We start from the raw sequence: 288,358 nt of genomic DNA on the forward strand, positions 1-288,358 counted from the left end.
TTACACCATGACTTCTGGCCAAAATCTATTAAACCGTACCATGAAAAAGTCCATCCCCTGTTGTCCTAACTAATTGAGACTGTTTTTTGCTTTTCGATATTGCTTGATCTGTGCATATTTCTTTCCTGATTCGGACCAGACAACATTTTCACTGGAGAAAGCAATATTATATATAGAGGAAGATGTTAAAAACATCTTAGAGATGGGTTTTTTTTATTATTATAAACACTCAGCTCTTCACACAACATTAACTGATGAACTGGAGTCGTTTGGATTAGTTGTGGATTATTGTGATGTTTTTATCAGCTGTTTGGACTCTCATTCTGACGGCACCCATTCACTGCAGAGCATCCATTGTTGAGCAAGTAATGTAATGCTAAATTTCCACAAAACTCAAAATCTCAAAAACAAACTCATCTACATCTGGGATGACCTGAGGATGAGTACATTTCCAGCTAATTTAAATTTTTTAAGTCATGAAGGAGATGTAAAAATATCATAAATGTGGTATGTCACCTCTTAATAATTTTATAATTATAATAATTATAATTTTATATTAGAAGCAAGCCAAAAAATTCACCTTTTGTGTTAAAGAAAGAAAGAAAGAAAGAAAGAAAGAAAGACATTTGGAACAACATGAGGGTGAGTTAATGATGACAGAAGGCTCATATTTTGTGTGAATGATCCCTTTAAGCTGTTTGTTATACTTGTGATTGTTCTGTAATCACATCAGTTAACATTTAGCCTTTGCTTATTAGTTCAGTTATTTGTTCAAGAGTTGTCTCTGTGCCTTATCTATGTTTTAGCACACACAAGGCTTGTGTATGTTTGCTCCAGGCATCATGTTGCAGCTACAAGCCTCTAGTATTCATGATTGTCAAAGTGCTACAGTACATTCACAGGTTTGTGACAACAATATCTACACTCTTTGACACTAGGAGAGGTTATGAGTAAATCTGTGTACACTCACAACGGTAAAGTAATGATATCATATAATAGTGTCATGAGGGACTTTATTAGACTTTTATAAATATGCTGGAAATGTTCTTAGTTTAGAATTTGAGTAAGCATTTAGACACTTAATGCAGTCATAATGATTTGGTTTAATAAAGAATAATTTAATAATTTTTGATGATCAAAATGCACTGTTATAGTAATAGGTGGGTGAAAATGTAATTTTGAGATGAGCAACCAATTATTACAGTATTACAATATGAGAGATGTTAGATTTTATTTCCTCACTATCAGAAATTCTGGAGTGCTAAAGCCACATTATAATGACCTTTTTTTATTAGTTTCATTTAATTATCCCTTGTGAAAAAGAAAGGTTCTTAATTGTATTCAATTTGCACTTGTAGTGTACTTTCAATCTTTAAAAAGTACTTGCAGATAATATTAAATAAAAAAGGCCACTTTAGTGTATTCACTTTTAATGACTTTAACTATAAAGTACATTTTTAGTAATTGTTTAAATAATCTTTTGTCATACTTCAAAGAAGTACACTTATTTTAATGTGTTGACACATTAAAGCACATGCAAACAACGTGTTTAAAATTTTAGTTTTAAGTGTGTTAAGATTACACAGTTAATAGATTTATACTAAATTGCTTCATTGCAAATGTGTAATTACAAATATATTTCGATAAATGACAAAAAATTCTTTTAAATGCTTAGCGGTACATTCTATTCAGAAGTACACTTTAACCATATTTCCAAGACAATACAAGTGATTATGAAATTATTTTAAAGTATATTATTTCCATGATAAGGATACTTACTTCTTTTTTACAAGGGATGACCCAAGTATTATACTTTTTTGTCGTTTTTTAGAAAACTGAAAATGAGTCTCCTGTACATGATATCAGTGTTTTTAATAATGTTACAATTTTCAGATACAGTAAAATGAGCCTGAGAGGGCAGGTTTATTGTATTAATAATCTGTTAAGCACTACAGCATATACTACATTCTTGACCTGATTTAACTTGTTTTATTATATATAACAACAAATTAGATGCCCGCTAGTGTTATTTTCTTTGCCCTTGGTTTATCTGCACACTGTTAGATCTGAGCAAGCATACACAGTCTGCTGCCGGTGTTTCTTCACACAGCAGAGGATGCAAACAGTGTTGTATTGGCTGTTGCTTTTAGTACAGATAGTACAGATATCAGCACATCCCTAGTTGTTATTCGTTTTAAAAGGGTGGGCAGCGCTGGATACTGCACATGTCTGCTGTATCTTAAACCAGAAATGCTGAATGGTTGCTAAAAGCCACTTGTGTTTTTTGTTTTTTTGGACGTCTACATTGTGACTTGTTCTTCTGTGACTGTTAAAAGTTCTGGTACTTTATGTATTCGAAGCTTGTTTAGCAAACCTCAGATAAATAGTTTGTGTTTTATTTGTCACTTTCTCACTGTGCTGGACTGCGGCGCAGATTCTAGGCCACTCACCAGATGCTCCTCAGGGCCTTAATCAGCTGAATCAGATGTGTTTAGGAAAGTTCGGGGGAAAAAAACTGCTTACACAGTAGCGCTCAAATTGCTTTACACTCTTTCAGTCCTGGTTATTAAAGGAATAGTTCACCCAAAACTGAAAAATTACTGAACATTTACTCACCCCCTCGCACCATCCAAAACGTGTATGAGTTTATTTTTTGAGGTAACAGATTTGGAGAAATTTATCACTTTGTCACCAATGGATGCTCTGCAGTGAATGGGTGCCGTAAGAATGAGAGTCCAAACAGCTGATAAAAACATCACAATGATCCACAAGCAATCCACACAACTCCAGTCTATCAATTAACGTCTTGTATTACTTGTGAATTATTGTGATTTTTTTCATCAGTTGTTTGGACTCTAATTCTGACGGCACCCATTCACTACAGAGCATCCACTGGTGAGCAACTGACAAACTCGTCTACTTCTTGGATGGCCTGAGGGTGAGTACATTTTCAGTATTTTTAGGTGAACTATTCCTTTAATTATTATGCTTGGGTATTGCAATCCTAAAATAAAATATGGCCTAAAACATTGCTGTCGAAAGATGTAAACACAAGAAAGCATGACCTGAAATCACATGATTTGACTGATCCTTACCGTGATGTAGAAGCCATTAAACCGTGCTAATAAATTACAGTGAGCCCTGCAGTGGCTTTTGACCAAATCTGCAAGGGAATAATGGTTATTAGCAAAGGCGAAGACAAGATGGATGTAAGATGAACAGCATGGCGAGCTGTATCAGGACTGACCAGACAGCTGACGAGCTTTGCTTTTCGTTCTTTTGTTTCTCCTCATGAAAGGGACGTGGCCACCTATCTGTGTCATTTTAGGATGACCGCACTCAAAGGGCCTTTGTACGACTCTCACTTCCGCACATTTGAGGAGACTCCAGGGTGTTGTTCAAGGCCGCCCGCACACTCGGCCTTGGTTTTGAATTGTAAGGTCAAATAGGAAGCAGTCTGAAGTGAGAGTAAATGAAAATCCTCTCTGAGTGAGAAAAGTCGCATTGTCCCTACAGACTTGCCGTACAATATAGATGTCACATCAAACTCTGTTGAAGCTCTTGGATGTTTTTGTGTCCGGGATGAAGGCTGCTGCATGATTTTGATTTAACCTTTGATAATGGCTGCTGACATTTGGGTGCCTGTTGGGACTTGTGTATTTTGTTCTGGATTGTCAGCCCATTTTGTGAATATTATTCATATTTACTCTGGAGTTGCTTCAGAGTACTTCATCTGAGATCCTTAAGTGCTTATTATAAATGTGTTGAAAACAGTTGTGCTGCACAATATTTAACATTTGTTTATGTGATCGTGTCTGAAAAAGGTGAAAAAAAAAGTGTTTTGTATTTTGTAAGTATTATTTTGTTGTTTCAGTTTAATGACATCAACTTGTAATGGCTTTTTTGTTAAAGGTCAAGTGTTGTCCTTTAAAAGTAAAGTAATTTGATTATGGCTGTCACAGATTGATTTGTGGAAAGATTATGTCGTGGAATGCAAGATGATATTTTGTACCTCTTTGATCAAGATTAACTTGTGTTTTCGTGTGTTAGATTCAAATAGATCCACCTTCCATATGAATACATGTAACAACACTTGACCTAATGTTTTGATATTTCTGTATTAATACATTGTTTATTGAATACATCTCTGTGAGATGATGTACTGGAGCTGAATACCGTTTTCATATTGAAAAGAATTGGATTGTGTATAGTAAAGCTGTGCATGTTGATTGTTTAATGTGTGTACATTTTCTAAAGCAAATTTAATAAAACAACTTACTGGAGATTTACCTCCATAATGTCAAGGTAGTGGGTCCTTTTATTCTGAAATAAACGTGTGTGTGTGTGTGTGTGTGTGTGTGTGTGAGAGAGAGAGAGAGACCCTGGACCACAAAACCAGTCAAGTCACAAGGGTATACTTTTAGCAATAGCCAAAAAAACATTGTATGGGTCAAATTTATCAATATTTTATGCCAAAAAACCATTAGGATATTGAGTAAAGATCATGTTCTGTGAAGATATTTTGTAAATTTACTACCGTAAATGTATACCTAATTTTTTATTAGTAATAGTAATATGCATCGCTAAGAACTTCATTTGCAGTGTGCTTCAGAACCCTTCACCTTCCCCAGCTCCACCTCAGTGTTAATTTCGTTAACGAAGACGACGACGAAAAATATTCGTTAACGAACATTTTTTCTGTGACGAAGACAAGAGGTTGACGAGCTAAAAATAATATCTGATGACGAAATTATGACGAAATTTATGCCGCGTTTTCGTTAACTAGACGAGACTGGACTATAATGTTATTTGAGGACTACCAGACATTCAAAATGCATCCTATAGGCTATTGTCCTTCAAATGTGCGTCCCTGTCAGTGGATTGCGATCGGATAAGGGGCGTTTGCTTATCTAGTCTCAGTGTAACAGCCGCAGTGGATGGATAGGCTAATAAAACGCGAACCAGCGATCTGAAACAATGGCCTCAGTACCCGAAGGGGTAGGGATAAGGTAAACAGACGTCCAGTTTTTTCCCGGGAGACACAATTCGTTGTCGATTAACTTAAAGTGAAGGCGGGATAGGCGAAATCACGCTGATAGAAGTGCTCTCTCTCTCTCGCACGCACGCTCCACTTCCTCAGTTCTCATATACAGCGCGCGATCAGTTCTCAGCGCTCAAATATACACACAGCAGTCCAAATGTTTATCGTGTAGAGTATCTCACGTAAATACAGTCGGTTATGGATTAAGTGAACGTAAACAGGTGGGTGAAAACTGAACGTGTGTCAGTATTTCTTGCATACCTTCCGTCTTAAAAGGACAGCATTCCAAATTAAATACCTATCTGTCATTAATGTTAACCAACAAAAGATGTTAAATAAATGTATACATGTTAAGTAAAACCTACAGTATCTGAAAAATGAGTTTATTTTGTATCTCTATTGTAATTTGTCTTATTGTGCTTCTTTAATATATATATATATATATATATATATATATATATATATATATATATATATATATATATATATATATATATATATGTATATATACTATTTTTATAAGTTGCTCCTTTTTTCACTTAAAGAGAAAGTTCACCCAAAAAATGAAAATTGTCATAATTTATTCAAGATTTTCCAAATTCAGTCCTTGATTCAAATTTCTCATAAGCTTAATTGATTTGGTCTAAAGATAGAAGAAATAATGATTATTTTAATTTGAAAACTACATATAAAAATCGCCACCAAAATAAATTCTGGTAACTTACAGTTTGGCTAAAACTATTGACTAAAAGTAGTGACTAAAAGTTGACTAAAATGCAATGACTTTTCGTCGACTAAAACTAGACTAAAACTATGAAGGACTCAAATGACTAAAATGTGACTAAGACTATTAAGCATTTTCGTCTCAAGACTAAGACTAAGACTAAATCAAAAACGCCTGCCAAAATTAACACTGCTCCACCTGTATAGATCTGCTACGGGGGGATGTTATGTAGGTTATATATGGAGGTAATTTCATATATGCTAGTATTTCTCACATGCTCACAGCAGCATGTCTGTGGATGTATTGGCAGTAGTAAGTCTATACTTTTTTATACATTTACACCCTTATATACCATAAGAATGATTCCTCCACAAAAAGCTTTACCAAGTTTGCCCAGTGCCTAATGTGATCATACTGCCTTCTGTAACATCAAAATCAAATTATTACCTTAGTCCAAAAGCCACAGACAAACTATAACATTATTAGCTCATCCTAGTGTACCATTTGCAGGGTTTCACCCTAATTACGTTACAAATGTCAAAATAGTGCACATGCTTTCGATAATTAGTCCTTTTTGGAAGGGGAGTAGTTTTGCACAAGCTATTTAACTGTGCTTATTATTGAAATACCTGTCACAAAAGCTGAATCATGATAACTCGGCCCTTTCAAATTTGTCCTTTGTCCTATTTTTCCACTGTTAAACCAGTTAGAAATAATGCATGAGCTGTTTAGGCCTGTTACATGACTAATAGGTTTCAGTGAAACTTCACTATTCATCTTAGCAGTTCACTGACAGCCTCTAACCCAGGGGTGTCACACTCATTTTAGATCAATAGCCGGACCGGATTAAACCGTTCTTTTTTTTAACCTGGTGTGCCCATGCTGTACTCGGTCTCAGTGGAGGCTTGTAAACAATTAGAAAATTAGCCTAATACCATTTTTTCTTGTACATGTCTGTGTTGTCATGATTACAAATTTGGTCAAATGAGCCAGGCTGCCATGGGACACTTGTGTTACCTACTGATCCAGTTTCAGATGAATAGCACGATATAACTCTGCTGCTCTGACCTGAATTAACAGCTGATTTTGATTATAGGGCATGTGAGAGGATAACTGAACTCTGAAATACAAAGCACACACAGGTACTTTCTGGATGTTCTGGATAAGAGGAAGAAGGGATAACTGCAACACATTTTATTTTTGGCTATTTGTTGAGAAAATGTTTAGCATACAGCTTTGAAATCTTTGCTCAAACATCTTTATATTAGCAATTAACAGTGTCAGGTAAATTAATAACTTTTTTGGGACTGATGCGGTTAGACTAAGGCTATAACACCCATGTGGTATCATTTTCATGGTGGTATGCAATAAATATAACAGTAAATTGAGGAAGCTTATGTGAAGCGACGTGTGTGTATGCTACACATTAATGTCAGTATTTCCACAAACCATTTACTTCAACATGTACATGATATTAAAGGCCGGCTTTAATAGTGACATCAAAATACATGTAAACAAACAGCAAACACGATATGGAAAATACATAAATAATGAATGCTTTTAGGGGCCATTCACATTGAACGCGTTTTTTTTTTTTATTTAATTTATGTTTATTATACAGTATATTGGGGAAAAAAGAGCAGAAACCATTTTAACTCAGAAAAATCTAGTAAATTTCACAATTTTCAAATAGAAATGGCAAGTAACACATTGGATTAAACATTCAAAATATTGAAATAGTATTTTCTTGTAAAATTCTCTCGAGTAATCAACTTCTAATTTTTTTTTACAGTGTATGTATAATAAATGTTATTAGGCACAAGCAGTCAAATGGGAAAAAGCACAATGCTGCATATTATTTATTTAGTGAGTGGTCCTATAATAAGTGATAGAGGTCAATCCTGAAGAGCTTTATTTTGCAATAATGATGGGCTGGCTGTACGTGAGCCTACTTAAACCCCATACAAATAAATGACAACACCAACAGTGAAAGTTTAAAATCAACCCCTCGTCTACATTTGAATATTTAAGCTACAGTTATGTCGGATGTTTGTTTGATGGTGTATTTGTTTATTAAACATTTGCTGGACTCATTTCCACTGGCCTAGAGGCAGCCATTACATCCATACAAACAGAAACAACACTCTTTGTAATTGCATCCAAATTGGGCACAAAACAACAACCAAATATATATTTCTTCTTTACCTGTATCAGTCAATACTGAACATGTCCATTACTTTGGAGGAGGGCTGAACTGTGCTTGCATGTAGCTGGATATGGCCATTGTGAGCGGATTGTGCATTCGGTGTTATTACCGAAATTTATTGAGCATTGCAATCATCCCTGCTCCTGCCTCTGTGCTGTTCTTGAGGAGACTCTATTGGTGTCTAAAGCCGTGATGTGCAGAAGGATTTACTGCAGTCCATTCCACATGACTTTTTATGTATCTTGGGGTGAACTATATTTTTTTAAGTGTTTTTTTTTTCTTTCTTTCTTTTTTCTGTGCCTTTGCTTTGGCAGTGATTCATGCCATGCCTTGCAAACCGGTAGCCCCTAGAATTGCTCTCCTGGCTATGTCCTGGCTCCCTCTGTGATGAATGCTGTATGCTCTGTGCTCTGTCTATGATAAACTGTCCATAGTGCCCTCATAAATTGCTGTGTGGTTGAATCTGAAACAGCTGTCACGGGGAAAACAAACAAACAAACTCCACCGTCAACCACAGTGAAATGCTTTGCGTGTCAGCCAAAAACATGCCTCCCATTTCAGCCGATCTGTTTGCTTCTAATTTGCTTTACTGGAAAATGATCACATTTATGAGCACTGGCAAATATTGAACGTCACGGGCCTATTTTATGCTAAATGTTATTACAAAACATGATTTTTAAAAATGACCTCATTATATATGCATGTGCATTTCTATTTCCATCCAATTAATTCATAAGAAAGGCCTATATGAGGAAAAAGCCCTGAGGGTTTATTGAAGTCTCTCTCTAAATTTAACAATGACAGCGCCCTCTAGAACCGCCTGGCATTTAAGTAAATCTTTCGGATCGATATCTCCAGTGAGTATTTTACAACCTCTTGGCTCAGGTAGAGGTGATTTAAAGGGAGAAAGCCAGCAGTTCGCAGAACCTTATTAGATAAAATTTTTCAATTATAAGTGTCTCCTGAGTCCTGATCTAAACGACCCGTGGCTTTAATACAGCCGTTGCCATGCATATTTTCCTTACGCTGTCCGCTTCACTTGGTCACTTCAAGATGATCTCGTTTATATGTGAAACACAACAGTAACAGTGTTTAAGTGTGTGTGTTGGTGTTCATAAGTGTTAAAATGTGTAATGGACCTGAGCGGAAGGAAGGAAGGAAGATAGATAGATAGATAGATAGATAGATAGATAGATAGATAGATAGACAGATAAACAGATAGATAGACAGATAGATAGATAGACAGATAGATAGATAGATAGATAGATAGATGGCTACTATATGGTTAGGGTTTGGCTTAGGGTTACTTCATGTAATTATGCATAATATATTGTTATAGTAAGCACATTTAACATGTAACAAGGACACCTTTAAATTTTTGTACCTCATGTTGACTTTAAAGCTGAGTAAGACAGCAAAACAACCCTGGAGTATATTTGGACAAGAATCTAGCAAGACTCATGGGACACTTTGTCATTCCTGAAGAAACGGGATAAAAATACAGGCCCTCCCTCAGGAGAATGTAGTACTAGCATAAAAACATCCCTTGAGAGCAGTATTAGACACGACTTTTAAAGTTAACACGCAGGAACTGCCAGAAAATAAATTAGTGGTAAGAAAAAGGTTAGTTTATTGTTATATTATCACATTATACATGTGTTGTGTGGGTTTCCCAAATGTGTGTTAGCACCAGATCCTCAAAAGTAACCTGCCTTTGGGGAATTAAATATCATTGCCATGACAACGCATCCACATAAGCACAATCCCAGAAAGTTTGGAATGAAATCTAACAGTTCCTTAAACTATGCTCTCTTGCATTCAAAACGTGAAAGTTTGGATGTTCGCTGTGTGGGATGATGGGAAGGGGGGTCTAAAAACACTGCTTTTGACAAAAAAGTTATCAGATACAGATATTTCAGTACAATATAAGAGCCAATTTACTGTCCAATGCCTCACAGTACAGCATATTATACTGACAAGAATTAACCCTTCGCAAAATCCCTTCTTCATTACTGTTGCTATGTCCAATAAGCCACGGCTCTCTCACACCAACAGATCACTGTAGCACCTCAGTTCAAGCAGCATGTGAATAGCAGCAGCTGTTTGTAGTTGTGGTGGGCCCATTTGGGAAGAAATCCAGGACTGGTTTTTACTCTCAGTCCGTCCCTGACTGTTCTCGTTCAAAGCACCTGGGAAATGAAAAGTATCAGTGTCTATATCAGTTCATTTTCTTAGTTTTTAGTCAAAGTCTGAACTATAAGTACCAGATAAGAAGAAACATTGCTTCATTTGCTCCCAAAATAGATTCTACAGTCTTAAAGGTGCCATGTGTAAAAATTGAGGTAAAAATATCCAAAAAATGACCTACACGCATCAAAAGAATGAGAAGAAATAAGGGCGATGATGTCATTAATAAAATGTCAAGTTATAGTGCTGCAGAGATATCAACCTTAATTAGCATTAGCATTACTAGCCACGGCCCGACAGGTGTCGTAATACCAGTTTCGGCCATGGGAGGCGGTATGCGGGCAATATACCCACCAGCCAACCTGCAATACACGAATAACTCGCACGGCTTGTGGGCGTACTTGAAGCTGATGTCAAGCAACCGCGCTCGGAATCACAAATCAAATCCGATAAGAAAAGGAGCCGAAACAGAGTAAACATCGGCACTGCTTTCCATCGCTGGAGACAACTGATGGACTTGAAAGAAATGAGCTTCGACTCCGAACTTGCAACATTTCTTTTAAATTGGTAAGTAAGATGCTGTTAGTATTTCGCTAGAAGTTTGTTTTATATGTTTGCGTATTTTTTTTCGGGAAGTTATAACATAGAAATGTATCGAAGGCTGTTCGATGGCTAACCGTAGCTGCGTTTGATAGTTAGCTAGCTATAACTTACCCACAGATCCGATCCGGTTTTCACCTGTTATCTACCAAAGCCCGTCTCTACCAAGCTGATGCTAAAATGTAACATTACCTAAGAAGCTTGAAATGTCTTCGATGATAATGAACCCGAGAGAGAGAGAGAGCGAGAGAGAGAGCGAGAGAGAGAGCGAGCGAGCCCCGGCCGCGCGCGCACTCACTCACTATATTCAGAGCGGTCAAGTTTTTGAAAGCGTGTGAAAAGAGTCAATTGCGTGTGTCTCACGGTGAATGCTTGAGAGTGGGCAGCTCTGGTTACGTTGGTTGGCGCTAGCTTGGTCAACATCAGCTGTCTGATGTTGACCAATGATGTTGACAGAATGCTGTCTGTCAAATTAATTTAATTCAAATAATGTGTATATACAATTCAAAATGTAATATGAACAAAACGAATATGAACATATTCACTGGTAAAGGTAAAGGGGAGTAGCTTGAAGATGTCATGTTTCAAAATCACTTGACATCACCCAACGTTCCTCTGGAGGCAAAACGTCCTCTTAGGCTTCGGCTATGGCTCTAGGGTTGTTGTGAAGGTAGGGGCGGAGCATAGAGACTATGCCGTTTCTCGTTTGTTACTCTAGAGTAGACCAATTCACTTTATTGAGGCATATTGCCTCCATCTGGTATGGAATGTGGAGTATGACTTGATTTTTTTGCCAGACATTACACATGGCTCCTTTAAGACAGCCAGCAAGGCTCAGGTCATTAAAGGAAGATCGTTGTCCTTCCTCAAATAGCTCTTCTCCTGTTCTTCACCCACTGTTCTTCCAAATGAGTGACTTCTGTGTTTTTACTCTCCACACCACTATTTGAGAAGCATTAAACTCTAATTCCAGGGGAGCAAAAGGAAGAAAAGCATCAACTAGCTGAATCGGAGATGGGGGAGGCTCTATGATTTCATTTGCCTGAGCTGTGATTCTTTAATATTGGCGTGTTGTCTAACATCCATGTCCCCAGCCGCTCTGAAAGAGGATGCTGCTTATTGCTTTTTAGAGAAGAATTCAATAAAGTGAGATTTGGATCTGAGGGAATAGTGACACCGAAGGACCTTGCAGGTCATGGACTAATGAATGTATCTCCTCTCATCTTGAGGGCTGTAAGTGCCTTAGCACCCTGCTAAAACTTGTTATCTGTCTGCACAGTCAATGCTCACGGTTCAGACCTCCAACGCCTGACTCAACTGCTTATCTTGAACCGCTACAGTACGTCTAGATATCATGGTGAGGTTTGAGAGCTAACTCTGGTTTAAGGTGAGCTGTAGATGCTTTCTTATAGTTAAGCTACTTTCATTAGCCAACATCTGGCAACCTTGTATTGCGCCAGTTTTGCATGGGCAAGTGTCACTTGCTATAAAAATGTTTTTTTTTTTTTTTTTTTTTTTTTTTTTTTTTTTATCGTGGTATTAGTATTTAATTTATTTTATTATATTGTCCTATCAGCCGGGATGCGCTGGTCTCATCTTCATCTGTATCTTTTCAGAATGGAAAAGAAATTCAGTGCTGAACACAAAAACACAGTTTTAATATCAAATACAGGGGTCGAAGAAGGTTTCAATATTAGTATATTGTATTAGTATTAATATATAGGCCAAATCCACAAATATGATTTAAAGAAAAGATGCGCTGTTTTCTATCTTTCTTTTTCTTCTGGAGGACAGCCAAGCATTTCATAGCAGCCATTTTAGATTAATTGTCTCTAATTTTGTGAGGGTGCAAAATTTTACATATTACGCTTTATGAAACCAGCAAAACTGTGACCAAAATTTCACACAAGTGCAAATGTGATGAATGGCACCACGGCTTTCGATGATGCCTAAGGCATATATTTAAAAAATAATTATAAAAAAAATAAATCATTTTTTCAAGTCTGTAGTTTTACGAGTTAGATTTAAAGGTATTCGTGTGCATATAAAATATGACAATTGAAATATGCAGCTGTTACACTTAATTTTCTGGAAATATGATCACAGAATTTTAATGTGACTGCATTCATTATTAAATCATTTATCATCACAGTGAATGTGTTGAGATGAGGTCCAAAACTTTGACACAACTAGTGACAATGCTTTTAGCATTTTTTCTAATCTAATACACTTTTTTTTTATCATAAATTATATTATTTGCATAATAGCTTCAGTAAAAAGTTAAAATATTCTTAAGAGTTTTTGCACCACTTATTTTTTGCAAATTCATTTTACATTTAGAAAATTGCCCTGTTTTATTTATTCGGTTTTGAATCCCAGATTCTCCATTTGGACAGAATCTTGTAGGATATTTGAAGCCAAAATACACTTGATTTGGTTTAATTCCTGTAGCATGTTTAATTTGGCTTAATTACAGTAGTGTGCTTATTTATCAATTCATTTCTAGATTCTAAATTCCCCTTAGCTTATTTTGACATCTGATTTTGAGTGCTGACATCAAATGAGTTTTATGGCTCTCACACAGCACAAGATGAATGTAATATAAACTGTTGCACTCTCCAAATAATATGCTGACACTATGCCAAAAATCTCTCCAAAGTAGCGAGAAGGCTGGCACGTGTTCAGAGCAGACACAATTGGCCAGTAATGCACTAATGACTCTCACTGTAAAAACAAAAGTATGGGAAAGGGAGGGAAAGAGAGATTTCTCCATCTCTTTCATCAGCTGCCTCGCTAGACTGCAGAGTTCCAGCTAATCCGGCTCTCTGGAAAGTGGGGGGGTCAATGCAATCAATGCGTGATGCCCCGATGCAATCAGAAACAAGCAGAGCCTGAGCTCCATGCTCTTTAAACACCAGGGAGCTCTTTATGATTACACTGTCTGACAGCGACTGTGACAACTCACTGCCTATTAGCCAGCGGCATCTTAAGCATGTCTGAACTGTCCCACATGACATGAATGAGCCCCTCACACTACCACAACAAATCAATCACGGGATATTCAAGCAATCATGGAATAACACAAATTTATTTTATGAATCCGAATGTTCTTTTGTGTTTCGGTGGCAAAAATAAATATGTGTTTTAGGGTTAACAGAAAATACAAACAAAATGTTACAATACTCCAAAGAAAATTCCTATGCAGTTGCTGAAACATTGCTTGTACTCTTTGTGGAAAAGTCAACCCTGCACTGTGCTGAGCTGAAAAAAAAAGAAAATCCATAATGGTTTAGGCGAGAGAAACAGCCTAGCAATACAATAAAAATACAGTTATCTTAAAAAAATAGTTTAATGTAGTTAAGATGTATTATTTTGCCCAATATTTGAGTGTATTATTTATATGCTACTATGTTTTTTATTAATAATTTGAATTAGCTTTATTTTTATATTTTTAGTTTTCATTTTAATTTAAATTTTTAACATTTGTTTTGTGCTTTTGTCATTTTTATTATTATTATTGTCATTTTTTATACATATATATATATATATATATATTGCTTTTTAGGTTTTATTTATTTTATTTCAGTTTTAGTTTTAGTTTTAGTTGACTTTCAGTTGCCAAAACATTTTACAAAAAAAAAATATTTTATTTTATTTTATTTTATTTTATTTTATTTTATTTTATTTTAAAAATAACAAAAATAATCCTGCCATATATTTTATGCATATTAGCTAAAAGTTAATAATGCTTATTATGTAAATAGTTTAATGGTTTAATAGTTTTATTATTTAGAAAAGGTTAATATTGTGTGTTATATATTTTTATGCTTATTAAGATTATCAAGCCGTTAGTTTATTAGATACATGTTTTATTGAAATTAGTATTCAAGACCTCAAACATGAAGACGTTAAAAAAGAAAAATAGAATGTAACCTAAACCTGTGATGTTAATGTGGGTAAAAGTCACAGAAACTTCTCATTCATTCTCTCCATATTAAAAATATTTTTTAGTAATAACTAATAAGCCTATAAATGAAGATGTACTGTGAACTACTGTTATTAGTCTTTTGTAAGTTATTCTGCAGAAATCTCCACGAATCAGAGAATCAAAACAATAAGCAAATCAAACCAAAAGAGCTCTTTAGCATCCACCCAGTCCCATGAAACACTTCAAACGTGATAAAGTGTTTATGCGTACGAAAGTACTATGTCGTTAACTTAGCAACATGCTAATGCCAGTCTCAAAATCAATTGCTCTCCTCAACAAGTCGCATGATCTGAGGTAACACTCGTGTTCGTAAACATGCGGTGTGGGAAGTTTAATTCTGTTGTGCATTTGAGCATAAAGAGATGTCTGCCTTAGCAAAAAGCACTAATTATCCTACACGATAACACTGTCTCACAACACACCAATTATTTTTATTTGGCATCACAGCAAATAGTGCTGATAATTCGACAATGTATCAGTGTTGTAGTCGGACAGGGATGTTCTCACTTCATGAGGGCCAGTGATCCATCATGATGCCAGTTAATGCATTTTCATTTGAACGCAACCTGCATTCCTGCTCGGCTGCAAGATAAGGAAATGAATTAGTCTGGGTTTGGGGCACGTCATTAACGGAGGTCCTTCTACATATTAAACCTGAAACATATCTGAGCTGAGTGACCTAGGTGAGATGAGGCACGGAAATCCATATCTCTCTCCGTCTGAAGTTAACAGTGCATGGGCCCTCAGGGTCTCTGCTTGTAATGAAGAGCCACTCTTTATCTTCCAAATCAATGCGGATACTTATTAAAATGTCTGGTTCACGCACTCTGTCGTGTAACTCATGATTGGAAAAACTCTAAAATGTTCATCTCATCTGTGCTTTTGTTGTATTTAAGATTTTCTGACATTTTTTGTGCATTTATTTTGTTGTAATATTATATATTTAGTGTATTATTAAATAACTACGTGATTCTGTAGACTGTAAAATGGTTTTGTAAATAAACATTATTAGAGTTTATTATAAAAGCAAATAATTATTTTAGTCTTTCTACCTCACAATTTTATGTAAAAATATTTGCCAATTTGTAAATATATGTGAAATTTACTAGCAATTTCTGAGTGAAGATATGGTAATATCTTACAGTTAAGGTCTTTTCACACTGAGTCTGAAATTCTCATCTGAAATTTTCGTGCATTACAAAATAAATACGACCTCACATTGTGTCAATCATGTTTAAGCACTACCTCGAAACTTTTGTCCCTCATAAAAAATGCAGACATTTTTGCATCTGTAGCAAGCATTTTGTTAGGAAAGGATGACGAATATGGAAAAATGAATAAGAAAAAAATTTAAATTTCATAGTGTGAAAGGACCTTTACACTAAAAAAAAGGGTGTTTTATTTTTATTTTAAGGTGCCCTTGTTACAGTGTAATTATTCATTTAAGTACTAAGTCATATTAATTAACTACATGTACTATATGCTACAATAACTACAATAACTACAATTTATAGGCTGACACAGAAGAGCATACGCTGCCTGCGTACAGCTCATATTCTCCAAAATGTCACTACGCTGATGCGGAGAGACACCGAGGATAGGAATTGTTGAATAAAGTCGTTATTTTTGTTTTATTCGCATACAAAAAGTATTGTCGTTGCTTCATAACATTACAGTTGAATCACTGATGGCAGATGGAGTATTCTGACGATGCTTTTCATACTTTCCTGGACCTTGACAGTGTAATTTATTTGGCAGTCTATGGGACAGTCACAAGCCTCCCTGTTTTTATCCAAAATATCTTAAATTTTGTTCCAAAGACGAACAAACTTTTTCGGGTTTGGAACGACATGGGGGTAAGTGATTAATGACAAAATTTTCATTTTGGGGTGGAGTATCCCTTTAAGTCACACTTAAAAATGCCTGAGTTGTAAATAAAACAAAGATAATTGGATGTTACATTTACTACCAATTTCTAAATGAAAATCGTTTCCAAGGCATTTTTTTTTTCAGTCGTAGTCTCAGTCCCCCCTGCCCCCACAGAAAATGTATCATTTTAAATCCAAATGTTTCTGACTAAATAATTTTCTTTTTAGACTGACTATTTTTACATGAAATAAATGCCTGTAAATTCCCACAAGCGATATATCATGGCTATAAAGCATGATTGATTTTTTTGTATCATCAAACAACATATTACCCTACCACCAGGAAATGTATATCTCACAAACTGCTGAACGTTCTTCTTCAGATAAGCACTTCACTGTCAAGATTCTGAAGCAGAAGAAAACACTATTTGATATATAAATTCACCGCTTGCCCTTTACTGAAGATAATAATCATACTTAAGAAATGACCGGCATTCTAACACCACCACAGATACTAAGATAATGTCCCGCTGGAGGTTTCGCTATAGCAGGGACTAAAATTGATCTTTGAGTCATAATATACAACATTCTGTGTCAATGCAACACTGATCCTGTGATTCAGAATAATAATAGATTTCATTGTGCAATGGTAAATTCACAGACTTGCATCCTGGAATGTTTTCAGATTAAACTGAGGGGAACCTCAAGGTCCACACTAAATTACTATTGATTGCTGCTCTCTGTTCCTCTTTGTCTATTGATGCAAAACTAACAGATGTTTGAATCGGGAGAGAAATTAATAAATAAATAGGCTACATTTTAGCATTCAAGTTATTTTTAGTACATGCCACCAATCTCTCGCTCGCTCGCTCTCTCTCACTATGAGGTGTGATTTTCTGGCAGCATGATCTGCCTGGTGGATTAAATCTGAGCCGAGCATCTTGTTCCACAAGCCTGTCGCTTTATCACCTTTCCGTATACCACATTTCAAGTCTTTGTTCCAGATTTTTAGCTACAGCAGTTAATTTGTACAATCAGAGATGACAACTACTTCAGAGCAGGCAGTGGGACGCAGAGAAGGGAGAAGCTTAGAAACTCCTTTGTTGCATCACAGGAGCACTATTCAGATGTCACTGGCTGTAAGCTCTATTGTAAAGCCGTAAGTAAGAAGTAGGCCGGATCATCTCTATTCTCACATCAGGGCTATTGTTTGTTCAGTGCTGGTCGTGTAGAACCAGACTTTTGATTATTGGTGTAAAGTCTGGTCCACTTTGCAGCTTATACTGGCCAAGAACTGACAACTTTTTCAGTAAAGCAGTGTCGAAACTTCCAACAAATATACATAAATTCTCATATGTATATCACATAAACACTCACAGAATTATATATTAAAGATAAAATGCACATAGTAAATTAATAATAATAATAATAACAAATACAATTAGGCTGTATATGTTAATACTATCAAAACTTGAAATTGAACAAAAAATAAAGAAAAAAATTTTTAATAAATGCTCTACAAATATTGTTAACTGATACCTAATATGTTATCTAATGTTATATATTACCCTTGGTGTGAACAAAAATATAGTTTATATAACATTATAATGCATGAATTTCATTCCATTAAATGTACACCTGCAAAAGATAAATAAATGAATACATTTTCTGTGAACTGTGTTCAATTTCTGAGCCTTTTTTTTTTCAAATATTTTTAATTAAATGATCTCAAGGTAATTTTTGTGGATGTATGAAGTAATATCCCCTCAGGTTCACAGGTGTCTTAGGAAAATAACCCCTGGTGTAGTTCATTAAAATGCTCACATGTTAAACATATGCAAAAATGCTATTTCTTTTCAGCATTTCTTTTCAAGCTTGCTTTCTAATTTAGCTGTCTAATAAACTTTGCATAGTATATTAAGATTATTCCTGCCTCTTTAATTGCTTTTGTTCCTGATTTTAAGTCGCTTTTTTATGAAAAAGTCTGCTAAATGCATACTTGTAATAGATTGGTTCATATTTTGCAGCAAGCTTCATTTTGTGAAATGTTTTAATTCAAAGGTGTGCTTTGTTTTTTTTTAACATTAAAGAATCTTGTTTTATATTCTGATGCAAATACATGTATACATTTTAATTGTTGCTTAAGTTTCCAAATACTTTTTGGGACCATTGCATGTTATGGTATACATAAAATACACATACAAAATACACAGGTGATTCTGTATGTGTATTTTAATGCAATACATAATTTTAATGCATGGGTTGTACAAGCAGAAAGCAAATGCAACATCATTAGTGCAGTTTTGCGTTTTGCATTAAATTTCAGATTGTACAGTTTTGCATTTGCATTGGCATAGCTTGTGTTATGTGCTGCTGTAAGTAGCATAAAATATTAACTGTCTAACAAATCTTTTAATGAAGATGAAAGATCTTTAAAAATTTATTAAACACTACCCTATGGGTAAGAGAATTGTTTGCTAGCTCCAAAATTCACAAACCTATAGTTACACAGACATTCTGCCTCCCCAAAAAGAAATGATTCCCCTGTGACAACTTTAGCACCTCCAGCATCTCTTTTGTCTTAATTACTCCTTTTACCAACACAGTATACTGTGGTTAATGGCTGAACTGTGGATGGCTGCTGGTCTTTATGTCCACCTGCCTGGAAGATGAATACAAGGCCTTTAATCCACCCATGGCTCTTCCTCTGACTGAGTCAGCCTGCTTTCAGAGCGGAGAGACCACAAGGGCTGCTGAGGCAGCACATTCACTTTTTATTTGTGTACGGTGTTCATGCTTTGACACACACTGTCAGATCACATCCTCTCTAATGAGCTCTGGACTGATAGCTCCTGTAACACTGCTCCTTTAATTCAGGAGACACTCGCTCTATCATTAGCTTCATAACTAAAGCATGGTGTCACGGCCCGCTGAGAAAATTCAAGGTCTGCGAGATGGACATCAAGATTTAAACAGAAGCAAGTCAGCCAGAATAACACAACTTGGACTTCACTAAAGTTTGGAGGCATTACAGAGCAAAAAGCATGTCTGCTTGAAATAAAGTAACGTGTTCAGACCAAAAATGCCAAGGCGATAAATCAACTGCTTTTTTTTTTTACCTCAGTCAGACGTCGCAGCACAGAAGGACCCACCTTGCCTCAGGTTCACCTCTGAAAAACAGACCATTGTGTCCATTAAGGTGTTCTGCAAAGTGAAGTCTCAAATATTTAGGAGAAAATGTGACGATGTGTCCAATTTCCTGCAGCCCACGGTCCAGTCAGGCAGGTGACAGAATGATGTTCTTGCTGATGAGAAAACTGTTTAATGAGATTTCTTCCCCAGCATGCTGTAATAGCGATGATCAGCTTTAGACAATAGACGGTGATGAGAAGTAAATAATTGATTATCCTGCAGGCACAGAAGCAGAAATGATGGTTTTATGTGAAGGCCAATAGAAGGACACTGGATGGGAGAAGCGAGTTGGATCAGCCATATTAATCAGAAAAGACTAGGAGAGTCTTTATTGATTTAGAAGTTTCTAGTGTTTCCAAGAAAAGTTAATTATTTGGGGCAGGTAGTAATGAGTGCATTCAGAGTCCTTGAATTAATCAAATACTAAAATCTAAGGACATGTAACAAGATGTCATAACCAGGGGCGATGCGGCAACAATCCAGAGACAAGAAATAATTCAAGACTTTGTCTGGTGTTCTAAAATATTCAGTTGCACTGGGTGAAGCATATATGAATCTTCATCATTTTCCTGTTAAAGCATTAAAAATCAGTAAGAACTAGATCTCCCGGATCACACCGTCTTCAGACAGGCAATTAAATTGAAACTGTAATCTATGGCAGTTTATAGATTGTGTCATGCGTTATGTGTGATAAGATTACAGCAATTGATTTGCTAGAGGTATCGGTCATACGCTCCAAATGAGCCAACAGCCATTTAATGTATATATATATATATATATATATATATATATATATATATTACGTCTGTATTGTTTGATAACATTGACAAAATGTGCCTATGGAGACATAAACAACTCTTTCATTTCATGTCTTCTCCACATTTGTCAATAAATCTGTAGCACAGAATATTTGCATTTGACATTTACAATACATGTACAATACATTACATTACAATACATTACATTTATATGTTAATCTTATAGAATAGAACTAAAACAAGTAACTTGACCGACATGCATTTTATAGTTCCATATCCACTGATTCACATTGCATCAGGTGGTCAAAAAGAAACAGAATTTTTGAAATTTTTTTTTTTTTAATTTTTTAATGTTTTGTGATATATTGAATTTTTTTCTGTTGTGTGTATTGGTTTTGTTTTAATAAGCTTTCTTTTAATATTAAATTCTCTTTGAAATCATTTACCAATTGAGCAAGTGATGAAGAAATGGCACAGACTAAACACAACAGAAACTTTATATTGTCACAAAATATTTAATGGCAGTTGACTTACTTACTTGGAGCAAATTCCTGATGCTGGCAAATGATTGGCTGTGAACATTAAATCATACACAACACAAGAAAAAAATATATAAATTGATCTGCATAGTTGCAATCTAGATTAGCTTTGTTCAATGCTGATTTCAACATGTTTGGTATGAGAAACAGTGTAAATGTTTTTGACAGGCAAATAATAAATAATATGTGTTATTAACTTAGTTTACAGTAAACCACAAAATCAGCTTGACTGACGATGTTTAGGTCTCTTTTAGTATTGACTATACAGTAGATGTTACGTTTTACCCATTAATCCAGCTCACTATTATATTGTAAAATAAGAATAAGAATGAGAAATATAAGAATAGTAAATAAAACAGAATAAAATATACTGTATGTCAAACTTCAATTCCAAGTCATGTATATACATTCTTAAAAATAAAGGTGCTTCGCGATGCAATAGAAGAACCTTTTTGTCTAAATGGTTCCATAAAGAACCTTTAACATCTGAAGAACCTTTCTGTTTCACAAAAGGTTCTTTTTGGCGAAAGAAGGTACTTCAGATTATAAAAAGGTAAGAAAGAGATGGTTCTTTAAAGAACCTTATAGACTGAATGGTTCTTTGTGGAACCAAAAATGGTTCTTCTGTGGCATCGCTTGAAGAACCTTTTGAAGCACCTTTATTTTTAAGAGTGTATAGATGTTTCTTGACCTGAGAGTCATCTTACATAGTCTTTATTATAGGGTTTCTGGGCTTAAACCAATGTAAGTTTGACAGTAAGTTAATGACTGGACACAGTGGAGAGAAAATTACACCTCATTTTCACCTATCAACAGAGCTAAATAAAGAAGCATCAATCAGAAGAATTTCACATCCTTATAACCTAGCATTAATTTAGAAACATGTGCATGTGCTGACACTCAAACTATGATTACATACTGAAAATATTATTTCATTGTTATTATTTTCATTTTCTTTTTTCGTTCATTTTTGAAATTTTACCACACAAACAAATGTTTTGGGGGAAAAATAATACCACAAATGCATGCCATGTCAAAAATACCGTAAGCATTCATGTTCTTGCAGAAACTCGTAATCACAATTTGTAAACTCTACATTTTCTGAGCTCTTAATTGTACCATCTGATTGCACAACATCATGTGAAAACACACCGAAGCAGCTTCAGCAGTAAATTATAAATAAGTCATTATTTGTATTTTTTCTGTTTAATAATTACTGTAATTGATTATCATTAATGTCTTAATGCAAGAATAATCTGAAAATATACAACATTTAGACATACAATAATACTAGCACAGATTTAAATAACTATCAAATTACACAGATACATTTAGCCTTATAGTGTTGCCATAGAAACACATAATTACAAGTCCAAGGACATGAAATGCTCTGTCCAGGTTGCCATCTAGTAATCTCTGTAATTACGACATGGCGTGAATGCAGAATATTTCCAGGTCACTAATCAAATAAGTAACCTGTTGACACTGAACACGTGACTTACTGTATAGTTGCTCAGATGTTCTTCTACTGAAGCGAAAGATAATTGGATAAACTCTCAGATAAAGCTCAAGTAATATGCATATATTTTAATAATTAATATATTTCTGTAAAAAATAGAACAATTAATTAATCATTTAGAAATTCAACCATTTACAATGCATTAATTTCAGTTCTGCTGTCAATCAAAATCAATGAATCAGAAATATCTGATCTATTTTGCAATCCAACCTATAAAAAACAGCTACCTTGATGAAAACATTAATATTAACATTAATATTAAGCAATTTAGTTGTAATTAACAACACTTTTGTCAGTTCTTGCATATATGATTTCCTCTCTGGGGCTGTTAGTCACTCCTCTCTTTTGCCAACTGGTGGATTTTGAAGGTTTTTAGTCTAATCAAGTACTTATTTGGAGATTAGTTCTTATTAATGATGCTAAATTTGAACCCAGGCTGATTAATCAGCTCAATTACAGAATGTTTAAGTGTGCTATATTTTTCTACCATGAATTAGGCCGAGCATCAGGCAAATTTGGTTCAGTTAAGAAGCAGCTCTCACTTTGATCATGCTTGGGGTCTGAGTGTCCATGTGCAGTCTTGTATGTAAAAAGTGCGATGTTAACTGCGTTAACCACATTCACCGATAAATCCTATTACCACCTCAGCAAGTAATATGCTATGATGGGTTTCAGTTCAAGAGGCCTCATTTTGAAATGGCGCCTCTTTGGGGGGTGGGGGGGGGGTTCTGCTTACCTTGACACTTCAGTCCCACCTCAAATGGATGACAGTGTGACAGTACTTTGCCATCCTCCAAAAAAATCAATACACTTTTGAAATCTGCTCCAACGTGTGTTACGGATGGTGAAGCTAAAACTTCATGATTTATAGCTCATGAAGATAGGCGTCTGCAGCGAAAATGTCAGCTTTCATGGCCTGAAGGTTTGAGCGAGACAGGGATGAGACAGCAAAGAGACATAGAGGAGATGCTTTGCTTACTGGTCTCAGGGCTCTATGAAAAACAACAGGAAGATCTATTCATAAGATTATGCAACGACAGCCAATCATGTGCCTCATATTCACGAAATGTGCTTTGGACAGTCATGGAAACAAATAGATTTAGTTTTTGAGGGGAAAAAATGCGTCAACTAATGTGAAGAAGGGATACAGTAGATTTATTGTTACATTTATAGTCCGAGAAGTCAGTTTAGGTAGAATAACAGGTGACAATATATAGCCTATATGAGGATGTGCAATGCTAAAGTAAACAAAATATGGAAAAATAGGGGAATAAAATATGAAGAAAAAAAATAACATTAAGCCTTTCACATGGAACCCTGGGTATCATGTTTCTGTTTTGAGTGCTAAATCAGTTGAGAATCAACTGTAGTTCCACAAAGCAACAGAAATGTTTTTGTCAAAATTTTTTGAAAGCATTTGCATCATTTGCATTCGGTACAACAGCGTGGAGATGAAAACAAAATTTCTGAGATTAAATCTCACTGAAGCAGAACTTTTGCATGCTGACATTTTAATCATAACTGTTTGACGGACAGTTGGTTGAATAAATAATAGTGGAATTATACAAAGGCTGTCACTGCCATATGTACAAAGAGAAAGACTGTACTGATTTCATGTTTCCCATATAAGCCTGAGGATTCTTGATATGTGAGCCAATGATTTGCTGTCGGATTAAAACAAAGCAAATGTTATTTTCTGCAGCATACAGGTGACTGCTGTTCATGCTGATATTTAGCAAAACAGTGCCACCCAGAGTGTGTGATGGGAATTGCATCTACTGTTGCCACTTCAATAGATGGCGCTATTGCACGAAGTATCAGGTCAGTTACTGCAGGACAGCTTGAGCTTTGGAGGTGGACTGAAATTATCTCATCAGCAGTATCTTAGAGACCTCTACGTGTGTTTTGTGAAAGACAGGAAAATGGTTATCTCGGTTTAATTCAAGCACCCAGTGCATTTAATCGGCAGAATTTGCTGTGTAATCAAGAGCAGAAATTACCCGAGATAAGAGCCGTAAGAGAAAAAATACCATCCTCAAGCATTTGAAACTGTTAATTTAAGAAGTGCACTTGTGAGCTCTGCAGATTTTAGCATGATTTACTCATTCTAATGGGCCTTTAGGGAACTAATTGGATCTAGAAGCTCTATAAGGCCTAAATCAAGCCCACCGCTTCAAATAACCAGAGATGCAGTTACCAGTTTTTCATCTGCTCAGAAATGGAATTTAAAGAAAAAGAGAGAGTGTGTGTGTGTTTTAGAAACTCTCCTTTCACACACCGATTCATATTCTTTCTCTGTCTTTGTCGTTTCACACAAAGCATCGGTCATGAGTGAGTGACTGCCCGTGGATGTGATGGATATATTGGTTTGGCTGTAATTCAAGGCAGAGGATTTAATGTGTGGTAGCAGCGTGTGAGTCATCAGGTCACACAATAATTCAGCAGCTGTTTCCTCTTGCAGATGTAAATAGGTTGCCAAACATTAGCCTGTGGCAAGAATCTCTTCTTGACTGCTTGCGTCTCTGTATTCATGTTACATTTGTCATATTAATAATGCCATTATACAGAAAGCATTGCATGCTCTTTTGAGAGAGTAGGACACAATGGTATTGTCTTTATGTTGAAAGTATTCCTATTTTAAAATGTGTCTGTTGATTATTAAAAGGACGGTCCATCCAACCAACCAATCAACCAACAAACCAACAAATAAATAAATGAAATAAAATAATAGTATTAATTCTCAGAATGTCCAAGTTGTTTTTTTTTTCATATTTTGAACATGTGCAGCAAAAAATTACTTTCTTACTTAGTATTTTTGCCCCCCACCCCCCAATTGTTTAATTAGAAACAATTAGAATTGTCTAATTCTAATTGTTTTAGAATAACAATTTAAATTTAATTGTTTCTCACATTGTATCTATTGTAGATACTTAGAATATAGCATACAGTATAATGCTTCTTTTTTATTTTTGTAACCTGACCCACTTTCATTGTATAGAAAAGTGAACTTTAATCGAAACTTCTCTTTTTGTATTTCACAGACTAACAAAGCTCATATGGGTTTGGAACTTGTGAAAATAATGACAGATTTTTTTTTCTTTTGAGTTAACGATTCCTTTAAGGCATCAAATCACACTAATGAGGTGACAATTTAAGTTGTTACATGTTTCCATTTTTGTCTATCCTGTCATGCAGGCTTCATGCAGACAATGACTTGCGATGCCTGTTCATTTTCACTATTAGCTGTTAAATGTGGTCTGTTGTCAGTTTATTTTTCATCTTTTCTAAACTTCATTTAACACAATCGCCTACAAGAACATGAGAACATGAAGCAAAACATCTGCAGTCTGTACACGCTAGCTTTTTAACCAGTTTAGATAAAGCAAATATGAAAAAAAGGTCATTGTTTTTTCTAACAATTAATTTCTTTTAATGTCAGACCAGAAATGATCACATAATTCAACAACTCATTCAGCTTTTTGCTTGTGTCTCAAGGATACTGTCAGGTAAACACCTCAGTCACTCATGTCACCGCCGGCACCTAGCTCGACACACACCAGATCCCAATCACCTGAGTTCTAATCACCCGCACCTGCAGTCACTCATCAAGCTGGCTATATCTGCACACTCCACCCAGTCCCACACTGTCTGGTCTACAGTTCACCTGGTTAAATTAAGCCTGACTCCTTATCTGTTACTTGTCTATAGAAGCTGCCATGATCCTCCGCCAATCCCATTCTTTCCCTGGATGCCTGCAAAAGACAAACCTACCATTACCCAGAGCTAAGAACCCAAGAACTCTTGATATCATCTCATACTCACCTGCTGTCAGTTTGCTCTTACTCCTCATTGTCAATAAACCCTCCTGTTTGCATCCAAACCTTGTTGCTCTGGCTTGTAGTGTGACAAAAGACTGGTCCAGGAACATACACCTCCATGGATCCCTGGCTTCCCACTCCTGCAGAGGAACTGGTCAGCACTCTCTGGGCCTCTTTCACGCCAGTCACTACCTCACAATCTGCCTCTGTAAGTCCCATGACCATTCCTGCTTCCTATGCTGGTGGCGCAGCTGAGTGCAGTGGCTTCCTCCTTCAAGTGGCATTATTTATTGAGATACAGCTGGAGAAATTCTCTACGGAATGCTTTAAGGTAGCTTTCTTGATTCCCCTGTTAACCGGCAGAGTACTGTTGTGGGCACAAGCAATATGGAATGCCAATAGTGTCATAATCAACTCATGATGCTTTCACCAATCATTTCAAGGAAGTGTTTGGCTCTGCTACAGGAATGTTATCTGTCTCAGACCAACTTCTGCTGCTGCGTCAAGGCTTGTATTGCAAATGGTGTTATAATTGACTTATGATGGTTTCAAGAATGGTTTTAAATTCAGCCCACATTCCATGTTTCCCTCCTCAAACCCTGTTCTTCCTCCACAACAGGACCCACAGAGCCGTAAACACCTCCTCCAGAGACCAGCCCTCTGTTTACCAGGTTAGGGACCTTCTGGATTCATGGCGATGGGGTGGCTGATTGGAATATCTAGTCAACTGGGAAGGATATGGACCAGAGGAGAGGTCCTGGGTGGCCTGGGATGATATACTAGACCATCACTGCTGGAGGAGTTCCACCGCACCCATCCTAATTGTCCCACACCCTGAGGTTGAGGCTTCCCTGGTCATCACATGAGGGTGTCAGGTGCCGCCCCTGGAGGAGGGGGTAATGTCAGGAAAACACCTCAGTCACTCAAGTCAACGTCATCACCTACCTCAACTAACACCAGATCCCGATCACCTGAGTCCGCACCTGCAGTCACTCATCAAACTGGCTATATCTGCACACTCCACTCAGTCCCACACTGTCCGGTCTACAGTTCACCTGGCAGAACTAAGCCTGACTCCTTACCTGTTTACTTTACTTACTTGTCTCTGGATTGTAGTGTGACTGATACATTAATGTAGCTATTCCGTATGCCCATTAAGTGTTTGGTCTGGTTTCGGTTTGTCTCTTTTATAAATCGTTCCTAAGACATCACCACAGCAAACTAGATCCAGATGGATGTTTCAGACCTTAGTATTTATGTACAAGGTGAACTGTCAAACGGCCTGTTTGAGAATAACAAACCTAATAGGTTGAGATAAATGCTGTTTACCCATACATGCCTTTAAACAGTGCCCTTTACCTCCCCTTTAATTAGGTGCTGAAAAATGAGATGTTAATGAATTGTTCCTTGTAGCCTATGCCTAACAGATAGCCTTTAATTCCGCACTCTTCCATCTTCCTCTTCCTCCAGCAAATAAACCAGCTGTCATGTAAGATGTGAAGATTTACCTTCCAATCTTTAGGAGTTTGATAAGGCCGTAACCCATCGCTCACAACACTTTCTGCTATTTGACCCTGAGCTGGAAATATATTAACACTGCTGTATCTGCACAGGGGAGTCAAGCAAGTGCTGATGCTTGGGAAATGTAGGCCTGATAAGAGGCAGTGCATGCTTGACATGAGCAGGCCACAAACTTGCAGCTTAAACCAACATCCAGCTGGCTTAAACATGCTCTTTATTAGTCAGTGGCCATGCGATGCTGAGATAAAGTGTGTAGCTTTTATCTTTTTTTTTTTTTTTATGTAGTTGTGCTATACGTTACGATGTTAACTGCAACATTTCTGAAATGTATAAAGATTCATGTAAAAACAAATATTAAATCATTGTTTTGGCCAACAGATATGGTTAATAATCAATTGTATAAAATTATGACATTACACTGATAAAATGTGAGAACCTGACATTAATGAAATATTACAATTTTCCTAAAAATGTAAGATGCGTGTCTCCCATATTTATCATCAGCTCATTAGCAGAGAGCGGCATGAACTGGATTGGTCTGTCAGATAAGGAATATGTAATTAAATTCAATTAAGTTTTCTTAATTTAAAACCGTATTAAACATGTTTAAATACACACACACACACACAGACTTTATAAATATGGACTTTCAGGACATTCAAGTAAACACCATTCCCCATTCTAATTAGTGTAATATTCAAAAATATTGCTATATTATTAGTGATTTAATTTTTTTTTTTTTGTAATTAAAATAAAAAATTGTGAAGAGAACAGCTGTATTACAGAATTAGTAAATTAAAAAGAAAGAAAAAAAAACTTTCAAGGCAAACACTGTCTTAAAATTTTCCTCAAAAGTTAGTAAGTTTTTTTTTAATGAAATTAATACTTTTTTCAGCAAGGACATTAAATTGATCTAAAGTGTCAGTGAAGACTTAAATGTCACAAAAGATTTCTATTTTAAATAAATACTTGTACTTTTGAACTTTCCATTCATCACATAATCCTAAAAAAAGTATCACAGTTTCCACAAAATATGAAGCAGCACAATTGTTTTCAACTTTGATAATTAAAATCAAAATATTAGAAAAACATCTGAAGCATCATATGGACTAGAGTAAAAACTGTTATTTTAAATTATAATAATATTTCACAATATTAATGGATTTACTGTAGGCTGTTTTTTGATTAAATAACTGCAGACTTGGTGAGAAAGTACCAAGTATCAATAAAGAGAACAAGGTAATTTTATTCATATGAAGCCCACATATCTCTTCAAAAAAAAAATTCCTGTTACCAATTTTTATTACAAGGAAATTTTTAGGTGAGGTTAGTTTATTATTATTTCAAGTTTTAGACGCTACTCAACAGCCACTTCATCATCTACATTCTTTAACCGCGCACTCATCACACTGCTCTGCTCGTTCAGTGTTTACGGTAGCTCGCGCCTCTCGTCCTGAGTGAAACTAGTAGTTTAATCGCTCATTTCGTGAGCGTGGGTTGACAGCTCTCTCTCTTTGTTGCTGAGCCGTCGCAGAACTTCACGTCAAGATTATGGGCTTTGACCTAGACCGTTTCGAAGGTCCTGTGGATCCGGACCTAATCTGTAAACTGTGTGGGAAAGTTTTAGAGGATCCTCTCAGCACTCCGTGCGGACATGTCTTCTGCGCCGCCTGCGCGCTCCAGTGGCTCTCCAAAGTCAGCAGCTGCCCTGTCCAGTGCCAGAAGATCACCAGCAAAGAGCTGAACCACGTCCTGCCCCTAAACATAATTCTCAAGCTGGACATCAAATGCGACCACCGTGAACGAGGCTGCAACCGGGTGATGAAGCTCCAGCATCTGCCAGAGCACGCGGAGACCTGCGAATTCTCTCCGGTGAGATGCGGGAATGAAGGATGCGACGCGGTGCTCAGCTTGAAGGATGTGGCTTCGCACATGCGGGAGGGATGCGAGCGCAGGGCCGTGGATGTCTGTAAGGATGGATGTGGACTCGCGCTGACCCTCAAGGAGAAGTCCGAGGATCACAGCTGTCTCCAAGCTCTCAAGACACACAGCGGTCTCCTCCAAGCCAAAGTGTTGAGTCTGGAGAAGGAGCTGAAGCGCCGGTCGCTGAGCTTCAGTAAGAGGGAGAGATCTCTCCTCTCCAAACTCTCCGCGCTCCACTGCGAGCTGCACATCACAGCGCTCACGTTTCAGAAGAAAATCACCGAGTACAAGAGCAGGATTGACTCGCTGTCAAACAGCTGGATGCCTCTCGAGAAGGTCAGTATGAGTTGTGAACCGTGGAACAAAAATCAACCCTCAAAAACTGGAAGCTTCAGTTCAAATTTGTAAGTCAAATCAAAGTGACAACCTGTAGCGGAGTTAATTACCTGTTCACTTTCAATTTAACTACTGATCAAGTTGAAACTGTGGAAACCCGAGTAGACCTGAAATCACTTTGACAAGTTAAATCCATGGGAACAAAGATTTTGTCATAACACGTGGTAAACATTTTACTCAAAAGTGCAGACTGATGCTACCGACAAGGCCTGCTATGAATGTTTTGTGGGAAACAGATAAAAGGTGGATAAGCTAAAGTTCATTTAACACTGAGCTGTAGTGTGGCATGTTATGACAGTCAACCAGCTGACACTTTTTTTTTTGAGCAGAGTAACTCTTTTGAAATATTGCAATTTTTTCCACATAGTATTGCATATTATAGGCTGATTAATATACTTCATACCACTCTTGAAAACAAAAGTAAACACACAAAAATGTTAAACCACTGGCATGGATTGCAATTAACACTGTATAAAATTCCTATTGTGTTGCTGACAGTTACTTCAAGTGGTTTTGTATTCTCTTGTTTACCCAAGAGCAAATATTACAAAAATATGATGACTTATATGATACAATTGGAAAACAAACATTTCACTTTTTATATACTGCAAGGTATTAATATTCACCTTTTAGGAGTAGATAGGATAGGGTGAAATGATATCCCTTTACCGGTACTATCCCAATGACAAGCAAACTTTTTGCACAGTTTTTCTAACAGTGTATAATTGATACAGTATATAAGCCCCAATCTCCCATCATAAATAATAGTTGCTGGAATGTTTGTTTGAATCTGGATCTTTTATGTGAAGTATTTTTATATAATAAGATTTTTCTGTTGATTGATCCACACTGAGACTGTCTCTTAACTAAAAACACTTCACTGTCACCAAGCCAGCACTGTCAGTTCATTTTCATGTCAGTTTAACACATTCACACTTGAATGATTCAGATCTAAACAAAAGAAACATAACTTGAACGTCCTCATTCTGTTTTCAAATGCTTTCACATAATTACACCGTTTCAAGCAATCTGAATGGTCTGTGAAACCAACAAAATTAAGACTAAAGTCTAATTGAGTTGACAGGAGGCATGTCTTGTGGACTTCAAGGACATAATATGTAAACAAAAGAGTCCCTTCTTGTTCTTTGCACTCTCTGTGGTTGAGTCAGACACTAATCAAGAGCTCATGATGCTTGTCTCACTCACTGTGACAGATTTCTGTTTCAGCGGTGGATGCCACTGCTAGGACTGTTTGATCGACAGCTTACTTAATTTCAGATATTTTAAGGCTATCTTAAATCTGTCATTCTTGAAAAGTCACAGGCCCTGCCTTGATTTTAACTCGGCAACATCTGCCTCATGACAGCTGATCAAACCCATCTGCTGAGAGATTTTGATGTCTGTCATGGAGCGGTATTACAAATATGGATTTAATTTTACTCGCCTTTCCCTTGTAGATAACAAATATTATTACATAATCCAATTAAATTGCATTTAGGGTCTAAAATAAACCTTCCTCCACACCTGCTGCTGATAGCGAGTGAATTTACAGGCCGAAAATTCTCTTACCAGCAATAAATATTTATCTTTTTGCCCTGATCTGAAGGAAAGCAGTGTGGTTTAATTCCTCTGTAATTTCTTCTACACACTTCACTGTGTCGTGAGTGTGGTAAACACCTGGCCACACGTTCATAAATTATTTTCAGACATTTATAGCACCTTGACTGTGATTTTGCCAGGTATCTCTGAGGGTGTGATCTGTCTCCACTGCTTGATATATGATAATCCCCTGAATCTCGTGTGGCTTTGCCGTTTCATTAGGTAGCTAATGGAGAGAGCCCTGCTTCTTAGGGGAGAGATGGTTAGTAGGGTCAGTGAAGCTGTGTTGAAACCTGCTGTAGCAGTCTGTTGCAGCATCTGAAATATGTCATTTGTGTTTCTCTCTTTCTGTCCTATCTCTCTAACCCAGGGTGAAGAAACAAGGAGCCTCAAAGTCACCCTCCACAGAACATCATCAGGATCTCTTGGATTCAGTATCATTGGAGGAAGATTGTGTGGGGTATGTACGCTTACTGTGCAAAGATCAAAAATGTACATTTTTTTTAATCATCAAGAACCAAAAAGGACACAAAAGCACCTTAAAAGTATTATAAAAGTAGTTAATATGACTTATACACACTTTTTCTCAAGTCTTCTGAAACCATTTAATAGCTTTGTGTGAGAGAGCTTTAAATGTAGGTTGTTATTCACTGATAATCTTTGAAAAACATGCTTTTTGAGCCATGTTCACCATTTACTTTGCATGATATGAAATCAGCTTGGACACTATATAGCTAGTGTTGTAATTAACTAATTTTGAGTTATAATGGCAAAAGAAAGTTCTGAAATGTTCTGTGTTTGAATTCAGGTTGTGTGGGACACTTTTTGCCATTGAAATGACCCGAATTCACCCGGTTTATATTTAAATGACAGAAATAAAAATGTTATGCTACGGGACTCATTTGTAAAAGTGGGTTAGTTTGTCTTCTAGCCATAGAATGCATTTGCGCAGTCTTTCCTAATTCAACCAACCCCGCCATTGTAAGAAGAAAAACAAAATCAGCAACTGAGCCACATGTTAAAAGATAATTACAGATTGCACAGTTTGAGCTCCACACATTTCTCTCGAGTACATTGTGTGAAATGCGAGCGTGGGAGCCATTAAATTCTCACATAGATTGTGTCCAAGTGGAGAGAAGAGAGCAAGCTGTGGGTTTGGCTTTCACTCGCATCACATTCTCTTCTCTAATCTAGTGGAGAATCACCACAGGCTGTTTACCACCTGTTCAGTCTTAATGGACAGCCGTATTAACATTTTTTCAATGCATGTTATACATACATTTATGTATAGAGAGCATGCCCTTGAGTCAGGCTCATGCTCCATTCAGAATTAAGTTGAGAGTAGAGATTTGCATTTTATATTGCCTTTATATTTCAATTTAATTTTATGTTTTGATTTAATTTGTGTATAATGGATGGAGACATGACTTGTTAAGAATAATCTGTTTTTATTTTTTTGTTGTGTTTTTGTTTTTATTTTGTTTGATTTTTTATTAATTAAATTTTTTATTACAATTTAATATATAATGAAGAGTTTTATTTTATTCTAATATTTCATTTATTATTTCAAAGGTTTATGTTCGGAGCCCATACATATATTTTGTATTTAATATATTTCTGCTATCATTGTGTAATAATGGCAAAGCTGCTTGTTTACAAACTTTGAAATGTTTACAGTTACATTTATGCATTTATCATTATTAATTTAGTATGTTCCTCAATAAAAACAATAGTTGTGGAGTTTTTGTTATTGATAGTTTGTTTTTTATCATTTTAATTTAGATATGAGTTAGATTCTTTAATATATTAGTGATATTTTTAATTAAACTTTACATTCTTTTAAATTTTTTATTTTTGAAGACTTTAGTCATTCTTCAGCCACTTTGTGAATCTGCTGAGGCCCCCTGGTTGAGAAACACTGTCATAAATGCAAGAATATCTAACAATGTATTGATTTTTTTTTTAATGCAAATTGAATTTAAACTACTTTCAACTAAACTTTATTTAAATGAACTAGTCTAATTTTCAACATTTGCTTCTATCTAAGGAAACAGAGCAGCATGGGGATTTCAGTGATGGCATCTATGTATCCAAGATAGTTGAAAACGGAGCAGCTGACAAGGCTGGACTGCATGTTCATGACAGGATCATTGAGGTTTGTCAGTTGATTTTATGGATGCAGAATTAGCTTTTTAATTGAAGGTAGCGCAAGCTTTTTCTTAGACAGGATGAGGACCAAAATGCTGAATGCAATCAAACTCCACACTGTGGAAGAAAAAGGTCACCAAGACAACCACTAGACAGATGAAAGCCAAATGAGATAGACATCATAGCACTCGTCTGAGCTGCTCAACTGGTGCCAATGTTTTCACAGTCTGTTTGTTAGATTTGTCAGATCCAGTCAGACTAACAATGTTGGCGCCATTGTAGGTTGATTTCACACTGGGCAGACTTCTTTAAAAAGGGTGTTAGTCTGTTCATCCAGCAGTACTGTTTCAGATATCTAACAGGAACAAAGTGTTTCACATATAAAAGAGAATGCTTTCTGTAAGGGCACATGCTTTCTAACAATGACAACACAACATCAAGATATAGTAACTTGTAAATATCTACGAAATGTGACATCTGTGCCCATCCAGAATGCTGTTAAAACATCAGCTTGTCATTAAATGTCTAAGAAAAAAAAACATGTTTTCATAGAGTGGCCTCTTATATGAGCAGAGCAGAGCATGATGATTCCTTTCTTGACTCACTTTGTCTCATGTGGGCTCTTTGCTGTCTGTCTGACGTGATGAACATAACAATGGCAGCAGTGCCTTTTGAAATCTGTGCATCCCACTCGATTAGTTCCCCAAAGAGTGCATGATACAACTGCTAGTTTCAAAGAGGAAGTCAGCCGTGTTGCTTTTGTGGTGGTCTCATGGCTCGCTTTTATAAACAGAAGGTACAATTGGGTCAGAGATGACATTTTAAAAATGTATGCTGTTTTTTTTTTTTTTTTTTTTTTGGTTTTATTTTCTATGAAGCACAAAAATTTTTTTTTTTTAATTATAAGTAATTAATATGACTTCTATGGTGTATTGCAGGTTTTTTTAAGTTTTGAGTTTGGATTTTTTTAGTGAATAATGACTTGAATTTTGTTCTACTCTTACAAAGTTGTTGTGGTACATTGAATACTTGGAATATCGCTCACAAAGTCAAATTCTACTTCTTTTATTGTATTTTTTTCTTTGTTATCATTATGAATATTAGACTACCTAATTTTGTACTGTTTATGCATGACTATATTAGCCATTAGAAAGATTAGCAGGGCTCAAGAAATAATATTTCTGCATGCCCTGCCAACATTTTCATAGGCCCTAACACACACACACACACACACAAAAAAAAACAAGACAGGTGGAGCTGGGGAGGTGGAAGGTTTCAGAGGAACTCGCAGCAGGACTAGCTTAAAGTGAACACTAAAGCAGTCTATTTAAGTGTTGAAAAAGCAATCTCATTGGCTGCAGAATATGTGTCTAACTCCAATCAGCTTGTGCCATGTAGTAAACAATGTGATTGCTAGCAGATTGCATGTTAAGGACACATCAGCCTGACCAGCTAGAGTTACAATGCTAAACTAGATATTTAAATGTAATATTACATTTTATATTTAATACATATTTCTAACATTTAATATATTCATATTTGATTAAATATTTATATTATTTTTTATTATTCGTTTTTTCATACATAAATTGAATCATTTCAACAATTTTTAAACAGCTAAAGTCATAAACACTTTTGATTGAAAATGATGGCTTACATTTTTTAAACTAGCTAATTCTTCTGGACAAAACCTCATCAAAGCTCAGATAATTTTACCTAGCCAACACATTTAAAGTGTTGACAGCAGAATGCCTGGCCAAATTTCACATAAGCCCAAAATATTTAATTTCGCAAGCTATAAAAATGCATGTACATAATCCAAAAATGTGAGCTTTGATGCCAGCCTCTTTTTTTGTTGATCTCTGATGAGCAATTGTTTGTTCATTTCTTTGTTTTATGTTTCTTTATTTATTAGCTGTGTGGTATAGCAGTAAAATCTGCTTGCCCTGTCATGTTGCACTGACATTTCGATGTGTTTGTGGATGGATTACCTAAAGGCTTTCCTGCATATGCTAAAAGACATACCCAGGTGATTCATATACAGTAAGCATGTTTGTGACATCCAGTAAATCTGGAAAAACAAACTATTGGAATGTTTTTCTCCTGAGTTAATATGCATGGGCAGGACAGCTACAAGCACATTATTTTCCTCCTTCAGGTTGTGGGGTTAAGAAAGCATTCCTCCGCTGATACTTTCATTAAGTGCACCAGTGTGTGGCGAAAACAATTGCTGTGAGCCAATTCAGAGGTTAAGACCACCAGCCTGGGAGGTCAGTGTCAGCAGGACAGCAATGATATTTTAGCCTGAAAAGTTTATAAAATGTGCTTTGAACTCATATGTTGCACTAGGGGGTCTGTTGCATCCTACAGGAAAACAAGGGTAGAAGGCAGCGATCCGGGTCGAAAAGGTTTTGGAAGAAATAGGAAATATGTTTGAAAGGAAATTCTTTCTAGATCTTGAAGAAGAAGAAAACAGCCATCTGTACAGGCTCTCTGTAACTCAGGCCTTGTCTATGAACCTGACAGACCACAAAATAACTCCCCTCAAGAAAAGAGATTCAGAAGAAAATCACTCCTGTGGCAGTACGTTCTCAGAAAACTCATATTATGATCCATCAGCAAAAGCCTGTGGGACCAAAAGGACACTGTCCTCATTACAGAAACAAGGATGTGTCCTTGTTAAGTGATTGTCTAATGTTCATTTATGACCTGGGTGCTTTATGTAGAGGTCTTCCTCAGTTTCTCTCTATTCGTTGAGGAAACAGTGTTGAGACCGACTCCTTTGATCTCGGTGTGCTGTTTATGCGAGTTAAACCTTGACACCGCCTTTCTCGACTTCAAATCTCCAACTACTGCTGAGAATAATCACAACACGTGGTGAATTAGATTAAAGATACAGAGAAAAACATCAGAAAGGATCATGGAAAGATTAAAGGAATGAGGAATCAGGGCTCTGACAATGGTCACTGAGCTGAAAGCAAGCTCAGTGAATGAAGATAATGCAAACTCTGTTGGGCCTTAGGACTTAAAAAAAACTGTGGTGTTTTACAGCTTGTTTGTTACATAATGCAGTTGCTGCTGTTATTTCATATTAGTGGTCATGCCACATTGTTCATTTTTGCATTCTTTTTTGTTTTTGTTCAGACGTTTGAGGTCGGTAAGGTTTTTAATGTTTTTGAAATGAGTTTATTAAGCTTATCAAGTCTGCATTTATTTGATTAAATAAACAGTAATATTGTTAAATATTATTTGTCATGGTTCACTACTGTGCGGGAACAAGGAGCATGGACACAGAGAATATCACCACGAACAGGCTTTATTAATTCACAATGAAAGAATGCACACATAGCATGGGGAATGACGTTTGAGACTGGATGCAGGACTCAAGAAACACAGGGCTTAAAAACAGGAACTAAATAAGGGCATTAACAAGACACACCTGGAATCAATAAACACAATTAGGAACAGCGACAGAAAGGAAAACAAATAAGGGTATAAACATAAGAGAGAACTAGGTGATGCAGCAAAATTTTATTTATTTTTATTTTTTTAATTTTTCCAGATTTTTTTTTTTTAAGATTTAAAAGTATAGAAGAACAGCATTTATCAGTGTGTTTGCTCATAATATAAAATATCATGTTTTTGTTGTTGTTGTTGTTTGTTTTTTTGTCATGCAGTAGCTTTGACCTATTTCACACTCTAATGTTGACAGCAGCACATTTAACACCAGCATTTACACTGGAATCAACCTCAAGAAGTCTGAATTGCATGATTTGACTTATACCTTATGATTTTATCATGCTGATATCTGCATGGGAAGCATCTCACTTTAAAGTAGAGTTATTTTTGAGATGTCGAGTAATGGCAGCAGGCATATTTCAGTGCAAATCTCACCATGTCTGACAATGGTCATGTGCATTGTTGTTCATAATTGCTTAAGACCAGATATATATTGGCTAGTTAACAAGGTCATGAAACCGTAAAATGGAATGAAGATCAGAATTGACATTAGATGTTTAATTTGATACGGTAATCTCCAAACAACCATAAACAAAACCAGGGAGATGAGTTTCCCATCAGTCAGCATTCATCAGTCTTTCAAGCAGATCTATAAACATTCCTCAGGTAATATATCATCAAATTATGCATGTGTTGTGTTTATGGTGTCTTGTGCAAGAGATTATCTGATGTAAATATTATGTGTCATTTACCACGTGACCACACAATGTTTTAGGAGTGGCATCACGTTTAATGCCAGAGTGAATCCTGTACATCAGGGTTTTTTTCAGTCTTTCTTGGCCAATTGGTGTGAGCCACAATTACAAAATCATGAAATATGCCATAATTACTATGTAAGTTAATTTCTTTGCTCTGTATATCTAAAGCAATTGAAATTGCTTCCTCCTTTCACAGACTCAACAAAATTACTTTTGAACTAAAGTTAAACTTTTGCACATGAACACAAAGATGCTGGATATAAAGATAAAAGTCTATGTTGGAACTGATTAAACACAATCAGTAATAACCACACTGAACTTAAAATAACTTATTTCCTTCAGAAATTTACCATGGTAACCATTATTTCTGGCAGAAATACAATAATTTCTAGCTATTGTTGCAATACAACTGTTAAACTGAAACACAACAGTCACTGAAAATTAAATGAACAATTATTAAACATGAAAACAACTTTTTATATTATTAGCAATAATTTCAGTAACTATGGTAGCTGGCAGAAACTATGGTAGATATTGGTAATGAACCACAAATAAACATCTAAAAATAATCACAGTACATACTTTTGTGAAGCCTGGTTTGCACTGAAACAATGGTTGAATTCCAGTTTTTTTGTGTTTTTGAAGAGCAATGTGAAAATGGGCTCTGTATTCAAAGGATTGTTTCAAACAAAAGTGTGCAACTAATGAAATTATTGCATAACATGTCTCACCCCAACATTTATGGGTTTGTCTCCTATACATATAGAAATGTCACCCTAAATTATTGTTCTGCATGTGTACAATATACAGTATGGAAATTACTGTAGGATGATTCACACAGCTTTGACCATATAACCACACAACTGTATACCTAGGTACTAAAAATCTTGGTGGTGTGATGGTAATTTTAGACATGCATTTATAGCGCCAGAACTGTAGGCTTGGCAAGTTCACTTTGAAAAGTCTGGAACAGAGAAGCTCTTGTGCTCCACAGATTTGACTGCTTGTGCCTCTCGGGGAAGGAAAAATGTGAGAAATCCCCTCAGTGGCGTGCAGAGCAAAGTATTGCACTTAAAATTCTGTTAGAAACTTAAAAAGAGACTCAGAATACATGATATGTTCATGTAGAATGTAAATCTTTGCTTTTATTAAATATAGATTATGACAGAGTCATGTTTGAAAAATTAATAATGGTTGACTGATATGGATTTGTGTCTAGACAAAATCTATAAAAAATTAGGAAGTGATATGTATGTGATTAAGGCTAATTAAATAGCCCCAAATCCACAAATGTTGTCTAAATATCGGTGGGTTGTAATATTAATTTATGGGTTTTATAATATAGACTTATAGACATTTATCTCTATTATGCCTGGTCATTTCAAAGAGGGTTTGAATTAAAAAGCATGATGTATGGGGCAGCCAGCCAATTAATTTGCATTAATATGTGTGCATGAGTTCAAATGCCACATGCCTTCATTACTTCTGAATTATAAACAATGTTTGCTAACCATACAACCATCCAGATGTCACTGATTGCACAAACAATGTAGAATTCTGAATGTATTCATTCTGAAATGAATTGAGAAATCCCAATTGATGAATCTGGATGACCTTGCGAACACAATACAGATTTGTGCTTTGAATATGTATTTAAGGAAGTAGAATGGAATGGAACTCTAAAGTTTAGTTATAGTTGTACCTGTAATTTCTTCTTTTCAGCCGTTCTTGCTCTAAAAAATTTTTTGATTCACTTTGTTTTGCAACTCTCCTCATATGTATCCCAAAAGGTGACTCTAATGAGTCTGTTTTCTCTCATAGAAATGGATAGAGGTATGAAGAGTTGTGAATGCAGACCCCTGTAGATTCATCCATTTACTACAGCTTGAAGTGCCCAGAAGTTCCTCTGCGTTCACCTTCGTGAAATGGGACTCTGGTCTTAAGTTCAGCCTTGCTTTTCTTGGCATACTCTGTTCTCTTGTGGAAAGAAGGCTGAGCGGCTCTTTTGTAGAATTTCCATTGTTCCGTTCAGGCCATTTTAAAACTTGAAAGTGGTATTATGTTAAGTGTTGTTTTAGTTGATAGTGTTTTACTACCATTTTACAGTGGTTTTCATTTCATAGTGAATTGTATGTTTAGGTATGTTTTGGAGTTTTGCACAAATGTAGGTATGGGGTTGAGTAAACGTCCAATTGCACTCAGGTAAACCCAAAACTTCCCTAATTATTCAAATCTGTCTTAAAGATGATCCTCAGATGGGCCCTCAGTTGTGGTATTGAGGTGGGTGAAGGTGCACAGGGCGCTGTTCATTCACTCCCCGCAAGGTGCCCTTGAGCAAGGCACCGAACCCCCAACTGCTCCCCGGGCGCCGCAGCATAAATGGCTGCCCACTGCTCCGGGTGTGTGTTCACGGTGTGTGTGTGTTCACTTTGGATGGGTTAAAAGCAGAGCACGAATTCCGAGTATGGGTCACCATACTTGTCTGCATGTCACGTCACTTTCACACTTTTCACTCACTTTTTTTCACTTACTGTGTTTAAAAGCAGCTGAAGCCCTGGTCCTGGAAGCTAAATGGGTTTATTTGTGGTTGTTGTTGAATAAGTTGTCCTAAAAGTGCACAACAAAATGTCATTCTGGCAAGTGCTTTCATGTCAGGACAGGTTTGTCTTCTGTGGAAATCCTGAGTGAGTGCAGTGCGACTGTGTTATTATGATAATTGTGTTGATGTGTTGAAAGAGTATCTCATGATGAGGTAGAAAGTGATTGTGGAGAGTGCAGCTCCTTTGCAAGCAAGAATCACGATTCACTGAATCATGATTCATTAGAATAAATGCAATATACCATGAAAGCATGAGTGTTTCAATGATTTTACCACAGTTAAGAGTGAAAAGACATGGTAAAATGACATAAAATTCATTCTCTAGGAATCAAAGCCATGACCTTGTTGTTACTTGTTGTTTAAATACAGGAAAGCTACATGGATAATAATAATGAGCCTTGAGTTTTTAATTATTGTTTGCATAAAATGGCCAATAGCAGGTGTTAAATAAAGTCATTTATGAATAGTATTAACCAAAATAAGTCATTACTGGACAACTAATATAAAGTTTTACAGTTCAAAAGTTTGGAGTTAGATTTTTTTAAATAAACTAATTGTTAGCTATAGTGCATTAATTTGATTTAAAAAAGTAAAGACATAATTTTACAAAATATTTCTATTTCAAATAAATATACTGTTGTATACTGAACTTTCTATTTATCAGACCTTCCTGAACAAAATATTATGGTGTTTTCCACAAAAATATAATAAATAAATAAATAAATAAATAAAAAAAAGCTTGGTTGAGCACCAAATCAGCATATTAGAATGATTTCTGATGGATCCTGTGATGCTGAAGTCAGCTTTACCATCATAAGAATACTGGATTATTTTAAATTATTTACATTTTTAAAGTTGTAATAATCTTTCACACTATTACAATTTTGAATGGTATTATCTGGGGCCTAATAAAATAGAATAGGGTTTGTAACACTTTCATATAACTGTCCAGATGGTTTAGAACAGAATAGAACAAAAGTGTGAGTCATGGTTTTCCTGAGATGTTCAAAAAAGACAGAGCTTCTCTCTGCACAGTCACAGAAGGTGACTCAGTCCTGACACTGTTCTTCCACAAACTGAATCCTCTCTGCTTCGTTTACAGGCAGAAATAGAAGATATGACCACATTGAACTACAGCACAGCTGTCCAAAGACGTTACAAATCTCTACAAAGCACAGAACTGATAAAGCTCTCTGTTTCTGTAATGAATTGGTTCAATTATGTGCCAGCTGCAAATTACATGACAAATGCATAATATCGATTCCACACTGGAGGTTCCTGCAACTAAATTATTTTTAGAAATGGAGTGTTTAATTTCTGCACCACTTTGCAAACGTAATTGCAAAAATAATGACTAACGCCATTGGTTGAGAAAGTGAAAACCCACACTTCACCTTTAAGTTGGCTGTATGCACTGCGGCAGACACTGCAGCTCAGTGATACACAACCTCAAGCAGAGATTTTCATTAGCCTGATGGAGCACGAAGCCATATGAGAGGATTATATAGACCCTGAGGAACAGCTTAATGATATCTGGATATCAGTACACAGAAGTGTAAAGGGACTTTCAACCCTTTACCGCTGCTTTTATACCATGTGCTTTCTCACTGTTTGCATACATATTATGTATGTGCCCAATACATACTGCATGCAGTCAGTGATCTGGAAGGATTGAATGTTGCATTTTCTTCCCCCAGAGAACACCATGTGTCTGGTTGTCTAGTGAGTTTGCATGGCTGACAGCCACCAAGATTACACAGCTGCTATACTGTTAGTTTTCTTTCCTTTCACCAAGCTTAACTTGGTATTGTCATATGTAAATGTGTATTTTCACCCATTTTATTTGTAGCATAATGGAGATAGGGCAGGAGATGATGAGGAGGGTTACAGGATCTGTAAACATCACGTTTGATTCAAACTCACATCACCCATGTGAGCACCAGAGCTCATTGTGTCAGAGCATGTGGGCTAAGCACTAAGCCACAGCTCCAACTAGTGGTTAAATCGCTGAATCTTCAGTAGTTCACAAAAACACATCTTTATGTTGATTTTTTTTCTTGTAGGCTGCACTCAAAGTCAAATTCAAATGACTCTTATGAGCTGGATCTTCTAATGAATCATTCAAGAAGACTGGTTTGAATTAGTCAGATGAAGCCTTCACTGAAGTTCACACAATATAGGTTTCATCTAAAAATGGAGAACGTCTGCATTTTGGCCATTCATTTAAAACAACACTGATATCGTCTCCTTGTAAACTATGAAAAAGCGAATTTGTGGAAACGGTGACATCAGGCCCATGCATAATACGTGTTTGCTTTTTAAGTACGTGTGTAGATGCATAGTGTTTCTTCACAAAGTAACATAGCCAACTACTGGCCTGGCATGCATAATACAGCGTTTTTAGTAATTTTTGTGGATCTGTGTGAATGGAAATAGTTTTGTCGTCTGTACGTGAAGCTTTTTAAAAACAAATGTAAATGAACCCTAAATTAACTCACTGAATCAGTCAGAGAGCCAACTGAATCTGCCTCATGAAATTTTGTACACACATATATATATATATATATATATATATATATTATGAAAAATGTACATTTATATATTAAAATATAATTATTTTACACTAAATCGTTCAAAAGTTTAAAATCAATATGATTTTTAATGTCTTTAAAAGCTTCTTATGCTCACTAAGCGGCATTTATTTAGTCAATTACACTTGTTTCGTCAATTACAACGTTGTGAAATATTATAATAATTTAAAAAATGCTTTCTATTTGAATATATTTTAAAATGTCATTTATTCCTGTGATGCAAAGCTGAAATTTCAGCATCATTACTCCAGTCTTTAGTGTCACATGATCCTTCAGAAATCATAATAATATGCTGATTTGCTTCTCAAGAAACATTAATATTTTTTGGAAGCTGATACTTTTTTTTACAGAATTATTATTATTATTATTATTATTATTATTTTTTGCTAAATAGAAAGTTCAAAAGAACAGCATTTATTTTAAATGGAAATCTTGTGTAACGTTATATATTCCTGTCAGTTTTGATCAGTTTAATGCCTCCTTACTGTATAAAAGTAACGTCTTTTTTTATCTTATTGACTTATGTAATTTAATCAGTGTGTTTCGTCACTTTCTTGTTCTTGCGAATAAAACACTGACACAATTATGAACAAGTACATTAATATTCGCAATACCATCGAGTTATTGAATAATAAAGTAAATATAATTCCTTGATTTACCTTTGTAAAGAAATCTCATTGCTCTCTGCTGTCTTTACCGACGACATCTTTACCTGTGTCGGCCACCGTAGCTTCTCTAAAGGGAGGGGTGAGCGGGGGACTGAGCCGTTGGTTGCAATTCGCACGCTTACTACTAGATGCCGCTAAAATTTACACACTGCACCTTTAAGGAAATTCTGATTTCTCATACCATGAACCATTCAAGTCCTGTTCAATTCTGCAGTAATGTGGTCCAAGTCAATGAACGCATGATGTTCCTCAGTGACCTTTACCCTGTCTGTGACATGCCACATTACATCACATGCTGAGCATTGGTGTACTTTCAGAGGAATAACAAATAACAACACCCTCCAGTTGTGCTCGTACCACTGTTGAGTGCTCTGACATAACAAAAGCTGCTCATTTTACTGCAACAATTTTCCTATCCACATGCTTGTGCCAGTAATTAGAGAAGTGAGCTTTTTAATTAGCCCCCAACAAAACATTTTCACGACTTGTTTCCGCACATTACGAAACAGCCTCTTTTGCTCCACACCTGAGGAACACGGTTATTATAATCTTGGGTAATGTGGTGGATTGTTGATTACGGGTTTGAATTGTTTTCATGATCATAAAAACAACATAGTTGAGGATATAGACAACACTTTCCTTTATGAGAGGGGAGAGGGCTGCAGTGAATGGGAGGAGGGAACAAGCTCTCACATGCGTGGCTTACAGACACAAACACAGTCTCACGCTGGAGTTGTTGTGTCTGTGAGCTTCAGTCTCTTTTGTGATCACGTTTTGGAGCCGGTGTGCTGTTTGCTGATGTGTTTCCACCATGGGCTGCAGTCTCTGTACTATACAGCGGTCAGATGAGAACTACAAACTACTACAAAGCACATGTCAGGTAAAAAAAAAAAAAAGAAGCATAGTTGTGAAGTTATGTTGTGTCGTGGTTGACTTGTCAGAGTCATTTTGGTTTGTTTATTCCTCATTAACATACGCTGGGAGTAATGGCTTCATAGTCTGATGAAATTCAAATTGATTAAGAAATGCCATTAATTTTTTTTATTTAATTAATCACAATTTGATTAAGACCATTGAATGAACACATTTCGAATGGCTTACGCGGTTTGTCTCTGACGGTTGTTTTGCATGCTAAAAAGGTTGTGAAAGGTTATTTTGCCGAAGGAAGGAATGTGTTTTGGAGACTGTGTACATTTGACAGGGTCATGAGAGGGTCACACTCTACTGAAGAGAAATGTTTGGCATCTCATCAAAATACTTAATGAATGTGTGTTTGTTTGTGTGGTTTGGTTTATTATAGATCAGTGACGTTCCCACAATCCTCGAGTAATTAGCTCCCACTGTAATTTACCCTCCAGATGACCTCCTGTATGGCTGAAAGTGTGAACTCTTTAAAAGAGGCTAAAAAAGGAAAATTGAGGCTAAATGCAAATATTAAAATGCAACAAGCCATATTTTTGTGCATATTTAGAACTGCAAAATAAATAGGCTTATTAACTTCAAACTTCAATATTTTTGTGCATCACTTAGCAGAAACTAGCAAAATTGGCAAAAATTATACACTACATTTCTGTTTGATTTTAAAAACTTTTTTGTATTTTGATACTGTGTAGGCCTGTGTAAAAAACCAATTGAAGTTTTAAATAAAACAAGGACTATATTTGACAAGAAAATATTATTTCAGGCTTTCTACTTCAAAATTTGATGTTTTATTCAATGTGTTACTTGCAGTTTCTTTGTGATTATTTCTGAAATTTGCTAGCAGTTTTTAAGTGAAAAAGTACAACCTACATTTTATACACTGTATGAAGGAGAGAAGTAGGCAAAATATAGAATGCCATGCTTTTCAATGAAAAGATGGAAATAAAGTGTATTTGATTAATTTATGCAAAAAAAAAAAAAATCAACAGGTTCATCGGTTAACAAACAAGCTGAACCACTACATGCAGAATGTGTCTTGCTTTAATGCAACTTTAAAAGTGGCTGTAGTCAGGCAAAGGATGTCTTGTTGAATTAAACTCAAGTATATGCAGTGAATTTTCTGCCTTGTGAATTTAAAGTAGTTTGTCAGCTCACACATGAATGGGCACACTGACAAAGTTCCCATGTGTGTTATTGCCACTGCAAGATTCCAGAACAGACAGCAGATTGAGTCGAGGTCCCTGAGGACATTAGCTTTGAGATTTGAGTCTTACAGCGCTTTGATAAATGAAGTTCTCTCCCATTAGCTTACTGGCACATAGCCATTTCCTTGTGCAATTCAAAAGCTTTTACACACCTTGTTGGACTTCAATCAATGAATGAAATCGCACTAACTGTGTGATAATGTTAAAACCGAGCTTCCGGTCATAAATATCTCTGTGAATTTGTCCTTGCATATGAGGAACGGCTTTGCAATGTTTAGCCAAATTAACAGTTTTTAGGTCAAAAAGTCAGTGTGTCATATGACAACATTTGCCTCGAGTCTTTTGTTCTTGGTTACCAAATCATTAACTTGTATCTTGCAGGTTCTGTTCTTATGTGTCTATATATTTTTCTCACTCCAGTCAGCTAGAAATATTTATAAGCCTAGTAACTGAATTAAAAGTGTTGAATAGATGGCATTAGACCTGCTTTGTCTTTCCATACCATACACCTGTTTGAAGTGAAGTGACGTGACATACAGCCAAGTATGGTGTGAAGTGATGTGAATTAGTGCTTGGTGACCCTACCCATCCAAAGTGCACACACACAGCAGTGAACACACACGCACACACCGTGAACACACACCCAGAGCAGTGGGCAGCCATTTATGCTGCGGCACCCGGGGAGCAGTTGGGGGTTCGGTGTCTTGCTCAAGGGCACCTCAGTCATGGTATTGCAGTCCTGAGACTCGAACCCACAACCTTAGGGTTAGGACTCAAACTCTCTAACCATTAGGCCACAACTTCCCCAGTGGTTTGTTTATAGTTGTAATATTCAGATTTATACCAGAGGATTTTTATTATACATGATTTAAAAAAAAAAAAAAAATGTTTGGGTAATACAACCCTCAGCTGTCCCACCTGCTATGCATTACCTGGAATCCTGAATCCCCTCCTCAGAAATCCGCATGTTTTTGGATTTTGACCTCAGATCTGGTTTTAAGGTTAATATACAGCCAGCCACACATGGCACTCAAGTTCGGTATACATTGTTGGAGTTGGGATGACAATGCATACAATTAAAGTGACTTTTTAAGTGTATTTTCAAAAATATCAATGCTTGGTTGCATTTCATAGAAGTATATAGAAGAGTTTTGCTCCTTAAATTATGTAGCTCTACAGCCTGTATAATGTGAAGTGAACCTTACTAAAACAGATCTCGTATAGAATAGACTTCTCGACTGGTGGAGCATGTTAAAGCAATGTCAATGTTGGGAATGGGTTCGAATCCAAGGGAAAATGCATATTGATGTACTTTGTATTAAATTTTTATACACACAAAATTCAGCAAAAAAGGAAACATCTCTTATTTAGGATACTACATTTTAAAGATAATTGTGAGATCCAAATACACTTTTTAAATATTAATTAGAAAGGGTTTAAACAGTGTTTTACATGCTTGTCCAATTAACCATAAACAATTATTGCAGATGTGACCAGAGCAATAAAATGCACTGTTTGTAATACAGTATAAGACACCTCGTTCTACAGTTCGACAGGAAGGGCAGCTGATCATCCTTGCAGTGTCAAACCACATGTGTCCCCCATGTTTGAGAACTTGCAAGTGGGTTGGTGGAAGAGTGGAGTAACATCTTACAGCAAGAACAAGCAAATCTGGCTCAGTCCATGAGGATGAGATGCACTGAAGTTCTTAAAGCAGCTGGTGGACACACAAGATACTCAGTGTGGCTTTCGATATTAGCCTCTATTTGTTCAGGGACACATTATTCCATTTCTGTTCATCATTAGGGGGCAGTCATGGGTTTTTGACCCAAAGGTCACAGATTCAATTCTTTGTACCGGCACAAATTGTAGGTGGGAGGGGTGAATGTACAGCACTCTCTTCCACCTTCAGTACCAACTGAGGTGCCCTTGAGCAAGGCATAGAAAAACCCAATTGCTCCTCAGGCACCAGCTGCTCACAGCTCTGGGTGTGTGTTCAGTGTGTGGGTCTGTGCACCTTAATGGGCTAAATGCAGATAACATTTTCAGAGTATGGGTCACCATACTTGGCCACGTCATGTCAATTTAAATTTCTGTGAACTTGTTTAGTTTATGACTCCATTAAATCGTTGGTGGAGTTAGGGGGTGTGCCCGAAGCATGAATCCTTATAAGTGAAAACATATCGATTACTAACACTGTGTCTACACTAGAGGCTGACATTTTTTCGGAACTCCCGCGGGTCACAAAATCACTATTAATCACGGGATTGGGATGGGACAGGTAAAAATGCCAGCGGGAGTGGGTGGGAACAGGAATCGTAATAACACTTTGATTCCCAACTTTATACACAAATATAGCCTACCTTTTAAATAAATAAACTATTAACTGTAGGCCTATATTTTAATTTTGAACTCAATTCTACTTGCTCTGTCTCTTTATGCTCTCCTCCTGTTTGCTTTGGTGTGGCTGGTTAAGTGAATGACGTATGTGTGATGGACAGATTGTTAATGGCTGGTCTATGTGGTAATACAGTAGCATATATCCAAAAGCCCACCTATCATTCATCGACCTCAAATATAGCTTTTCATCTAAAAGATGTATGTAGTATCAACTTTACATGGCCGCTCAATCTAATGTTAACCTACAGAAATATGCGCTATTGAAGTGTGTGTGTAAACTGAACAGCAGCGCGCTCACAGCAGGACAGATAGAGGAACGGTGGTCTCACTCGCTCTTAAAATACTCCGTAATTTTTGGTCATACAGATAAAAGTAATAAATCTTTCGAATCCATAAAGACTACATTTATTTGTGTGCACTCAGAATAACAACGAAACGTTGCGCTTCTGTAAAATAAAGCAAACAAGATGCGCTTTCTGCTGTCTCGGTCATGTGAACTTGTGGGGGGGGGGGGTCACGATGCCGATGCACTCACAGCAGGACAGATAGCGGAACGGTGGTCTCACTCGCTCTTAAAATATGGAACATCGTGAAGTCTATCAGCCATAATAAATGGATGTTGGACTCTTTATTCTGTAGGTAAATGGAAGAAGCATGTCTGTTGCCACCCATGATCAAGCAGTAGAGGCTTTCCAAACTGCCAAAAACCCTATTGAGGTTCAGGTACTGCGCAGGACAGCACACAAGACTTGCAAGACTCTTAATCCAGCCCAGGGAATGGACAACAGTACTCAGACCAACATTACGCTGAAAACCTCGAAACATATAGAGACTTTGGCCAAGATACCTTCACCACCATGTATGGCGTTGCCCCATAGTTTCCATTCACCTTCACAGTAAGTGCTAATGAGTGTTTCTTTCACCAACTGTATCAAAACAAAGAATCTTAATAGAATTTTTCATTTTAAAATTAGATATTCTGTCAACACAGCATCAGTTAGTGCTAATTTTTCATTGTATTGAAGGTATCAAATGGCAAGACGTGACTCACCTTGCCCTTCAGACTTCCATGATGGTGTACAGAAAGACAGTGAGAGTAGGGGACTGGAATATGAGGTAGTGTTTGCATAGACTGTATTCACTTACTCTCCTGAGCAATGCACGTTTAAATCATGTTTAACCTGTGTGTCTTCTGAGGTCATTTTAATTTTGATTTCATATACCCGCTAATATTTTGCCAAGACCATTTTAATTACACATGGATTTACTATGCAAATGAATCATCATTTATATAAGTGCAGCAAGCACTACAAATTCTCAGACTGGCTTTGGCTTATGTCTTATGTTAACAATGACTAAAATGTTAAATCTTTATCATCAAAATCAATTACATGTGTTTTAATAGGAGGTGGATCTGCAGAGGAACACCACTCAGGATAAGCTTGGCCTGAAGTTATGTTACAAGACGGATGATGAGAAGTCTGCCATTTATATTAGCGAGGTAGGGTTCTGCAGTGGGAATTTCTCAGGACAATAATTAAGGCAGTTTTTCCAACAATTACATTTATGGTTTACTACTTGCTTGGTGTAGCTTTAGGTGTTCAAGTCTATTCACAGTTAAGGCTAAATGCATTGTTCTTACCCTGCTTAGATTGATCCTGAAGGAATTGCAGCAAAAGATGGCAGAGTCCAGGAAGGAGACTGGATTATCCAGGTAGAATTTATTCTATTGGGTTTGTTTTGAATATATTGGCTCAAACATAAAACAAAGCTTATTTTATTTATTCTTCACGTGCTGAAGATCAATGGAAGGGATATCCAGAGCCATGAGGAGGCAGTGACACTTCTGACCAAGGTGGAGAGTAAGAATGTAACCCTCCTAGTGGCTCGACTAGAAAGTCAGGTCTGCTAACTCTTCTGTGCACTTGCAGATAAAGATTTTGGTCAATTACATTTGGGCCACTATAGGTCTGTAGGACCACTTTTCTGGAGAGCTAAGCTCAACCCCATTTTAAACACCTCAACTAACTGGAACAAAATTGTGCATGAAGTGGCCCTACTGTAGCAGGTTTGGACATCCATGATTGAAGTAAAAGAATGACATTGCATTTTGGTATGGGTTGCAGGATGTTGGCTGGTTGGAGGATAGAAACAACTTAGATGACTTGCACATGGGCACACTGGAGCAGCAACATCACAAGGTCAAGGAGTTCACTACAAGTATGCTGCAGCAGGCAAGTTAATAAGGGTCGAGTCAACAGTGTATTGCTTGCTTCATCCAATTAAAGGAGCTATTCTTACTATTAACGTGATTTGCAAGCTATTAAAAGTTATTCCCACTCTATTTAACAGAGCACAAATGAAGAAGATGGAGGCACTACAGATACGGCTACTTTACTATCCAACCAGCATGAGAAAGACAGCGGTGTAGGCCGCACAGATGAAAGCACTCGTAATGATGAAAGCTCAGAGCAGGACATCTTGGGGGATGACCAGAATTCCCTCTGTGACACTCTTCCAGAAAGCCACAAGAAGTACAACTATAATCAGGAAACTGTTGAAAGTGGCGACATGCACTTAAGCAATGACTCCTTCCTTTCGGCTGACAATGGAGATGGTGAAATCTTCCTTGGTATACCTGGCATGGCATGTGAACATTTCCAGAAACTGCTTGAATTGAAATCTCTGGTGAATGGTAACAATCTTCAGGGATTGCTGGATGATGATCAGGAGATTCAGATGCTTAATGAGGAGTTGCTTAGCATTGAGCTGGAATGCCTGAGTATCATACAAGCACACAGGCTTCAGGCTGAAGGTGGTGATCAGCAAGCCAAAAAACCTAGTGCCAAGCACTTTTTTGAGCAAGTCGATCAGGACCTTATCAATAACCAAGTGGACAATGAAGGCTCTACTAGTGCTTACAACACTGGAGAGAGCTGCTTGAGTTTACATCCTACTCTGGAACCAGATTCTCTTGAATCCCAAAGGATGGTTGCTGGAGACAAGGGTAAAGGTTCTCCCATGCATAGACGCAACTCAACAACAGCATGCTCCAAACATAACCTCTCTCCCATTCAGGAGATCAGCCCTACCAAGAGTTTACCTGGAGATCCAGAGGTTACAAATCAGGGGAAAAGAAAGAGTAAGAAAAAGAACCCAAGGAGGAGTCTTTTGACATCCTTGCACCATTCCTCATACAAGAACACTTACATCCCAGCCCATGCACAACATTACCAAAGCTACATGCAACTTATCCAGCAGAAGTCAGCTGTGGAATATGCCCAGAGTCAAGCCAGCTTAGCCAGCCTGTGCAAGAATGCAGAAACCACCCTCACACAGTCCAGGCCCAAGACTGGGTGGAAGGTGAAGATCCGTAGCGATGGAACAAGGTACATCACCAAAAGGCCTATCAGGGACCAGCTTCTGAAGGAGCGAGCTTTGCGCATTCGAGAAGAACGCTGCAGTGTGACTACAGATGACGATGCAGCCAGCGAACTAAAACTGGGTCGATACTGGAACAAGGAGGAGCGCAAACAGCATGCAGCACGAGCCAAAGAACAGCGTCAACGGCGGGAACTCATGAAGCAGTGCTGCATACAGAGCAAAGAACAAGCCGGGGCACTGGACGACAAGAAGGAGCCTGATATTATCCAGCTTAGCCGTAAAAAGATGATGAAGAGGAGGAACAAGAGGATATTTGACAATTGGATGACCATTCAGGAGCTGCTGACACATGGCACAATGTCCACAGATGGTACAAGACTATATAATTCCTTTCTTTCTGTGACTACAGTATAAGGGATTGCATGGTTTAGGGCACTTTACTAGTTTACTGTGTAAAATTAAGATAGGGTTGGTGTGGGAAATCTTGCCTCATTTCAAGAGGTGGGTCATTTAGGGACTTAAGTATGAAAGAGATTTGTGAGACACAGTAGTTTGAGTACATAACCGTAATGATGAATTCAAGCAAACTACAGATTTCCTATCTTAATACTTCATAGAACTTGAGGGTGCACTAACATTGCAGTTTGTACTGAAATATTTCATTGAACGACTCATAGTTTAATGTAAGAACAGATGCAAATCTATTTTATGTGAAATTCTGGCTCTTATTTGCAGTTACTGCCCATTACTTGCATATCACCCACTTATTAAATGTGACGGCTAGCAATATTATGTTTCACTTAAACATTGTGGTGAAAATGAATTGTGTCTATGACCTGATATTCCAAAGAGTTTTATTCAGATATGTTAGAAATGTCTCTGGTTGCCACAGATTAAGCATACCACTGCTTTTAATGTGAACATTTATTGCTCTTCAGGAATACGGTTCAAAGCCCAAGCATTCAGTTCACATGATGGAGATCATACAATTTTCACTTTTCACAAAAGCAGTGAACACTTATAATCTACAAAATCTAATTTAAAAATTCTACATATCAAAAAGGAGCTGTGGAAATAGGTATGGGTAGAACAGCCTGTATACATGTCTGTAGGAAGCATGAAAAGTACAGTTTAAGAGATGTTGGTGTTGACAGTGTTGCTCATTTGAACCTTTTTACAAATGTTTGCCATTGTTTGATGAAACAAAATGAAAATCTTACAACAAATAAGGATGGCTCAATAGTGGTAAAGCATAATATGTCAGTCGAAAAGACAGGCTCACTATATTCAGTTACACATCGCAACCAAGAGCACTCGAGCATCTAGTGCATGGAAAATCACATTAGTCCATTTTAGAATCTATTTACCAGCATCAGTGGATTAATACATGTCGGTGCTATGCTGGGAAGGCAGTTAAAATCAAAGGATCTAAAAATAAAAGAAAAATAGCAAAGAAAGGAAATCAGTCTAATGCTGCTATTGAGCACTTTGTGCTACAAGCCAGCAGATGGATGCAGGAGGCAATATGAGGGGAAAGGGGTGTTCTCCTGGAATGTTTAGACACTGGTCTGCCAGTCAACAGGAATCCTGAGATCATCCGTTGACTGGACTAAACTATAGGAAGTGCACACACACCCCTCACCCCTACAAACATATGCACACATTCACACAAACCAAAGATTTGCCACGATTTCACTCTTAGTAGAGCAGGAGAGAGCTGAAAGATGTTTTACCCGACAGCTTTAGAATGTGTTGATGTGGAGTTGATGGACGCCCATGATTAGAACAGGATTACAGAAAACCGCCATGGACACAAGGCATTCGAGTTACTCAATGGCAAACGCTCCGCTCAACCACCAGAAAGATGAGCTTCCAGTTTTTTTTTTTTGTCGTTGTTCTTCAGAGAAGAGCCCATATTAAGAGAAGATGCCCAAAGAAGGGTCATAAGGAGTAGATGTGTCACAAGAGGTCATCAGAATGCCCTCCTCTCCTGGTCTATAAAGGATCTGCTAAACTCGCAGTATAAGTGATTTTTGGGGTTTTGTACAGTAGAGTGTAAAAATCAATAATGTGCGGCCAAACTTCAGTCTTGCTCCATGGTGTCATCTGCAGTCTCTGAGCTGTCTGAACTGATTTCTGCAGTGGTACTGCCCTCTGCCGTCAGCTCTGTGGAACTGCTGGGGCATGCAGATGGTGTCTCTGCACTGGACACTCCCTCGTCACTGCTGTTATTGCTGCTGCTGCTACTGCTGACTGGGTCATTTCTCTCGTCCGTTTCCTGAGCCTCGGCGCTCTCTTCCCTCTCCGACCGATGTTCTGGTAGATCTGATTCGCTGCCGGTCGCCTGATTGTGAGAAGGGTCAGGTGAATCTTCTGAAGTGGATTTGTCAACCCCGTTTTCTATGACCTCTGACTGTGTACTCGAGGGTTCTGCAGGGAGAGGAGCAGAAAATGTAAATGTATGCAAACAGCTGCTGATATGCAAAAATATACAAATATTAGCACCGCGGTTACTCACATGACCAAACTGGTTGAAATAAAACAAGAAAAAATAATACTAATGGCTTATTTTATTCTGATTGAACCCAAATCCTATGGTCTATTATTATTTTCAATAACCCACATCCATATATCCATATCCATACCCATTATTATTTTCAATAACCCACATCCATAATATATATAGATATATATATACACACATACCACATAATAGATAAGAGTAATATATAGATATATATATTATATATATATATTACACACCATATATAATATATATATATATTATATACACACATAGTTATATTATATATATATATATTATATATATACACACTATATAATATATATTATTATATAGATATATACAATACACATATGATATAATATATATATATACATAACACACATATATATATATATATATATATATATATACACACATATAGATATATATAAATATATAATATATATACACCCATATATATATAATAATATATATATATATACACACATATAGATATATATATATATATATACACACATATATAGGATAATAACTATATAACACAATATATATATATATATATACGGAATATACACACATAGTATATATATATATATATTATATATACACACACATATAATATATGCGATATAGTGTATACACACACACGCGTAGATATCTATATATATACACACACATATATATATATCATATACACACCACTATATATATCTAGACACACATTATATATCAATATAGATATATACAATATATGATATCATACACTCTATATAATATAATATATATATTACACATATATATATATAGCACACATCTATAATAGATATATACCTACACTAATATATATATATATATATATATACACACATATATATATATATATATATATAACCCCATATATATATATATATATATATACACACATATATATATATATATATATATACACACACATATATATATATATATATCACACACATACACATATATTATCTTATCTATATATACCACACATATATAGATATATTATATATAGAATGATAATCCAGAATCTATTATATATATATATATATATACACATATATTATATAGCAAATATTATACATATATATATATATATACACATATATATATATACCTATACACATATATATATATATATATAACATATATATATATATATTATATATATACACATATATATATATATATACACCATATATATCATATATATATACATATATACATATATACATATATATATACATATATACATACATATATACATATATACATACATATATACATATATACATATATACATACATATATACATATATACATACATATATACATATATACATACATATATACATATATACATATATATGATACATATATACATATATATATACATCCAATATATTATATATACATATATATATAGATATATCACTACACATATACATATATATACATATACATATATATATATATATATGTATATACATATACATATACATATACATATATATATATAAAAAATAATTTAAAAAAATTAAAACATTAACAACCAAGTTGTTAGCTGGTAGTTCTTCTGACCCTTAGCATTTATTACAAGCATCTCTTTATTTATTAAAAACATTCACTGCTCATCCAGTTGGCTTCATCAGCCATCAGATAGTGGAGACGTCCCTGTTTTAAAACCTCTAAAGTAAACAAAGACTAGACATAAAAAAGCTTTAAAAGCCTGCAATTACCTAGATATAGCCTTCATCTAGACATGCTAAATTGCCAGTTTAAACACCAGACTGACCGGCAGAGGGGGACGAGTACATTTTCTGGATGAGGCTGCGTACAAACCTTCAAAATGGGATTGTGGGACAGGGTTTAGGTGAACTCCAGGACGGTTAGCAAATGGCATGAAAGTAATCTGGTTTATTATGTGGAAGCCTATTATAGTATAATGCATTTTTCATTGCTGCTCATGTCTGCAGAACTGGCCTTCCCGTCCATGTTAGGATTCATTTTTGTCAGCAAAGGAACAAAAACACGAGTGAAAAAAGTGAACCAAACAGCACTTTCCATTTTTGGCATGTTCCCCGGAACAGTTACCTAGCTACAGTGGTAAACAGCTGCCTCTAGTATTCGTGGTGGTTCTGATGTTGATACAACAATGCATTGTAGATGAGTCACATAATACAATATTAAAAAGACCTTTGGGGGGGATGAGACCACATGTGAAAACAGCCTGGGACAAGCAGTTGACAATCCCAGACAACAGAAATAACCTTCAATGAATGGGCAAGGTCCAGATGCTTCAATTACAATTGATTTGATATTCACAATCTCAGTCCATACAGGATGTTAGAAGCAATATCTCTTTATGTGTATGCCAAAATCCTCTCAACATAGTTCTGCTGGTAGTAAGTGCACTGTACCTTGGTCTTCAGTGACGAGTTCGTCAGGTTTATTATCCTTCACCTCTGCAGAGACGTCTGATGAGGACTGCGGTACATCCGATGAGCTCTCTGCTACCGATGTGCAGGGCGACTGCTTTTCATCCGGCTCTTTCTTCATTCCTTCCTCACTGTCATCTTCCTCATCTTCGAACTTGAGTCTCTTTGCTTCATGAGTGTCAGTGTTCGTAGCATCATCATCATCATCTTCACGATGTTTACACTTCACTGGACCACCGTGAGAACTTTCTGCTTCTGACGCTGAAGGCTCACTAAAAAAAATAAAATAAAATGTTTTTAAAATTCAAATGCACACATCTATGGACCTTGAAATCATAATTTGAGTTTTGTAGCTTTAATGCCAAGTTAGAAGTTTTTTTTTTTGTTCTCATTTTAGAACTAACAGGCTTCAGGTTTTTATTATATCAAGGGGACATTAAAACGGTCTTGGAATCTTTATTACTCCATTTATTTTTTGTAACTTTGAAATGCCTTTTAAGTATAGATTTTTTTATGGCACACACTTTGACCAACCAATGAAAATGCAATTATTATTAATTATAATTTAAACAAATAGAGAAATAAACCATTTTAATAGCCATTATGTGAAAATTATCAATAAAAAAAAATGATTGTCCCACAGCTGTGGTGTCATTTCACCACAGAAAAATGGTCAGTCCTCCCTTTCTTTCATCATCCATCTACAATAGGTCTACAACTACTGAACAAGAGTATCACATCCTGGCATTTTGAACTTACTTGACTGTTCTGTCTGATTGCTCTGATGCTTGTTCTTTGTTTTCTGTGCTGTCAGGAAGGCCGTTAGTAGCTACACTGCTGGACAGGGAGAGTTTTGGTCTGTTCAGTGGCCTGTGTGTTCCTGGACCATTCACATTTCTGTCACAGACAATCAAAGGCACATCAAGCCATCACACAGTAAAATGAAGTCCAACAAGCCTCTCTTTACAGTGAGCGCTAACATTTCAAACTGAATTGGTTTAGTGACCCATGAAGCTGATATCAATGTTTCCACAATGCTGGTTAAAGTGATAAACTCACCTATCAGGAAACGCTGAAGTGTTGCCAGGGAACATGACACCATTCATTCTATTCACACAACCTGACACTTTTTTCCTGTAAAAATAAAAGACGCATTAAAGAACTGCAGAACAGTTTTTGAACACATTACAAGCCTCACTGAAAGCTGCCCACTCAGAAAACAGTCAGACAGAGCAGGAAAGAGTTGAACTCACTCTGAGGTAGGATACACACAACTGACCACCATCACATTCTGAAAAAGAAAAATATTTCCTTTAGCTGAGCGGAGAGAGTTAATCTGCTTTAAGACCTTCAGAAAACAAGGCACAAATAAAATTACTTCCTAAAGTTTTGTTTGTTTGTTTCCCTGAATGCAACGTACCTTCTCCACACCCCTGAGGAACTTTTCTGTTCCTGCGTAGTTTCTTTTTGGCTCAGTAAGAAGCTCACAAAGACTAATAAAAAAAAAATATAATAATAAATATAATCCTAAAATAAAAAATAATATTAAAATATAAATATAATATATATATAATAATAATATATATTATATATTTATATAATATATATATATATATATATATATATATATATCTATATATATATTTAATTGAAATGCTTTTAAAATAGGACTATGGAACAACTTTGGAATATGCATGTCGTCTCTTACCCGTTGTATCCATTGACGATTTTAAGAATCCTCTGCTTCATCTCCTCAAAGGGAATGTACTCAACGTTTGGATTGGCAGGTCCCCGTTGCTCTGGACACGAGGCCTTAAAATCATCCATCACTTTCTCCAGTTTAAACAGGAAGTAACCTTTAAACTGAGACCACTGAATCCTGATGATTTAAATGAAGATAAACATGATGAAATAGAACAATCTGAAACTTCACATTTACATTTCAATTGTTGGGATGCATCGACATGAAAGTTCTGGGCTGAAACCCAAACTGCTTTTATAATGATTATTTATCATTTTATTAAATAATACAAAGTCATTTTGTAAGACTTTTTAATTTAACAATTTTAATGATACTGAATTTAAAAAACACAACATACTTTTTTTTTTTACTGACAGTAACACGTTAACATTAGTTGACTACTTTAGTTAACATGAACGAATAAACTACTTCTACTGTAATAAATGTATTGTTCATGTTAGTTAATAGGCTACATTAACTTACACTAACTAATGGAACCTTATTGTAAAGTGCTGCCTTAATATTAATTGACATGTTATCAGAGAAGAGACATCCTTGTGAGGGGAAGTTAACGTCTGATGAAAAAAAAAAAAGAAAACAAAAAGGCACATTAAGCAAAAAATAAAGATAATGCACAGATTAATTGTTTAGAATTAACCCTGCAATATTTCTTTAAAAAAATTAGAACTGCCAATTCTGATTTGTTGTTTGAAACCCCATAGAAGCCCATTTAAAAAATAAAAATAAAAATATACTCATGGCTTTTTCAGTTTCTCTCTATTAAAGTGTGATTATTTTTTGGATAAATGTCTCTGTCTGGATCAGATGATGTTTTTGCACATTTATTTCATGTTCATATTAATGCACAAAATCAAATACTACATTCGTGAAATAAACATTTTGTTCAAAAAATACATTTTATGATCCATGCTTTCACTTGCAGTTATACAAAGAAAAGAAAATCAGAATTGTGAGATGTTATAAAGCCTGAATCGTGAGATATAAACTCAAAAACTGCAATATACAAACACAGAATTGTAAGACGGAGTCAGAATTATGTGATGAAAAGTCACAATTACCTTTTTTACTCCGAGGTTTAAACTAAGTTAGTGTCCTTGAAAAAAGTTTGTCTATAAAAGCAATATTCTCTACAACAGCGTCTGCAGAATCTGTGTGCAAGAACTGAACTTACAAGGTCTCTCCTGTCTTTGCAACATGCGATAGAAACTGATCCAAAATGGGGCAGGTTTCCTTTTCTCCTCTCTTCTCGAAATCTACAGTGTACAACAAAGGAAATAATAATGCTTCTTGCAGAAATACTTTTACTGTAGTGCATATTCAGTTTAACATTACTGATACCTTCCTTTATTGTTATGTGCATTCATGCTTTGGCAGTTTTGTATAAAGAATGCCAATGGAGCACTTTGAAACGGACATTTCCGACATTGGTGCTTGAATTGGAGAATTTACAATATGATCATGGAGGAAAACTGGATTATGGGTATGTAAAAATATTTTAGTTTATAAACAAAGTCAGCATCAATGATCTATGACAGTTTCAATGCATCACTCAGTCAGCAACTTTGGCTCTTCTGTAATTATTATATAATCCACTCACACTTTTCTACAAAGTTATACCACACAAATAAGCGCCCGAGAAACTTTTCTTTTGCTTACTATGCAGCTAAGTTAATGCAAGTAAGAAGTTTCTGAGAGTAAGGTTTAAATAAGCGATTTAGCCAGTGTAGCTCAGAGCTAACGTTACCGGCTTTCTGTCTGTTGCTGGGTTGCAGAGCACTTTATCAACTTCCGACCAGGTACAGCAACAAAATCAACTCAAACACATTTTCTGTGTACTGCTGAAACCCGATCGATATCGATTACTCGTGATATTTAATTGTTTCCCCCGCTGGATCAGCGCCTAGCATCGGCTGCTAGTTTTAGTTCCCAGCTTAGCTTACAAGCTAACGAATCTACCAAAGCTTTTCTGTTAGGCGTTATTGGTCAGATGGCGCCTGCGGTACCTCTGAATGCTCCCAGAAGTGTGTCGATTTCCATTGTGGAGGTATGTTTGCTACTCTCTGGTCTCTCTGAGTCCAGCTGGAAACAGAAAGATGGCAACAGCGACACGGAGAAAACAGCAGCAAATCTTTAATATGGCGCCGGTGACGTCACTGCCTGCCTGCCTGCTGCTGCTGGGGCGCATGCGCGGGGTCTCCGTGTTGATGAAAACTCTTCATTCTGCACAGAGGAGCGAGAAACAAACGTGTTTTGTTTATATATCAGTCTGTAACAGTTGTGCTTCTATCTACTACTACTAAAAAATTAGGGTAAAATTACAAGTTGAACTTGTAACATGTGTGTATACTGATATATGTGATTTTTAAATTCAGAAAAAGCATGATATAACAGTTCTGGTTGGTTCTGATGCTTTATGTCTTGCATATGGGCTTGCATTGAAATAGCACTTATCATCAAGTTTAAATGTGTCTGAATATATTTGCAAGACACTGTAAATTAAAAGCTATAACCAGAGGGAGGCAGTGTATGCACGAAAAAATAAAGCTGTTTTATATATATATATATATATATATATATATATATATATATATATATATATAGAGAGAGAGAGAGAGAGAGAGAGAGAGAGAGAGAGAGAGAGAGAGAGAGAGCTTATACATATATTAAGTGTCATTAAACTGTAACGTTAAATGAAATCTGAATTATCTAAGGGTGTGTGTGTGTGTGTGAGAGAGAGAGAGAGAGAGAGAGAGAGAGAGAGAGAGTGTGATGTTTTCTGTTTGTTTCCATGATTTAATTAGATTTCATTTTCAGTGTAGTGTCTGAGCTTATTTGGATTTCTCCTATGAAGCATTTATTTATTTATTTAAAACTGTTGCTATTTTTCTTCATGGGTTACAGTAAAGGTATGCCATTTGCAGTGGTCAGTTTCAAACGAGCACATTTCTGTATAAAACACTAGACTTTTAAACGTGCGCGAGTTGTGATTGGCTCAGGGCGAGGTCACGTGACGAAGCGACGCCTCGCGCTGCAGCGGTCAGCGAGTGCAAGTGTGCGACAACAGCAGCAGCGGCTCTGTCTGGAGCTCACACTGTACATTACAGAAGCCCCCTCCTCTGGAAGACGGTGTTTCTCCCATTATGGGCGACAAGAAAAGCCCATCCAGGTATAGAAACACTCATTCGCTCTGTCTTTTCATAAAGCATCTTCCGCGTTTGTGTACACTGGCGAATATCCGCGGAATGCGGTTGAGGTCTACTTATTTTTCCTGGTCGTATTTAACGATAAAAAGCGCAGCCATGGCGGATACGGAGCCTTGCCTGACTCCCGGTATCCAGCTTCGGACAAAGGGAATTTAGGAAACGCCTCCTCTCTTCGCAGTTTTTCAACACATAAAGCCTTAGGCATGCAAAATCGTCAGATTGCGGGTGCGGTGAAGTTGGTTTTATGTTGGACATTCGTTAGACATTCGATCTTTACTTAAGCATTAATTTATATGCAATCATATAATAGTCATGGATCATAATGTGTCTCGTTCAGATCACCTTAAAAAGCATAATAGCAAAATTAATAATAATATCATTCGATGATGTAATTGTTTTAAAGTGAAAAAGTCCTCACAATGATCTCCGCTTGCGCATGTCAAGTTAGGGAGCGTCTCAAAAGTGCAAAATCCACAATAAACTTGATTAAATATGTGCATTATTCCATCCTTTCACATGTGTAGTTTATGTTGGCAAATATATTAAGTATAGATTAAGATTATTTTTTACTTTTAAATGATTATTATATCTGTTATAAATATGTAAGTAAACTGCATGTCTTCATGAAATAAATGTTTTTAACTATGTGGTAGTTTTATTGAAAGAGCTCAAATAACCTACAATGTATTTATACATACATGCAGTATAGTACACAACTTAAAAATGTATATATTTTGTGCATCTATTATACATTTTTGAAATGTTAAAATCTATATAACTTCCTGCTTATATGACCCAAAGATGTCACACCAGTTGTAATATCTTCACACAATCCTGACACATCATACATGACTTAGATTTTGGAAATATGATTTTGTGTAGTTTTGGTAACACTTTTTAAAAAAAAATTCTAAATCTTCCTGGTCATGTGACCTGATGATGTCACACCAGTTGTAATATTTACATTTACATTTAGTTATTTAGCAGATGCTTTTATCCAAAGCGACTTAGAAATGAGGACAATAGAAGCAGGTCATTCCATCAGGAGAGAACAGTTAAAGAAAAAGTCTGTGAAAGTGATTTTGTGCCTCTTTGAGATGGCACAATAATGTGTTGTTCACTTTCAGAACGCAAGCTTCTAGAGGGAACATAACTCTGAAGTAATACATTTCGGTAAAGGGGTGCAGAGCCAGTGGTGGTTTTGTTGGCAAACATAAATGCCTTGAATTTTATGCAACCAGCTACTGGTAGCCAGTGCAAATTGATGAACAGAGGTGTGATGTGCATTCTTTTTGACTCATTAAAGATTAATCTTACAGCAGCATTTTGGATTAGTTGTAGAGGTTTGATAGAAGTGGCTGGAAGACCTGCCAAGAGAACATTGCAATAGGCCAGCCTGGACAGAACAAGAGCTTGAACAAGGAGATGTGAAGCATGTTCTGAAAGAAAGGGCCTGATCTTCTTGATGTTGTATAAAGCAAATCTGCAGGACCGGACAGTTTTAGCAATGTGGTCTAAAAAATTCAGCTTATCATCAATCATAACGCCAAGGTTTCTACCTGTTTTTGAAGGAGTTATGGTTGATGTGCCTAACTGGATGGTGAAATTGTGATGAAGTGTTGGGTTTGATGGAACCACAAGCAGTTCTGTCTTAGCCAAGTTGAGTTGAAGTTGAGGTCCTTCATCCAGCAAGAAATGTCTGTTAGACAAGCTGTGATGCGAGCAGCTACCATCGGATCATCAGGATGGAATGAGAGGTAGAGTTGAGTGTCATCTACATAGCAGTCATGAAAAGTCATGTTTCTGAATGACAGAATCCAGTGATGCCATGTAGACAGAGAAGAGAAGTGGTCCAAGAACTGAGCCCTGAGGCACCCCAGTAGCTAGATGTTGTGACACCTCACCTCTCCAAGATACCTTGAAGGACCTATCTGAGAGGTAAGACTCAAACCACTGCCGTGCGTTTCCTGAGATGCCATTTTCCAATAGGGCTGACAGGAGAATTTAGTGGTTCACCGTATCAAAAGCAGTTGACAGATCCAGCAAGATAAGTATTGAAGATTTGGAATCTGCTCTTGCCAGTCTTAAGCCACCTTTCCACTGCACACGACATTCGGACATGGCTGCCGCATTTCTCCCTCTAGTGGCAGTCGCGCAGAACTTTCAAACTGGTCGTGCAGCAACTGTTACCTCGGCATATTCACCATTGTGAATATGAATGAATATAATTAATGTATGAATGCATTGTCACAAATCAAATTACCCCCCAAAATGAAAACAGTGGGTTTTATGGGGCTAATCAACATAAATAATGATTTTATAATTATAAAATAATTATTTCTGCCATAATTATTCTAAAGCACCATGTCACAGAAATTAAAGTGAACAAAATATTGGTAATTCTGACCTCGCGCTGATAGTTTTGATTAGAATACATCACATCCAGTCGGACGGTTGCATATGGTCTAGCCGCAGAAGTTCAAATATTTGAACGCATCCAAAGCTCAAATCGGATCCAAAATTTATGCATACGCATATGATCGGAACTCCAAGCAGCTCCTGCACTACTTTCCATTGGAAATGAATGACTTCTGGTCTGTCGCTTGTCGTTCGTCAGAGACAGTGGAAAGGTGGCTTTAGGGCTTCAACAGCTGAGAGAAAGGCAGTCTCAGTTGAATGTCCACTTCTGAAGCCAGATTGGTTGCTGTCCAGGAGGTTGTTCTGTGTGAGAAAGCCAGAGACTTGGTTGAACACAAATCATTCAGGTGTTTTTGCAATGAAAGGTTGAAGGGAAACTGGACTGTAGTTCTCTAATAGAGTGTGGTTAAGAGTGGTTTTCTTAAGAAGTGGTGTTTTACGAGCCTGTTTAAATGTTGAGGGAAAAACACCAGTCTGAAGGGATGTGTTAATGATGTGAGTGACTGCAGGTGCAACGGCAGGAGAATGGCTTGAAGGAGATGAGATGGAATAGGATCAAGCAGACAAGTAGTAGGATGATTAGAAAGGATGAGTTTAGAGACTTCTGCCTCAGAGAGTGGAGAGAAGGATGAAAACGAGTGTATGTTTGCTGGTAAGATGTGTTTGAGGTTTGTAATTTTATTAATAAAGAATGTGGCAAAGCCGTCAGCTGTTAGAGTTGATGAAGGAGTGGGAGGAGGAGGACAAAGGAGCGAGGAAAATGTTTTAAAGAACATGCGAGAGTTAGGTGAATTGTTAATTTTGTTGTGATAGTATTTCCTTATAGAAGTGGAGACATTAGCAGAGAATAAAGAGAGGAGTGATCGATATACATTAAGAATAGTAATATTTTGTGATTTGCACCATACTCTTTACACAATAATAATATTTTCTATCTAATATCTTCACACAATCCTGACACACATGATACATGACTTGTATGGAAATATGATTTTGTGTATTTTTAATGGATTTTTCCAATAGAAATCTTGCAGACGTTGCCACAGTTCTTCTGGATTGAGTCTGTCTCAGTTTGTTCTGTTTCTTCATGTTATTCCGGACTGACTGGATGACGATGAGATCAGATCTCTGTGTGCAGCACTGGCTGCTGTCAGACAAAAATCTCACTGGATTATTACAATTAATGGCAAAATAATTATTCGGAAATGTAAAATAATATTTCCTACTGACACACGACAGCAGAAGATACAAATAACTGACTTAAAACCATTTTTTAAAACCAAAGTAAAAATTTATGCCAATAACTTTTTTTGTCAATATATTTTATTTGAGGGAGTTACATATCTGTTGACTGTAGTGGACAACATTCATCAATGGTATAAAAAGTGAATCAATAGAATTTAATGTGTGGTCTTTAAAAAAAAAAAAAAAACATTTACTACAAGCAAATTGTATGAATACACATAAGAACTTTTAAATAACGACAAGTTTATGTCATGACAGCACAGAAAAGTGAAGTGTAACAAACAAAAGGTAAGAGTGTGTGTGTATGGGGCAGGAGTGTGTGTGTTTTTTTTTGAGAATAAAAAGATTTAACACTTATTCCTGATGTTCTGGGTGCATCTCCAGTTCCCTCTGCCTTAATAAATTTTGCAATATCTCAGAAAAAAAAGGATACAAAGACAATAATTAAATGCAATTGTAGACAACACTTTGGGGGTTCTGCAGTTGGTGGTTGGGACATGGCACTTAAATGGTTCAAAATGGCTTTCGAATATCTGTCCACTGTAGTGCATCCATGAAAGGGTTAAATGTAACTTTTCTAATTTTGTTGGTTATCAGGTATTTGCGAGGTAATGACTTTTCTTCCAGGGAATATCACTTACAAAACCATTCCAATTGGAGATTACATAAGGCACACAAATAGACTCCTCCTGAAATAAAACTCTAATTTTCTTATTGTTTATTATTATGTGTGTGTGTGTGTGTGTGTGTGTGTGTGTGTGTGTGTGTGTGTGTGTGTGTGTTTATACAGTAGATTCTTATTATTCCAGATTAGATATGAGTGAGGTGTAAAATTGTGTTTAAAAATTAGATACCAAGCTAATAACATCTGCATATGATAAAGGGACAATTTGATAGGGATTTTCAGAATGATTTAATTTCACATTAATAAGAAACTTAAATGTGAAAAAAAAAAAACCATTAGAGATCAGATACCATATAGATGACAGCTTATTGATACAAGTCTTCATCCAATTTATTTTAAAGGTATGATGTGTGTTAGGATTGTGCGAATATATTACAACTGGTGTGACATCATCAGGTCACATGACCAGGAAGTTATATAGATTTGAATAATTGAAAGATTTACCAAAAAAACACAAAATCATATTTAAAATATCCAAGTCATGTATGATGTGTTAGAAATGTTACTGTATAAATTACAGATGCCATATCATCTCCTGTTTCTAACAGTTAAAAGAAAATGTTGGAAAACAGTGTAATAAAAATGTAACAATTCATAGTGAATATTCCATTCACATTTTAAAATCACGTATTAATGTTTTTCCACTTAATTCACATCTTTACATTTTATTTGCATGATGCTTTGCATATTTTCGAATCTTGGAATGCATATCTTTATCATTTTCATGCACTTTTGAGACAGTCCCTTAATTTGCTCTGCTAATGTCTAACGGATGTCCAATATAAAACCAACTTTACCGCACCCAGACAGCGAGTGTAATAGTGTGGTTGTGGAGGACAGGCGTCTGAATACAGCACGTAGAATTAGTGCACACAATGACATTTGCACTAATTAGGGTGCAGCATGCTATTTAAATACCCTAACCAATTCTCCCTTTAAATCTTGTAGGCCAAAAAGACAAGCCAAGCCCTCTGCAGACAACGGATTTTGGGACTGTAGCGTCTGCACTTTCAAAAACAGTGCAGAGGCATTCAAATGCAGTATATGTGATGTGCGGAAAGGTACATCTACAAGGTAAAGTGACACTGCAGCATATAAGAGGGAGCTATGCATTCATATCCATCATAAACACAATGCACATGCATGCAGTAAAGATGTCAACATTGATATTTTGTCTTGTGGATTGTGTCTTTATCCACTCTGACGTCATGTGATTCCTGTAGAATTTCAATGACACTCTTGGACAGGCGGCAGGATCTGGTGTCCTGGTCTGTGCGCAGGGCCCCATTATGTGATCCTATAGGAAATGGGAAATGGGAAGATGAAGGCTTTAACTATCTCAGATTTGCTAGTGCAGCATTGTTGTTTTGTTATGCACGCTGTGCTGTTTGTTCAGTACTGTGCAAAATATGAAACACATGGCTTGATGTATTGCTGTGGTCACTAATGCGCTGATGTTATCTTATTGCTGATGTTATGTGCTAGGATTTATGGTATTATTGGCGCCTATGGCATGCAGCCATAGTCTCTGAAATGATGAGTGGATTAGAAGAGGGGTCTGTCTGTCAAATTAAAGATATATAGGCCAATGTGGAAAAAGCATGCATTTTTTTTGTAGTAGATATTCAGTATGTTCATAGCTGTTTTGCAAAAGCACAGCACAGATGGTAGTGTATAATTATTTTAGCTGTTTAAGATTTCCCAAAAGTGGATTATGGGATACAGCAGGGATAATTCTAGGTCACTAATCAAATAAGCAAATTTGTGGCATAGAACTCTGTACAAAATATCAGATGTTTCCACCAAACATCAGATGCTTTTTGAGGAATTTTGAAATGGCTATTTATTTTTTTAATTAAACTTCACATTTTTATACTTGATATTTTTATGTTAAATTGTGAAAATAAAAAAGGATTCACTGGTGGTCTCAGACGTTTGGAGTCCAATGTATATGTAAAGTGTTTCATCTTTCATTTTTTTTTTTTCAAAATGTGTTCTTAAAATTGACACATCATGAAAGCAACGCCATATCCTTTTATGTTTTGCTCCATTACCTGTATTCAGCCAAATACTCTAGTGGGATGAATGTGGCCAGTCGAGTGCTCACTGGCTTTATCACAGGTGTTCATATCTTTGCCAAAGTGACAGTCTTTTCATGTATTGTGTACAGCGTGAAGTACGCAGACATCTCTCTCGGCGTAAATTGCATGCTTGAATGTTGATTTTCTGGCTTTGTTAAAGCAACAGGATCAGTCCCTGCTCTCTCATAGAGAGGTTGTTTGATGAGGCCGGGTTATAATGCCGTTCTGAGATGTGCTTCTGCTGACTTGAGTGAGCTTCAACTGTGTCTGTCCACTCTTACACACCAGAGTAGCAACAGCTGAGGGGATCAGCAGGGCACCACACAGACGACACACAAACAAACCCTTTCTCTGTCTCGCTTTTAAGCCATCCTCATGCTGTGAAGTGGACCACACACTTACAATAATGCAAAAAATGTCAAGTAGTTTTTCCACTTGTCAAAACTGTGGTAATACTCCATAATCACAGTTAATTGGTGCAAAACAATGTGATGTTTCCAGTCTAGGTGCTGTAAGAAAGGATTTGTGTTTGTTTATGATGTTGTAGCAAAGTGAATATGTTCATTTGTATTTATTTAGCACAGTTTTGTTCTTTAATATGATTAGGGGATGGTGATTAAGTGCTGTCAGTATGAAGTTAAATCTGGAACAGGAAATGTAATAAGAACATCATAGAGAGCCACCAATCAGAGACCTGAACTGTCAGCAGGGTGTTGTTAACTCAGCTCCACATGTACTTACTGTGATTCTCCAACTGAAACTGACTCAGAGAGGTAATGTTGTAAACCCAGAATACTCCCTTCGCTTATAACCTTAAAGCATCTCTCAATGCTTTCTGCTGTGCCAGTATGAAAAAAGTATTGAGATATGAACTTCATGTGTTTGAATTGAATTGATAGACCAAATGCATCATCCGAGTAATTGCCATTTTGGTCAATAAGCGCAGCATTTTTCCAAACCTCCAGAAGTGGTTTTTGTTTCCCTCGCATTAGTTCATATATAATGACAACCTTTAAAAAGGGCCAATACACATTTTAAAATATTATAATAATACCCCATGTAATACACTACAGCAAAGTTAAAAGTTTGAGACAGGTAATTTTTTTCATGTTTTGGAAAGTGCTCTTTTGTGCCTACCAGATTTATTTATGTGATCGTTTGCATTCATTTGATTGACATACAGTAAAAACAGTCATGTTTTGAAATACTATTACATTTTAAAATAGCTGTTTTCTATGGTAATATATTGCATATATTACATAAAATGTCATTTATTCCTGATGCAATGCATCATTATATTTTTAGCATCATTACTCCAGTCTTCAGTGTCACATGGTTTTTCAGAAATCATTCTATAATTCCAAAACATTGTATAATTTCATAGTTTTGATAATATGTAATATAAACTTTACTATCAATATTAATATGGAAATTAGTTTTAATAAAGAATCAGTACATGTGTCCAAAACGCATATATATTAGGGCAAAAGCTGGCAAAGTGGGACACACAAGGTTTTGTGTTTAAGATTTCTTTTCTATTTCAAAAGGTTTACTATTTCAAATGGTGTTGTGTGAGGGTTGTTTGGCATCATATTTTAAAACAGCAATTTTTGGTCATCTGTTGTCCTGCCCTCCAAGGCCGTAACCTTATTTATTTATTTAGTAGAAATAGAACTGTGAAGAAAATTCTAAGTCTAATTCTAGCTGGTAAGTAATCATTTTGAAATATTTGCAAATAATATTTTAAACAGATGCACTTTTATTTGTACGCCTAACATGTCAAAAACGTGTCAAAATGTTTCTTGTCTCATCATATTCAGTTCGGAATTACATGAATCATGTAAATTATGCCATATTTTCACTTCAGAACAGCCATATGTGAGTTTGGTAGTTTGCATCCCTGGATATTTCTATCGGCCATTCAACATTTTTATAGTAAAATGATTGTGAGATATGAAATGTTTTGCTACATCCATCTTAGTCTGCTCTTATAATGCTTCGCACCTACTTTGATTTGATTGGCCATCTTAATCATTTTGACATTGATGAGCTCTGTTAGACCCCCGAGGCAGCCAAGCCTAAAAATGTAACTTTTAAACCTTTTGTCGTCCTAACAGCAAACAGAGCACTTCATATTGGAATTAGAATTTCATCACTTTTTCTCATCCCTCTCAGGGTCATTGGTGGTTAAGACTATATAAATTGACATCAGTATTGACAAAGCACTTGATTTCTGGTAACGTTTTCTTTTCTAGAAAACCTAGGATAAACTCTCAACTCGTGGCACAGCAGGTCGCTCAACAGTACGCCGGACCACCTCCAGCCAAGAAAGACAGAAGGGAAAGGACAGACAGAGACCTGCCTGACGACGACCACTTCGACATGGACAACTCCGACTCGGATAGACTCAGCAGTCTCCACCCTGACTCCGACCATCCCGAGAGATTAGGTCTGGATGGAGGACAGTCTCAGAGACAGGAGTGTGGTCTAGACAAACCGCAGCTGCTCCATACAGACAGGAGGCCTGAGAGAGCGGGACTGACCCCAGACCTGCTGCAGCAGCAGCACAGCAGAACAGACAGAGAGCACACGGACAGAGCAATGCTGGACAAACTTCAGCCTCACAGAGAGCACATGGATAAAGATCATCCACACACGGCAGGCTCTGGGATGCAGCCGGCAGAGAGGATGGGTGCAGAGAGAGAGGAACTCAAAAAAGGGAAAATAGAGAGAGCCATGATGGAGAAACACAAAGAGAGACCTAAAAGCCTCACGCCCAGTAAAAAACCCACTGCTAAGAAGATCAAGTGAGTGTTTTTATCCAGCCATGCTCTGCAAGTGGTCTTTTTACTTTTAGATCGATCTAATCAGATATTGTTATTAGGGCTGTCAAAGTTAACAAGCACATGCAATTAATTCATTATGTCAAATTCTTTTTATTCTGTTAATGCATGTATTTTTACTTTATAACAGTTGGGTTCTAGAATTAAAAATCCCATCAATTTTCTCCACAGGGGAACTGTGTTTTAACAATAATTTATAAATCCATAAAGACAGACCATCTGTGAGCTGCAAGTTTGTTAATAGATGTTATGTGCTTTTATAAGCAACATCTAAAAAGTTAATAGTTTCTCCATTTTTAATTAGATTTTTTTTTTTTTTTTGCAATGCTCCATGGGATTGTAGTTCTTTCCCTCATTAAAGCCATTAAGTACACAGTCTTGTACCTTTGTCTTTTTGTAAGATTTTTTATATCTAGTTTGTAAGGTTTTGACTCACTTTGCAGCTGGTTGGTTTGGTTCATGGCTTAGAATTCTTAAAGAAAAACATTTTTAATATCCCTTTGAGAAAAATGAATGGGAAAAGTAGTTCTGGAACCAAGGCCACTGAGAAGTAGATGGCTACTGTTTCACTCTATAAAGATATTATTCGATTATTTCTATTGAGAGCTGATTAAAACAGGAGCAGTTCAAGTATCACACACAAAAGTATTCATTTATTGGATAATTTATTAAATTAATAACTCAACTGGTGATATTTCATTTGCTAATCTTCAATGAGAAATGCATGTTGCTCATTTCTAAATCGCTTTTGGATAAAAGCTTCTGCTAAATGAATAAATGTAAATGTTAAATAAAACACCAGTGGAGAATTGCTATAAAAATACATTTACACATGAATGATTAAGTCCATAGAGTGTGGGGAAAGTTGTATGGTAATTGTTACTAATGGCATATTGAATCAACATTTACAGGCCCAAACTGATTCAGAAAGGTCCAGCTGGGGAAAGTAACAGCATGAAGGCTGGCAAGTCTGTCACGAAGAATAACAAATCTATAATTTCACGGTAAGTTCAGAACTGATCTGAACTGATCTGCTCTTTAACAGTTCTTAAAGTTGGCATGAAATAAAAATTCACTTTATCTATTTTCTAAATGCATCTTAATGAGCTTGTTGTAATTGATGAATTTTTTTCTGTAAAATGGGAGACATCTCTCTGGTGGCGTTTGCTGGATTTCTGCAAGCTTGCATTCAGATATTTCTCCATTCAGTCAACAGTTAGTGTATAGAACCTAGTCCCTGCCCTACATTTTTTTTTTTTTTTTTGATAATCCATTATATTTGGATGTTCATCACAATACGTAAAAATATCTGTTGCCGCTTATGTTACATCGTGATTTTAAGGCAGGCATTTACCTGCATTAGAGTATTCTTGATTCCTACTTAAGACTTCATATTCAATTTATACGGTTACTGCTTTGAGTTATTAAGAGGAAATCCAGTGAGCGGCTAATAGTCTTTTTAGTTGCATAATCCATGGGCTCTTTAACTTGCTGCAATATATACAGCTAAAACTGGATGATCATATTCAGAACATTGGGCTGAATTAAGCATTTAAAGATACACTCGGTAGTTTATTCCAAATGAAGTGAAACGTACTTCTGACAAAAGCATATGAAAGTATACACTTACATAAGGTAAAGAGTCATAAAGTCATATTAGGGTCCTAGAAAAAGCTGTTTCACTGTACACGAGAGAGCCCACTACTGAAAATTTTGTTATAACTTACTTCTCAAACCCGCATCTTTAAAACACAAATGAGGATATTTTTGAAGAATTCTGAGAGTTTTCTGTTCTTCCATTGAATGTTCATTTTAATGTGATGGATCAAAAGACATTAGAAAGACAAAAAAAAAAAAAAATCATGTGCACATACATAAAACAAATCAATCATTTACAGAAACTCAACTGTACATGCAAGAACAAACCTGATTGGTTCTCGTACATCAGTCAAGCACATTTGAGCTTCAATTGACCATATTCAGTGTGCTCTATGTATGTGTGTTAATCGGTGTGTTTATGTGAATAAAAATGTAAAATTTAAATATATAAAGCAATTGTGTCTCTTCGATTCATATGGATTACTTTTACAATGTCTTTTTGTACTTTATGATGTGTGCAAGTTTTGGTTGTATGAACTTTCAATGGAGGGACAGAAATCTCTCAGGTTTCATTTCACAAATATCTTCATGAGAATGTTTTGGAACCATTTGTGTTATTTTGATATCACTGATATAATGTAGTTTTTATTATATCATATATTATATTATATATAACTGATGACAGTTTCCATTCTAGGGTGAACTATCCATTTAATAGTCTTTACGCAATAAACGCTGCAGTAATAAAGTTGATGTGTAATTCTTTCTTTCTCTATTCCTCTGTTACACTTCAGACCTAAACTGAAGAACGTGGACAGGAGCTCGGCTCAGCAGCTCGCTATAACAGTGGGCAATGTGACTGTCATCATCACAGACTTTAAGGAGAAGACTCGCTCCTCCTCCATCTCCTCCTCTACTGTCACCTCCAGCGCTGGCTCTGAGCAGCAGCACCTGAGCTCCAGCTCAGAGAGCACAGACAAGGGGTCGTCCCGCGCCTCCACCCCCAGAAGAGACCATTCTTCCGGCCACAATGAGGCCATGTGAAAGGGAAGAGATCCACACACCGCAGTCTCACTTGGCGAGGCCCAGAGCTCCACACTCGTAACTGTACATGGAAGAGGGATCTTTTCAACCCATTCAGACAATGTCCATCTTGACACATCGGCAGAAGTGTACCTGTCGAAAACCCTCGTGGAGCACCTTGTAGATTGATGTGTTGATGTTCACGTGAGTCACTGTCACTCCGGGAACCTCTGTATATTCTGTGCCCTACTCCTTCCAGATATAATCCATGTTCGTGCACCACGGAAATCAGCGCTCCCAAGTTTGCATTATTATTGTTGATTGTCATTAAATCGTGCAGACGGCTGTTTTGACTTTGTGTTTAGAACGTAGAATCATTTATGCTAAATGTACAGTATCTGAGCTCATTCCTCCATCTCTCAGACAGCTCTGAGTCAACGATCCGTTGCTGCGGCTGTTTGTAGAAAGCAAGTTCTCAATAAGATCACGCTAGACCACCGTGTACAGGGAGATTTGTTCCCTTATTATTTCAAATGACAAACTCTTATGTGTGTACATGGTGGAAACACAAACTGTGATGATGTGAGTTTACAGTATTATAAATACAAGGCCAACTTTGAAATCCATACGGTGTACCATGTAGACATGTTTTGTGGTTCACAAGATGATAAGAGACTATTTAGAATATTGTTCTTTATCTTGCTCTGTTTTTAGACTTTAAAACTTTGCATATTTCTTGTAAAATTATATAGAGATTCACAGTACTGTCTATTATTCAACTTCATGGCAACGAAAGGGTGGAGAGAGAAACCGGCAGTTGTTGGAGTATGAAGCAGCTTATCTATTTGTGAGATTTCTTACAGAATATTTACGGTTTACTAAGATCTCTACTAAAAATTTGGAAAGTACTTCCAGTATACTGTAGCATTGTGTTGTAAAAATTGGCTTATTCTTACCCATAAGGATGATTTGCACAGGTTTACACATTCATTCTGACATTTGTTAACAATCTAGAAGCTTATGAAGCTAATAAAATACTTCTGAAACTCATTACAGTCTCAAAGCATCTTGGAGACTTTGATGTGATCGTTTAGATTTTCTACAAGCAGTTTGTTCTTGTATAGTAACCAATGCATATTGTGTTTAAATTGGTGTGAAGTGCAAATGCATCCTCTGTTTTCTGAATGCATGCTATTGTTATTATTGTGAACAAATCATCCATGCATATGATTTTTTTTGACCTTATGATGTTTACTCACAGTGTCATAACTGGACCTTCCTTCTCTCTGGTGACATGTGCAGGACTTCTTCATTTAGTCCCACCACTGCAAGCTCATGCTCAACTCCATCCACATCTCAACATCCAGTCACCTGATGCTAATCCCCTCCCAAACATTTTTTTTTCTGTTTTGATAATCCGTTAAACTCATATACGCACATTACAATATAGAAGAAGAGGTCCGTCGCTACTTCTGCTTCATCTGGACTTTAAAATGGATGCGTATAATCACAAGCTCTTTAACACGTTCATTAATTGTTTATTAGATATCCACTGAATCTACTACAATCTTAGCAAACCTTCTCAGTGTGATTTAGATAAGACATATACTCTTTGATCAACAGGCTCTTGTTGTTCCATTAATTACTGGAATATCAATGAATTTTGTAGGTCTCAATCCCAACCTCTTAACCCTTAAATCAGAGGGCAAACAAAGGATGTTGATACAGTAACACGTCATATCCACCCCCTAGTTTTAGCTGTGTTTTGGAACATAATAGCTGGTTTCTAGCTGGTCTGAACTGGTCATTAGTTGTTACCATGCTCCAAATATCAACTTTATCACCGTAATCTAACCCTAATCATAATCTTATACTATAATATACCAAAATAAAATAATAATAATAAGCAAATTCAAAATATAACTATTATAATCAAAATAGTTATTAATATAAATTAGTTTTAGTAATTATGTGCATTTGTCTTTTTACATATTTCTATTTGGCTTTATTTTAATGGTAGTAAATGTATGTGCTTTTGCCATTTCTTACCTATCCATTTAGCTTTAATTTGATTTTAGTATTTTTGTGGGCTTTTGACATTTTAAGCTTTACTACATTCTATTTTTTTTTTTTTTTTTCAGTTTAACTTAAACTTCACTGCCAAGAAATGATTCACTGGTTTTAGTTAGTAATTTTTAATTGTCACTTTAAGTTTTTCATTTAATATTCATGTTTTGTTTTATTTTATTTTGGCTTTATTTCAAGTTTTTGTTAACAATATCAACACGGTTTGACGATGCAAAAATGGTCTACCAGCAAATGAACCAGCTAGAAAACCGCTGTTAGTTTAAAGATAGCTTGTTTGCCTGATTAAACTCTCAAACCTTTAAAATGAATACCACTTGTTTTGAAATGCGTCTGAATGCTTTTATTTTGAAGCGCGGTTGAGACGGGGCGCGCTGCGTCTGACGTCACCCTCCCCAGTGCGACTCTGTTGTTGTTGTTGTGTCGGTGACGCGGCAAGTCCCGCCGGCCGATCGGCAAATGAGTCAGCATCAATAATCTGCCTACCTGTGGATGTGGAGACTATTATAGATCTCCCAGCAAAACACTCACACATCGATTAGCGGTAATAAAAGCAAAAATGGCGGTTCCTGCAACCCCAAATCTGCAGCTGAACACGGCGAGACAAAGCAGCCCTGTGAACTCTGCAGAAAACGACATCCACATCGACGAGAGAGAGCTGGAAAACATCACCAACCACATCGAGGACGGCACCTCGCTGCCGCTGCACTCCCCCTGGACCTTCTGGCTGGATCGGTAGGTATATTACTGCTATTAAAGATTCGACTTTCTATAACTTATCCACAAGCCTGTCAACAAAGGCCTAAGATTGTGGGTTTTTTCTCTTTTTATGGCTAACCTTACTATTTTCAGTTTCTAAACGAGCACAGCTAACACTAGTAGATGGTTCAGGCGCCTGTATTAAGTGTTTGTAAGCTTTAAGAGTGTCATAAAGCAGAGCTGATATAATAACTTAAGTAAAGTAGGTCGAGGCACCTGTAGGTCATGGTTGTTATTTAATATCAGATTTCATATTCTTTCTGAAGCTCTGTAAATCAACAGAGTAATATGGGAAGGGTGTACCTCAAGGCTTTGTCAGGAGCCCGTTTCAGTTTTGTTTGCTTTTTCAAAACGTAGGACACTGTTAGTGCATGATAAGTTTTGAAATTGTGAAATGACCACTTCTAAGTTGATTGTTCATTTGCATGCGATTTTAATATAAATTTAATATAAATATAAATATTATTATGATATAAATAAAACAAGTGGTAGGCTGCTTTTTCCTTAAGCTTCTCTTTCGTAAAATTCACTTTTTTGGCAATGATTTTCAAAGCGTTGAAGTCCTGTTTACCATCAGACTGACATTTGGTTGCCATAACGATTGTGAAATGCTTGTGTTCTGTGTCTCATGGCACGATCACAAGCACTGAATTGCACTTGACATAAGACGGAGATAACACCCCTATGAATCTATGGTTTATGACACAGATATGGATGATGTGACAAGCTTAATGTAGTGGAAAAATGTCTTGTTTAAAGGTTTAGTTCACCCAAAAATCTGTTTTTATTTACTCACCCTCATGTTATTACAAAATTGTATGATATTCCTTTGGCCATGGAAAAGGGGAATATCTGTAATACAAAAGGGGAATTTCTGAAGAATGTGCTTTTTTATCACATAATATGAAGCTGTCAAGCTTCAAAATGACAAAAAGCACAGCACCTCAAGCAACCTTTTGTCATTTTGAAGCTTGACAGCAACAGTTCACATTCACTTTCATTATCTTGGCCACTCTTTTGATTTATATAACTAAGAAATTCACCTTTGTTCCGCAGAAGACGGAGAGTCATACAGGTTTGAAATGACATGAGTGCCCGTAAATGATGACAACTTTTTTTTTATTTTTAAGTGAATTATTCTTTTAAATCTATTTACAAGTGTGCATTTTGTGATTCTTTTTCATTCTTTATATCTTCAAGGTCATTACCAGGTACAACGGCAGCAGAGTGTGAATCAAATCTCAAAAAGATATACACTGTCCACACTGTACAGGTAGGTGTTGCACTTTTATTACAAGTAATTTTGTAATTGTAATTTTATATTTTGCTTGATCAACCTGAAAAAACTAGTCCTCTGATATATTAATCAAGATGTGGGGAAATTTCAGTTTTTGTTGAATGTTAATTGAGTCATATGAGTCGATGCTAATAACTGATAATTATCATGTTCAGTATTTCCATTTAGATTTGTATATGACTTGAATGAAATTAGGCACCAAAATATTATATTTAATAGTTTTGTAAAGCAGCAGGAAAAAAAGTTTACTGTTGCAGTTGGGAAAAATATTGTTGCTCATATATTATGCATCACCTGTTTTTCATAACATAAAGAGTTTCTGGAGTGTGTACAACAACATCCCTGCTGTGTCCTGCCTCCCTCTGAGGTGTAGCTACCACTTAATGCGAGGAGAAAGAAGACCGCTATGGTAAGTCTTCAGCCAATTAATGATAAAAGTTCTTTTTTTAGTGCTTTTTATTAAAAGAAATTAATACTTGTTATTATCGGCAACGATGCATTGAATTGATATTAAGTGACCGTAAAGACATTTATAAAGTTACAAAACTTCTATTTCAAATAAATGCTGCTCTTTCAGACTCTTTCATTTAAACTGTTAATAAAAATGTTTCTTGAACAGCAAATCGTCATATTAGAATGATTTCTGAAGGATCATGTGACACTGATGACTGGAGTAATAATGCTGAATATTCAGCTTTGCATCACAGAAATAAATTACATTTTAAAATATATTAAAATGGAAAACAGTTATTTTAAATTGTAATAATATTTCACAATATTACGGATTTTACTGTGTTTCTGATCAAATATATGCAGCCTTTGTGAGCACAAGACACTTCCTTTAAAAGCTTAATCTTATGACCACAAACTTTTTAACTGGAATGTATATCTGTCCTTGGCTTGGGAAATGCATTTGGGACCATTTATATAAACCGTTTTGTTTAAAAATATTTTTTTCTGTCTACACAGGGAAGAGGAAAGCAATGCCAAGGGAGGTGTTTGGAAAATGAAAGTGCCAAAGGAGAGCACAGTAAGTCTGCTACACTTTGACTTGTAGACTGACTGCATAATGTGAATATGTTAAATACAAACACAAATTCAGTATTTTCCCATACATTCTGGTGTGTGCTTTCACTGCCAAAACATAATTTGTCCATATCCTTTTTTCTACCAGTCAGCTGTGTGGAAGGAGCTGCTATTGGCTACAATTGGTGAACAGTTCACAGATTACTGTGCATCAGGTGAGTACAGAAATATGTTTTTGTTAAATTCTGTTTATTTCATTGATAACATTTAAATAAATTATTCAATATTTGTTTGTCTTTTAGAGGATGAGGTGGTAGGAGTAAGTGTCAGTGTGAGAGAACGAGAAGATGTGGTTCAGGTCTGGAATGGAAACGCCTCTTTTGCCAACGAGGCAAACGTTTTAGGAAGAATCTACGAACTTCTTCCACAGATATCTTTTAAAGCAGTATTTTATAAACGTAAGTGCCAGCGGTTTACATTCTTCTCACTGCAAACCCTAATGGCTTGATACAGTGTTATACATTAAATTAATTGTATTTATAGATTTGGTTCAGTTAAAGGGATACTCCTCCCCAAATGAAAATTTTGTCATTAATCACTTACCCCCATGTCGTTCCAAACCCGTAAAAGCTTTGTTCGTCTTCGGAACACAATTTAAGATATTTTGGATGAAAACCGGGAGACCTGTGACTCTCCCATAGACTGCCAAATAAATAACAGTGTCAAGGTCCAGAAAAGGTATGAAAGTCGTCGTCAGAATACTCCATCTGCAATCAGACGTGCAATCTGGGTTATATGAAGCGACGGGAACACTTTTTGTAAGCGAAGAAAACAAAAATAACGACTTTATTCACTAATTCCTTTGTCAACAGTCTCCTCTGTGTCTCTCCATATCACCGTATGTTCTTCTGTGTCATCCGCGCCACAAGGATGCGCTGTTTCTTTGTGTATTTAGCTCTGATTTGAAATAAAACTGCGCCTCCTTGTGGTGCGGATGACACAGAAGAGCATACACAGCATACGGTGATATGAAGAGACACAGAGGAGACTGCTGACAAAGGATTTATTGAATAAAGTCATTATTTTTGTTTTCTTTGCTTACAAAAAGTTTTCCCGTCGCTTCATATAACCCAGATTGCACGTCTGATGCCAGATGGAGTATTTTGACGATGTCTTTCATACCTTTTGTGGACCTTGACACTGTTATTTATTTGGCAGTCTATGGGACAGTCACAGGCCTCCCGGTTTTCATCCCAAAATATCTTAAATTGTGTTCTGAAGATGAACAAAGCTTTTACAGGTTTGGAACGACATGGTGGTATGTGATTAAGGACAAAATTTTCATTTTGGGGTGGAGTATCCCTTTAATTAACACATTTTAAGTGCAAAAACATCATAAAATTGTTATTGACTGATTTAATTTTTTTTTTTTTTTTTCAGCACACGAGGAGCACCATGCATTTGAAGGTGGTCGCTCAAGACATTAGCAAGCTTTGTACATTCACCACAGTTTTCCCTGTTTTTGGACTGATCTTAGAAAATGGACTGAAAACAGAAAAAGAATCCCTCCTGGGCGAACAGAACACTTGGGTTTTGCGGTTGTTTCATATCACATAGGGAATGTTACAGCCCTGTTTTTAAGCTGTAAGCATTGCCGATGATCCCTCCATGCTTTTCGTAAGGAGTTTTCTCATAACAGATATTTAGGCAATATCAATAAAGCTCACATAGCTAGTAGCATATGTAATATAAATCATCACGATTAAGCAAGGCCCCCCATTTCTAGGTTCAAATGTGCAGGACAGTGACAGTTGCTGCTTGTCAAAGTATATACTCGTTGCGTTAGAAATCCATTTGGTTCAAACTCTTTAGGGCTGTTTTTCCTTAGACACACATTAGGCATAACCTAAGACTAAAAAAAGGTCTAAGGCTAAGCTTAATCTGCTTCTGGGAACTGTTTTATGCAAAAGTATTGCACATTTCTCTTTGGAAAAAAACTCTTTGTCTCGAAGGTTATTAATGATTTCAGAGCAAATGTAAGTGGGTGTAACAGCCTTGGTTATATAATGCATATGCAATTCCACATTTTCACTCTAAATTTGACATTTAAGTAAATTGAAATAATCCTGTATTAATCACATGAGGGTAAATTCTTGCATCTTGCGAACGGCTTTGCTTTTATGATTTAGAAAACTGTATCCAGACCTCCTCCTGTAGTATTTTATGTAAATGAAAGCTGTTTTAGAATGGCGCCAAAGCACTGTTGAACTTCTCTTTTCTTTTTCGGTTACTGCCTCGTGGTTGATATCCTGCGTTTTGTTCTATGTGTTGCTGTAGGCGCTTAGTGTCTCGTCTTTGTCCAAATAGTCCAAATGCTTCGTATTTTCATTGTCTGAAATCATCAAGTCTATTTTTCTTAACTTATGCATTTGCTTCTAACTGCCTTTTTTATTCACTATAATCACACTGTGTCTTGTTATTGTTGTAGTTTGTTTTATTGTGTTTGGATGGATGCTTATGTTGGAAAACTTGTGAGTCGAGGGGAGCTAGTGTAGATATTGTCAAACTATGAAACTGAAAACGTCCTGTGTAATCATCAGAGCATATATTTTTTAGTTTTTCAGTACCAAAGAGATTTCCTTTCTGTTTTCCGGTGTTATAATTCACCGCCTGTGATCTGCACGTGTCTATGTCCTTCTGAACTCGCATAGAGAGAGTTAAACCGTGTTTCTCACGTTCGTCTTTACTGATGTCTTTTTCATTAGCTCACTTTCTGCTGTGTGGCGGTTTTATTTAGGTTTGCCAAGTCGGAAACTTCAAGCCCAAAAAGACCTGCATCATGAACCAGGTTCCTTAATGCACTAAAAAGCACAATTATGAGTTTGTCCTTCAAATAACCTGTACATGCAGCTGACCTTTCATATTTCAGCCTTTTCCTACCCATCCCCGATCTCTCAATGAGATGCGAATACTGACGTGGATTTTTGGGTTTATTTTTTAGGAGCTTTTGTGCAGGTTTTCCAGGCTCCCAATCAGGATCTGAAACCTCAAACTGATTGTCAATCTTCTGGAATGGTGCCTTGTGTTCTCCCAGGGTTTCACTCACAGAATGTTTTGTTTATCTCTATGTATTTAATCAGTTATATTATTGTTTTCCTTTTCTTTTGCTTATAGGTTTTGAAATATTGAATAAATACAAATCAGAATTCGAAATATGACTATTGCAGTTAATTTCTTTAATTTCAAATGCATGCATTTATATGTTTAAAATACTTATGTAGTAACCACTAGGTGGCGCTGCACACCCTTTAAACGCAATTTTTAATGTCTAAACTTGTCTGCATCTCCAATACCTTTTATTTAATTCACATTTAACCAGTTTAGCGCCACATATCTTTCCCGCTAGTTCGTGTTTAATGTGTTATTGATTAATGCCTCATTGAATAAATAATATCCAGTCTAGTGCGCAATGTTATTTATTTCTCGCTTCTTGAGCGACGACGCAGTACAGCCCTCAGCAGGTGGACGTGACGTCACGCCCCAACAGCTACTCTGCTCTCAAACTCATCTCAAAAACTCGTTTTTGACACGACTCACACACTAAATTTATCCAGTTAATCTTGTTTATCGTTTATAATTCAACTCTTGCTATAAACGGTGCCGTATACTTGCAAAATCCAGTCGCGTGGTCCGTAAAGTAGTCCCTGGGACGCGCACTGCGGAAGAATACACTTGTTTACGTTGTGCAGCACGCGGCAGTCTGGCGTCCAGCGCGCGTCTGCGCGAGCTTCATGGGAGACCGACGTACCGCACTTTCCAGCTCGCAAAAGTTCGTTCCAGGGTCGCTGTTAAAGTTTTAATTTCTGTCCGTTGAGAAACCACTTCATCCCCGGTAAGTTTATTCTTTTTATCAAGTTTCCTTCACTGTGTTTATTCGTAATTTACATTGCGAGGTTGATTTGCTAGTTATTAGCTTTATCAGAACTAACGGCAGCGCTGGGGAGTAGACAGGAGGAGCAGCTAATTCAAAGCTCTACACACTTTAATCGCCATTTATCTAGTGTTTTATAACAGGTAATTTACCTTGAACATAGTCGGTGTCCTTCGTTACACTTCGTAATTGTGGCAGCATCCCATTTAAACCCCCTATGGGAGTGTTAGCTGGCTAACATGTGCCTTTGGTTCAGTTCATGTGGATAACAAAAACAGCCCGAGTAACTTCAGTTCAAGACACTGCACGCACTCTCTCGTAAATCACATCTAACCTCCAAATCCCCACAGTTTTTAATTTTTATTTTTATTTTTGTTATTAAACTGTTACGATTACAAAACAAATATTAACAACACAGCATGTACTAAAGTTACATGCATACTGTACATAAATACATACAGTCTACAAATACATACATTATAGGACTGTTGTTCATGCAAAATATACATGGCTTATATATATATTGGATTATATATATATGTTATATATGTATATATATATCACACACACACACATATTATATATATATATATATATATATATATATATTATCTTTGTAAGTTAATCAAGTAACTTAAATGCACATCTTCAGTTACCCAATCATACATTTAGGCTTTAAATAAAAATGTAGTAATGTTGTTTAAATCAGTTATTTTCTTTTTGGACATGTAATCTTTACCCATTCAATTTATTTTTTATTTTTTTGCTCCACACTACAATTAAGCAGCCTGTATTACAATGTTTGTCAGTGGGCATTAGTCAAATCTCATTCAGTTGAGTGTTAATCCTAACTGGGTGGTTTGATTTTGGTCAGCAGGTTTAAACAGGGACTCACATGCATCCTCTCATAGAGGCGTGTCACTTTGGCTGTGTCTCATAGTTGAGTGAAGTATCTACCTAGACTTATTTTAGGGCACTTTTAGAAGTGCTACCTAGGTAGGTTGGTAGATCACAGCCAGCGTTTTTAGTCTACTTGGTTTACAGAGTTTCATAATTCTTCATGAGTGTACTAAAGAGTTAAAAAAAAAATTCTCCTTTAGTTTCATTGTTTGATTTTGAAGTTGTTGAAACTACAACAAACACAAAAAAGCTACGCCCCTTGACAGGTTTCATTCCTCCTTTTCACCTCTGAGCATTTACAATTCAGTTAATCATTTGTTGCAGCTCTTTACAGGCATCCCATTCCATCTTTTTTTTTTTTTTTTACTTTAGTTTTCTAACCAGGTGTTACCTACCTGCCTTTAGGATCTGGTTCCCTCACTTTACTTGTGAAGATCTGTTCATTCAGCACAACTGGAAAACAATTTCAGTAGAGCGTTAAAGAGCATTTCATTTGTTAGTACAGAGGGTTCCCAAATTATCATTTTTTTTTAATGCCGAATTCTTTTCACCTAAAATATTTACCTGAAGTACCTGTTTGAGATTTTTAATTTAATATTTCAATAATTTAATGACACATTTGCATGTCCACACTTTTCTGATGTCAGTTAATAGTCGCATGATATGCAAGCAGATAAACTTGTGATCTATAGTTGATTTTGATTAATAAGCAGATACATGAACTATTTGTATGTTTAATAATGCTACACTGCTAATATTTGTCATAACATCCTTTATTGCTATAAAATATACAATGAGCTGCATACAAAACACCTACAGAAAATATATCGTCATAATCTTATGTCTATTTGCTTCCATATTTCATGTGTTTGCTTTGCGAAACTGAATAGATTCATCAGACTGGTTCGAAAAAAAAAAAAACATTTGCATTTTCGGTGCATGAATGTTTGCGGTCTGTGTGGAAGCATCCATAGAAAACTATTGTTTTATTCCAGTGTGTCATCACGACCGATATTTGTTTTGCTTTTTCAAGCTCAGTGTGGAAAGGCCTTTATATGTATATATCTGAAAGAAAATTATTAAAATTAATAGTTATTAAATGTATAATACAACCATGTATGAATGAAATATAAACAGATTTGGTAAACAGCTACAAAAATTGTCAAGATTTTTGTTCACAATCTCTACAGTTCGTTTGAGAAGTAGATTGTGGATGTCTTCAAGATTGATCATGATACAAATTTGTCAGATCGCCCACACTTACTTGGGTTCAGTCTTTACAAGAAAAAAGCTAACACTATAAGTTACTACAAATATTTGTCTTATTCATTTTAAGATGTTCAACCTCTCATGCTTTTAACATGTCAAATCTTCAAGCTTTAATTGTGGTTTATTTTTTGGCATGCTGTAAACGTCTGTCCACAAAAATGTTGGCAGTTCTGCTTACGTGAATTTATAAAAAGTCAAGTGAACCTAATGCACATTGATTTCCTAAATGCATTCCCCTTTCCAGTTTTGAAAATTTTGTATTATGAGCTGCACACGTATAAATAAACACAGTGCCACTCTTCACTCTGAAACTTCTACTTCAATTAAATAGCAGTCTTTGATTGGAACATTGCAATTTGATAAGATCGATTGTTCATCTTTATAAATTGTGCAACCCCACTTGTTTATTTTAATGTTATATTTGATTGAATTAGGGCTGCACGTTTAATCAAATGCGATAGTCATGTGCATCTTGTTAGTAACGCTGGTTCTGTGATTAGTAGTAAATCTCCATCATACGCTTTCAGATGGAGCAGCATTTACTATACAGAGCCGTAGTTCACTGACCAGCTACGCAATATTGCATTCATTAACACAGACAATTTAATCGCAATTATAATGAAATCGAAGATATCATTCTTTGATAATGACAGATGTTTGTGTAGTTTTTCAGTGAACAACGGCTCTGTGTAGTAAATGCTGCTCCATCTGAAAGCCCGTGAAAATACCACATTCAATAGCATGATTTTACTCCAAACTCTCTTCATAACGTCAGTCAAGTGTTTGCAATAAATCCTTCTGTGAGATGTGGCATTTAAAACCAAAGGATTTATGAATTAAATGGATAGTTTACCCAAAAATAAAAATTCTGTCATCGTTTACTCTCCCTCATGTCATTCCAAACCTGTATGAGTTGCTTTCATATGTTGAACATAGAAGATATTTTGAAGATTGCTGGCGAACATAGAAGATATTTTGAAGATTGCTGGCAATCAAACAGTTGATGGTTGCCATGACTTCCATAGTATTTTTTCCTACTATGAAAGTCAATGGCAACCACCAACTGTTTGATTACCAGCAATCTTCAAAATATCTTTTATGTTCAACAAGAAAGCAACTCATACAGGTTTGGAATGACATGAGGGTGAGTAAATGATGACAGAATTTTCATTTTTGGGTGAACTATCCCTTTAACGCTCTGGGGTCTAAGGGGGTTTTGGGGGCCTGGAGAAGTTTTGACATGCCCTGATTTTGTGCTTTTTTTCAGTTGCTTATAAACATATACATGGCTAAAGTCTGAAAACACTGTAATCAGTACAAACTAGGCTACAATAATATGTAAATACCATGTATGTACATGATTGTGTTTTTGAGAAAACAACGTTTATGTGTGGTTAGTGAAAAACTAAAATTTTGAAGTCACTGAAATAAAGTAATAAAACACATACAGAACATTTGTTCACAAGACTGTCAAACCTTGTGATCTTGTAGCCTAGAATTTTTGCTTCAAAATGATGTGAAAAAAACTTGTTTACTTGCTCACAGAAAACAGTAGATTGATTAAAAAATTCTAAGACACTTTTTGTTTTGAAAGGACATATGCGAGTAGGCGTGAATGATCATGGATTTTAGTGTGATTTACACCTGAGAAGACAAAGGTCTGCATAATGACCTGCATAATGAGCCTTTCAGTCAGGTGTGTGACCAAGAAGAAAGAGTTACAAGACAGAATGTGAGGACAGTATATTTTTATGTTTGTAGTTTATTTAGAATATATTTAATTATCCCACAAAATTACTTGAGATTCACTTGCGAGTGCAGCTAAACAGTTTATTAGGAACAATCAAAACTGACTTTCAAAGCTGAATTTTTACCATCATTACTCCAGTAAAACGATCCTTCAGAAATCATTCTAATATTCTGATTTGCTACTCAAAAAAACAAAAAAAACATTTATTATTATTATTAATGTTGAAAAGAGCTGAGTATAATTTTTTCAGTTTTTTTTTTTTTGATAAATTGAAAGAACAGCATCGTTTGTAACATGATTTTTGTGTTTATCATCACGTGTGCTAAATAAAAGTTTTAATTTCTATATATACTGACTGCAAGCTTTTGAATGGTATAGTGTATATTGTTACACTTGGAGTAAGACTGGAGTAATGATGCTGAAAATTTAGCTTTGATCACAGGAATAAATTACATTTTAAAATGTATTCAAATAGAAAGCAGTTATTTTAAATAGTAAAAATATTTCACAATATTACTGCTTTAGCAAATGCAACTATGTATTTCGGATCAAATAAATGCGGGCTTGATGAGCAGAAGAGAATTCTATACAAAAACATGAAAAATTTTACTGTTCAAAAGCTTTTGACTGGTATTGTCATGTTGAAATATATAAATGAACATCACATACCTCGCTTTGCAACAGGTTCTTTTGCAATGTTATCCTCACATCTGAAATAAAAAAGTAAGCATGCTGTTTACACAAATAAACTGCATTATTAACATTATTGTGATACTATTAGTAATTTATAGGGAAAAAAGAACACAATTTCCACATAGCACATTTATTATCAGTGATATTTACAGCTTACTTGATACATTTATACCTCAAACGTTCGCAAAACACCAATGTTGGGGTGTAACACATTCAAAATATTTACACCAGAGCAGATATTCATGAACAGAAGCTTAGTTACATACAAGCATGCTTTGTATGTAGGCCTATACAATATATATAGTTATAAACATATATGGCTATATTCATGAACAGAGAATAGTCAAGTTTTTCTAATCATTCTTACTGACATTAAGCTAGCAACATTATAGCTCATATTACTTTTATATCGTATTGCTGTCTGTTATAGAACATTAAAAAAAAAAAAAAAAAAAAAAAAAAAAACCTTCCTGGCATTGTGAAAAATTTTTATTATGTGAATGAAACTTCATAATGTTTCACATGATTATACATTTAGTCAGGAATTATAGTTTGGAAAAAGTCTAACTAGTAAAATGTGTACAAGTTGTGTGAAAACTAATACAAGTCGATTAATAAAAAAAAAAAAAAAAAAAAAGACTTACTCATGTTTATTAACAGAGGGTTAATATTAGCTTCCAACACATGAACCCCTGTTTGGGAAACCTGCATTAGTACATTCTTCTTTTAGATCTTACTCCTTCAGGCGTTTTTCTGTATCCTGGAGCTTTGACATATTGTTAACAAACCTGTGATGGCCTGTCTTGTTTCACAACTGTGTTATTGATAAAGAGTTATTGTCCTTTAAATAGTGTTTATAAACTGCCTGTTTCTCTCTGTCACTTTTATATCTGCCTGCATAATGCAACGATTGACAGATTTTGCCCTGCTTGCGTAATAACAGCTTTAATGACTTTCACAAAAGTGATGCCTTATTTCTTAATGACATAACTTCCCTCATCTCCTGCTACACAGTGAATCAGATAGTGTATAAGTCAGGAACCGGTAATGTCACTGTCATAATCCGATTAATGATTAGCAGTTTTCTTGACATGTCTAGATAAACACCTTTATGGCATATCATACTCAGACGTCCTGCTGTGATGGCCGACTGCCTAATAAACAACAGTCTAGTACATAAATTGCTATATTGCACTCTTGAGACAAATGATGTGATAGTTGAAGGGAGTGCCTCAAGCATGAGAGAATGTGGGAGTAAGTGTAAGTGTAATGCTGTTTGTTCTTTCCGAGGAAGCAGCACGTGTGGCGCTCCTAGGCGTGGATGTGTAGATGAATGTGACAGATATTTCCTTTTTAGGGTTGCTTTGAACCAAGCCCGAGCGTGATTGTTCCTTTTCCCCACTCCCCCACTGGCCTGCACTTACATTGCATTTTAATGTTCCGGGCTAGAGCTTACTTACGCTTACTTCATTCACGATGCAACTTTTTGTTTTGAAAAGAAAAATGGGTAGAAAATCACTTTCGCTAATAGACTGCCTAATAGATTTATCATTTATGCCGTGCAGCGATTTTCACTTGATTGTGCTGCACATATCAGATGATTATTACGGACGCAGCTGACGTTGACGGAGGAATTTGCAGTTGTTCATCAATAAGATGAGAAACAGACCCATTATAATCCTAAATATACTTGATTTTTTTCAATTAATTGATAAGTGTACTGTAGTAATAGAAGATGTGTGGTCGTAATGATGACATAGCGCACACAAAATAGTAGCTGTTCTGTGCTCCGGCGCGGTTAGCGATCAGACTACATGTGTACCGTGCCTGAGCCCAACTGAACCGTGCTCTGGCCCACCTCTTCCAAGCGAGCCAGGGACGGCCAAACCAACCGCGCCCGGGCATAGTAAGGCGCGATCACACTAGTCAAACAAACTGGGTTTGGGGGTCAAAGGCACTCGGGCACGGTTCAAATCGCTGAGTGTGAATACTCCCTTAGATTCTGTTTCCCCTTTCTTATGTTCTGGCTTCACCAAGGGTTTCCCCTTAGTTAAGGGGTTCCAGATGAGTGCATTAACATTGTCGTGGTGAGGAGTTGACAGGTTTGTTCTTGATAAGCGTTATTCAGTCACTATCATTTCCTTTGGCAGAGTCAATAAGCCTAGACCACTGTGTAGGTTAATTTTTAAGTAAACAAACACCTTAAAAATTAAAAAAACAAAACTAATAGTTCATGTGTGTGCATAGTAATCAGTTTCTGGTAAATAAGCACAAGTTTACTTTGTGGACTGGGAAGGTGTTGCTTAAGAGTGAAAGAATTGCTTGTCACACCATGTTGTGTATTGGTGTAATCTATATGGAAATGGGGATAATTCTGCTGTCCTATCTCAACTGACTCGCACACCTATTCAAATCTTCTGGAACAGTAAAGTGTGGTTGTGCTATCTGTGTTTGCCATCCTGGAGAGTTTGAAGCATGTATGCTTCATATAAGAATATTAATTTCTATGATTTTTTTTGCTTGAGGTTAAAGGGATACTCCACCCCAAAATGAAAATGTCAAATTTGTCATTAATCACTTACCCCCATGTTGTACCAAACCCGTTAAAGCTCAGTTCATCTTCAGAACACAATTTAAGATATTTTGGATGAAAACCTGGAGGCTTGAGACTGTCCCATAGACTGCCAAATAAATAACAGTGTAGGGCTGTGCAAAAAATCGAATGCGATTTTCATGCGCATCTCATCAGTAAAGACACTCCTGTAATTAGTAGTATATCTCCAGCACGTGTGTAAAGATCAGGGTTGCCAGGTTTTCACAACAAATCCTGCCCAGTTGCTTCTCAAAACTAGTCCAAAACTAGCCCAATCACGTTTCCAGGAGGTTCCCCGAAAAAAATGGAATCCCGGGGTTAAAATATACATTTTTTTGGCAGGGTTGCCTTGGTAAAATTAGCATTTTAAGGGGCTCAATATCACGTTATTGGTATCGGGGTCGCTTCACCCTGCGGACATGAAAAACAACCGCAGACTTGGCAACACTGGTTCAGGTGGAGCGGCATTTACTAATTGGTAGAGCCGTAGTCCACCGACAAGCTGCACAAAATCGCTTTCAAAATCGACAAAGAATCGACTGCGATTTTAAAATCGATTTTGTGTAGATTGTCAGTGAATTACGGCTCTGTGTAGTAAATGCCAACCAGTGTTGCCAAGTCTGTGGTTGTTTTTCATGTTCGCGGGTTGAAGCGAACCCAATACCAATAACGTGATATTTAGCCCCTAAAATGTGAATATTACCAAGGGAACCCTGCCAAAAACGTGTATTTTTATTGGCAGGAACGAACCGCGATTGGACTAGTTTTGAGAAGCAATTGGGCAGGGTTTTTTTTGCACAGCCCTATAACAGTGTCAAGGTCCATAAAAGGTATGAAAGTCATCGTCAGAATACTCCATCTGCCATTAGATGTGCAATCTGGGTTATATGAAGCGACGGGAACACTTTTTGTAAGGGAAGAAAACAAAAATAAGGACTTTATTCAATAATTCCTTTGTCAACGGTCTCCTCTGTGTCTCTCCATATCACCGTATGCTGTGTATGCTCTACTGTGTCGTCCGCGCCACACAGATGTAAACGTTTTTATGTAAGCTACTGTTCAAACATTTGTGAATGGTAAGATTTTTATTTTGTTTTTGAATGGTGTCTTGTGCTCACCAAGGCTGCAGTTATTTGATCCAAAATATAATAAAACATTTTGTAACATTATAAATCACTTTTGATCAATTCACTTTAATTCATTTTTGCTGAAAAGTATTAAATTCTTTTTAATTAATTTTTGCTGAAAATTTTTAAAATAGGCATTAAAGTGCACTATCCAGACTTAAATTGTTGTATTTTTTTATGACACTTTGGAATATAGACATAAGGTTGGTCTCTTTTTAAAGAAGAAAATTAGCAGATTTTGGCAAAAGTGGAACTTTTTTTTTTTAGCAGATTTTGGCAAAAAATTTAAGTATCAAAGAGTTATAGTTTAAATGTACTGTAAATAAAATGTGCTATATTAATTTTATTTAATTTATTTTACATAACAGGTTTTTACTCTAAAATTGGTATAAAAATTAAAGCCTTGTCTAAATAAGTTATGTTCCAAATTTGAAGTTGATATAAAAAAAAATGAGGTTCCTGTGAGATTGTATTTAGGGCGTCATACCACAAACAGCCACTGGGAGCCACCAAAACTCCTTTGAATTTTGTTTAATGAATTTTTCTCTAGATTTCTCTGTCAATTTTACTTCAATTCTCAAAATAACCACCAAATATGGAATCCTGAGACTCAGAGCTTTCCAATGATATGTTTGTTGCCAAGATTATAAAATGTTTTGATTCTAAAAGACCGTAATGCATTTTGTAATATGACACTTGACACTACCCACTAAAGGGGAGGAGACCGCCATAAGATTTTAAAGTATGATTTCCATGGTAACACAATGTCCGATTTCAAAATGGTTTTCACAGGATGAATCTTGAGCTTCTAAGCTTTCAAATGATATATAATTTTTGATGATTACTAAAAGATTTTATAGAGAAAAAGGACAACAAAAAAAAGAGCACCAAGCGTCCCACAGGTGGGACGGTGACAGTTAAGGGGTTAAAATAAATAAAAATTTTAAAAAATCCATTATAGGCCATATGAAATAATTATTGGCTTATTTGTTATTGGCCAGAGTTTTCATATTTGTAATATTGTTCATTCTTGGGTGTCCTGTAGGATTTGTTCTTGAATGCAATTGTTCAGAAATCAAGCAGAGTTCTCTTTTTTTTGTGCCGAAAATGGCATTTTCAAGTCCACTCAAATAACGCGCTGACAGGAGATTTCTATGCAGTATACTTGTTCCTGTAGTAGCTCGACTGTGCTATAACATGCTGTAGTATAGCTGTACTGGACAACGCTGGTAAAATGATGCTACCTTCACGACACGTGACGCTATGCTCTGCTCACATGGTCTGATAATAATAGCTTTGTAGGACTATACATTATTTGGATAATTAGTCCAAAAAAACAACAACTTGTATCTGATTCTGTTACATAGAAGTGAATAAAAATATTATATTGATATTTAATATTAAGGTAACACTTTACAGTAAGGTTCCATTAGTTAATGTTAATGTATTAACTAACATGAACGAACAATGAACAATACATTTATTACAGTATTTATTAATCTTTCTTAATGTTAGTTAATAATACAGTGATATTTACATTTATGCATGTAGCAGATGCTTTTATCCAAAGCGATTTACAGAGGATTCAGGCTACAAATATTTTGTTTTTTTTTTTTTGTTTTTTTTTTACCAGTATGTGTGTTCCCTGGGAATTGAACCCACAACCTTTTGTGCTGCTAACGCAATGCTCTACCACTGAGCCACAGGAACTCAGTTGTTCACTGTTCGTTTATGGCTGTTTCTCAATTCCAAGAACGCAAAGAACGGACTTGTGTTCTCGTGGAGACCGGTCTTCCGGTCTTGCGTTCTTGCTTAACTGATCGCCTAGTCACAGCATAAGCAGCGGCCAGTGAACCATAAATATAACATAACATTACAAACAAATAACTTATTAGTCATAGCTTATTAAAACATTTCATACTATTATAGATAATCTTTACATACAGTATAATTGTATATCGTTTTATTTTACAGCGTAATATGTTTAACTATGACTATGTTACGATCCATTTTAATATGCAAATAAAAATACTGCAGACTTTCTCCGGGTCTTATAACTTTATTAAAATTAAGCAAAACAAAACGATAAAGGTTTACTTTTATAGAGCCATCAAGTATTTGCTAGAGCGAGTTTAAAGCTTGCATGCTTCCGTACACCGGTTGCCCACAGCATCTTCTGGGATTTCTAACGGCTTGATTCTCTCAAGTCTGTACTCGATGCCACCTTGATATCAAGAACACATCCGGGAACTTTCATGCATCCTCTGTACTTGCGTTCTTGAGAATTGGAATTGAACTTCGTCGGTTAATGATGACGTAGAGCGAGAACACAAGGACGCAAGATCGCTGAAGAACGCATATTGAGAAACGGCCCATGTTAATTCAGAGTACATTAACTGTTAACAAGCACAAGTGTTGATCTTATTAATGCATTAGTAAATGTTGAAATTAACATTAACTAAGATTAATAAATGATGAAGGACTATTATGTTCATTCTTAGTTCATCTCTGTACTAACTAAAGTAGTTAACTAATGAGCCTTATTGTAAAGTGTTGGCAATATTAATATAAATTCTGTCCAGTTTTATTGTTACTTTCAGTAAAAGTGTGGTTATTTTATTAGCTTGTGTTATTTTTTTATTATCATAAGAATTGAGTTAAATTAAAAAGTCTTATAAAATTACTTTATATTATTTAATGAAATAATAAATAATCATTACAAAGCAGTTTCAGTTTTGTTTTTTGGCCAAGTGCATGCAGAATTTTCGGTTTCGGCACAGAATTTTCACTTTGGTGCATCCCTATGCATTTTCTTATAGAAATAAATTAAAAAAGCAAATAAGACAAAAAAAGCAATACAGTGTATTAAAATATAATATCACCAAACTACTGTCCTTATCTTTGTCCTTCAGGAAAAAAAAAAGTTTCAGCCTTGACTTTGTTTGTAATCTGCACACACTGTTAATGAAGTTTAAAAAGTTTGAATGAACTCAAAGTTTAATGTTTGACAAGCCTTCATCACCCTCATGTTCAGTATCTATGTAGAAACCACATCATTTCCATCTCAGTAAAGTGTATTTACATAGTAGTACACCTGAATGAAAAGCAGGCACTATAGCAAACTGCTCTCTGTACTAAGCCTGTCACACATTTTCACGATAATATTGTCTGGCCTGTAATTTCACTGATGCAACCTGCCTATCTTTTCCTTGGCTTGTATCCGTACAGTGTGGTTTTGTGTATCTGCGTAATTTGTCATGCGTTTGTAGCCTGGCTATGAAATGCGATATTCTATGAGGGCTGCCTCTTCCATTATCTCAGAAACCTCTCTAAAAATAGACCCATGCATCCAGACACCATGCTGTAGCCTACTACAAAGTGCCATTAGCCCCTTCTTTCTGCCAACTGCTCCCAACAGCCTCGTCTGGCTGTCAGAACCTGTTTGAATGAACTCATGCTGCTGATTTTTAGTTGTCTGCACATTTAATAATCATTCTTAGACAGGTCCAGCAGTTTTAAAGTGCCTTGAATGAAGTTAGACAGTTGTACACAATTGTCATAAACACAACTCTCATGAGTGTTAGAATTTAGCCTTCAAAAATAAGTCTGTACAGGTTACAGGTAAATGATTGATTGCTTCATAAACTTCATGGAATATGAATGTAATGTGAAACACTCAGGTAGTTCTGCTAGCAGGCACCTGCTTGAGTCATCTTGTATGTTTCTTAGCTGCTTGTCTTAAAGTGACAGTTCAACCAAAACTATATTTTGTCATCATTTATTCACCCTCATGTTGTTCCAAACCAGTATAACTGTCTTTTTTTTTTTTAACAGTGGAGCACAAAAGAGGATATTTTGAAGAAACTCTTTTTGTTCATACAACAAAAGTCAATAAAGGTTAAAGGGGTCCAAAACAAAACTAGACCCTACTGTTATTATTGTTTGGAGGGAAAAAATGTGTTTCTTTAAAATCACTTTTTGGGGTGCACCAGTTGTGTTATGACAAGGAGGAGAGCAAATGCTAACAAAATGTTAATTTTTGTGAGGATTATCCCATTAATTAGTGATTCACCTAATTTTTTTTGGCTGAAACCGAAATGAAGGTTTCCATTTAACCAAAAAGCAGGGAAAAAAATCATTTAGTCATCAAATGTAAGCCAGTAATTACATTTGGGTGATTGGACTTGAATTCTCTGTGCTGTTTAGGGAGTTGTGTTCTTAGGTGACAAATAAAGCCTACTACAGTAGTAAAGTTTAAGAAAGAGACACATTTTTAATATTTCAGCTTTTACATATTGCTGCTCTACAGTGCTTAACAAAAAGGACTACCCTATAGCTCGGGGCCAGCGTGAACAATGCTCGGGACAGTTGACAGAATTGTCAGTGGCCCGACCCGTCCACTGATAAATCCATGTCAAAAGTTTATTATTTGTATGTGTTTTTAAGCCTTGCCAATTTAAACATTCAGACAATTTTAACGTATGAAACAGTTGCTTTAAAGGGGTCATATGATGTGATTTAAATTGTTTCTTTCTCTTTGGAGTGTTACAAGCTCTTGGTGCATAAAGAAGATCTGTAAAGTTGCAAAGACTAAAGTCTCAAATCCAAAGAGATCTTCTTTATCAAACCCCCCTAAAACGGCTCGTTCTAACACTCCCCCACATCTCTACGTCACTATGTGTGAAGATTTGCATAGCGCCACCTAGATGTTCATGCAAAGAAAGAAGGCGTTATTCTCTCTGTTGCCGCAGCTGCCATGTTGTGGAGTGGCTGTATGTTTCGTTGTGAAAGCGAAACTACTTTGGCCTTCCAAAAGAGGACATGACTAGAAATCAGTGGCTCAGTTGTATTTCAACACTGTTCCAGAACAGTTCAACCCAAATATTCAGATGTGTGCTGCGCATTTTATGGAGGATGAGGGCTGTTTCCTGCACCAGTAGCCTGCAATGCGTCTTTTGCACAAAGGCTGTTTCTAAAAAGTTGGCCAGTTCTAACTTTGCAAGTACAGTCTTGCGCTTCTGACTTACAGCCGGTATGTACGTTTTTTTATATTTAAATAATTTGCCACTGATGATTCAAATGCGAGAGTAGGCTTGTTGTTTGTTGTTTCTCAGATCACAAATGCAGACATGGTTTTATGTTTACGCAGCACGATACGCAACACAACGCCTAAAAGACAGTATATGTCATTATAATCAGTAATTATGTCCCCACTGGATGCAACAAATGCCTCGTTTGTAATGGGTTTTATTTGTTTTGCCTCGTCTAGTGATGTCTGGATCGCGAACGAATCTTTCTGTTTAACCGGATCTTCTTAGTAAAATGAGTTTTAGAAAGGCGGGGCATAGAGGAGAAACTATAATGTACATTATATGGAAAATAATGTGTTTTTTTAACCTTAAACCGCATAAACACAATGTATTACACCAAATACACAAAAATAATGTTATTTTTAGCAACATCATATGACCCCTTTAATAATAGCAAGTTGAAAGGCATTGCTGTTTACAAAGATCTGTGAAATAATGACATTTGAGGAGAAAGAATTTTTTAAAGATTATGTATAGACTTGTGCCCTGTGAAGTTTGTTACTTTATAAAGTGTTCCTTTGCTTTTTATTAGACTTTTATTCAGAGCATATAACAGTTAATATAACAGTCCAGTCAGTAAGATGGTGTGCCATCAGTCATGCCTCATCTGATGGAAAAAGTAAAAAAAATCATATTGTGAATTATTAGTCAAATGTATTTAACTAGCCAAACATTATTTCTTTCCCTGGACTCTTTGTCCAACATCTTCCTCTAATAGGAGGAGCTCTCTTTGCTCCTCTTTTTAAAATATTTATTTTTCTAGTGATTCATTCCTAGATTGCACACAAGGTGTTGTTTTTTTGTTTGTTTTATGTTTATTGTAAATTCCTGTAACTGAATAGCCTGAGGCTGCTATTGATGAACTGGTTTTTAATTTCCATAGCTGAGATGAAAAACGCACAGATACGTGCTATTATGGAGAATTAATAGGTAGACTGAGTCTGATGAATATGTTTTCTTTGTATCGTTACTTGGTCTAGTGAATTGATTAATATATGATCAATACCTAGAAGTAAACAACATTAGACAGCCGTGCCTGGGAATATTAATTGTACAGTTGAATGTTCAGTTGCATTAGGGGTGATAATCCCCACCATCCTCAGACCTAGTCATAATTACACAACAAACAACCTTTTTTGTTGTTGTTGATGTTCTTGCTAATTTAGTTACTCTAACTCAGTTTCAGAGCCACGTCTTGATGCTGCATCACATTAAGCACCTTTAGAGCTCATGAGTGTGTGTTTATGACTTTGCTTTCCTCCCCTCCCTCTTTGTGATATGTATCAATATCTCCTCATTGAGACTTCAAAGGCATTCCTTCAGGTTGGTGTATGTTTTTCCTTCCTGACAGTTGAAGTCCTCAGAGGCTTCACCTTTCCCCTAAAATCCGCATGTTTGTGTTGCTTGTCGACTAAAGTTTGTGTCTATGAGAAAATGAGGCATTAGGAATGCAGAGAAACGTTCATGAGACGAAGGCCTATCATCTGTGCAAATAGACCGATGCCAGTGTAAGTCAAATAAACAGGCACGCACTGTTTCTTCAGCAGTTACACTGTTGACGAGCTTTTGTTCCCTTTCATGTTTCTGACAATGTAAGAACATTTAACCAAAACAAACTTGCATCAGCGTTTCTTTTAAACAGTCAAACAGGCCAATACTGGTTCAGATTGGCATTTTGTAGTTGTTTCTAACACATCTATTTACAGCAAACATGCCTGGTGTCAGCCTATGACAGAATGACACGTTGTAACTCACAGGTTTGTGCATGATTCACATGTAGGCCTGCTTTTCCCCCACATTTGTGGACAGGTTGCATTACAATGTAATGCTCTCATTAGTAGAGTGTATGTTTTAGTACATATTTGTCATGTTTTTCAAGCGCAAAAATGTTTTCTCAGTTGTTGGATATTTGTGCAATCTACGTTGGATGCTGTTTTTGATCCAGATTTCCTCCTCTGTGGCATGTTATTCTTGCATGGATTTTCTGCAAGTGCACATTTTTTCTTATGTAAACAGATAGTAGTTCTGGTCCTGGATGCTGATTGGTGAATTCAGCATTCAACCATGACGTGAAACATCTGTTCACCTAGCTGTTGTCACTGTGCAGCGCCCATAGGTGCCAACTATTCACCTTTAATGCCACGGAAGGATGGCACTTAAGGAATTGAATAAAGTCATGATGAAATGGAAGTAGTGACGGATCTTTTCTTCCATATTGTGATCTGAGTGAAATGGATTAGCGAAAATTAAAAAAATGTAGGGTGGGCACTTGGTGCTATCCATCAATTGTTGATTGTATAGAGGCAGATCTTCGTGCGAGCTTTCCGTCAATTGTAGGAAAAGGGCAAGTTTTATGAGAACTCAGTAATTGGAGAAGTTTACCCATTCCTTGTTTGGTCCATATCTTCCATGCTATTTTATTTTTCATGGACTTCAACAGCATGTATACAACCCTACACCAATCTGAAATTTGTCCTTCGTTCTCAGTGAAAGTACAACTCTGTGTCTCTGCCAGCTGAAACAGGCAGCGGCTATGTTAGCAGCACTAAATAACAAGCACTCAAATCCCACGAGCTCTGTTCTGGTTCACATTCATGTCAGGAGAGGGGTTGCTTGTTTGTCTAGATATTTTCTTCGCTGTTTACTCTAGCTGTGTTGCTTTTCGAGCCGTTCCCCCACCCTTCTCAGCTGTTTACATAAGGCCCTCCCTGTGTATTATGGCACCTGCCAGATCTGCAGATTATACCACCTGGTTAATGTTAAATTGCTCCAGAAGGAAGATGTGTTTGTTAATAAACACCAAACCTAGGGCCCCAGTGTTTACTGTAGTCATGGTGGCAATCAGTTATTTAACAAATATCGGCCCCCTGCTTCCTTGTGTGGGAGAGTGTTTAACTATGTAAGAACCAGAAAAAATGTTCAGCCAGACAACAGATAGCTTTATTAAGTGTATAGGGCTTAAAAATTAGTTTTCTTAAGTTAAGATCTATATTCTTATATGGCTCTTGAGTTTTCGTATGACCAGTTCATCTTTAAACAAGTGGTTTCTTGCCATCGTGAGGTCATCGTTTTTCAACTGTACACATAGCCCACGCAGCTGCATTGTCTTAAATGGTTTATTTTAAGCTTCGTGGAAGGCAGGAAGACAGGTTATACTGATATTCATAAGAACCTGCCTCTTACAATTGTGCCTTCTGAAACAGGCATGCTTCAACTTTTTGTTTTCTGTGTTGTATATCAGTGTTTGCTGAGAAAGCACTCAAAAGACATTATTCAAAGACAAAAAGCACATTTAGAATGCTATATTGATAATATCGTAACTATATTGTTTTGTGTTATGTAGGGCTGAAAAATGATTAATCGCGATTAATCACCTTCAAACTAAGTTTGTTTACATACTAAATGTGTGTGTACTGTGTATATTTATGTATAAATACACATAATAGAAAATATGTTAGATTTATATATAAAATATTTATATTTATATATTATATATAAATATATACCCATATTTTTTAATATATACATGTTTGTATTTATACATAATAAATATGCACAGTACACACACATAATATTTAAACATAAACTTATTTTGAATCTGATTAATTGCAATTAATAATTTTACAGCGTTCGTGTTATACACTCTAAAAACTGCTGGGTTGAAAACAATCCAATTTGGATTATTTTGGCAACCCAGCGCTGGGTCAAAAAGGGACGAACCCAGTGCTGGGTTATTTTAAGTTCAGTTGAGTTATTATGTTTAACCCAGCATGCTGGGTTGCTTTTTTTATGGTTTAAAATTACTACATTGCTAGGCTAAAATGAACCCAAATCGAGCTAGGCATTGAACCTACAAATCTTGTTCATTTTAAAATCACTTTTACACACAAATAATAACTATCAAAAGGTTAATATTTATTAAAAACAAGAGAAAACAGTCAAAAAGTAATATGCATGTAAGAAGAAATGTGGAAAAGTATGGCATTAACAGCTACAGAGTTTATAAATAAAGCACTGAACATTTGTTGAATATAACTTTTAAGATCAAATTTGACTTTTTTTGGTAAATTTTATATATTGTATAAAAATATACAAAAACACTATTATACAATAATTGTACAATTAGTTAAGTTCTTTACATACTATTACATCTTTTACTACTTGAAAATACCAATTATCTAGACTCTCAATGGATTAACAAAAAATTATGAGAAAATTAAAAATATATTCATTTCTGTTGTAAAGACAGACAAAAGTCTTAGGTTTGGAATGACATGAGGGCAAGTAAAAGATTTTTTGTGTGAACTATTCCTTTAAGAAAGGAGGACTAAGAATGATGACTCTCCAAATCAGACAACTCCAAAGTTGGTTTGAGTTCTGCAATGAAAAACACAGTGGTTTTCATAAAATATCAATGGTTTTCATAAAATATGAGCACATAATCACACTGTTGGTGCATCAAAATGTGAAGTAAACAGGCATGAGACAACAGAAAAAATTATTTTCTAAAAATAACTTGCATAAATCTCAAAATAATGATGCTCTCATATGTCTCAGGCTTTCAACATCTACAAAAACAAAAAACAAACATTCTTTAAACCATCTTTCCCTCTCTTCTGAAGAAGCTGAGAAAACCACCTCCTCTTCACAAAAGCAGGCTTCTGTGTAACGTTAGTTAACTCCCGGCGCGGGCACAATGAAGACACAAGCTCAACAAGTCTGAAATATTACATGCAAAACATTAATTTAAATTTTTTTTAACAATACCACTTCAACAGCCTCAAAATAATTATGCTAGTCTTTATTACCTAACGCCGTTTCCTTTAGAAAACTAACATACATTCAGTTTAACCTCGAAAAATAAGATAACAAATTAACATGAATATAACCGTAACCATAACCATCTATTAACACCTCAAAAAGTGCAAATATTGTAAAATCTTATGTAACTATGACATAAGACACTCAAGGACGTTATATTAAAAGTACCTCTTCCGTTCAGTAAAAGAGGGCGTTAAGACCTCCATTTCTGAGGCAAAAACCGTGTCCGCGTATTTTTCAATGAATGAAAACTTTACATTTTGAATCTTTACTTACCATAATGTCTTTCACTCACTTCTTGCTTCTTTCACGCTGAGAAAATGGCGGCTTCTCGCACTGTTGTCGTCCGATGTTAACGTGACGTGCGTGCTCTTTCATGTCAGCGTTCCCAACCCAGCGCCACTGGGTTATGCTGAAGACCACTTTTCTACCCAGCGGTCTCAACCCAGCATTTGGGTTGAAAAACAACCCAGCATTTTTTTTTTTTGAGTGTAATGTGTTCTTGTGTTCCATCTGCAATCATTTTTTTTTGTAGACTCCTAAACAGGCGTATTTGGCCGCTGCATCATGTCTTGTTGTTTTTTCAGGGTCCCACGCCATGAGCCTTAAGTTTTTAAGGTGTAAAACCATGACGTGTACTTGATCTGACGTAGAAAAATCCCTCACGGAATTTGCAGTGCGAATCAGGATGCGCGATTAATTACGTATTCATAATTAATTGCAATAATTAATGCATTAAATTAACATTCTAATAATTAACCTGCATCAACAGATCTGATACTGAAAGTGAAGTACAGTTAGAACTCTGGCCTTTCTCTTTGCTGATTGTATCAGGCTGTGAGGAATGTTGTCTTTGTTCGTGTCAGTTTTTTGTAAACACTCTGATGTGATCAGGCTGTTTCACACAGATGTTTGTCGAATTTAAGAAAGGAAGATGCAGGATATTGATTGTTCAAGAGAAAAACAGATATTTATCTGATATCAAAAGGCCCCTTACAAAGACAAGGCGCATAAAGAAAAGTTTTGATTTGTCTTATATAAGATTTGTCTTTAGAGAGTGATTGTCTGTTATTGGCATTAACATGCCGGTTGGCATCAAATGCTTTATTCTCAGAACTGTTTGTTTATAATGCGGCCATCATATTTGTGAACAGTACAAACACAAATGTTTGTGTTGTGATGTCAACTCTGCTGGCACGCATGATTTGTCATGATCTATTCTGTGGGCTTATGTGGGGGGAGGAAGAAAAGAAAAGAAAAGAAAAGGCTTTCTAAAGCATGCACTTCTGTGTCAAAAGTAATTTGTTTTGCTGGCAGCCGCCTTATTTTTCCCCCTCCTGTATTTCAGGTTGTCATATCGACATGCAGGAGTCCAAGACCGATCAAACAACCAATAGCAGTCCAGCTGGGCAGGAAGGTCAGAGCTCAGAGAGCGAGAAGAGTGTAACCAGAGAAACATCTTCATCCCCGTCAGCCACAGCCCAGACACTTCAAACACAGGTAAGAACCTTAACTAACTTAAAATATGTTAGCTGATGGTTTCTTGTCTGCATTGAAATCTGCATTTCCATTGATTGTAGCGACCATTAGTGGCAATGGATCTACAGCCCTGTACAGTTACAGGTTCATCAAAATGAAATGTAACCAATTCATACTTGATTTGTTTAATAATAATCCTAATGTTAAATAATTTTGCATTAGTAATTATATGGGACATGAACATGTGACCCTCCACTTTTAATGTGTGATTCATACCACGAATCCAGCTGAACAGAGTTAAAAAGAATTGATGTACTGTCATCTCCTGCTGTTGTGTAATATGTTTTTTGTATGTTAGTTCATCTAAAAATGGAAATCGTCCTAATTTACTCACCCTCCTGTCATTCCAAACCCATCTTGGGAATGCAAATGAAGATATTTTTAAAAATCTTAATTTTTTTTTTTTTTTTTTGTTCCTTCATTGAAAGTCTGTGTAACCAAAAGGGCATCTTAAAAGTCATCCATATGTATCATGCAGTGTAATCCAAGTCTTTTGTAGAGACTTTATATGAACAGATTTCATTTAGTTATCATTGTGCACACATGCAGCTCATCAAATATGTCAAATATTGTATAAAGCTGTAATGGTAAATTTGCTCTAATGTTGATTTATGTAGTTCAGTGGAATGAGAAAATAGTATAAGTAGTGTTTAAAAGGAAGTCATATAGGTTCAGAACAACATGTGTGTGAGAAAATGACAGTTTGTTTTATTTTTGCATGCGTCAACTCACAGAGAGGTTCATATCGAATTGAAGCAAAATTGCAGTTAAATCGGAAATTGTGAAATCTGTGCCAGTACATGAGACTGACGTGTTGAAAATGTTCCAGGAAATGCATTCTCAAAGTATGAAGCTTTTATTGGTATGTCAGCATTTATTACACAATAGCCTTGTTGCTTATTAGAAAAATTGAGCAATTGTATGACACACCCGTCTTCATTTAAATCATTGATGTGTGTTCTTTTTCTCAGAAATAGTCCTGTTGTCACTAAAAATCTTTATGCATGCTTTTATCAGCATATGTGTGTGCATAAAATGAACGCACATGCTAAAATTGTGACAGCAGTGACTAAGTACTGCAGATTGATGTTGAGAGAGACCCACACATTGCTCCGATGCCCCATGTTCAGATTCCAGATGTGTGATATCACCTCTGGAATATCGGCCAGACAGCTGTGGGTTCAGGGCACCGTCCTGTATTAAAACAATGAGAGAAGTCTCTAAAACGCTCCTGTAAATGCTTTCCCATGTTGTTTTCATCTCCCAAGGAGCACTGTGTCATGATCTGTCTGCTTTCCCTTTTCTGTTCACGCTTCTCTATTTAAGTCTCCCATATCCGTTTGCTCATCTCTCCACCCTCCTTTTAAAAAAGGGGAGTTCCACGGGCCAGATGTGTGACCCTTCAGAGGTGTAAGAGGTCAGATCCGAGAGGTTGGTCCCACCGCTGTGGATATTGTTCGCTTGCACTATTTGCATTTCTCTTTCCTTGATTTCTATCTGGAGGGCCTCACAATGGAAAATAAGACAAAAGCAACAGAGAGTGAGAGAGGCGTCCTTTTAACAACTTTTGGAGACCTCTCATTGCTTTGGCACAGCTGGGGTATTTACTTTGTGGCTGTTTCCTCCTGACAACTGTTTTTTCCATTTCAGAAGGTGTATAATGTTCTGGTTTAAATAAAGAGCAGGTTTAGATTGTCTCATGCAAAGACTTATGCTAATGTTTTTTTCAAATGTTACCATGTGATAGTCTTCAGAGGAATGTGTGACAGGATCCAATCACCAAGGGACTGCGGCTGTTAATAGAGCCAAAGGTTGAATCCTCTGCACTTTATGCACTGGCAGTGTGGGACTATCAAAGCAGGATTTTCACAGGTTATTATTAAAACAAAAATGTTGCACAATCATCACTTCATTTGTTCTGTGAGGACTTGTCAGGAGACTTATGGCTGTGATCATTTTTATCAAACCCAAATCAATCCCATAGCGTCATTTGCTTGGATATATCCAGTGGAGTTGTTCTTAAAGGGATAGTTAACCTAAAAAATCCAAAGTTTTTTTGTTTTTTGGGGGGGGGGCAAAGCTGTTTGCATTTTGATTTATTTGATCAAAATGCAGTAAAATAATTATATAGTGTATTTATATATTTTTAAAATGTCATTTATTCTTATGATGTTAATGGTGAATTTTTAACATCAGTCATCAGTGTCACATGATCCTTGAGAAATTATTTTAATATGCTGATTTGCTGCTCAAACATTTCTTATTGTTATCAGTGTTAAAAACAGCTGCTTCTAATTTTTTTTGCGGTTATACTTTTTTTTATAGGATTCTTTGAATCAAAATAATAATAAAAAAAAAACCAACAGCATTTATGTTAAATTAAATCTTTCTTTAAGCATCTTTACTGTCACTTTAAACCGTTTAATGTATCTTTACTGAACAAAAGCATTCATTTAAACATTGATGAAAAGGCATTAGTGGAAAAATGTTCTGTTGTGTTTTTAAAGAAAAAGAAAGTAATGCAGGTTTGGATTGACAAGAGAGTCAGTAAATAATGACAATTTCCATTTTTGGTGTTTTTTTTTTTTTTTTTTTTTTTTGTCGTTTTAACAGTTTCACAAAAAAAAAAAACTTTCACTTTATCTACCAATCTTGATTACGAAATATGTTGCCTTTGCATCTGTGTTCCTGAAAACAATGTGAATAGTCCTGGGAGAGCAGAGCAGCTCAGAAGCCAGTCAGAAAATTGTTTTTTTGGCATCTTCAGGCACTACAAGTTGCTCAACAACAACAACATCAGCAGCAGCAGCAACCGAGTGGTGAGAAGTCCCCCAAGAGCAAAGAAAAAGAGGCAGACGCACAGGTAGAGCCGTACCCTCCTCCACCCACAGCACACACATACACCTCCAGAGAACCATGTTGTTTACACTATTACACAAACCGACTTGTTTATGCTGCCTTCAACAGATCATAAAGAGATGGGGCAATCAGGGTGTTTTATTATTACACATTGTTACGATGGAAGATTACAAGTTCACTTTTATTGTGTGTAGCCTATTGTAAAAGTATTTTCTGTCATGTCAGTTAACAGATAAGGCTATATTACTTTAGAGAAATAGACAGCTGTAGAGCTTTAGCTGCAAACAAACACAATATATGCTACCCAGTGCACAGCTGCCTTTATTTATTCATCATGAATTGAATGCTTTGTACGTGCGTCTCGTGTGAATGTGCATGCAAGTGGTGAAACGAGGGTTCAGATAGTCAGTAGTTCAAATCAACATGCCACTATGGCAAGTGCAAGGGGTGGGGTTACTAGCTTCAGCCATGTGACTGACTGGATGGTTACATTAGGTTAAGGATCCTAGAGAGAGCGGGTGGGTTGGTCATCGGGGTTGGGTAGTTGAAAGATCAGTAGGAGTATACTAGTGTTCTCTCTAGTCTTCAAACATTCTGCGCAGCTCTCTGTTCCCGCCGCCCATGGAGTTATCAAGGTCTGTGAGTACTGAGATGGAAAGGGCAAAAGATATAATGTTTGCTTTAGTTTGTTCAGGTATTGGATGTCTGTTTGAGTTTTATGAGTGTTTTTCATGCAGTTTATTAAATTAATACACATTTTCTGTTTTCCCCACTGTGCTTCTATTTAAAACTTTTATTGCATATTTTCGTAAATTGCTGTAATTTTTTTTATGCTTTAACTTAGAGATCATAAATTTAAAATGCACTGAGTTGTTCATTTGTTGAAGATTCATTCTTAATTGAGGAATTGTTTTGTTTTTTTGTATCATTTGTTGCTGACATTGTAGAAGTGTTTCAGAATTGTTCCAGACTCTGTTTTTGATCTTAAGAGGGAGTGATTAATGAAGTGACTGACCACTAGGGTCCGTGGTATCCAATCTGACAAAGGGCTGAAAGCTTTGAATGGTCACTGGAACCTTATATTTCTGTGACTCACTGGCTTTGAGCTGTAATTTTATTCCCTGAATTACTTCTCTTTGTCTTTTTAAAGGCAGTGTTCACAGAACTGAGCCTTTTTCTCCTCTTGTTTTTTTTTTTTTCCCCTTGCCTTTGCAATTTATATTTACCCAGATGCACAATGCAGGAAAGAATGTTATTTTTACTTTGGGCAGGGAACCACACCAAAATTGTTCAAGGTATTGAAGGGGAATAACAACGGGCTCTATTTGTTTTGGGGCTGCTGAAGCCTGTTGATTTATGGCGTGTGTTTTCAGAAGCGATCGCTTGTTGACATGTACTCACTCATGGGGTGTTGGTTCTCTGACAGACTGGCAAGAACAATAACAACAACAAAACAATGTTTGGACTTGTCTGTTGTCATGGAGACAACACTCATCAGTGCTTACTGTGCCCCCGAGAGAGAATATTTACATTAATTTGCTGGCATGCTTATGTTCTTCTCAGACTTTGACATTTAAAATGTTTATACTGTGTTGTGACTCGAAGGCATAGTAGTTTGCCTTTAGGAGCTTTTTCACAAGCAAATGTTTAATTTGTTTTTAGGCTGTTTTTTTAAGTGTAGTACTTCTGAATATCAGTTGGTGTTAATTTGTAAAATATACTGTTGCTTTTTCTTCAATAAATTATTTTTATGTAAAATCTTTCCCTGTGGTTATGTATACAGTATAGGCATGCGGCATGTATACAGCATATAGGCTGCCTCTTAGCTTCTTAGAGGTGTATTCTTCTGCTGATGAAGAGGTAACACTGTGTTTCCTGCACCACTTTGCAAGGCTGGCAGCGGGCCACCATTGAATCCAAAGTACCATGACAGAAGAAATCATATTTCAGCTGAGTTGTCAATATGAAATATTACAATAACAACAATAAACAATAAAAATGAACACCCTTTTTGTTGCATGCAGCACACGGCCAACCAGGAAAGCACGCATGAATCAGTTGCTGCAGTTACTGAATTAATCTGGTTCGCTTACTGAACCGCAAGTCATTAATTTTAGTCATGTTTGACTCTAACTGAACCAAGAGCTTCTAGGGCCTACTGGGTTTTGTGTTTTTCATGAGGCAAAATCATACTGGTTGTTCTTATGACAACATGTAATTAAAGATACATTCTAAAATAGATAAATAGTTATGATTAAGCAAAATATATCACCATAAATAATATTTAGATTTTATAAGTATTGAAATTATTTGTAGGGTTTTAGTTTTCCAGTTCTTGCATTACATTTTATGTAATGTGTTGGTATTGTGTAAAGCCTTTGAAGCTGCACTGAAACTGTCATTTTGACCTTGAACCGTTTGGTAGCCTTTGAAGTCCACTATAAGGAGAATAATCCTGGAATGTTTTCATCAAAAACCTTAATTTCTTTTCGACTGAAGAAAGAAAGACGTAAACATCTTGGGTGACGTGGGGGTGAGTAAATTATCAGGAAATTTTCATTTTAAAATGAACTAATGCTTTAATATTACACTTTACACTGGGGTTTCCCAAAGTGGGTTTAATGTAGGGATTCACCGGTTAACCGGCCTTAAATCGGAACCGAACGGTTTTTGCTTAAAATACGCAATCGACAATCGGCCGGTTTTTCGTCTTTTTTCGGCCGATTTTTCCGGAAGTGCGCCCGCGTGCACAGACTACATTGTAATCGTTCGCTATCATGTCATTTGTGTGGAAGTATTTCAGAATCTGTGCGCAGAACACGGGCAGCCGTTCGGCACTGGAAGTGCAGAGTTACATGTCTGAGGCACAGATAGCAGGAAGCGAACAGACGTTGGTGTAATGGTGCACAAATAAGAGCCCCTTTCCAGCGCGCACTGAAGCTGCGCGAGCGTACTGTACCTGTCCTGCCCTGCACAAGCGTACTAGATAGTGAAGGGATGTTCAGCTCAACTTCTCGCGTGTTGGATGAGAAACTAAATGGATTAAACTGACAAAACTGAAATGTTTTTTTTTTTTGTTTTTTTTTTGTAAAGTAGAACTTGCATACACGTCTGAAAACCCAGAAGTAAACGTCAATTCTGTATAGGATGATTATTTTTATTTTACCTTAAAATTACATCGACTTAATTTGATTTAAAAAATTACCTGGTGTGGCACACTGAAAAAAAGTGTTTCATTCATCCAATTAAAAAATGTTAGGGTAATGATTCACATCTATATTTTTTTACTTGAGACAATAGTTATTTATTTTTCATTGGCTCAAGTAAAAAAATACAGATGTGAATCATTACCCTTTTCTTTTTTTATTTTTTTTTTATTGGACGAATGAAACACTTTTCATCTTTGTTTTATTCGCACCAACATTATTTGATTTGAACATTTTGGAATAATTTATTTATATAGCATACTTGGTAAATACTTTTTTTTATTTAAAACCAATTTAAAAACTAAAACAAATACTTAATGCTGATTACGAAACATCTTACTAAATGTGTGTTGATTGTGTAATTTGGATTGAAGAACTATGCAGTTGTTGCCTTTAATTTCACATGGTTACAGTTAATGTTTTCACTTAAGGCCAGTTCTATGTAGTTTCAACCCAATTCAAAAACAAAAGCTAAATGCTGATGTCTGTGCCATCTATGTTTGTATTGAATGTAGGCTACTCACTGCCGTTAATTTCAGATGGTTACAGTTATTGTTTTCAATAGCCAAAAGCCAGTTTGGCCTATTAAATACCAAATAAACATCTTGTTTATGTATACTTTCCTTCTTTCTTAAAGAAAAAAAAAACGGAAATCGGTATCAGAATCGGCCAGTTTGCTTGTGAAAAATCGGTATCGGAATCGGCCATGAAAAATCATGATCGGTGCATCCCTAGTTTAATGTAAGAACTACAGTGGGTTTGTTGATAAGTTGTTTGTTGATGAGTTGATAAAAATGAAGAATTAGGGGGAATCAGTAAATTATAATTTACTGCCATTGTGTGAATATGTAATCATATAATCCATGAAAAATTAACTGTAATCTCATAATGAGCATTGTAAAATGTAATAAACTCTAATTACAAGTACATCACTTTTGGAACCTGATAACATAATCCAGATTACATGTTATCAGTTACTACCCACCACTGTCCTTTTATGTTCCATCAAAGAGAAGGTTATAAAAGTAAATAATGTCTGAATTTTACTTTTTTGGGTGAACTATTTCTTCAATTTTCCGGATTTAGTGTCATGATCAACCTCTCTACATGCATGCGCACACACACTGTATGGGAAAACCTGTGAGTACAACAGTCGGCTATTATTGTTCTCTCATAGTTGCAGTATCTCAGTCCAGCAGTATGTTTATATGAGTCTGTACACAGACTTCTTTACTGGAAATTTGTGTTTGTTTGTGTTTCACAGACTTAATTAAAATGCAATCTCCATTTTTGTTTTTACAGTTGCTGTGAATCCCAGTATGTATTATTTATACGAATCCGTAAATGTGACTATAATTATTCTGTTTGTTTATTGTAAACATCTTAAAAGCACAGTGTGTGTGTTTGGCTTGAGATGTGGTAATTGCTAGAGGCCAAGTGAAGCATGGGCTAACTCATTGTGGATCCAGTGCATTTACATTTAAAACACTCGCCCTCTGTTGTGGGTATTTTTGTTTGTCTGTTTTCATTGGTAGCATTTTTAATGTCAGTGTTTGAGCTGCTGTCAACAAATGAATAATGTATTTGTTTTTTTAATCTTGACTGGTTGTTTGCCTCGGTTTATGGGCAAATTAAATGGAGATAACCGAATTGAATGCTTGTGAGAGACGTTTTTCTATGGAAGCATATGGGTAGCAAAATTCATTTTGAAATGTAATATGCAAAATCACAATGCAATATGTAAAGTGGCAATGTATTTATGTATTTAAATTTACATTTTCCCATACACGTGCAACATTTAGTGCAAAATGAAAATGAAAATGAAAATTCAGTTATATAATTTACATTTGCCGTTTTCTACACTAGTTTTTATATGTAAATTAAAAAACATTTTAATGCTTTATAAGTTGCAAAATTAAAATGAATTTGTATTACCCAAATTGATTAGATATGTTTAACATGTCCAAGCAAAAACTGTAGCAAAATTATCATTTAAATGCCATTTTTCCTAAATGCATTTAGACTTAGGGATAGGACACATGGGATTGGATTTTCATCGTGATACCACGTGATAACTGTAGCAAAATGCAGTGTGAATTTCAAAATGCATTCTGAGCCAAAGGGTAGCAAAATGGTGATTTAAATGTCTTTTATTATTCTTAAATGGATTGACACTTACACTTAAAATTTTTTAATTACATTTTCATTAAATACCCTGTGATGATGTAGTTTAAGTCAATGTGGATTTGAAAATGCATTCCAAGCTGATCACGCCCCCAACCTGTTAATCATTATATCAAGGTGGGACTTGGCAACAAGACGCACAACAGGTCAATATTCCCCATTATCCAAACGCTTTTCACCTGCCTCAACATCTCTCACAGGTTTACACTCTGATTGATGCTCATTAACAAAATTTTACTAAGTTACCATACTTTATTCTTCTCCTATAATGGATTGTGTGTCCCAGAGCATCTATAATAATAATAATAAGCCACCGGATTGATGCCCATGATTTTTAATATTAAAGGGGTCATGAAATGAGAAACCAAATTTGCCTTGATCTTTTGGAATATAAGAGGTCTTTGTACCATTAAAACATCCTGCAAGTTTCATAGCTTAAGACGTCCTCCCCATTATAAACGAGCGATTTATTTAATCAAGCTCTAAATACAGCTCGTTCTGGATCCATGGTAAGAAGTGACGTCACGGTGCGAAGTGACGTTCCAACCATTTGCATATGACCGCCTCCAGCACAAGACAACTACGTTCATTTCGTATCGTTGTCGCGCCGCGCGCCTCACAAGTGTTCAGTCGACGGACAGCGAGTGGGTCTGTGTACAGGAAAATTACAATGCCACGCAGATGTGCTCAAACATATAAGGTTTTATCATTGCAAGAGCCATCGCTTCGAATGCATCGCCCGCTACTAAACAGTTACGCTCAATCGCAAATGTTCTGGCTGGGGGTGTTAATAATTGATCCATAGGCACTGTCGTTAGCCAATCATAACAGTGGGCGTTAACACTGAACTCTTAAAGGGGAAACAACCCAAAAACAGACTGTTTGAATCAAAGGATGAGAAACAGGGTGGGAAAATGTCATAATTCACTACATTTTAAAAGGTTTTTTTTTAAAAAAACTATAGTAATACTATAATTGCACCTAGGGGACCATAATAATAAAATAAAAAAACCCATGTCATGACCCCTTTAAGTGATCTCACTGGGGCGGGCAGGAGCAGCAGCGTTTTCTGTATGGTCACGGGCATCAACCGGAGTGTAAACAGACCTAGGGATCTTAAGGCATGCTCGATGCTTAGGTGCCACGGGACGTGTGCTCTATTATGGGTTAAAAGATAGGAAGGCAACACCGTGTCAACACTGGACGCGAACAGCGCGACAGTGACAGTACTGAACCCACTATAATCAGCGATGCTGTCTACACTGGATGTGGCACGATGTGACATGAAAACAGTTGCGTCTGGCGTAGCCACGGTGTAAGGTGGCAAGTAAATAAGTGTAGAATTGCACTGTCTGTTTGCTTATGTGCATCAGTTGGAGTGTAAAACAGTGAGAGATGTCGAGGCAGGTGAAAAGCGTTTTGTTAATGGGTAGGCCTGTCACGATAACAACTTTTTGTTGTGCAATATATTGCCCCAGAAATATTTGTGATAAGCGATATTATTGTCATTTTAAAGACCATTTTATGCCACTGAATATATAATCATAAAGTAACAGCATAATAATGCAAGAAGGCCTACACACTTCCAAATGACAATTTTTTTAATTTTTAAGAATATTTACATCATGGAAATTAAGTATCAAAATATTAGATACCTTAAAAAAATGCACAAAGGCACAGATGCCTAAACAAGACCATATCTGCAGATGAAACTTTTTTTGTAGAAGCTTTTTTTAAATTTGAAACTAGCACCTCATGACTACACCACGTTATGTTCGAGAAGCCGCAAAAGACACAGGCACAAGTGGAATGTACAAAACATGGTGACATTAATTAAGTACAGCCAATATTTTTGGCCACGACTGTAAATATAATGGGTGATATACTGCGTCTCCAAAAATGATTGAGGTCATGTACATATATTGCACAATAAGTCGATATGTTGATTATTGCGCCAGGCCTATTAATGGGGAATATTGACCTGTTGTGCATCTTGTTGCCGAACCCCGCTTTGATGTAATGATTGACGGGTCGGAATGCATTTTTGAATCCACATTAACTGGTCTACACTGATCGCAAAGTATTTAATAAAAATGCAATTCAAAGCTCTTAAGTGTAAGTGTCAGTGCATTTAAGAAAAATAAAAGACATTTAAATCACCATTTTTGCAACCATTTTTACTACCATTACATTTTGCAATTCACACTGCATTTTGCTACAATTATCACGTATCACGATGAAAATGCAATCCAATGTGTTGTTCCTGTAGGTCTAAGTGCATTTAGGAAAAATGGCATTTAAATTATAATTTTGCTACACTTTTTGCTTGGACATGTTAAACATATCTAATCAATTTGGGTAATACAATTTCATTTTAATTTTGCAACTTATAAAGCATTAAAATGTTTTTAATTTACATATTAGAGTGTAGAGTGTAGAAAATGACAAATGTAAATTTATATATATAATTGAATTTTCATTTTGCACTAAATGTTGCACATGTGTATGGGAAAATGTAAATTTAAATAGTCATACATTGCCATTTTACATATTGCATTGTCATTCTGCATGTTATATTTTTAAATGAATTTTGCTACCCATATGCTTCCATACTTTCCCAGTTGTAGGCAAAGGGGTTTGTCCTTGCATTTTATTGAGGACTGTATTCATTGTGGTTTTCAAAATTGTTTGTGTATTTGTTTACTTGGTTTTGTTGATGTTGACCGTTGAGGCCCAGAGGACTTGAAACTATTCCCTGAATGTCTAAACAATAAAATATACAAAGAGGTCTGGCATAGTCCTACTCTGGTATCTCTTTTTAGCTATTCACTTGTTTTCAAAGTGTTTAATATCCTTGGGGAAGAGGATTGAAATTGGGTTTGTGGAAAGCCCTTTGTTCTCGGAGTTAGTGATGTGCTTTTTTTTTTTTTTACATCAGGTGTACAGATGAAGTCATGTTCAGCTTGATGAAATCTATCAAAACTATTTTGAAAAGGCTATTAAATGTATCGTCATCCTACAACTTGACATATTGTCCATATTGCATCAGTTTCATAAATACAGTGACTTTGGCACCAAATCAGTAATTCAAATAAAAAGATAGTGACACCTAAAAAAATTTCATAGAGTGTCTGACTTAATTCAATACCTACACTCTAACTACTTCCGGATGCACACTCATACCTTGTGATGATCTGGCTGTGTGTATGGATTATTAAAATGCGTGTCTTGTTATTAGTGAAAGCTCAGTCAGTTTTGTCTTAAGTGAATATAAATGAGTGTTACAAAACATTCGGTGTTTGTCAAAATATTGGACTTGTGCTTTATAGCTTGCAGTGAAAGTGCAGCCTAATTGACCTGCTGCTGTATATGATGTTGTTAATATTAATTACTTCAAATATTGAAGAATAAGAGGCAGCTGTTCTCTGCACTTGGCTGGATAAATGTATTAACTTTAAGTCATTTTAAAAACAAGTATTAACACAACATTAAACATAACGGGAAGAAAATGTACAGCTAATTTTAAACACATACCTGCTTTTCGGTTAAATTCTGACAGTGCTGAATTAGTTATAATATATTATAGGGCTGCACAATTAATCTAATTTCTAATCGCGATTACAGTTATGGATGCCACAATTACGTAAGCGGCAATTAATCGTTCAAAGTCCTCTTATGTTATTCTGCACGCTTAAGATATGTTTTTTTTTTTCTTTCTACATGTTATCTTAAGGGTTTTTCCATTGTTTTAATTTTAGTGTAACATTATAATACCATTCATATTTTTACTTTTTTTATATATGTAATTTAAAGAAGAAACCAATCCGATGTATATCTGACATTTGAGGCTTAATACTATAGAAAAGCACTTAAAGTTTTTCAGTTAGTGTTTACAGATTGTTTATTTTCATATAAAAATACGGCATGCTGTTGCATCAAACAATGGTATAAACATCATTCAATGTAAATTGTGATAATCATAATTAATAATCTCAATTACAATTTCAAGGGAATAATCGACAATTATGACATTTTTGTCATAATCGTGCAGCTCTAATATATTATCACTAATGATCAAGACTACAGCAATAATTTTAGTAGTTTTTCAAATTTGGTTACTTTTTGGTAATTTACTTTTTTTATTCATCTTTATTACAGATTGTTTAATTGGAAAAGCTTGAATCAATGTTTTTTTTTTTTTTTTTTTTTTTTTTTTTTTTTTTATAAATATTTAAATTATGATTTTACAATGTAATAAAAGCATATTCGATTTTGTTACGGTATCATGACAGTCCTGAAATTTCACTGGTATTGGTATCGGCTACTAAATTTTTGATATCAGGGTAAACCTAATAAACAGCTACTGCATGGTAAATAATGAAGCGTTTGTATGTGTGTATCTCTAGGTGGCTGTATCAGTGGGGATGATAACTCCTCAGGCCATCACCCCTCAGCAGATGCAGCAGATCCTTCAGCAGCAGGTCCTGAGCCCCCAGCAGCTCCAACTGTTACTGCAGCAACAACAGGCCCTCATGTTACAGCAGGTACATACACACATTAGTGCGGTGCAGCTTTGCATCTGCAGTACTGCAATAACAATAAAATATCATTTAGTGTAAGTAGTTACTAAAAGAGACTCAGGGCTGTGGTCCTCAACTCCCCGCACATGTAAGCTAAAAATGTCTCAAAAAATATATTAGTCCCTCACTAGTGTGTAAAATACCTTGGATCGATACGTGACTTGTTTTTGGTGTTAATGTTTTCTCAGCAACAGCTTCAGGAGTTCTATAAGAAACAGCAAGAGGATCTCCACCTGCAGCTCCTGCAGCAACGTCATGCCGGGAAACCCAGTAAAGAGGTAACAGCATAACAATATACCCCAGAGGACCATCAGAGCCATTTATTGCAATCTGTGCCAGATTTCCACTTGCCACATTTCTGTCTTTTGTTGGCTTTGTGCGACTGAACTGCGAGTGAGTAAAGACACCAGCTGTGGTGTCTGTAGCTTTACTCACTTGTGTGAAAGTGCCGGCTGTGCGACGATGCTATGAGTGAATGAAGAGACAGGCAGTGACTGTACTGTGAGTGTCAAGTGTCTGTCTCTGTATTTCTTACAGCAGATAATGGCCCAGCAGATGGCTATACAGCAGCAGTTACTCTCCATTCAACAGCAGCACCTGCTCAACCTGCAGAGACAGGGCCTGTTGTCTGTCCCGTCAGCTCTCACCAGTACACTGGCCCAAGGTAAGAACCCCTCACTAGGGATGCTCATTTCAGTTAATTTTCCTGACCGACAACTAGGGATGTCAACGATTAATCGATGATCGATTAATTGTCGATAAGAGATGCAATCGATTAAGGCTGTCGATGGTCGGTTAACCGCTTTAATGTTGGGCTGCGTGCGGCTCATGCGCAAAACACGTGCGAGCGGCTCTGAGTGACGGTGACGGTATAAATGCATCATCATTCATTCACAATGGACAAATTAAGCTTTTAATGTGATTTGAACTTTAAAGTACATTAAAATAGAAACAACATCAAAGTTCTTCAACATAAAAAGCAATAGAAATGTAGTAACTAATCATTTCATCAGATAACGGTTTCATATCGTGCGCTTTGCAGGGCTGTGGGACACAGGACAGGTAGTCTATTCACTCCTACAACTTGTTAATTCGTTCCTGTGACTTATTAATTTGTGGCAACTGTCCATGTTTCATTAATTGTGTTCCCTAAATAACCCATGCTTTAAGTGAAATAATGGAACAAATTAATAAATCGAACGAATTCTTAATTCATTAAATCTTTGATTTCCCTTCCCATGTTTACCACAGTAAGAGATGCGAAAACAGTTATTAAAAGTGAAACATAATAAAATAAACCTGCGAAATTAGAGGGTTAGACTGTGAAGATTTAGGAAAAGAAACAATGCCTATATGTTATTGAATTTGTGGAAATTCGTGACTAACCGGCAAACCAGAAAGAAGCCGCGTAAATGAAGGCTATGGGCTCGAACGCATCCAGAGGCACGGTCGCGATCTAACATTTCCTATTATTCCTCTAATAAACAAAGCTTTTATACCACACTTGTCATAATCAGAGCTTATAATTTGTAAATAAATAATTGCTGGATTCAAAACAGTGATTAATAGGCGCTGTGACCGACACAATACGTTTTCCCACGCGCATTCAGTGATGTCACTAAACGGTGACGCCGAGCATCGTTCACAAGTTTCTGCATTGACCTAACTAGGGCACAGGTTCTCAAGCCCTGGGACAAAATGGGATGCTTTAAGGAAAACATATAGCCTATGTAGCCTAAGTAATAGGCCCAACATAAAAATAACAATTTGTTTTCATAATTTTTTTTTTTTTTTTTTTTTTATATGCGAAATATATGACTTAAATAATTAAGATAACGGATTTAAAACAGAAGTGTGGCTGGGCTGCATAAGTTCACTGAAAGAAAAGAAAAAGGATGACAACGCATTCTGTTTGTTTGCTTTATTTTAAAAGAGCACAAACCTTCTGTTTTTATTGTGTGCGCACAAATGAAAGGAAACACTTTTGCAGAAAAGGTTTTTTTTTTTTTTATGTCTCAGCTGTTTCGATCGCGCCGGAGCCTGCTGCATACGTATATTCTAGCGATTCAAACTTACATCGCAGTCGGTTCATTATCAAAATAAAATAGTCAACTAAACATTTAAAAGGTTACACTGGTCAGTTTAAATAGACCCTAGTATACCGGTTCACCCTGCTGTTATGCCAAGGACGTTTTTGCTCATGTGAAGAGGATGATCTTTTCCGTCTATATGCGAATGCATGTAAAGTACAAGCCTAGTTTACATTATTAATAATAGTTTAACATTCAAATACATTGCGAATATGGAAAGATTTGGATTTGTGCCGAATGAGATATGAGCAATAACCTCCAAATAAATCTGGCCAAAGCCGCGCTCGCTCGTCCTCGTATGCACGCATGCACTGTCACGATCTAATGCACTGTATGCCGGATTTTTAAAAACAAATAGGCCTACCGGAACGCAAAAATTAAAAATCTGACATTTTCTAGGACAGAATCCAGCAGGATCAAATTAATGTGAGCAACAGTGTGTTTTGCTGCAGCAGCGCCGATGTAGTTCACTTACTGCGCAGCGCAGCCACACAAGCGCCACAGTTGGGATAATTTTATTTTAAATACCATAATGTCAGTTGAAAACATTGCAGTTGTGTTTTAAAATACAACAACGAGCACCACAAAACCATTTAAAGAGGCGCGTTCAGCGGTCTCCGTGCGGGATTGGAAACGGTCAACAAACTAAAATTACCTCAAAAGTATGGCGCGCCCTCTTCGTTTTATAAAATCATCATAATCACATCTATTCATTTTAGAATCATGCTACTAGCATTTTATTCAGACTAAAACCCCTTTAATTCAAGTGAGAAAGCGTTGTGTCTGTGTGTGGCTTTTGCACATCCTGTCATGCCGGTGACTGCGTGCCTGCAATAGAGCATTTTGCAGCATTATGGTTAACGATTAATCGATTAATTGATCGTTAATTTAAACGACGATCGATCATGGAAATAATCGAAATTTGACATCCCTACCAACAACCATTGCTTGTTATCCGAACATTAACTGTTAACTAATAAGATTACAATAGTAAATTAGTAGGCCATTAAAGCTGCAGTTCGTAACTTTTTTTTTTTTTGGTTAAAAATTATCCAGATCAATATATGAGCAAGTACATAACCAGCCAGGATTCAAAAATATTGCCTTACTTTAGCCCGATTCACAACGGGTAGCTTATAATAATGTTTTCTAATTTGAGTTGTACTGGTAGGATTTGCGGGAAATTGGAGCATGCTGCCACATCGTTACGTCATGTCTGTAAACATGAAGTTGTCCCTACTAGTTGGCTATCGCATGTGAGGATCCTGCAGGTGGCAGATTGTCTATAATCTTTTCTCACAGCAGCTAGAATAATAAAATTTTTCATTTTGATCACGGATCGTTATCCAGTGAGGATTATGTGTTCATGAAACGCATGTGAATGAAATTCAATTATATTCCAGTTTTAAATGTGTTTCTGATTACAGTTTGCCTGGGATTACACAAGATGTGTATTTTAAAGACAACTGGTTCGAAGGGAGCATAATTTGCTTTTTGAGTTAAAATAATTTTTTTTATATGAAATTCGAATGGTATGACAATTCGAGATTAGACTGTACAAAAATTGAAATCTACATGCTAATACACTCTATAGGCAATGCTGATGTTGTTAACATTTAATAATTTGAGAAAAATGTATAACAATAATAATCATTTGCATGGTTTGATGTGATATGAGCTAACCGATCTTTAGATTTAATCACCATTGTTAGCATGATTTATTGTAATGCTTTTTTTTCTCAGTTGGTCAGAAAAAGCGTGTCAAGCATTGTTCAGATGACAATATACTGTGAAAATTCTTATTTGGATCATATATTCCAATACGAAGGCTAGAATCTGTGATTGCGAAGTACAGTAAATATCCACACCGTGCGGTGACTGACTGAAACACATATTCCTCAAAACATTAGATTCGTTCACATGGGAGCCATTCCAGAGTATAACCCACGCAGCAAAGATAATTCTGCAAACAGCTGCAGTTGCAGGCTTTCAAACAGAGTTGACGACAAAGAGGCAAAATTTACGGACTGCAGCTTTAAATAAAAATAGAATGGATGAGTGTATGTCTGTGTGTGACCCATTAAAAAAGTTTATTTTAACATGCAAACAGCAGCATACAGAACAACAGAACCTGGATTCACACATCGTCAAGTTATCATGCACCTGCACCGCTTCTGAGAACAGAAAAACAGAATAAAATTATATAAATAAAAAAGAATAAAATCAATAGGCCTACACTAAATATTTTTCACTTAAATAACAAATTTACATGACAAACGAAAACACACTGACAAATTCTATGCCCTTTAAAGAACTGTCAGTGTCTTTTTTTCGTCCGACATAAAATAAATAGCAGGCCAACCTCAGTGGACAACATGTCTAGTTTTTATTTAACTAATTAACTAATCAAATAAATAACGTGCTAAGCGGATAGTCTGGAGTATAGCTCTGTGTGGGACTATTTCATAATGCCACTTCCGCTGGTTTTCTGACAATTACTTATTTCAGAGGTTAATGGGTGATTGAATGGAGAAATTAAATCATAGATACAGAGGTCTTATTAGTTTTCTAGTGATCTAATGAGGGCAGTGTCTCACTCACAGGCTTGATCCCTGCTGAGCTTCAGCAGCTGTGGAAAGAGACGGCAGATGCACGACAGGAGGAGAAGAGGAGAGGAGACAAATCCCCTTCTCCTCCCAAAACTCAGATCCTCAACCACCACTCCAGCACTAATGGACACCATGTGCACCGGCCCAGCCGGAGAGACAGGTACTTCATCATCGTTAAACTTTTTTTTTTTTTTTTTCTTGTGTTTTTTTTTTTTTGGGTTTGTGCCTTTTATTTATTTTTGTTTAGAAGTAAGATGTGTGTTGTTCTTAAAAATACTTGATATTTGCACTTGATGCTCACTCGCTCCTAATGTTAAAATTGAGCGATCAATAGTGAATGAACAACAGGAAACTGAAGCTCTTCAGTAGCAGGTTAATTTACTCACCAAATGTATCCTATATGAGATTAATCAGATATGTGCCCAACATAAACATTGCCTCATGCATCTGCACAAAATAAATCCAAATGCACAAGTTAACTTGACTGTGTTAGTCAGAATGTGTAACTCTAGTTGTTAATGCACTCTTGTTAATGCACTCCTGTAACAACACGCTGAAACACCAGCAAGTAAGGCACAAAGAATTTACCACATTCTGTTTCAGTAGTGTTCTCATTATTACTTTATATTACAGATTGACACTGCGCATTTTACACTAACAGTATTTTCATTATCAGAGTGAATCTAGGCATCACTGCAGACATTCAAAGCCATAGTTTTAGAGCATACCAACCAATAAGACCTCAAGGTACAGCCAAAATGTTACCTTAACCAATCAGCAAGAATCCAAACCAGTAAAATATTTGTTGTTGTTATTTGGAAGAAATTATTACTTTTAAATTAATCAAAAAAAGACAGCAAAGACATTTGTTACAAAGCATTTCTGTTTCAAATAATGCTCTTCTTTTAAACTTTGTTTAGAAAAAAAGATCAATTTTCCACAGAAATATTAAGCAGCACAACTCTTTTCAACATTGATTATAAGAAATGTTTCTTGAGCAACAAATGAGCATATTAGAATGATTTCTGAAGCATGAAAATTGCTGCTGAATATTCAGGTTTGCATCACAGGAATACATTTTTATTAAATGTATTAAAATCTAAAATAATTATTACATATTATATTAGTGACAAAATGGTCTTAATTACAAGATTATAATTTTCTTAGAGTATTTATCTCACTGAAATTTAGTATTTGATGAGTAGTCAAACCAGTCAGGTTGTGGGAGGTCCCTAAAACAGTATGTTGTATTGGAAGAATACTGTTAACAAATGTCAAGTGTCTTTAAAGGCATTTGTCTTTGTGTCTGTGTGAAAGGTGACAGTCAGTGTCAATGCTTCCCTGTGGGCATTTCTTCATATACATACATGAACACACCTCCATTCCCATGTTTGTCGAGGTTTAAACCTGTTTGTCTATATGTTTGTCAGAAGGACTTGACTGTTGTCAGTCTTTAAACACTCACTGTGTGAACATTGCCTATATAATATGTTGCTGCATGTGGACATGCTTGAACTTGTTTCCAAAAATGTGTGAAGTGGAGAAATTGGGGTCAAGAACCAACAACCTTCTGGATCCCCAGCCCTGAGTCTTAACCGCTATACCACACTACCCTGTTAACAGTAAATGCTCAGATTACAGTAGGTGCCATTGTGTCCTCCTAGCGTTGCATTGATTTGGTCTGTATTGTCAGCAGAGCCTTCTTATGGCCTGCCTGTGATTGTTTGCATGATATTGGTGGAGGGTGAGAGCTCAAGGACTGTGGTCAGTTTCATGTGTCATGTAAACTCCTGCCCGCCAGAGAGACGCCTGCAACTAAAACCTTAAGTGCAGCCGCTGGCACCAGAGAACAAACCCTTCACCCCTTCTAGAAGACCACAACATGCGGGCATCATCTATCCATCTCTCCTTCTGGCTTACTGAGTGACATGCAAACACACTTTCCCGCTGATGGAGTGAGGGATGAAATGTAATCAATCCTTTAAAATCTGCCATGCTGCATTTTGATATGTATACTACTATAACGTTGAGTGCTTATTCTTGAGAGGTGAGCATTTAACATTGGGCTGGGATCTTCAGAGCCCCATCTGCAAGAACAAACAGTTCATTGCTCATATTCGTTTTATTGTGTCTGCTTGCTAGCTTCTTTGGTTGTTCAGTGTCTTATACGGATGGAAATAACAAAGTCTGTTTTAATTTGTCAAGTGTGAGTCATTTGCCTAGGCTGGGGTTGTGTTCAAGCACTGAGAGAAAAAAGATGCCCCACTGTAGATGCTTTCTCTCTTTGTTTTGGTGTAAGGGAAGGAATCCTCTGGCAGAGACACACAGGGCTCTCTTAGGCGACAAAAAGGAGAACGTCATGGGTCAAAGGACACAACCTTGCCTGATCCCAAACAAATAAAGCATTCTTGGCATTTTTTAAAATACAAAAATAAATCACTTTCTCAAACAGTCCACTGTTTGATACAAAATCCTAAACATGTCTAGCTAGTTTGTCAGCTGGTTCTGAGTCGAAGAATAGAGCTTTATGAAAACATCTGACAAAACCCCCCCCCCCCCCTTTTAAAAATAGGTTGCTAAACTACACTTCAAAAGTTCAGGGTCAGAAATAAATACTTTTATTCTGCAAGGACAGATCAAAAGGGACAATAAATAGTGTATATTTGTAATGTTACACAAGATTTCTGTTTCAAATAAATGCTGTTCTTTGAAACTTTCTGTTCATCAGAGAATCCTGGAAAGAATTTATCAAGGTTTCCATAAAACTATTAAGCAGTACAATTGTTTTCAGCATTGGTAAAAAGAAATCAGTGTATTAGAATGTTTAAAGGATTGTGAAGCTGAAGACTGGAGTCACAACAATAAATTACATGTTTTATAAGTAAGATATTTTTTCTGTTTTTGTCTGTTTTTGATCAAATAAATGCAGCCTTGGTGAGCATAAGAGGCTTCTTTCAAAAACATTAAATCTGGCCGACCCCAAAAAGTTAGTGAAAAATACTTTATTTATATAATTATAAAAAATATATAATAAAAATAAAAAACAATCAGCTGTTACTATCATGTCAGCATACTACCATACACATAGTTATCACTAGTTATCACATCATAGTAATTGTGCTGCATTAATAATGATACTTCTGGAGGAAAAAAAACAAACAATGCAGACAATCTTAAATAGAGCTGCATGACTAGTTCTTTAACGATACTGCACACTCTGTGATTCATGCTTTACAACAAGATGCATCACAATATCGAAATATTGTAATTGAAAACAAGCCCGTCAAGTGGAAAGACACTCAGCGGAAAGCATGAATCTGCAGTATCAGGTGCAGTCTTTTCTTGCAGTTTGCTTCATCTTTTTTTCCATACCTTACTCTTAGAAGCATCTCTGACCACAGTGAGAAACTCTGGTTTTAGAATGTATGCTAGTTTTCTTCTTTCTTTTAAAGTAACTGTAGGAAATAGAAATTAATGCAGATACCTAAAAATCTCGATTGCCGTATTGAAAGATTGATGCAAAAAAAGGGTGAAAAATGGCAAACATTTTAGACAGGCTTTGTGAGATGCACAACTTCTTGACATCATCATGGCATGAGAGATTGCTCAAGAACAAATGAAAGTGTAGTAGTGTAATTTGGGTTGAAATGGAAGGAGCTGAGCCCTATGGGTCACATATGGCGCTTTTCCACTGCATGGTACGGTACAGTACGGTTCACTTTTGGGGGTTTTCCACTGGGTACAGCTGTACAGTTACCAAAATGTGATGAATAAACCCTGCTGGTCAATGATTGGCCGGAGAGAATCGTCACTACCTGCATCATTGAACTTGTGGTACGAGACACCCGACCCGCTAGATTTAAATCAGCACAGCCAGCGTAGGATCGGGCGCAACATTTTTTTTTTTTCTTTTTTTTTTTGAATGAACACAATTGATTTGAACAAGCGCACCTTTTTTAAACAATCAAAAAATAATGGCTGTTTTGTGGTCTGTGGACATTCCTCTCGTTGATAGCTGAGGAGTGGATCTAGAGAGAGCTTGATGGGGCAACGCAGAATGAAAAAGTTTTTCAGGAAGTCGCTCAACCCTTTGCTGCAACGTGTATAATCCCGCCCACTTAAAGCGGTACTAAACTGCAGTGGGAATGCAAACCGTGCCGAGCCGTGCCAGGCTGAGTCATACCACACAGTGGAAAAGCGCCAATAGTTGCACAGTGTCACAACATAGTACATGATAGTGGCATTGTCCAGTGCAATACTGTACTATTAACCTTTAAAAAGTACACGACAGGAATGCTTCAGATTCTGCATTTATTGTTTGTTTTTGCTTCAGTTCTCAGGAGAGTCGTTCCCAGGGTGCCCATCCTTTATACAGCCACGGCGTATGCAAGTGGCCGGGCTGCGATGCTGTGTTCGGAGACTTCCAGTCATTCCTCAAGTGAGTCAGCAGCTCTCATCCTCTGCATTTTATTATGCTGTTTGTCCTGTTTGCAGATCTGTGAGGAGGAGCTGTAATCTAATTATCATTTCTGAGTGAGCTTGCTGCCTTTTTTACAGCTCATTTTATGTGGTTCTTTCCCTTTCACTCTGTTTACTTGTATTATTTGTCCCTATTCACTCCTTCCACTGTCTCAAACCTCCATTTACTTGTATATATGTATATTCTGCCCATGTCTCTTTATTTTCTTTCCTTTTCCTTCTCTCTTTCACTCTTTCTTTCTCTCTCCCCTGTGGCGTTGCAGCCGTGGGCCCCTCAGGGTTGAGCTCAGTGCACTGATAAACAGAGTACCCATGGTGATCCTGGCCATCTCTCCCAAAACAAACAACAGGAGGATGTTTATCTGTGCCCCTTCCACTGACCCTGACCCCTGCTCCCAGTCCGAGGCCCCGCCCTGTCTATTGCCACAACACTGCCTTTGTTCCTCAGCTCAGGCACAGTTGTACTATTATAAACATGTTCCAAACTATCACATCACACTGAGATTCATGTGCCGTACCTGAGAATGAGGCACGTAGCTTTTGTGATAAGCATTTTTCATTCCCAAATATGACGTAATCACGAAAATTGTATTATTTTAGTTTTTCAGATTGTCAGAATCTCCGTCTCTTTATTCAATAGTAAATTCAGTACTGTATTGTCAAGGAGACTCTTTCATGGATATATGTTCTCAAAAGCAAGTTATGGGTTGGACAGATAAAGAAATGTTTGTTTATATATATTTTTTTTTGTTGTTGTTAGAGGAGGAGTTGTTTGAGAAAGTTGGTTTGATGAAAGCCTTGCACAGATTTTCTTTGAACACAGCGCCCTCTACTTCTTAATAGTAATATTGCATCCTGTACATTCATGTTGATTAGTAATTAATGATATACGATCAAATCATTCTTTTGAATTCATTGTTTTTAAACATTTATTCAAACTCATTCACATTGCATGTTTGGGAGGTGATGTTGAAATCATAATCGTAGCAACAATATGCATTATTAAGCTTATAAAAACACTATAAAAGTTTAGAAGACTTTTTAAACAATTAATATTTTACTTCAGCAGTGATGCATTACAAATGCTATTACTGTCAGTTTTGTTCAACTTAATGTTACAAGAGAGTTTTATTTCCAATAAATGCTGTTCTTTTAAACTTTTTTTTTATATAAAAATCTTGAACAAGATATATCATAGTTTCCACAAAAAATACTTCAACATAAAAAAAAATAAAAATAACATTGATAAATATTTCTTGAGCAGCAAATCAGCATATTAGAATGATTTCTGAAGGATCATATGACTGAAGACTGGAGTAATGATGCTGAAAATTCAGCTTTGATCACAGAAATAAATTACTTTTTAAAGTGTGTTAAAATTGTAATAATATTTCACAATATTGCACTTTTTACTGTTTTTTTGGTAAATGCAGCCTTCATGAAAATAAGGGATTTTCAAAAACTTAATCTTACCAACACCCAAATTAAACAAAAAAGCAAATACTTTTATTTGTTTAGTTATTTTTGGCCAGTTCATCATCAGTTCAATTGCTTAAATGAATCAAACTATAACTGTAATATTGTAGTATTCTCCTGATTAAAATTTTTGTTAATTAAACTAGACTTATATTCTTAGTCAACCTTGGCCAGGACAAGGCAAGTTTATTTATACAGCACATTTCATACACTGGTGATTCAGAGTGCAAGAGAAAAAAAATGAAAGATGTGTTTTAATGACAGTCCTTCTCCTGAACGTCTGCATATGTGTGTTGTGTTTTTCAGGCATTTGAACAGTGAACATGCTCTGGATGACAAGAGCACAGCGCAGTGCAGAGTTCAGATGCAGGTCGTTCAGCAGCTGGAACTGCAGGTAAGGCTTTACAAACACTCAACACAATTGCTTTTGCGTCCAAACGGAACTGGTTTTTGATATGGTGTATTTAATTCTGATTAGACTGAAGAAATGTTTGTTTTCTGCTTTGCATGTAGTTGAACATCCTGCTCTAATCTGAGCTCTAATCTTTTTCCTGTTCTGTATGTACACATAAAGAAAAACCATGTGAACGCTAGACAACAGAAAACTCTACATCTCTGTTGTGTTTGTGTTTGTCACACAGCTCGCCAAAGACAAAGAACGCCTTCAGGCCATGATGGCCCACCTCCATGTCAAGTCTACTGAGCCCAAACCTGCCCCTCAGCCAGTATGTCACTTTATTTGCCATTTACTCTGTTTGATTAAACACATTTCTGTAGTTCTGAAGATAAACTGAAGATTGCTGGTGAAATATTACCCTTTTTCTGTTGTTATTAGGTGAATCTGGTGTCCAACCTCACGCTTGCCAAGGCAACCATTCCCAAGACCAGTCCCTCTATGAGTCTTTCCCAGAGTGCCACAGCCCCGTCTACACCCCTCACATCACTCCCCCAGATGCCCTCCGTCATCATACCCACCAGCCTGCACAGCATGGGACCCATCCGCAAGCGCTACTCTGACAAATACAACATAGCCATGGACCAAGGTGAGATCCGTGACCTCTGACCCACAGTCAGTGTAGTGCAGTGATCCGGGCTCTACAATAAGAATGACCCTAAATCAGGGTGAGAGAAATGTGGGCCAGTGGGAGCGTCACCTGCCCAGTAGGGTTATTTCTACTTTAGAAAAGGAGGATCCTGCTTTTTCTTGAGTCCACATGAAACATGATTTCAAGTCATAAAATTATTTTCCCCAAAAAGAGTTCAATACAAAAATTAATTTGCTGTGTATGCAGAAAAGGATAGGTCCTGCACAGTGCTAACATTTGTTGTAGTAATAATGCAGTAATAATAATATTTGTGATAAAAAAGAAGATTGCTAACATATCAGCATTTAACCTTAAATATTTTTGGATACAGAGCAAATGAATTTCAAATATTGAGTTTTTACTCTTAATTTATTTTAACATTCATGCATGGATTGTTTCTTTGTAAATAGATTTTTTATCTATCTATCTGTCTATCTATCTATCTATCTATCTATCTATCTATCTATCTATCTATCTATCTATCTGTCTATCTATCTATCTATAAAATGCATGGGATGTGTATTTATGTATGCGTTAAGCTTAAAGTTGCTACTTACTACAAACTTAAATTTAAAGTTTAGAAACTTACAGCAAAAGTTTCATAAACACAAGTTTCATAAAAATCTATTTCACTTCTGATGCTTAATTTAAGGATAAACTGCTAAAAAATGGCCATTTATTTTAACTTGGGGCAAGTGAAAATATTGTGGCATGCAAAATCTGAACTACAACCGAAATGTCTACATTTTTCTTCGTTTATTTTATTTTTATAATGTTTTGTAACACCTTATTACTATTGTTTTTAATTTGTTCAGATGTTTCCAGCCTGTAAAATTATATAAAGTATTGCACAAGCCTGCCTTTCTTTCTTTCTTTCTTTCCTTCTTTCTTTGTGAGAATTACACCTGAAAAAAAATGAAGTCTAACTGACAGCACCCTTCTCCTGTGTCTCATAGATATTGTGCAGAATAAGGAATTTTACCTGAGTGCTGAGGTCAGGCCTCCATTTACATACGCAGCTTTGATCAGGCAGGTAAGAAACCATCATCGAGGTCTGCACCATTATTTCTGACAAGGCCATCAAGCAGGATTTCTGAACAAACTGGAGATGAATTTTAGTTGGACGTTTATTTGTATCTTTCATCAGCTGCCATATGAGATACATGTTCCCCTTTTTCATTTATAGGCCATTTTGGAGTCCCCAGAAAAGCAGCTAACACTAAATGAAATCTACAACTGGTTCACTCGAACATTTGTGTATTTCAGACGCAATGCTGCAACGTGGAAGGTAACTGAAAAGATAGTGTCTTGAATGATTTTCTGTGCCTTGGATCAGTTTGTTAATTTATTCTGTTGTCTCAGAATGCCGTTCGCCACAACCTCAGTCTTCACAAGTGTTTTGTACGAGTCGAGAATGTGAAGGGGGCCGTTTGGACTGTGGACGAGCTGGAGTTTCAGAAAAGAAGGCCACAAAAGATCACTGGGTAATTGCAAATCTCATTGCAAAGATTTCATTTGCACAGATTCCTATGAGGTCATTGTTGTTAATGACATTGATGTCTGTTTCTTCAGATCTCCTCTGGTGAAGAACATCCAGTCCAGTCTGGGTCAGAATCCCACACTGTCTTCTCTGCAGGTATGGAGTCATTCATACATTAGCTACTGTTTTAATAGTTTGAGGTTGGTAAGATTTTTAATATATTATAAAATTTAATTTATTCCTGTGATGCAAAGCTGAATTTTCAGCATCATTACTCAAGTTTTCAGTGTCACATGGTCCTTCAGAAATCATTATAATATGATTGTTTTCACTGTCACACTTTTGATCAATTTAATGCATCCATACTCTATACTTTGGAATGGTAGTTTATTTAACTTGTTTGTAATGTCAGTGTTATTTTCCTTGGTCTTAAAGCATTGTTTCTTCTCAGGCAGCGATGGTGGACAGCAGTCTGCCCCTATATGGCTCAGCATCCATGGGAGCGTCGAGTCTGAAGGCTCTGGCCAGCGCACTGCATGAGGACATGAGTTCTCACGATCATGACGAGGGCTCCCACAGCGACTCCAGCCTGGAGCTCTCTCCTGTGCCCACACTGTGAGTCCACTCTCCTGCCTGTCCGACATCACTCACATAAACCCTGAGAACATCTATCAGCCACTGACTGGATATATTCAAAGATTAGGCATTAAAGTTATTTTGAGTAGAGTAAGATGGGGGAAGATGCCCCCTTAAGGTCAAAGTGCATTTACTTTTAGAATGTGCAGGATGATGATGATAAATCAGACTGTGTGTTATTAGGGGAAATAAATAGAAACATTTGCTAAATTAGTTGTCATAGGTCAAAATGAAAGATTCCAGTGATCGGAATCGGCTGATTTTTCACATGACCAGCCCGGATCGGTCACCAGCCGGTCAGTCTCACATCTTGGTGATTGCAAGCTGATCCTTTTATTGCCAGCGGAGTCGGCAATGACGTCACAGCCATGCGCTGTGTCATGTAAACATGTTGTTTTGTGTGAGAATGATTCTAATTTTAATTGCATTCAGTGTAAACAGCGACTGATAATGTATTTATGTCGTGCCAGATGAGGCTTGCACGGCCTGAGTGAGTGTGTGAGAGAAAAAAGCACACATAAAGTAACTCACAGATATTTGTAGATGCATACTGCGGTAGAAAAAGATATTTATAAAATATGATTTAGCTAAGCAACATTAAGGCCATGATGTTCCTCTGAATATCAATATCAACACTATTGCAATGTGACACTGATTTTATACAATAGTATATCAATAAACAAGAAGTTAAAATTAAGTGACTTAGATTTTAGACAAAACATTGACTGTTATTGCTCAATTTCATTGACGAAAATAGTTCCGATCAAAGCCACAGCAGAACTGTTGTGTGTCTCCGAGCAACATGAATGAATTAATCCACAATCGTTACTGAATCTTTACTGTGTGAATCCACGTTTTTGAATTAATCGAGTCAATGATTCAGTGCCCCATTCATAAAGAAAGTAGTCACTTGCCTCTTTTCTGTATGAATCAACCGTTTGAATGAATCGGTTGAATGAATGAATAAATGACTCACTCGTTAAAACAGACATTTGCCGCCACCTACTGGTGGTTTAGTCGTATTTAAAAGTATCATTGCATTTTTTTTACATGTATTTGTACATTTAAAAAAAAAAAAAAGTAAAACATTGATCTTATAAAAGTATTTATGCATTTGAAATTTTGTTTCAATTTGGTTTTTTGTTTTTTTACATGTAACTATTTTTAAATGTCACAGTTTTCAGAAATAGATCAGTAACTCAGCACTGTTTTGACTGTCAAAATGTCACAAATGTTGATATTCGGATTAAAAGATGAAATTTAAAATAGCATAGCAATTCATCAGAAGTGATGTGATGAGTTTTCTTACTGTACTACTGAAGTCAGATTCTCGGTTTGATCCTGGCTGACGTGAGTGGTCTGTGTTCACAGGCATCAGTCTCAAATCAAAGAAGAGCAGATGGAGGCAGAGGACTACAATGACTCCATGTCTCCAGAGACAGAAGACCAGCACAGTCCAGACACCAACCACCACGAGCCGGGGTTCTCCTCGTCACCTCACTCGTTCCACTGCTGAGATCCTCCTCCATCAGACTCAGAAAACTGACAGCTGCAACTTTTCCTTTTGGGAACAACCGTTTATTTATTGTTTCGATGTACCTGTTTCTGTTGTATGCAGTTTGACCTCACTGGTACTAAAGGGCTCCTCTGTGTTTGAGAATGTCACCCATCAGCTTACAGAGGACAAGAGAGGGCGCTGTAGAGTACACGTCATCTTCGGTTTGTATATTAAACACTATGGCACCTGAACTCCATCAACCGCTTAAAGGGAAGATGATTTCCCTGTCAACTGAGGAAGATGAATTTTTAAGCTGTCTATGATGAGATATTTAGCTTTCCACAAAATCTATTCACCGCAGCTGTGAATGCTGAATGAAAAGCTCTTTGTTGTTGATGCAAGTTTGAATCACCTCTGCCTCAAATACTGTAGGGTTAGTCACCATCAGAGCCGTCGCTTAAGTTCACGGGGCGCTGACGATATTTCGATGGGCAGCTTGGTGAGGCTGTAACATAGAGGACCTGACGACGGTCCCGGTAACGTGTGGCCTTAAATTTCGGGCTGCTTATTGGTAGAATGGAAATTGAAATTGTGAATGTCTTTATCTTTTGTACCTCTGTTTTTTTCAAGATAAAAACAAAACCAAAGGGGAACATTTTATAACCAGCACTTGATGAATGTTTTTGATTTGTTTTTCACTTAGTGTGTACAGAAGATTACTGTATTTTCATTATCCAAAACATTTTTTACGCAAAGGAAACTCACAACAGTCCCAATCATTCGGTTACTAGTAAAGCTATACCAAAAGTTTTCTTTAATATTTGAGTTCTTTATTTTAGTTTTTGTATAAGTTTTTCACTGTTATAGAAAGAATCAGCAGTTACCAAAGATTGTGAAAGATGTTTTGATGTTGTGTACCCTGTTTACATTGTCCCCTTTGATATGGCCAAGACTAAGAAGTCTTCATCCGGTGAGTATAGGATGCGTTTAATGTCAAACTCATGACATTGTAAGCATTTTGTAACTGTAATCATGTGATCTGACAACTAGTAATTGTATCACAGAGAAAAGTAGATGACAAGGAAATAATGTATAATTGTTGACTGAGTAACTTGTTACATATGTCCAAAAGAAATAGATCTGTTTCAAATCAACTGTCAGTTTGTTCAATAATTCTGAATAAATGGCCTTATGATTAATAAATTCTTGTATGAAAATGTGATAAAATTATACGACGTCTGCTTTTTCCATTATAAATGGAATAAATTCACTTTTAATTTGTTAATGCAAATATAGCTATATGAACAGTGTGTTAAATGCACAACAGAGGGGTACAAAAAGTTAGACTAATCCAATTTGAGGTGTATTAATATGTGTATAACATACATAACTCTCTGATTTAAAGTAATACATGATGATGGTGGTAAATTAATAGAATAGTGCATTAGAACTGAAATAATTCACATCATGCATTCAGATTTGGTACCATGACTTTACATTTATTATATTTTTCACTTGTGCATACACTTAAAATAACATATGGTAATAAAAAAAAAAAAAAACTTATCAAAATCCTTCCATGTAGTTTATTTTTTTTATTTTTTTTACCTTCCAAGTCAGCTGCATGTGTGAAAATATATTACTACATAAAAAGATCAATAAGAAAATACAGAATACAATATATTAAAGTCATAGACGTGTCCTACTGTCAAAAACAGAAATAACTTGTTGCTAAAGGTAAGTAAAATAAACGGCACAGCTTAAAGTAACTGATTGAGTACATGGTCACGTCTTTGGTTATAAACAGCTTCTTGAGATCGTTAAATCATTACGCAAATAATGAAAGTGGAAACGTTCACCTGTCCAATCAGTTTAAAGACTGGTTACATTCCAATATAATGTTCTACTACACAATATAGTAGGCAATGATACAGCATGATGCGTGACGGTCAGTTGACAAAGCTATGTGTTGTATATGATGTGGATGGTTATGAACCACTGTCTGCCTTATTTTATATTCAATTTATGAACAGTGCATGAAATACACAACAAATGGGGACAAAATAAAGTTCCTTGCTACTCTAAAGGTAACCAAATTCTCTCTGGGTAATTAATTATCACATGACCATCAGCCTTCCATTATGACATCATACTACATGACATTTAAATCTTCCTAATACTGGAACTCCAGCAGCGCACAACAGCTGCTCAGCATCATGACTACGCCATGTCTGGTCCTCCATCTGTTTCTCCATCTCAAACGCTCAGTAACTTTCCCTAGCATTCGCAGACACCGGGCCAGAATCAGAAACTATGGAAACTTGTTCCACCAAAGCATTAAAAACAAAGGTAGAGTTTTTCACACAGTTTGGACTTTTTCTCTCAATTCTGAGAAATAAAGTCAGAATCGCAAGATGTTAACTCAGTATAGTGAGACATAAAAGTCAGAATTATAAGAAAGAAACTCAAACTTGTGAGATGGAAACAAAATTACGTGAAAATGACAGAATTACAAGATAGAAACAGAATTGTGAACACAATTACAAGAAAAAAGTCAGAATTACAAGACAGAAACTCAGAATTATGATATCAACTCAGAATTGTGAGATATAAACAATTACAAGAAAAAAGTCAGAATTTACAAGATATAACTTCAAAATTGTGAGATATAAACAGAATTATGAGAAAAAATTAGAATTACAAGCTATAAACTCAGAATTGTGAGTTATAAACAGTTACGAGAAAATTTCAGAATTACAAGATACAAACTCAGAACTGAGATATAAACATAATTACAAGAAAAATTTCAGAATTTACAAGATAGAAACTCAAAATTGTGAGACAAACAGAATTAAAAGAAAAAAGTCAGAATTACAAGACAGAACTCAGAATTGTGAAATATAAACTCAGAACTGAGACATAAACAGAATGAAGAGAATCATTCAGAATTCCAAGATAGAAACTCAGAATTGTGAGATATAAACATAATTACAAGAAAAAGTCAGAATTTACTAGATAGAAACTCAAAATTGTGAGATAGAAACTTAAAATTTCAAGAGAAAAGCTAGAATTGTGAGATAAGTCACAATTACCCTTACTCATTTATACATTTTTTTTTTTTTTTTTTTTACTGTGGCTGAAATAAGTTTCCAATAGAAACCATGGCACCTCCTTTCCAGTTAAAAGGACAAAAACACACTGGAATTTGGCTTTTGAATAAAATAAACATTTTCAACCATAATTTAGTGTGTCAAAACTCAAAAACCAAATTGACATCAATATTTCTAAACTGATGATTGTCATACTGCGGAGACTGTTAGCTGTGCAATTCAGAAGTTTTGAGTGCATATATATAACAGATTTATTTTATTCATGGGTCAATAACAGTGCTTTATATTTTTGAAAACCCCTGCTGCCAGGGTTGTTTAACAATCTTAGTGATTTTATTTCATAAAGTCATTTACAATCCCATGAACACTAAAACAGCTCTACAAAGGCAAAACCACAACAGTCTGCTGGCTTCAGTTTGGTTACATTCTGTAGTATATTTTGCTTTGGCATCATGTTAGTCAACAGTAAAGCCCTTGTCTTTGCCGAGAAGTCTTAAACTTGACAGAAAGTGCAACATTACAGTCTTGTGGTGTGCGGCAGTGTACGTGAAGATAAACCATCCTCCTCGTCCCCGGGGCCCTAGCGTCTCTGTGGTGCCAGCATTACTTTGTTAATGAAGTTGACGATGGCAGTCGCGGGCTGTTCAGGATCCAGCTCTGCAAAAAGATGGCACACATTCTCCGCCACGCTGCCGGGCTTCTTGGCAACAAAACCAAATACTCTGAGAGGAGACAAAGAGATACGGGAATGGGTGACTGGGGATAAAATATCGGTCAGACTTGCAATCCAAATGAAGAGTGAATGGACAGACAGGATGATCGGGACTATGGTAATATAAGAGTAAATTAACATGCACATAAGCACAAAATCAGTTTCCTATCAGGAGCAACATTGACGAAACAAGCTGTCTGAATAGTCCAGATGACACACATATCAATTAGACTTACTTAGAGGTCGTGCTGTCTGAGTTAGTCCACCTACGGCAGCAAGAGGGAGACAGAGACAAGACTGAGGAACAGACTCACACACACACACACACACACACAACACTCTCACACACGGATGCTGCAGCCAAACACGAGCATGCACTCAGTCTGAGGACAAATACATACTCTACACGAGTACTGTGTATATTTAGTCTTGATTTCACTTACTTGTGTAGAGTATACTTTGGATGTAACACACAATGCTTTGAGGCTTCATTTTGGAGGTCTACGTCAAATCATATTTTGTGAATTGTAACTGAGAATCTGTTTTTAAAGGATTAGTTCCCCCAAAAATGACAAGTTTCTGTAATACATCCATAATTAAAACAAAACATCTTCAAACCACTGCTTCTGGTTAAAATATGAGTACTCTATCTATAATATTGCTTTTGGCCAATGAAAAAGTTTTGTGTTCTGAATCAAGAGAGAAATATGCATGAATGTGTCTGTGGATTTTGATGAGAAATTTTCACTGGAGGAAGAGTTATTTTATTTTATTGGTTGATTTTTTTGTGAGAGGTTATTGTTTTTTTTTATGGACGTCTTGATGGGTTTGTTGCTTATAATTTTTCTCTTCACAATGACAGACTGGAGTCATGTGGATTATTGTGACGTTTTTATCAGCTGTTTAGATTCTCATTCTAATGGCACCCATTCACTGCAGAGGACCAAGAGAAGTAATGCAAAATTTCTCAAAAAAAAAAAAAAAAAAAAAATCTATTCCAACAAAGAAACAAACATCTACATATTGGTTGGCCTGAGGGTGAGTACATTATCAGTAAATTTTCATTTTTGGGTGAACTATTCCTTTAAGTTTGCTCATAGGCACATACATTTTTTTTGGGCTCATGCAAATGAAAAATGCTCTTTCCTGTAACATCTGGTTTAATGTTATTGCCTCAAATTCTTTAGATGCAAGACTGGTAGCTGTGTGCCATGAAAGAGCGTTTACAAAATAAAAATCATAGAGCCCAAACAATTTACAGGGTTCAAAGTGATGGTTTAAGAAAAGAAAAGTGTTTTGTCTGCACAGGGTGGGCTTACATTTCAAAGCCCCAAAGCTTGTTTTACATAAAACTGGAAATATACACACATAAATGATTTTTAAAAAAAAACATTTATGCGCATACTGCACACACAGACAGAGCAGCCCACACAGAATCATGCACTACTTGATTAAAATTTAGAACTACTACTAGTTCTAGGCAGGCAACTGTTGAAAAGAAAAGAAAAAAACTGGGGAAAAAAAACAGCAAAACAAAAGATAAAAAAATACAAAATGTAAACAAGAACAAAACAAAGCAAAACAAACCATCAAACAAAAAAGCTAAACAAAACATCAAACAAAAAATATATATAAAATGTAGTAAAAATCCTCATATATCAACAAAAAGAAAACAAAAGCAAAAAAAGCAAAGAAAGAACAAAATAAACCAAAAAACATTACACAAAACAAAAAATAAGAAAAAATGAATGAAAAAAAAAACTCTCTGATATCGAAAGCAAAACAAAATAAAGAAACAAAAAAACGAAACAAAAACAAAATCCTCATATATCACATTTTCCTTTGTATATTTGCATTAACGGTTTACTTAATGGTTTGTAATTGCATTGGTTGCGGGATGCACTGCAAACTTTGCATACTGTTGTACAATACACTTTAATATAAAATAATGTAATAACAAATAACCACGTTTGAGAAAACGTAGAGTAGATATATAAACCACACTTGTACACCAGTCCTTGTACACCAGTTCACATTTTCTCACCTCCTGTCTTGTGGGTCCACACTGCTGAAAGTCACGCTGTTGATTGGATAATGTCTCCTGAAAAACATCCTGAAAACCCAGCCTCTCATAGTCAAACTCAGTGTGACAGTCTGTCTTCACATTTCTACTGCTCAGAGAAAACTGAAAAAATGATATGCTTATACTTATAAAGATAGACGAGTGGGCGTACCTGCGCTGACTGTCTGTCAGTGTAATGCCCTGGACTGACACCTTAAAGTGGACCACTGTCGCAGAGGGCCGAGGGCTGCGGGACATTGAAGCCCCTGTGGCCTTAGCGATAGCTTGGGGTCCCGTGAGAGACTCAGTCTCAACTGAGTTCAGGTACAGCACATTGCAGGCTGTGGAGAGACATCAGAGGTTATAGATGTTACAGTAAAGTAACACATGAGGATAGATGTACTGGTTCACACTCACCTGCTCCCAGTTTCAGAAGGTCTGCAGCTGTACTCATGTTACTCACAGGCTGAACCTCCACGAATTCACCTATTAGGTCTGAGAGTGTGACATCATGATTTATAGCCCAGTCTGTGAGATTCAAACACTGGCAGTTGCTTAAATACAAATCTTGTGATCATATCTGTGTACACTATGGTTAAAAACTGTGGTAATTTTTATTTTTAATATATTTGGTTTGTTTTTGAAAGAAGTCTCTTAAACTCAACAAGGCTGCATTGATTTGATACAAAAAAATACAGTGAAAGTAATATTGTGAAATATTTTTTTACAAATTATATCTGTTTTCTTTTTAATATATTTTAAAATGTAATTTATTTCTGTGATGCAAAGCTGATTTTTCAGCATTACTACAGTCTTCAGTGTCACATGATCCTTCAGAAATCATTCTAATATGATGATCTGCTGTTCGATTTATTATTATTATCAATTTTGAAAACAGTTATGCTGTTTAATATTTTTTGTTAATGTTTCAGGTAACTTTGATGAACACAAAGTTAAAAAGAAAAGCAATAATTTAAAATACATATCTTTATAACATTATAAATATATTAACTGTCACTTTTGATCAATTTAATGCATCCTTGCTGTATTAAAATAATAAATTTATTTAAAAACAATTGGAGCTGTATGTATAATATGCACCTGTATATATCATTTTAGAGCTGTATGTATAGTATAATATACAGTACTACGTGGTAATGTATATATAATATTGTGTATTGAGTATGTGTTTGTCCTCTTTAAACTATTATACATTCACTACCATTTTGTCTATGAATAATACTGCATATTATACATACAGCTCCATGACAAAATAAATATTTTTTTTAGTTCAGCTGTCTGTCTAAAAATAACTGCTACAGCAAAATAATACAATAGACAATAAATAAGACAAAAAATGAATGACACATTATGTATATTATCTATAACTTACAAATTATCTATAACATTGCCATGCAAAAAAACATAAAGTCTAAGCAGTGTTGTCTGATTCACAAACATGATTCTTATGAGTGGTTCTTTTGATGAATCAGAAAATTTTTTTAAAAAAATTACCTTTTGTCAAAGTATAGTTGAATACAGTTATAAGGAAGTAAAATCAATAAATTAAAGAAAATAAAAATACTGTTTTGTTTAGTATGTAGTAAAAATCTACAGAATGCAGAATATTATGGAAACTACGGTGTTTTAGTTTAATGAAAAATACTTTGTCTGTTTCGTTGTTTTAAAGCCTTGCCTTACAACTCCTCATAAACTCTATCCCCACAATGAGCGCATGTTGTGTCTGTGCTTTCATCATTCAGTGATATCTCAGCGTGTTGGTGACGTGTAGCGTTTTGTTTACCTTTCTCTGGGATGCGGAGGGCACAGGGCAGAGAGATAGGTGTAATCGAATGCTGATACACCAGTGCTGAAAGACTCCCTACCAATGACAAAACACACACAGAGGACCTCAATACTTAGCTTTCATAACACTTCAACTTTATTTACCTTTAAAACTGATGTGCCAGATTGCAAAACCCCCAGAATGTAGCCAGACACCAACTAATTGCAAGCATAAAATAACTTTTCGGCTTTCTAATACAGAAAAACAAACGCTACATCAAAGATATGAGCTTTATCTCTATTTCTACAACTCAAGGTTGTCCTTTCGCTCTTTTTATGAAACAGTGTTCTGAACTATTTAGCATATTCAGCACTCTGCTAGAGTACATGATGGAGGTATCCTGGAGATTGGACAGTATTGCTGTCTGAATACCTTGCATGCATTGAGCAAACTGATCCCCCCCTCAGATATCTCAGGAAAGTGCAAACTTATTTTCACACAAACCTAAGCTCAACTTTCAAACAACTTTCAAATTCAGGGAGGCTGTTCTATTAACTTCAACTCTGTACTCAGATATTGGTCTTCCAGATCAGGTTTAAGACCACAAGAACTTTCTAACATCTTCATAATAAAATGTCAGGTTTGGAATGACATGAGGGTGAGTAAATGATGACAGAATTATCATTTGTGGGTGAATTATCCCTTTAAGCTGAACTAACACTAAGCTAAATAAGTTTTTGGCGAGCCAACCCGTAGACTTTCATAGAAGATTCCTGAACTGCTCACCAAAGTAGGGCTCATTTTGACAGCCCTTAATCTTCACTCCTCGAGGCCCTGTCTCAATCAGGAAGTGTCGAACCAGCTGTTCCAGAGGGTCTCCTCCTGCTAACAGACAGGAAATTATATCTTTAGTCAAATCATGACAACCTTAGATAAACATATCACTGTTTAAAGGTAAAAGTCACACAAAACATTTTCAAAACAGTTCTCAATGCTTTCTCAATTAAATATTTAGTTGAATTGTACAAAATTAAACTGTGCACTTGGTCCAGTATTAATTATGACAATAAAATATTCAAGACAATGAAAAGCTCAAATTCAAAGTTTGCCGTGACTTTGCTTTTGTAGCTAAAAATGTGTCACAATAATTTCACTGAATTCATTTTAATTCTACTTACATTTAAATTTGAATTGCACTTCTACTTTGTGTTTGCTGCCTCAATTCAAATTGGCAATGGCATTCTCAGTTCAAATCTGAATAGAGCACAACCCTATCAACCAATTTGTTTGTCCAATCAAAGACAATCATCATTTTTGAAATTCTGTTTGGTCCAGAAATGACACACTTCAGCTTTTGCTCTAAATTCTTGTGATGTTTAGCTCAGATAGAGTACTTCAGGTGCAGTCGTGTGTTTCCTGTGCAGACAGAGAGCTTTGAGAGAAACACTGAAGCAAGATAAATGTTTGTGTGAGGAAATGCCTGCAGATGTGGCGTACCTTTGCTGCTATGGTTACTGACGTTGGGGGGTGGGCTGGCAACTTTCAGGGCCAGACCGTAGGCCCCCTGGAAAGAGTTACTGTCTCGGATGAGGAAAGCCCCTGGCTCTTTTTCCTTCAGTGCTGCTATAGCTGTTGAACAGAGACAGGACAGTTTAATGAGACATCGCTATTTAAAAAAAGATCCAAGCATATGGAACAATAATGTTGCAGCATGTCCAAAAACACTACAGCACAAAAGTAAGCATCATTAGTACTGCTCATACTAAGGGTACAAGGGTACAAAAGTACAAGGATCACTAATAAGACATGGCTGCGTTTGCACAAACAAAACGGTTTATGCAAAGATCAATAGCAATCACCAATAACGCTGGGTATTTATTGATAGACATATCCTGATTTCAATTTTGATTCGATTCTAATTCATTTTTGGGATATTTTTGGAAGGCAACTCAAAAGCCACATCTTGCCATTATTTTGCAGTATACTGCACTTATGTTTTACAAATGCAGATTGTTCTTATTAGCAGCTGGCCATGAAGGCATCTCTAAACTCCATTTAGTTTTATATGGTTAAATTATAAGACAACAGTGGTTGTCTCACCTTGCTCTCGGGAGATGCCAGGTTTATACCAAAATCGAGAGCTGTCCTGCACAAATTTCACACTGACATTGCTGCCCATCTCACCCTCCACACCAACTTCTCCCTGTCCAGCGGGCAAAGTCAGCTCTCCTACTGAAGGTGAGAATGTAACGTGGTGTTGGCCAGAGGGCTGATGACTCATGGATGCCCTCAGCGTTCCAGACCTCCCATTGGGTGATCCTGGCAGGCCGGATTGGTGGCGTTTCTCAGGGAGGGGAGGCTGTGGGACGGAGGCGGCTGGGCACCCTGAGTTGGAGCCTGGTGGAGGAGATGGGTTGCAGCAGGCTGGAGAGATGGGAAAGGTGGGAGTGGAGCTGGGGCTGCCATCCATACTGTGTCCTGCAGGAAGTGAGGTTTCAGAGCCCAACATCAGCTTCCTACCCAGTGTCGCGAAACCAGGCACTGGGGGCTCAGGGGAAGAAGAGCTCTCGTGTTCGCCAGTGGGCGGCTGAGGGGACGCAGGGGCAGAAGAAGCAGAAAGGGTGTCTGGTTCAGGAGATGGTGATACTCCATTGCTCTGTGAGTGATCTGGGATGGACTCGGACAGGATGGGAGAAGAGGGACCTGGTGAGCATGCTGGTTTAACAGTCTCAGTTGATTGTGGTACCATTTCCCCTGTGGGTGGCACTGTAGCAGCAGTAGGAGAGCTGTTTGTTTGTGAGTGGGTGGATTCTGATGAAGGTGTTAAAGGGGTGGAGTGTTCAGCTGAGATTTGAGGTGTGGAAGGTGTCGTTGGTGAGGAATGGGCAGAGAGTTGTTGGGCAGTGGTGGGTGTGGCAGGAAAGGGATGTATCTCAGGAATCTCTTGACTGGAAGAAAGTACAGTTTGCAGAGATCCCATACTGGTAGTGGTGGACTGTAGGGCAGGTGGGTGTGTCCTGTTGTGGGAGTGGGCCAAACTGCTTTCACTGTTCACCTCTCTTGACTCATGGACACTCAGACTAGGACTGAAAATGGAAGAAGAAATCAACACAATGTTAACTTAAGTCAGCAGGTAAAATTTTCATCTACTGTAGGAGTAGCCAACTGTGCTCCTGGGGGATACCAGACTACAGATCACCAACCCCACTCTAACACAACTGCTGTTATTTTCCGGTAACCCTGACCACCATAATTAGCTGGTTCAGTTTTGTTTGAAGGATTGGAGATTAAGGTTCAGGTGGTTTAGGTGTGTTGGATTAGGGTCAGAGATAAACTCTGCAGGAGTAACCCCAGATCTACTTATAAATACAGTTACCTCTCCTGGGTTCGCAAGGGGCTGCTTGTGTGGACTGGTGTTGGAGGTCCTGAAATATCAGAGGGTGTTGAACATGGGGCATGTGGATCTCGATGTGTCCGCCGCAGGTAACCATGGGAAATGTGACTACGCCAGCCTATGCTATCTGCACCAGGGCAATCTGATAGGGATAGCATACAGACTGATGGAAAATTTGATCATACACAGATGAAACTGAATGCAGATGAAGGGCATACACATTTATTTAATATAAGATGATGAAAACTTGTCTGCAAAAGATTATAATTTAAAGAAAGTTCAATACACTGTAATAAGGACTTTAATTGTATCTGCCAAGTCATTTCTCACCTGTATTTGTATCAGAGGTGTACTGCTGAGGGTGGGAGTCTGGTTGGTTAACTGTAGGTCCACTGGCATGGTGCACTGGGCCAGGACAGGAGGTGGAGGGAGGTGGAAGCGGGGATGTGGACTCAGACTGGTAACCCGAGGCATAGCCACGACTCTCTGAGGGTGACGGCTGGTAGGGGGAACAGGGGCATGTCTGGTGTGGTGTCTGGTATCCACTGGAACTGCTGCTGTATTTGAGATCCAGATGGGCATGAGAATGGGACCGGGAGGGTTCAGGGTATGCAGGATGGCCTGCGGGAAGTGGATCGAAGTTAATTGTTGGTAACTCATGACTGTGAGGCCCGTAGGGGGATACGGTAGCCCTTTTGTGCCAGTATTCTGCCTCTCGTTCTCTCTCCCACTGTAGTTCTGCTTCTCTGTCTCTTTCCCAGTGCAGAGACATTTCTCTGCCCCTTCTTAGCCCTGCCTCCCGGTCCCATATCTCTGCCCCTCTTTGCATATCAGCCTCTCTGCCCCGTCTTAACCCAGTATCCCGGTGAAGCTCTGTCTCCCTTTCCCAGTGTATTCCCTCCTCTCTGTCCAAACGGAGGGTGTGGAAATCTTCTCGCCGCAGACAGCAGTCCCGACAGGGGCAGCCAGGTGTCACTAGGCCATCTATTATCATGACATCGTGGTAGGGGCTGCTGGGTTTTGGGTGGTGTGGATGGTTGTGGTGGTGGTGGGGGTATGTAATGTACTCGTCTGCCCTACAGAGCAGTCGGGGAGACAGACTATGTGGATGGGGACTGATCTCTTGGGTTGGATATGGACACAGGTGGCGTGATGGCCCATCTGAGCAAGTGCGATGAAGGTAGTGCTGTGGACCTTGTTGGCGGTCCCAGAGCAGATCTGGTGGCGGCAGGGATTGGTGAGGATGGGCACTGTGGTGTTGGCAAAGCCCTATGACGGATGGCATCCCTGGAGAAGGAGCCCCTGTGGGTCCATTAGTGGTGGTTGGACGATCAAGGCAGTACCCATTGGATAAGTGGTGGAGTCCATCGCATCTAGGCTCAGCACAACGCTGGGATCGATAGCCCACCCGACATGAACACGAACGCCCTAACCTCAGTGACCCAGTCCTTTCAGGAGGCAAGGAATCACCGTCGTCCAAAATGGCTGTTTCTCGGTCACGATCCCTCCCTCCATCACCTTCAATCCCACCCAGCAGGCGCTCAAGCTCCTCTCTCTCTTGCTGAGTAGGCGGGGCCTGTCGAGTCGGCTCATCGAGCCGGTCAGGTGGGACGGATGAGTGTCCAGAATCAGTGCTAACAGACAGAAGTTGACTTGGACGCTCCTCAGAGCTCCTTGCAGGACTCCCATTGGTGGAGGGCAGGGAGGTGGAGCCTGCAGCTTGGCGCTTTTTAACCTGAGCGTACAGGCTGCCATCTAGAGGTCCACGTGTGTGTGCGATATCTGGAGGAATGTATGAGAGTTGTTTTTTTAATCAATGTTTAGTGCAAGAAAGAATGTAAAGGTCCATATTTTGCCCATTTATATTTCCCTAAAGCCCATTTAAAATGAAAAAGGAACTCATGTATCATGGTGAGAATTCAAAATGCAAACAGCAGTCTTATTAAATAACGTGACGTATGCTCATTTGCTGTTGAACAAACACTGGTTATGATAAAAAAAAACACCTCTGTCAAGGTGTCAATGTGTAAACCTGACCATTTGTTGATGTGCCCATGGTTGTGATGGTCCCATGGTTATGTCTGAATCTCAATTTTGCCTCTTAATTTCAATAATCTGATCTGGCAAGATGTTGTAAACATTGTAGAGAGTAGCATCAAACTTTTACTTCAAAATAAAAAGGAAAGTCCTGTTTAAAATAATACAGTATTTTCCCTTTGAAGGCTTGAATAAACACCAGTATGTGGTTGTATGAATGAATAGTTGTACCCTCTAGGCTGTCCTGATGTCTCTGATTGAAGTTCTCATATGAGTCCCAACGCACCACCGGATCATTTGTGTTATAGTCCACGCTGACAGCTGGATCATTCCTCTGGCTCACCCTCCCTGGATCAAACACACAAACACACACACACACACACACACACACACACACACACACACAAACACACACACACACACACACACACACACACACACACACACACACACACACAAATTACAACCAAGTACATTTACCTTATAACACAGTTAAAGACCACATGATATGATAGCACCCTGCTGTTTCAATGGCAAATGTTGTGCATCAGCTCAGGAAAGAAAATTGTGTTAGTCAAACAATTTCATGGTCCCTTAATCTTCAAACAGTTAGTATGAACTTTATCTGCAGTTTGATTAAGGATTTGATGTTACCTTTGATTTTCTCAGGCCCAGATGAAAATACAAATTCCACTGTGGCATCAGAGGGAAATCTGTCATCTACAGGAAACAGTGGGAATAGAGATTGTTAATCATTTGGAAAACAGAAGACCCTTGCCAACTAATAATATTTGTCATTTATAATGGGCTTTGTATATAATATCCTCTCCATACTACACACTTCATAAATATGGTTTTGATTATAACGATGATTAATATCTAGGAATTTTCCCAGAGTTTTACAAGCAATTAAAGTTGCCTCCCATGCTTGTATGTAAGCCCACAGAGAATCTATTGTCACGTGAAAGTCTGTATCTCATCTCAATTACACAGCTGTGGTGCGCAGGTGTAACCCAATGGGAACAAGGGTGATAATTTACAGCACAGCTAAAAGAACACAGACCACCGAAATAAAAAGCACATCGTAAAAAAACCAAGCTCAGCTGATATCCCAAAGCCATTTCAGCTCAAGGCGGTCAGAGTTGGACAGGCGCCTCTGGGTTTATTGTACAAATATATGAGCTTGGCATATGATTCTTGGCTTGTTCCATTAAGAATGTACCTGAACAAGCTTCATCAAGTTCCCCTTTGCCGAACCAGAGCTGAGCTCCATGAATGGTGCACGTATGAAATTGCAGTCGAAACACAGAGTCCCTCTCAGCAGACTGAACCCGCCTGTGATAACACTTTACCTACAGGAAAGACAGAAAAAGAGACCATAAAAGTGACAGAGAGCGAGAGAAAGAGATTAAAGTATTGGAAATGCCTATAGTTTTGACAGTTGTAATATATCAGGGTCAGATAAAAACAGCCCCACATACCATGATGTCTCCTTTCAGCAGCAGTGCAGGCTCAATAGTAACAATCAGCCGTCTGCTCCCAGAGCCCTGCAGATCACTATTATTAACAAAAAAAAAAAAAAAAAAAAAATAATATTATATATATATATATATATATATATATATATATATATATATATATATATATACACGGTTTGCAAAAATACTCTTTAAACTAGATTTATTATTTATTCATTTCCTGAAGAAGATATGAAGGGTTAAACACCCCATTTCAAAATGCTAGGTAATACTTAGTAATATATTAAACAGCATAGTGGTGCCTGTCATAGCAAACACCATTAATTGTGCTTTAAATTATGTAAATGTCTCCAATAGATCCTCACTCACTATATGCCAGAAGTGTAGACAAGCTGCATAGACTGATAGATCTTCAGGAAAGGGAAGAAACCTGTCAAGAGAGTGAGGAAAAAGTGAGATATGAAGGAGGAATTGGCAAACTCCCTGTGGCTCTCTCTCCTCCACTGCAAAAGATTAAAAACAAACTTGAAATGTGTGTGAATGTGAAAGAGGTTTGCTTAATGAATACATATGTTCTCACACAGACACCTCAGTGACCTCATCGAGGGCTTATGCATGAAAGAAGTCAGGGAATGATGTCATGAAAATATTCACTCACCTCCATCTTCCTGGAAGTTGGGGATGGTAGGAATGAGGACCTGATGGAGGAAGAGGGGACTGCTGTTCATTTTGATGGCCCCTGAGAGCAGCCCTCCAAAGTAATAGATATACCTGCAGAGACACCAGTGTAAACAATGCAAAAAAAGTATGTAAAGATGACAAAGATCAATAAATCAAAAGGGATGTACCTGTTCTGAGAGGGTTGGAGTGAGGGTGAGACTTTATCTTCACAAAACTTCCTCATGGCCAGTGTGCTGAGGGCCTGATCTGCCCTGTATGCACAAATGCAGATGAGGACATAAGAAACATCAGAGACAGATGCTTGTTAATTAACCAGAAAGCCCCCCATAATGACTAAAATATTTCTTCAAGTATTTCTGCTGTAATAACGTATGAAAACCCCCTTTTTTTTTTTTTTTTTCATTAACACAAACCGGGATTGGTATATATTACATATTCCAACCACAATACAATTTACATAACAGAAATTTCAGGAACTCTGTGCTCTTCAATAAAAACAAAAGATGAATAAATAAAAAAATAATATGATTGCCATTTACATTTTTTCATGAACTTTTTTTAGCATTTAAATTCAGTTATATTATTTTAATTTTCTTAATTATATTTTAATTCAATCAATCAATAAATGTGTTTAAAGTCATTTATATAAAGTCTGTGTCCCCCTTGGTATGTTGAATGGCTGAACTTACCCTGCTGATATTTTGCTGTAATGCATGTAGGCAGCAATGATAACACCTGTCTTTCCTTTGTTGCCCTGAAAAACAATCAATACTAATTAATACAACTGCTACAGATTTGATTTGCACTTCAAATGAAGAAGACATTCGGACAGTCAGGTTTCAAAAAGCTTAACAATTTGAGTGAAAGCTAGGCATGTAACGATGCGATGCAATATGATTCACGATACTGATTACACAATATGATTTTCTTATGATTTTTTGAACAAAATGAGATTTAAGACAAATTATTATTTCGCAGACAAAAAGCTGCACATTTCTTTGTGAAATTAAAATATGTCAAATAACAAAACTAAATTGAAATTTTAAAACAAATAAATAAAATGTAATAAAATAATAATACAAATGAAAGGGATTTCTCTGAAATCTGAAACTAAGGCTCTGCCTGTGCTCTTTCTATTTAATGGGAGCATTTTAATCACAAACCAAACAAAGATGTTTCATACGTGCAGCATGAGCAGTTTATATGGGATTCATTTAACATCTAAGCCAAATTATTCAACCACTTTTTCTTTTATCATTTTTCAACCGGCTCAGATGCATCATTACATTCCTAGTGAAATCTAATTTAAAAAATGAACATACTTTTCACAATAAACTGTTTTTTTAGCTTGTTTTCAAGCAGCTTCTAGGGTGTTAAGGTTGATTGCTTATATATTTTGGCATGTTCCCCTTTTGCTTGACAGCAAGTTTATGTAAAAGCTTGGTGGAAGAACATCTGACCATCTGATCATTTCTTTGTTTTATAATATAAAATGTTCTAAAACTGTTTATTTCCAGATTTAAACTAGATTTAAATCCCAGATTTTGGGTCCTGCTAAAGATCAAAAACAATTCAATATGTATAAGTGTTTTCTCATTTCTTACTCTTTGCTTTTTCGTTGCTGTTTTAAACATCTTGCATAAAACTAAAAGCTTGTCAAATCAAGACATCCTTTCAGACCTGGCTTCATGTTATCATCTGTGGCAACGCTCCACAGGGTGGTCCTTAAGAGTCACGTCAGCACCTTTTAGTAACCTGTGACCCTGACATGAACTGTCCAAAGACTACAATGACCTCTGACCTTACAGTGCAGAACGACCACATGCTGGGGGTCCGAATTCAGCCAGTTCTCCATGGCTTTGCACATGGCACAGATCTTATCCAGAGGAGGAGCATGCATATCTGGCCAGCCGAAGTCATGAACCTGAGAGAGAGAGAGAGAGACTTTAATCTCAGGTGGTGTAATCAGCTCTTTAAATGTTCAGCCACAAAGCAACAAGCAACATAAACTCAGAAAATCGTACAAAGTCAGCCCCTACCTTCGGGTTTAAACGGGTGATGTCATGCCTCCGCTCAGACAGATTGAATAACTGTGGGAAGAAAATGGACCGGAACAATGAAAATGCCTCTATTACAATGACATAAGTAAACTTCCCTTAGATACAGTAAATACATGCTGAGTCATTTACCAGAAACTTGTCCTGGTGTTTGGACTTGAGCATGGATGCCACCTCCCTGAGGTTAAGGCGGTACCGCTGTTCTTCCAGCAGAGGAGGGAAAAAGACAGAGATGATCCTCTCTGTGATGTATGTGAGGTCGAAATCATATTGCCTCTCCATCACTCTGTCCATCACTCGATCCACGCTGAAGCTCCTGAGAGAGAGTTGGGGTGGGGGGGAGGGTTAGGTATTGTTTAATATGACTCAAAAAGCTAACAGACATAAAATGAAACTTCAGTTTTATAAGTCTTTAAGGTGGTTCTTTACGAATCTTTACTGTCCTCATTTCCTTTCTTTTATATTTTGAATGAATTGTCCATTATCTAATGCTCACTGAAAGTTTATCTTTAAAAAATATCGAAACAAATATATTTTTCTATATTGCACATCACAATGTGGCGATGCCTAAATTCACTTAAATTAGCATTTTGTTTTTAGTGTTCAATTTTCTTTTTTGTCCCCATATAAAATAATACAGAATTTTTATATTTGGCATTTAACATTTATCATTTAAAATTAAACAAATGATTCAATATTAATTAATTTTGTATACTGCACATTATAATGTTGTGATGCCTAAATTTACTTAAAATAGGATTTCAAAAATAGATTTTATAGATACTGTTTATAATTGAATTTTTCCCCATATAAAATAATAATGAATTTTAATATTTAACATTCATCATTTGAAATTGTTATATGCAATATCCAGCAATTACCTTAATAATTTTTTTATACTGCACATTTTAATGTTGGGATGCCTAAATTCACTTAAATTAGCATTAAAAATATATAATTTTGTATGTATGTTTTTTTTTTTTTTTTGTCCCACGTAAAATAATACAGAATTTTAACATTTGATATTTAACATTTAGCATTTATAATTATCACATTGACCAGAATTTCGGTGTTGGTGCATATCTAATAAAAAAAATCAAAGCTCCTCCAAACCTAAACTGCTAAAATCATCATAAAAATCATGTGAAAGTCCAGTAAATGATATTTTATTGGATAGCTAGAGTTTGACTGGACACAGCTGAGCTGTCAGTGGTGTGCAGCTAAACTAACCACGCGCCTTGACACATATTAGCTCTCTGCTTCTCACCGCACTGCGGCCAAAGGGGATTTTTGACTTCTCACATCAAATCCAAAGGGAAAAAACCCTGCTGAGATGAGGTAACTTATCTGAGATAAGTAGAGATTAGATGAGGAAATAAAGTCTCAGAACTCAAGCATGCTCAGCCACTCCTGCAGTGATCGCTGAACTTCATGGTTTGAGATTTGATGCTTTAAAAGCTTTGACTCTTTTCAGACAAACGTACCTCGGGAGAGTGTTTCTCTGTTTGTTGTAGGTCAGAGACTTGGTTGAGCCCTGGAAAAAGACAAAATAAGATTATACCATTGTGTTTGGACACAACAAACTCAGTAAACTTTTGTCTAGTTAACAAGACAGTGCCAACTCTTGGTACAAAAGATTGTCTTTTCGGTTTATTTCAGAAATGTTTGTTCTTAATTTCTGTTCTACTCTTAAGGAGACACATATGTGCGATATATAAACAGATAAATGCCACTGTAAAAACTCAAGCACTGTCTCAGGCCGAAAATGAAGAATAGACCTTATTCTTCAGAGTGAAGTCTAATGGTTCTGATTAAACAGTGGACTTGAGTCAGAACCACTGAAAGATCAAGCCTATTCCTGGATACAGAAAATTAAATACTGATACAATGACTTTTGACGTCACAGCTGAAGACTTCAATTAAATAAAATGTAATCGAATAAAAAAATTAAATTAAATTAAATTAAATTAAATTAAATTAAATTAAATTAAATTAAATTAAATTAAATTAAATTAAATTAAATTAAATTAAATATATTGCAGTGCCATTTTTGTTTTTTGTCTTGATTTATATCCTAATTGATAACTCTTGCAACTACAACTACTTGGTTCAAGATTCTACTGACCTGAACTGAAGAAGCTACTCAGATGAATAGAGAAACACCTGTAATATTGTACTGTATACTGTAAATCTTACTGAAATATTAACTTAAAATCTTAGGGGGTACTTCAAATTTCAATAAATGTTTAGGTCGAAGGGGCTGACCAAAAAATCCTGATCTAAAGAAAGATCCATGTGCCAGTTAGTGTGAGATAATGAAAGAGAGGGAAAAGTTCTTACCAGATGCTGAATGTGTCTAGAGGAGGAAGTTCCCCTTCGCTGCAGCAGATAAGAACACAGATAAAACATCGTAAACAGAGTAACAACACAAAAATGGGTCTTATTATATCACCATTACTTCCAGAAGCATCATGCAGAGTGTAGGTCTTAACTGAGCCAGCAGTGCCTCAAAAACGTACATGACACAACTAACAACCTTAAGAAATACACATTCATTCATGAATGTTAAAGTTCTCTATCTAAACATTTTTGGCCATCATAGGCCATCACTGTGTTCAAAAATGCTGGTCAGTAGGTATTGAGACAGTCTCTAGTTCAGCTAATGATTAGTACATAAATATACTAATGTTCAACAGTTTGGGGTCATTAAGATATGTATTCTTTAAAGTAAAAAGGATGCATTAATTTGATCAAAAGTAACAGTAAGGACATATTGTATATGATGTTACAAGATTTCTATTAAAAATGTATCAGTTTCACAAAAATATTTAGCAGAACAACTGTTTTCAACATCAATAATAATCAATAAATGTTTCTTGTTCAGAAAATCATCATATTAAAATGATTTCTAAAGGATCATGTGACACTGAAGACTGGAGTAATGATGCTGAAAATTCAGCTTTGATCACAGGAATAAATTACATTTTACAATATATTCATATAATTATTTAATTAATTATTTATATTATATATTCATAATTATTTTAAATTGTAACAATATTTCACAATATTACTATTTTTACTGAATTTTTATTTTAAAAAACTCAGCGTTGGTGAGAATAATACACTTTTGATTAAAGCTTTACAGGATTTTCAAACATAAAATATGCCAATAATGTCATTTTTTACCACTTTTTACCACAAGCTAGTGAGTGAATGACAGTGTGAATGAAAAAGCAAGTGAAAAAGTGAAAACACAACAGAAAAAAGGAAGGAAAGAATCAGATAAACAAAGTCTTACCAGTTCGGAGGGCTGCGCCGGGATGCAGGCTGTGTTGATCTGAAACGGAGAAAAGAACCATGACTCAAAATCTGCATCAACTCCACCGTCCAACACAGTCACATTCGCTCAAAACCCTGTCGTTGCTCCCAGCTCCGTCCCGGGACGAGGGGAAAGGAGTGGTGAAGAGGGATCTGTTGGGATGGGGAGAAGGAAATGCTTCCCAAAAGCAACAGATAAACAAACTATCTGCTGATAACACTGAGACTGGAGAAAAAGTGAGATGCAAGGGATGTGGGTGATGGGCAGTAACCGAACACATTAGTATGCACATTCCTCTCGCATGATCTCGTACAAAACAACAAGACACAACAACATCAATTGTGGGACAGTATGTATATGACAGACAACCCTCACCCATCCAAACAGATATGTTTACATGTCTACATGTTTTGTCACACAGGGTAAAGGGGGCGGAGGCGTCATTAGCTTGCTTACAGCAGGCGGGAAAACGTGTGTGTGTGTCTGTGTGTGTGCAATGACATTCATGCTTACGTAACATGAAGCGTCCTCCTCCCCTCCCCACACATCCGATCCCCTGCCCAGTCCTGCCCTGTTTGTTTGGCCACAGGAAAAGGGCTGAGGCACGGAGAAGCGCATAGACGCTACACTAGGCCTTGACCTATGACTGCCTGTGTGTGTGTGTATGTGTGTGTGTGTGTGTGTGTGTGTGTGTGTGTGTGTGTGAGTCTAGGGAGTGAGATAGAGAGTTATTAAAAGACTGTATGTTTTTGTTCAACAAGACAATGAAACATAACTTATGAGGCTCTGGAGGATGGAGGGACTTTGGGTGTTTGGTATTTGTGTCTCCAAATATATGCCAACACTGGGAGTTTTGTGGCTTTTAGCATGTCTGTTAGCACTGAGGTTATCTATATGCTAGCATGGCCCAAAAGTTAACTTTAAGCTAATATGGGGATTTAAATTTGACCAAAAATGGTCCAAAAGTTTATGAACGGAACACCTGGAAGACCAACTACATTCGCTAAAATGTGCAATACACAATATACAGTATATTCAGAGAGCATTATAATTACATAAGCACAGTATTATTCGAATGTACTGTAAAAAGTTGTATAAAATATTGTATTATTATTGTAATGTAATGAGATTATTATTATAATGTATTGTATTAAGTTGTATAATATATAATCAAAAAAAAACCTGTTTTTTTAAATAATGTCAATTATTTACATTACACAATCTAAAAAAACTGTTTTTTATTTTAATATATTTAAAAATGTCAATTATTCCTGTGATGGTAAAAGCTGAATTTTTTTAATAATTACTTATTTCTTTAGTTTCTGATGACAATTGTGCTGCTTAATATGTTTTTGTAAGCTGGATTATTATTTATTTTTTTCAGGATTTGAAAAAGCATCCTCGCTGAATAAAAGTATTAATTTATTTAAAATAAAACCTTACTAACCTCAAAGAAATTATAATTCATTTTCTTTTAATAACCTTTATACAGTGTCATTTTAAAAATTATAAATTAAGACATAGGTGGCTATTACCATGTTACCAGATTTTTACATCACAATATACTTTTTTATGATTAACTGAGGAAAGTTCAAAAGAACAGCATTTATTTGAAACAGAAATCTCTTGTAACTTTTGGTCAGTGCATCCTTGTTGAATAAAAGTATTCATTTATTTAAAATAAAATCGTATAGACCTCAAACTTTTGAACATATGTTAAACTTTGCATTAAACTTGACCCTCCATTTCCAGTTTGATGAATGCATCGGATATATTGATTTCTTTCTTGACTCATTATATAAAAGATTTCACAGAATTGAATTCAAAATGTAAAATAACCAATTTAAGCAGTATCCAGTGCATACTGCGCAGTAATCAGTACACTACCCCAATAGGCTGTTTTTTTTCACATTGATGTTTTGTGTGTTGCTAAGTAGGATCCCCTTATGATATCAAGTTTCCTTTTTTCTTGGCTAAAAAGTTGCCGTTGCAGATGAAGAAAGCGAATGATTATGTCTCAAAACACAATGTGGACAGAACTCAAAGATAATATTTCCCTACACTTGAAAAGAACATCTCTTCCTGCACACAGAGGGCTGCACAACTTGCCTGTAACACTGTAAGGGAAGATAAGCGTTAAGTGAAACACGGTGTAACTATTTTTACCAGGTGTAAAAGATATCACTGCATCTGTGTTAAAGACATCAGCCGCTGAGAGCCAATTACTGACCCTCACACACTCTTGTGCGCTGTCACTATGAGCAGATGTTTCTTCTTCAATGCCCCTCTCGCTCTTTTTTTTTTTTTTCTTTATTCCCTGGGAACATTTTCCTGCTCCCTCTGGTAAATTTCCCCCCGCTTTCATTTCTTTTTCCTCTGCATGTCATTCATTCCATAAACATGTCCTCATTCATCCTGTACATGTTTTCATGCACCACTCATTCACTCTTTCTCTTCCTCTAAAACTGTAGTTTGGTCTTCACTTACAAAAATGTTCCACAGTTTCCTCCAAAATACAGTATCATTCAAAAGTTTGGTCACTGGTAAGTGTTTTTTTTTTTTTTTTTTTTTTTTAAAGAAATCTCTTATGCTCATCAAGGCTGCATTTATTTAATTACAGTAAAAACAGTAATAGTCTCTTATGCTCATCAAGGCTGCATTTAACAGTAAAAACAGTAATATTGTAAAATACTGAAATTTATAATAACTTTGTTAACATTTTTTGAACATATTTTTTACTATATATATTTAATGTACAGTCATTATTCCAGTTTTCAGTGTCACATGTTCCTTCAGAAATCATTCTAATATGCTGATCTGCTGCTCAAGAAACAATTATTATTATTATTATTATCAGTGCAGAAAACAGTTGTGCTGCTTAATAATTTAAGAATAAATTGTTTAATTGTAACATAAGTTACAAAAACAGTCATTTATTTCTGTGAAGGTAAACAGCTGGGAAAGAAATCATGTATATATTAGATCTGTGTATTAATTGACAGCAGCGTAATATACAGTAACGATACCTACTGCAGTTTATGCTGTTAATATGACGCCAACGATAAAATAAAAGCACACAATAAAAATCACTTACTGCTCTGGACTGAATAACGTCTATAGCTTTAATAAGAAGACATTTCTTACTTAACTTTCGTAATGCTGCTTTTAAAAGCTCTAGCGTGAAGATAAACATGGCGGATTGTGTGTGGCTCACTCAGGACGGGTTCTTTGCTAATACAGCAGTGTCCTTCAGCAGTTGTGGGTGGAGCCTGTGAAAAGTGATGTCAGATTGTACAGATTCTGTGAACGGCTTGTTCTGAGACTCTGCTTATGATTTATGGGGATTTAAAAAAAAGGAGCGGACAGATTTTTATCATTATAGGGTGGTTGTGTACACATACTGCCAACACATTTATGTTCAAATAACATGTAAAAGTGAATTTTGCATAATAGGTGCCCTTTTAATTTTCTTAAGGAAATGTGTTATTTGCCTATACAAAACTGTCAGTGGGTCACTAAGGTGTTTTGACTGTTTTTTTTTAGCATGATATAGCTATAGGCAGTGGGTCGGATGTTCTTGGTGGTTCATTACAGACCCCATCAAAAGTGGCCTCCACCCAAGTATAGATATGTGTGCTTATGGGATAGTTTTCAGATGTTTCATTGTCCAGCTGTCTATCTCCTGAGAAAAGTATCACATCTCTTCCAAACAATATTTGAGGTATCACTCATGTCCATAGCACAAAAAGTGCTGGACGAGCTACATGCCAAAGTTTAATACGCAGGATTATGGGTTTGTTCAGTATGAGCAACAACCACTAATAAGTGTAGCGACTATGCTATTTTGGTGGAAACTATGGTTACCATGGTAAATTTTTGTTGCCGCACAAGCCTGAGTGTTTCTGAATCCAAAATACTTCTTGAACTAATCTTTTTCCTCCTTTGTTTCTTCCTGTATGTAACCTTCTTTCTCTCCCTGATTTTCTTTCTCCTTATCCAATCCACACTTTCCGCTTTTCATTCTTCCCTCATTTAACAAAATGCCAATCCGCTCCACCTCCCTCAGACCGGCCGGCCTGCAGCCAGAACAAACTCTGAATCACATCTGGAGGGCCAAATCATAAGCACGACTACTGCAGCAGCCTTTCATCCCTTTTTTTTAATCCATTATTCTTTCTTCCCCAACCCCTGTCCTTATTTCCCTCTCTCCGTCTGTCTCTGAAGTAACAGCAGCCCCTGTTCTGTGCCCCTGTGTTCTGCTGCGAGGCCCGAGGAACATGTTCCCACGTGTAATGGGACGTTAAGGGTGAGAAGCGGTCCACAAGTGAGTACACGTGCCAAATGTAAAACCAGAGCAGTAAGGAAGGTTATTTATGCGACAGGGATGTGTTTTGACTCTACAGTGACTCAACCGAAACACGACTGATGATTCTTTAATGTATTGGTATTGGTCAGTATTTCATTTTAAAAATGGCATCATTTAGCACTCACTTAAATGTAATCATACTAACATATACTAATATGTACTGTCTCCCCCCGCCCAAATTTAATATTCTAAAAGAAAAATTGAAAATATGATACTGTTTCATACTGTTTATGTGATTCATTTTTGGCATTTTCTGCAAATTAGGCAAACAAATAAAAGTAAATGTGTGCATATTTAAAAAGAAATAATAATTATATGCAAATAGTGATTATTTCCATAATAGAATTAGACCTTGCATTTCCTTCACTGTTTAATTCCTTTAAACTGTTAAAAAAAGCCCCCCCCCCAAAAAAAAAAGTTTTTGTTTTGTGTTTTGTTTTTTATTTTTATATATTATTTTTTCATGATACATTTTGGTATTGTAATGCCCAAATAAACTTTGCATTTAAAATGCTTTATTTCAGCTTTAAGCATTTTTATTTCAATTCATTTAGACCAAATATTATGCAAATTGTGACTTTATTTTTCTTAAGAAGTTCCTGGACTGATTTCTCCTGACATGGACTTTGATACTGTCATCTCAGTAGCAGCTGCTTCATCCGCTCTGCACTCGTTTCCTGTTCATAGAGGTGTGAGGCTTTTTTAAGAGTTCCTCGGAGGCAGAGAGGAAATGTTCCTTACTGCTCTGTGTGCATGTACACGTGTGTGTTGGGGTCTGGAGATGTACGTGGAGAAATAAACAAGGCTAGAGAGAGGAAGTGCAGATCAGAGGATGGCTAGAGAAGGATATGTAACAAGCAGTCATACAGTAACCAATGCAGGAATACAAGAAGGGTGGAGATGAACATGAGAGCAGAGGAAATGGAGGAAATAGGGGGAGAGAGACGGAGGGATGTCAGAGCGGTGGAGGAAGCGTGGGAGGAGAGAAAGGCTGGATGGTGGGCTCGGGTGTAAACAGTGTGATTACTGCGATTAGTCCGAAGAGAGTACAGGGGTCTCAGGAGAAGCAGATACTGGCTTTTAATAGAGATGACCAAAAACAGCCTTAAAGAAACAGTTCACCCAAAAATGAAAATTTTGTCATCAATTACTCACCCTCAAGTCGTTCCAAACCTGTATAATTTTCTAACTTATGTTGAACACAAAAGAAGATATATTGAAGACTTTTAAGGAAACCAAACCAAGTTATTGGCCCCCATTGACTTCCATAATAAGGAAAGAAAAACTATGGAAGTCTTTTATGTTCAACATAAGAGGGAAAGTGGAAGGACAGGAGGGCAAGTAAATTATGACAAAATTTTTGGGTGAACTATTCCTTTAATGAATTCTTCAATAGTGAGTGTACATCTCAAGAAACAAGACAATGTCCAGACCATATTTCAAGAAGAAGGTCATATTTCTTTTCCTTAAAGAAAATTAGGACCATTTTTTTCTTTTACTCTATTATTCCCATATATATATATAACTATTCCCATTACTGCAATGCAAACAATTACTGTAATGTGAAAATAGTAATGATACATTTGTTAATTAATCTTGACTGTGAAAAAATGTCAAAATGGGAAAAAACAACAATACTAATCATTATTATTATTATTATTATTATTTTATAAATCACCACTTTATTGTTATAAATTAATAATGATAATAAAACATTATTATTAAATAACAGTATTATAAATTATTTTCCAGATAATTTATTTACAATAATAATACAATTAATTGTATAATAATGTATACTATAAAATAACAACAACAACAACATAATAATAATAATAATAAAATATCTAGAAAATAACAATGATAATTAATAATTAGTATTCATTTATAACAATAAAAGGGTAATTTGTACAATATAAAAATAATAATAATAACAGCAACAACAACAACAATAATAATAATAGAAAATAAAATATCTAGAAATGTAAAAAACATAGTACTTAATAATTATTTTCAGATTTTTTTTTATAATGGTTATTTTATTTATTATTATTATAATACTTACTAAAATTAATATAATATAATTATGCATATGTGAGACAAAATTATCCCTAAAGCAGCATCAGACTCAAACAAAATGTAGCCAGTATGGATGTATACTGACAGCGGGCAGGAATAACTGCATATATAGGAATAATATAGGAATAACTGCTCTTTTGTAGATAATAATACAGAAGCATCTAAATAACTTGTACAAAATAAAAAAGGGGCCACACAATACATATTTGTACAAAAAAAAAAGGTAATACCAAAGTATGTTGCAACCAAACCAGTTAATTAACTATTAGACATTAGCATGAGACAGATGTCAATTCACTGTGAATTAGTGTGTGTTAACATGACCTCAAGCCTCGAGCAGCTGTGAGCATGTTAACACACACACAGCTTTGAGCAGATCCCGCAGGAGAGGCTGGGAAAATCTGCTTTCACACAACGCAATTACATCTTTTTATTTGTATTGATTCCCTACATGGAGATCCATAACTGAGATATTCTCCAAACTCCAGCAGACAACATGTGTACACACAGACCAGAGCAGACACAGATCATCCTCTAATTAACTCACTATCTTTCTCCTTTAGTCTCTCTAACAGGAGCTTCAGTATTATTTCACCCCTTCTATTGTCTTATTCCCCATCTAAGCAAGAGTCACAAATCTCTAGAGTGACGCAACCAATCAAAAAGATAAGATATGAATAAACAGAAGAAAATACATTCCCTCCAAATGGAAACAAATCTAAACAATTAACAGTGCACAATCAGCAGATATCAGCAATGGAAAAATCCCACCTCTGCTAGCATGGCTTCTGTAATTAGACAACGACATGCCGCAGTTGTTCTGATCTTATGTGTTTATACAATCCTTTATGGATGCTATAAATACAAAGACGTAGACATATTGGAGAATGTACTGATGTTATAGACATCTTTCTTCACTTGAAAGTTATGCATACGGATAGTTTCCATATGGTGCCAATTACACTGATGGCAAAATGCAATGGGAAACTCATGGCGGCTTGACCTTTTTTTATTTCCTTCTTTTTTTGGGAGAATAAGAAACTAATTTAATTAGCTCCCTCAGAAATGTGTTCCTGTGGCTCAGTGGTAGAGCATTGCGTTAAGAGTGCAAAAGGTTGTGGGTTCGATTCCCAGGGAACACATGTTAGGTAAAAACTGTTAGCCTGAATGCACTGTAAGTCCCTTTGGATAAAAGTGTCTGGTAAATGTAGAAATAGTACAAATCAATGACAATAAGCTTATCTTTTCATGTCCTATAATAATTCATTCAAAATATACGTATTTAGATAAGCTTCTAGGCTAAATTAATAAATCTTTAGGCAGTGTCGAAATGTACGCAGTTAACAGGTATCTCCTCTCAATTTAAGATTATAGATAGATAGATAGATAGATAGATAGATAGATAGATAGATAGATAGATAGATAGATAGATAGATAGATATTGCAAGTCAGTGGACGACAGAAAAAGTAATGTTTTGCTTAAATGGCATGACAGGGCCCTGGGCTGCATCCGGGGTTGATTCCTTCATGGTTTTATACCCTTTTAGCTCTGTTTTTTTGCATATACCGCTCCTTGTTACCCAACATTAGGAGTCGGATTTAATCCAGACCTCTGAGTCAGAACACCAACCTCTAAATGATGCAAAACGAAACTAGCACGGATTTAGACAAAGCTAAAACACACACAGTTGGATTCATATATAAACACACACACTGGCCTGAGGGAAGCTTGGGAAACTCATGGCATTGATGAGCTCATAAAGAGGGGTGATGAAATCAAAGATTTACTGGAAAAGCCCACCCATTCACTTCCCTCATTTATACCAGTTCATATCCCACTTCAGCCACCAGTACCATGAGAAACAGGATCCCTTTTGCCGAGAAAAGTGGCGGAAATGATTCTTCCTCCATCTGACGGTCTACTTTGCCATCTATTCCTCTCGTTTTTTTCCCCTCTCTGGCCCCTTAAATCTTTTTCCCCCACCGTCTCTCTTTTTCTACACGGACTGAATTTTCCACTCTGGCACATAGATAAGATCCTACCACTCACAGAATGCATGGGGGGGGAAAACAAAAATACAGTCAAGTTTTGACTTTATGTGCTAAGACAGCATGCTAAGTGTCATGGACACTCAAGAGTGAGGGATTTGGAATGCTCTACATACACAGCAGCTTCACTTACCACACTACTAGTGCTCTGGATTGGCATACTCAACTAGCATTCGTCTCAAACAATACAGTTTTAGTTAGCATGTTACTAAGTTAAAGCCGTAATACTCTAATAGACACAAAATCCTTTTTTCTAATATTTGTATCAGTCTTTTCCAGTATTGAATGACAATCATCTCTTCTGCCATTGCAAATTATTCTGAGCCCACTGAAATGCATTATGCAACTTAAATTACAAAATTAAGTCTAAAACTTCATGACATCCTCCACAGTTGTGATCTTAACATGAAACAGCAAATTGTGGCTCTTGAACTGTGATTTGTCATGCCCGGTCAACTTGACTCAGTGACAGCTAAGGTTCATCATAAATGCTACAGCAAGTTAAAGATGAGTCAATCGCTTGTTAGTGGGCTGGAGGTTATTTCCTGTGGTATAAGGTTGGAGATGAGTTTCACACCAGACAGACACACAAACAAAGACAGCGGTACTGACAATAATTCCCTTTCAGCTTTGTTTTCAGGAAATGCATTTCGGGAAAAATGAACTGGGGTATTTCCATGTAAGTGGGTAGAAGTAAAAAACATAAACAGTCACCGTCACTGCAGGCTACACTAGAGGTGGATAAACTATGTTTTTATTGGTTACAGACCAGACAGAGCCAGCTCATTTCTACTGTATGACTCGTGTGAATAGTTCACCCAAGCAATGACGGATATAAATAGAATATATCTTAAATCAAAAGAGCAATGAGTCAGTCCAGATAAACACCATCTGCTGCCAGCTGTTGTCCTGGGAAGTGCTGAGATATTTAGATTGGTTGGTAGATAATTGTTTGTGGGTTTAAACAATGGACCCACTTCAAAAATTTAGCATAAAACAGACAGCTTTAAACAAGATAATTATATATATATATATATGTGTGTGTGTGTGTGTGTGTGTGTGTGTGTGTGTGTGTGTGTGTGTGTGTGTGTGTTAAATCTCTCTTTATTTTATTAAAATTATTGGTATTATTTAACTGTTTTTTCCTTGTATTTTACTCGGATCAGTGCAGGTCATTGTATCACTCATAGATTCATATACTGTAAGTACCAGTCTCCATCATTGTGAATCTTAATTTCTCACAAATTTGTTGACTTGTTGTGATATTGTTCCTATTATATGTTGATATAACATATCCTATTATCCTATTATATGATTTTGGTGGCTTTATTTGAGTATTATTTAAGTGTCATCTCATGGAGTTCTGAACCAAAAAAAAGCATATATATTTTCCATGTAAGTGTCGTTAGAAGATGATTGAGTCATGAAAGAGGTTTTCAAGAAATATTCATGATAAAAACAAAAATTACAAAATTAATAATCAACAAGTTGGTAGGTGGATGACCACCCTGACCAATCCCTATTTTACCCAAGCAACAAACTACAACACTGTTTGTGGAGAAACTGCCATTAACAGGTAAAATATGGCCAGACATCACATCTCAAAATGTCATCACACTGTACTTCACAAGGAACTTTAAAAGGACTTCTACAATTCGAGTAGGAGTTTAATAACTCCCTAATGGCTCCTGAAGTCAAATAACCATTCAAATAGCCATTCGCGTTTTCTATAATCCACATATCTGTATTTCTAACAGAACTGCTAGCTTTCAACATATGGGCATTCCCATTTAATTCACTGTGTGTGTGTGTGGAGGTAATATAATATAATGAGGGTGGTGTTATGAGGAGGTGAATAAAAAACCATTCACATCTAATAATGCAACAGAGCCCAGGGAGGGGACAAAAGCTTAAGAGTACAACGTGAAACAGCTGAATGGTGTTTGAGTGGATTTTCTATATTAAAGAGCAGAGGAGAAGCGCTTATACTGATTTCTGCTGCGCTAAATAAAATAACTGCAGGTTATACTCTGAGATGAAGTACTGTTTAGGGTCAAACACAGTGTGTAATCATTTAAAATGTGAGATTTGTGTTGCAGGAGTGCTCTGTGTTTTTTTTGTGTGTGTTTTTTCTAACATTTTTGTAATAGCACTTTAAGATGGAGCAAGAGTTTGCCGGACACTCCTTGAACCCATGACTTGGACTGATGTCATGGCACTCTGACCAAAGAGGGCTTAAGTGTTCTTGAAATTTGTCTTTGTTGTGTCTTGCAAGGTGCTAAGAGCGGGAAGGATGGTCGATGCTCTAGAGGGCCGATAAGGTTTTCATTTGTTTGTTTTTTTAAAGGTCATGTTCTCTAGAGGATGGCCACTCTCCACTATGGCAAAGCTGATGACTATCACACCCAATCGACTGTACCCATACTGCCGTTGAGTTCTTGCACTAAACATTTAATCTACCAGATATCTGAAGAAAAGTCTGTTTATACATGAATCATGACAAATGATCAGTTAACCATTCATCAATTCATAGATTAAGCAGTGGGACAAATAAATAATAAGATCTGATACAGTAACAGCTCTCACCCAGAACTGTGACAGCCTGCTGTGGGACTCAAACCTACAACATTTCAGTTACCAGGCCAGAATTGCAATTGTACCACACTATTAAAATTAGCTGCATTGATTTTTGCAATCTGCAATGAAAATCAACTAATCAACATTTAAAGCTACAAAAAACATATTTAGATTTCTTTTTTATTATTAAAAATATATATGGCAAGCCAGATTTTTTCAAAAAGTGAATTCTGTCTGGTAAAATGTACATTCTGTACCCTGATTTCACATAGTCACTGAAATGCATTCATGAAATGCACATAATCATTTAACCTAGTCATTATAGAAACTCATGCCTGAAAATGATCCTATTCAGCCAGTGAGCTCAACTCCAAGCATGATACAGCTCTAGATAAACTGCCAGCTCTCTGTCGTAAAGAGCATTTCAGTGGGTTGCGATTTGCTGATTGAATAACCATGTGGCATGTTAAACCACTCACTGTTTTTTTGCACATTGACCAAACTTTTGCCAGTGCCAAGGAGTGACGAACAAAGTTATATAAAACTGGGTATCACAGTAGTTACTCTATACAAGCTCAGCAAATATGAATAAATCAAATAGGTTTACAGCGTTGCTTGGGACTCTAGATCCCAGGGTGCTCCTCTGGAGACGTGCCTGATATGGGTGTGCCAGCACTGGCATCCATTGGTCTTATCAATGAGTCTTTCACTACAGCTGTGTGGTGCGGGGGTGCGGCTGCCAACACTGCCGCCCCAACACAGGGAGGCCTTCAGTACAGGAAACACAGAGAGAGAGCTAGCCTTTAAATACATAAACTCCCATTTTATATGCCCATGTTAATCTGAAGAGGGAGTGAAAGAGACATTGATAAATACATTATGATGACCAGATGAGAAATGGGAGAAATGTTCTTACCTTGACTTCGCATTTCTTATGAGTGGCTGTTTTGCAGACTGTGGGCGGTAAAGAGAGAGAAATGTGTTGGTCAGGGAGGAATACAGGGAATCTTAGGGAACCCCCTAGTGAACTAAAGGATGCAACATAATTTAATAATTTATGGGAGTTTGTATCAGGGATGAATAGTATTAAAATAGCATCGAAAATCTTTCTTCTAAATCTTTTTTCTAATGATTATTTTCCAGATAATATTTTTTTTCACAATTTGATTTTTCTTTAGTACAGTAACATTAAAGCAAATTATTTAATTTCATAATCTACGTTTTCTTTATAGTAGCATGATTTTCTCAGTATAAATTGTGAGACATACATTTTTTATAAATAAAAATATCACAAGGGGACCATCACATTTGTGGGTCCTTCACATCAAAAATGTAAAAACAAACCAAAAAAACAAAAACCCTGAGATAAAAGCAGAAATGGTCAGATGTTACTCACCTCGACAAAAAGAGCCCAAATTCTCCACACTCTGCCTGCACACCCCACACTGCCGCTTCTTTTTGAAGGTCTTTTCTTTAAAGACGTGGGGCTCGCCCTTCCCCGCCTGGAAAAGACAAACACAACATATTAAAAAAAACGGCTTTGTATTTGATGCTAAACTCACGCTTCTGTCTCCATCACCATCTGTAATCCTGTCATTTTGCCATTAGTTCACTGTTTCTCCAAATAAATATTCTCTTGCGTTCCGCTCTTCTGCCCGATTCCCTTCACTGACCTGAATTCTCCTCTGGATGTTAGGCCTCTGTCTCTCTTTCCATGTACAGCAGCTCATTTTTCAATGCTGAGAACAAAAACAAAAACCCGACTAAACCTTTTATCTGAAAGTGGCACATCTTGCGGTCAGAAACTTGATGAGGATGCTTTGGTTCACACAAACAGCTCTAGATAGCAAAGCCCACTGTGTAGCGCTTGACTACGAAATACCTGACAGCCACATATCCTCCTCAAATACTAATTTGTATGTTATCACTTCTGATGACGCTCAAGACTAACAAAAGACAGCACAAACTCATCATGCAGCATGTTTGTACACTGGGTTTGATTTGATTTTAACTCTGTATGACGTCCCACAGCAGAGCAGCATAATGCAGCTTTGTGTTTGGATGTGCATTTTTCCATTTGGCAGAGAGGTAGAGGGGTTTAACACTCTTTTCCACTCTCTCTCTCTCTCTTTCTCTCTCTATCTCGACCCTGTTTGGACAGCTGGCGAGAAATGCAGCGTGTGCCCGCTAGGTGCCATAGCCACAACTTCAACAAGCTGGCACCATCACATATAGCCACTGGAGTTCCTCACTCCACAACCATTGCTGTTAGAAGTACTAATAACTAATTAAATTTGCCTCTGGATGATTAAACAAATGAAACAGGTGAGCTCTAAGCAAGAAACCACCTAGAACAGTGGTTCCCAACCCTGGTACTGCAAGTTTTGCATGTCTCCTTAATCAAAAACACCTGATTCAGGTCATCAGCTCATTAGTAGACTCCAAGACCTGAAATCAGTGTGTCAGAGAAAGGATTGTGCATTGTTGGGGTGCCTCCAGAACAAGGGTTGGGAACCACTGACCTAGAACATCCTGCCACTCACATCATAACACTCTACCAACAACCCAGAACATAATAACAACATATAATGCCCTAGCAACCATCCAGAATACTTGACTACCCAAATAATATCCTAGCAACCACCCAGAACATCATAACACATAGTGACACCCTAGCAACCACCCAAAACATCATAACACATAGTAACACCCTAGCAACCTTCCAGAACATCTTAACACATACTAACACCCTAGCAACCACCAGAACATCATAACACATAGTAAAACCCTAGCAACCACAAGAACATCATAACACATAGTAACACCCTAGCAACAACCCAAAACATCATAACACATAGTAACACCCTAGCAACCACAAGAACATCATAACACATAGTAACACCCTAGCAACAACCCAAAACATCTTAACACATATTAACACCCTAGCAACCACCCAGAACATCATAACGCATAGTAACACCCTAGCAACAACCCTAAACATCATAACACATAGTAACACCCTAGCAACCATGAAGAGCATCATAATTCACAGCAACACCCTAGCAACCTTCTAGAACATCATAACACATAGTAACACCCTAGCAACCACCCAAAACATCATAACACATAGTAACACCCTAGCAACCTTCCAGAACATCTTAACACATATTAACACCCTAGCAACCACCCAGAACATCATAACGCATAGTAACACCCTAGCAACAACCCTAAACATCTTAACACATAGTAACACCCTTGCAACCACGCAGAGCATCATAATACACAGCAACTCCCTAGCAACCCCCAGAACATCTTAACACATAGCAACACTCTACCAACAACCCAGAGCATAATAACAACATATAATATTTGCCCTAGCAACCATCCAGAATACTTGACTACCCAAATAATATCCTAGCAACCACAGAGAACATCATAACACATAGTAACACCCTAGCAACCTTCCAGAACATCTTAAGTAACACCCTAGCAACCAACCAGAACATCATAACACATAGTACCACCCTAGCAACCACCCAAAACATCAAAACAAAGCGTAACACCCTAGCAACCATTCAGAACATCTTAACACATGGTAACACCCTAGCAACCACCCAGAACATCATAACACATAGTAACACCTTAGCAACCACCCAGAACATCATAGCACACAGTAACACCCTAGCAATCTCCCAGAACACCATAACACATAGTAAAACCCTAGTAACCACCTAGAACATCATACCACATATTAACACCCTTGCAACCATGCAGAGCATCATAATACACAGCAACACCCTAAAAACCAACCAGAACATCATAACACATAGTAACACCCTAGCAACCACCCAGAATACTCCACTTGCCACATAATGACCCTAGCAACCACCCAGAAAATCATAACACACAGAAACACCTTAGCAACCACCTAAAACATCATAACACCTAGTAACATCCTAGAAACCACCCAGAACACCAAAACACACATAATACCCTAGCAACCACCCAGCACATCATAACCACATAGCAACACCCTAGCAACCATCATTTTCTACACTTTCAGAACCACTAAAACCTTCTATATACACTTTATTTAATTAGCATACTGCACCTATATAGTTCATAATAATAATCCTGTTTGATGTTAAAGACATTTTTTTAAATATTATAATAAATAACTGGTTAAATGGTAGCAGCTTTGTAACATCACTTGATGTCCAATGTAAAACATGGGTCCTGAAGTAAAAGCAAGTGAGAAGCAGAGGTACATTTGTGTCACTGCAGCCTGTCCTCTCCTCATTCATAACTGCTTGTTCTTTAACTGTACTTTGACACAAGACTTCTTCAGTATGATGAAAGTGGTTTAGAAATCTTTCATTCTTTTCAAGAGAAACTTTCATTCACTATGAACAAACATCAGGATCAGCTGCTTCAGACGTTAGCAAATGCCCTGTAAAGTGCCCCATGACAAACGTTACGCGTTATGCATTAAAGCGTCCCATTTAAACATTCACGGTTACTAAGAAAGCCCTCTTTCTGGATTAATCACACCCGATCATCTCGTGTTATCCCTCTCAGAGATCTCGCCCAGATCACGTTGATTTGTTTGGCTGCTCCAGGAGTTCAGTTTGCCTACCCAAATGGAAATCATCAGCTGCTTTTCCCTTTTTCTTTTACAGCTCCTTAATGCTTGGATTTCCTTTCTTTCTTCTATTTTCAGCTTCTAGTTTTTCCCATGTTCACTCTATTCATTTTCCTCAACTTTAGCCAAGGGTCAATGACGTATAAAAGTGTCCACGATAAAGAAAATAAAGCTCCCAGATGTACTCTGTATTCATGCTGGTTTCAATTGTTTTTGAAAAATTTTAACAGTATATTATTTTCATGAAAAGTTTCAATTTAATGATTCTTTTAGTGACATTTTAATTTATTTTATTTTATTTTATTTTTTGCATTTAATACATTTAAGGGTAGATATTTTTAAATTATTAATAAATCAGTAAAGCAGTTCTGTTAAGTGATTTAATAACTGATGTGTAATGATATATATATATATAATATATATATATATATATATATATATATATATATATATATATATATATATATATAAAAGTATGTATGGCTGTGTGTGCATGTGGAAGATATATGTAAAACAATTAGGGCTGTCAAACATTTTTTTGTTACATATTCTGGTAAATAATCAACAGGAAAAAAGCAATTAATCACATATTGATATTTTCTCAAACAAAAATGTTTAAAAAAAAAAACAAATTCAAATAATACAAATACAATACATTACTCTGGCAAAAGTTGCTTTAAAAGTCCCATTTTTTTTTAATTTATTTGTATATCATTGAACATATTCACTGATCTACAGCATTTTGTCTAATTTAATATACTACAGTTATATTAAACTAAAAATTGAAGATCCTTCAATTCACATAAATACACTTTAAAAGCTTAAAAAGAAACTATTAAAGCCACTTGACAGAATCCAAATGTACTTGTCCTATAATTCTGGCCTGCAAGTCAGTGTTTTTGTAATTTCGTATAAAAGTGACCTTTCTGTGCACCCTAATTAGGTGAGTATAGAACGTACATTATAAAGCTTACCTTTCCACTGCTAAAGTCCACAAGGGTCAAGGGCCCAAATGAAGAAATAATCAGCGATCCATTACCTGCACCAAATAACCCTACCCCCTTTAACCGAGTGTGCAAGATCACGTCTCACAGGTCCGGCGCTCTCTGAGGTGTGACTGCAACACCCGTCAACAGACTAACCTACTGCCCGGCCAACAGTGTGCCAAGAGCGGCTTGTCAGGGTAGGGACAGCCCCCGGGGCATGGAGCAGAGACAAGGAGGGACTGTTCACTTAATTTTAGCCATCCAGAACAGCATGCCAAAGCTCTCCAGCAAAAAGGACAGCCTTTGAGAGAGAGAAAACCCTCCCCTTCAAACTCAAATGAAAGAACAGAAGAGGAATTGAACAGACAATCTGGATATAAACAGACACAGAAATGACAGAAAGCGACAGGCAAGTCCGTATTTTGGAAGAAACGCACACCCACATACCATTTTTCTCATGATTCTTCACCTCTGTACTCTCTTCTCTTCCACAAATAGATCCAGCTTTAACAGATCCTCACATTGTGTGCAATATCCTGCAATGAACCGAACTTTGTGCTCCAGCCCAACTCAGTACAAGCAAACTATGAATGGAAGCCCAACAAGAACATAAACACCGACTGACATTCAGGAGTCAATGACATGTAAGAGTGTCCAGGATGAATCTAGCTTAAAACACGTGCCAAGTTGACTGAAATGTACTCTTTGTATTCATGTTTGTTTCATATGGTATTGAAAAACATTTATAACATTTTCAAGAAAGGTTTCAATTAAAAAAAAAAAGTAACAAATGTCATGTGATGTAATTATAGATGCAGTTATATATTATTCTTAACAGATGTTATTATAGTTTTTATTAATATTTTTAATCAGTTTTTATTTTTATACTTTCTGTTTTAATTTTGCTTAATGTTTTAATAATTTTGTTTTGTGTGTTGTCATTTTTAGTAGTTTTTTTATGTCTACACAATTTTTATTTAAGTTGTAGTTATTTTAGTACACCAAATTAAACTAATTTAAAATTTGAAATGTTGCCTTGACAACTAGATGAAATAACATTTTATATTTTAAGTTAATGTTTATTTTTACTTCTTCTCACATCTTAAAACTTCAAAAATATTTTTAAAAATATTTTTAAGTAAAATGTTTTGTATAAATATCTGATAAATTAAATACAATTTATAAAAAAAATATAAATATATAAGTTAAATAAATATATAAATGTATAATTTGTCATAATTTAGGTTACATGAAATTTTGACCTTGATGCATAGGGGTCCTCTTTAAGATATCACTTCTTGTGATTTTTTTTATTGTGATTTCTTTACTGGCTTTTTTTTTTTTTTTTTTTTTTTTTTTTTTGTCCAATAACGGAATTCTTTAATTAGTCTTTTTCTTTATTGTATAATCTCTCCATTATTATTTGATATAATTTAGAATTTTACACTCCTCCCAAAAAATGTATATAGCCTATGTTTTAATAAAAAGAAACATATGCCAATCATATGAGATGGTATTCAAGTCACTGTATGTAGGAACTGATTTTTTAATTTTTTAAGTATTTGTGAATTCATGTAACAAAAAAGAATCATATCACTGACCATTAGACCAATCAAAATGTGCCACTGAGACTCACTATCTGTCCTGTAGTTGGAAGATCAGTCTCAAGAAAGAGAAACCACTGCAGAATTGGTGCTGGTGCTCAGATCTCCATCCTGCCTTAGCCACAAATGTTCTCCAATCAGCATGGCATTAATGTCCAGGGTGCCCCAAGCAGACCGTTCCTGCCATCCGTCTCCCGTAGGTCACAATAAACAAAAAGCATCTGCGAATAACCACGTTATCAATCACAAAATCGTGCGTGCAACGATGGTGGTCCACCAACAGACGCTACCAATTACGATTTCAAATCATAGAGACAAAGAAACTTTGGCACAAACAACATTTTAAGAAAAAACAAATCTAACAGACAGTTCAGAAGAATAAACATCAGTGGGGCTGGAAGAAGGGAACGGAGATCTTGGACATCAAACTGTCCTCATGTGATGAGCCAATAAGGGAATATATGAGCACCGGATTAACTACTGCTATAATCTACACTTGCTGTAAAAGTGCTTTTAATGCCAGAAGAATTAGTTTTCCTGGCCAAAAAATTCCGAAGAGGTGTTTATAGTGGCTTTCGATGCAATGGCCCTAAAAACCTGCCATTTTATTTTCATTGCAGATTGAAGTCCACTAGATTTTTACATTTTCTTTCTGAGCAAAACGCACAGCCACAATAGAGGGCAGTTGCTATGCAGTTACTACACTGTCAAAAATATCCAGTTAAATTTATGCTGAAAAGCACAGCTGTGGCTGCCAGAAATGACAATGTAGCAAAGTTATTACAGACTGGCACATTGGTGCCTGTATATTTAAAACTTAAAACTGTATATTTCATTAAATGATAAAATGTTAATTTACCAACCTGCTTGAATGATCAAAATCCACTTTGTACCTCAAAATTTATTGATAACCACAAAAATAATACAGGTGATAAAACAAAGCCAAATAATGAGTTTATCACAAGAGGCCTATCCATTAAATATGGAAAACAAATATATGTTTCAGGGTCATACAAAGAGAAAAGTCCATCATGGTGACACACATGACACTAAAATGCAACAAACTAAATAAATGACATAAAATAGAAAACAAAACATCCTAATGTATGACAAAAAAAAAAAAAAAAAAAAAAAAAAAAAAAAAAAAAAAAATATATAAATAAATATATATATATATATATATATATATATATATACAAACTAAATAAATGACATAAAAAATTTAAATATTCATTCAGTGTAAATATTTAAATATTCAAACATTCAGTGACTCATGTGTCACATAGGGACTTCTGGGAATGTCTTTTTACTGTTTTTCACTGGAAGTTCATCTTTTTTACCTGCAAAAACATAAATTTATCAGTATTTTACAGCATAATTATATGTAATGCAATGTTAAAACAATTTTTCACCATATATGTTCCAATTTTTACTGTAGCATTAGTACAATGTTGTAAAAATTGTTGCTAGAGCATTACTATAAAGCATTGCAGATGTTTGTTAAGTGAGAACTTACTAGCTCAAGTCAAAAAAATAATTGTCCTTAGTCAATTCATACTCCTTTTTCAATGGGTCCCATGCATGATTTATTACCTGATTGCTTTGAAAAGTAAAAGCACATCTCTTTCCTCATTCACATCTGCAGCACAGCATCCTGCTGAGTGCACCAAACATTTAGGGTTAATAAAGAATGAATATCTCAGCTGGGGAGTATAAAAAAGTGTTACAGGCCTTTTTCCTCACTGAGGGGTGGTAAAGGGAAAGCAAGGGAGCCGTGTGTGTGAATACGAGTGTGTGTTTATAAGTGAGGTGTGTGTGTGTGTAGGGTGGGACAGGCAGTGAAAGAACAGAGACTGCCTGTTCCAGTGATGAAGTCAGCACACTTCCTGCGCTAATCAAATATGTCTCCATGACAAACAAACAAATGCACAATAATCAAAACACAACACACGCAGCATTCAAATCAGACTCTCTGTATTCATAAAGAGCATGAGAACTATTCAACTACTAACTGGTCATCAAAAATCAAATATATTGAATACGGGATGCATCCCGTTCCATGATGGTAAAAGCCCTGCTGCATCCTCAGGAAATGACAGGCTAATCTGCACATCCTATTGTGTGACTTATTATTTGCACTTCCTCCCGTAAGCCTGTCACACACTAAATCACACAGCAGTCTATTAGTGTCAGACTGTTATCAATGTTGTTGTTACTATATATAACCCAAAGGAAAGTCAGAGACTTTAAGGCTTTCCGATATAAACTATAAAGATAAAATACAATCACGCACACGTATGTCCGATTACTCATCAGGAATTCCTGTGGCGTGACTTTTACGTGAACCTTCATGTCAGTAAACGTTCGCACACTATAATCTAACCGTGGCGGTCGGTTACAGACTGTCTTGATTGAGCATTTCAATATGATGTGAAACTCGAAACTTCAGACAGAACCAAGTAAAACACACTAATCAGTGACCACACTCATTTTATGACTATACATAAATGGCTCAATATGCTTGTACAGAATTCCCCCTGATTATGGCTTATATAGTAATTACTTGCAACTTTTTTACTGCTCTAAAATCAACAGCAAGAATTATTACAGTGTGTTGCTAAGTAGCACTTCTATTGTACTGCTCTCTTACACATCTATAACTCTTTCCCTGGGCTTTTCTATAAGTTAAACAGCATGATTTTCTTCAAGCTGACCAGTTTATAGACGAGTGGGATATAATAAGGTTTGCATTATATTCGTTTTGTGTATTCAGGTGGATATGCTAAGCTGAAATAATCAATGCGAGGTCCGATTTGAAGTGACAGCTCTTAGAAAGTGCATGAGAGAGAAAAACAGAGAGAGAAGTAATTATAATGTAGGTGGCAAATCAAATCAAATATTTACTAAGCTATAACAAGCAACCAGCCCATTGAAAATTAAAGCTTCTCTTACATTCTCCAAATTGTGGTCATATTTGTTTAGCTGTATTCAGGGCTGTACAGCAGAAGAACATCCTTCACTGATGATCTCACACCAAATACTGACTTGCAGCATTATATCCTCTGATTAGAATCTTCTTTTGCATTGCATTTTGCATTGTCTTTCTTCTCACAATAATGACAGCACATTGATATTTATCTACCTACTTCAAAACATACAATAATACTAACATACCTGTAGTGCATATCCAAAATGCATGATATTACAATGGCAATTACCCATTGCAATATGTTTTCAATAGCAATAACACTTGCCTTTTTTGCTTTTATTTATTTATTTATTTATTTTTGGCCACTGCCATGTTGAAAGAATGTGACAGCATTCCTTAACATTATTGAAGTTTATTATAAAGACTATAATTGAAATTAATAGTACAGGTTTAATAGATTCTCTTAATCATTCCACCCCAAAATGCTGTCTAGGTAGTGAGCTCACTATGTTTTGAGACAGCTGTTGTCTCTAGTGAGGCGTTTAATGAATGATGACGCAGTAACTATTAGTTACCAGCTCGTGAAGTCATATGATGACTCTTTCTTTCTGCTCCAGTTTTCAGCGCAGCTTCACCCCCGGCAAAGAGTGGGAAAAACCAAGGTACGCATTTCCTTAGACTTTCATCGACGACATAACGCAATAAACATACAAACTCAAACGCTGGTTTTGAATTAGTTCTTGCCAGACTTAATTAGCAGAGTGATAAAACTTTTAAGAGTTTATGAGGTTTTCATTTGTGGTTATGTAATGCAGAGAGAGAACGAGACTGTTATGCATCTGACATGTTTCATGCCATGATAGTGAACATGGAAAGCGTGGACACTGAGACAGCAGCACCAATGCCAGCGATTTCCATTTAAAAGCACACTATACATTTTATTCAAGAGTATTTATTTACCATATGGAGCAACAGTGCGTTGTAAAGCTCAAATCAAAACTAATGCATCATATTTACAGTTAAAAACAGAAACAAAAGTCACTTTTTTCACAAGCAGTCACTATAGGATGCTCTAACATATAACAGAGGAAAACTATATATCAGACAACATAAATACAATAGCATTTAACAGAAATAATTTCAATACATTAACACTAAAGAGATCTAATCACATCTCATTTCATCAATTTTATGCCCATTTCTTCACATTCAGGACCTCTATACATGTAATCTTAGAGCCATACTGAATGAAAATACTCTACCTTGCTCATGTTTTTGGAGAATATTCCAGCTAAAAAAAGTTTCCTTAAAGATTTCATGGGCTACATTCCCAGTGAGTCAATGGAGTGGCACTCGACTACGGATGGAGTTGTTTTCTTTACTCACACTAGACTCATAGTCCTGCAGTGGGAGGAGCTACAGCGGGAAAAGAAGACTGTGGAATGTTGTTACTGGAAGCAAACTTTCCTGATTGGCGGCATCCTGACGAATCGATAGCTGATTGGATGGAATGCAAATTAGAAGCGCCTGCCTTTATGAATGTAGCGCTGTTCTACAACATATCTTTCTAGCATCACTTTCAAAACCATATGCTTTTAAATATTTAGCTGAATTTGCTTAGAATAGTTAAACTTATATTTAAACTTTTAATTTAGAATTAATTATATAATCTGCCTGCCATATGATATTATATATTATGTTACATTTTATTATGATGCTTTATCTTATTCAACAGGAAACTGTGGTATTAACACAGATAGCCTATTAAACGACTATGCAAAATAAGTTTAGTTAATTATGGAATAAGGTAAACATTACATAGTTTCTGATATGCTTTAGACAGATTTTATTTATTTTGAATGTTCCATTAATTATTACTGTCCCTACGATAATAGATAATTAGCCAGAAATTAGTCTGAAAATCAGTGTTATGCATGTTTGTCCGCCAAAAAAAGTGGAGCGTTGAAAGAACTATTGAAAGCACAATGGCGACATCAACTGGTCATATGTGGAGTTACATCTGCAGGCGCGTTCACAAGAGTTTTTAAACGTCCTTAATGTCGCTTTTGATACATTTTTGAACAGACGCAAGTTCCAAACACAAGTAAAAGCAACTTCAGCTAGGCCTCATATCAAACATCCTAGATTTAATTTTGAAACAGACAAATTTGTTCCTCAGTGGGTTTTGTTTTCGCCAATTATGAAACATTTTCAAACACTACATGATTAAAACAAATGGCCACAAATCTAAGTGATGAATGCAGTCCATCTGTCCTTGAGCAGAATAAACAGAAATGCGCTCTGTGGAATCACACAGCCAACTAAATGTGGCTTCAAGCGATGAATCCCCAGACAAACACCATGTGATATGTGCCAGTGATTAATGCATTCATGAAATAAGTTCCATATAAACACAGAAAACATTAAGATTAAGACTGATATCTTAAATATCCAAACGAATATAAATCAGCAAATAGCAATGTATTATTGAATGTTTACTTGAACGTCTTAATGAATGTTTGTGAAATGTCTGAATTGGAAACAGGGAAAAAAATGTGAAATACACACACACACACACACACACACACACACACACTAAATGCATGCAATTTTAAATAAATAAATAAAGTAATTCAATATGCAGAATTTACTGCATGCAGACTACTTCTAGATATACTGCCATATCACAAAACATAAAACACGAATGTGTAAGAGGTGTTTGAAGTTAATCAATGTAGAGATAAAAAAACAAAAGTATAAGGAAGGGCAAGAAGAAATTATACAATCCAATTAAGGAGAGTGAGAGAGTGGCTTGTTGAGAAAGTGTAAAGAGACACATGTGTAGGACACACAGGCCATGAGAGAGTGTGTGCAGACAGGATGTGGAAGGCACATGGTTGAGGAGAGAGGGGCCCTTCAGCAGGCAGACTGTGAACATTAGAGAAACACGTCCCGTCCCACTCACCAAGCCATGTGCATACAAATTTATACTGTTTACAGAACCAGAGGAGAGAGAGAGTTCTTTGTCTAGCACACATTTAATAATTAAAAATAGAACTGCATTTTTCTGCATTTCCTATGTACATGCTCTCTCTTTTCCATCTCTCCCTGTTTTCATATTTAAGGTTTGGGATTTAAACAAACCCACAGCACATTACATTTTGGCAAGTAAACCATTCCCATATGTTGGTGCTATGAACACGAGAGATCCCTCAAATCATGTGGCTTGTGGAGGAGAGGTGTTATTACTTAAATCAGTATTTTCACACGGTTTGAATTATTTAACAATTCTAAACAAATATTTGAAGACGTTTTCTAAAAAATGTCAAACAATAAAATCTATGCATATAAGGCATTTAAAAAATAGTAATAAATAAATTGTAAAAATTACAACTCATATTGAATTCAAGGCATTGTAACTGTCATTTCCTTACAAAAAGCTGAAATCTTTCACTTAAAATCAACTGATTTTATAAAAATGCATGTAATAGAAGAAACTTCTAATATTTACTTTCATAGAGCTTAAGTGAAAATGACGCAGCAAGGGAAATTTAGTTTTTTTAGGGGATATTTACCTTGATTTTTTTTCATATTTATTCTCAAGCTCTTCATTGGCACTTTTTTTCCTAGTAAAGAAGTAACTAACTTTACTGATGTTATGGTGTAATAACAAAAAAGTCAACAAGAGATTAATTCATTTTAAATATTTAAAACAAATTACACAAATTGTGCGATAATACAAATAATTTTTGCGGTAATTTTACTCTGCTTTAACAATCCGTTTTAATGTCAAAAGTAATGCCATTTTATACGATTTAAATTATTATTTTAAATTTTCCGAGTTGAAATATTTGTCAGTGGTTCAATCTATTCAATTGATTAAAGGTGACAGTAAAGACATTTATAATATCTAAAAAAAATCTGTTTTAAAATAAATGCTGTTCTTTTTATTCACTTTTTTTAATCATGAAAAAGTCAGTTTTCATCACTGATTGTAAGAAGAAGAGTTTTTTTGAACATAAAATCAGCATATCAGAATGATTTCTGAAGGATCATGTGACACTGAAAACTAGAGTAATGAAGCTTAAAATTCAGCTTTGCATCACAGGAATAAATTCTATTTTAAAATATATTCAAATAGAAAACTTATTTTAAATTGTAGTATTATTTCACAGTATTACTATTTTACTGTATTTTTATTACTTTTTAATCAAATAAAAGAAGCCTTTTAAAAAAAATCTTACACACCCAAACTTTTGTGGACAAAAAGTAAGAAAGAAGAGTGAAAAAAGGTGGAACTGGAAGAGAGTTTGCCGTGGAGAAATGAACACAGCAGTGTGGGGTGAAATGGAGCAGGATCATTACTCACAGACAGCACCCCCAGCTGTGGAGGTGGAACTGTGTGTCAATGGAGCCATGTTTCTACCGTGTTATCGCAGCACCTAAAATCACTCAGAATAACAAAACAGGAAGTCCAGGATATTTAGAAACACCTGTGCCCAAGTCAGCACATACACTTTTAAAGCTTAGGCCCTTTTCAAATGAATGTGCTTTGGAAACTGTTGTATGCTGATGTAATGTTGACCAACAGTTTTTGATGAGAAGTTTAAGGGGCAACACAAACATTTGAAAAAGAGGAGGATGCTGAGAGAGAGAGAGAGAGAGAGAGAGAGAGAGAGAGAGAGAGAGAGAGAGAGAGAGAGATGAGAACATGCAGAAAGAGGAAATGGAGGGAGGGGTGAGCGCAGGAATGATTGGGTACAAAAGAGCCAAGTGCTGATTAAATACAGCTGTGGAGGGAGGGAGAGAAATAGATGATGGAGAAAGAGAATGAGAGAGAGACTAAGGCAGGATGGTGAGGAGGGGATGGACTGAATGTCGGGGGGTAGAGGGATCCCAAGAAAGGGGCGTGCTCGAGATGAGAAAAAGACGGAGAGAGATGAAATCTGAAGACACAGGAATGGGTCCACTTGCTAAAACACTTAATTGTTTAATAACATGAGCATAAATACTGTCATTTTTGTTATTTTTAAGCCATGATCATTTTCACCACAGTGTCATTTCCATCACATCTCTATCACGTCTTGTGATTAATAGACCTATGTGGTGGAAATTACATTTTTAACATCTTTCAAATAAAATACAAACTCCTTTGTCTTGCTAACAGCTAGCACTTCTTGCCAAAATACATTTAAAGTAAGTGAGATTTCATAATAATTAAATCATATTTACATATTAAATAATATATAAAAAAAATTATTTGACAAACAACTTGACTGGCAATGACACAATAAAATATTTGTCTGGATTTTCTTTATATTTCTTAATTTTTTTTAACATTGTGTAATAAATGAGTATATTAACTTTTGATAAAATAGTAGGCCCTAATTGTCAATAGAATGGAAATAGAATGGGGGAATAAATAACAAAAAATTCAGAATATAAGTATCAGATTAGTTCACTCTGTTTTCATTATTTAAAATGTAAAATTTTAGAATGGATTTTAAATATTTCATATTACCATTTTTACATATTTTACTATATATATATATATATATATATATATATATATATATATATATATATATATATATATATATGTATGTTAAGAAGTATGGGTTTGAGACAAATATAAAACAAAATTTATGCATAAAGGCATTCTTAAACAATTTAAAACATTTTTTTCTTTTTTAGCATGAAAAAGCTGAAATTTTAATACAAAAAGGACTGTAAGGCAGAAGAACCGCACAATATTTAAAATGCCCATTTCCCAACTCGCTCCCAAAATATTTTCAGTTCTGCACAAACTCTGCAGCTGGGAGACGTCAGGGCAGTATTCCGAGTGGTGAAGGAAAGCAAACAGAGCGCAAAGAGATTTCAGAGAAAATTTGTTTTTATGACCCCAGCAAACTGGGGTTTTGATGAAGTGGCACTAAAAAGACAGGGATGGCTTTCCTTTTCCTTTCAAGTGTTTCTAGCTCACATTCCTCATTGCACACAAGATTTTTCTCATGTTCCCTCATTACACACACATCCTCATGCTGTCAGAGTAACACCCTGATGTCTGACCATGTCCTCTTGAGAAATGCAGATAGTTACACCACGCTGTAGATATGTGTATGCATTCAAGCTTTACAGAGCTTGATTTCATATGAGAATGAGGGAATGTGATAAGTGCTTCCAGAATTCCAATGTGAGAAAAACTTGTTGTGCAGTTACTAGGGTGTTCTGGGTGGTTTCAGTAGCCTAAATTGTAATTCAGATTGCTCTGAAATGTAAAGGGTTTGTTATATTTGTGTTGATGTTTTAATATTTATGTGCATGTTGGGATCGGTGGAAGAAATAAAAACATGTTTATGTCCCTGTATGTGCTTAAGCAGCATGCATGAGTGTGTGTTCTTGTGAAAAACAGAGCCTATTTATACATTGACCAGGCGTTTTCCTGTGTGGTGTTTATAGTGGATGCCTGTGGATTATGGCTGCAGTAAACTAGCACTTGTTAAAGTTTCTGCCATTCCATGGATATTCTAGGAATACACCATAAGTCACAAAAAGCAAAGATAAACAAAGAGTGTAGTTTGTGAACAGCTGTGTTTTTAGACTGCAGAGAAGAATGGACACTGAAATGCACCATAATGCACAGCAGTTTGCTGGATATTGATTAGAACTTGTGATGGACTGAAATAATGCTCTTAACAGAAATTCATCACTAAATAATTTGAAAATTTGGAAAATTTTGCTCAAAGTAGCCTGTCGCAACTTTTGAACCTCAAACAAAAAAACTTTTTGAAAACAAAACAAAAAGACAAAACAACTAAAATGAAACAAAACAAAATAGGATAAAATAAAATGAAACAGAAACAAAATTAAAATAACTATAAATAAAACACAAAAATAAATAAAACAAACAAAAAACAAGAAAAAAACAATAGACAAAATAAAAAACCAAAGAAACAAAATTAAATTAAATTAAATATAATAAAACAAACGAAACAAAACAAGACGAAAAACAAACAAAACCAAGCCAAATAAATAAAATAAAATAAAATAAACACTGGAACAAACACTGGCTTTAAGGGCAAGTCCTAGATATACCAAAGTTCATATTCACCAAACCCGAGTTCTGTTCCAGGTCAAAGTGACCATCCAGAAGTAAAGCTCGTCCTCAGAGACAAAGAAGAATGTCACAGAATGTAAAAGCGTCAACCACTAGTTTACAAGAGGAACCATCTAAAGCCTGCAGACATCACAGACTTATAAGACAGAGACTGGAATGAAGCCTTGATATTCGTCACACCAAGACAATAGCAGCTCAGTGAGGACAAGATTCTGACAGGCTAAAGCCTCTCTTTGTTAAATTACAAAAAACAATAAATAGCCAAGAGCAATGAATAATGCAGTCTGTAATGAAAGGACACAATGATTGATTTGGTGTGACGAGTAAGTAATGCATCGGTGCAGCTTAGTGGTTAAGGATGAGAAGGGTCGTAGGTTCAAATCCTGCGAGGGTTGATCTATGAAGCCCTTGACTAAGACACCAAAACTTTGGTTGCTCCACTGGGGCTTAGAAAGAATCACGCTAAATGTCAGATTGCTTAGTTAGATAGCATCATAAAAGAGTTATATGCTTGAATAACACAGTGTTTCATTATAGTCTCATCAGCAGACCAAAATCCTCCTCTACGTGACATGATCATATACTGATTTAGGAGTATTACCATTAAACTCTGCAACCACAGCAATAGAAAAGAATCTAGCCTGGTATTAAAATGAAAAAATGTCTGTAAAAACAAACATTATGGTTACAATAGTAGGAGGAAGCATTCAAAATAACCACAGCCTTATGCAAGTTTGCTATTAAAATCTCAACAGGACAGTGGATGGACTCTTTTACAGTCTCATAGTGACAAGACTAAAATGTGTGTGTTTGGGCACAGATGACGGACCTGCGGTGAAATATTAAAGTGGCATGGCTGAATAACTGCTGAGAGAGATGTATAATGATTCCCAGGCCTGCTTCACAGGATCAGCTAAAACTTTGTGACATCATACAGAGGGCTCAAAGTTCCCACGCTGCACTACACGTGAACGAGCCTCAGGGACCAGACCATTACAGACTTTCACTCTCAGGCATGTAAACACACAATCAAGCCCTCCTCAAGTTTTCCAGGCCTTCTTTGTCAGTGTCAACAATCAGGGAGACTTTGTTACTCCAGAACACATACACTCATCCTCACACAAAGATCTGATCAAACCCCTAATCCTTAGCATTCAACTGTAGCGTGTAACTCATCCCTCACACTGATACATCGAATCATACTGCTTTTTGAGTAAAGGTGTGATATTTCTTTTCTAAGTGAGCAGACTATTAACTATGACTTTTGTCTCAATAAACTCTTAATTTGCTGCTTATTAATAAGGTAGATGTTACGTTTAGGTATGGGGTAAGATAAAGGGATGGTCATGCAGAATAAGGCGTTAATATGTGCTTTGTAAATACTAATAAACAGCCAATATGCTAATATTACATGTTATAATATGCATGCTAGTTAATAGTGAGAATTGGTTCTTTAAATAAAATGTTACCAATTTTCACATTGTGTGCAATAAAATTGGTGGAATACGTCCCATAGACCTATTATAAACTAAAGGAGGAATCTAAGTCATATCCAGCATAGGAAAATTAAAAGGCAAGTAGAGGTGGGCTATTTTGCCTTGGGGTCACATAGGGAACACTGTAGTAACCACCAAAAATACACTAGCAACCACTAGAATAACCTAGTAAACCCCCAGAACACCCTAGCAAGTATGCAAAAAGCGTCAACCATTAGTGTGCAAGAGGAACCATCTAAAGTACCCTAGCAATAAAAAACAAAACAAAAAAAAAGATTAATAAAAACATTCGGTCAGCTGAAGACTCACTAGTCTTCAGAGAACTGGCCCAACAGACATATCACAAAATTTGCAAAAAAAAATATTTATCTAAAATTAGAATAAAATTAAAATATTAAAATTAAAATTAAAATAAATATTAGGGAACAGACACTGGCTTTCAAAGAGCATCGATTTAAAATAGCATAGCAACCGCACAGAATACATTAACGACCACCCAGAACACCTTATTACTCATTAAGAATACCTTAGCAACCATGCAAAATACCCTACCCAAAATACAGTTTTAGACCCTCCATATGTAAATAGCATGTAAATGCACAACATATACATAGGTTAATTGTAAATGCATCCTATCTGATGCTGTCCTACACTTTAAGAGAGTAACTTCACTCATAACAACAACTTGCGTAACTTCTAACTGACCCCAGCTCCTCACGTGTTTCACCACAAACAGAGTCTTGATCTTCCGACATTGAGGCACACAAGTAAACATGTTCTCTGAACTTTCACCTGTAAGTGAATTCTGGAAGTACCCACCTTGGTCAGCCTCATGTTTCCCCTGGACTTTGCTCTCTCCCTCCTTAAAGACTCTCTCACGGGTACCGGATCTGGCTCGTCCCCACAGCTATCCGCACTCAGGGCACAACCCATATAGAGATCTGGACCCTGCTGGTCCGTCTCTCCACTCTTGCTTTCTCTGGATGAGGTTTCCCAAGCACACAAGAGCAGCTGTTTTTGTCCGCTCACTCGAGGCCCTTCCCTTTTCCTGGCTCCCATTCAAACACACACACATGTTCGCCAATTCACACTCATCTGTCTCTCGTAAGCACACATACGTAAACAAAGGTGAGAATATGCCCGTTAAATCAAAAATCTAATAGCACTCTTAAAGCAGCACGCGTACCGTCAGCCAAATGTACACAACTCACAAGCCAACATCCAGAGGATATCAGCCCCCACCCCCTACTTTTCCCAGAAACACACACACCATTGTGCTCAAGTTCTCTGTCTTTCAGACTGTAAACAGACATATGCTGCCTTCTTTATGTTTTACCTTGTTAACTGAGATTATGATATGCATTTTTTCCTTAATTGCTTATGTTTAGTGTCAGGAGAACATCAAATCATGCCTCGAATCATGCAGGTTGTGGGGGGAAAAAGTGTGCTAGTACTTTTCTAAAGAACGAGATTAATGATTTTCATCAGGTGGACAATAAAATTGAAAAAAAAAAGTCCCATAGATGTACATTAAAGAGCAGGTCATATGGGTTTTTGAAAAATATCACTTTTGCATTTCATAATGTAGCTATCCTTAAATGAAAACAATCTGCAAAGTTGTTAATCAAAAAAGTGCATGATAAATAAAGATATTGTCTCTCAAAAGAGAGAGTCGGTTCCGAATCGCCTTAACGAGTCATTATATTTTCGAATCTTTTGCCTGTTACCGGTATACGTCACTGGGTAACACATTTGCATAATCCCCGCGAAATACAAACAGAGTCTGACCTGCCCACAAACACTTCCGCTACTTTATGTGTTTACATCATGTTTAAGAAGACGCTGTGTTCAAGGATACCGCAGAAATACAATTCGAACTAGGGATGTCAATTTTCGATCATTTCTATGATCGATCTCATTTAAATTAACAATCAATTAATCGATTAATCTTTAACCTTAATGCTGCAAAATGCATCTATTGCAGTGATATGCAGTCACCAGTATGACAGGATGTACAAAAGCCACTAAAATAAAATCATCCTAAACATAAGCCTAACTGTGGCACGTGTGACTGTGCTGTGCAGTCAGAGAACCACTTCCATCGGCGCTGCTGCACCACACCAAACATTTTTATTGGAGTATTATGACCAGTACTTAATTTGATCCTGCTTGGTTCTGTTCCAGAAAATGCCAGATTTTGAATTTTTGCATTCAGGTAGGCCTATTTGTTTTTAAAAATCTGGCATTTACCGTGCATTAGATCGTGACAGTGCATGCGTGCGTGAGTGCATACGAGGACAAGCGAGCGCGTTTGGATGTATTTAGAGGTCATTGGTCATGTCTCATTCGGCACAAATCCACATGTTTCCATATTCACAATGTATTTGAATGTTAAACTATTATTTTTAATGTAAACTAGGCTTGTACTTTACACGCATTCGCATATAGAGGGAAAAGATCATCCTCTTCACATGAGAAAAAACGTCCTTGGCATAACAGCACAGTGGACCGGTATACTACGGTCTATTTAAACTGACCAGTGTAAACTTTTATATGTTTGGTTGACTGTATTTTATTTTGATAATGAACTGCGATGTAAGTTTGAATTACTAGAATACGTGCACGCGAGGCACCAGCGTGATCGAAACAGATATATAAAAAAAAATAAATAAATCACTTTTTGGAGTAAGATATAATCCGCAAAAGTGTTTACTTTCATTTGTGCACACTCAAAAAACAGAAGATTTGTGCTCTTGTAAAATAAAGCAAACAAACAAAATGCGTGTTGTCATCCTTTTTTACATGAACTTATGGAGCGCCGCCACACTTCTGTTTTAAATTCGTTATCCTTATTATTTAAGTGAGATATATTTCACTTTTTTTTTTTCAAAACACCCAGGTTATCACTTAACAACACTCTATTATCCACCCAAAACAACCAGGTATTCACTTAGCAACACCCCATACAATGTAGGGCTGCACGATAAATCGAAATTAAACTCCAAAAACGCCCCGCAGAAGAAATCCAAGGGATCCCCATAGAGGTAGCTGAATAAACAGAAGATTTAACTGCATTAATTGATTCAACGTGACTAAACACAGGACTATGGCAATATATGGTTTATCTGAGTTCTTATTATTATAATTTTCATTATAATAAAGTATATCTATAATGCAATGCTAATCAACATAGCTTTTATCACTGCTTAGAAAATGTGTTGCGTGCTTTTTTTTTATTCGGTGTAAGAAGTAGTGGTGGGCATAGATTAATTTTTTTAATCTAGATTAATCTCACTGTAATCTTGGAATTAATCTAGATTAAAATGGCACATTTGAATTCTGCCGAATGCATTCAAATTATGTTCAATAAGATGTACTTGTTAGTACTGATAGAGCTGTGCTGCACTCAAACATAGTAGTTTGACGACGACTCTTCCCCTGCGCTACATTGCTTGGACCGGCATCTTCCGCATTAGCTAAGGGATGCTTTGCGTTTAGGTGGTACTTGAGACTGAAAGAACTCCTACAGTAAACTAATTCCGCATTGCACAAGTTGCAAACAACCTTACGCCTGTTTCACACATACTCCGTCAGCAGTGCGTATGCGTTGCATTTTTTTTTTTTACGCACACATGTTAATGGATTCCAGCGTTCACGCGGTTGCGGTCCGTCAGTGCGTTCCAGGAGCGGTGCGTCTGCAGCAGTGCAGCGATCGTTTATGTACCGAGTCTATTTTTGCTGTACTGCATGCGCTGAATTAAAATGACAACGCATTGTTCGCGGTAAAAATTAACATGGATTGACACGGAAATGCAGTTATTTCACAATAAATGAATACTAATTAAAGGCTTCCGTGTTATACACTCAACACATGGGTTTTTGGCTAGGTTTAAAACAAGAAAAAGAGCACCTTTAGATAAACGAGGCAACATGATATAGGCCTATGCACTTTTATAGAAGCAGAAAAACAAAGTTCATTAAGAACCGTGCGATTGCTTGTAATAAAGATTTAAATGCAAAAGGCACGAGAGTCGACTGTTTCAGCGGTGCTTTAATTTTAAATATTTGCATATCCCAACAAGAAAAGTAGGCTAATTGTTGTGTTTAAATGTTTTGCCGCTTGCTTGAGCAGCTGATTATACAAACCTAGAAGTCAAATGCATGAATAATATGATGTTTATATTTATTAAGTTTAAACTATCTATGATTATGAAAGATTGTTACTGTTCTATGATGAGTCACAATTTTTTTTTTTTTAACATGGTTTGAAATATAGAATAATGAACAAATGTTGTGTTTGTGGACTAAACAGCCGCGGATCAGTAGCGGACTGCAAACGCATCCTGTGTGAAAGCACAATGAGTCCGTGCTGCTTCTGCCCCACACACGTAACGCACACGGACTGCATACGCACTGCAGACGGAGTATGTGTGAAACAGGCGTGAGTCTTGTTGAGGTTTTTTTTGGGAAGCTTGGTAATTTCACAGTAGGCATACACACAGGTTCGAAGACTCGTTCTCACCCCCTACAGTGCAATTCGTCTAGGTATACATCCGCGCTAAACTATCACGGTGAAAGTCATCATAGCTTGCGTAGTATAGACCCAGCTCCCAACCCAACTTTGAGAATAGATTAACGGCAATATTTTTTTTATCGCCCGATAAGAGTCTCACGCAGCACGTTAACGCAGATAACGGGCCATCACTAGTAAGAAGCCACAACATCTCACAGAAGGACTTATTTCAAACACTCGACTGATGTTATAAAGTGAGTTTGGAGTAAAAACAAGTTATTAAATGTGGTATTTTCACCTGCTTTCAGATGTAGCAGCATTTATTACACAGAGCTGTAGTTCAATCAATTAGCAACACCTTATCATCCACCCAAAACACCCAGGTAATCACTCAGCAACACCCCATACATTCCACCCAAAACACCCAGGTAGTCGCTTAGCAATGCCCTATCATCCATGCAAAACACCCAGGTAATCACTTAGCAACACCCTATCATCCACCCAGAACACCCAAATGATCAATTAGCAACACCTTAGTAACCTCTCAAAACACTCTTATCTATCAGCTAATAAGAACCAATTAACTAGCTACATATCAGATTGCTAAAAAAAAAAAAATATATATTATCTTAAAACAGCTTCTACTGAATCTGAAATTGTTTTCTCCACCAGTTTGCACCACATAATTTAAACATGATCTCTTGATAAAATCAGAACAAAGTATGGCTTTGAAATGAAGATAAATAAGTAAATAATCTCCAGGGGCCACAATGAGGAACATGCAAGTCTTACAGATCTTCCTATGGAAGCATATGGGTAGCAAAATTCATTTTGAAATGTAAAATGCAAAATGACAATGCAATATGTAAAATGGCTTTGTATTTCCGTATTTAAATTTACATTTTCCCATACACATGTGCAACATTTAGTGCAAAATGAAAATTTAATTATATAATTTGCATTTGCTGTTTTCCACACTAGTTTTAGAAACTGAGATCTATATATATATATATATATATATATATATATATATATATATATATATATATATATATATATATATATATATATATATATATATATATATTAACGCTTTATAAGTTGTAAAATGAAAATGAAATTGTATTAACCAAATTGATTAGATATGTTAAACATGTCCAAGCAAAAACTGTGGTAAAATTATCATTTAAATCCCATTTTTAGGGGTAGGACACAAGGATTGCATTTTCATTGTGATACCACTTGATAATTGTAGCAAAATGCAGTGTGAATCAAAGGGGTTTCTCATGCTAAGATCATGCCTCACATATTTTCCCAGCATTCTCTTGGAGCAGGCCAGTTGAAACCACGACTATCCACCAGGAAATGAAATGGCGTATCAGACCACAACAACCATTGCTGGGAAGCAAGGGAAGCCGCAGCTCTGCAGGGCTTCAGGCTGAGCTGGTATGCGAGTTGGCAGCGTTGATGTGTAGCTGCTGTGCTTATGCTGTGTAACTGAGAACCTGTGTGAACAGAATCAGCCCTTCGGAGCCGATTTACCCTGACAAGGCCTCCCAGAGTTAAACTCTCTATCTCTGCCTCTCTAAGACAATTTTTAGCTGTGTGTTTTCAGTTTTCCAGAGGACATTTTTTCTTTTCTTGAAGGACGATAAGAGTTGTAAATGGAGAGTAAAGGAGGGGGTTGGGGTGACATGGTGGCCTGTGGGACTATTAAATTGTTCCCCTTTTAAGGCAAATTCCACTCGTGCCTCCTTGGCCCCTCTTGTTTCCCTCCCTCCTCTTTTCCTGTTCTCTGTCCTTCTCTGAATGCACACATAAACCAACTCTCTGAACACCAATGTCCCTATAACTACTTTATCAGGTACAACCATGTTGTTGTGACTTTACAGGTACCCATGAGACATGCCTGGAAACATCATCTATTGAAAATTCTGGAAAATAACATTAACACATCAGTCATGTAGCATGTTTCCATGCAGCCTAGAAATTTGTTAGGACTTGATGCAAATACATTTTAACCTGTCTGAAAGAGGTAATCCTACAGATTTTTTTTTTAATTCAATGATATATTGCCTTATTGTTCCAAGCCTGTATGATTTTAATTGAAAACTGGAACCAATGTTGGTATATGTGCCTGCTCAAACACTGCAACAAACTAAAATTGCACATTTCACCTTTAAATTCACACAGTCTTGTTTCATAAGATAAGCTCAGACAAAACTATGGCCACGCAAGCACTTTTTCCATAAAACTAAGTGCAGGGAAAACTAACGAATATATTTAAAAAAGCAAAGCCAGGCATTTTTAAGAGTAACACGTCAAATAGAGAACTGAATGATCTATGGACTGATCCTAATAAAATGTGTTTGTCTGATACACAGATTGTGGCACCTCATAAAGTCGATGAGCCTAGCATACAGCTCTCACTGAGAAGCATCTTTCAACACCTGAAGTGATCACAGCAGGAAAATGCTCCAAAATGCTATCATCTAAAAAACAGCCAGCTGCCAACAGCTGCCGAGCACTTTTTGGCAGAGAGCATCCTCCTGGCAGAGGCCTCGGCAGACATAATTCTCACTGTCTCTAATGGTGCGGGGAAGCTTTTCAAGCAGGGAGACAGAGGACAGAGAAACAACACAGTGACCAGATTAATTATGAACTGAGTGGAAAAGAAAGAATTTACATAGGACTTAACAGATATCTGTCTGGACTTTTGAACCTTTTTTTATTATTCTGATTGCTGCAAAAAAAAAAAAAAAAAAAAAAAAAAAAATTGGAAAGGAGGAAGGAAGAAATATAAGGAGTCGTATGAGAAAAGCTGAAGAGACTGCTTAAAATAGAACAAGAAAACAAAGACTGCATGGTCAAAAAAAGGAAATATAAATAGACAGACAGGGGAAGATGAGAATCTTATGTGAACACTTGAGACAGCATTTTTAAACAAATGGTCCTGAATTGGCCTAAGCAAAGATGCAACAAGCAATTGCAGATGAAAACAAATGAACTGAAATGCTTAAACAAAACAACAAACAGCAAAGCCCACATTCATGCTATTAAAGAGCTTACAACATGTAATCTATGTAATAAATATTGGTTCATATCCCAAGAAAGCACAACTGGTCCTTACCTGTGCAAAACGATACCTGAAGTCTTGAAAATAGCAATTTTTTGCAATGCATTTCTATGTAGTTGCCAGGATGTGTTAGGCGATTCTAGGTGTTCTAGGGCAGTGGTTCTTAACCACGTTCCTGGAGCCCCCCAACACTGCACATTTTGCATGTCTCCTTTGCCTGACATACCACGTCTTGGAGTCTCATGAGCTAAATTAGGAGTGTTTAAGTAGACATGCAACATGTGCAGTGCTGGGGGGCTCCAGGAACATTGTTGAGAACCACTATTATTGTGCAAGAACATTCAATCTTACTCATGGAGGGCCAGTGTTCTGCAGAGTTTAGTTCCAATCCTCAGAGACACATCAAAGATACCTATAATCCAACTATTCAATGTCTTCAAGATTTCTAGAAAAAAAGGTGTGTTGGAGCAAAACTCTTGCCCTCCAGGAGCAGGATTATTTAACATTCATCACTGATGGGAAAAGACACAAACATTTCGGCTCAAAGCCTTCCTCAGTGTGCACTGAGGAAGGCTTTAAGCCTAAATGTTAAAAAGTTAAAATATTTTAAAAAGAAGACTGTTCTCGTAAGTATGAATAATAATTTCCTATACTAAGTAACTTAACAGATTGACGCACCAAAATAAAAAAGATCAATTAACTGAAGAGCGCAGTGCAAACGGCGTTGTTGAGCTGATTTAACTTTCTCACAGTTTATCAATTCCTAAGACATTTGTGGTCATTGAACTTTGTGGTGCACCTGCATCTGGCCAACAGGCTTACAGTGCTGCACTGGGAGGAAAACACAATTTTTGTGGAAGTCTCAATTAAAAAAAAAGACCGGACTAAAAAGATGTTTACTAAAACTCATGGAGGAATATTATCTTGCAGAGTTTCTCCAACCCTAATTAAATACAACTGAACCTGCTAATCAAGGCCTCCAGGATATAATTGAAATTTCCAATGCAAGTGTGCTGGGGCAAGCTGGAGATAAGTGCTGTAGGACATTAACCTCTCCAGGAGAAGGATGAGACACACCTGGAATAAGCAGTCTTGCCAGCTCAAAATTTTAAAACGTATCAAGGTTACATATGTTACCATAGTTTCCCGAAGGGAACGAGATGCTGCATCAAACACTTTGGGAAAGCCCTGGCAAGACCACAGTCTGAAGCATGTGTGAAAGCAGTTCAATAGCAAAGTGAGACGTCACGAGTGGGGGGACATGAGCAACCAGGAAGCATAAAGTCGCATCTGGCAAGCGCACGTTAGCTTATGCGGAAGCGAGCGCCAGCAGGGATACAGGAAGTATGGCAGGGAGAGGCAGCATCTCGTTCCCTTTGGGGAACCATGGCTACATATGTAACCTCAAGATGTTCCCCTTTAGGAACTCGAGCTGCATCGAGTGCTTTGGGAACTAGAATACCCACTGCGCCATACGAACAAGTCCCTGTCTGGTGTGTATCTGCTGAGATGTTCCCCTTGAGGACCTCAAGCTGCGTCGAACATTTTGGAAATGAGAATACCCACTAGATGAATGTATGTGGAAAGGACCAGCCTGCCGCAGCACAAACATCCTGAAGGGCCTCGCCCACTGATAAGGCCTTGGAGGCCGCCATACCCCTAGTTGAGTGCGCTCTGACCCCTGTAATTGACTGGAGGCAGATGACTCATAGGCCAGTGTGATGGTCTGAACCACCCACCGACTAAGGGCTTGCTTGGTCGCTGGAACCCCTTTCTTAGGTGGACCAAAGCAAACAAACAACTGATCTGCCTTATGCCACTGGGCAGCTCAGTGAATGTAAGTGTCCAGTGCTTGCACTGGATAGAGCAGATTGAGTCTTTCTTGGCCTGCTTCCTGGAAGGGAGGAGAACAAATGCTTGTGGCACAATGGGACTCGGCAAGGAAGTGGGCACTTTAGGGAGATACCCAGGTCTCAGGTAAAGTCATGAGGTATGCCCTAGCCATGCCCGGGGCAAACTCTAGGCATGACACAGCAAGTGCCTGGAGGTCCCCTATCCTCTTCAACAAGGATATAGCGAGCAGGATCTTAAGCATGAGGAGCTTGTCCGAGATATCTTCGATGGGTTCAAAGGGAGCTTTGCACAGAGCCTCCAGAATCATTGCCAGGTCCAATGAGGGCACCTTGGTACGCTGTACTGGCCTTAGCCTCCAGGGACACGGAAGAAACGTGTAACTAACTGATGTCTTCCCACTGATTGACCACACTGAAGGGCATGGTAATCAGTGATGGCCGCCACGTAACCATTTAGATTGGAGGGAGATAACCCTGTGGAGAATCACTCCTGCAGAAACTCCAGAACTGAAACAACTGGGTAGTTGATTGGGCCTTGCAGTTGCTGTCCACACCAAGAAGTGAAAAGTTTCCACTTCAAGCGGGGCTGGATGCTTGAGGGAGAACCAGAGAGGATTGTGTGTCGTGTCCTGCGATGTGAATAGATCCACTTCTGCCTGGCTGAACTCTGGGTGGAGCCTCCATTCCCCGGGCCTCAGCCCCTGTCTCGATAGTATGTCTGCTCCCTGATTGAAATGCCCAGGGATGTAGACTGCTCTTAGTGAGAGGAACTTTCACTGAGCCCACAGGAGGTTCTGGTGCCTGTAAAGCCTGTAAAGGGGGAGCGAGCGTAGTGTGTGCAGGACCCATTGTGAAACATTTGGCAGAAGTTTCCACGCTGTCAGAAAGTCTACTAAGGGAACCAGTCTCTCGAGTCTGGCATCTGGTGTTACTAGAGGAGCCACTTCAGTGCCCTGAAGTGGATGGCTGGCAGGGAACGACTGACCTGACTGCTCTAGTGCCCTCATCTGAGAGGGCACTAGAGCAGTGCCGTACCGCCACTGGGCGGAAGCTGGGAAATTCACTCGTCGGAGCTCATTGAGACCTGAAGCACCGGGGGTGGCAGGGGTATCAGTGAAGACCCCTTAGGGCACTCAGGAGGATTGGGCACCGTACACTGATCTCTCCAACCTAGGGTAGGCTGCCCTCAGGGTCCTGGCGATGGCATTGTCAGGACCACATGGTCGCTTGGTCCTCTTAGACATAACAACGGTCCACAGATCCATTTTCTGCTTTGAGGACCCTGACTGAGAGTGCTACCCTGCCCCCTGGTCTTTCTGTTGGGGAGGTATGGGTCACGATGCTCTGTTTCTGGGTCTGGCGATATGAGGAGCTAGACGGCTGGGACTGCTCCTGCACAGCAGTCCCAAAGACCCGGAAACATGAGGGAGGAAGTGCTAGAATGCCGCCGCCTGCTTCTTCACCTCCTGAAACCAACAGTGTCTACTGCACCTCTGAAGTGGCCAAAAGGCGATAAAGGGGCATCCAGCAGGAAGAATCTCTCCTTGTCTTATAATTTGGACAGATTCAACCACAGGTGTCGCTCCGTAGCCACAAAAGCTGCCATGGAATGGCCGATGGCTCTGGCTGTTTCCATGATGGCCCGAAGTGACAGATATTTAAGTCAAGCTAGTGAAAGAAGAGCATTTGTAGTTAAAAAAACGTATATAAATTTCTATCTATTTTTAGGAAAAGATATCATTTCACTAGATAATACCCTTATTCATCAGCTGGGATTGTGTAGAACCCTTTTAAGTTGCACTGAAACAGCAGTTTGGATCTTCAACCCATTGGGTCCCATTGAAGTCCACTATATGGAGAAAATCTTGGAATGTTTTCCTCAAAAAACTTAATTTCTTTTCAGCTGAAGAAAGAAAGACTTGAACTTCTTGGATGACATGGGAGTGAGTAAATTAGCAGGAAATTTTTATTTTGGAAGTGAACTAATCCCTTAACTCCAACTAGCACCAGTACTCTTGCTATGAAGTTTCTAGGAATTCTGAAGACCATGATTAGCTGGTTCAAGTGTGTTTAATTTGAATTGCGGCTAAACTCTGTGGGACAGTGGTCCTCATTTGTATCCTTAAAACTCTTTAGAGGAAGTAAAACCCCAGGGTGCTTGCAGTGTTTTTTAACCTTTAAAGCAGTCATTTAACCCTCAGCATGTGCTGTAATGCTTGAACTGATCCACTAGATGTGGATGATCTCACAACACATCCCACCCACAGAGGGTGTGTGAGAGACTGAAAAGGCCACCTATTGTTTATACAAAGCCATGACCTCAACACCCTCAGAGTTTACAAGAAAATTTCCAAGTTTACCACAGCGTATTTCACAGTGTCCTCCTAAACAAGTGGTCAGTTTTCACATACTGTCCTGCAATCTTCCAGGGCTCGGGCTGGTTCTTTATATTTAGACCATGACACTCTTGAGCATACTGACTGAGAATGAAACCAATTGTGCCCAAACCAGGGAGGGTGCGAGATCTTGAGGACCATAATTTAGTCACTTTTTCATAAACGGGAGACTGGGAAATCTTGCCAAGTTCTAAAAAAAGGTTGCACCACACACCAATGCCAAATAAAGCAAAACTCGTCAGGCATTTGACCACACAACAATAACACGGTCTCAAATGCAACAGAAGTAAATCGTATTTTATGTTACTTCACAAATTGTTTGTTTACCTTTGGTATGAAGTAGCTCTGCTAAGGACAATATATTTTAAATATATATCTTGGCCACAGAAGTGTTTGCGACTACCTGGTTCCTGTACTAGGCTATGTGCTGTTGCCAATATGGGGCCACAAATATAGTGTCCATATGTATGGTGACCAACTTCACCTGATTAACCTGGGGGTTTTTTATAGGACAAGAGCAATCAGACTAAAACTTTGCAGTTCTGTTCACTATAACAAAAATACAAATTGCAATAATACTCCCTCTAGTGCTTTCAGTATTTGAATAAATGAATGCTAGGGTACAAATAGACTGAAAGAACAATCTTCTTTTAGCAGTTAAAGACATGGTCTTGTGGTTTGAGGGAACTTAATCTAAAATGGCTGGAAAACAGACCTGAGTACCAGGAAGGAAAGGGGAAAAATAGTCATCAATACCCTGTGTCACTAAAGCAGAATACAAAAGATGCGTTGTGCTCCATCCCAAGGTAACAAAAGGAGGATGTGCAGCATTTAGCTATTAATAGTGGTTTACAAGAAACATGTAGTGTGGCAGATGTTGAAATGCTACTACAAACATCCTGTGGCAGTATCTGCACACTTCCACAATCTGAAGTATCAGTCGTTAAATATTAAAAAAAGTATTTTAAAAGTTTTTATCTCTGGAATAATGTACACAGAAGAACCATAGCAATAAGATCAGGAACATGTATTAGGTTTAATTGTAATTTCATGTTGACTTCAATCCGGCCCAATAAACCCATCTACTGAAAGAGTACCAGGCGGATGTTCACCACAGGAGAAACTTCACAGATCAGAATAGAATGATATGAAAGGCAGAAACCCAAAGATGCTGAGAAAATGTCAAAGAGATACACCACATGCGCAGATGTTCTGAGAACATTGGGTTCTTGTTGTCCCGTCCGCATCCCACGGCCCTGTCTGCTTCCTGTCAGGGTTGCTGTACTAGGAACAGAGACGACCCTTTGGGGCCTGGGCTGTTTATGAGGTCTGAAAGGCTGGGGTGAAGGGCACATTCTTTGGCCTCCATCCAGCAGAAGGTCACAGTATAAAGGGGGTGTTAAAGGGACGCACAAGCATGAGTGGAGTAGTATTTATCATAGTTTGATGCGTGACATTGAATGGTTCCGAGAAGCAATCTGTCCAAAATCATTATTTCAGCATAACTTGCTTCCTGTTTTAACTCCCTTCAGTTAGAAATTTAACTAAGTAATTAGCCAGTGTAAAATCGCATCAACCTCCCAACTTATTTTGAATGAAGTACTCAGTTATGCTTCAGGGTGAACTGTTCATTTTAACATCTTTTTCCCTCTTTAATAACATCCTCATAATGCTGGGATTAATGACACCTCATTCCACTGGAATTTTCATGGGAAATGAGAATTGTCAGAACCTCCAGCTCTCCAAGCTTGTATCCAGGATATACACACAAACACTAAGTGCTGGTTTTGTTGCAGACGTCATGGCTTGCAGTATCAAGGCTCTGGATCCTTTGAACATAGTGGCAGGCCAAAGTCAGACTGAATGAGCTGATCTTTGTCCTCAAAGTATACCAATGGTCCAGGAGATATAAAGCTTCGGGGGAGAGCTCGCATTAGGGTCCAAAATGAATACTTCCCTAGTGCCAAATGAGTAAAAATACACGTAACTTTGAAGTCTGGGTGATACACAAGGAATATTCTTCAAATAAAGGATTTAATATTTAATAATGCCACCAAGATTTGTCACAAATATTTAACCCACAGCTAAATTTTTGGAACCTAGTGATACTACCAATAATAAAAATATTCTGAGCAGCAAATCAGCATATTATAATGATTTCTAAAGGATCATATGACAATGAAGATCCGAGTAATGATGCTGAAAATTCAGCTTTACCATCACAGGAATAAATTACATTCAAACAAAAAAGTTACTTTAAATTGTAAAAATATTCACAATATTATATTGTTTTTACTGCATTTTTGATCAAAAAAATTAACTCTTGGTGAGCATAAGAAGCTTCTTTCATAGAATTACAAAAAGTAGAGCATAATGCACACTTAAGTTAATCTTTAAAAACATGCATAATTAAGTTAAATATAATATTTAGCAAATATCCATTAATATCCATTTTATTTTTTTATTTAGACAAGATACTATATATTCTTAATATGGGCCATATATAGATCTATAATTGTCTGTAAAATATATGTATATATATATATATATATATATATATATATATATATATATATATATATATATATATATATATATATATATATATATATATATATATATATATATATATATATATATATATATATATATATATATATATATATATATATATATATACACACACACACACACACACACAGTTATAAAAAATATTCTGAGATGCAATTTAATTCACAATGTCCTCCAAAGCATAACTGTCTCAGTGTAGTCTTTTATTGTTTTTTAGATGGTGCACAGTTTAAATCATTAAGCAATTCATGTCACTACCTTTAAGATATAGGCTCAATCCAAAGCTGCAGCAGTCTCTTTTGTAGAAATATTGAGATTCAGAGGAATACGTCAATTCCTATTGCACATCAGTCCAAAGGAGTGGCTTAAAAAAGTCCTCAAAAGGATAAGTGCGAAAATGGGAGACTCCTGCTTAAAGCAGCGCAGAGAAATATCACACCGAAACTAACAGGTTCTGATCCGTTGCTGGCCGTTATTCAGCGGCTGTTATCCCTGAATACAAATCATCAGACCTGTTGGCCAATGCCAGTTTAAGACATAAAACCAAGGTTGTGAGATTTATAACCAATGGGTGAACAATGCAGGTCACGGACCCCTCGGTAAAGCAACTGCTGTAAACGTTCTTTCAGAAAGCTCAGGAAGCCCTAAAGTTCAGGGAAAACATTCATCTTGTGGCACTTTTCCCCTGATTCTACACTTCTCCGCCACTCATCGTGCAATTAAGCTAACGAGAAATGCACTCAACTTATGATGTATGCAAGAGCAGGTTCCCTTTCATGTGTATTTTAATCCCCTCCCCTGAAAAAAAAAAATATTAGTCAAGCATTCATCCTTCCACACTCTTTTTTACTTTAAAAACGAGTCCTGTACTTTCCCACTAGGTTTTCGGTTCAGTCCTGAAGAGGAAGGGGTTGCTCTAAAAATGGGTTTTTGCTCTCAAAGGGCTCATCTGGGTCCTTCAGTGCTGCATGAAACAAAAGCTGTAGGTTTAATTTGTAATTCAATTTAGACTGTTGTCCGTGCAGTTTGTCCACCTCCTAATCTCCGCCCTCCTCTTCGTCTCCCTGCTCCCCGTCCATCAGCAAGGCCGCGTATTTACTGGCAGAGCTGAATTTCTGTTAAAACAAAAAGTGGATAGTGAGATGTAACCAAAACACTGTTGGTATTTGAGGTTCATATGAGCTTTACGGTCTCAAAATCAGGTGATTTTCATTTGAATTGATGTTTTGACTGCTCTTACTTTGGTTAGCGGATATGAGAAAATGAGCTTTTAAGAATCAAACCTATGTTAGTGATGGTTTTTGTCTATAATTAGTGCAACAAGTGAAACTGGAAGTAATCAGCATTTAAACTCTCTGAAAATTTACCAAGGATAAAGCCATATGGAATTTTTCTTTTCTACAAAATAAATTTTTAGTTTCAGTGCCTTTCAGAGCAATTCCTTTGGGGGGAAAATGGGTCCAACTTGACATTAGGTGTCTTTAACTACTATGCACTATACACATCAATAATAATGAACTGTTTGGTACAATGTAAACTGTGTTCTGAAGATGAACGGAGGTCTTACGGGTTTGGAACGACATGAGGGTGAGTCATTAATGACATAATTTATAACTAACCCTTTAAGGTGGGTACGGGTAAGGTTAGGGACAGATTTGGTGGTATGGTTAGGTTAAAGGGTGGGTTAAGGTGTAGGGGTCAACAGTGTAATTATAGATGCAATTACAGAAATTAAATACAGATGTAGTTGCAGTTATTTTTAATGAAAATACGTGTAAACAGTAAGTGTTGTACCAAATAGTTGATTTAAATGTAGTTACACAGTAGTTACAGTAATTAAAAACACAAAGTTGGTGCAAAAAAATATAAATTAAACGTATAATACATATTTTCATACATAAAAGTATGAGGCAACATATGGTTAACTAACAGTTAGCAATTTCCCAAACAGGTGCCACTAATCACAGACATTTTTTCAGAAGTGGAAGTCAACTATTTTCTGCGAGACTTCTGATAAATAAAAAAAAAACATTACAAATAAGATACACAAGCAAACAGGAAAAAACGCTTATAACATGAATGTCTCTTACATTAGGTGACTTATAGGTAAATAGCACAATTAGAATGAGGTTATGCAGTTTTTTTGTCATGTGTTGCCTCAATAATAACAAAAAAAAAGCATTTCAGAGAGAAAAAAAAAAGAAAAACATTTTTGGAGGACAGTCAGGAAGGCCCTAAAACATACCTTTTTAAAAAATAATATATTAGATACTGAAGTGTTAGATAAATACAATATTAGGTCTGCTCTATAGATCGCTGAATATCTATAACCCTGTTTGCAGATGTAAATGTTGTCTCCCTTCGACCAAAACACATCTTAATAGCAGGGGTAAACAGCACCTCTTATCTACATGGGGCTAGTCAAAATTTTAACCTCTAACTTGTTATTCCATGTCCATGTCGATAAATCCAGGACTACCAGGAGGCTAGACAGTCTAAATGTCCTCAAGAAGACACTGTTCATCAGTAAACTGGGCTGAAATACTAGACCTTTAACACCTGGTGTATTTTAAGGTCTGCTCCATCTGGTCCATTAATTTAGTTCATTTTGCTTACCGTGAAAACCCCTTCCAAAAGAAGTTCCAACTCCATGTGTTTGTTTGAAAAGTTCTGACAAGGTGAAAATCCAGATGTACTCCAATATGTAAACAGACCTGAGTGGATTTCAATTACATTTTTTTTTTCAGAAGCTGCTGCAAATGATGCAACAGACCACAGGAAATCTCCTGTAAAAGTCCTGTATAACTGATATTGAGGACTTCGTTCATTTACAGATGCCACACACATTTAGAAAATTCTAATTAGGCATGGAAAATGATTTGCATCTATAATTTAATCATCTTTATAAGATGAGGCTGGTTGATGTGCCATTGCACACAGCTTGGAAGAGGGTGTCAAATGTAATGTTTTCACATACAAGCATGTACTGGAGAGGTCTGCCTCAGTATCCTTTTTTCGTTCTATACTACAGCTATAATTCAATGATAGGATCAAAATTATGTGTCTAGACTCAAATAAATATTTACATTGTTCAAGTCACATATCTTCCAAAAGAGGCCCACAATTACAGTCTGTGACCAACATTGTAATTTTCATGACACCGAATGAAGCATCTAAAGAGAAAACTTTCATTAAAGGATGGGAGAGCAAAGAAAGCCAGAAGTAAAAGTAGAGTGAGCGGGGATCATGGGATCACACCCAGAGAGAGTGTTAGCTCTGTCACTCACAGGACTGGGAGGCTCCTCAAATTTCTTTGGCTCTGGTGCTGGTCTGAGATCTCGCTCTCTTCTCGCGTCCTTTCTACAAGCAACGCACAACACAGTGAGACAGAGTCTCACAAGAAAGTCTACACTCATTCAGAAAAACACTCAGGAGCAGGAACGTAGACCCCAAGGGGAAAACATCCTATTGGCAATATTACAATCAATATAGGGCTGCTTGATTATGGCAAAATCGTAACCAAAATCGTAAACTATTTTGGTCAATATACACTACAAGTCAAAAGTGTTTGAACAGTAAGATTTTTAATATTTTTTTGAAGAATTCTCTTCTGCTCACAAAGCCTGCATTTATTTGATTAAAAGTACAGCAAAAACAGTAACATTTTGAAATAGTTGCACTTTTTAACATAACTGTTTTCTATTTTAATATATTTTAACGTCATTTATTCTTGTTATTTCAAAGCTAAATTTTTAGCATCATTACTCCAGTCGCATGATCCTTCAGAAATCATTCTAATATGCTGATTTGATGCTCCAAAAATATTTATTATTATTATTATTATATTGAAAACAGCTGAACAAAATTGTTTTGCACTTCTTTGATGAATAGAAAGTTCAAAAGAAAAGCATTTATCTGAAATAGAAATCTTTTGTAACATTATAAACTTCTTTAATATCACTTTTGATCAATTTAAAGCATCCTTGCTAAATAAAAGTATTCATTTATATAATTTCTCCAAGCTTTTGAATGGTATATAGTGTATAATGCTACAAAAGCTTTTTATTTCAGATAAATGCTGATCTTTGGATCTTCTATTCATCAAGAATCCTGAAAAATTTACTTAACTGTTTTAAATATTAATAATAATAATAATAAATGTTTCTTGAACAGCAAATCAGCCTATCAGTGTATAGTATAGTGTATACTTTGCTATCCTTCTCAGAGCGCGCACACAGTCACCTAGAGGACAGCGAGAAATCTCTCAATGCAAACTTTAATATCAAGCACAACTCACAGTAGACTGCATTTTACTGCAGTCACATTACATGATTTGGCTGATATGGATAATTAGTTTGGGATTTTAAGAAGCGGGGAAAAAGCATCATTGTAAAGGAAAGAAATGAGCTTTGGAGACAAAGCCAGAGCATCATTGCTTAATGGAACGTGGCACAATAATAGTTTTTATCCTGTTTTAATAGTTGTTGGAACGAAGCCAAAATCTAAAATAAATGATTAAAATGCACAGCCCTAAATTGATATTGTAAAATCCAGTTAGTAAAAACTCCTTCTATTTGATGCTGAAATGAGATGAAGTCCCTGCTCCGGAGCCATACACTTGTTCTCTTGTACCTGAGGCCAAATGCATCTTGCCCAATGATATTTTCTATTATTGTTGAGCTGAACCATGTTTAAACTGTTGTTTTACACAACAATTAGCTTGTCATTAAATATAATTGGTCAAACTGACTTTTGATCCAGCCAGATTGTCAATCTGTGTGTTGGTGGATTTCTCAAGTGACTTTTTCTCATCACAAGTAACTGATTTTATGAGTGAGTCACTGAATTTTAATTCAACTGATTGAAAAAAAAAAAATGAGTAAAACAACATTTCTTTTTTTTTTGGACTGGAAAGATGCGAATGGACACAGTGTTCTACAGGCCAAACTAGACAATAAACACATTTGTCCAACCACCACCTTTATAATTCAAAAACACTACAAAATCTAATAAGAACTTAAAGAGTATCTTAATATATCCTTCCAGAAGGAAGAAAAATTGCTACACTTCTGAGCTGTAGGGGTGCCATGAGAACAGCTAACCTGTCTCCTGTCTCCTTCCTTCGGTCTCGGCTGGCTGCTTCTCCACGCCCCCTGCCTGCTCCAGAGCCCGAGGCCCCACCACGCCCCCTAGAGGGGCCCCGGTCCCGGCGCACCCCATCTGCTTTGTTTTCATCTGTAAGGAGAGCCCACTGTTCAGCAGAGGACACTAGGACATCTCTACTAATAAAGGAGCTGCATTAGGCTGTGTGCTTCTGTAAAATCTTTGAGCAGTTTACTGCTTCTTATCTAAACATTTGGAAGAGGCTGTTTTTAATAAGAGAGGCTACTGGACATTTTCTCTTGCCTGGCAACTGCAAAAGACAATAATCCCCTGTTGTCAATGCAATATGACATTTTAAGGGGTTTCCAGTTGTGACTTGTGTGTGAAAAAAAAAAAGAGTATATGCACTTCTTCTTTTATACCTTCCACCATTATTGCTTTTCACGTCTCACTGGATTTGAACACCTATAAGCTTACCTTTATTTCTTTGAGGAGCATCAGCTGAGCTTGCTGCACTGAAAAATAAAGTAGATCAAAAAATACTGAATCAGACCCATTCTAAAGAGCTCTCTCTCTCTCCCTCTCTCTCTATATATATATATACAAACTTTCAAAAGTTTGGGGTCAGAAAGTCTTTTTTGGGGTCTTTAAAAAAAAAAAATAGCTGTAAATTAAAAAGATGTATTAAATGAATCAAAAGTGACAGTAAAGACGATTATAATTGTTAGGAAAAACAAAAAACTTAATAATAATATAGTAAATATTGTACTGAAATAATTCTAACAGTTTTTGAATAATAGCTTTCAATATATAACAAATCAATCCAGATAGAAACCTTTTGGGTGGAGTGCTACTGCTGGGAGAGACGACAGGTTTACTATCACTCTCGCTGGATCCTGCACTCATAGTGCTCCTCTTCGCCCAAGGGTTCTCCTTAGGTGGAGGTGCTGGGACAACTTTCAGCGGCAGCCCCTCCTGCTTGGAAGTAGTAGTCTGGTTTCCCTGTGAGGATGAATCCTCGTCACGGCTGCTGAAAACCTCGTTTTCTACAGAGCGCTCACTCTCCCGACGCCTCGCCGCTGTTGAGAGAGGAGAAGGACTGGAATCTGAGGGTTTCTTTTTAATAAATCATTGCATATAGCAACAGTGTGATGACAGATTATTTACGTGTCTTATGATCAGTACCTATAAAACAGTCTCTGTTAATCTTTTGTTTACATCAGACCTGTGCATAACTGGTCAGTGATCACTTACCCCTGCTCGATGTGTTTCCTGTTTGTGATGACTCACTTCCTGTTCGTGAGCGCTCGGTTGCTTGGTCCTCACTGCGCCAGCTGGGATGCCTGAGCGTTTTAGAAAATGAGAGTAAAAATATTTTCTAGAAAAAGGGAAAGCACGTGAAAGTATATCCACTAAATATCATAATTAGTAAAATTTAAATTGTTAATATCATCACATGCCAATTTTTTTAGTGGGTGTGTATTCAATCATCCATTCACAAAACCATATTAATATGCAAAAGTAAATTGAGTTACAGGTCATTATTGCAATATATATTCATATAGTTAAATCTGTTAATATTTATATAAGTGGTTCAAGTTTAACAAAGTTAATGAATAGATCACCCTCTAGCTATGAACAAATGTGATACATTTAAAAAAATATTTAAATTTATTTAAAAATTATTTCTTATATATATATATATATATATATATATATATATATATATATATATATATATATACACACACACACTCACACACACATATATGTTAAGAAATGGTTAATTTAATTCTTGGGTGCATAAAGCCAGAAATGAAAATTATCATTTATTCAGCCTCATGTCATTCTAAACTTGCATGATTTTCCTTCTTCTGTGCACCACAAAAGAACATTTTTTGAATAATGCTGGTAGGAAAACAGTTTCAGTCTCTGATGACTTCTATTGTATATTTTGTTAGTAACCAACATGTTCAAAATATCTTCAGAATATCTTCTTTTGTGTTCAAAAGAAAAGAACAGAAAGGTACACGTTTAGAACAACATGCAGGTGAGTAAATGATGACAGAATGATGACAGAATTTTAATTCTTGGGTGAACTTTCCCTTCAACAATAAAATTCAACATTTAGTAAAAATGTATAAAAATGTACTGTACCTCTCTCTGGGCTTGCGTTCGGGTCCTCTGCTCTTGTCTTCCTCCAGCTGCCTCTGCAGTCTCTCCTGCTCTTTCTTTAGCCTCTCCTCCACCTCTCTCTCTTTAGCTGCCGTGTCCACCGGTTTGGCTCCTCCGAAGATGGAAGCAGCTCGTCCTGATGACGCTATAGGGCCGCTGCTCTGTTCTTCCTCTTTGGGAACACTGCGGGGCTTCAGGTTCAGTTTAGGCCTCTGAGTTGGACCTAAACACAGACACAGTCCAGTCTGTTTAGATGATCTGATTCAAGATTTCTTTAGGTTTGGTTCCTGGAGTGACCCAGATAAATTAAATGCACCGTACCCCCTCTGTCCTCGCGCCTCTCATCCCGTCTCTCGTATCTCTCTTCACGGTCACCATAACGGTCTCCATAGCGCTCCCCGCTGCCCCGTCCGTCATCCCGCCGGTCATCATAGTCACGCCGAAAGCCACTTCCAAATGGTCGACGACCCCCACCACGAGAATCATAACCTGAAATAATAAGTTTTAAAACATATCCAAATAGAATCCAGTTATTTTTTATTTTTCACAATATTAGTGTTTTGCTGCATATTGGATTAAGTAAATGAAGTCTATGTGAACATAAGGTTAGTTTATAAAAAAAAAAAAAAAAAAAAAAACTTTTGAACAAAAGTGTATATCTAAAAAATTAAAATCCATTCTCAAGATTGCTGGTTGAATTTGGAACTGACACTAAAAAATACCCAAACACTACTGCTGGCATATTTCTGCAAGTCAAAGTGATTTGTCAGATTTGTGCAGAATCATAATGTATGAAGGTGTTATATACCTCTGTCATAGTCTTTGCGCTCTCTGTCATCATAACGTTCCCGGTATCTGTCTCTTCCTCCATCATAGCGGTCATTGTCCCACCTCTGGCCATCACGGGAACGGTCTGATTCATAACGATCTCGGGATCCTAAGAAGTGGATGGTAAAAAAAAAAAAAAAAAAAAAAGACTTAAATCACACAATTTTCTGTTGCAACATCTGGAATATAAAATATTTTATTTCTAAAATACTAAAGTATTTTATTTTACTCCCTCTTCAGTGCTGACCAATAACTAAATAACTAACTAATTAACTAATAACTAATTAACTGACATATTATATTGTATGTCAAATACAATATAATAATCTTACAATAGATATGTTTAGTAGCTTGTCATGTGGCTTACTACTTTAACAAGATTATATATATATGTATATATATATATAGTCAAACTAGAGCTTCAAAGTAGCTTCCTACTATACTTCTTTTCAAACAAATATTTGTCAAATGAAATAATTGCTTACGCTCTCCAAAGGCGTCGTCCCTGCGTGGACCATCATCAGAGTCAGATTTAGGCCTTGCACGCCAGTCAGAATCGGTCTTGTCTGGGCCCATGTCTCGCTCACTACGATTGCGATCCCGCCCGGATACAGAGCGATCATCTCTCTCTAATCAGGAAAAATACAAAATTATTGTGAATATGCAAATATATTTTTTTGCTCCAATAAAAAATATTTACAACTGCATTATGGTACATATGAACAGATCGGTTTCTCAGAACCACACCTTTCTCATTGGACTGGTCAGCGATGTCTACACGGATCCTACGGTTTCCAAGGTTCTAGAAAGAGAGTAAGAAGAAGGGATAATTACAGAGCTGAGAGCTTGTGTCTTCATTGTGGATAAGTGTGACAGATAACTAGCGCCACCATGTGGCAAAAATAAAACTACCAACAACATCAACAGTGAGTTCTATAATTCAGGAGCACACAGGTCTGTATCTGTTACCGACAGACATACAGACAACAACAAGGTGAATTTTAACAATTTTAACACCAATACTACTGATGGGATCTCACCTCTTCATTGAGACTGAGTGCACGTAACAGAGACTCTATGTCATCAAACTCTGCGTAGCCGAAGCCTTTCAGCCGTTCTGGGTTACTGGGCTCCCTTGGGAGGCGAACTGCACTAATCTGTATGAATAAAAGAGATATAATTACAGTTGTTCATATTTCTCATGCTCTACGCTATGGGCTAGAAAACAGCGCTACAGTTTTATGCTCAGTTACGGCGCTCCTGTTCCGTTGGCAGTGTTATTTTGTCTGTTTTTCCAGCATCTTGCGGTATACCTTGCATTTTTTTAAATGGAGTGTAAAGTTAAAACTAATTTAAAAATGGTAAATGAATCAAATTAAAGTTGTGTTCCAAGGCTCCTGCATTCTGATCAACTGCATTACATCAGTTCTGCACCATCTAGCTGTTTTGGAACAGGATACAACTTTGCTGAGGAATCTGGTTTTTAGGGTTTATGCTGATTTTTGTTTTTTGGTTTTTTGATGGTTTGAACGGTAGAACGATAGAACGATAGAACGATAGATAGATAGATAGATAGAGTGTTAGTTTTATTTTTTTGTGGATAGACAGATAGATAGATAGATAGATAGATAGATAGACAGACAGACAGACTGATCAGTATTTTTTTTGATTTTTTGGTAGGAATTATGTTTTAAAGTTTGATTGATAGAGTGTTATTTTGATTTTATGTATTGTTTATTATTATTTTTGGTAAATATTTTTTTTACCATATGGTTGGGATTAGGGTTTGGCTTAGGGTTACTTGCATGTAATTATGCATTATTTATTGTTGTTATAATAGTAAGTATATGTAAAGTGTGTAATAAGGACATCTTAAAATAAAGTTTTGCCAAATATTTTTATTTTAATATTTCTTAAAATGTAATGTATTCCTGTGATTGCAAAGCTTAATTTTTAGCAATCACTACTCTAGCCTTCAATGCCATTATAAGTTTTTACTGTAACTTTTAATCAATTTAATGCATCCCAGCTGCATTATTTAAATTATTAAAGTATTAATTTCTTTAAAAAAAAAATATTTTCAATGGTAGTGTAAGTAAAATTAAAAAATAATGATACACAATGCAATATTGAATAAAAAAAATATTAAAATCTTTAACCACTATACTAGAACTGACACTTTACTAATGTGGTAACAGAACAGTCAAAAAAGTTGTTTAAAAATATACACAACAGTGTTTTCATATGAAATGATTATACTAAATTAACCTATTTTCATTTGTATTTTGTACTGCTTAACTTGTAATGGCATGTGAAACACATCACCACCAAAATTAAGAACTAACAATGAAGTTTCAGGGTTTTCCCCCCCTTATAACTAATCTAGAAACACAATGAAACTCAGCTGTTCTGATTTTCGAAAAATCATTTGCTTCATGCACTATTTACCACAAGGTGTTGTGAGACAAACAAAACAGAACAAGTCTGAAAGCCCCAACAGATGCTGTTTGGCAGAATCCATGTTAACAAAGTACAACGCATGTGAGAATTCCTTCTGCAGGCTCACAAGAAGACGAGACACTCACACTGAGTCCACGGAAGAAGTTTTTGATGGATTCCTCACTGACGTCGTACGGGAGGTTGCCCAGGAAGGCGGTGTAAGGGGGGCTGCGGGGCAGACGGGAGCGGTCGATGTTGGGCTCACGGGCGGCACGTGGAGCCGTCGGCAGAATGGACCGATCGATGGGCGGCGCACGATACACGTCATCTTCTGTGTGCCAGGATGTAGTAACTATAAAAGAAGTGAAGCTTGATTAGGGACAGTTCATCCCAAAATGTAAACTCTCTTATTATTTTCCCTCATGTCCTTTATTCCTTTAACTCAAAAGTTAAGAATGTTATTGATGATATTGCTCCTGTAATACTCAGTAAGGAGACTGGCAGACAGAAATCAGCTTGGAGAAAATCAACAGCAGTACAGAGTATGAAAAGACAATGCAGGAAAACTGAGCGGATGTGGCGGAAGACGAAACTTGAAATTCACTATAGCATCTATAAAGACAGCCTTCATGCTTTCAATGTGGAACTAGCCACAGCTAGCCAGAGTTTCTTCTCAAACCTCATAAACAGTAACTTAAACAACACTTGCATTATTTTTGCTACTGTTGAGAGATTGACAAGTCAAGATTCAAGTCAGAGTCCCAGTGACATGCTCTCAGACAGCAAATGCAATGAGTTTACTTCCTTCTTTTCTGAGAAGATCATTAATATCAGGAAGGCGATTAGCACATCCTCAAGTTATGCAGAGGTCAGACAGATTCGGTCGCAATATCAAAAAGAAGATACTGTCTATTTTTGAAGAAATTGATAGCAAAATTACTTTCCCGTACATTTCAAGTAACACTAACCATGGATGTCAAGTTCCAAAAAAAAGCACCATAATAATCCAAATGACACATGCATTATATGCCAAGTCTTCTGAACCCATACGATAGCTTTGTCTGAGGAACAGACTGGAATTCATTCAAATAATCCTACAAAATTTGAAATATTAAGAGGCATAGTACCAGGTTTGCCACGGAAAACACTGCTGCTTCTTGTATTGAACGAGCAGAATTGGAAATGACATTTAAAAGCTACAGTGGAGGGGAATCTTATCAAATATTATAATAAATACCATTACTAACAATCGGAATAAGCCATTAGGTCCACTTTATTTGAACTTCACAGCCAGTAGTCACTTGATGCCTTTATTGAATGGGAAAGTGCAGCATGAACATTGTGCAAAACATCTCATTTAGTTGTGCACAGAAGAAATAAACTTAGAAAGTCTGGAGTGTCATGAGCGTTGTAATGACATCATTTTCATGTGTATTCTTCCTTCCTTATTTAACCTACGGCTTTTTCATAATATGCATCAATACTAAATTTAGCCTCTACAAAAAGATACAACAACAAAACTTAAAGTTTGTCTTAAATAACTAAGACTTTTACACTTAACTGAAAATCAAAACATTTCATCCTATTTCACCCCAATGACAGATATATATATATCAATTTTTTATTCCTTTTTTTTTAAACATGTGCATTTCCTTAAAGTTTGTGAAACACCAAACCATATCAAAGAAATAGTAGTGAAACTATCTATATCAGCAGGTATTATTAGTCTTTATTTGTCGTTCAAAAAAGGGAACCAAAACCAGGACTGCATATACAGGGCTCCAGACAAAAAAAAAAAAAAAAATCAACCAAGGATCCTTTGGCTTCTATAAGAAACAAAATTAGGTGCCAAAGAATTTTTTTAAGGTGCCACAGGTTTTTTTTTTTTTTTTTTTTTTTTTTTTTTTTTCATTTCAGTCATACGTTCATGTCTCATCTTTTCTTGACTTTATCAGCATTTTAATCCATCTTGTAGATGTCCATGGAACTAAGGTTCACTTAAAGCGTGAACTAAACGTCTTTCCAACTTGAGAACTATATACAGTCACAAAAAATGTTTATTACACAGAATCTGTGTCAATATCACTGACCATAACTATGTCAGCGTTACTTGGCCATTGAGTGTAGTTTGGGCTCCTACTCAATGCATCCAATAAATGTTGTCACGTCATGCACACACATCCAGTCTGTTTTTCTTTATTAGTAACATGCAGTTATATAGGAGGTGTCAAATTTTATCTTTAGCAACTTGCATTCTATATGAATATGCAATATAGCGCAAAAATATAGCAAAATGCTCCTCTTTATAGTTATTTTTCTAGCTGACTGATGAGCTTATGGAGCCGAATGGCTATTCTGAGGTTAATGTATTGCATGGCATTGTTAACCAGCTTTCCACGTTTTCCGCAGTTTAAAGCACTGAATGAGCTTTTACACGAGACATTTCAGTAAGTTGTACTGTAGGCTATCTTATAAAATAACTTTTGATGTTCATTTCGTACTAAAGAGAAAGAAATTATGGGATCACGTGCCACATTGAGGAGCAACAAAGCGGTATTGTTTGAATTTCGTTATGAATTTGGCAGAATTTTAAAGCTGATAGCCTACTTTGTTTATTAAAAGGTATCAAAGCTTATTGTGATTACTGGACAGCAAGTGCGCCACAAATAATATGAAGTTCAAGCATTAACAGAACACAGCATATAGACTAAAGATCTTGTTAACAAGAAGCCATAGTATCGATTAAAAACGAGAATTGTTAACGATATTGCTAATATCCACACAGCTGACAGCTTTACCTGTTGTAGTTTGCTCAAGTTGTGCACGAAATAGACACTACTTTTCTGCACTTGTACTTTGCACGTCTTTGTCATTTTTGATCTCTCTCATGCCGCCACAAGTGGAGCTGCTTTAGGCAGGTGTGCCATCAGCGCTGGTGTTCGGCAGAGATGAGGACTGTTTGAAAGTCTTTTTTTCCGCTAAAACTTTTATGCATATCGTCTCAGTTTAAGTCAACAAAACAAAAGATGTGATCACAAAACAATCAGGAAAAAAGGCAATAAGTGCAAATTTTTAAGTCATAACATGTACATTTATATAATACATGTGGCAACCTCAGCAAAAACCTCACTCAAATTTTTTTATTTTTGGTCCGTTTTAGCCACAGTCTGGAGCCCTGATATATACAACCTGTAAACAAAGCAGCACTTGCTTAACATTTTGAATATGAATGTATTATGTTAATCAACTTCTTTATTTATGGAAGCCCATTTCCGCCACTGAATAAAAAAAAATTAAACAAGGTAATTGTGACTTTTTATCTCACAATTCAGACTTTTTTTTCTCAGAATAGCGAGTTCATATCTTGCAATTCTGACTTCATAACACGCACACGAGTTCTAAAGTCAAAATTGTGAATTACAAAGTCAGAAATGTGAGATATGAACTTGCAATTGGGAGTTATAAAATTAGAATTGTGAGACAAAAAGCCACAACTACCTTGTTTTTTTTTTTTTTATTCAGTGGCGGAAATGGGCTTCCATATTTATCAGCGACAGCTCATGTTGTTATTAAAATACTTGTATACTTTAATGCTCAATTAAGATGACTTAAAATTAGAATAAACTTCTGTTGGTGCTGTCTTGACTTGTTTGCTTACTTTCATCACTTCTGCTTTTATTCTTATGCACTGACTTGTTCACTAAATTGAACATCCAATCAGAGAGAGGGACCTACTGGTGCCAACAGTACAGCACACAACGCAAAAACTAAGATGACAGATGCTCAACAAAATCCTGACGCTGGCCGACTGTCAGCTTGGTGTTTCAGGGCCTTAAATTTATATTTATATGTTAGTGCTGTCAATTGATTAAAAAAAATGACCTAACTAATTGCATGAAATACATTAATTCTGAAATACATCATGATTAATCCCATCTAACATTACATTTTTAAATATACTTTTATATCGCATTAATTTCACATTCAATCTTCAAATTAATGTAAAAACAACATAAAGACAGTATATTTTTAATATTTGTTTAATGGCATCTTTTTTTATGACTGAAGGCGAGTTTCATTGATACCAATACTACTGATGAAATTGTTCTTTTTTTCCCATTCATAGCCATTCAACAATACATTATAATAGAGAGCTATCATTTTTAACATTAGATTCTAAAAAATAACTTGTAATTTAAGTGAACTTAACACTCTTCACACAATCCCATTATAATAAATGTCATATTTCCCTGTGTCCTTCAGCAAGTAGAAAAAATACAGAAATTAAATAAAGTTATCAAACACTAAATTCTAAATTAAATATAGATGAATCCTTAAACCTACAAAAGTTATTGATTTCCTCTTTTTCTTTTGTTCTTTAATGAAAAGACATCAGTTATTGATTTCCTCTTTTTCTTTGCTATTACACTATTACTTTAAGAGCTGCAGCTGCTGAACGTGACGTGGATCTGACACGCATGCTGGTAGTTTCAGTCGCGCTTTAATATGAAATGATTCAGGCTACAGCGCGCCACCGCATTTGTACATGCAACTGAAGAGCACACGCTACGAGCACAGTATAACAGCTGACAGGACAGGAAGATTTATTTTTACTGACACATCTCATCTGACCACAGTTCACTGATGTGCCTCGTCACCTGTACCGTTTCTGCGCTCGTTTGACTCGCCCCTGGTGCTGAGGTAAAGTGGAGTTCTGAAACCACTATTATATATATTATATATATATATATATATATTATATATATATATAATAAATTTTAAACAGCCTCTGAATACATGTGGGAAGTAAACTGTTATGTGCTTTATACATTATCTGTGCAATTCTGAAATCAAACAGAAGTTATCGAAATATGAGAAAGCGTATTTTGAAAGCAAAGCATCTACAAATCAAGTGTGGTAGATGTTTAATCCCGTATCTGAATCTCACCATCTCCTTCCAGGTCATCGGTCTCGTCGGCCCAGCTTGTGGGCTTTGGGGGCGCATAACTCGGCGGAGCATTTCCCCCGCTGTCATCTGCTAAAAAGTCAGTCAGGGTGAGGGTCTTACCCTTTTTCTTAATCTTTTTACCTGTCAAAAAAAAAAAAAAAAAATTTTAAGTACACTACACACTGAAAACAGCATGAAAGGTCTCCAGTGCTTGACCATTAAGCTCAAACACCACGACGTGGCATCATCGATGAAAACAAATGATGTGGCTTATGCATGCATGTACAACTCCAACTGGATGACAAAGCAGAAGATCGGACAATATGCAAGTTAGAGCACTTACTTTGCATTTAATATAATTCAGCAAATGTAGACTGACCTGTCCTACATAATTTGCATAGACAAACTGCTGCATTTGGAAAACAAGAATATCTATTTCCAGGCCAGTTTGACTCTCATCTGGTGTGGACCACTGCAGTTAACGTGGAGAGAGGCATTGTTGTGAGCTACAACACACTTCTGAGCTCTTTGTGACAAACTGCACTGTCAGGACATTCCAGTTCTGTGCTACTGAATCAGTGTTTACTGTAGGGCTACGACACCCCGCTGCAAAACCAAAACAAAGCTCCCAAGTTCTGACCAGTTCTGTGCTACTGAATCAGTGTGTGAACAGATCCTAAAGCTAAACACTAAATCATATGTGCAGATGTATACTCATGGCACACTAGGCTGCTTAAAAAGAGCTACCATAATATATTTAACCTTAAATATTTTAAAAAAATCTTCCTTCTTTAAAAAAAAAATATTTCAGAAAAAAAAATATTTTTTTTTCCTTATTAAATGGCATGCAAAAATAGATTCCTTCTCATGCAGAGGAAATGAGTGTATTCATTAAAAAGAGAAAATATACTACTACTATTAATAATAATAATAAAAAAGCAAAAAAAAGTAAATAAACAAACGATAATAATATAACAAGGTAAAGATCTGAAAAAATTTAAAATAAAATACTTCTAATAAAAATTACAAATATATTAATATGTAAATAATAACAAATGTAAGATAAATAAATAAGCATATAATAGCAATAAAGTAAAAAACAAATAAAAGAACATTTAAAACAACGTAAAAATTTGTTGTTGCTTTTTTTAATCGAGTTAAAGTTGGCGTTAGGACTATTTCGTAAATGTACCCCTCTAATAAATCAACACAGAGCGTTCATCCTAAAACGGTAAGGACAACTGTTTGTCCCGGGACAGTGCATATCGAGGAGACATCTAATTGAGTTGTACTGAGCGTTTGTCCCGGGACAGTGCATATCGAGAAGACATCTAATTGAGTTGTACTGAGCGTTTGTCCCGGGACAGTGCATATCGAGGAGACATCTAATTGAGTTGTACTGAGCGTTTGTCCCGGGACAGTGCATATCGAGGAGACATCTAATTGAGTTGCACTGAGCGTTTTGTCCCGGGACAGTGCATATCGAGGAGACATCTAATTGAGTTGCACTGAGCGTTTGTCCCGGGACAGTGCATATCGAGGAGACATCTAATTGAGTTGCACTGTGCGTTTGTCCCGGGACAGTGCATATCGAGGAGACATCTAATTGAGTTGTACTGAGCGTTTGTCCCGGGACAGTGCATATCGAGGAGACATCTAATTGAGTTGTACTGAGCGTTTGTCCCGGGACAGTGCATATCGAGGAGACATCTAATTGAGTTGCACTGAGCGTTTGTCCCGGGACAGTGCATATCGAGGAGACATCTAATTGAGTTGCACTGTGCGTTTGTCCCGGGACAGTGCATATCGAGGAGACATCTAATTGAGTTGTACTGAGCGTTTGTCCTGGGACAGTGCAGAAGACCAATGACAGCAGTGACCCTAACATAATTGTTGTTTTATCAATGCCGTGGTTAATTTTTCAATTAAACAAGGGACATGCACTTAGAACCAAAATATGTTATCTATTTATGCTCATGCAAGGCGATGCATTTTGTAAGATAAACGCGGGAAAGTGCAAGGGGACAGTATGAAGTTACAGCAGCCCCTCCCTCAACTCTGCGCCTGCGCTTACACAACTATTCACGCGTGCATGCGCTCGAGCCAGCTGTTTATTTCGGTCGTGTCTTGTAAACAAAGCAGAGAAATACCGCATTTATATGTGGAAAAACAAAACAGTTACAATACAATGACAACAACACAACGCAGCGAGCATACAGACACGGGCTTGGCTGCATGCGCTTCATTGACAAATTAACTGTGAGATAGCGGGTTTATGTAAAACTGCGCCGTTAGTACATGTAAACAACTCTTCCGTGTTGTGGGAACAGAAAGTAAATAAGCTGATCAGTATGTTCTCGTGCACACACACAGCTGCTGGTGCAGTTTCTACGCAGCGTCCCTTCACAACTCAAGATCAAGCTTTTACAATCAGCCCTCGCCGCTAAATCGAGTCCATCACGGGTGCGACACACTTTATCTGCCACTGAATGAAATTCCCCCGACACTAATGACACGTCGCAGCCAAAATTTCCCAACCGGCCCAGGCACAAATCTATAAAACCCTCACCTGCAGCCGCCATGCTGGAGAAGGAGTGCGTGTCATATCCCCGGATGGGGGCGTGGCTTGCTGCTGGACGTCAATACGCATCCATGGGTAATGTAGTCTTTATGGTTAGGGTTCAGTTTAATCTTGTTGTCAATGCGTGTAAACAGTGCTCCCCAAAATATTTGTGCACATATAGCGTATTTGGCATGAAGTTCGTTGCATTAGATAATTATATAACTCGAGAGCATACTTGTATTTTGTTGTGTTTTGACCGTACCAGCAGAGGGCAGCTTCAAAACGTGTCAGCATTCTGTCATCATCCTCTAATATTTGTTTGCTCAAACTTTGAAAAAGTTTTGTGTCTGCATCATATCATCGTTATCAGCTTCCAAGTAAGACATATCATAACACATATACACACACTAAAGCGTCCTCGTCTGCGATTGGCTGCTTTTCAGTTTTTTTTACAACCAGATCTGGTTTGAAAACCTTACTGAAAGTAACTTAATAAATGATCATTTATTAATAAATATTAACGCATGAACCATCCACTTAACATAGAAAGATTTGTTTATTCACCAGTTTTAGCATTTAATTAATATTAGCGTTAAAATTAATTTTAGATCATTAATTCAAATACATTTAAATGTTTATTTCATACATATTCATATTTGAAGGTTAAGAAACTACTAAACTGTTAAACAAGCAAGTGGCTTCTCTTTATGGCCCTGTTTACAAGAATCATTTTATCTAAATTCTGCTTTTGCTTCATGGGAAAACAAAGGCCTTGTAAATTTTTCTGATATATTTATTGATGGAGTTTTCGCAACCTTTTCTGATCTTTCAAGTACATAACTTTGTTCATTCTCAATTTTCCTTCTTTTCCAGTATTGCCTGAACCCTCCTTATTTGAGAAGTGCCTTATACAGAAACACACGTCTATATCCTTTTACATAATTTTATTCTCCCTTGTGTTCTCCCTTCATCTTCTCAGTTTAAACATTAATGTGAAAAAGAACTCGGATGTAGTTTGGATTTGGATTGGTGGGAATTAGCTGCTGGTTGAGTTAACTCTTCTTCATCCTGGGCCAGACTGAGTCTGATTCAATTTAAGGTTTTTCATAGAATTCGTTTTACAAACGTCAAATTAAGTAAGCTATTTCTGGATGTGGATGCCACTTGCAATAGGTGTTCTCTGGCTCCTGCTGATCATACCCATATGTTTTTTTCTTGTTCAAAGATTATTGGTATTCCTTTTTTGATACTTTTTCTAAAGTTTTAAATATATTTCCCTTGAACCATGCGCCCAGTTGCTATTTTTGATCTCCTATCGGATTTGAATAAATACACAAAGTATGTTAATGTTCTTGCCTTTGCCTCACTGATAGCTCGCAGACTAATTTTACTACACTGGAAGTCTTCTAAATCTCCTCCCACTTTTTCAGTTCAAATACACAACTCATGTGGTCTCTCAATTAATATTAGGATATATGGCGTAATGATTATTAAAATAATTAAATGAAAAGTTCGCCCAAAAATTAACATTTTGTCATTATTTACTCACCCTCATGTTGTTCCAAACCTGTATGAGTTTCTTTCTTATATTGAAGATATTTGGAAGAATTTTGAAGAGCCAAACAGTTGTTGGTCCCCATTGACTTTCATAGGAGGGAAAGAAAAACTATGGAAGTCAGTGGTGACCATCAACTGTTTGATTTCCAACATTCTTCAAAATATTTTCTTTTATGTTCAACATAAAAAAGAAACTCATACAGGTTTGGATGATATGAGGGTGAATAAATAATGAAAAAAAAAAAATTTGTGGGTGAGCTATCCCTTTAAGAAAAGTTCATTTTAAATGATTTTAGAAGTCAGTGGCATGTCACATAAAAATGCATTTTATGTCTGCATAAAGCACAGGGTGGCAGTGTTGTCATTGACTGAAAAGAAAGTGTAAACCCACACCAAATCTCATTTGTGCTTTCCGGAAAGCCGACGCTATAAAGCACATGTGACACACATAGTTTCATGGTTGAAGTGTAAACCAGATGCTCAAGTGAGTGAAAAAGTAAAATAAGTGCCTGTGGTAGGTGTTGAATCGAAACCGTTTTACATCATGACACTAAACATCTTCTCCTATCCTTTCACCAACTCAAAAGTCTTTAAGATTAGGGAAAAATAAATCATTTCAGCTCATATTTCATAATTATTGCAACAGGAAGCTGATGCCACATAACACCATGCCTCATTCGAGAGTAGAAATAAGCGAAGGAACATCAGGCATGACTGTAAGGTTTTCCCCCCCTTTTTATCGGTTTGTTTTGACCCAAACTTCAGAGCGGTAACCATAGATACAATTTCTGTGTGTGTCAGATAGGTCACTCAAGGGCAAGGCCGGAGCACGTGGGAGGATTGGGAGCATGCCAAGTTTCAGAGAACATCCCACAGTTCAACAGAGATGAGGCGGTGGGAGGCAAAGGTGACGCACACATCTTATGCATTCATCTTTTTTCAGTGCATAACCTCAGAGGCCGTGTCTAAGATAGTGACCAAACAGTTTAGTCTTTATTTTGGCAACAGAGATCCTCCCCTCACACTACACACCAGCTGCGTCATATGTGCTTGCAGAATCATTGATTTCACAAGTGATAGTGCACAATGATTGGCTGATGGTTGGTTTCACTTCCATTCTTAGAACTTTGGTCCAGTTTTGGGTGATAAGAGTTTCAGGTTTTTGTTTTGATTTGGTGTTTGTTCTGATGTCACTGCGTTGTCAGGAAGAGGGGTTTTTTTTGGATAAGAGAGCCATCGATGTGATCTCTGCATGATTATATGCAGTTTGGAGAGCTGCAGCTATGCAAATACTGTGCTAATTTCCATATCGACTGCAGTGCTGCCTCATCTCTGCCATTCTGTTTCTCTTACCTGGCATGTGTAGTCATTGGCAGTAATTAGTGGAGCACACAAAAGAATTTCTTACCAAAACTCTAAACCAAAGTTAACTTTCATTTAGCTGAAAACTGAAACCAAAAATAAAGTTTTGGGTGTTAAATTGGGGTTGTTCAACTCTTCATGCTGCACTGTATAAATTTTTTTGAAGTTTAATTAAGATAAAGATTAATTAAAGCACGTTTTAAAAGAAAATCCTGTATCAGTTTTTCTACTTGAATTTTTTTTAACATTTATTTCAATGTTACTTGGCTTTTCTCTGTAATTGTTTATGAAATTTACTAGAGATTTCTGACGAAAAATCGTTTCTGCACCATTTTTTTTAAGTGGGTAACAAAGCAGTACAGTTCTTTGCCAATAAACTGCTTCTCAATATTACAGCCAAACAAATTTTATACATACTACTCTAGCATTTTCAGTAATGCTTCTTGTAATTTATTTGTGTTGTGAACTGGGTAACAAAATTATTTTGTTTTTTTTTGTTTGATTATATATATATACAGTATATATATATAAATGATGTTCCAAAAAAGTTGGGACAATGTACAAATTGTGAGTAAAAAAGGAATGGAATAATTTACATATCTCATAAACTTATATTTTATTCACAATAGAATATAGATAACATATCAAATGTTGAAAGTGAGACATTTTGAAATGTCATGCCAAATATTGCCTCATTTTGGATTTCATGAGAGCTACACATTCCAAAAAAGTTGGGACAGGTAATAATAAGAGTCCGGAAAAGTTAAATGTACATATAAGGAATGGCTGGAGGACCAATTTGCAACTTGTTAGGTCAATTGGCAACATGATTGGGTATAAAAAGAGCCTCTCAGAGTGGCAGTGTCTCTTAGAAGTCAAGATGGGCAGAGGATCACCAATTCCCCCAATGCTGCGGCGAGAAAATAGTGGAGCAATATCAGAAAGGAGTTTCTCAGAGAAAAATTGCAAATAGTTTGAAGTTATCATCATCTACAGTGCATAATATCATCCAAAGATTCAGAGAATCTGGAACAATCTCCGTGCATAAGGGTCAAGGCCGGAAAAGCATACTGGATGCCAGTGATCTTCGGGCCCTTAGACAGCACTGCATCACATACAGGAATGCTACTGTAATGGAAATCACAACATGGGCTCAGGAATACTTCCAGAAAACATTGTCGGTGAACACAATCCACCGTGCCATTCGCCGTTGCCGGCTAAAAACTCTATAGGTCAAAAAAAAAGACATGGTCAGTTGTCTAAATGTGATTTTCATCGCATTTTTTCTGGGCCAAGGCTCATTTAAAATGGACTGTGGCAAAGTGGAAAACTGTTCTGTGGTCAGACGAATCAAAATTTGAAGTTCTTTTTGGAAAACTGGGACGCCATATCATCCAGACTAAAGAGGACAAGGACAACCCAAGATGTTATCAGCGCTCAGTTCAGAGGCCTGCATCTCTGATGGTATGGGGTTGCATGAGTGCGTGTGGCATGGGCAGCTTACACATCTGGAAAGGCACCATCAATGCTGAAAGGTATATCCAAGTTCTAGAACAACATATGCTCCCATCCAGACGTCGTCTCTTTCAGGGAAGACCTTGCATTTTCCAACATGACAATGCCAGACCACATACTGCATCAATTACAACATCATGCTGCATAGAAGAAGGATCCGGGTACTGAAATGGCCAGCCTGCAGTCCAGATCTTTCATCCATAGAAAACATTTGGCGCATCATAAAGAGGAAGATGTGACAAAGAAGACCTAAGACAGTTGAGCAACTAGAAGCCTGTTTTAGACAAGAATGGGACAACATTCCTATTCTTAAACTTGAGCAACTTGTCTCCTCAGTCCCCAGACGTTTGCAGACTGTTATAAAAAGAAGAGGGGATGCCACACAGTGGTAAACATGGCCTTGTCCCAACTTTTTTTTACATGTGTTGATGCCATGAAATTTAAAAATCAACTTATTTTTCCCTTAAAATGATGCTGATAATCAGTTTAAACATTTGATATGTCTTCTATGTTGTATTCTGAATAAAATATTGAAATTTGAAACTCCCACATCATTGCATTCTGTTTTTATTCACAATTTGGTGTCCCAACTTTTTTGGACCATATATATATATATATATGGTGATATCTGTTCTGGAAACATTTATACATATATGCATAAATGTTTCCAAAACAGAAATCTCAACATTAAAGCCATGTTAAAAAGTCTTATTTATTTTGTTGACATATTAGAGTTGTTTTTTTCTTTAGATATTTTGTATATCTGTTTTTATCACTTCAGAATCAGAATCAGAATCAGAAAGAGCTTTATTGCCAAGTATGCTTGCGCATACAAGGAATTTGTTTTAGTGACATAAGCTTCCAGTACACAGAAACAACAAAACACAGACAAAAAAAAATAAATTGCACATAAATAAATTGTATAAACAGTTGTGCTATAGATGGTAATGGAATAGAATTGAGTAAGCTGCAGGGATGTACTAGGATGGAGGGGTAACAAATAAATATAAGGATATTGCACATTTTTTTGCATATGTGGGGAACATTTAACTGTTCATGAGGTAGATTGCCTGGGGGAAGAAACTGTTCTTTTGCCTGGCTGTCCTGGTATTTGCGGCTCTGAAACGCCAGCCAGATGGCAAAAGTTCAAAGAAGGGGTAACTTGGATGTGAGGGATCCAGAGTGATTTTCTGAGCCCTCTTCCTCACTCTGGATGTACACAGTTTTTGAAGGGTGGGTAGGGGAGCACTAATAATCCTTTCAGCAGTCCGAACCATTCTCTGTAGTCTTCTGATGTCTGATTTTGTAGCTGAACCAAACCAGACAGTTATTGAAGTGCACAGGACAGACTCAATGATGGCTGAGTAGAACTGTTTAGCAGCTCCTGTTTCCTCAGCTGACGAAGGAAGTACAACATTTGTTGGGCCGTTTTCACAATGGGGTCAATGTGATTGTCCCACTTCAGGACCTGAAAGATGGTGGTTCCCAAGAATCTGAATGACTCATTTGAAGATGGAGTGCTGTCTATGATGGTGAGTGGGGGGAGTGCAGGGGCATTTCTCCTGAAGTCCAGTATCATCTCCACTGTTTTGAGAGTGTTCAGCTCCAGGTTGTTAAGACTGCACCAGGCAGCCAGCTGCTCAACCTCTTGTCTGTAAGCAGACTCGTCACCATCCTGGATGATACCGATGACCGTAGTGTCGTCTGCAAACTTCAGGAGCTTGACAGAGGGGTCTTTTGAGGTGCAGTTGTTGGTGTAGAGGGAGAAGAGCAGTGGGGAGAGAACACATCCCTGAGGGGCACCAGTGTTGGTGGAGCAGCTGTTGGACATGAATTTCCCCAGTCTCACTGGATGTTGTCTATCTGTCAGAAAGCTGGTGATCCACTGACAGATAGAGTTAGGAACAGAGAGCTGGGTCAGTTTGGTCTGGAGGGCTGTTGGGATGATGGTGTTGAAAGCCGAACTAAAGTTCACAAACAGGATCCTCACATAAGTCCCTGTTTTGTACAGATGTTGCAGGATGAAGTGCAATACCATGTTGATGCTCGGTAAGCAAACTGCAGGGGGTCCAGTAAGGGTTCAGTGATGTCCTTCAGATAAGCCAGAACCAGTTTTTCAAACGACTTCATGACGACAGACGTTAGAGCCACAGGTCTGTAGTCATTAACTCCTGTTATCATGGGGTTCTTTGGAACGGGGATGATGGTGGAGCGTTTGATGCAGGAAGGCACTTCACACAACTCCAGAACTCTCTCCAGAACTCCCGGGAGCAGAGCGATTGGGGAAAAAGCATACAGACGAAGCCTCGGCTATGTCTGTACCATAGCATCCAGCCCCAGTGGAGCTGGATGAGTCAGAGAGAACCAAAGGGACAGTGCGATGTCATCTGAGTCACAAACAGATACACCTGAGCCTGGCCAAATATTCTCCATATCTGCTTCATATGTTTTATGTGTAGCATACATTTTCCGGGTGTGGGTGGCTGAATATTCTGGATGTCTGCTTCATTTTTCACATACCCAGGAATATGTACTGCTCTCAGTGAAAGGAGTTTGCCCTGGGACCACACAAGGATCTGGTATGCTAGTTTGTACAAACGGAGTGAGTGCAGACCCCCTTGGTGGTTGATATAAGAGACCACCGCTGTGTTGTCGGTGCACACCAACACATGGCGATTTCTTAGGTTTGGGAGAAAATGATTCAATGCTTGAAATACGGCCAGTATCTCTAGGCAGTTGATGTACCACGTGAGATTGCGACCACTCCACAGACCAGGGGGCAGGGTGGCCACTCATGACCGCACCCCAACCGGTGAGGGACGCATCCGTCGCTAGCGTAACACGGTGACAAGGTGCTCCCAGCACTGGGCCGTGAGACAAGAACCAAGGTTTCCTCCACAACATCCAAGGCACATAGGCATCGCCTCGGGGAGAAGCCCTTGGTCTTGAGCCACCACTGTAGGGGTCTCATGTACAGCAGGCCAAGAGGTATCACATTGGACGCAGCTGCCATCAGACCCAATAGTTTCTGAAACTGCTTGACAGTGAGTGACCAGCCTTCTTTGAATCTCATGACTGCAGTGAGGATTGACTCGATCCGAGCAGGGGATGATATAAGAGACCACCGCTGTGTTGTCGGTGCACAGGCAATTGTGCCTGCATTGTGTTATGGTGAAAGAACACATTTTGTTGGGTGGGTACTATGTAACTCGATGTCGAACCACCATCTGCTCTGATTGAGCCAGAATCAACCAATCGTCGATATAATTTAGTATGCGGATGCCCTGGAGTCGCAGTAGAGCCAGAGCAGCATCCACACACTTCGTGAAAGTTCGGGGTGAAAGTGCTAGGACAAAAGGAAGAACTCAATACTGGTAAACTTCGCCCCTGAAAGCAAACCTTAGAAACTTCCTGTGGGTGGGAAGGATGGAGACATGAAACCAAGCATCCTTTAGATCTACTGTGACAAACCAGTCCTCTGACCTGATCTGAGACTCAGCTCTGATATACTGTCTGCTTTAATTTCCTCGCCTTCATCTAGCTCTTTAAGCATTCTGCCTGGTATGCCTGTAACACAGCCATTGTATGCAGACACGCACCAGCCTGACCTGCTGCCGTGTACCCCTTGCCCACCAGCGCTGAAGTGGTTCGCAGCAGCTTGGAGGGCAATCATCTAATTTACTCTTCTGTGGTTCAGCCTGTTTCTCGGTGGGCCAATCAATGTTTAATTTAGCTACCGCACGAGTAACCACCTCCAACAACTCCTCATACTGGGGTGAATAAGGAGGCGAATCGTCGACGTTCTCCACATCCATATCCTCGGAGGCAGATAGGTGGAGTGTCAAGTCTGCTCCCCGTAAGGAAGAAACCGCAGAACCGGCTTCCGATCCCAGGGAGTGAGCGGATCTGGCGGGTGAGGAAGAAGATAGGTACTTGCCCGTCTCTGTTCCCTCTGCCAGATCTATCTGTGAACCCCACGACTGCAGCTGCCACTCAGCCTCGGCGGAAGCAGGGCCAGCACCGTGAGGAACGCTGGCGAAGGCTCCCTCCTCAAAGAGAGTCCTCCGGGAGCGAAGTGTACACAGGGAAAGCCGCTCGCAAGCAGACCACGCACAGACTGTGTATCCCCGTTAGTGATGTAGCGTAAGCAGGGAGGAACACACAATCTGAAACCTGATCTGCTTTCACCCAAATGTTTAGTCTTTCTCTCAGCCTTTTTTGACATGTTGGAGCTTTTTATGTTGCTGATTGTGCTTACTTGACAGACAAAAATAAATAAGACTCACAGACATGAATAGTATGACTGACAAACACACAGAGCTTCGCTGAATGACAGAAAAGCTGATGCCGGTTCCACCTCACATGCTTTTATAGCTTTCTGGTCACTACGTCACCCGCCTATGACGTCTCGCTCTTTCATTGGACTGATTACACATTCAGAGCTGGTCACGCTGACGGCATTCCCATAGCGTTTTCCGACGCAGCTCAAGTTCTTGAAGGGGAACTATGTTTTTGCCTGTAGTGTCTTGCCTTAAACTTCATTATTTCAGTCAATGATTTTTGGCACTCCAAAAGTATTTCAGCTGGAGCTTGCTTGCTTATTTATTTATTTACGCTTCACCTGAATATTTTTGGTTGCCAAAATTTTGGTGCATCACTAGCAACAATGTAGGAATTATTAGTTGTAATATTAGTTGTAGTAGTTTTTTTTTTTTTTTTTTTTTTTGCTTTTTGTTTTGATATTATTAATTAATAAAAGAGGTGGTGAGTCTGGGGAAAAAAGTGGAAAATTTGGGGAAAAAAGTTCAAAATTTGCTGTGTTGGATGTTTGGTTGTCAGGTTGTGTTCTGGTGAGTCAGTTGACTGTTGACTCTCTGGGGTTTGTTTGCCCACCTGAGTGCTTTATCAGCGCTGATGATGGGAACTATAGACCGGATCCTTTAGAACAGATGACAAGCTTTCTACAGATCAGAGAATAAAAGTCCTGTCTATTACAGCCTCATCATTAACTCTCCTGTTTTGCTGTGGCAGATGAATAAACGGATGCCTTTGAGAGGACTGACAAGAGTGAGGTGTGTCTCACCTGGTTGGTGACCTCAGTGTGTATGAACAGCTGCGAGTCTGTTTGGCTTCCAAAAGGAAAAGCATGCTTCAGTATATCACCCCCTCTTTAGGGTCCTTTTTACTTGCATGCTATTTTTTTACAGTAGCAGAATGACACAAACCCTCTAGTATTGGAGGATGATGAAACGTTAATGACTCCAACACAACCAGATACATGCCATGTCTGTAAGTGATGATAGTAATACTGGTACATAATTTGTGATCGGTGTCACTGTTTTGTAATGGTTTTAGTTAACTGTTATAACCCTGGTATGAGCGATTGTTGCCTTTGTTGATCATTTACATGTGTAAGTGACTTTACCTTGACCTTATCATTTATTTGACAAAGATTAAATCTTGAAAGTGAAATAGGATCTCCTTAGATGTCAGTTACATAACAGTTTTACAACTCACCTACACATTCTGTAGACACTAATATGTGCTTTCAATGCCAGATTTTCATTTATGAAGCAATGAGTGAAGCAATATATTCACACAGTGATGGTTTAGATGAAAAGACAAAGATAAGACATAAATCATGCACCGTCTTTTATCATTGACCCCCAAAATTTGTGATGAGCTCATCTGTCAGCACATAAATCTGCAATTTCCTATGCCCCCTCTTCACATGAAACTTGATTCACCATTTTACTCCAAATCCGCCTTAACAGTTGATAAATGTAGTTACATTATAAATGATCCAAACCTTCTTTTTAGTGGCATGAGTTTGCCTCAAGTGGTGTTAATCACTTCTCTATCTGTTCTTGATAAACACAACCCTTCAAAAGTTTTAGATCAGTAACATTTATTAATTTATTTTGAAATAAATTCATATTTTAATTAAAAAAGGGTGTATTTAATTAATCAGAAGTGACGGTAAAGACGTTTATAATTTTGCAAGATTTCTATTTCAAATAAATGCTGTTCTTCTGAGCTTTCTATTCATCAAAGAATCCTGACAAAAATATATCATGGTATCCATAAAATATTAAGCAGCACAACTGTTTTTAACTGATAATAATAAGAAACATTTATTGAGCATCAAATCAGCATATTAGAATGATTTCTGAAGTATTATGTGACACTGAAGACTGGAGAAATGATGCTGAAAAATCAGCTTTTCATCACAGGAATAAATTACATTTTAAAATATATTCAAATAGAAAACAGTTATGTCAAATTGTAATCTTACAGTATGTCACAATATTACTATTTTACTGTATTTTTGGTAAAGCAGATGAAGCTTTGGTGAGCATAAAATACTTATTTCAATAACCTCAAATTCAAACTTTTAAAAAGTAGTGTGATAGTTTTTAGTTTTGTAAAAACTTCCTACAAGCTAAAGAAATGTCTTTCACCTTCAGATAATGCTTTATTTTCCATCAAGGCAGTTTCCCATGCTCTGATATTTGCCTCTATAATGTTGTGTCAACATTGTAAAAGTTGAAAGTCAACTCAATTAGACATGCATCTCTATCTCATACATCTCTCTCTCTCTCTCTCTCTCTCTCTCTCTCTCTCTCACACACACACACACACACACACACACACACACACACACACATGGCCAAACAGCTCCTATCTAACTCTGCAAACATAAAGAACAGTGTATACAGTATGATTGCTGACTGTTTATCATCAAGTTTAAAGAGGGTCCTCCCTGTCCTGCTTTCACTCGAAGGAGTGTATTTCTAAGCTGAATTAAGTTTTAGGAGAGGTATGAAATTAACTTTTTCTTTCAAGGTTATGTGTTAAAGGGATACTCCATCCCAAAATGAAAATTTTGTCATTAATCACTTACCCCCATGTCCTTCCAAACTCCTAAAAGCTCAGTTTGTCCTCGGAACACAATTTAAGATATTTAGGATGAAAACCGTGCCACTTAATTTGATATATTTAGGATGAAAACCGTGCCACTAATGAAAGAGAAAACAGCACATCCTTGTGGCGTGGATGTCACAGAAGAGCATACACAGCATATGGTGGTAAGGAGAGACACAGAGGAGACTGTTGCCAAAGGAATTATTGAATAAAGTCATTATTTTGTTTTCTTCGCTTACAAAATGTGTTCCCGTCGCTTTGTATAACCCAGATTGCATGTCTGATGGCAGATGGAGTGTTCTGACGACTTCTTTAATGCCTTTTATGGAGCGTGACACTGTTATTTATTTGGCAGTCTATGGGACAGTCACAGGCCTCCCGGTTGTCATCCAAAATATCTAAAATTTTATTCCGAGGACAAATGGAGCTTTTACGGGTTTTTGGAACGACATGGGGGTAAGTGATTAATGACAAAATTTTTGTTTTGGGATGGAGTATCCCTTTTAAGCTTTATTTATTTATTTTTATTTTTTATTTCCCAGAAAAGCCATGTGGGAATATATTGGGGTTGTTGTGCAACATTTTTATTTTGTAATTTTTTTTTCATATTTAACCCTTTAGGCGCTAGGGTTTTTTTGGTAAAAATGCTGGATTTTGACATCAAGATTTTCAAATGCTTGTGGCCTCAAAGGGCTTAAAGATAGAGATTACTGTAAATTAGAAAAATATTGGGCATGACTGAAAGTTTATGCAGGGTGTGTATATATTCGACTTATTTGCATATTATGACATCATCAGGGGGCGGCTATCTCGAATTTCATAATATTCAGGAAGTAGTAGATATTGAATTGATGTTAGAGCTTACAGCTCATGAAAGTGAAAAATATTAGAATTTTACTAAAATCATTAAAAAAAAGGATTTGTAAAACAAAAGTTCCAATTCTATAAAGTATGTTCATTTCTGCACTCAATAATTGTTCGGGGCTCCTTTAGCATAAATTCCAGCATCAGTGAGGTGTGGCATGGAAGAGTTTAACCTGTGGCACTGCTGAAGCATTATTGAGCCTTCAGCTCGTCTGTATTGTTGGATCTACTATTTCTTATCTTTCTCTTGAAAATATACTATAGATTCCATATGGGGTTCAGGTCAGGCGTGTTGGCTGGCCAAACAATCACAGTAATATCATGGTCAGCAAACCACTTGGAAGTGGTATTGGCTCTGTTGGCAGGTGCTAAAGTTGGAAAAGGAAATCAGCATCTCCATAAAGCTTTTCAGAAGATGGAAGCATAAAGTGCTCCAAATTCTCCTGGTAGACGGCTGCATTGACTTTGGACTTGATAAAACACAATGGACCAACACCAGCAGACGTCACAGCTCCCCAAATCAACACTGACTTCAGAAACTTCATACTGGACTTCAAGCAGCTTGGATTATGTGCGTCTCCAGGCTTCCTCCAGAAGTCTTAGTCTTCCTCCAAATTAAATGCAAAATTTACTTTTATCTGAAAAGAGGACTTTGGACCACTGAGCAACAGACTGTTCTTTTTCTCCTTAGCCTTCTGACATTGTTGCTGTTTCAGAAGTGGCTTGGTAGCTCTTTTCCTGAAGACATCTGAGCCTGTGACTCTTGATGAGTTGTCTCAGTGATTGTCTTCTGGACAATTGCCAAGTCAGCAGTCTTCCCCATTATTGTGGTTTCAAAGAACAAGAGATACCCGGAATTTATACTGTAGGGATTGCCATATATATATATATATATATATATATATATATATATATAATAATATATATATATATATATAATCATTATGCATCAGCTACCCGCTGAATCCTTATCATGAGTCTTGCAATAAGAAGCAAATGTCTCTGGAGTAGATGATTGCAGGACAAATTTTGACATGCCACCGACACCGCTGTCATGACACAGGCACAGATGTATTTGGTGAGATCACGCTTCACACCCTTATTCACAACAGTAGGACGACTGTAGCTCTCTAAATAACTGAAGATCTTCCCATTTCAACACTTTACGTAATTGTGTCTCCATAGTCAATGAATCATCTACCGGCCGACAGATTTGAAGAAACCAATGATGTCATGATATCGGATGTTGACATAGCATACTTCAAAATACCACTTGCATGATCTCATTGAAACACATAAGAAATCTTTTGTTTGCAAGAGAGACATCAATCCCAAAAGTCCCATTATTGTAAATCCAGCTCAGGATATCAATTTGAATGATATATGTTTGGTTAATGGGTGTTTACTGAATACAAACGGAAACAGTTATATGAACGTATAATTGACTTGGCACCTCATCTGACAGCTGAAAACCACACAGCGAATACGCTTAAAGGAATATTCTGGGTTCAATACATGTTAAGATCAATCGACAGCATTTACGGCATAATGTTGATAACCACAAAAATTCAACTTATTTTTCCTTTATAATATCCAAAATGGTTCTACTGTGAAACGTTAAAATATATTATAAATATAAAAGTTGTCATTCAGGTTATTTATAAATTTCCAAATTTTGCTGACAAGTTTTTTTTTTTTTTTTTTTTTTGATAAAAACTTAAAACAGACATAAAAATTACAGCTCAAATAATACATCTTGTAACAGAAGATTTTTTTTTTTTTTTTTGTAAAAGGAGGGACAAGTCAACCACAAGTTTCTGCCATTTTTTTTTTTTATTTGTTTTGTTTTTTGTTTTGCAAGAAACAGCATTATGCCACAAGTAATGTTGTCCTTTTTTACGAAAATGCTACTTAATGTTATCGAATTGGACTAAAATGTACTTATCTCACAAAGGATATGACAACTATCCATAAATAAATAAATAAATAAATAATATTTTTTGTACTTTTTAGGATTTTTGTCCTCACCTTGTTAGACTTGGTGTTGGTCAAAAATGATTAAACTTTAAAAACAAATTGCTTATAAATCTCTCAATATACTATATTATTACTAAATCTTAAATCTTTTTATGTTGTTGATTTCTTTCAATTAGAACACTTTTTTTCTTCTTCTTCTTCTTCTTCTTCTTCTTCTTCTTTTTTTTTTTGTTTTTTTTTGGGAATGAATGTTAGTAGGCCTCATGATCTAAGCTTATATGCGCCTTAGTTTTTGAATGACCCAAATTGACTGAATAAGTTTTTCAGCACAGCACAAGGGTTTAACTGCTTTATGCACATACACCATGATCTTGAAAGTGGTCTCTGCCTCATTTATTTGATTAATACAAGCTGTAATCAAACCGTTTAGTGTATTTATTTATTTATTTTTTCATTTGACCTTGCATGGAGAGCTATTTCTAAACTACAGCACCCTGATAGGAAAGAGTAGTTTAGCACAAATGATATATTAAACAAGACAGTGCCCTGAGATGGGTTGTTTGACATTAACAGATGTTTAAGATAACATGACATGACATGACATGACCTGTTTTCTAATTCTTTCATGCGAACCACTTCTTCGCAGAGCACTGAAATTGGCACACTGTTTTTCCTTTCCCAACCTTCACCCACACACTGACAACAAGCCAACAGACGAGAAGAACTGAGATATGGGATAAAGGTGTAGATTGTAGATTGTGAAAAGTGAAATTTTATTTTAGGTTAATCTTAACTTTTTAGTGATTTTGAGTTTTTTTTTATTGAGAGATACAGCCACCAGCAATATTATCTCTGTCACATTTTTGCGGTCAGATTTATTTTTCTCATAAATTCTTCCTCTCATTATTTTCAGCCCACAATATTTCTTCATGGGAAATTTGCTTTAAAGTTACATTTTTGCTGTTATTTTTCAAATAAATGAGAAGTGTAATGTCATTATTTGTTTGGTTAGTTGTGTGTTTGTTTGCTTGATTTATTTAATAATGATTGGTAGGTATTTGTTTGGACAAGACTGTATTGTTTAATAGTAAGTTATTAGCACATTCCCACTGACCACAAATAAGACACACATTAACTGAAGACAAAGCCACCTGGCTATGTGTTTCTTCCTTCTGCACCTGATTTTGAAAGATGAGTTTGAAGCAATCATATACGCAATCACACTGAGATTTATAGGTCCTTGATGGTAACAGACACATCAAGGCCTAGACCTGCCAACAAAAAAGTCCTCCAGCTGAATGTAGCTCAGTGTGAATGAATGTAATGAGTATCTCTTAGGGTTTATAGTATTTGGCCTGAGACATACCAGCCCAGCTATGTCATTTGGCTAGACGGCTTGTAAGCAGACACACTGTACTTACAGAAGAGTTTCATCATGATCATAATATTCAGTAAGTAGTAAGTAAATATTTTGCAACACAATGCCCAAAACAACATGCAATACGCTTATTCTAGGGACAATAATTTTAAGCAACCTGGGTCTGATGTTTTGGACAATAATGGCAGTTCCCTTCTTGTAGAGATAAAAATATGTTTGTGTACTGTATTTATATTGACCATTCAGAAATTTTTGGTTATTTTTTTATGTTTTTGAAAGAACATAAATGCACCATGTATTTAATCCAAAAATTCTGTAAAACAAACATACAGTGAAATATTATTTCATTATTATTTCCTTAATTAAATATAAAATAAATAAATAAAATAAATATTTTTTTCCTGTGATGCAAAGCAGAATTTTCAACATCATTACTCCAGTGATTTTCTGCTCAAGAAACATTTCTTATTATTATCAATGTTATAAAAAAAAAATCTGCTTAATATTTTGTGAAAACCATGATATATTGTTCAGGATTCTGTGATCAATAGAAAGGTCCTCTGCATTTATTTTAATTGAATACATTATTTTAAATAAATAATTAGATTTTTATAGTCTTTATGATTGCTTTTGATAATATTAATGCATCCTTAAATAAATATATTATTATTTTATAGTCTTTATGATTGCTTTTGATAATATTAATGCATCCTTAAATAAATATATTATTATTTTTGGCAATTATCTGCCATTCTTCACAAGTACATTGCATAAGTATTCATACCCTTAACTCAGTACTTAGTTGAAGCACCTTAACACTCTTGAGTCTTTTTTGTTATGATGTGACAAGATTTGCACATCAGCATTTGGCAATTATCTGCCATTCTTCATCTCTCACCTGTTCACCTCTCAATTTGATAATATTAATGCATCCTTAAATAAATATATTATTATTTTTGGCAATTATTTTGATTTGTTTAAATCACAGGATTTGGCTGGGCCACTCAAGGACATTCACAGAGTTGTCTATAAGCCAAGATTGCTGTGTGCTTAGGGTCACTGTCCTGTTGGAAGATGAATCTTCTGCTCAGTCTGAGGTTCTGATTGCTTTGGACTAGGTTTTCATTAATAGGGCTATCTCAATATTTTGGTGCACTGAGCTTTTCTTATACTCTGATGAGTCCCTCAGTCCCTGACGCTGAAAAACAGCCCCACAGCCTGAGGCTGCTACCAGCACACTTTACTTTTAGGATGGTACTCTGCAGGTGATGAGCAGTGCCTGGTTTCCTTCAAACATGATGCTTAGAATTGATGTTTATCAGACCAGATAATATTGTTTCAGAGTCTGAGGATCCTTTAGGTGCATTTTTGCAAATTCCAAGTGTGTTTTCATGTGTCTTCACTAAGGAGAGGATTGAGTCTTGCCACACTGACATAAAGCCCAGATCGGCAGAGTGTTGCAGTGATGTTTGTCCTTCTGTAGGTTTCTCCCATCTGTATAGATGGAGCTCAACTAGAGTGACCATCAGCTTCTTGGTCACCAGTCTAGACAAAGCCCTTTTCCATCAGTTGCTCAGTTTGACCTGGAGGCCATCTCTAAGAAGAGTCCTGGTTGTTCCAAACGTCTTCCATTATGGATAATAAAGGCTACATGCTTCTGTCAACCATTAATGAAGCATAATTTTTTTTCTGAACTCTTCCCCAGATGTGTGGCTTGACACAATCCTGTTTCTGAGCTCTACAGGCAGTTCTTTTGACCTCAGGGCTTGGTTTTTGCTCTGATATGCATTTTCAGCTGTTAGACCTTTTATTAAAATGTGTGTGCCTTTCCAGATCATACCCATTCATTTGAATTTGCCACAGGTTAACTTCACTTGAAGTGTAGTAACATCTACAAGCAGTATGAATGCTCCTGAGCTAAATTTCAACTGTCCCAGATAATTGGTTGAATACTTATGCAATGGAATCATTTAAGTTTTTTATTTTTAATACATTTGCAAAGATGTTAAAAACCTTTTTTTTTTTTTTTTTTTTGCTTTGCCATTATGGTGTATGGAATGTAAAATGATGTGGGGGGAAAAAGCAATTTAAAGCAATTTAACATAAGGCAGCAACATAACAAAACATGAAAACTGAGTATGAATACTTTCACAATGCACTGTATTATCTCCTCCACTGTCTAAATGTAGCCATTAGTCATAAAATCTAGGAGACTTACCAATATCTTTACTTTAATAAATGATTCCTTCAATCATACTGCACATCCCAGAATGCCTGTGCAGATAAGAGTGAGGGAGTCTGTGCATATTCATGCCAGACCAAACAGGGAAAGACTCTCCTGTCTTTTCTTCAGGACTTAGATGGTCTCTCTCTGGGAATTTGTGCTCTCATCAGTATTTGTAATAATACCAATCTGTATTTGCAGCATTCTTTCCCTTTACCCCATAAGGAGTAAGTTATTTCATTTTGCCTCAGAGTGCTGTGGGCGGAGCAGAAGGATTTGCAGTAGCACAAAAATCCCTTTTTTGGTCATATCTGTGCTAGGCGAGATCAGAGTCCAGTGAAGACTATGAAGTTGTTCACATCGAATCATCACAACTGTTCGACCCTCAACCTAGTGCTGTTTGGCTAGCGCCTCTGTACGGCTGGAATTTTAGATCTGGGCCAAACAGAAAACTTCTGAAATAAACCTCCTACACAGCTTCCGCTTGTTTCATCCTCTTGTTTTTTTTGTGTCATGAGGCTGCTGTAAAGCTTTCCAGAGTTTATATCTAATTACAGTGTAGTCTGAACGACTTTTTATAACCCCTCTGACAGAACTGATTCTAATTAAATTACAACACTGCATAAAAGCTAAATTTGCTTTTTTTTTTTGCTTTCATAATGTAACCAGCTTATCTTGATGACCCTGGTTAAGTCTATAAAGATAACACAGTCTCTTTTTTATGAAGATATACATTGACGTTTTCCATAGAGTGTCATAGGCAGCCAATGAGAAAGAGAGAGATGCATATGTTTAAAAAAAACTATAGATATATAGATATAAATATTTACAATAGTAACTGATAATGGCCTGGAATGGAAATGAGGATGTGCTGACAGCTTATCAACACCACAGCTTAAACACCAACATCATGGGTCAAATATTTGTAAAGGAGGTCACTGTGGGGTAATGGACACTTGTGAGATATACACACACTTGAAGAAACATAAGGGACTCCAAACGACAGCTACTTATCATTAACAACAAGGATGTCACCAAATATTTAAGACTGGAAGGGGGCCAAATGTAAATGTTATTGGAATAATTAACCCAGTAATGATATTTCTGTCATTATTTGCTCATGTTGTTGCAAACCCAGGCTGTAATTTCAGTCTATGGAATACAAATGGAGAAATTTTGGAGAATCTGTTTTGGGAAAACTATCCTGGTTGTGTTCCCATTCATTTTGACCCAGACAGGATTTTCTTTTTACATATTGGACTAAAATATTCTGACGTTGCTCACACAGGGTATAAAACTTGGGGGATTTTTCTCAGCTTCACTCTTGAAAATAAAGGTTCTTTATTTGCATCAGTGGTTCTATAAACAACCTTAAACTTCTATGGCATCACTGCAAAAATACCCTTTTGGAACCTTTATTTTTAAGAGTGTTTGTTGCCAGACTACAAAAAAATATATATATATAATAAATTTTTTTCTACATAATTATACTGGATTAAATCTTCAATCTTAACTCGTTTTCTTTCAATTGGCACAAGTTTTGCATTTCTTCTTGGAACTTATTGATCGTAGACCTCATTTGATCTATAAGCTCATGAACATTATGCATATTTCCCAAATTATTCACAAATAATGTGTTTTTACTCAAAAAAAAAAAAAAAAAAAAAAAAACTCAGATCAGTGAGGCCTACAAGCAAACCATTCCGTCTCAAAAAGAAATACGAATCCTGTTCGTATTACAAGTTGACAAAAAGATTTAATCCAGTATTTGGATGTAAAATATAGCAATCATTTTTGACTGGGAACAGCAAATCCTAATGCTTTTTAAAACTTTTGATTGAAAGATGTGATTCATATTACATGACGGTATTATATATCAGTCACAAGATCAGGAAGAAGACATAAACATGAAATGATTTGACATTTGACTAATGTATGACAATTTGTCAGATGTCTTACAAAATAAATGAAGTGTTAAATCTCCTAACCCTTCCTTATTGTTGCTTCTGTGGCCCTACATTCCTTTGCTAAACTGCACAAATATCCTCCTCTTTTTTAATCTCTAAATGGTCATAATAAGTAGAATTTAGGGCTGTACAAACAAGTCTGGAAAGCGGAATATTTTTTATTTGACCCGAGCAGTATCAAAATTATTATTATTTTTTTTGTTTTTGTTTTTTTGTAGATATATCTTCTGAAGTGAATTTGAGTTGAATGCCTAACCCCTAAGTATGAGCTGTAATAAGTGTTGTGCACTGTTGCGTGCCTAAGCAAACGCCACCAGTTATTTTGAGATTTCCTGGGCTGTACAAAAGAGTAAGAAAAATCAGTTTGTTTTTTTTGGGGGCATGTAGGTAGACTATGCAGCTTAAATTAGGGTACATTAGACATGTGGGTGGTCCATTCAGTTCTCTTCAAATGAGCATTATTTGTTCAGCGCTCTTCTAAATGATTTTTAAGCGATGCAGCTGTATTTGATGATGACAGGAAGCTGGTCAAAGTGGTCACCTGAGACACTGATTTCACAGTGACCTCTCATTAACCCTGTTTTTTTGAAGCCCTTTTATTGATGCACCTGGAACTTCCCCACACCCATTCAAAGTAAGTCTTCTGTGGAAAAGACCCATCTCAGCCATTTTTTCCATTGTTAGAAGCAATGGTAAAACAAACTATAAAGTTGCAACACTGATTTATCAGCGGTAACAGTGCATTCCACCACAGAGGCTCTTAATATAGGGGGCAGGACATTTGGAGTAACCTGTGTTGTCTGTGTGCATGTATGTGCGAGTATTTAGTATTAATAAAAGTTGAAATAAAAAGTAGTAATATATTTAGTCATAACATTTATATTTGAAAAGACTCATCAAGAATCATTTAAATATCTTTACAATTTGTTTCAATTGTTACTTATCACTTATTTGTAATAATCTGTTGTATTTCCTTTTTTTTTCAATGTATTTATTTTTATCTCCATTTATTTTCTTTGTAAGCCAAATGAGAAAAGGGTATTTTGTGTTCTTTTGATAATTCAGCTTATAACCAAGAATAAAAATCAAGAGCCGGCATCTGTTTATCCCAGAGATTTGGAGGAAATTTGATTTTATAGTTACTGCAAGTTGTAAACTCCCTCGAGTGTGGTTACTAAAATGGTGTATAATAATCTCAAGAAAATGAAGTGTAATTCAACTGATGTGTAATTTTGGCTGAAGGGCTCCTCCCACTACCGTTTTATATATAGCTCTCTGAATGAGCTCAGTCTTTCTAAACTAGCATATGCTGACTTGTATTCCCCTATATACGTTTTGTTTCCATGTCACCAGTCTGCTTTTGATTTGTTTTGGTTGCCATGGTTATGCTGGTTAAAATTATGTTGGGTTTTCCCCCTAAATTAAAAACAGAGGTTGCCAAGATGGTTGGCTGCATGCTGTTTGCCAAATTATACTCTGAATCTTAAACGCACATGGGAAAATCTAACGGCCATCTTGTGGTCTTTCATCAACTATTTTTTTCTTAACTTGCTCCTTTTTTTCTTAAATACTTTTTGGAGATTTCGAGCTGCCCAGACCTGATACTTATCATAGGTATTTGCTTCAGACCAAACTCACAAAAATACAAGGATGGTCAAGAAAATGTCTGCAGTTCATAATTTTTTTTCTGTTCTGAGACACAAGTTTCAAACCATGTTGACAGTTAAACAGATAAAGTATGCACAAATATACCATTGGGTATGATCACATAGCTGTATTTAGCATCTTTAAAAAGAGTTTAAACATTGCTACTGTATATTGTCAAAGTCTGCTTTGGAGGAAGAATGGGGTAATGCCCACCCAATTACACAAAAGCAAGCGTATGTTCAGGAAGGGGGAGCGTGGCTCAGGTTTTATTAAAGCCGCACCTGTGAGGGATATCTGGAGGTAATCTCCTGTCTGAGGAGAGCAGACATGAGGAATGGGAGTTATGTGGGATTCAAAGGATCGTATCACTCTCTCTCTCTCTTTATTGTTTCTGCTATGAACTCTTTCCCTATCCTGCTGTTGTTTCCTTCTTTTGACAGGAGCCTCTTTTAGGTACAAGAACGTATGAAGGAAAGTCAAATATGGGAGACTGTTGAAACTTTAAGCGACAGGCTGTGTGAGCTGAGTTATATCTCATAACCGGCCTTGTAAAATCAAATCTTTAATTAGTGATGCTTGCTAAGGGTAATAAAATGAGGGGGGAAAAACAAATCTCATTGAATTATACTGAATGAAGCACCAGAGCCATTTTTAGGGACTAAATAACAGAGACATGACTGTGGGTACTTTTAACTTGGGATAGTAAGAATCCAACTCGCAACCATCCAAAATCCCTAAGCAACCAAATGAATGTATTAGCAAAATATAGCAATATGTGTGAAAAACATTACCAGTAAGCAACCAGAAAGTAAGTACATCACAACAAACTATAGCACCTATAGCAGGGGTAGGCAACGTCGGTCCTGGAGTGTGGATGTCCTGCAAAGTTAAGCTCCAGCCCTGAAAAAAAATTAACTTGTCTGTAGCCTAGTAATCCTGAAGACCTTGATTAGCTTGTTCAGGTGTGTTTGATTAGGGTTAGAGCTAAACTCTGCAGGACAGCGGCTCTCCAGGACCAACGTTGCCTATCCCTGACCTATAGTTTTGCATGGCCAAGCTCTACTGTTTCTATAAAAATGTAAACTATCTAGTTAATTTGTAGCACAAGTCTCTAATAGCTATTTTATGCAGTGACCACTTTGAAAATCTAAGGGGGTGTAATGGAAATAGAAAATACCCATACAAGGGCATTTACGTGCATTCCAAGCGCCCTGGGAAGCATAAAAAAACAAATATTGATGTGCAGTAGTGAGTCATTTTTCAGAAGGAATGCAGGAGCTTCCCAGAATTATGGGAAAACGGAGGATGTCCAATTAAAATGACTAATGCAAAAGTGAAACAAATGCAAAGTCACGAGACTGTGCAGAGTTGGTACCAAGATTTTAACACTGACTTTTTGACACAATGACTGTACTAGCATTGATAATATTCTGTATTGTTCAGTTGCTGTTTTGCTGAAATATAGTGGCATGCAACAAAAGCATTTTGTGTAACTCTCTGGACAGAATAAAAATGAGTTTGAGTGGGCAGCACAAAGTGGGATTCATGTCATTGCATGTGACCTTAGCAAAGTCTTTTTCTTTCATCTATTTAATAAGGCTTTGAAAAGAAGGACATCAGTGCATTGAAGTACAAAGAATTACTTCAGACTGTGCATGTAAATTAAGATGAATATTTTTAGAACTCTAGATTTTGATTCAAAGGCTTATTCTCTACTGATGAAATTTGAAGAGACTCTTGTATACTTTATAACTCCGCAGAAACTTCATCTATGTCATTTTGGCCTGCGCAGATCATTTTGCAGTCCAGCTCTACTTTTCCATCCACAAATGTCTACGTTGACATCGTCATCTGCAAACCAACCGCCTTTTCCTCTGAATAGGCTTCTCCAGCCGTGACGAATGAGGATTTGAGTGGAAACAGTGCTTCACAGTTAGCCGCAAATTCCTGCTTTTACAGGCCCACAGTGGAACATTCTATACTTAATCCCTGTTCACTGCCACTTGGTCTTTTTAGTTTTAGAATCAGTTAATGGGATTCGTGTCCATATATCTATAACATCTATATATAAAAATGATACTAACATGTCCAAAAAAGTTGTATATTTAGCTTAAAAATAAGAAAACATGGGATGAAGCCTGGGTTACCAGTACCAAATATATTGGTAATACCACCCTGGTAAAAAAAAAAAAAAAAACTATTATAGATAGTCTGTGAGCATGGTAGATTAAGATGCCAATAGATAAGCCTTCGGGCCTAGATGCTTAACACATCACAATTGTTTTCTGTGTTTCTTCTAAATCGCTCTTCAAGAAATCTGACCCATCATGCCTTGAAGGCAAAATGCTGCTAGGTTCCAAGAATGAATATTGTTTAGTTTGACAGCTTTCAATTACTCATTTTTAGAAAGATTTCCAGGAAAGATTACCTGTCAAGTGTTCGCTCGAAAAAAAGATAAGGGTATAATCACTAATTTCACCTTACTAGAAAAAATAAAACTTTAAGATTAGTGTAATCAATCACAAAACGTAGACCTGTCAGGGCAATGAAGCTTAGTTTATATATTCATTGTTGGTTGGTTGATTGTTAGTTGTCAGTTTGAAGTACAAAATAAGACATTAATTTTGTTTTAATTTTGCTCTTTCATTATGAATGATCGTTGGAATGTTTCTATGAAATCAGACACCACTTACTGTTTTCTTTTATTCTGATGACATTTTGAAAATGCTTATTAGATCCTAAGGGTCCAGTTTGTCATAACATGAAAATGAAACTTTGACATTGCTAAAACAACAAAGTTCAAGTATAGCCAAAATAAGCATAGTGGTTTAGATATTGGCATGTGCTGTTGTCTTTCATGAACAGTAATGATCTCATGTTTGTTTATATCACTTTTTGATAGTACTGGAGCTGGAGGACACAATTTTTCCATCCACTAGTGTCTGGGTGGTAGTCTGTAATGTTGTCCTGATGGATTCTTTCCCCAATTTGTAAAATATTTTAGTAACATCAAGATCAAGTTTTCCAGAGAACAGAACAGTTATGGTCAAAATGTATGTTACAAAAAGTATAAAACTCAGAAGCCTCCTGTAGGTGGCTATCTCAGCTTGAAGCTCCATCTTGATGTTGAACAGGACCTGATACTCCAGTGTCTGACTTTGAATGTCGGCGCGCAGCTGTTTAAGCTCAGATTCTCTAAGCAAAATTATGCCATTGTATTGCTCCACCTGCATCCCTTATCACAACTTTCTTTCATTACGGGCTTCTTCCATATAAGCTTTCTGTAAGATAAGTCAAAAATAAATAAATAAATAAATGCTCATGAGAAATGTTCAAAAGTGGAGCACTGCATTAAGGTGTCCGGGCAGAATCTCTTACATTTCCAATCAGAAACTGCAGCTCTGTTTCCAAAAGCTGCATCTGCCTGCGGCTCACACTGACTTGTGTTTTGGCTTCTTTCAATGCTTCCATGTTCTCGGTCACTTGAACCTGTACAATGGTGATCTGTGCTAAAAAAAAAGAAAGAAATGTAACTCTCTGTTGTCTTTAGAACATAAATAATGAGTAAAATTTGCAAAGAGAAATTACGCCCCACTTTTGATTCATGCCAAGTTTTCAGTTCCTCCTGGTTCTTTAGGATGATCTTTTCATAATTGGCTCTCATCTTCTCCATGATCTTTGCCAGGTCCTGTCCATTGGGAGCATTAACATCCACCTGCACTCCTGACCGGTTGATTTGACTATAGTTCTGACACTTCCTAAAAATTTTGAGATTTGAGGTGCCACAGGGTTATATCTTGGGTGCTCTCCTGTTTGTGAACTACTGAATTCTGATCTATTGTAATTTAATATCCTTTTTTATGTGTAGTATAATCAAATGCATTTACCAGTTGATGTTGTTTTTTTAACTTGATGAGCTTCACTTTCAATCCTTTAACATCATTTTCCAGATGCAGTCGTGCCACTTTGGTGTCATCCAGCAGCTTTCTTAATGCATTTATGTTTGTTTCAACATACTGTCTTAGCTGTAGCTCATTTTAATACCTATAGACACATTACATTAATGGGAATTATTACAGGTGATACACATTTATGAAAAAACGTTGTGGATGTCATTGGACAACAATTTAGTACACAGGACAAAATTGTTAGAAACTAGTAATCCAATGGAAAGAAAATACCTCTTTGCGTAATTTATCAAGGGTGGTTTGGTAGTGACTATAATCCTTAGTGTCTGGACATTTTTTCCCCAAAACCTGGCGGATTTTCACCTCCAGCTCACTGTTGGCCTTCTCTAAGCTCCTAACTTTCTCCAGGTAGGAAGCAAGACGTTCATTCAGGATTTGCATGGTAACCTTTTCATAGGGATATATTTTTTATATTTGTGAGCTATAGGGAACTTTGGACTAAATGGTGCTATTTTGGACATTCATTGTGTGGACAAACACATTTGAAACATTCTTTAAAGTATCTTATTTTGTGTTCTGCAGAAGAAAGAAATTCACACATATTTGGGACAACATGAGGTAAGTAAATCATGACAATTTTCATTTTTGGTTGAACTATTCTCACCTGACCTCACTTGGTACTTTTTAAACAATATGTCTTTTAGAATTCATTTCAATTTGGGAAGATCTTATTTCAGATAAGTCCTAACATGGACAGCCTGTATATAATTGTTATGTTCATACAACATCTTACAGGAGCTCCTTGACTGCTGTCTGCCAGAACAAATTACCAAAGTCAATCCTCTTTTTTCTGTTCTCACGATATCTATGAATGACTCTCACAAATCACAGTGGCTGAAATAAATATCAAAGATGCCGACTTCCACAGCAAAATGTCTTATCACAACTGATATTATTTAAAGGGGTGGTTCATTGCGATTTCACTTTTTTAATGTTAGTTAGTGTGTAATGTTGCTGTTTGAGCATAAACAATATCTGCAAAATTACAAAGCTGAAAGTTCAATGCAAACAGATATATCAAAAACGGCTGGTAGGGACTACAACGAGTTACTTCCCGGGTTCGTGACGTCACAAACCCAGATAAACCCCCCTAAAAATTGGTGCCAAGAATGGTGGCACTTGACACCCAAAACTACCTTTGATCAGACAGATGGAATTGTCATATAACTTAATGAAGGAAAGACAATGCAAAGATTTGATAAAAGTGTCTTTTATTTGAAAGGACAAGACACGATGACAACAGCACAACATAAAAACAAAATGGGACAATAGATGATCATTAACAATCATTGTCGTTACAAAAATATGTAATAAAGCCTCAATTGTGTTCTTTGATCCTTAGTTTTTTGTTTTTTTTTTTTTGGTTGTAGTCATTAAAATGTTCATTTTTTGTTAAAATTTTTAAGTTAGTGTTGAAATGTGCTAGTTAAATCTCATTGCATATATGCTCTGAGACACTTACAATAAGGCACTTTGGACTAAATAAATATCTAATGTGTTAAGTCCAGCATGTCTTCAGATCATTTTATCATTGACCCATGAGGTTTTTCTGATGTGTTGTGGAGGTTGATCTGAAATTTGATGTTCAAAGATTCCTCTCCTTGGTTTCTGTGCTGGAAGACACCACCTTCCCATCCACCAGTGTCTGCGTAACTGTCATCACTTTTACCTTCTTTTGCTCTTCAAGAGCATCCTGGAGCCTGCATGAGAAAACATACCTGTTATCCACCATACAAAACAAATACTCTAGCAAACCTTGCCACAAAGTTTTAAAACCACATTACATGTCTACACAAATGGTGAACTACTGTGAAAAATCTCCATATGCTTCAGAAGAAAACTTACTTGAAGTCTCCGCCGTCCAGGAGTCTCCTGTAGGTGGCGATTTCTGCCTCCAGCTTCATCTTGATGTTCAGCAGAGCCTCGTACTCCTGCGTCTGGTGCTGGATGTTGTTGCGCAATTGTGTGAGCTCAGCCTCCAGCTGCATGAGGATGGTGTTGAGACTCTCGATCTCCATGTTGTAGCGCATTTCTGTGTCCCGCAGAGTGGCCTCCAGGGATCCTTTCTGAAAAATGAAAAAAAGAGAAGTTTGAGCAAACTTCACTGAGACAAAATCAAGATGTGATACTTGAAATAATACAGCTAATTTAATAAAAGGACTAGAAAGACCTGATGGAAAATGGCAATGGCTACAAGTAAACAAACTCACCAGGTTCTTCTGTGAATCCAGCTCGATCTCCAATGTCTGAATTTGTCTGCGAAGTTCGTTGACTTCTGTACGTGCACCCTGGAGGGCCTCTGTGTTCTGTGTGACTTGAACCTGAATCTCTGTGATCTGGAGAGAGCATAAAATTTCACATTAGCCCCAAAGCAGTGGTATTGATGTGTGACATTAACAAGACTCGATTTCAAGAAAGTGATTGTCTTTTGTAAAATACCTGAGATTCGTGCCAGGCCTTCAGCTCCTCCTGGTTCTTCAGGGCCATCTTCTCGTACTTGGATCTTATCTCCTCCATGATCAGGGCCAGATCATGTCCTTTAGGAGCATCAACATCCACCTGCACTCCTGACTGGGAGATCTGGTTACGAAGCTCCATTACCTCCTGTTGGGTGGAGAGACCATAAAATAAGTCTTAAAGCAACACCCATAATAGATTATGAGGTAGACAAATGTTTCCAGATGTGCTAATGTCCAGATGTGCCAGATGTGCACTCACATTGTCATGGTTCTTCTTAAGGAAGATGAGCTCTTCCTTGAGGGACTCAATCTCGCTTTCAAGATTCATGCGGTTCATGTTGGTGTCATCAATGACCTTTCTCAGGCCAGCAATGTCAGCCTCCACACCCTGGCGGATGGACAGCTCAGATTCATACCTGCAGGCACAACAAAGGTTAATGGTTGCTCTTCTAGGAAACAATGAAAGTTCATAAGGTCAAAATATTTGTTTTAGTTCACAGTTTTGTTACTCACTTGACTTTAAAGTCATCAGCTGCCAGACGGGCGTTATCAATCTGGAGCACTAGACGGGCATTGTCTGCAGTGGCATCAAAGATCTATAAGCAAAACAGAAATCGCTTGATTGAAACCATCATTGAACAATTTAATGTGCAATTATGACACATAAAACCTCACCTAACTTTAAACTGTTTTACAAATGTGTGTGATCTATAATGTGTAAATCACATGGTCACTGTATACCAAGCTGCAGTACCGTCTTCTGCTCTAAAGACTTAGTTTGTTTAGATAAGAGGCACTGGAGAACAAAGTTCATTTTACAGTCTGTTAGATAACCATTAACCAACAGCCATGTTGAAAAAGCAGCTGGTGTCTGTTTGACGGTTGTAAATTAAGCTGGATAGCAGGAAGAACAAGGGTTGAGCTGGATTTCCTGTTTTTTTTTTTATCCTAATGTACTTTATTTTGTAAATTCTTTCCATGTTTGCAAGCCAGCATATCCTGGCATCATGGAAAAGGGTGGAGACATATAATAGTTTAACACTAGTTAACGCAACATATTTTCCATATGCTAATGGGTGTTGGCTATGTATCAGCACTAACAATTGTCCTACTTTTTAAAAAATAAATAAGTTATATTTTATTATATATATTATATAATTTACTGAGCTTTTAAACTGTAAATTTCTTTTCGGTGCCAGATGACATCTATCTTTTCATCAGGCTAATCTCATGATTAATCCTATTTTCTTTTGTGACTGTAAGAAACCCTGATAAATAGGACTTTAATTATTTTAATTCAATATACCTGTCACTTTACTGCATAGCTAGTGATGAATGAAAAATCAATCATTCTGATAACACTGTCTAGTTATCAGTGACATATTAGCTTTAAAGTTCAGCTTCAAGATACAGTTGGTGTGAAACTTACTCTAATTAGTATTTTATCTGCTTTATGAACTTCTTTTCAAGAAAATGTAGAATAGCACTATACAAGTAGCTATGATATAATATAAGCTAGGAATATCTCTGCCAAAGTCTCACAGCTGGTGTCTGAACCCTCTCGAATTTTCCATTTCCCTTATGACACAGACAGACGCTAAAACATCTCAGATCCCGGAGTTTCCATCCACAGGGAATAAACAAGCAAGGATGTGTAACAGGACAAGAATAAATACAGGATGGAAATGCTTATTTACCGGAATACCGGCTGTAAGTTACGACTGCCATCCTGCAGAAACTGAGCCTCCCTCCCCCATGCCTTCCCCCTCTTTTAGTTTCACCAATGGTTTATTTTTTGGTTCTCCGCCTATCAGTGCTGGCCATCAGTAAACTCTCATTCAGCTTTAAATGACAAAGAAATCTCTCTGTTTTGTTAGTATCTGTCCTGAAACCCAATAAATGTCCACTAGACTGTTAATAACCACAGAGCAGTACAATTAGACTGTCACATTAAGTTCTTTATAGATGCTGTAAATTTTCTCTGCTCTTCTCCCATTCAAACTTATTCAAACTCACCTTCTTGCGCAGATCGTCAACGATGGGATGGAAGCGGCTGTAGTCGTGGACATCAGGACCTCTCTTCTCCAGGGCCTCGCGGATCTTCAGCTCCAGCTTGCTGTTGGCCTGCTCCAGGGTCCTCACTTTCTCCAGGTAGGAGGCCAGACGGTCATTCAGGTTCTGCATGGCCATCTTCTCATTGCCCATGATCTCACCTGTGGCTCCAGTGGCACTCACTTGGATGGAGCTGGACATTGAGGGAAGTCCAACTCCACTGCGGACACCTGAGTAGGAGGCAGAGGAGATTCGGGTTCCTTGACCTCCGGCGCCGCCATAGATGCTCGCAGCCCGGTAAGTCGGCACATTGGAGGTACGCTTGATGGACATCTGGGACATCTGGGACACCGGCACCTGGGAGGAGCGCACGCTGTAGCTTGTTCTCAAACTCATGGTCGCTGAAGTGAATGAACAGATGAGTGATTGAAGGTCTGGAGAGAGGTAGAGCTCAGTAACACAGCCAGAAGAGTGCACAGGGCATGAGGGACACTCTCAGGCTTTATGAACAAACTGCTTCTTGAAGTCCTGCCCCCAAAAGCCCCTCCCTTCAGCCAATCACATTCCTCCATGTCTAGAGTGTGCTTCTGTGGGTTCCGTGACTGGATTCCTTTAAGAAGTCTGTTATTACAAGTGGCTCCGTTTTTCCTCTCTGAAATTAGACAAAAATGTTCTTGACATCTGGATTTTTTTTTTTTTTTTTTTTTTTTTGAGTTTTTAAATAAGTCTTCATATTAACATTTTAAGATGTAATATGAGCATGAAACATATATGATAAAGATCTGCTAAACTAAAAAGTACAACTTAACATTACAAACTTAACATTACAATTAGGTTTTATACATCAGTATTAAGAAATCCTATAGTTAACTTAAAATAACAATGAACAATACTTTAAAGCTTTTATGAATTTAGGTTAATGTTAATTCATAAATATACTACATTTTTTGTTTTAAGTTGTATACATGAATATTACTTAATGTATTATGAAATAACCTAAATTAACAATGAACAATAGTTTATTTCTAAATGAACATTAATCCTACAGTAGATAGTTTGTGATACCTAATACATTGACTAATGTTGACAGTGTTACCACTTAGTCACACAACTTCTATTTAGAACTAAATTTTATTTTCCTATTAGAAAAAATATATATATTATAAATTTACATATATATATATATATATATATATTATATATATATATATATATATATATATATATATAATGTAGTATTAAATTTGCTGGTGCTATTGAGTAACTCCTCCAGAGAATCCAAACTTGTTAGACACTCATATTGAGAAATCATTATATTTAGCAATTTGTCAACTCGTTTTTTTTTTTTTTTTTTTTTTTTTACTGTAAATGAAGAAAGCATTTCGTGTTGCAGCTGGCTATCTTTCTTATCTTTCTCATCTTTTTCACTTAACCATTGCACTGGAACTGACGAATAGAGAAAATAGGATTAACCTATCACGCTTTTCTAGTTGTGATATCCGATCACCGAAAGGATTTTCCTGACTGCCACGCCTGCAAAAGGATGTGTGAACAAAGGAACAATTAGTCTGACTCCTGAGTACACATACATGTACGGACAAAGAAGTGAGCTAATCACTGAAACTTATCTGGACCCCCCTGTAGTTTTAAAACCATTCACACATTGGATTAGATCCATACCTTTTTGAAATAAGCTTCACAAAGATGAGTTTCACAAGAGAAAGCTGATACTGTGCCCACATTCCCAAATGATTTCCTTTGGGTTTGTAGGTTGTATTTTACTTTATTTAGACAGAAAGAAATTGCAAACTTTGGAAATACACGAGAGTTTTAAACTGCTCAAAATATGTCAGAGTGGTATAAAGGCTTTTATGTGTGTTTTCAAACAGAACAAACTGACCTTTTGTTTTTTTAAAAAAGAATTTTCCAGTAAATTCATTCTGTGGAAACTTTAGGATCTCACAAGCAGCCCTAAAACAGCCTCAAACAGTCCTAAAACTGTCCCAGGGCAGTCTGAATAAAGCGAAGCTAGATTGTGAGAGTGTTTGGCTGTGTATGTGTTATGTGGCCATCCTCCCTTATCCATTGTGTCGGAATGTGTTTGTTTGAGGCTGGAAGGGCACAGGAGGAATTTGATGTGAAAGAATGCAGATCAATGTTGAGCCCATTTCACTAAGCCCAGGCTCTCAGTTTGCTGTTGTCTATTTATTTGTACAGAAAATGATTCTTTTTGCTGTATCAGTTTTTAAAGAGGCTATAAACTCCATCATGCATGAAGTAGTACTATTTTATGTAGGGTTTTTTTTTTTTTTTTCATTTTTTTCTGAATACTTACATTTAGACTCTCCTTGTATGGTACTCTAATTTAATTATTTATAATTTTAATCATAATGTAGTGACTTTTTTTAGTTAGCTAACATTTTACAATAAGGTCCCATTAGTTAATGATAATTCATGCATTAACTTACATAAACTAACAATAAGTGATACCTTTTTTTAATCTTTAGTTTTAAAAATACAACGGTTCATTGTTAGTTCATGATGTCCAATAAATAATATTAACATACATACAACTTTTGATTTCAACAATGTATTGGAGAATGTAGAAATTAGCATCTTATAAGAATAATAAATACTTTAGAAGCATATTTCATTGTTAGCTCATGTTAACTAATATAGTTAAGTATTCTGAACAAATGGAACCTTATTGTAAAACATTACCAATATTTAATAACGCACAACCATTAAATGAATTTAAATCATTTTATATTGCTCTCTGTCCTATTCAGGGTGTGTGTGATCATCCTAAAAGCTTTTAATCGTTTTTCCAAATCATAATGTAATCAGTGCTGTGGGGTGCCAGATCCCCCATGTTCAACCCTTGTGGAAGATTGTGAGATTATTGCTTATGATGGTTATGATGGAGGCATAACAAAACAAGTGGGTGGTCCCTTCATAACTCATCTGGGACTTATTTAAGGTTTGTCCTCCCAAAAAAACAATCATTTGCGAAAATAAACATGCATGCACTCTCTCTCTCTCTCAGTTCAAAATTTTGAAAGACAAAGAAATTATTGCCTACAACATGAAGTGATCTGTTTGCGCATTACGACACTCATGGGAATCATAAGGAAATAAAGTTGAAAAATTGCATAATCTAATACGGGCGGGGAGGGAGGGAGAGGGGTCACCTGAGCACTGATAAAACTGAGTCATTTTACTATCAGGTGAAAGTATAAATGCCATATATGGGCATGTTTGAAATGTGCTCATGATATTGTGTGTTTGTACATCCGTTGACATAGCACCCGTGAGTAAATTCAGGGATTACTATTCATTTACATACCTCAACAAAGCAAACTTAATTCAAATAAAAACTGAAGCTAATGATGTCATTTCGTTATGTGCCGCATTGTATGTCGTACTAAGTATAGTTCAAGAAAGTGCCTTTTCTACATTGAGCAGGCGGATCTGGCCTATTTATTGGTTATTAATGCTGTCAGATAAAGTCTGATGAGTGAGTTATCATCATCTGAATGATCTTGGAGTTTGTTTGAATGAACTGTCTTGCATTTATAATGGCGTTTTGAATGAAAGAACTTATTTATCTAATCCTTTCAATCACAACACAAAGGATAGACAGTGACTGCTGCTTCTCCCAATCCCTTGACAACTCATCCAGAATCACAAAACCAACACAACTTTATTTGTTGTACATTACCGTTAAAAAAAGAGAAAAAAATCATGCTTTTATTCAACTGATAAAAACTGACAGTAAAGACATTTATAATGTCAATGCTGTTCTTTTGTCTATTCATCAAAGATTCCTGAAAAATGTATCACAGTTTCCACAGAAATCAAGAAAGCTGGTTGTTATCCAGAGCAAAGGAGTTGTATGTTCAGCACATAGTGTTTGATTTGATCACATCATGGTGGAGGTTTAGACTAGGTTCATAAGTCATATGATGGTCAGAAGGCAGTTCAGTCCTCAAAGCATCTGCATGTGAAATACACTGGGCTCAGCTCCAGTTTTCATGCATTTCTGATGCCAGCAGTGCATAAAAAACTCCAGCCACAGTCAAAACCATTTATGAGCAATATGTACAGTACCATCATCCAGGCTGGTTGTTGGAAAAAACATGATCATTTTACCATGAAATCAGATCGTTTTTTCCTGTCTAGGCAGATGATTTGCCCAGAGGGTGTGGCGCAAATAGTTTTTTCCAGTACCTTATCAGCATACTCAAAAATCTGTTTGCCTGTAACATTGACATAGTCATGAATTGTCACACAGTGAGTCAGGCTGAATCCGGTAGGTGTGGCATGTCTTAATTTTCAAAAATATCTTTATTTGTATTCTTTTTTTTATTTTATTTTAACCAGCTTTCCTCTAACGGCGGTAAGTACCATTATTTGTTTTGTTCTGCAACAATCTTGCAGCCTGAAGCATGAAATCTTTCCTTTTGTCAAACTACAAATGCCACAAAGTATGACATGCAGTTTGGCGACACCAGAGCTTGACACCTTACCTGGCTTTATTTTGTACACATTCAGGCGTGGACAAGAAACCACAAGATCCACGGAATGTTCCAGATGTGAAGGCACCTGATAAAACACATGGCAGATGTCTGATACATTCTTCAGATTTGAAACAACCAAGCAGAACAGACAGCAGTCAATCAGAGATGGGGGTGCAGACAGATCAAAAAGAAGGGGAGGTGTTGGGAAAGGTGGAGTAAGAAGGGTGGGGGCACTTACTGGATGTCTGATAGTGTGAGTAAGATGCATTGATTCCTGCACAGTACATTCCTCCAACTCTTTGTTCTGCTTCTCAGTAGGATCAGATATGGGAGGAGGAGAGTGAGGGGAAATGCTTTAGGCATGGCTCAGTCATCCTGTGTCTCATTTAAAATCCTTTTGCACTTTGAGCATCTTAGATAACGTGCAAAAATGCATGCACATCCCCATTTGCACATATAAAATGAACTGATGATCTGTTTGTATGTACAATAGTTTAGTTCTGTGTATGTGTGTATACAAACCCTATTAAGCCCCACATCCAAAGGTGTGCCCACATTAGGGAAATTTCATGGAAATTTCATAAACAAAAAAAGGACTGTTTGTCATTTGACAATAGTGAAGATGAAACATAACTCACAACTCGTATTTTCTTAAGCAAGCAAACTTTAACCTATTGTGAAATATGCCTAAGGATGTATTTCACCCCCTTTACAGGTTGCATGGATTCCTACAGAAAAATGGTAAATGTGACCGCACCTTAAGGGTTCATTCGCATAGAATGTGTTTTTGTGTAAAATGCAGGGCAGTGCTGTTGAAATGAAAATGGTCTAGAGATGAATTTTTAAACACTGAACTACTTTTAACAGTTTTTTTTAAAACAGATTACATACAAACACTGAAAAAAAGCAAAGCGGAATGCAAAATGAAGAATGATAACTACAACAAAAACTATAATATTTTTAATAATCACTCTAATTTTAGCACATTAGTCCACAGCACTGATATAACAATAACATCACAGAGAAATTATATTGTTGGAATCAACTTTCAGAATTTTTTTTTTTTTCTCAAGCTGATGAATGATTAAAATATTAACAGCCAATCAGAATCCATCCTACTTTAAAGACCTCAAGCATTTAAATTGGCAGACAATAAAATGGTAGCGTGCACTTATAATAAACAGAACAGAATTGTGCACTAGTAGTTTTCTTTATGGTTATTGTTTATGGTGTCAACAATAATGCTGTTGCTGCGGCTTTTCTACAGCTGTTGCTTTGCATTTTCTCTCAGTGTTTATTGATATACAGTTGCTAGGGTGTTCTAGGGTTGTTGTTTACTGGCTAAAGATCCCAAAGATCCCAATCCAAAGTCTTTTATTCCCGTCCATAGATATGCATCAGACTTTCCCCTTCAGTGTAAGCCTGTAGGGGGTTTTTCCACCACTTGTATCACCCACCAAGTGGAAATCATACTGTACATCCACTGACTTAGCAAATGTCTGAATGCAGTACTTTACATACAGAGGTATAATACAGCAATTTGTTCAAAGTGCAAAATCAGGGGCATGGAAAATCACCAGCAAATTAGTGTGAAGAATTCCCCCCCTCTTATGAAATGAAAACTCCGGTGATAGAGATCCCCAGAATTTTTAAACACTGAACTACTTTTAACAGTTTTTTTTAAAACAGATTACATACAAACACTGAAAAAAAGCAAAGCGGAATGCAAAATGAAGAATGATAACTACAACAAAAACTATAATATTTTAATAATCACTCTAATTTTAGCACATTAGTCCACAGCACTGCTATAACAATAACATCACAGAGAAATTATATTGTTGGAATCACTTTCAGAATTTTTTTTTTTTTCTCAAGCTGATGAATGATTAAAATATTAACAGCCAATCAGAATCCATCCTACTTTAAAGACCTCAAGCATTTAAATTGGCAGACAATAAAATGGTAGCGTGCACTTATAATAAACAGAACAGAATTGTGCACTAGTAGTTTTCTTTATGGTTATTGTTTATGGTGTCAACAATAATGCTGTTGCTGCGGCTTTTCTACAGCTGTTGCTTTGCATTTTCTCTCAGTGTTTATTGATATACAGTTGCTAGGGTGTTCTAGGTTGTTGTTTACTGGCTAAAGCCCAAAGATCCCAATCCAAAGTCTTTATTCCCGTCCATAGATATGCATCAGACTTCCCCTTCAGTGTAAGCCTGTAGGGGTTTTTCACCACTTGTATCACCCACCAAGTGGAAATCATACTGTACATCCACTGACTTAGCAAATGTCTGAATGCAGTACTTTACATACAGAGGTATAATACAGCAATTTGTTCAAAGTGCAAATTCAGGCATGGAAAATCACACAGCAATTAGTGTGAAGAATTCCCCCTCTTACGTAAAAAAACTCGCTCCAAGAATACATTCCCAAGGCAGCAGGAAACAACATTCACCTTCATGCATACTTTTTTTTTTAAAACCACGCCACTGTTGCTGTTGTTGGGGTTTTTTTGTGTTTTTTACACAACATTTTTCAAAGGTGTGTCGCCTATAGATGTGCGTGTCTTATACCAGCAGCGCAGAGGCGCCGGCTCATTAATAATGTCCAGCGTACTGAGACCGAGTTTTTACTATATATACCAAACAGAAGAAGGGAGGTGCGAAACGCTCAGTGAATGAAAAGAACCTCTGTGTTCTTCTCAAAGGCCCACAGCAGCTCACTCACACTCAGTAGCTCTTAAATTAGCGAAGACTATGTGTGTGTGGAGGCATGGAAAAACGTGTTGACTTATGAGTGAGAGAATATTTTCAGCCTTTGTGTTGAATGATGAATTAGAAGCACACTAGGAAGAACTTTTCGTGCACGGCTGTGACATTTAGGCGAACAGTGGTATCTTCACCCTGTCTGGATTCTTCCCTTTTTATAAGGTCATAAAATCCTGTCAGATGATTCAGTGTTGCATTCATCTGGCTGGGACCCCACAGTCTTATTAGCCAGCATTCTTGAAGAGACCACTGCATAATGATGTTTGACAGCAGCAGGGCATGGGAGACTCCTTTTTTATTTTGCTGGAATGATTCATCGTTTGGTTCCAGACAGTGACAACAGACACACATTGTGCTGCTTTCACCACTTCTGAAATGTTCCTGCTACATTTTATGTAGTGCACAAGATTTTTACGCCACCACAATGCTACAGTGTTCTGGTTAGTTGCCAGGGTATTGCAGTATGGTTGCAAATATGTTCTTATGGGTTTTTTAAGCACATTGCAGTGCAGTTACTATGGTGTAGTTTACTAGCAAATGAACCCACACACAAGCGTCTTCAATATAGGCTACTTATTGCTTGATACTGCTTATGGCCTTCTCTTGTTATTAGTAAATGTTTTTGTTTGTTTGTTTGTTTTGTTTTGTTTTTTTCACGTCAGGTGAAAATCACGAATTGCATATAAAATTATTAAAGTTGCATAATTTGAGATATTACTCAGTCCTGTTTGTAGGGCAACTTAAGGTTAGGTTTATTATTACATACCCGTATTTACACAGCTTATTATTATATGATATCTTAAATTATTACAATTGTTCAAATCAGAATATTAATATTATAATTCATCATAATAAATATTATAGTCATTAAAGTTCAATTTTCTGTTTTAATTATTTTAGTAATTCAGTTTAAATCTATTTTAATTCATATAGTTACCAAGACAACATTTTTGTTTAAGTTATTCATTAAATATTGATTTTTAATTTTATTTCAGCATTAATAAAACAACTAACAATGAACAATATTCCTGCAGTATTTATCAATATTTGTTAATTTCAGCACATAATAAAACAATTTTAAAATCAAAAGTTATATCTGGTCATATTAGTCATTGGCTTGTAAACTAACATGAACAAATAATTAACAAGTGTATTTTTCATAAACAAACTGTCACACCCCTGGGGTCCATTCTTCATACGTCGCTTATTACATCTGAGATGAAATGTCACATCCAAGATGATATCATCGCGCTAATCAGGATTTGGTTAATTTGGTTCTTCGAATGCACCTGTTGTTGATGATTAGTATGGCTGGATTGAGTTATCTGAGATAATTGCGCATTCATTGGCTGGTTTAAAAGGGGCTATGTATCGATACTCGAAACAACGATCAGCAATGCAGTGATTGGCTGGCGGCAAGATGGCAACGTAATGACATCATATAATTTTAAAAGACACCTGATGAAAAACTTGACAAATTTCTGGACTTTTATAAGGAAACAGCCAAGCGAAAACTACATAAATGTTATAATAGATAAATGAAATGTGCTTTGCTTTTATTTTTATTTTTTTACATGATTCCCAATTATTTAGATTCACGATTTATAGTATTTGTACAGTCTTTACATTTTTATTTCAATGTAGTAATTAGCTGTTCATTTAATTTTATATTTGGACAGATTTGTTACGTAACAGCATTTATGAAAGTTTCTTAAGGATCAAGATCATGTTATCTGTATTTCCTGTGCTCCATCAAGTCACTCCCATAATAGCTGTCACCACTACAATTAAAAGTGACGTTACATACATGACATACAGCCAAGTATGGTGACCCATACTCAGAATTCGTGCTCTGCATTTAACCCATCCAAAGTGCACACACACACCCAGATCAGTGGCAGCCATTTATGCTGCGGCGCCTGGGGAGCAGTTGGGGGTTCGGTGCCTTGCTAAAGGGCACCTCAGTCGTAGTATTGCCGGCCTGAGACTCGAACCCACAACCTTAGGGTTAGGACTCAAACTCTCTAACCACTAGGCCACGACTTCCCAGTAATGCACGACTCTACATTATCTGTGTGTAAGACTCTAATACAATTATGAAGTAATTATTTTATGATGAATAAATCTTTCAGTGAGTAAAACTGGCAGTGTTAAAGACTACATAACGTTATTATATTATCTTTAAATATATTTTTTTAATTATCATTATTTTAAATTATTGTCCCTGGATCAGTAGGATGCTCTTGTAATAAAGTAGCGGTGGTAGCGGACAGATTTTAAGTCTCAATTCTTCTTAATAAGATGCAATCTAATCCTGTTTACATGAAATAAGCCTGCTCCTGAGCAGGTTTAAAGGACCTGTTGCTATGACAGCAACTCCGGGATGAGTTTCGAAGAGCCAAACTATCCAAGATCATGCCAAATCGTCAACAATCAAATCCAGCTAAATGAGTTAGCGATGTACGAAGAACGGGACCCTGGACTCATTATGTTGAGTTTTCCCTCCACATGTGTTCCGTGTCCCTGTTAATTAGTTATTCCATGCACCTGTGTTTCCCAAATTATCCTGTCTTTATATGCCCTAGTCCTTTCAGTTTGTGTTTGTCGGTTCTTGAATCTCTTCCATGTGCTCTGTTTCCTATTTGGATTATTAAAGACTCTCGTTTTGTGAATTCCTCATTCCTGGATTCCTTGACTCCTTGTGTAGTGTGACACAAACAGTAACAACAATTAATAAATATTGTAAAAACATATTACATTTTATTTAATTCATGCTAGGTTATGCAATTACTAATAAAGAACTTATAGCTACACGCAATATTTAAGAGCTAAGTAATTGTCTCACAATGCTTTTAGACTGTCCTTGTCAGGAACATCAAAACAACGCCCAGCCTCAAATGCTCTCTCAAAAGCAGATAAAGAAGCAACAGGGAGACCATTTGAAACCAGCCATTATGGAGGACTTGGCTTTGATCTGGCAACCCCCATGACCTCTCTCCTCTGCCTCCTTTGCTCATGGCTCCTTCTCTGGTCAGGGAAATACCTCATGTGTTTGTCGAGAGTGGCACAGTAGTATGAAAGTTGAGAGACAGTGTGAAGACCATGTATCAGCAGTGTATGTCTTGTCGGGAATGAGCTGAAAATTGCACGACTCACAGTAGAGCACTTTAGATCAATGTGTTTGGCTGAGGATGTAATATTAGGCTCCAGGCTGTAGCTGTTGTATTGTATTTCTTCACTCTCAATCACTGTCTTATTAAAACCAGAAGGCCAAGGTTTTACTCTGCCCCTGTGTGTGCTTGTTGACTTAAATACATAAATATAGGACATATCCAAAAATACAGGAAGATAGGGGGTAACCTCTGAAATTGGGTTCCTGTTAATGTTTTTGCCCTGCTCTACAGGAAGTTCCACCTCAGCAAAAGACGATCCAGACTGAGTCTTTAGGGCTCTGGGGTCAGTAATAGGAAGGGGCTCACCATTTCTTTTCTTTTTGATCAGATACAAAAATATATCAATACCAGGTCTGTGTATAATAATGCTTACAAAGAAAGCATACAAGATAAAATGAGTAATTATAGCATTTAAAAGTTGGTGATAATAGGCTGATATTATATATTAATTTATTATTTATTGACAGCTGAACTTAAAGGGCTAGTTCACCCAAAAATGAAAATTCTGTTATAAATTACTTGCCCTCATGTCATGCCAAACCCATAAGACCTTTGTTCATCTTTAGAACACAAATTAAAATATTGATAAAGTTTTAGAGCTTTCTGACCCTCAATAGACAGCAATGTAACTACCACGTTCAAGGCACAGAAAGGTGGTAAAGACATTGTTAAAATAGTCCATGTGACATCAGTGGTTCAACCGTAATTTTATGAAGTTAAGAGAATACTTTTTGTGTGCAAAGAAATCAAAAATAATGACTTAATTCAACACATTTTTCTCTTCTGTGTCAGTCTTAGACAATCTTAGCATTCACGACAGTTCCATGACACGTGTGTGTGCAGTTCTTTGCACTCAAAAAGTATTCTCGTAGCTTCATAACATTAAGGTTGAACCACTGATGTCGCATTGACTATTTTTAAAGATGCCCTTACTATCTTTCTGAGCCTTGAATGTGCTAGTTGCATTGCTGTCTATGGATGGTCAGAAAGCTCCCGGATTTCATCAAAAATATCTTAATTTGTGTTCTGAACATGAACGAAGGTCTTATGGGTTTGGAAAGACAAGAGGGTAAGTAATTAATGACAGAATTTTCATTTTTGGGTGAACTACCCTTTTAAAGCTTTATTAAACAAAAAAATCAGTCTACTATATGTCACATAATGTACCTTGTTTGTTATTTAGTGAAATTAAATACGTAAATATTTATTCTGTTAGCATGATCACGGTTTGTTTTATTTATGAGGAGAGAAAGTGTCTCTGTGTTATACGGTTTGCTCTCAAAGAACTTTTTTTCTTGGAAGCTGATTAATTTTTATGTTCAGTAATTAAAAATAAATAAATAAAAAATACATGTTAATGAATGGAATTTACAATAAATAAGAAAAAAGTAAAGTACAGTAAAAAAAAAAAATCTAATAAAAATTACATTTACTAGTATTAAAATGCTTAGAATATATATATGAGGATGGATTCGTCCACCCAAAGTGAATGGGTACTTTGTGGTCTTAATATTGTAATACATTACAATGCATGAAGACACTTCTGAAAAGTACACCTCTGTCTCTTTAGCATTTGTTTTGGAGCACATGGGCGTATTTTCCATTCACTACACGTTTTGCCATTCATCCAGGTGGTTTCACAGAGAAGATCCTCAGGAATTTGACCTCATGACACCACAAAGACCGCTATAAAGTGTCAGTCAACACCTTGACGGGTGAGTCATGATCGCTTCATTGGGGTGAAACTGCAAGGTTACCAGAAATCTCTACTGTTCTACAACTGTAATTTTACGAAACTACGACAATACTTTTTGTATTCAAAGAAAACAAAAATAACAACTTTATTCAACAATTTGTCTCCTCTGCATCACCCTGGTGCCATTTTGGAGAATATCCACTGAATGTAAACAGCATAAGCTATTTAATGTCAGCTGCGTCCCCTGCTGATTCACTGGATTTTCAAGCTTGATTGTCCACTTTAGCATCAACAAAATTAAAACATGAGAATGTTTTTGTGAAAATCCAGCCGTTGTTATTTCAAACATGTTTGTTCAAGTTTTGTTATCAGTGTTTTGTTGTTGTTTGAGGATGTGGGTGCTCAATCTGCATCAGTAGTGATCAAAGACACAACCAAGACTTCCAGACTTGCTCTCTTAGCAGCGGTGACCTCTGACCTGGCAGAGGCAGTTCCTGACAAGCAACAGGGCTGGATTTTGTTAGAGAACCCAAAGCCTCCCACTCATTCTCTCAAATCCCTCCCACTCTCTTTGTGCCACTTTTCTTGCCCCTGGAATGTGCCTGAATGTGCATAAGCTAATATGAGAGAATAGATAACAGCAGAGACTCATGGGTAAGGATTCTTATCCAAGCTTATGCTAAAACTAACAGGCTTTAAACCACACTCCTGCCTGTACACCCCTTCTGGGTCTGTTTCTCTATCTTGTTCACATTCGGTCGGTCCCGCTGTGTGCGTTTATTTGAGTATTTCATTTTTCTGTTGACAGAAGGATGTTGGAACATGAGGTTCTTCTTACTTGACTTGGGATTGGCCTGAGAGAAAATATAAAACAGGAGTATTCAATTAAAGCTCCTAGAGGGGCCAGTCTCTAATGTTCTTCCCAACACAGGTCCAAACAACCAAGCATCCAAATAAACTAAGCAAATTATGTTTTAGGAAAAATTACTGTAAAGTTGGCAGCCATAACACAATACTATGTTGTTTATTCCCATCTATGGAATCTATTTTTATAGAGGAAAAAGGTTCTGTGGAATGATTTAGAATTTAGAATTATTCTTTAGAATGTTCTTTAAGAACTGTTCAGTGAAAGGATCTTTGGGGAATGTCTTTATTTTTAAGAGTGCGTTAAAAAGTGAGAAATAATAAAACCTAAAAATAGTCAAAATATTAAAATAGTCTATTATCATTTTACAAAATTAATATAAACATTATTATTGCATTAATTATATATGTACGTTCATGTAAAAGTGAGAATTAATAAATTCTAAAAACAGTCAAATTGTCAAGTGTTTTTTATTTTATTTATTTTATAAAATTATTGTTAATTATATAATTGAATCTGCTTTATATAATATAATATAATATAATGTCATAATATAATATAATATAATATAATATAATATAATATAATATAATATAATATATTATAATATAATATAAAATAATGTAATATAATATAATATAATATAATATAATATAATATAACAACATTTCTTCCCTTCCTGCCCATAGTATTACCATCTGATACCATGACTTTACCATTAACCTGGTAAGACTTTTTACTCTGTTTATTAAAATCTAAATGTCTTTTATTACACAACTTTTATTTTATTTTATTTTTTATTTATTTTATTTATTTATTTATTTATTTATTTTTTATTCCCGCCCCTTCATCTAAGCAAAATATATATTTTGGCATATCATCTTTATGAATCTGTTTAGTCTTCTCCCTTTCCTCTTTTGATTGATAGTTCAGAGGAATTTTCCTGAACTGACCCACACACACTTGGCAGTAGTTTTGCTGATCCAATCTTTTGTTGATGGATGTTGCCACTGTTTTGCATGTAGTATATTTTCTCTAAACAGTGAAAGTCATTGCTGACTGTAATGTAATCAAGCTGTTCTGTGTGACTATGCACATTTGGTGCTTGAGAGCCCTTATTCTTTTTATGCCTCTAAACGACAATTTAATTATTGTCTCTCCCCATGCAAAGAATGGAAATAAACCAGTGAATGAACATTTTATGACAAGGGCCAAATGATCCATGTCACGCTTCATCCAAGTAAAACAAAATCCAGAGTACGCTTTTGGCAATGCTCAATGAGTCAGTGACCCAGAGGTCACAAGAGTGTTCTGGGAATGGGAGACTATAGTTCTCACAGTGAGAAACCATTTCAGTTTAACTGCTTCATTTGCAAACACAATGAGTCACTACTTCAAATTCTCACAGTGACCTCCAAAACAACCCTACAAAATCACCAATGTCAGCTCCTGTGCCTGTGCAGGACAACCCCCCTTGATTTGTTTGATTTTACCAGCTGGTTGACCAGTATTTGATTGGTCTGCAGACATTATGAACAGGTGATGATTGGTGGATAAAACAAAAACAGGGTCATTAGCTGCTTTGTCTTTCACTCTAGTCTAGACTGTGATCCTCAATCACTCCACTATATGACTAGTATCTTCCCGTCATTGATTATACAGCAGTATTTTGGAGACTTTTAACACTACAAAATTAGATTTGAGGTTCATTCCAATTATATTTGTCAAATAAGTTAGCTTTACATTTATACATTTGTCTTAGGACTGCATTGATCACTTTTGTTGCATTAAATGTTTTAACTTTGAGAACTTGTTGAAAGGTGTTTTGTGGGGGTTTTGAAGATTTTTTTGTTCTTTTTCAGATTTTTTGGGGTTAACATTGTGCTAAAAAGTGACAGTTCTGATCTATTTACATTTATGTAACAAAAAAGGGCCACACTTTGTTTTAAGGTCCAATATTTGCTATTAACAAGCCATTAACTATAGGATTTATGCCTCAATTAGCTCCTAATTTACTGCTTATTAATAGTTAGTAAAGTAGTTTTATTAATTTTAGGTATTGGATAGGATTAGGGATGTAGAATATTGTTATGCAGAATATGTGCTTTATAAGCACTAATAAACAGCCAAAATGTTAATAATAGGCATGCTATATTAAAATGTTACCCAAAAAACATTTTGCATGCTAGTATTTAACTTGGAAGAGATTTCTTTGAAAAGTTTAGTTTTACTCAATTCCATCTCCACTACACAGAGTATATGAATTTACATGCCAATGTTATGTTATGTGGGAAAACCACTGCTCACAACTGAGTCAAGTTAAACTAAATAATAATTTTTCTGAGTGTATGCACTGCTGCTTTAAAGAAGCCAGAAAGAAAGCTAATATGAAAGACCTTTAACAAGAACTGCTTTAGGCTTCAAAGAACCACATATTCAAATCATAAACCCAACAGAGCAAAACATGGTTCTTGGACAGGGTTCCAGTACATTTTTAAAATGTCGCAACTCAGTTTTATCAAATTTAGATCACAAAATGTCTTAAATATCTTAAACAGTATGACAAAGGTCTCAACATCTTAAGAAGTCTTAAATTTAGTGGGAAAAAATCACAGGACAGCCTATGATTATTACAAATAAAAAGGCAGTGATTTAACTAAATGTGAACACCTCACATTCTAAGTCAAAGTGCATGTTTTACTGGCTTTAATTTTCAGAGCAGTTTGCAATCAATGATTACTGCACATTTATGCCAAGTAGTTGTTAATGATCTACTTCTAATAAATTACAGTTGGACAGTGTTTATGTTATAATGTTTTTATTGTAATATGCTGTAGACAGTTGTAAGAGTGCATATATTCTCTCCTTTGTAAACGTAAACAGCTTCTTTTTGGGCCGCCCTGTCACAGGAAGGAAAGACGATGAACATTATTTAACACAATTCAATATATAGATTTTACCCTTATCAGAAAAAAAATCTATTTCATGCTTTGTTTTAAACACATTATATCAGCAAAATCCAATATTGGTAGACCTCTAATCAGTATGTATTGATATATTAGAACAGAAACCAATACTCAAACCAATGTTTTGATTGTTTGTACACCTTTATCAAGGTAATATGCTTGTGCATTCACATGCACATGCATTATTACTGTAAATAATCATTTGATTGCCCTCTGGTGGCAATTAATTACACTTCCCATTTAGTACAGTAGAGGGCAGAAGTACAGTTTGCAGGTGAGTTACAGGTAATTGCAACAGGTTTGGCACCTTCTAGTACTTTTTTCATACTCTCTACTTCTCCTTCACCTCTGCCCTTCTTTTGTCCACAATATCACAGTGAGATAATTTTCATCATGGTGACACCTCATTGTTGTGACATCAGTGTGGACCGAAGATGAATGAAATCAAGCCTCCCATATCACATGCACCCTGCATACCTTACAAACCATGTGTGGTTTCCAAAACAACTGGGGAAAGTTAGGGAGGGGACAACAGGAAAGGCAATCCTCCATGCTGGCCCGAACACTCCAGACAGCTGTTATCGGAACAATGCACACTATATGTACATTCCTCTTTCTCTCCCTTCTTTTTCCATCCTGGCCTTAAAACAAACAAACAAACTGCGATTGAAATGTCTCTTCCCGCTTATCGGATTTTCTCTCTCATGCACTGGAGGTCTTTCACACATTGTTGCACTTTTTCACTCTGTCTTGCGTAACCCAATCTCTCCTCTTCCCATTTCTCCCCCACTCTCCTGCGGGGGATTCAAGGAAAGTAACATATTTAGTAAAACCTCCCCCTCAACCTGTGTCACTACCCCTCTTTGGCCCAACAATATTATCTTCTCTGACTCACAGATGCCTCACGTAGTAAAAAAGAAGGTAGCTTATTAGATGGTTGTTAAGTAGTAAGACGTAATAATAAAACATGTTTTGTGTTCTTGTTTGGTTGATACGGGGGTAGTAATAGTGTAGTTAATATTATCATTATTGGAGTGGTGGGGGAATAGTGTTTCATCAACACTGTTTGTCCGGTCATTATTAGAGCAGAATCGCAGCTGTCTGAATCGTGGTTTTGGCACGGCATGAATAGAAATGAGGCTTGAATTGAGCTGTTATCACTGGATGAAGTTCAGAGGTGTCAGTAAAAGGTGTGGTGCAACAGCATGGACCCAAGCACATTCAGCTTTATTAATAATGCAGGTCCATTAATAATGAGAGATGTATATGGGTAAACAATGTGCCAGACATTTAGAGTTGGGGTAGTTTAATCAATGTATATGTAGTTTTTTTTTATTTTTTACATTTGTCAAAAAAAAAAAAAAAAAAAAAAAACATTTGCCAAATGCATAAATGTACTTATGGGTGTATCACATTTGAAACATTTTTTTTTTTTAATGTTTTTGAAAGAAGTCATTTATACTCACAAAGACTGCATTTATAGGATAAAAGTACAGTAAAATCAGCAATATTGTGAAATATTATTACAATTTAAAACAATTGTTTTCTATTTGAATATATTTTTTTAAAATGTCATTTATTCCTGTGATAGCAAAGCTGAATTTTGTGTCACATGAGCCTTCAGAAATCATTCTAATATGCTGATTCTTATTATCAGTATTGAAAACAGTTGTGTATCTTGATATTTTTGTGGAACTTGTGATTCTTTTTTAATGAATAAAAAAATTAAAATAAATAAAATAAATAAACTTAAATGAATTAAAAAAAATGAATAGGAAAGCATTTATTTGAAATAAAAATTATTTGTCACAATGTCTTGTACTATTACAACTGTCAAATACAAAATTGGTTAAATTGGATTATTGGATTATATAGTAGAGATAATTACTGATTACTAGGTGCCAGAATATTTTCATGATGATCTTTCATCAGGGGTTGGCAAGATTTTAGGTGACAGATCAGAAAAGAAAGGGCTTGTTATGCAAACCCTACAAAAGAGCTAGAAAGAGAGATTAAGAAGCAAAAAAAAATGTATGGAACATACAATCTGGATTTGGCAACCCAGTGATTATCTACTCAACACTCCTTGACTATGACTAATACTTACCATCCAAAGCACACTAATTTTAACCACTTCCATATGTTAGAATGTATATAAGTTGAGGGTTTCCATCTCTCTTTTCCAAACACAGATGACATTACTGTATAATCAAGCACAGTGGTTTACAATGATGGGCCACAACCCAAAAATGAATTGTAGATTTGTTCTGATCAAGAAAACAATGCTAAATGCGAAAAAAAAATAAAAAAAATAACTGCAGATAAGTATTTAATCATGCATAGTTCGGATAACAAAAATAAGCTCATGAACTTTTTAAAAGGGTGGAGAAGAAGCTTAACATATCTTTTGTTTTTGACATCAAAGGCCTTGTGGCCAACTGGTATTTGGCACAAACTCAATAGGTCACTCAGTAAAAGCTAGTCAAATTAAGCAGATGCCAACAAGGACATTGCGTGACATGCTCTCATCCTCGAAAAAGAATGTAGGAGACTACATTAAAGAGATAGTTCATCCAAAAATGACAATTCTTACATGTATTACATTCATGTCATTACAAAACCTTAGGGTGTATTAACACCAGGAAAGTCTGCTAGTTCACTTGCTATGGTCCAGACCAAATACAATGTTGATTTTTTTTCTGTTTGGTGCAGTTCAACCGTACCAGAGTTCGTTTGGAAGTGGACGGAGACCACCTCTTCAACTGGGTCTCGGTAGGTTGTTTGGTCCGCACCAGAGTGCGATTGCTGTATTCACACCTGCCAAAGAGATCCGCAACAAAAGGGGAAATGAACTTGAGTTCTATTTAATCGAACCAAACAAGACAGGTGTGAATACACCCTTAGATATGCAAAACATATAAGAAAATATTTTGAAGAATGTTGGTAACCAATGTCTTTCAAGATTCAAGATTCAAGATTTTATTTGTCACATACATGGTTATATGGAGAGCATATGACCAGCAGTGAAATGTAAGTCAGGTCCGCTTCATAGTGCAATTATTAAAGAATACAAACACAAGAAAATTATATATAAATATGGTATGGAAAAAGTAAGATAAAAATGAAAAAGAATAAAATAAAATGCTTATAAAATAAAATGTGCAGGACAGTAGGCTATACTGTAGACTTAATAAATATTAAGATGAGCAGGAATGTACAAGAGAAGAATGTGCAAACAGGTTGTACAGGGTATTTACATAGCAGCAACAGAGGTAGTAAAAAAAGTAAATAAAAAATTATAGAAAATGTTGTGTGCTAGTGACAATGTCAGTATATTAAGTATCTTACTGATAATTAAGTGAAGTCATGTAAAAGTTAAGATACTGAGTTTGAGTTTAGGAGCCTGACAGCCTGGGGGAAGAAGCTCCTCCTAAATGTTTTTCCTTCAGGTCAGGCTACGGAAGCGCTTACCAGATGGCAGTAAAATGAAAAGACATTTACCAGGGTGGTTAGGGTCCTTAATGATTTTAACAGCTCTGCTTTTGCAGCATTTGAGGTAAATGTCCTGCAGAGAGGGGAGAGCAGACCCTGAGATGCACTCAGCTAAGCGCAGAACTCTCTGCAGGGCTTTGCAGTCCTGACTGGAGCTGTTCCCATACCACATTGAGATACACTGAGTCAATACACTTTCTATGGCCCCTGAATAGAAAGTTTTCAGGATTGCTGGTGAAACCCTGAATTTCCTCAGATGTCGCGCAGATGGTATAGCTTTATTAACCTGGGTTGGATGTGTGAAGTCCAAGTCAGGTCCTCTGAGATGTTTACACCAAGGTACTTGAAGCTGCTCACCCTCTCCCCAGGGGTCCCACTGATCATAAGAGGAGTATAGGGCCCATGCTGCCTCTTCCTGAAGTCAACAATCAGCTGTTTAGTTTCGCTCACATTGAGAGAGAGACAGTTGTCCTGGCACCATGATGTAAGTTTCTCTACCTCATCCAAGTATGCGGCTTCACTGTTGTTGGAAATGAGGCCCAGAACCACAGTATCATCAGCAAATTTGATAATAGATGTGGAGCTGTGGGAAGACACGTAGTCATGTGTATAGAGAGAGTAGAGCAGGGGACTCAGGACACAGCCCTGTGGGGCTCCTACGTTCGGGGTGATGGAGTTGGAGGTGAACTGTCCTACTTTCACCACTTGAGGTCTACCAGTGAGGAAATCAAGAATCCAGTTGCAAAGTGAAGAATTCAGGCCGAGGTCCATGAGTTTGGAAGCTAGCTTGAGGGGTACTATAGTATTGAAAGCTGGGCTATAGTCGATGAATAGCAGCCTTACATAGCTCCCATCGCTGCTGTCAATGTGCATGAGAGAAGAGTGCAGGACGTGAGAGATGGCATCTTCAGTAGATCAGTTGGGGCAAACTGAAGAGGGTCCAAAGTATCAGGGATGGAGGAGCAAATGTTGTTTTTTATAAGTTTCTCAAAGACCTTCATGACTATTGATGTGAGGGCAACCGGACATAGTCAAGAGGGGCCTTAGGCACAGGTATGATGACAGATTTTTTAAAAGAGGTGGGAACCACCAAGGTAGCAAGGGACTCATTAAAAATAGATGTAAACAAACCAGAGAGCTGATCAGCACAGGACCTCAGAACACGGCCAGAAATCCCATCAGGACCTGATACTTTCCTGATGTTCACTCGCTTTATAGCCCTCTGAACCTTGTCCTCCGACACAGTGATTACATGATTATCGCTGCTCTGATTGCTGTTTACTGACGCGCTGTTCGGCAGACTCGTGCTGCCTCGGTAGCATTCAAAGCGGCCGTAGAAAGAGTTTAACTCGTCAGCCAGCGATGGGTCTGCTCTCACAGCTGCAGAGGATTTGTTTCCAAAGTCACAGATGGTTCTTAGTCCTTGCCGCATGAATTGGGAGTCATTTAGCTGGAAATGCGACTCTATGCGTTCCCTGTATCGGTGTTTGGTGGCTTTTACTGCCCGTCAGAGATCATAGCACAATGTTTTGTACTCGCTCATGTTCCCCGACGAGAGACTGGAGTTGTACGCAGCAGTGCGTTTGTTTACTGCAGCACGGATTGTTCTGTCCACCCACGGTTTCTGATTTGAGAATGTCCTTATAGTTATTTTATCTGTGGCTTGTTTGGTTAGCGTGTTTACAAAGCTTAATGCTACATCTGTGAACTCGCTGGCATCAGAGGAACTCGCTGGAACATGTCCCAGTCTATGTCATCAAGAGGCGCCTGTAGCATGGCTTCAGAGTGGGTGGACCACCCTCTACACTGGGGGTTCTTGAACGAGCCTTTGTTTATATTAAAATGTTGTGAGAAAAATGTTGGGACTTGTTTCCGTTGTGTTGCGCTAATTTTGTTGAGTTGCTGCTTGCTTTTGTTGTGTTGCGACTTGTTTCCGTTGAGTTGTGCTAATTTCATTGAGTTGTGGCTTGTTTCCATTTTGTCCATTGTGCTGTGCTAATTTCGTTGTGTTGTGCTAATTTTGTTGTGTCGTGGCTTGTTTCCATTGCGACTGGTTTCCGTTGTGTTGTGCTAATTTCATTGAGTTGCTGCTTGTTTCCATTGTGTTGCGACTTGTTTCCATTGTGTTGTGCTAATTTCGTTGTGTTGTGGCTTGTTTCCATTGTGTTGCAGCTTGTTTCCATTTTGTTGTGCTAATTTGGTTGTGTTGTGCTAGTTTCTTTGTGCTGCAACTTGTTTCCATTGTGTTGCAGCTTGTTTCCAATGTGTTGTGCTAATTTCATTGTGTTGTGCAAATTTTGTTATGTTGTGGCTTGTTTCCGTTGTGTTGCGGCTTAGTTCCATTGTGTTGTGCTAATTTTGATGTGTTGTGGCTTGTTTCCATTGTATTGTGGAGATTTTTTTGTGCTGTGCATTACTGGGCCACCTTAAATTGTCATTATTAACCAACTATTAACTATGAATTTTGCCTCAATAAACTCATAATTTGTTGCTTACTAATAATTAGATTTAGTTTTTTTAAGTATGGTCATGCGTGATAATGCATTAATATGTGTTTTATAAGTACTAACAAAACATCCAATATTTAAAGGGATCAGATGACATTGCTTAAAAGAACATTTGTTCCATTGTTATGTTGTGTATTTGGTGTAATGCAATGTGTTTATGCAGTTTAAGTTTTAAAAACACATTATTTTCCACATAATGTACATTATTGTTGCTCCTCTATGCACCGCCTTTTTGAAACGCGTCAATTTTTACAAAGCTCATCGTTCTGAAACGCGAGGTGTACGCTGATTGGCCAGCTATCCAGTACGTTGTGATTGGCTAAATACCTCAATCGTGTGACAGAAATGTTACGCCCCTTAACATACTGTGATGCTGTGTGTCCTGGCATGACTAGACAAAACCAATAAAACACATTACAAATGAGGCATTTGTTGCACCCACTGGGGACATAATTACTAGGGGTGGGAAATGCAGGGTACCTAACGATACGAGATGAATCACGATACACTGCTCACGATACGATAATATCACGATACAACAATTCTGCGTTAATCGATATATTGCTAGACAATCCTATAACGATACATCACGATATCTGTCTAACTAACAAAATGCATGTGAAAATGTTTAGTGCAAGTTTTCTCTCATTATTCAAGTCCAAAAAAACAGCACAAAAGTTCTATAAATCAAATTTAACATTCTAAGGAAATTTATCATTTTATTCTTGGAATTATTAAAAACTTACACTTTTCTTTGTGTGTAAACCAAAACATTTAACTGCTTATCAACTTTATATATAGCCTATATATAAACCTGGTACATTTCAAAATGTACCTGTAGTGCTTTCTCAACCTTTCCTCTCCTCTAATCATAAAAACGGAACCCCGCACACATGACATGCAGGGGGAAAAAGCCGTTCACATCGCGTCATTTGCGTGCTCTGGTTCGTTATTTCAAATGTAGATGCGCGTCCAAGCCAAAAGCTGTTCCGGGGCAGTTATTTAGTTCTCATTTCCATAGACATATATATAGCAGTACTGGCTGTGAGAAGCGCCAGACTGCCCTTGCAAAGTTGGAACTGCCCTACTTTATAGAAACAGCCGTTGAGCACACACGCATTTTAGGCTACTATGCAGGTTCAGGAAACAGTCCTCCATAAAATGCACTGCACACATCTGAATATTTGGGCTGAACTGGAACAGTGTTGTAAATACAACTTCACCACTGATTTCCAGTTGTGTCCTCTTTTGGAAGGCAAAACAAAGTAGGTCCCTACACTAAAATGTTACCCTGTTTGATTACCAACATTCTTCAAAATATCTTCTTTCATGTTTCACAGAAGAAAGAAAGTCATACAGGTTCGTAACAACATGAAGGTGAGTAAATGACAGAATTGTAATTTTTTGGGTGAACTATCTCTTTAAATATGATCCCCACTGGGTGCCTGGTATAGGTCCTAAAGCAGAACTGGCAAAACCACATATCAAGCATATTCATTTTCAGACCTCAGTTCCTGTGGTGAAGTCAAAGCCAAAAGCTTCTCTTTCTCTCTCTCTCTCAAAAAAAGAGGGAGAGAAAGAAAGAAAAAAAAGAAAGAAAAGTTGTTTAAACTCATTTCGAGGTGTGCCTTATATTTTCCAGCACCCATGATTTCTATAAAATCCCTTCATTTTCTTCTAGATTTACCCAAATGCTTCCCACCCAAACCCTCCCTCTTTCCTCCTCCACTCCTCCAGTCTTTTGCCCTGTCCAGAGCATTCCAATCCTCTGCCATCATACCTGCTGCTTACACGCTTCCCCAATTGACCAATCATGCGCAGACCTGCTCACAAAGACCTTCGCTGTTACCGGACAGCTCTAGTGCGGGACGGGGGGGTTGGGGGGGGGGGGGGGTGTGAAAAAACAAGTCATTGGCAACGTCCAAAACAGGAGGAAAATATTAACACAAGAAAACAGGGGAAAAGGGGCAGAGTTTTCCTCTGGACCATCCTGGGTTTTTCGTAAACTTGGCTCTGGGCCAATCTTTCCACTTGTGTTAGAGTCTGTGGCCAGAAAATGTGCAGCTTTCACAATGAGCCCACACCCTACTCAATTCCCCTCCTGATAAGACAGACAGATAGATGACTCGTGCCAGAGGAACCGCAAAATGGACACCATGGTTACCGAAATTAAGGAAACACCAAAAAAAGGGGAACTCAGTCCAACATCTGCTGGTTACCAATCATGCACATGCCGTCTCCAAATCTGTCATTTCCTTCTGAGTCTGAAACAAAAGGCTTGTTTTTGTTCACTGTAATCAAAGCTGGTGACTCACACAGACCACTAAAAAGTCCGGTTGAGTTTGATGCTACTGCAGTTCACATTTAAAGGAGAAGCACATAGCAAGTTTTAAACTGGAGTTGTACTTTTGAAGAAGAAAAAGTGAGTGCTGCTTACCCATGTAGTGCACTGTCTGTGGTTACCAGGGCATTGCTATGCCATTGGCATACAGATTGTTCTTTCTGCATGTTGCTATGCAGTTGCTAGGTGTTGCTAACTAAGCACATTAGGTGTTCTGTGTAAGCTAAGATATTCAGAGGGTTTGTTTCACGTTGCTGTGCAGTTGCTAGGTATTCTGATGTTTTAGTTAGGTGTTCATGTTTGTGTTAGGCATTCATAACAATGTTTTCGGTTGCTATAAACTAAGCGAATTAGATCTTCTCAATAGTTTTTACACTGCTAAGGTATTCAGAGTGTTTTCTGCATGTTGCTAGGCAGTTGCTGATGTGTTCAGGGTGTTTTTAGCATTGTTATGCAGTTGCTGCGTATGCGCTTCTGTATGAGCCGCGCCACAAGGATGCGCTGTTTCTACGTGTATTTAGCTTTGATTTGAAAGAAAACAGCGCATCCTTGTGGTGCGGCTGATACAGAAGAGCATACGCATGATATTGTGTTTTGTAGGGGAAATGAGGAGACTGTTGACAAAGAAATTGTTGAATGAAGTCATTATTTTTGTTTCCTTCACTTACAAAAAGTGTTCCCGTCGCTTCATAACGTTACGGTTGAATCACTGATGGCAGATGGAGTATTCTGACGATGTCTTTTATACTTTTCTGGACCTTAACGGTGTAACTTACTTGGCAGTCTATGGGACAGTCACAGGCCTCCCGGTTTTCATCAAAAATATCTTAAATTGTGTTCCAAAGATGAATAAAGCTTTTACAGGTTTGGAACGACATGGGGGTAAGTGATTAAAGACAAAATTTTCATTTTGGGGTGGAGTATCCCTTTAAGGTTTTTAGGGTGTTTTTGGCATTGTTATGCAGTTGCTAGGTGTTCTGAGTGTTTTGTTTCTTATTTTGATATGCAGTTGCTAGGTGTTCAAGGCAGTTTTTCAAGTTGCTATGCAGTTGCTAAGATATTTAGAGTGTTTTTTTTTTCTGTAGGTTGCTATGCAGTTGCTAAGATATTTAGGTATTTAGACTGTTTCTTCTGTAAGTTGCTATGCAGCTCCTCAGATATTTAGAGTGTTTTTCTGTATGTTGCTATGCAGTTGCTGAGGTATTTATAGTGTTTTCGGTGTGTTGCTATGCAGTTGCTAAGATATTTAGAGTGTTTTTTCTCTATGTTGCTATGTAGTTTCTGAGGTATTTAGAGTTTTTTCTGTATGTTGCTATGCAGTTTCTGAGGTATTTAGAGTTTTTTCTGTATGTTGCTATGCAGTTGCTAAGATATTTAGAGTGTTTTTTTCTATATGTTGCTGTGCAGTTGTTAATGTATTCTGAAGAGATATTTCATTTTACTATGCAGTTGCTAATGTGTTCAGGGTTACCATTTCTATGCAGTTGCTAAGGTGTTCAGAGTATTTTTCATGTTGCTATGCAGTTGCTAAGATATTTAGAGTGTTTTTTTCTATATGTTGCTGTGCAGTTGTTAATGTATTCTGAAGAGATATTTCATTTTACTATGCAGTTGCTAATGTGTTCAGGGTTACCATTTCTATGCAGTTGCTAAGGTGTTCAGAGTATTTTTCATGTTGCTATGCAGTTGCTAAGATATTTAGAGTGTTGTTTCTGTATGTTTTTCACTTTGCTATGCAGTTGCTATGGTGTTCCAACTAGTTTTTCATGTTGCTATGCAATTGCTAAAATATTCAGAGTGTTTTTTTCCCTGTATGTTGCTATGCAGTTGCTATGGTGTTCTGAGTAGTTTTTCATGTTACTATGTGTTTCCTAAGGTATATTCTGACACATTTTTCATGTTGCTATGCAGTTGCTAAGATAATCAGAGTGTTGTTTTTTTCTGTATGTTGCTATGCAGGTATTCTGAGTGTTTTTTTTTTTTTCACATATCGTTAAAGGGTTAGTTCACCCAAAAATGAAAATGCTGTCATTAATTACTCCAAAATGGCACCAGGGTGATGCAGAGGAAACTAATTGTTGAATAAAGTCATTATTTTTTTTCTTTTGCGCACAAAAAGTATTGTCGTAGCTTCGTATAATTGCGGTTGAGCCACTGATGTCACATGGATTATTTTACAAATTTCCTTACGTTTCTTGGGAAAATTTCAGTTGCGTTGCTGTCTATGGAGGGTCAGACAGCTCTCAGATTCCATCAAAAACATCTTAATTTGTGTTCCGAAGATGAACGAAGGTCTTACTGGTTTGAAACGACATGAGGGTGAGTAATTAATGACAGAATTTTCATTTTTGGGTGAACTAACCCTTTAAGCAGTTTCTCAGTACTTCTGAGTGGGTTATTGCACAGTTTACTGGTTTATTTAAAAGTGATGCAATACTTCTCCTACATACACAGCCAGATTTGAGGTTTCATTCATGTTTACAGCACAAACACTGCAAGATGGGTTCTTTGCAGGATCATTCAAATTTTAACAATTCTAAAGGATGCGTTGCTTAACTGATTTTGTCTACTAACTTCTTGAACTCAATCCCTCCTGTTCATAAAGAAGAAAGCAACTATGTTCTGCATTTGCTATGAGGATTACATTCCCCAAAGAGAACATTTAATTGAAGCAAGATCAGCAGATACAAATGTGATAGGCTGTGCGGAAACCACATGCGTGTGTACTTCAGTACAGACTGACTCACTCCCAACCACAAGCTACTAATCTACACCAGAAATGTCATAAAAATCCTCCAGCTACAGCTCGCTGAGTCTCTCTGAGGTGTTTGCCATCTGACAATTACTACATTAGTGATGTATTAGATTGTGTGAGAAATGACCCCAAGCGTTCCTTTGTTTTTTGCATGTGCACAGTTATACTAAATGACTATACATAGCCTTAGGAAACGTTGTGGCCGTTAATCATGTAAGATGACACTGGAGACACAGAGACAATGAGAGGAAACAGCAAGTGTTTGTATTTCTCTTTATAGGTGAGCTTTAAATTCTTCAGATGTTTCACTAATGGTTTTTAGGAAGGATAAAACACTGAGCCAAACTGTTTTTCAGTGCACATTATTCCATGTTTCCAACCAGACAAACCGTTCTGCTACAACTCACTCAACACTAGTGCATTAAAACTGTGCCAACATGCAGGCAGACAGTTGAGCAAGCGCTCACACAGATACACATGACTTTTGTCTTGTGAGTTGTGTATACAGACCTCACACTGATACGGATGTGTGCTTTCAGAGCTGCCTGGAACACACATACACCGACAAACACTCTCCACCCACTATAACTAGGTCATATTACAGAGTGAATATGTTAAGTAAAACATGGCTGCAATACCACACTCGCTCACGTTTAGCCGTGCAAAGTGATAAAGGTTTCAATAACACTTTTACAGGCTGCATGTCTGTGCTCATCTCAGCAAAATATAAGCAAATATTATAAATCAGTTGACTGAGTAAATCTTTTAACTTAATCCTAAATCATATGGGTGTGTGCTGGGCTGGAATGCTTTAAGTTCAAACCCTACATTGAAAAATATGTATGCACCAAATTTATTTTCTTCATTATTTTTATCCTTTTTTTCTCTAGTAAAAATAAATTAAATAATAAATAAAGTTAACCTATTAAATATATTATATATTATTATCACATGTATTAAATAATTATATTATATTAATATTATATTATATATTTACTACAAAATGATAAAATGATTAAGAAAGTTTTTCACAGAGTTTTATTTAGAGCTAATACAGTATTAGAATTTGTTGTAATATACTTGCAATCGGATCAGCTAAACAGAACCAGGTGTAAACAGAACCAATGCAAAATTGTAAAAATTAGTTTCTTAATGCAGATTAACAGGGTTTCCACTCCTTCAAACCACATTCAAAATTGATCGACAATTCATTAAATGCAAATATGTTCTGATGCTTTACTGCAAAAAAAAAAAAAAATATATATATATATATATATATATATATAATAACAAAAATCTTTCTGCATATGAAAGTGGCTTAGAACGGAATTAAAAATATCAGTTTTAATAAGATTTTTGCTTTTCACACTTTTATACAAAATCTGTATCACATGTGACCTGTATTGTATGTGAGGGTAAAAATCTAATTTGGGCTCACAATTAGCTGAGGTGTGAACTAAGCTTTGTAAGCACCTACTAAATTTCTTAAGCCTAAAATAACAAAAAAAGATGGGCTTTTTTTCTTTTTCTTTTTTGGCCATGAATCCTATAGACTGAATAAGCAAATCTGTAATAAATTAAAGCCTTAAATGTTCAAAACATGCACAAACAGTCATCCACTAAAGTATTATTAGATTCATTACTCCAATTACAAAAGATTGTACCTGATCAGAAATGAAATGAAAGCTGTACTGGTGTCACTATGAGTTCATGTGTGCATTCACCTTGTAATCTGATTGGCTAGAGTGAAAACAGGAAACCTGTCACAATGCTGCTGGATATTTTGATTTTGTACCAGACAATTACAGGCCTTCAAACTGTATATTCACAAAGACTGGAACACATAAAATTATTTAATATGTTCCTTTTGTAACAGTCAATAGTTTGATGTCTGCAGCTGGGATAAATTATATGACCAAAACAATTATTTCTTTCACAAAGAAGCAGACATCTGACCGATAACACACTGAGGTTACAATGCATTTAGAAAGTATTTAGTCATTTTGTTTCTGTTAAACATCCAAATGTTTCCCCCTTTAATATCATAATAAATTCAATACATTGATGATTGTGCCCAGGCGTGATTTCATGTTGGGCCCTCTAGCTACTCTCACAAATAGACTAAATCTTAGAAGAGCTGAAGAGATTGTTGACATCTGGACAGTTTCTCTCATTCTCAGTTTCTGGCCTTATGATCATTTCTCTTACATTTGAGCCCTTCTCGTACAGTTGCTTATTTAGTAGGATGGCCTGGTCTGAGCTGTGCTATTTTCCATTTTGTTACATTGGACGTCACAGTACTCTTTGGAAAGTTTAAAACTTTGCCAGCCGTTTTATAACTTTCTCCAGTTTTTTCCTCTCACTTACATGGTCATAAAGTTCCACAGGCGTCTCTTGGTCTCCATGACAGCAGGACTAAATCAGTCTGCTGTTGGAGCTGTTTTACTTCAAAAAGTGAGTTATATTTAAGTTAACGTTAAATATTTAAATCACCAATGGATTCGAAATCTACATGAAGGGTTCAAGACAAAATTCAGACCCAGATGGAATGTTCTTGTTTGCTTTGCTTTGCTTTGGTTGCCTCATCTGTTCTGAGTTTGGGGGAAAAAATTCTCTCTGTAAAATTCTTTGGTAAAGTCTTGGAAATGTGTGAGGAAAATAAGCTAAAAAAAAAAAAAAACAAAGGAAAAGAAAGTATATTTAGGTTAAAGATAAGCAGTTGTTCACCAATGGAATCAAAGTCACCATGAATGTACACGTAAGACAAATTTCGGGCCCAGATTGAATCAGATTTTGTGTGTGTGTGTGTGTGTGTGTGTGTGTGTGTGTGTGTGTGTGTGTGTGTGTGTGTGTGTGTGTGTGTGCGTGTGTGTGTGTTTGTGTTTTGGTGTGCTTTGCTTTGGTCTGATTTTGTAAAAAAAGAAATATCAAAACAATATTTGGGCCCTTATAGAATTTGGGGTTTTGTTTTGTTTTGTTTTGTTTTGTTTTGTTTTCATCTTCTAGTATGATTAAAAAAAAAAAAACAGCGGAATTCTCAAAACAAAATTCAGGCTCCAATAGATGTTTTGTTTGCATCCTCTGGCCTGATTTAAAAAAAAAAAATTTGTAAATATTTTTTATTTTATAACTCTTTTTTTAGAAAGGAAAAGAAAGGAAAATAGGAAGGATTCTGTATTTATAATTCTGGTAATGAATTTAGTGAGGGGTTTGTGTTATGTTTTGTTTTGTTTTGTTTTGTCTTGTCATCTTCTGGTCTGATTTTTGGATGAAATCTGTAGAATTCACAAGACAAAATACATGCATTGATTTGAATTTGGTGTTTTGTTTTGTTTTGTTTTGTTTTGTTTTGTTTTGTTTTGTTTTGTTTTGTTTTGTTTGCACATCTGGTCTGATTCTGGAAATAAAAATACTGAATTCTCAAGACAAAATTCAGGCTTTGACAAAATTGATAGAATGGGGTTTTGATTTGATTTGTTTTGTTTGCATCTTCTGGTCTGTTTTTTTTAAAAAAATCTGTAGAATTCTCAAAGACAAAATTCAGGCTCTTATAGAATTCGGGGCTTTGTTTTGTTTTATTTTTCATCGTCTGGTCTGATTGTGGGAAAACATTTGTAGAATTCACAAGACAAAATTCAGGGCTTGATTAGAATTTCGGTACTTTGTTTTGTTTTGTCTGGTCTGATTTTGGAGGGAACTAAATCTGTAGAAGTCTGTGGTGAAGAATTCTCAAGACAAAATAGCACCTGGGGATTAGTTTTGTTTTGTTGCATCTTTTGGTCTGATTCTTTTGGGAAAAAACTGTAGAACTCTATAGTAAAGTCTTGAAAAATGTGTGGGAAAATGATATGAGAATATTTGCTAAACTGTGATTTTATTTAATTTTTTCAGTAAATCCATTGGTTTATTCTCTGTGGTCATGGTCTGATTTCTCATTATTATTGAGCACATCTCCTAAGTAATTTCAAATATTAATTCATAATTGAGGAGACATCTAAAGACATTGCCTTTTTCAACATTATTGAGATTTAGATTATTTCTTTAAAAAAATCCTTTAATTTGACTTGGCAACCTAGCAGAAAAAAAAACAAAACAAACATTTAATAGAGAGATGAGCGCTGAGGTCATCTCTAAAGTATGGCTCAAATCACTGTGGATCATGATGTCATATGATGTTATTCTGCTAAACACTTCCACCCACATTCCTTCTGTTCCAACCCCGTTATTTGGAAATGTATGGCATTTCAATGTTAATAATATGTATTATTAGCTAATACTAACTTTCTAAGATTGCTTGATGGGTAGCAAGATCAGAATTCAGGTTCGGCAGATTATGACCAGTGTCATTAAATCCATTAAGCACTGATTTGTTAAGAAACCCGTCCAGAAGGTGTGGTGTGACCTGTGACCTGTCTGGCTGATATGCAGGTGCGTATCAGTTTGATTAGCATGAGGGTGTGGCAGAAAGAGGTGGACACACAGTGCTTCACGTTCGCCCTCTGTCTCACAACAAAACAGGTTTGACTAGTGGCCAGATAGATGTCTGCTCACTGATTTGAATCAAAATGGTCAGGGAAAGCCTAACAAAAAACCTGACATAATACAGACATGCATTCACAACAACAGCAATCTACATCTAAATGATCTTATTCAAGGTGTAAAAGGATTCCTTAAGGTGTTAAAGGAAGTGTTCCTTGACTGCTAGAACTGGGTGTGTAGGTGATTATGAAACTGAAAACTTAAGATAAGTAGATACAGTAAATACACTTGTTTGGATACACTCGTTAGATGTTTGCCAGAGATTCCTGTCTGGTAGTAGCAGGTGATTCATTTACAGAAGGTGTGAGTGAATTGTGTTAATAGGGAGGAGACAGAGAGATGTACAGAGATGAATGGAGAACAAGACAAAGATCATAATGACAGGATAAAGAGTCCAACTGTGAGCTGAGGGAAGTTCTGACATCTTAGGTGTGCAATACTAGTGTACTGTTTACTCCATATTATGTACGGCTTGCTATTTTAAAAAAAAAATGGATGCAGAAAATGCATTATAAACAACACATTATGGAACAATAAATATTTCAAACAAAGTACGATGTTTTTGACCTGATTATGATTATTTCCAGAATTTTTTTTTTTGCATTTTTATTCCAATTTTATGTAAAAATGTCTTACCTTTTTTGCAGTCTGATCAAGAAGGTCTCAAGTAAGATATTGTTTATATAAATGATAGCCAATTCGGTTAATTTGTCCCATTGTTTTTTATGGAAGCCTGTTTCCACCACTAATTAATACAAAACAAGGTCATTAAGACTTTTTATCACACAATTCAGACTTTGTTCCTTGCGACTCTGAGAAAAAGTCAGAACTAGAGATACAAACTCAGAATTGCGAAATATACTGTATACAGTACACACTATTCTGAGGGGAAAAAAGTGATAATTATAAGAAATAAACCCAGTTTTAAATCTCATAATTCTGACTTTTTATCATAATTCTGAGTTTACATTTCATAATTCATGGTGGAAACAACCCTAGTAAAAAAAAAAAAAAAAAAAAAAAAGTGTTTTATTTAAATTTATTTTATTTCATAAAAAATATTTTTAATATTTTCATATTTACTGACTCAAGACTTACTGAGAGCCTATAAAAATTATAATCAAACTTTATTTGGAGTACTACTTGCACACAATGCACATTTATTTCGAATTGTAAGCCTAAAATGTGTTTTAATGTCACTATAGATGAGGATTTTATGATCTTTGAAATATCAGTCTTTAAAAGCAATACCTACAGTACTTCCACTTTAGCACAATCAGAAATATTTAAAGTGCATTAATTTCAAAATTAGTTTTCTGTCCTGTTTAGCAGACTTAATGTATAACAGTTTAGTATACCAAAAGGACAATTGCAGGGCATTTTTATTAAGTACATAATATGTAAATGTATTTGTAGTATACTTAGCATGAAATGAATGTATTTCAAATACATTTTAGTATATTTATTTGTCACTAGAGTAGCTTCCATAATTTTGAACATAATCTTAGTTAAGTTTTGAGGATTGCAGAAACTTCTTTGAACAATGCTACCACAGAGATTTTTTTTCTCTCTCTCTCTTCCAACTCTCTATCTAGACACGCCCACACAAACCGGGCCTAGGCTGCAAAAATAGCTCTGAGTTGTAGAAACTCTGAATCATGAACACGCAGGCTCCAATAACACTGCAACGGTTGAAATTCTTCCATGGATTTCCCAATCAATCCAAAAATATCCATGTCCTAACCAGAGAGAGGCTGCATTCGCCACCATATTCATTCCATATGCTAGGATACTTTAGAGAGGAAGGATATTATGTCTGCTATTGTAAGGAGTGAGACATCTCCACCCAACAACCAAACACTGCATTCAAAAGGTCTTATATAAACATATATCAATCAGTTGTATCAAAATTCCAGTGTAGCTTGCCAAGATACAGACTACTCATAATTAAGTTACATAAATAAGCTAGTCACTTGAAAAGTTAGTGCACCAGCTAAAAAGCTACAATAGCTAAAGTAGCTACATTAAAGCTACTTAAAGGAAAAAAATCATAACTCAAAATGTCACCACTGGCCAATCAGAATCAAGTGTTTCAGAGAGCTGTGCAATAAAAATAGTGTTTCAGTGTTTGTACACTCAAATAAACGTGTGTTTTTACAACCCATATTATTTTTAGCAGTGTGTGTCCTACCATATCCGACATACTAGAGTAGACTCAAGGTTAGAGATTTATGAGTATGAAGTGTTTGAAGTAACTTTGCCCTCGGCGATAACGTGAAACGTTTTTCCTCATCAGCACACTTCAACATATATAACTATGACAATATGCATGTGTAGTGTACTTCCAAGTAATTTCCACTTTCTTTTCCTGGGTAAGATTTTTTATTTCATGATGATTATCTTTTATAAACATTTATATGACAAGCTTTTTATCGTATGTTTTTATCATGTAACGCAGGCTTATTTTCTAAATAAACTTGCGCAAACTTCTTTTTCCCACACATATTTTGCTTGATGATAAGCTTACTAGTATTCACGGCGTCTCTTCAGAAGTCTCCATAGTAACGTATCAAACTTAAACATTCAGTCACTATAGCAGAGGACAGGAAATGTGAATGTGTGTCAGTAGTAGTTTGTGTTCTGTGGTAACCCTGCTGCCATGACAACTAGGGGCGTGGCCTCCCGTCAGGCGACCATTGGGGAAGTACTGAGCAGACATACCACTGAACTCAACCACTGAAAGCCACAGAAAATTTCACCTCTGAGGAATCTTGCACTCCATTCTTTCTCGGCCCTGCTATCAGATTGCAGCTTTTGAAAAAAATGCTGCAGATTTTTTGTGCTTAGACTCATTGAGATTGAGATTGGAGGTTGTCTGAAAATATCCCAGATCCAAGTTTTTGGCATTTTTACAATGCCTTGGTCATCCTAAGACATTTGGGATTTCTCTAATGCCTGAATGAGGTTTTACTCACAATCAGTTCACAGTGAACGTGTGGCCACACTAGACTTTGTGTTCATTTCTTCCAGTCATATGACTGCAAATGAGTGAAAGTGTTTGGGGCCAGCTGACAGATGTGTCACTTGTCTTTTCTGGCATTTTTCATTGATTTTGTAAATCTTTTTTAAAAAAATACCTGGCAGGCTTACATATTTGATTTTCTGTGGTGTATTCTACATTGTTATCTCAAATTTTGATGATTTGTCATCAGGGATGGTGCTTTGTCAGATTTGCAAAAATGATGATGAATGAAAACTACAAACCAAGCAATAATGTATGCGTCATATACCATCGTTTTTTTTCCCAGTAAAAATCACATTTTGTAATAAAAAAACTTATGAACACACACACACACACAAATAAAAAGTTGAAAACTTTTATTTGAAAATAGCAATATTTCATTTTTGATACTGAAATAATCAAAAATATATAAATGCTTTGTTAAAAATAAAAATTTATTCTGTGGTGGTCCGGTTAAAATGTTCAATCGGCAATAGAAAATCAGAAGTGATGGATTTATTGTTTGAGGCTTATAAGCATCATTCTGGTTTAAGATCACTGAATTCTGAAGTGAATTCTGAATGTTTATAGTACTGTTAAAAATTTAGAATTGGCACAATTTTTAATATTTTTGAAAGTCTCTTATGCTCACCAAGACTGCATATATTTGATCAAAAAATACAGTAAAGTAGTAATATTATGAAATATTATTACAAATTAAAATAACTATTTAACATTTATTAATAGCATAGATAATATAATAGCAACGATAGCATCATTACTTCAGTCTTGAATGTCACATGATTCTTCAGAAATCATTCTAATATGCTGATTTTCTGCTCAATAAACATTTCTTATTATTATTATGATCGCTGCATTATCAAACAACTGTTCTGCTTAATATTTTTAAAACAGATGCTATAGAGAGACATCATATCCTGTTTCCTGCATTCTAATTACAGTGAAGCCATAGAGTGTGACATCATATCCTGTCGCCCGCATTGAACACAGGGTCAGTAATTTAGCATGAAATCTAGTGTGACGCCAAGGAGTGATCAGTGAGAAAGTCGCATGTGCGTACAGTATGTGTTTTGGGTGTAGTGGGGTGTCTCCGATTTCACAAAGATAATTAAACACAGTATGTGCTGAGCGGATGAAACCATTCACCAGTGAAGCACAACTAAAAGCATTAAGCAACACTGAAATCTGAACCATGAAAGCATCAAATATCATTGTTTCTCAGAATACAAAGTTCAAACTATTCTTTGTTCTCTGCTGGGGTGTGAAGTGACTATCAAAAGGCCATCTTCATTCACAGCTCAGCTGATTCTAACCGTATCAGTCACTTGATGTGATCAGATACAATCAAAGCTCAAGTTAGAAGCAGAGTAGTGTATACAGAGTCAAGTACAGCAGGAATATCAGGTTGCAGGACTATCATCCAACATGATTCATAACTGAATCTTAACTCTGTGCAGAAAGAATGTGCATTATGAAATTAACAGCTTCATTTCTAATTCACTCCCTTGTTATAAGACGGCATGAAAACATGCAAGATACCCCGATGATGATTTACAAACACATATGGATGCACACAAGAGCTCTAGCGGAAGGGTTGGTATGTTCACTATGTGACATTAAATGCTGGTTTTCTGTCTGGCTGTCACAAAAAGTGACACTGTCAGTCACCATACCTGCGTGAAAAGAGGAATCTTATAATTAAGCAGTGTTCTTGGCAGAGACTTGCAGATTCATAACTCTTGGTTTTGTTGTCTTGTTGATTATGAGATAAGGTACAGGGAATGACAGCAAAATGTCCAGGCAGAGTTCAAAACAGAACAGACACAGCTGTTTTTACATTTAGAGAAGGTTAGAAAACATTCCACAAGTAACTACTAGTTGTACACTTTGTGTTCTTCGTTTAGTGGGGTTCAAGTCAAAAGAGGAGACAGAGAGACATTGTTGTAATTCTGAGGCACATTTTCACTCTCTGAGTAGAGAGTGTGAGTCATAGGCACATTGGTTTATAAAAATATCTTAGTTTCAGTGGCATGAATGCTTCCTGCAGGGCTGCCCTTAAGAAACATCAATAAGCCGCTTTCAAATGCTGGTGCAAATGGCTAGAAACAACTTGGAAATTTGATTGGTCCCACATTACTTAGCAAAACAATGTATATATTCATTTTATTTTAATAAACCACTGACAAATTATTTTGCTTTATTTTTATATTTAATAATAACAATAATAATATTATTATTATTTTAACATTTATTTATTTATAAATAAGACTTGTTTAACTTCAACTTGCTGACAAATTATTATTGTTTTTGTTTGTTTTTTTGTTTTTGTTTTTTTATTTAATAAATATTAATATTTTTTTTTACATTTATGTAAAAATACTTAAAATGATACATTTGCTTGAGAAGCAATAATGTAGTTTACTAAATAAGACTTAAGAGAAATTTTGAGAATATATATTAATTTTATTTTACTTAAACCACTGAAAAAAAAATATTTCAATAAATTATTATTATTATTATTATTATTATTTTAATTATTCAATAAATATTAATTATAATTATTATTATTTTAACATTTATGGGAAAATAAAGTAAAAAAAAAAAATCAAATACAATTTGATTGTTTGTTTGTTGTTTATCAACGTGTATCTAATTCTGTTCCCTTTGTAAAATCACATTCTATAAATAAATGGGACTTGATTGCATTGATTGGATAAATTCTCTTGTTAATTGTTTGGATATTCTGAAGTCCAAAGTTATTATCAGGGCATGCCTGAAAATAAAGCCGTATTATATCTGCATGGAAAAAGTGAGCCTGATCAGGTTTTCCCTGGTTCCTCTCAAAAACAATAGCCGGGATTCTGTAATCTTAGGAAAGGCCAGCGCCTTAAGATATTATGAATCCATGACTGAAAACCAGTGAAGAAGATTAAAGCAAAGGGGATCTCAAGATACTGATGATTAAATCAGCAGCTTTTCTAAATGCTCTTGTATTATCCAATAATGAAAGACAGCAGACACTCAGAGAGAAAACATTTGACACGTGCACTACAGCAGGTCATCCAGTTTCTGTGGAAACTCTTTAGGTGCTTGAAGTTGTTATCTGTCTCAATTAACATTATTGACTTCAATAATGAGGCCTTTTAAATGTAACAGCACATGCCACGCCTGATGACCCAACCGTAGAAACACCTGGTGATGAAATCAGAGTGGTCAATGGAAAGGACTGTGCTGGAGGAACAGGTCAAGGCAGATACAGTTTTGTTTGAGCAGGTACTATAATGCTTAGAGAATTAACAAGAATTCCAGTGCATTGGTGTGGTCACCTAGAAACTTCTTGAATATTCAAAGGCTAAAACAAGCTTAATACAGAGCCTTCATCACCCTTTAAGTCATGTTTTAAAATGCATGCCTCTAGTTATATAACTATAAACCCAGAAAGACCATAAACCTGGTTAATTTTAGGAGGTCTCTAGATTCCAGAGGGTTTCAGGACCTTGGGGGTAGATTTTAAAACCTGATGAGTTTTGCCTGCCGTAACATGAGAAACTGTTGGTGGCCTCCACGATGTAAGACAGTTTCAACTAGGTTTGCTTATTGTCCTGTCTGTCAAGTTATGATTTGCAAAGTATTACAGTATGTAACATACTTAATTTCCACCATGTTTAGCTCAACTGTACAGAGTCTTTGAGTTACCATATAATTTTTGTATGGATTTAAATGTTATATCACTGGAGATAATGCTAAAACACAGCTGGACATCACATGCTCCACTTTGTGTAGCTTCCAGTGCTCAGAAATAAAACATGTCAGCTGTCAGAGGTTTAAAGTGAAATTTAACACCTTCCAGATGTCTTATTTGTATAGGCAAATCCAAAGTTGCATGCTATTTCAGTGTGACACATTGGCTTGTAGATTCTGTTGCAGCATTAGAGTACTTTAGTTCCAGTGTTTACTATTATTGACATATTATTATGAGTTCACACTCTGTATTTTGGCTTTTATCAAAGTGATCTATTCTTTGACAGAAAAAAAGAATATATAGGCTATTAACTAGAATTATCCAAAGAAAAGGGCAAACTACAGAAGCCATTTTATTGTTTCAACCATTAACATTTCCAGAAAAAAATGTTTGTTTCTAGTCATATTGAATTACTAAAACATCCATGTATTGGTTAGGTTAGGAATGTAGGGATACTAGTGTTGAATTTCAACCACACCCACCTTCTACACCTAAGCACCGACCGGCCAATCAGAGCCTCCTTATGGCTCCTCCCACTCAGCAGCACATATAGTAGGAGGCAGAGTCTGCTGTTCTCTATCTGCTCGAGGCTCTTATCTGCTGCTCTCGCTCCCCCTGCTCCAAGTCATCCTCTACCAGCACAAGACAGAAAACACATCAGCAGGATGTCGTTTGCCAAGAAAACCAGCTACACTGTGAAGTCCTCTTCCTCTGGATCTGTCCCACGCAGCTTCAGCAGTATGTCCTACTCTGGCCCCAGTGCCAGCCGGCAGAGCTACAGTGTGCGCAGCTCCTATGGAGGTGCCAACCGTGGCATGGGAGCTGGAATGGGAGGTGGTAGCTTCATCAGCAGCTCTTCAGCCTACGGTCTTGGCATGGGCATGGGCATGGGCATGGGTACCGGTGTCGTTGCACCCATCCAAGCGGTCACCGTCAACAAGAGCCTCCTGGCACCTCTGAATCTGGAGATCGACCCCAACATCCAGGTTGTCCGCACCCAGGAGAAAGAGCAGATGAAGTCCCTCAACAACCGTTTCGCTTCCTTCATTGATAAGGTGGGTTTAACCCTTCTTTCTTTGCAGTTTTATTAGTCAAAGAGTTTCCAGTTATGAGTCAAACTAAAGGTCGTTATAACTCAGAAAAATACCCCAAGACTGCATGTTCTTGCTTAAAACATCTCTAGAAGTTAATCTAGCGTGGTACAGAAAATATATGTGGGATTGGATACGTTCTCATCAAAGAGAAAGAAGCTAGACTTATGGAAAGTGGAGAAAAGGGTGTGTACATGGTCAGACTGTGAGGGCTTTGCATTTGAATGGGATGCCCTGAGGCTCTTCTGAAACCCTTGTTGAGAGTCCACACCCAAATAAGGATGTCCTGCAGCACATGAAACCTGTTATCTGTATATTAACCTTGTTAAATTATTACAAACTATTACATTTCCAAACAAAATTGATCCATATTAGAAAAAAAGACAATCACATACCTAGATAGTTAATATTTTATTTGAAGAACTGGGGTCATGTTCTGTATAGGTTACGTAACAGCGTTCAACAAGAGGAAATATTCTGCCACACTTTTAAGCCACTGAGTCTTTGTGCCCTTCCTCTTAACTATAATAGTTTACTTTGAATGAGAAAGCTGATTAGTAAAGTCAGCTGGCTCAGTGACACCTTTACTGTAATGTTCACCTTGAGCTGTTAAAAGTCTTATCACTGAATTATTTGCTCTCCGCCCACCATTTACACACTCTTTTAAGAGACTCCAGCAGATCTGGTCTCTTCCTGCCGTCCCTTGAATATTAACTACATAGATAGTCCCATTTCCAAAAAGTAAATTCCACAGCATAAGTACAGTTCTAGTCACCCTTCCTGACATCCTACTGGAATATGTGTCACAATTTCCAAAAGGGAAAAAGCGTTACAAACTGAAAACATGTGCATTTCTCGTTATTTAAAGAAAACAGTGGTTTCCTTTGTGAAGAAGCAATATGTTGGCATATGGTCTCACTTCTGTGAGCTGGCGCAGAACCATGATTCCAAAATGACTTTGCAGCATTGGTCTGGGGGCGTTGCTCTCTGAAGCTGCACTTACTGCCAAGTATGGTTTTCATTTGTGCCTTGATTAAGACAAAACCTCTATTCTAATCTTGCCAATGTAGGTACGTTTCCTGGAGCAGCAAAACAAGATGCTGGAGACAAAATGGAGCCTCCTTCAGAACCAGACGGCCACACGCTCCAACATCGATGCCATGTTCGAGGCCTACATCGGCAACTTGCGCAGACAGCTCGACAGCCTTGGCAATGACAAAATGAAGCTGGAGGCTGACCTGCACAACATGCAAGGCCTTGTTGAGGACTTCAAAAACAAGTACGTACAATGGCTTTCACATAATCCTCATTTTAATTTTGCTGGACGTTTGTTCTGGGGGTGGACAGCGCCCAAGTATTGTCAAAGGAGGCTTTTATGGTGCACTTAAGTGTTCCTAGAATAAATGAGGCTCTATAAATTCAAATTGAGGGAAAACATGTTTTAAATGCCTTATGGGAGTAAACTCAATTCATTATCCAACATGGCTTATGTAACTGATACAGAAACTGCATGGTTGCTCCAGTCACTCCCTGATATACCTGCCTATTGTCCAACGTTTTTGAGATTTGAATCATATTATAGGCATTTCAGTGATATAGATAATATCCCATAAAAAAAAGTCTGTGCCTTAATTAAATGGGCGTCAGCATGAGTCAGATAGATTACAGCTATTGAACAAACATCTACACAGCACCTTTTACGGATCTCTAAACAAATCTGATGGCCCAATTAATGCTAAAGCCCATGGGAGACACCAAACTGAATCCAGAAAAACCTGATAAGCTTTCTCACTAAAAAAAATGGAGCATTGCTGCCCCCTAGTGTACAAAACCCATGAGTTTGACCAATGTCATTTTCTTTACTTCTCTTCAGGTATGAGGATGAGATCAACAAGCGCACAGAGTGTGAGAACGAGTTTGTGCTCATCAAGAAGGTTCGTAGATTGTCTTTTACGACTCACGACTGCTTATAATCGCTTACTTTAATTTTAAATGATGTGACTGAATTATGTTTGCTTATCGTAGGATGTCGATGAGGCCTACATGAATAAGGTTGAGCTGGAGGCCAAACTGGAAAGCCTCACTGACGAGATCAACTTCCTCAGGCAGATCTTTGAGGAGGTAAATTACAGCTAGAGATTACCATCAGACACTGTTTATTTAATTATGATAAAACGTATTTTGATTATGTCACACTCTCTCGTTGTGAACTTGTAGGAGATCCGTGAGCTGCAGTCTCAGATCAAGGACACCTCAGTCATTGTGGAGATGGACAACAGCAGGAATCTTGACATGGACGCCATCGTCGCTGAGGTCCGCGCTCAATACGAAGACATCGCTAACCGAAGCCGCGCTGAGGCTGAGATGTGGTACAAGTCCAAGGTGTGTAATCTTATGAGTATCATTATTATCTTGTTGTTCATTGAGTTGACTGAGATATTAAATTTTGTTCTGTTTCTCAGTATGAAGAGATGCAGTCATCTGCAAACAAATACGGTGATGACCTTAGATCAACAAAGACAGAGATCGCTGATCTTAACCGCATGATTCAGAGACTGCAGTCCGAGATTGATGCCGTGAAAGGACAGGTATGCAACTTTGTAGAATGTACAAGTGTATTTTGTAAGGTAACAGACATTAGGACTGAAACTAAGCACAAATTTTTCTCGTTTCAATAGCGTGCCAATCTGGAGAACCAGATCGCAGAGGCAGAGGAACGTGGTGAGTTGGCTGTGAGAGATGCCAAGGCCCGCATTAAGGACCTGGAAGAAGCCCTGCAGAGAGCCAAGCAGGACATGGCCCGCCAGATTAGAGAATATCAGGACCTGATGAACGTCAAACTCGCCCTGGACATTGAGATCGCCACATACAGGAAGCTCCTGGAGGGAGAGGAGGACAGGTGAGGCAATGAAATGCATGCTTGATGTGAAACCTAGTACTCTATTTTTGATATGAAGTTCAGATTTCTCATTCTGCACAGGAGTCTCATTACTTCTTGTTCACTCTTTCCAACAGACTAGCAACTGGAATCAAGTCCATCAATATTTCAAAACAGAGCAGTAAGTTTGACTCTTTGTTACAGAGATCCCTAATGAAAAGCCTAGCATGGAATGCTCTTATATCATGGACATTTGGTGCTGATCTTTTCAGGGTTCTTTCTTGACATGACTATTTGAAATGCAGGAGATTCTCATCTCACTTTTTCATGTTTCTGTCCCGATAGCGAGCTATGGCGGTTATCCCCTGGAAAGTGCAGGCAGTGGCTACAGCAACTACTCTAGTTATTCCAGCGGTTACGGTGGCGGATACGGTAGCGGCTACAGCTCTGGTGGTGGCTACAGCTCTGGTGCCGGCTACAGCTCTGGTGCCGGCTACAGCTCTGGTGGCGGCTACAGCTCTGGCAGCGGCTACGGTGACACCGTCTCCCAGACCAAGAAGAGTGTTGTGATCAAGATGATCGAGACCAAGGATGGCAGAGTTGTGTCTGAGTCCTCTGAGGTCGTCCAAGATTGAGCGAGTCCCCTTCCCCAAATCTGTCCTCTAAACCTTACGCCTCTTATGCATTCCTGACCTTCCCTCTAAACTGTTATGACTGTAAGGAACTAGACAGTTATGCAGTTATAAACCAGGTTGTAAAACAGAAAAACAATTCACACTGACCAAAGAATTCCAGAGGGACCAAATACTCTCACAGCTCTTGTCGTGCCTTAATCCAGATCACTAAAAACTCACGCCCTCAGGCCACTGCACAACAATACTGTCTTCAGATCTTACCTTGCACAACATGGCCACGTGTGTAGGCTGGACAATCCTCGATGTGCCACTAACATGAGCTAGGCATTTAGCTGAATTGCTCAACATGCTAAGAAACTGATTTCCACAGTAACTATGAAGGGATATGTTTGTGTTTGTGCTAAATTACTAGCATGTTAGTGGTAGATCAATGTGGTTTGCCTATTAAGTAGAAACTCATTTCATAGTACTCTGGCAATTAAGAGAGGCGTTGCCCTGTGTATCCTGATTTCTGAGGTGCTGTTTTTGCTACCAAAATAAAGTGTTTACCTAAAACTTGTCTTCTGTTTTTTTTTTTTTTTTTTTTTTTTTCGTGTTAACTTACTAGCCTCTCTACAAAACCCACAACCTGCAAAGACATGTCAGAAAGCTAAGGGCTCTCGGTTTGATAGGGTTAGCAACTTAGCATGGTTAGCAGATTACTTACTCTACACCATCGAGACAAAATATTTCTGAAATAATTTTAACAAGCAGTCAATACTATTCTGAATAAGTAAAAAGGTCTGTGTGGTTTTCTGGGATAAAAAAAAAATGCTTATAACTTAAACCCTGGCCCACTGAGTCTGCGTGCCACACATTTTTCAGTTAGTGCAGCAATGTCACCTCTTACTCATGCTTGATTTTGACTTTGTGCTGTCTGACTCAAATAGTGACTTGCTATTACAGTATATTTCCAGGAAAGGAGCTGGGCCTACATTTTGGCAAGAGAGCATCTGATTAAAATGGCTAAAGTAAATTCAGTTGTTAAATTTCTTTCAAAGCTTCTGCTACTAAAATAAGACTCGCATTAATTTTTTTTCCAACAGTGTATTAAACTTTGAGAATCCTTATTATAAGTACAGTGTGTATGTGTGTGTGTGTGTGTGTGTGTGTGTGTGTGTGTGTGTGTGTGTGTGTGTGTGTGTCTGTGTGTGCGTGTGAATGCGTGTGTGTGAATATATGCCTGTTTTAAAATGAGTAGGCAGTTATATACGTGTGTGTGTGTGTGTGTGTGTGTGTGTGTGTGTCTGTCCCTGTTACACTTAATGTTGTCACATTTTCCTAGGTAAATAAATATTACATAAAAAAGGGAACAAATATAATTCTATTAATTTTATTAATATTATTTTGTATTTTATTTAATATTTTAATAATAATTATACATTTCTTAATGTTTTATGCAGTTTTATATTTATTCCAAAATAATAACTAAAGGCAGTGACAATTTGAACAATATTCTGGAAACAGTTTACAATAAGGTTTCATTAGTTAACATTAGTTAACTACTTGAGTTAATATGAACTAAGAATAAACAATAGCCTACTTCTACAGCATTTATTAA

General features: G+C 36.7%; 9 protein-coding genes across 25 annotated transcripts; 5 read left to right on the forward strand and 4 right to left on the reverse strand.

Annotated features, from left to right (window-relative positions):
- Window positions 1-29,364: 29,364 nt before the first annotated feature.
- LOC109048729 (E3 ubiquitin-protein ligase PDZRN3-B-like) lies at window positions 29,365-52,711 on the forward strand. Of its 3 annotated transcripts, none has more exons than XM_042750160.1 (10): window positions 29,365-30,220; window positions 32,250-32,339; window positions 33,927-34,034; window positions 49,268-49,524; window positions 49,654-49,744; window positions 50,034-50,129; window positions 50,280-50,342; window positions 50,430-50,531; window positions 50,755-50,862; window positions 50,981-52,711. In XM_042750160.1, the coding sequence occupies exons 1-10, from the start codon at window positions 29,513-29,515 to the stop codon at window positions 52,424-52,426; spliced, it is 3,069 nt and encodes a 1,022-aa protein (XP_042606094.1). In that variant the 5' UTR covers window positions 29,365-29,512; the 3' UTR covers window positions 52,427-52,711. The 3 variants fall into 3 exon arrangements, with proteins under 3 accessions (XP_042606094.1, XP_042606095.1, XP_042606096.1); XM_042750161.1 differs by having other exon boundaries at window positions 50,773-50,862; XM_042750162.1 differs by having other exon boundaries at window positions 50,430-50,483.
- A 138-nt stretch (window positions 52,712-52,849) lies between these two features.
- Window positions 52,850-60,867, reverse strand: LOC109048848 (serine/threonine-protein phosphatase 4 regulatory subunit 2-A-like). Its single transcript, XM_042750163.1, has 9 exons — window positions 60,764-60,867; window positions 59,932-60,013; window positions 58,707-58,877; window positions 58,419-58,491; window positions 58,252-58,289; window positions 58,058-58,132; window positions 57,758-57,895; window positions 56,981-57,270; window positions 52,850-54,442 (listed from the first exon to the last, which is right to left on the reverse strand). Exons 1-9 carry the CDS (start codon window positions 60,795-60,797, stop codon window positions 54,096-54,098), a joined length of 1,248 nt encoding a protein of 415 aa, XP_042606097.1. The 5' UTR covers window positions 60,798-60,867; the 3' UTR covers window positions 52,850-54,095.
- An 868-nt stretch (window positions 60,868-61,735) lies between these two features.
- On the forward strand, window positions 61,736-74,907 carry LOC109048728 (RING1 and YY1 binding protein a). 2 transcript variants are annotated; one of them, XM_019066388.2, is made up of 5 exons: window positions 61,739-61,926; window positions 67,260-67,385; window positions 70,648-71,199; window positions 72,147-72,239; window positions 73,629-74,907. In XM_019066388.2, exons 1-5 carry the CDS (start codon window positions 61,901-61,903, stop codon window positions 73,876-73,878), a joined length of 1,047 nt encoding a protein of 348 aa, XP_018921933.1. In that variant the 5' UTR covers window positions 61,739-61,900; the 3' UTR covers window positions 73,879-74,907. The 2 variants fall into 2 exon arrangements, with proteins under 2 accessions (XP_018921934.1, XP_018921933.1); XM_019066389.2 differs by lacking the exon at window positions 67,260-67,385 and having other exon boundaries at window positions 61,736-61,926.
- Window positions 74,908-76,310: 1,403 nt separating this feature from the next.
- LOC109048890 (eukaryotic translation initiation factor 4E type 3) lies at window positions 76,311-82,237 on the forward strand. Its single transcript, XM_019066545.2, has 7 exons — window positions 76,311-76,677; window positions 77,902-77,974; window positions 78,313-78,407; window positions 78,968-79,028; window positions 79,173-79,239; window positions 79,327-79,482; window positions 80,465-82,237. The coding sequence occupies exons 1-7, from the start codon at window positions 76,502-76,504 to the stop codon at window positions 80,509-80,511; spliced, it is 675 nt and encodes a 224-aa protein (XP_018922090.2). The 5' UTR covers window positions 76,311-76,501; the 3' UTR covers window positions 80,512-82,237.
- Window positions 82,238-82,759: 522 nt separating this feature from the next.
- foxp1a (forkhead box P1a) lies at window positions 82,760-132,149 on the forward strand. 5 transcript variants are annotated; one of them, XM_042751212.1, is made up of 17 exons: window positions 82,760-82,916; window positions 102,547-102,698; window positions 105,505-105,600; window positions 115,393-115,530; window positions 115,755-115,844; window positions 116,107-116,230; window positions 120,260-120,425; window positions 124,599-124,703; window positions 126,527-126,614; window positions 126,862-126,945; window positions 127,056-127,263; window positions 128,262-128,338; window positions 128,492-128,593; window positions 128,668-128,789; window positions 128,878-128,941; window positions 129,237-129,400; window positions 130,793-132,149. In XM_042751212.1, exons 2-17 carry the CDS (start codon window positions 102,561-102,563, stop codon window positions 130,935-130,937), a joined length of 1,911 nt encoding a protein of 636 aa, XP_042607146.1. In that variant the 5' UTR covers window positions 82,760-82,916; window positions 102,547-102,560; the 3' UTR covers window positions 130,938-132,149. The 5 variants fall into 5 exon arrangements, with proteins under 5 accessions (XP_042607146.1, XP_042607145.1, XP_042607148.1 ...); XM_042751211.1 differs by having other exon boundaries at window positions 82,762-82,916; window positions 116,104-116,230; XM_042751213.1 differs by lacking the exon at window positions 82,760-82,916 and adding an exon at window positions 104,485-104,609 and having other exon boundaries at window positions 102,561-102,698; window positions 116,104-116,230.
- A 248-nt stretch (window positions 132,150-132,397) lies between these two features.
- Window positions 132,398-182,614, reverse strand: tns2a (tensin 2a). Of its 5 annotated transcripts, XM_042751210.1 has the most exons (29): window positions 174,053-174,131; window positions 164,303-164,368; window positions 164,026-164,131; window positions 163,546-163,583; window positions 151,538-151,576; window positions 150,577-150,615; window positions 149,721-149,770; window positions 148,369-148,552; window positions 148,219-148,269; window positions 147,981-148,103; window positions 146,869-146,933; window positions 146,347-146,430; window positions 146,157-146,269; window positions 145,868-145,928; window positions 145,502-145,577; window positions 145,243-145,372; window positions 144,675-144,740; window positions 144,252-144,368; window positions 142,314-143,765; window positions 141,966-142,125; window positions 140,690-141,675; window positions 140,087-140,218; window positions 139,376-139,474; window positions 138,608-138,685; window positions 137,221-137,298; window positions 136,976-137,144; window positions 136,786-136,854; window positions 134,978-135,007; window positions 132,398-134,751 (listed from the first exon to the last, which is right to left on the reverse strand). In XM_042751210.1, exons 2-29 carry the CDS (start codon window positions 164,357-164,359, stop codon window positions 134,610-134,612), a joined length of 4,794 nt encoding a protein of 1,597 aa, XP_042607144.1. In that variant the 5' UTR covers window positions 164,360-164,368; window positions 174,053-174,131; the 3' UTR covers window positions 132,398-134,609. The 5 variants fall into 5 exon arrangements, with proteins under 5 accessions (XP_042607144.1, XP_042607141.1, XP_042607140.1 ...); XM_042751207.1 differs by lacking the exons at window positions 164,303-164,368; window positions 174,053-174,131 and adding an exon at window positions 182,223-182,614 and having other exon boundaries at window positions 139,376-139,471; XM_042751206.1 differs by lacking the exons at window positions 164,303-164,368; window positions 174,053-174,131 and adding an exon at window positions 182,223-182,614.
- Window positions 182,615-195,994: 13,380 nt separating this feature from the next.
- Window positions 195,995-213,953, reverse strand: eif4ba (eukaryotic translation initiation factor 4Ba). Of its 6 annotated transcripts, none has more exons than XM_042750173.1 (15): window positions 213,875-213,953; window positions 211,306-211,446; window positions 206,504-206,709; window positions 204,959-205,075; window positions 204,666-204,720; window positions 204,404-204,547; window positions 203,899-204,027; window positions 203,415-203,579; window positions 203,073-203,313; window positions 202,170-202,258; window positions 201,751-201,994; window positions 201,393-201,430; window positions 200,915-201,047; window positions 199,100-199,172; window positions 195,995-196,927 (listed from the first exon to the last, which is right to left on the reverse strand). In XM_042750173.1, exons 1-15 carry the CDS (start codon window positions 213,885-213,887, stop codon window positions 196,850-196,852), a joined length of 1,866 nt encoding a protein of 621 aa, XP_042606107.1. In that variant the 5' UTR covers window positions 213,888-213,953; the 3' UTR covers window positions 195,995-196,849. The 6 variants fall into 6 exon arrangements, with proteins under 6 accessions (XP_042606107.1, XP_042606106.1, XP_042606108.1 ...); XM_042750172.1 differs by having other exon boundaries at window positions 203,412-203,579; XM_042750174.1 differs by lacking the exon at window positions 213,875-213,953 and adding an exon at window positions 211,649-211,940 and having other exon boundaries at window positions 203,412-203,579.
- Window positions 213,954-240,445: 26,492 nt separating this feature from the next.
- On the reverse strand, window positions 240,446-244,244 carry LOC109047943 (keratin, type I cytoskeletal 18). Its single transcript, XM_019065607.2, has 7 exons — window positions 243,727-244,244; window positions 242,224-242,306; window positions 241,970-242,126; window positions 241,691-241,855; window positions 241,462-241,587; window positions 241,097-241,317; window positions 240,446-240,951 (listed from the first exon to the last, which is right to left on the reverse strand). The coding sequence occupies exons 1-7, from the start codon at window positions 244,156-244,158 to the stop codon at window positions 240,837-240,839; spliced, it is 1,299 nt and encodes a 432-aa protein (XP_018921152.1). The 5' UTR covers window positions 244,159-244,244; the 3' UTR covers window positions 240,446-240,836.
- A 38,471-nt stretch (window positions 244,245-282,715) lies between these two features.
- LOC109074705 (intermediate filament protein ON3) lies at window positions 282,716-287,313 on the forward strand. The gene is made up of 9 exons (XM_042751228.1): window positions 282,716-283,209; window positions 284,316-284,524; window positions 285,119-285,179; window positions 285,271-285,366; window positions 285,463-285,627; window positions 285,708-285,833; window positions 285,924-286,144; window positions 286,261-286,304; window positions 286,469-287,313. The coding sequence occupies exons 1-9, from the start codon at window positions 282,820-282,822 to the stop codon at window positions 286,756-286,758; spliced, it is 1,602 nt and encodes a 533-aa protein (XP_042607162.1). The 5' UTR covers window positions 282,716-282,819; the 3' UTR covers window positions 286,759-287,313.
- Window positions 287,314-288,358: the final 1,045 nt, after the last annotated feature.

Source organism: Cyprinus carpio, chromosome B23 (assembly GCF_018340385.1).
Source record: "Cyprinus carpio isolate SPL01 chromosome B23, ASM1834038v1, whole genome shotgun sequence".
Classification (NCBI taxonomy): domain Eukaryota; kingdom Metazoa; phylum Chordata; class Actinopteri; order Cypriniformes; family Cyprinidae; genus Cyprinus; species Cyprinus carpio.

Bases quoted from the DNA above. Each gene is read 5' to 3' on its own strand.
- LOC109048729 (XM_042750160.1), top strand. From the start codon at position 29,513: ATGGGCTTTGACCTAGACCGTTTCGAAGGTCCTGTGGATCCGGACCTA. The intron at 32,340-33,926 runs GTATGTACGCTT...CTTCTATCTAAG, and splicing joins TTGGAGGAAGATTGTGTGGG to GAAACAGAGCAGCATGGGGA. The intron at 34,035-49,267 runs GTTTGTCAGTTG...TTTATTCTGTAG, and splicing joins TTCATGACAGGATCATTGAG to GTAAATGGAAGAAGCATGTC.
- LOC109048848 (XM_042750163.1), bottom strand. From the start codon at position 60,797: ATGGAAATCGACACACTTCTGGGAGCATTCAGAG. The intron at 58,878-59,931 runs GTAAGTTCAGTT...TTAAATCATCAG, and splicing joins GCAAAGACAGGAGAGACCTT to GATTCAGTGGTCTCAGTTTA. The intron at 57,271-57,757 runs GTAAGTTCAAAA...TATTTTTTTTAG, and splicing joins CAATCAGACAGAACAGTCAA to TGAGCCTTCAGCGTCAGAAG.
- LOC109048728 (XM_019066388.2), top strand. From the start codon at position 61,901: ATGGGCGACAAGAAAAGCCCATCCAG. The intron at 61,927-67,259 runs GTATAGAAACAC...TAAATCTTGTAG, and splicing joins GACAAGAAAAGCCCATCCAG to GCCAAAAAGACAAGCCAAGC. The intron at 71,200-72,146 runs GTGAGTGTTTTT...CAACATTTACAG, and splicing joins CCCACTGCTAAGAAGATCAA to GCCCAAACTGATTCAGAAAG.
- LOC109048890 (XM_019066545.2), top strand. From the start codon at position 76,502: ATGGCGGTTCCTGCAACCCCAAATCTGCAGCTGAACACGGCGAGACAA. The intron at 77,975-78,312 runs GTAGGTGTTGCA...CATAACATAAAG, and splicing joins ACACTGTCCACACTGTACAG to AGTTTCTGGAGTGTGTACAA. The intron at 79,029-79,172 runs GTAAGTCTGCTA...TTTTTCTACCAG, and splicing joins AAGTGCCAAAGGAGAGCACA to TCAGCTGTGTGGAAGGAGCT.
- foxp1a (XM_042751211.1), top strand. From the start codon at position 102,561: ATGCAGGAGTCCAAGACCGATCAAACAACCAATAGCAGTCCAGCTGGG. The intron at 128,790-128,877 runs GTAATTGCAAAT...CTGTTTCTTCAG, and splicing joins AGGCCACAAAAGATCACTGG to ATCTCCTCTGGTGAAGAACA. The intron at 129,401-130,792 runs GTGAGTCCACTC...CTGTGTTCACAG, and splicing joins CTCTCTCCTGTGCCCACACT to GCATCAGTCTCAAATCAAAG.
- tns2a (XM_042751206.1), bottom strand. From the start codon at position 182,462: ATGGGAGCCAGGAAAAGGGAAGGGCCTCGAGTGAGCGGACAAAAACAG. The intron at 148,104-148,218 runs GTAGGGGCTGAC...TCTCTCTCTCAG, and splicing joins TCACCCGTTTAAACCCGAAG to GTTCATGACTTCGGCTGGCC. The intron at 144,741-145,242 runs GTACATTCTTAA...TGTTTCCTGTAG, and splicing joins ACTTGATGAAGCTTGTTCAG to ATGACAGATTTCCCTCTGAT.
- eif4ba (XM_042750172.1), bottom strand. The intron at 201,048-201,392 runs GTAAGCTTATAG...CTCTCCTTACAG, and splicing joins TGCTCCTCAAAGAAATAAAG to ATGAAAACAAAGCAGATGGG. The intron at 196,928-199,099 runs GTGAGTGACAGA...TTGTTTTAACAG, and splicing joins TTGAGGAGCCTCCCAGTCCT to AAATTCAGCTCTGCCAGTAA.
- LOC109047943 (XM_019065607.2), bottom strand. From the start codon at position 244,158: ATGAGTTTGAGAACAAGCTACAGCGTGCGCTCCTCCCAGGTGCCGGTG. The intron at 242,127-242,223 runs GTGAGTAACAAA...TTGTGCCTGCAG, and splicing joins GCTGATGACTTTAAAGTCAA to GTATGAATCTGAGCTGTCCA. The intron at 241,318-241,461 runs GTGAGTTTGTTT...TTCATTTTTCAG, and splicing joins TGGATTCACAGAAGAACCTG to AAAGGATCCCTGGAGGCCAC.
- LOC109074705 (XM_042751228.1), top strand. From the start codon at position 282,820: ATGTCGTTTGCCAAGAAAACCAGCTACACTGTGAAGTCCTCTTCCTCT. The intron at 285,367-285,462 runs GTAAATTACAGC...GTGAACTTGTAG, and splicing joins TCAGGCAGATCTTTGAGGAG to GAGATCCGTGAGCTGCAGTC. The intron at 286,145-286,260 runs GTGAGGCAATGA...TCTTTCCAACAG, and splicing joins CTGGAGGGAGAGGAGGACAG to ACTAGCAACTGGAATCAAGT.